At 44.8% G+C, this 263400-nt stretch overlaps 5 protein-coding genes, 1 long non-coding RNA gene and 1 other non-coding gene across 11 annotated transcripts; 1 reads left to right on the top strand and 6 right to left on the bottom strand.

Annotated features, from left to right (window-relative positions):
- Positions 1-16429: 16429 nt before the first annotated feature.
- On the bottom strand, positions 16430-60385 carry elmod3 (ELMO/CED-12 domain containing 3). Of its 4 annotated transcripts, XM_055662020.1 has the most exons (15): positions 60315-60385; positions 59767-59919; positions 45381-46104; positions 43000-43068; positions 40993-41070; positions 40790-40859; positions 40424-40489; positions 37323-37346; positions 37097-37185; positions 33049-33172; positions 31202-31324; positions 28573-28703; positions 22374-22450; positions 21657-21784; positions 16430-20466 (listed from the first exon to the last, which is right to left on the bottom strand). In XM_055662020.1, the coding sequence occupies exons 3-15, from the start codon at positions 45414-45416 to the stop codon at positions 20225-20227; spliced, it is 1257 nt and encodes a 418-aa protein (XP_055517995.1). In that variant the 5' UTR covers positions 45417-46104; positions 59767-59919; positions 60315-60385; the 3' UTR covers positions 16430-20224. The 4 variants fall into 4 exon arrangements, with proteins under 4 accessions (XP_055517995.1, XP_055517997.1, XP_055517998.1 ...); XM_055662022.1 differs by lacking the exon at positions 60315-60385 and having other exon boundaries at positions 40424-40486; positions 59767-60255; XM_055662023.1 differs by lacking the exons at positions 37323-37346; positions 60315-60385 and having other exon boundaries at positions 59767-60257.
- A 25094-nt stretch (positions 60386-85479) lies between these two features.
- On the bottom strand, positions 85480-104271 carry LOC129713179 (uncharacterized). The gene is made up of 2 exons (XR_008726190.1): positions 104019-104271; positions 85480-85804 (listed from the first exon to the last, which is right to left on the bottom strand). It is a non-coding gene; the product is annotated as an uncharacterized LOC129713179 (long non-coding RNA).
- A 119-nt stretch (positions 104272-104390) lies between these two features.
- On the top strand, positions 104391-205122 carry LOC129713174 (inactive carboxypeptidase-like protein X2). The gene is made up of 22 exons (XM_055662015.1): positions 104391-104848; positions 109090-109467; positions 118404-118463; positions 122047-122154; positions 123441-123524; positions 126025-126138; positions 131244-131324; positions 132440-132520; positions 136321-136395; positions 142889-142951; positions 155710-155819; positions 170474-170622; positions 174373-174457; positions 176513-176657; positions 178516-178598; positions 181324-181447; positions 184036-184232; positions 185494-185667; positions 190538-190889; positions 196180-196319; positions 200032-200131; positions 202913-205122. The coding sequence occupies exons 1-22, from the start codon at positions 104638-104640 to the stop codon at positions 203212-203214; spliced, it is 3216 nt and encodes a 1071-aa protein (XP_055517990.1). The 5' UTR covers positions 104391-104637; the 3' UTR covers positions 203215-205122.
- On the bottom strand, positions 158081-158154 carry trnai-aau (transfer RNA isoleucine (anticodon AAU)). Its single transcript has one exon. It is a non-coding gene; the product is annotated as a tRNA-Ile (tRNA).
- Positions 205123-205988: 866 nt separating the features above from the next.
- Positions 205989-231527, bottom strand: LOC129713175 (DNA polymerase delta subunit 2-like). 2 transcript variants are annotated; one of them, XM_055662017.1, is made up of 10 exons: positions 231148-231527; positions 228041-228156; positions 217435-217558; positions 212137-212251; positions 211090-211288; positions 210329-210409; positions 210006-210163; positions 209662-209789; positions 209054-209155; positions 205989-206809 (listed from the first exon to the last, which is right to left on the bottom strand). In XM_055662017.1, the coding sequence occupies exons 1-10, from the start codon at positions 231371-231373 to the stop codon at positions 206652-206654; spliced, it is 1407 nt and encodes a 468-aa protein (XP_055517992.1). In that variant the 5' UTR covers positions 231374-231527; the 3' UTR covers positions 205989-206651. The 2 variants fall into 2 exon arrangements, with proteins under 2 accessions (XP_055517992.1, XP_055517991.1); XM_055662016.1 differs by having other exon boundaries at positions 228041-228162; positions 231148-231525.
- A 7802-nt stretch (positions 231528-239329) lies between these two features.
- On the bottom strand, positions 239330-240482 carry LOC129713178 (DNA polymerase delta subunit 2-like). Its single transcript, XM_055662019.1, has 2 exons — positions 239857-240482; positions 239330-239467 (listed from the first exon to the last, which is right to left on the bottom strand). Exons 1-2 carry the CDS (start codon positions 240080-240082, stop codon positions 239427-239429), a joined length of 267 nt encoding a protein of 88 aa, XP_055517994.1. The 5' UTR covers positions 240083-240482; the 3' UTR covers positions 239330-239426.
- An 8179-nt stretch (positions 240483-248661) lies between these two features.
- On the bottom strand, positions 248662-262492 carry myl7 (myosin, light chain 7, regulatory). Its single transcript, XM_055662018.1, has 7 exons — positions 262394-262492; positions 258485-258589; positions 256717-256792; positions 256039-256143; positions 253313-253391; positions 250955-251003; positions 248662-248879 (listed from the first exon to the last, which is right to left on the bottom strand). Exons 1-7 carry the CDS (start codon positions 262394-262396, stop codon positions 248775-248777), a joined length of 522 nt encoding a protein of 173 aa, XP_055517993.1. The 5' UTR covers positions 262397-262492; the 3' UTR covers positions 248662-248774.
- Positions 262493-263400: the final 908 nt, after the last annotated feature.

Here is a 263400-nt window from a genome sequence, read left to right as displayed (position 1 = left end):
GAAGGCTCTGCAGCGAGTCATCAACACAGCCCAGAAGATCACCAACACACACATCTGCTGCCCTGGAAGAGATCTATAGGTCTCGTTGCCTGCGCATGGCATTACGCATCGGGCGCGGCCTAACAATGGCCGTGGGACTCATCATCGCCCGGCCGGGGGGACCACCATCGCCCTGGGGGTTTCTTGGACTTTCAGACATCGGGAGAGACACGGCCTTGAAACAGGGAGAGAGAACAGGGGAAAAGACTCCCGCACACATGGATGTTTGTGTGAATTTAATTGTCTAGCCTTCTACCCTCAGGGGCTCAAAGCGTTACAGGTCCATCAAATCACACACCACAAGATTAACAAACAGTTTCTATCCTAAGGTCATCACCACTCTGAACTGAACACACAGCCCCCCACAGCCAATATTTTGTACTGCTACAACAGTATACTGTGAAATATTGCACATTATGACTTGACCTGACAATTTCTTGATGTTTTAGTTATTCCTTATTATTTATCTGATACGTTGGAGCTCCGCTCGGGCAGTGCGCCTGAAATTCTGTTGTATGTATTTACAATGACAATAAAGTGCATTATTTATTTATTGCTGTCAAGGTAACCTGGTTAAAGGAGGGGGAAGGGGAAGACCCATCAGTACTGAGGTTCCCTGTAGGAGAGGAGGGGCAAGCACTAGGACCCAGCAGAGCCACACCACGTACTGTCTGCAGCAAAGATCCTATAGCGAGCAAGATAGTCCACTCGACGAAAAAGACCTAGTAAGGTCATGGGCAGATTCACGTGTAATTTTCGGCCCAATTTCCGTAACCGGCTTCCGTCTCCGCAACAAAGATCCCATAGGATACTAGTGCGGAGACGGAAGCCGGTTACGGAAACATCCTCGTAAAAATAAAAGTTATTTGGTAAAAATCTTCTCCTCATTTTCAGAATTATAATTTATTAACATAAACTGTTCCCCTGCAACGTTGATTACACTACGAGTCGGGTCGGTTCGGTTTACGGAAATGGATGAAAAAAAGGCCTACATTGCGTACTACACATCAGCCCATTGCATTTAGCAGGAGTGATCTATCTTGCTCCGCTATAGGATCTTTGAGTCAGACCACGTGCTGTCTGCATGGTGGAGGTTGTGGGCCGGGTGCTGAGCCTGGAACTCTGAGGTGACGGCTCTGGGCCGCTGGTGGCCAGTGGAGAGGCAAGGGTCGGCGGAGTCACTGGTGGAAGCCCCATGGGGCGCTGGAGTAGAGATATGGGTCTGCGGCGGCAGCAGCAGCAGCATCGGTGCCCCAGGGAAGACAGTGAAGGTCAACGAGTAAGTGAGCCAAGTGCTGCCACAGAGTCAGGGCGAGTTGGTTGCCGGCCCATCAACTCCGTTAAAATACATGATTTCAATTTCTTCCATTTGTTTTACTTAAGTTCTTTTTTGAGTTCATTAAATTTATCAAACTGACATTTCTTTATTTTTTCCTACGGCCTGCAAAAATGTGACAAATATATAATGTGACCCTCATGCTGAAAAGTTTGAAGGCCCCTGGTCTATACCCTGGATGTTGGCTCCTGAATTCCCAGGAATTGGTACCATCCTCCCTGCATCTATTCTACATTGTTAGAATTGCATAGGTCTTTATGAGACTCCTCTTCATTGTCCTAAATTCCAATACAGGCATGGATGGCCCAGTCCCTCCTCTTTAGTCTACACCACCATCAGCCAAGTGATACTTCATTGCATTTACTCAATAACTTGAACAATCTTCTTCAGATAAACAACACTCAAAACTCCAAATAAGGTCACACTAGACCCAATACAACTGCAGGGAGACATCCTTGTTCTTACTTTAATCATATTGAATACATTCTTCACTGCTTGCCACATCCGAATGCTTAGGACGGCACAATGCATGTCTGTGTGGAGTTTGCACGTTCTCCCTGTAACCTCCTGGGTTTCTTCGGGGTGCTCTGCTTTCCTCCCACATCCAAAGACGTCTAGGTTTGTAGGTTAATTGGCCTCTGTACATTGCCCCTAGTGCGTGGGGAGCGGGTTAACATGGATCTAATGTGAACAGGTGATCGATGGGCAGCATGGACTCGGTGGGCTGAAGGGCCCGTTTCCATGCTGCACGTCTAAACTATAAACTAAAAAGCTTGCATTCAATGATGGATTTACAAGGACATGTAGATCTCAGTGCATTCCCCTTTTCCCAATCTCTCACCATTCAGGTAACATAATACCATACAGGACAGAACAGCTTTTGTAAGGAGGGGTCTTGCCCCTGAACTCAATATCTACTCTTACTTTCATTTCAGCATGCACAATATGTAAGAAGCACTCACCTGAAGGTGATCAATAAGGGAACGGGTGCAGATGATGTCTACATGGACTTTAGTTAAGCATTTAATAATGCCCCAATGGTAGGCTGATCCATAAGGTTATGATGCAAGGGACGCATGGATTCAAAACTGGCTTACTCATGGAAATGAGAGGGCTGTGGTGGAAGGGAGTTATTCTGGCTGGAGGTCTATGACCAGTGGCGTTTGTCAGGGATCAGTGACTTAAACATAAATGTAGATGAAGATAGACACAAAATGGTGGAGTAACTCAGCGGGTCAGGCAGCATCTCGGGAGAGGAATAGTTGACATTTAGGGTCGAGACCCTTCAATACACTCTGACTCCGATGTTGGGTCAGACTCTGATGAAGGGTCTCGACCCAAAACATCACCTATTCCTTGTCTCCAGAGATGCGGCCTGACCCGCTGAGTTACTCCAGCATTTTATGTCCATCTTCGGTGTAAACCTGCATCTGCAGTTCCATCTTACATATAAAGGTAGGTGAGTTAGTTAGTTAGCAACTTTGCAGAAGGCCAAGATCGGTGGATTTGTGAGGAAAGCTCTCGAAGTATACAGTGGGATGAAGGACAACCAGGCAAATGTCTGGAGAAAAGGCAGATGGAGTTTAATCTGAATAAGTGTGCGCTGGTGCACTTTACGAGATCGAATTTGATATATGGTTGATGGCAAGATGTTTAACTGTACTGACGGACAGAAGATTTTTGCACACTCGCGCTCTCTCTCCTTGAATACCCTGTCGTAGGGAATGGAGGGATATGGATCAGGTGCAGGCAGATGAGATTAGTTATCTTGGTATCATGTCCAGCATAGCCATTGTGAGCCAATGAGCCCATTCCCATGCTGTACTTCTCAGTGGATTGTCACCTTGTCGTGGTGGAGAAGCTTGTGTGGTCCTGAGATCCTGAGAGCGATGCCGTCTGGAGCGATGCTCCTGGTAGGGTCACCCATGGGGATAAGGTCGAGGGGGAGGCCTCTGACAAAGAGCAATCCAACCAAGACCTGGGGGGGGGGGGGGGGAGGATGATGGCTGAGAAGAACTACTCAGTGTTAAGTTTCACATACGTTGAAAGTGGCATCACATGTAGATAGTGGTGAAGAAGGCCTTTGGAATGCTGGCCTTCTTCAGTCTTGGAATTGAGTCTGGAAGTTAGGACATTATGTTAAAGTTGTAACAAATGCTGGTGATGCCACACTTGGGAGTATTGTGTTCAGTTTTAATCCTCCTGCGGGAAGAAAGATGCCATTACGTTGGAATGAGTGCAGAGAAAATTTACGAGGATGATGTCAGGACTGTAGGGAGAGGTTGATCAGGTTAGGACTTTATTCCAATGGAGCACAGAGAACTCAGAGGCGATCTTCTAGAAGTGTATAAAATTATGAGGGGAATAGGGAGAATATACATTATTTTTTCCAAAGGGAAGGGAAAGCAAGATGTATAGGGCATAGGTTTAAGGTTGGAGGGAGAAAATCAACAGGAGCACTATTTTCGCACAGAGGATGGTGGGTATATGGAATGAGCTATCAGAAGTAGTAGTTGAGGCAGATATTATAACAACATTAAACATTGGACTGTACATGGATAGGAAAGGTTGAGACAGATATGGTCAAATGGGTCTAGCTGAGATGATGCAGTTTGGTCATAAAGCCTGTTTCCATACTTTGACTCTAAAGGTACGTCTTAAAGGAAATTCTGCAGTGATATCCATCACCAAAAATGATGGTCTTACAATGCCGGTCTTGGAGGGATTTTCCTTTGAATTCTGTGATCTCAGTACCATCACCTCAGCCAGGGATTTTTAATGTAAATGTCAGTTGTACCTAACCTTGAGAGAGGACACAGGAGGTCTGGTGCAACAAATAATCAGCAGGTCAAGCAGCATCTGTGGGTGGAGAGGAATGGTTGACATTTCAGGTCAAAATCCTGCACCAGGACTGAGAGTGAATATCTAATCTTCACAAGCTGCAGCTGCTGGTTTACAAAAAAGACACAAAGTGCTGGAGTAACTCAGCGAGTCAACCCGCATCTCCAGAGAAAATGGAAAAGTGACGCTTTGGGTCGGAACTCTTCTTCAGACTGATGTAATCTTGACATCTTGATGTATTCTTTGATCAGGGTCCTAGATATGTACAGTATGGAAACAGGCCCTACAACCCAATGTATTCATACCAACCAAGTTGCCTAACCGAGCTAGTATAATATACCGTGCATGGCTCATATCCATCAAACCTTTCCCTTCCACATACTTGTCCAAGTGTTATTTAAATGCTGGAATTGTACATACCTCTGTACTGTACAATTATACTGTTTCCACTGGCAGCTCATTTCATATAAGTACCACCTTCTGTGTGAGAAAAGCTGCCCCACAGACTATCCAGCCTCTCCCTATTACTCAAACCTTTCAGACCCCGTTTAAATATTTCCCCTCTCATCTTAAAACTATGCTCTCTAGTTTTAGATCGTCCCACTCCTGAGAAAAGTCAGTTACTATTCATTGTATCTATCTGTGCCCTTCATGATTTTGTAAACCTCTATAAGATTCCCCTCAGCCTCCAACAGGGTAGGAAAAATGATCCCATCCTATCCAGCCTCTCCCTATTACTCAAACCTTTCAGACCCAGAAAGACACTCATATATCTATTTTTGCACTCTTTCCAGGGACAGTTTTCCCCAGGTGCAATAAGGCAACTGAACCATCCTCTCACCTACCAGCGAGCAGTCCTGAGCTACCATCTACCTGATTGAAGACCCTCAGACTATCTTCACTGGATTTTATCTTGCACTAAACATTATTACCTTTATCCTGTATCTGTACCAGGCACGTGCCGTGAGTAATTAGTCAAGGTAGGCAGTGGCTTTTAAAAAGCCTGAAAACCGCGCATGCGCAGATTATTCTCTCCCCAGCGAGCTGTCATTCTGCTTTAAAAAAACCTGGAAACCGCACATGCGCAGATTGTTCTCTCGACTTTTATCATGTAATTTGTCTTCAATAGGTCCTATCTGTTAATAAAGTATTTGAAAACATATGGCTCAAAGAAATTTACTTACCATATTATTTGTACACAAAATCCATTCTTCCCTCTTTGTTTCCTGTTGTACCAATCTAAATGTTCTAATTATTTTTATTCCTTTGCCCTGTTGAAGTTCTTGAAGTTCCGGCGTTGGTCTGCCATTTTCAATTATTTTGGTCTTTTCCTCGTAAGTTTGCTTCGAGAAACTCTCCTGGTAATCACTATCCATCTTTGAAAAACCCGCCAAGAAACTTGCAGTAGGCTGGTGCGCATGCGCAGTGTGCAGCGCAGCACATGCACGCAGTCCACAGTGTAAAGGCAGAATTTCAGCTGCCTTTACGGACCGTTGCCACTGATGGCTTAAATCATCGTCGACGGCACGTGAGTAGCACATACTTCCGTGTTTACGATTTATGATCATTTTATATATACATCTATTTTATATATATATAAAATAATGATAATTTTATAATTTTAGTCAGGGTAGGCACTGCCTATCTTGCCTACCCTGATGGCACGCAGGGGCGGAAAACCCGGGGGGACCAAGTTTTTGTGATCCCAATTTTAATATCTCCGCATTCCGCGAGGCAGTGGGGGTGGGACTGATGATCGAGGGCGCGATGATTGGAGGAGGGAGACGTGGCACAGACCTGTGCCTCATCCGCAGGCAGGATCGATCCCAGCCGGGTCTCCGGCACTGACCCGAGTGCCCCACCCCCCCACGGGTGGCCAGAGCAGACAGACGTGAGCTGTGCCTCCCGGCCTACAGCTAGCGCAGTGAAACAGCACTACACCCAGCTCAACTCTGCCTGTCCCGCCAGGTTAACCTGCCTGGGCTTGCGGGAAATATGGCCAGCGTGGGGAAGCAGCGGCGGTATCCCGTCAGTCCAGACAAGGCTGTAGTTAACCTGGTAAGATAGGCAGAGTTGAGCTGCATTTGTCGCTCAATTGAGCCTCCGAAGCCTCGCGCGTGGCCGCCAAAAAATTGTGTCCCCCGTCCCCTCCATGTTTTGATAGCGAGTTCCGCTCTTGATGGCACGTGCCTGATCTGTACACTGTAGACGGCTTGATAGTAATCATATATTGTCCACCCCGCTGACTGGTAAGCACGCTACAAAAGCTTTTCACTGTACCTCAGTACAGGGGACAATAAACAAAACTAATTTAAACTAATGGACATTCTTTCCATAGTAAATGATCACATTACAGGTGCACAACCTTTTATCCGAAAGCCTTGGGACCAGACACTTGTCGGATTTCGGACATTTTCGGATTTCCGAATGGAAGATTTTTAGCGTAGATTAGGTAGGTAGCGCGGGCGGCTAGAAAAGTCTGGAGCAGCTGCCTCCTCACCGGAGACCGGGAGAATCATTGCATAAATGTTAGTCAGTTAGTTTGGAGGGATTTTATGTGGTGGTGGTGGAGTAGGGGTGAAGGGGGAAACTTTAATTCTTAGTCCCCTACCTGGTCGGCGACTCCCAACCTCGCGGAGCTGGGGGCTCCGTCCGGCCGCGGGCGGCGCCGGTTGGAGCTCCGACCCCGGCAACTCTACCCCTGGCTGCGCGGCTCCAAATCCAGCGACGCTCCGCGAACGTTGGGAGTCGGCGGCCACACCGCTCCGGAGCTTGCCGCACGGCGACCCGGTAAGGCATTGCCCGCTCCCCGCTGGTATCCCTTGCTGCGACGCCGCCCTGGCCCGACATTCGTGGAGCTGGGGCGTCCGGCCGCGGGCCGCGATGGATTTGGAGCGCCTCACAGCCAGGGGTAGAGTTGCCGGGGTCGGAGCTACAACCGGCGCCGCCCGCAGCCCCACCGGCCACAGCGCTGCGGAGCTTACTGCACGGCGACCCGGTAAGGCATTGACCGCTCCCCGCCTCTCCGACCAGGTAGGGGACTAAGAATTAAAGTTTACCCCTTCACCCCCCCCTTCACATAAAAGCCCTCCAAACTAACTGACTAACATTTAAGCAATGATTTACAGATGTTTAAGCGTCTCCCGGTCTCCGGGGAGGAGGCAGCCGCTGCAGTAGTACAGACCTGGGCTGACCGTGGGTCATTTCGGGTCAAGTTTGGCGCCAATCGCGAGCTTTGGTGCGCAGACGACATCTGGAAAAAATGGCCGGTTTTCGGAGTTTTTCGGAACACCGGATAAAAGGTTGTGCACCTGTACTACAAATGTGGTCTTAGCAATGCCTTGTGGAGCTGTAACATGGAGTCCCAACTCCTGTACCCAATACCCTGACTGATGAAGTTGAGATCAAAGCTGATGATGTCTTCAGGTGGTGACCACCCAAACGAAGCATCAATAAGCAGAATGATATTGCGCCATCCATAGCTTGATGGACTATTGGGAAGATGATAGTGATGTTCCCGATCCTCCAACTAAACAACAAGAAAACCTAAAGCCACCTTATTCAATCTCAATCACAACTCTATCACTATAGCAGCGATTAGTTTATTACTTCACTTCATCACCAGTGCAGGCCTGGCTAATACCAGAATCTGAATGCACCATGTAATCCCCTGTTTGTGCTTGCTTCAGGCCAGGCCTGGCTTGACTTAAGGGGCTGTCCCACTTGGGCGACCTAATTGGCGAGTTTAGACGAGTTTCGGAGAGTTTGAAAAAATGTCATGTTGAAGACATCCTTCGACTATGTTGAAGACTAGCTGCGACTAACTTCGGGAAAATTGGACACCGAATAGTGGAGAGTGAAGACCACCTCATTTGACCACCCTTCGACTATGATGAAGACTATTTACGACTACCCTCGATAACCTACGACTAACATGCCGACCTACTACGACCTACGACCTACTACGAGTAAAACAAATTATCGTTTTTTTCCATGGCGACCTTTTTTTACTTGCGGGCATTTTTCAATGTTGAAAAATACACTGCGACCTAGCTGAGGCCTCGAGTTCACGGGGACTACTTTCGAGCATGAAGAAGAGTTACAAAGAACTCCCAGGACCTCGTGTCGACCATGTTGCGAGTACGAGTCAAGGGCAAACTCGCCAGAACTCGCAGATTCGGTCGCCCAAGTGGGACAGCCCCTTAATGCTAGAGACAGACACAAAAAGCTGGAGTAACTCAGTGGGACAGGCAGCATCTCTGGAGAGAAGGAATGGGTGACGTTTTGGGTGGAGGCCCTCCTTCACACTGGCCAGTCCTGACCTCAGTACCAATATTCCTTCACTGCTAGCCTCAACCTTTAGCCCTCTCACCTCCCCCTCTACACTCATCCCATGCCAGTACAACCTTTCAAACTCACTTCCTGCTAGTCTAGGATCAACTTCTGACTGCACCACAACCCAGACCAGGCCCTAAACTTCAGCCCCACCTCACTCACAGCAAGGCAATGTCAGCCCCCAACCCACTCGCAACCCACAGACAGGCCAGCTCACACTGCACCCTACTCCAATCCCAGTCCTTTATTCTTATACCAATGTAAAGCACTTTGGCCAACGAGAGTTGTTTTTTTAAATGTGCTATATAAATAAAAGTGACTTGGCTTGACTTCCCTGAACCCCACTCCAGGGCTGCACCCCTATCTCACTCTAACAAGGTGGCGCTTCATGTTCATAAGACATATGAGCAGAGTAAAGAGTCAGGCCCATTCGGCCCATCGAGCCTGCTGCACCATTCGATTATGGCTGATCTGTTGTTCCCCCTAAACTTCATTCTCCGGCGCTGCTCGCCGTCAGGCCCGGTCCCTCACGATCCACCCACCCAGAGCAAGGCCAGTGGCCGCCCGCGGCTCAGCCCACCCGGGCGGGCCTAGCGACGCCGGCTCCTCGCTCCAGCTCAGGCTAGGCCAGACTAGCCCCGGTCGGGCCAGGTCCGTGTCTCCACCCCAGGTCAGGCCAGACTAGGCCTCGCCAGTGTCCCCACCCCCGGTCAGGCCAGACTAGGCCTCGCCAGTGTCCCCACCCCCGGTCCGGCCAGACTAGGCCTCGCCAGTGTCCCGCCTTCCCCTCACTCACCAGCTCCACTAAACCAGTTCACAACCGAAGCCAAAGCAGCGCGGTTCCTCACCTCCGGCTGCAGGAGCAGCACGACGCCTCCACCGCTGGTCCTGGTCCAGGGCTACGCCTACGCCTACGCCCACGGCCCCTCCCGCCCCTGAACTTGCTGCAGACACGAGGGGCGTTGAGTAAAGCACCAAGTGCCGGTGGAACTCAGCTGGTCGGACAGCAACTGTGGAGGGGATGGACCTGCAGACGGCGTCTGGGGGTCGGGACCCTCCTTCAGACGGCTGGAAGACTCGTGGTTTTTACTTTAACCTTGTACCCTGCCAGTGTATCGCATCATTGTACTACACACCCCACCCCGACTTTGATGGGAGGTTGTTTGCCATAAACGATGAAAACTCACAAAGAACCTGGCGTTCCTGCAATCACAGCAGGAAATCGTTTTTCCTCCCCAATACAACGGTACAGCACAAGAACAGGAACTTCGGTCCACCATTTCATGCTGAACATGTTGCCAAATTAAAATAATACCCCCGTGATCCATATCCCTCCATATCCATGTGCCTATCTAAAAGCCTGTTAAACGCCACTATTGTATCTGCCTCCATCACCCACCACTGACAATGCATTCTAGGCACCCACCACTCTGTTTAAAAAAAACTTGCCCTGCACATCTCCTTAAACCTTTGCTCCTCTCATCTTACAGGTATGCCCTCTTGTCTTTGGCATTTTCCACATGGACAAAATGTTCTGAATGTCTACCATTTCTATGCCTCCCATAATTATATATACTTCTATCACGTCTTCCCTCAGCCTCCATCGCTCCAGAGAAAACAATCCCAGTTTGTCCAGCCTCTTCTTATAGCTGGGCAGCATACCAGTAAACCCCACCTGCACCTCTCCAAAGCATCCACATCCTGCCCATAATGAGGCAACTAGAATTACACACAAACACAATAGTCCAAATGCCTCCTAACCAAAGCCTTTAAAGCTGCAACATGACTTCCTGACATTTATTCAAAGCCTATGAAAGCAAGCATACCTTATACTCTCTTTACCACTCTTATCTACCTGTATTGCAATTTTCAGGAAGCTGTGGACTTGAAACCTAAGATCCATGTATACATGATTGCTGGCATACATTCTCGCTACCCCCTTGCCATCAATCTCCCAAAATGCAACACCTCGCATTTACTCAGATTAAACTCCATCTGCCATTTCTCCACCCCTTTCTGTAACTGATTTATATCCCGTTGCATGCTTTGACAATCTTCCTCACAGATTGCACCTCCACCAATTTTGGTGTTCTCTGCAAACTTAACAACCTACCTGTCCACATTTACATTCAAGTTGTTTCCAGTGCTGAATCCAAATGTTCAAGGGCGGCATGGTGGCGCAGCAGGAGAGTTGCTGCCTTACAACGCTTATGGCGCTGGAGACCCGGGTTCGATCCCGACTACGGGTTCTGTCTCCGTACAGTTTGTATGTTCTCCCCGTGAATGCATGGGTTTTCTCTGAGATCTTCGGTTTCCTCCCACACTCCAAAGACATACAAATTTGTAGGTTAATTGGCTTGGTTTATGTGCAAATTGTCCCTAGTGTTTATGTAGGATAGTGTTAATGTGCAGGGATCGCTGGTCGGTGCGGACTCGGTGGGCCGACAGGCCTGTTTCTGCGCTGCATCTCTAAAAGGAAGTCATCGTGGATCCCATGCATCTTAATCTTCTTGAAAAATCTACCATGAAGGACTTTTATCAAAATGCTTCACGAAAATCCATATTGGCAACATTCACTATCCTATCCTCATAAATCACCTCAAAAAAACATCCTCCGTTCACCATATCATGCCACTTGCAATGCCCTGCTGACTATCCCTTTTTAGCCAATTCCTTTCAAATGACAACAAATACTACCCTTCTCTGTGAAGATTCCCAACCGCTGATGTGAGGCTCTCCTGGATTGCCTCTTAAAAAGAGGAACCACATTCGCGACTCTCCAGTCATCCAGGAACTTGCTGGTGATCAGAGAGGATACAAAGATTCCAGCTTTTTTGTCTATCCATAGATGCTGCCTCACCCGCTGAGTTTCTACAGCTTTTTTGTTTACCGCATAGATGCTGCCTCAACCGGAGTTTCTCCAGCTTTTTTTTTGTCTACCTTTGATTTTTCCAGCATCTGCAGTTCTTTCTTAAAGATTTTCATCAAGGCCCCTGCAATCTCCTCTCTTGCCTCTCTTCGATTGCCCTCGTTTTTGAGGTACATGTAAAATTCCTTGGGATTATTTTTAGATTGCCAGTGACATTTCATAGTCCCTGTTAGCCCTTCTAATTGGCCAAATGATTTATTTCCTGCATGCTTTATATTCTTCAGAGGCCCCATCTGATTTCATCTTTCTAAACCTCATACAATCCCAACAATACAGTATGTTACTCCAATCATTCTATTGGCCTAATTTGTTGCAAATCCTGCCATTCATGGCTGACTGCCCCTATACTTGAGAGTTATTTGGACAAGTATACTCAATTATGCCACAGAGCTGAGCTGTGAACAAAGAGATGTTAAAGATAAAATGTTCATGTTGGTCTGCAGAGGTGACAGTGGAAAGTTACCATGAGTGAACAATTCCAATAAAAAACTGCAGTGGAATTAGACATGGATGTCAGGAGCTATTTTTGTTTGGACCTAGGCTGCAATAGAGTCTGGAGCTGTGGCTTAGATTAAATTCATATTGAACCTTGGTGCAATGATGTATGTGTAGGGAGGAACTGCAGATGCTGGCTTAAACCAAAGATAGACACAAAAAGCTGGAGTAACTCAGTGAGACAGGCAGCATCTCTGGAGAGGAATGGGCGATGTTTCGGGTCGAGACCCATCTTCATACTTTAGTCTATCTTGGTGAAATGATTGTTGGTGAGGACGTGTCAGTTGATAGCTCAGTAAACCACACCCTCCATCACTGTTTTTGTAATAGAAGAGTGGATGGACAATATTACACCAGGCGATTTGGCCTTTAGGCACTCATGGAAACGCTATAGTAAATGCTGGGTATGTCCATTGCTTGCTCAGGTGGACGTCTTCAGCAGCATTGGCCCATTGTTGTCTGCTGTTATTGCCACAGTATGACCAACTTCCGATGGCTAATTCCTTGATGTAATGCTGGATGCTTCAAACTTGAAGACTGGCTATTTTTGGCAGAAGATTATTATAAATGCTTCAGCCTTCTCTTTGGAACTTACTGCGTGCGGTCTGCTCGTTGAGGATGATAATGATGGACCCTATTACTCATGCTAGCTAACCACAGGTTACAATTGGATGTGGCAGCACTGTAGGAATTGTGTCATATGGTGGAGTATAAATTATCGTTGTGCAGTACCTTGACTTTGGTTATTCATTTTATTTTTATAAACAAATAAAATGCCTTGAGATTTTCTTTAATCCGACTCACCAATGACATTTAATGGCCCATTTTGGTCCGACTAACTTTGGTTAGACTCAGGAATAGCTGCTTCCCGAGAATTATATCTACCATAAATTCAAATCCACACATGCACTGACTACACCGCCCAACACGGACTTCCATCTGTATATATGTATATATGTATGTAGCGCCGTAGAACTTGTGCACCTATCCCCCCCCCCCCCCCATCTCCCTTCTGTTTTGTTTTTCTGTTTCTTGTTTTTTGTGTAAAATTGTATGTATGCACTGAGTACGAGCAGCTTTCAGTTTCACTGTACATGTATAGTGACAATAAATGGCATATCATATCAGACTAACTGCTGGCTTTATCTCCTTGGGAGCTTCCACAGAAAGCCCTTCCACCTTCCAGAGTTGGTCCTCTGGTTTGATTGTAATAGTGCACAGTGAGATATTTAGCATGTGAGACTTTACTAATTGTGGGAGAATGCCATTCTGTTACTTCTGATTATCCACGGCGCTTCATAGTTTTACCACTTTTAAACAACTGCTTCTGATTTGAATCTAACAATATGAATGCCATATCACACAAGTTCTCCTTAGCATGAAGATGGACCTTTGTCCCCAAGCTGTCTTTAGAACTTGTCACTCCACCCATTCACACAATGGAGAAATAATTATGTTACATGTAGATTGTTGTGATTCAGGTCTGGCTTTATTTCTCAGTGATTCATTCACCACCTGCCATAATCTCAGTATGGAAGTTATGATTTCAGGAATCAGCCAGCTCACTCAAATTTTAAATTTTGGTTTTGATTAAAACTAAATAACATTGCTAAGCTATTGCAGCGGGCTAGTGAGAGGCATCGTTACATAACGATACAAGGAATTTAGGTGAATGGCATCAAGAAAGAGTTTTAAATCTTCCACTGTCAACATTTTCACCCCATGTTCTCGAGTACCTAACAAACCAAAAGAGAGACATGACTACAGATGCTGGAATCTTGCCTAGTGCACAAAGTCCTTGAGTAACTCAGCCAGTCAGGCAGCATTTCAGGAAGACATGAATACCTGACGTTTCAGTCTCGCAATTAGAGTGCTGTGAACCTGTCTCACCTGGAAGGGCTGAGGTCCCTGGATGGAGCCGGGGGAAGAGGTACAGGGGCATGTCTGAAGAAGGGTACTGGCCCAAATCGTCATCTATCCATGTCCTCCAGACCTACTGTGTTACTCCAGCACTTTGTGTTCTAAGCCAAAAGGGAGGTTGGCTACATTGGAAAAGATGTCCAGCGCAGCAGCAGATTGGAAATGATTCTGAGACGAATGAAGCAGCATCAAAGCTGAGAAGATGAGAATGTTGAAGTTTGTTGTATGTTGACAGTGTTGACGAAGAAGAGTGAAGAGCAGGAAGGAATATAGTTGCCAAAGAATTAATTGTGTTATTTTGGGACTGGGACCATGCATCTGTCAGACTTCTAAAAAGTTCAAGACTCTTTTCATAGGTTGGAAATTACTTGTGTTTGTGTAACAATCCATAATTTTTATGGTCATTTACTCCTGCTGCCAGCTTATGGGCTACAAGATCAATTAAATTATTTTTCATAGTGTATCATGTCGAATTTGAACATGCATGGTAGGATATTAATATATAATTGTAAAGCAGGGGGAATTATCTTTGAGGGGAAAGGGTGAATCATCAGGTGGAAGCTTTCTAATGTCGTCCACCAGACTTGGCTGTCTTACAAACCTCTGAAGTGGTGGAGTCGGGCTAATTGGAACAAAATTCAAATTCATTCCTAAACCATTTCATCTTCAGCCAAAGGTATGGCCACACTGACCAGAAAGCATCTTAATCCATGGTCTCTGAGAGAAATTATGATAGATTAACATAAAAGCTGAAAAAGTCCCAAAGAGAATCAAGGGAGCAATTCATGTGTAGCCATAGGTGGGAACAAAAAGGACAAGTCTCAGAGGACATAATTTGATTAACCACACAGTTCAAAGTAATTACTAAAAATCAGTTTGCAAAATCTATTCATGAAGTATACTCATGGTACTGAGAGTTGTGCTGCCTCCTCCTAATTTTACGTAAGTACTTGGAACAAGACGCTATTCCTTGGTGCTCAGTATGCTGAGGGCTGATTTTATATAGGCGTATGAAATTAGGAGGGGGATAAGCTGAATGCAGTCTTTTCCCAGGACATGGGAAATCAAGACCCACAAGATACATATGAAAGGGGAAATATTTAACAGGAATCTGAGGGGCTACTTTTCCCCACACAGAGGGTGGTGAGTATATCATACGAGCTGCCAGATGAAGTAGAGGCAGCTACAATGACAACATTTAAAAGATATTTGGACAGGTACATGGATATGAAAGGTTTAGAGGAAAATAACTAAGTGCAGGGACTAACTTAATCGAGGCATTTTAGTCGGCATGGACGAGTTAGGCTGAAGGGCTGTATAACTCCAAGATGATAGGTGGGAAAAGGGTAAGTCTAGTAAAATAAGGAGGGAATTTGTGCATTGAGTCACAGGAAGTGGATAAGGTCCTTAATAAGCTCTTTGCATCAGTATTCACCAAGAAGGACATGGATAATGATGAGATTATGTAGGGTAATGTTGATATTCAAATTAGGGTGGTACTATTAGGTGCCTTGAAAAGCATAAAGGTTGCTAAGTCTCTAATGCCTGATGGAATCTACCCCAGAAATCTGAGGAAAGCAAGGAAGGAAATTGTTGGGGGTACACAAAAAAGCTGGAGAAACTCAGCGGGTGCAGCAGCATCTATGGAGCGAAGGAAATAGGCAACGTTTCGGGCCGAAACCATTCTTCAGACTGATCGGGGGCGGGGGTGGGCGGGGACAAGAAAGGAAAAAGGAGGAGGAGCCCGAAGGCTGGGGGATGGGAGGAGACAGCAGGGGGACTGAGGAAGGGGAGGAGACAGCAAGGACTAACAAAATTGGGAGAATTCGATGTTCATGCCCCCAGGATGCAGACTCCCCAAACGGAATATGAGGTGCTGTTCCTCCAATTTCCGGTGCTGCTCGCTGTGGCCATGGAGGAGACCCAGGACAGAGAGGTCGGAGACGGAGTGGGAGGGGGAGTTGAAGTGCTGAGCCACCGGGAGGTCAGCTTGGTTATTGCGGACCGAGCGGAGGTGTTTGGCGAAACGATCGCCCAACCTCCGTTTGGTCTCACCGATATAGATCTGCTGACATCTAGAGCAGCGGATGCAATAGATGAGGTTGGAAGAGATGCAGGTAAACCTCTGTCGCACCTGGAACGATTGCTTGGGTCCTTGAACGGAGTCGAGGGGGGAGGTAAAGGGACAAGTGTTGCATCTCTTGCGGTTGCAAGGGAAAGTGCCCGGGGAGGGGGTGGTACGAGAGGGAAGGGAAGGAAATTGTTGGGGCTTTGACAAAGATCTTTGTATCTTCTTTAGACATGGGTGAGGTGCCAGAAGGCTGGTGATTAGTCCATGTTGTTGCTTTGTTTCAAAGTAACAGGAGCAAACCAGGAAATTATAAATTGGTGAGATGCATCAATCTACACTTCCTAGAACAAAGCCAAGGACAAACTATCTATTCCAGGATAACCACTGGAGCATTCACAACATTAATCTTTATTGTGATGCAGTAATGCTACCGGTTGGGAAACAGTTAATAGTAACAGATTCATTTTTTTATTTTAAAAACATAAAATTTAATGGATGCAAAAATAAAGATGTTTAGTGCTTATGTTACCATGACATCCCAAGTACGACCACAGTGCTAATCTTACATCCTGAATACAACCAATCACAGTGCTTATTAGTGAAATCCTGCTTAAAAGTAATAACAATAATTAATCTGTGTTTGAGCAAAGAAAACAATAAGAAATCACAGAATAAATGAGAACTGTCAATAAAACATCAAACTTTTGAAACAGTCACATTACCTGCAGTGACTTCAATAGCCCAAAAAATGTTTGAAAGAATTTCAGGCAGAATTTCGCAGGTCCCCAGTATTCATCTCATCTCTGCACAATTGCTACAGGACATTTAATGTAGTTTATTGGATCCATCAGCAAACTTGTTCAAATCCCAGACCTGTTTCTAACTCTAAAATGGGTAAGGACTCAATTCCCAAATTCTGAATTGGCCCAACCTCATCACAAACAGTGGCCAGTGTGGAGAAGTGTGGAGTATGTTGGCAGATTGCATCGACAATCAAACAGCACACTTCCAGGAAACCAGAGCCATTGGTATTCTAGCATCTCTCAACCTCCCATGCAGCTGTTTCCAGTGTTGTCACCAAATTTGATTAATATTGGTTGGTAAGTGGCTTTCGAAAAAAGGCATGCCTTTTTAATATATTATAATTTTATCTGTTAAGCATCTGTGTGCTGTTAGTTCATTGCCCCCCTACCAACACCACCAGTAAAAGTTTAGTTCTCACCTGTCCTTCCAACCTAGACAAGATATGCCCTAAATTTGTTTAAATAAACTGCAAATGTAATGCCTCTTTCCTCCCACTTTACTGAAATGTTCATTGTTAATGTTCCTATTCTGACAGATGCCTAACAATGCACAATGTTCAAGAGTCTCCCATTCATTTTAAAATCCAAGTCGTTTTTGCCCAATTTGAATGAAATTTGGTCATTAATCGAAAGGTAGAATCCAATTACAAGATAACTGTCGGTGAGGAAAGCCGCTTAATCCATCATGGGCCGAATCATCCTCAAATGTCCACAACAGCATGCACCAGTTTCTCAAATGCCTGGACAATTTTCACATCTACTACTATTTCTATAGGTCTCTTCTACATAATCAGTTTCTCTGTCATCCAATATTTTGCAGCTCGTTCCGTATTGCCATTTACCAGCTTTATGCTGCTTCCTTGTTCAAATCCTAAATTTTTAATTTTGACCATTTTCCATAATATCATTTTTTTAATCCTCTAAGACTTTGTTTGTCCAGCCTTTCCGTACAGCAGTGTTGATGAAAGATTATCACCTTGCCTTAACTCTCTCCAAATATGTTGCCTGACATGTTCTGTTTTTAACCCCAGAAATAGGCTCACACTCATTACTATTCCCTGCACCATCTCCAGATCAGAAACAAGAGTGGTCGGATCCTCTAGCTTAATTCAATGTTACATTGGCTGCATTGTTTGCTAATCTACATTGATTGGACATATTTAATAGCAACTGATTCCTTACACATTTATTATAATATCTCTCTCCTGAATGGAAATGCAGAAAGTGTGTTCTGGATTCAAGCAGAGTTAAAAGATACCCAAGCTTACCACTGGCTATATGTTTCACTGCAGCTTGTGCATCTGGTGACACAACATAAACTGCTAGAATAATGTCAGACAAGGGCTTGTACAATCACTACATGCCAAGTTTCCAAATATTGACCTCAGTACAAGGATGCAAGAAAATCTAAAACTATTGGGAGTTAGCATCTATAAAATGCCATTCACTATGTAAATGGAGTCGGGGGAAAAACAAATGTACCCGTTCCAATAAACAGATAATATCCAGCACAGAAGCATCTCATAGTTCCATTCCGTTTCACCAATCTGTGATGCCTACTTCTACTTTAGCTTATTCCAGATATATTACCAAGATTTTCTAAGGAATCTCAGCAAAGTGCAATATGTGACTAATAATTGCTAAAGTGCACAATTTGCCCGTCTTTACACATGTTTTATCAACACAGATCTCTGCATTGGCAAATTCCATGCAGCAATCTTCTCCTTTATAACTTCTCGTGAATGAATTCATGGTGGAAACAACAAACTCTGATATGTTTAAACCCTTGTGGTGTTCAAGGACACATATTCCATATACTTTGAATCTAAATTCAAAAGAATCAGACAAAAATTATTTTCTCCTCAAACCAAATATCCCACAAAAGCATCCGCAAAACACTGCATACCATCATACTGAAGGGTTTCATTTACTGCTCGTCACGAAGAGGATTCACTGCAACCTGTCGGACGCTGGAGAAATGCAATGAAAGCTACAGCTGGAATTTAACCTCAATCACTTCAGAGGTACAGATCAACGAAGGTTCCCCATCGTGGACAAGTTTTAATGTCACAACTAAAGATCTCTGATAACCTAACAGTCCAATTTAGGAGTACATTTAAAACATATTACAGTACATACATAGAACAAACCAAGGCTAGCAAGCGTTTTCTTGGAAGTTCTAATGTTACTGGTACCATAAACTGATCAGCAATTACACAGGACAGTAGCCGTACCACGTGTCTGATCTAGCACTCACGAGTGTTGAAGGAGGGGAACAGCACACCATAAAAAAATAGATAAAAGCCACACAAGGCTCAACACTCTGCACAGCTGAATAGTTTGCTTGTAAATAAATGTGAAGGTACAGAATATAAAGATGCAAGAATACTCAACGATTGGACCATATGCAGGACTACATGTAACTAGCCTGTCACTTGCAACTATTGATTGGACTTTGTATGAAATTCTAAAACTTTCATGGGTTTGAAGAAGTTTTCAGCTCATTCAGAATCAGTTTTCTATTTGGTGCCTGGCCCACAACTTGCTGTCTGAACAAGTACTACAGAATGAGAAAACTGTAGAACCATGTAGGGCTGTCAGGTGTTACATGTGTTTTGATCACATCAAATACTTAGGTCAACAAGTTTGTGTGGTTAAGATAGAAATCAGGGTAGGAGAGAACCACCTTGTAATAAGTAGGAAAGAACTGCAAATGCTGGTTTAATTCAAAGGTAGACACACAAAATGCTGGAGTAACACAGGCTGCATCTCTGGAGAGAGGGAATGGGTGACGCTTTGGGTCGAGACCGTTCTACAGACTGAAGAAGGGTCTCGACCCAAAACGTCACCCATTCCTTCTCTCCAGAGATGCTGCTTGTCCCACTGAGTTACTCCAGCATTTGTGTCCACCTTGAAATAAGATTCTTTCCATTCAGTTGAATAATATGAACCAAAATCATTTTGCCAACCAGAATAGAGATAGTGGTATTGCATCTTTAAGCTTTCTGTATTGATACTGACAGCACTAATTCAGATTTAAAGCTAATTAGTGTCACTTAAAAAGTAGAGTTCAAACTATGCCCAGCACAGACCGCATCATTGTTAAAAGGAACTAATATGTTCTTCTCTCCTGAGTAAGGTAATGTTCCAACCGAGGAACAGTTTTAGAAAGGTAGCAGAAAGCTTCTGTGTTCTAGCATTATCTGGAAACAGCACTTGAGTGTTCAAGCTGGAGCAGAACTGATTATATGAGCTAATACAGTACGCCTACAACAATTACACATTTGCAAGCCACTGTTATTAGGAGAAGCCAAGGTTCTACTGCACTTACGTTGTTGTGTATGTTTAATGCCAGCATTGTATAATGTCCAGTACATGAGTAGTGCATGCCATAGTCGTCACATCCCTGCCATGTGGTGATGCCGATTATCTTTCCCAATCACTCACACCTAGTTTCAGATTAGCCGCACCTCACCCTCAGACTCTGGCTCTGGCTCTGGCTCCAGCTCACACACGCCCATAAAATTAATCTCTTTGGTGTTTGCAGCCGACGTGGATTTTGGCCTCATCCCAGCGTGGTTAACACTGAGGGACACTTTGTCCGTGAGTAGGACCATCCCATTCTGACGCTCCATCAAGTACGTTTCCAACTTTTTCAGCAGTTGCTTTGGATTCTTTTTGGCAAACGTTTCAACCTCTGCAAGGAAATATGACAGATATCTTGTATTCACAAAATAGTGAAAGGTGACATGGAATTTCCAATGGCAATGTTGAACAACATGGTTTCATATCAGTTTCACTGCATTTTAATTGGATGCACCAGGGGCAAATTGGATGACTGGGCAAAATATATTGCTCATATTTGTTTGAAACCAACTTTTCATCTTTAATTTGGCTTTTCCCTTATCTCCCATGGGAAACTCAATGTTTTACAGTCAAATGCTTCCAAACCATTTTATGCACAAATATTAGTCAGAGAATCAGTCATGCAGTATGGTAACAGACTTGTCAATTTGGCTGCCTTGATTCCATTTGCTTATGTTTGGTGCACATCCCTCTAAACCTTTCCTATCCATATGCCTGACTAATTGTCTTTTCAACATTGTTATGTACCTGCTTCTGCAACTTCCCCTGGCAGCTCCTTCCAAATACATACCACCCTCAGTTCCTTGTAAATCTTTCCCTTCTCACCTTAAACCTATGCCCATTAGTTGCAAACTCCCATACCCTGGGAGAAAATAAACTGTGATCATTCACCATATCTACACCCCTCATAATTTTACATTCAGCCTCCGATGCTCCAGGAAAAAAAAGATCCTAGCCTGTCCAGCCGTTCCCAATAACGCAAGTTCCTCAGTCCCAGTAACAGTGTTGTGAATCTTTTCTACACCTTCATGATATCCTTTCTAAAGCCAGGCAACCAGAACTGCAGATAATTCTGTGCCTGGTCTCACCTACGACTTGTAAAGTTGTAACATGGCATCCCAGCTCCTGTACGCATCGACCTGACTGATAAAGGCAAGTGTCTTCTTCAGGTAAATTCCTTCTTCAGCACCTTGTCTGTGTCTCCACTTTCAGGGAACTATTCATATGTACATTTAGATCTCTCCATTCTACACTTTCCAGGTCCTACCACTGATTGCATAACTCGAGCCCAGGTTTAACTTGCCAAAATGCAACACCTTGCACTGGTCAGACTTAAATTCCATCTGCCATCCTTGGCCGACTTCCCCAGATGATCTAGATTTTGTGGAATCTTAGTGTGTGATTCCGTTGTAATCTTACCCTGTTCACTGTCCACTATACCACCAACATTGGTGCTATCTGCAAACTTACTAACCATGTTAACAACACGGATTTCACAAAAAAATGCATGAAATTTCTCACCTTTAAGAACAAATCCTGAATCACTGATGGTTTTGTGCTCTGTTTTCCAAATCTGATAAAGATGCAGGAATGCTGCCGCGTAGAAATCATTCAGGACTGCAATCACTTGCTGTCTTCGATTACATTCTCTGCCACAAAACACACACACACTATGTAGAACACACCCAACACTTTACATGGTTAGAATAATCCTCTTTCAGAGCACAGTAGAGCCAAATCTTTCACTATTTCCCCTCCAACTTTATTTTTGTCTCCTATCCCACTTATTCTACCATTCAGGCAGACAGACAGACATCCACGCCTCTTGCTATTGAGGCAGGGACTGTTGACTGTGTCTCTGGAATTTGTCTGTCCCATTATCTAGCTTTTGGAAAGGGAAGCCCTTTGCACCCAAGATGCCTGCAAAGTGAGCCATGTATATTTTCACTGCGTCTTCCTCGTAGGTTGACAAAACTTTATAACCTACGCACAAATGAAGAGTCCATGGTTAACATCTTGAAATACAATGACTATACAATTAAAAGTCGACACACAGTCATTCTCAAATTATAAATCTTAATGTTTCGGGCCCCAAAGGTTGATTTATTTGGGGTGATATGGAAGACGAGGAAAAATTTAATCTGCTCCCCAAATAAATCATTTTCTTTATGCTTATGGTTGTCTTCACTACTCAGTCAATACTCAGGTTAAATTAGCATCATGTTCCGAGTCACCTACTTGGATAGACATTCTTCCCTCAGAGCCTGGATAGCGATTCTGGTGATATTAATGGACATCAGACAGAAAGGGAAATTCTGAAATAAAAAGCAAAATGTTATGTTGTCAGAACATAACTCTGTTGAGGAAATATTGTAGAACATTGACTGAGGAACCAATATGATCAACAGTTCTCTCACAAATATGAAGATCAAAATAGGTCTGAAGTTTGTTCAGAGGGTAATTTTATTCAATAACAAGAGTATGTACTAAAGGTCAGTGTCATAAAGTCAGAGTGATACAGTGTGGAAACAGGCCCTTCTGCCCAACTCGCCCACACCGGCCAACAATGTCCCAACTACATTAGACCCACTTGCCTGCGCTTGGTCCATAACCCTCCAAACCCGTCCTATCCTTTTACCTGTCCAACTGTTTCTTAAACGATGGGATAGTCCCAGCGTCAACGACCTCCTCTGGCAGCTTGTTCTCTGGCACCCACCAACCTTTGTGTAAAAAAGTTACCCCACAGATTCCTATTAAATCTTTCCCCTTCACCTTAAACCTACATCCTCTGGTCCACACTTTACCTACTCTGGGCAAGAGACTCTGCATCTACCCAATCTATTCCTCTCATGATTTTAAACAAATGAGCTACAGATTTTATATTAAAAAATACTAACGCAAAAAAAAAATCAAGACATTCACCATCCAAAAGAAATTCCAAACTTTTTATGTGCAGATTCTTTGTTAAAACTTAAGTAGAATGTTTTTGTTCACTCCAGTTTTCCATGTGCATGTGTGTACACGTTTGTAATTGCAGAAAATAAAAGTTCATTATGCAGAAGGCATGGGTAGAATATCAGATGGCGAATAGGAAAGAGTTGTCACAAATGGGTATTTATCTGATTGGCAAGATGCAATGAGTGGTGTGCCATGGAATTAGATGCTGGGCTCTCAACTTTTTATCACCACCAAAAGGCATGATTGTTGAGATTGCCAACGACAACTAGAAAAGCACAGAACTAAGTTGCAGAAAGGATAAAAGAAAACCACAAAGAAAAATTGACATTAGAAGACGACAAAGAAAATAATTTTGAAATAGTTGTGCTACAACGAGATTGTTGGTTTGTTTTTCCCCCCACAGCATTTTCAAGAACAGGTCTTTTTAATAACTAAAAGGACACAAAGTGTCGGGCACTGTATCGTATTGTGTAAACCAACATCTGCAGTTCCTTGTTTGTACATTTTGATCTCTTTTTAACAGCTACAAGTTTATTGTTTTTCCACCAGCTAAAAATATATATCACTGCACCAGCCAATAGAAGTGATTGTTTGTCAATTACAATGACTACCCGCAGTGAAACTAGCCACTGTGTTCTTAAACAATAGTGTCTAATTACTGTGGGATGGTTACATGGAATCTATTTCTTCACACCCCCCCCCCCCCCCCCCCCTTTCCCCCCCCCCCCCCGAGATGATTTTTAATGCAAGACTGCCTTTTTTTCTGTTCATAAATTTCCAAAGTAACTTCTAAGTGGTTGTCAAGTTTTTGATGGAAAATAGTGTTACACCGATTTGGTCCATACAAACAGTGCTTTCTAACGCATCAATAACATTATACCGAATTAGATACGTGTTATAGCAGAACTACCTACACAGTAGAGGAGGTTGTGAAATTGCCTATTTTGGCCCAAAAAATAATAAAACCCATCTAATCTAAACAGTGAGAGTATAGAACTCAGAAGCAGATGGATGTGGGTATCGATTGCATGCTCCAGTAGGCTGATATATTCAAATAATTATGGAAGTTAATAGAATGTCATTGTTTAATACTAGATAAATTGAATAAAGATGGAGGAATATGCTAGTTATATAAAGCATTGGTGAGACTACAACTGCAATACTATGTGCAGTTTTGATCTCCTTATTCAAGGAAGGAGATTATAGCAGTGTATTAGCAGTGCAAATGAGGTTTGCCTGATTAGTACCCAGAATTCAGGTTATTTTATGAGAAAAGGGCTGAACTGGCTAGGCTTGTAACTACTAAAGTTTACAACGAAGGGAGTGCAAGAATCTGAGAGATCTTGATAGGATGAACACGAGAGGGTGTTTCTTATTGAGGGAGAATCTAGAACTAGGGACAATTGGTTACAAACAAATGCCCACTTAAGACATGAATGAGACAAGATATTTTCCCTTGGAGGGTATAGTCTTTGAAATACTCTTCCGCCTAGGGTGGTGGAAGCGGAATAGATGTTAAGGCAGAAATAAAGAGATTATTGGTGAGCAAGGGGAATAAATGATCATTGTTGAGGTAATCGTCAGGTGGCAAGAGTCAAGTCAAGAGTCAAGAATGTTTTATTGTCATATGTCCCGGATGGGACAATGAAATTCTTACTTGCTGCAGCACAACACAATATGTGAATATGTAAACATAGTACATAACGAAGAGAAAAAAAAAGTTCAATAAATAATAAATATGATACAATAATAATATAGTATTTTGCAGTTCAGAGCTCAGAGCTTATTCGTTGTTGTGTTTAATAGCCTGATGGCTGTAGGGAAGAAGCTGTTCTTGAACCTGGACGTTACAGTTTTCAGGCTCCTATACCTTCTTCCTGATGGCAATGGTGAAATAAGTGTAGATGAGATGAGACATGGAGTTGAGGTTACAATAAGATCAGTCCAGATATTTTTGAATTACAGCACAGGCTTGAGGAAGTGTACATTTGGAATATTGTGAGCAATTTTGGGTACCATATCTGAGGAAGGATGTGCTGGCTCTGGAGAGGATGATCCCAGGAATGAGTAGGTTAACCTATGATGAGCGTTTGTCAGCACTGGGCCTGTACTCGTTGGAGTTTTGAAGATTAATAGTGGACCTCATTGAAACATATAGAATAGTGAAGGGCTTGGATAGAGAGGATGTGGAGAGGATGTTTCCACCAGTGGGGGAGGCTAGGACTAGAGGTCATAGCCTCAGAATTAAAGGACGTTCTTTTAAGAAGATAAGGAGAGATTTCTTTCGTCAGAGGGTGGTGAATCTGCGGAATTCTTTGCCACAGAAGGCTGTAGAGGCCAAGTTATTTTTAAGGCAGAGATAGATTTTTGATTAGTACAGATGTCAAGGGTTATGCAGAATGCAGGAGAAAGGGGTTAGGGGAGAGATAGATCAGCCATGATTGAATAGCGGGGTAGACTTGATGGGCCAAATGGCATAATTCTACTCCTACCATTATGACTTCAACAAAATATGAATTTGAAGTTTTCCTGCTCTCTCCTTTACTAAAGTTGCTCTTTTTGTCTGTAGGTTCAGGTCCAGCAGGCACCCTTGAGCACCTCACCAGAATAATTGGGTCTTTCTTCATGGATTCTGAGGTGCTAATGCTGTGAAAGCCGCTCAAACTAACGGAGGAAACCGCAAGGGGCATCGACACATTGATGCAAATGTATTGAATCGAAGGAATAATATTTGTAAAGATATTTCAGGTCAAGTCTATTGTTATCTGCCCATGTACAGTGAGGTACAGGTACAATGAAAATCTAGCTTGCATCTGCATCACAAGCACAGATTCAAACGCAAAAAAAAAATCATAAATTACACGATCTAAAAGAAAAACAACCATGCCAAAACCAAGACACGAGGGCAAAAAATTAATTAGAAAAAAATTAAGTCCTTAATTTAAAAAAATTAGTTGGACCCTAGTCTTCCGTTGTCAAGGTAGGATTAAGGTTCAGCAGGTTGGTTCACAAACCACATTTATGTAGAGTCATACAGCACTGAAAAAGGCCTTTGGCCCTAATTTCCAATGTCAACCAAAATTCCCCATCCACACCAGTCCCAACTGCCCACATTAGGTCCATATCCCTCTAAACCTTTCCTATCCATGAACCTGTCCAAATGTTACAGTACCTACCTCAACTATCTCTTCCAGCAGCTTGTTCCATATACCCACCATTCTGTGTGTAAAAAGGTTGCCCTACAGATTCCTATTAAATCTTTTCTCTCTCACCTGAAACCTCTGTCCCTTGATTCCCCTATTCTGGGTAAAATACAAAATATTTTATATACTTCTGGTAAGATCACCCTCACCGTCCTGTACTCCAAGGAATAAAATCCTAGCATGCCCAATAGCCCAGGTCCTCGTCTTGGCAAAATTCTCGTAAATCTTCTCTGCATTCCTACAGCAGGTTCAACTGTGTATATATATCATGAATACAGTACATTTTTGAACCTGCTGTTGGAACAGCAGGTTCAACAAAACTGAACACATTACTTCAAATGCAGCCTCATCAATGTCCTCGATCCCTCTGCTCTCCAACACTCCCCAGGGCCCTGCCATTCACTGTGAAGGTCCTGCTCTGCTTTGAAGCCAAAATGCAACACCTCACACTTATCTGTATTAAACTCCATTAACCATTCTTCAGCCCACTTACTCAACTGATCAAGATCCTGCTGTAACTTTTGATAACTATCTTCACTATCTACAATACCACCCACTTTAGTGTCATCTGTAAACTTACTAATCAAGCCTTGTACATTCACATCCAAATCATGGATTTAAACCACAAACAGCAATGAGCCCAGCACCGATCCCTGAAGCACAGGGATTCAGGCTCCAGTCCGAAAAACACCATCACCCTCTGGTTCCTTTCATGAAGCCAATTCTCTATCCAGTCCGCTACCTCTCCCTCAACCCCAGGTGATATGACCTTCCACGCAGAACTTTATCTAATGCCTAATCCATATAGACAATGTCTACCTTTTTGGTTGTAGGCCCCCCTCAGTCATGACTGACCATGGGTGATGCATCCTAGTTGTTGGCTGCTTGCTCCAAACCTCGGCTAGAGCAGCAGGTGATGTGTGGTCGGATGCAAGCCTGGGCGACGTCATATGGAGGACTGGCTTTTGCCCATGCAGCACGTCCCCCCTCTCCAGGTCCAGCAGTGCGCTTACAGTTTGGCACCAGCTCCGTCGCAGGAGCTGCCAGAGCGAGGGTGTAGAGAATGACGAACAGTCTTAGGGGTCCGACTCGGGATTTTCTTGAGGTTTACTCCTGGAGCCTTTTCCAGGACTGGATATGGCCACAAGGCAGTGGAGGTTTTAAATCAGTTTTCCCTCTCCGAGATGGACTACCTTCCCAGGCTGACGAGCCCCATCTTCCCGAGACTCGTGGGCGCGGGAGTGTCTACCTGCAGGTCTATAGCACCTGCCCATTTCTTCAGAAAACTTTGCTGTGTATACAATATATTGAATACAGTATATTTTTGAAATTAAGCAAAATCTTAGCCTGGCCTCTGAATGCTGAGAAAGCAGCAAACAAAGCATAGCACCATGGCAAGCCTCAGCCTTCTTAAATGATGGCCACACATTCCTTCCAGCAGAGCATTAGTCTGCGTTAAAACTTCCTTCCCTGGTCTTGAGCACTAACCCAGCACAGCAGCTTTTACAATTATTCTCCTGATGTTAGCTAACTCACCACAGGTGTGGTGTGGAAACATCAGCCCACAGACGTCTGTAAAACAGCTTGTCAAAACTTCCTATTCTTAAAGCCACTTTAATAACTGGCACTGGCCACTCAAATCAGCGGCCCCGGACATTTTTTATGATTGGTTTACTGTATTTTAACATTGTGTTTTTTACCTGCTTTTAACTATTTATTCTGTTCCATCAGGGACTGGATTGTTTTTTTAGTGTTATTATGTGAGAAGTGTTTTTTAATTTCATGTGCGATGCTCCGCTATTCACTGGGAAACGTCTTTTCATTTTGCACTGTACTTGTTGCTTGCAAGATGACAATAAAGGTTGATTGATTGATTGATTGATTGATTGACGGCTCAATCAAAATTCTATTGTGCATGCAAAGTCTTCAAAGCACATGCCTCAAACACAGTTGAAGGTTTGGAATAGGGAGAGGGGGAAATTTGCCGAGGCCCATAATGATATTAAAGTGAACATTAATACGCGAGCTACAAGCCCCTTCTCCCATCTACAGCAAGATCCATTCCCTATGCACTCCCCTTGCCTTTTACCTCCCCCCCCCCCGTATTTAATCATGCAATGGCCTGATCTGATCTACTGGGCTGCATGAATATCGTACCATGGAGAAACTTGACACTGCCCCTTGCGCAACTTTAACATGATTTTTTTTTAATGAACACTGGGATGCCTCAACCTTACTGGACTTTACGCTGTTAAAATGTGCGAGCATTAACTAACTTGTGTCGGATGGTGTGACAGTTTGTAGATGTCACGAGCCAAAGGTAGAGTCTGCAGGTCCATCACCATATATAAAGTGTGCATCAGGCCAAGGAACCCGGTCCCACGCAGGTCAGTCCCTGGATCTTCACCTAGTCAAATAAAATGTGGAGATGTGAACTTCTTCACCATTCTACTTTGGTTCACAACTAAATGTCCACACATTTTTCTCAACTTTTCTTTCGACACACTTTGAATACAGAAAAAGCAAACGTACTCGCACAACACAGCCAATTTTACATGGTTTATCTATTTCCAACTATACTGCACCTACACACTTAACAGTGTTACATATAATACTATTATTGATGCACTGCACAACCCCAGTGTTGCAATCCCTTATACCACACACTTTATGACACTTAATATCACCAACCAAAAGCTTAGTTGCACATTGTCACTATTTATCTTATTGGAAATTTAAACTCCTATAGACATGTAGACAATCACTTACATAGGGAATAGATAGGGTAAATGCAGATTATTTTACCCAAAAGTCAAGAGTGTTTGATTGTCATATGTCCCAGATAGATATTAGACTGGATAGACTTGGTTTATACTCTCTAGAATTTAGGAGATTGAGAGGGGATCTTATAGAAACTTACAAAATTCTTAAGGGGTTGGACAGGCTAGATGCAGGAAGATTGTTCCCGATGTTAGGGAAGTCCAGGACAAGGGGTCACAGCTTAAGGATAAGGGGGAAATCCTTTAAAACCGAGATGAGAAGAACTTTTTTCACACAGACAGTGGTGAATCTCTGGAACTCTCTGCCACAGAGGGTAGTTGAGGCCAGTTCATTGGCTATATTTAAGAGGGAGTTAGATGTGGCCCTTGTGGCTAAGGGGATCAGGGGGTATGGAGAGAAGGCAAGTACGGGATACTGAGTTGGATGATCAGCCATGATCATATTGAATGGCGGTGCAGGCTCGAAGGGCCGAATGGCCTACTCCTGCACCAAATTTCTATGTTTCTATAGAACAATGAAATTCTTATTTGCTGCAGCACAACAGAATATGTAATCATAATAAATAGACAATAGACAATAGGTGCAGGAGTAGGCCATTCAGCCCTTCGAGCCAGCACCGCCATTCAATGTGATCGTGGCTGATCATCACCAATCAGTACCCCATTCCTGCCTTCTCCCCATATCCCCTGACTCCGTTATTTTTAAGAGCCCTATCTAGCTCTCTCTTGAAAGCATCCAGAGAACCTGCCTCCTGAGGCAGAGAATTCCACACTCACCGCTCTGTGAGTAAAAGTGTCTCCTCGTCTCCGTTCTAAATGGCTCACTCCTTATTCTTAAACTGTGACCCCTGGATCTGGACTCCCCCAACATTGGGAACACGTTTCCTGCCTCTAGCGTGTCCAAGCCCTTAACAATCTTATATGTTTCAATGAGATCTCCTCTCATCCTTCTAAACTCCAGAGTGTACAAGCCCAGCTGCTCCATTCTATAATAACAAAATAACAAATAAAAATAACAACAAAAACTCAGAAAAAAAACAATAACAGTGCAATAATCATAATAATCTATTGTGGTTCATTGCTTATGAGGTTGTTGTGATTAATAGCCTGATGGCTGTAGGGAGGAAGTTGTTCCTGAACCTGTACGTTACAGTTCTCAGGCTCCTGTACCTTCTTCCCAAGGGCAGTGGTGAGATGAGTGTGTGGCCAGGATGGTGTGGGTCTTTGATGATGTTCGCTGCCTTTTTGAGGCAGCGACTACAATAGATCCCTTCGATGGTGGGGAGGTCAGAGCCGGTGATTGCCTGGGCAGTGTTTACAACATTTTGCAGTCTTTTCCGCTCCTGGACGCGCAAGTTGCCGAACCAGGCCATGATGTAATCAGTCAGTATTCCCAGGGTAGGGAAGAAACAGAGAGGGAAGTAGAGAGAAACAGAAACAGAAACAAAGGACATTGGCTTCAGGTGCGAGGGGAAAGATTTGATAAGAACCCGATGGACAGGTTTTTCACTCAAGGTGGGTATATGGGAAAAAATTGCCAGAGAAGGTCGTTGAGGCAGGTACTACAACAGTATTTAATAGACACTTGGATGGATACAAGTATAGGAAAGGTTTATAGGAATATGCACCAAACCCAGGCAAATGGGACTAGCTTGGACGAGTGAAGCCAAAGGGCCTATTTCTACGCTGTGTGAAGCTCCCCACCATTTGGGTCATACTTTGGGAATACATCCCTTAATAAACACCAGCCAGTCGCACTGGTAATGCTGTAACTTATAGTCATACAGCATGGACGCAGGCCCTTCGGCCCATTTGCCTATGCCGACCAAGATGCTCTGTCTATACTGGTCCCATATGCCCGCGTTGGTCCATATTCTTCTGAACCTTTCCGATCCGTGCACCTGTCCAAATGTCTTTTAAATGATTTTATAGTTCCTTGCCTCAACTAACTTCTCTGGCAGCTCGTTCCATACACCTACCACCATCTGTGTGCAGCAGTTGCCCCTCAGGTTCCTATTAAATATTTCCCCTCTCACCTTAAACCAATGTCCTTTGGTTCTTGATTCCCCTATTCTACCTTGCATTTTCCTTATGGAAACTATTAAAGCGGTTTGTTTCTTGTTACCTTGAAATCCTAGTTGTTCCCAGTGTGTGCCATATCTTGCAGAGTCAAATTTTGCCCCCGTCAGTTTTTTGTAAATTGTCTGCAAAACTCGAATGTGAACTTTCTGACTGTTGTCCAGGGAACCTGCATCGTAAAATATATACAGTTTAACAATATTAATAATGATAAAAAATACATCATGTGGAATGTTTAGTCCTCCATTTGAAACTACACCTAGCGAATCCACATGTTTTACACCTATGGACAAGTTTGAGCTACTCAATCATCCAATAGAAACATAGAAATTAGGTGCAGGAGTAGGCCATTCGGCCCTTCGAGCCTGCACCGCCATTCAATATGATCATGGCTGATCATCCAACTCAGTATCCCGTACCTGCCTTTTCTCCATACCCCCTGATCCCCTTAGCCACAAGGGCCACATCTAACTCCCTCTTAAATATAGCCAATGAACTGGCCTCAACTACCCTCTGTGGCAGAGAGTTCCAGAGATTCACCACTCTCTGTGTGAAAAAAAGTTCTTCTCATCTCGGTTTTAAAGGATTTCCCCTTTATCCTTAAGCTGTGACCCCTTGTCCTGGACTTCCCTAACATCGGGAACAATCTTCCTGCATCTAGCCTGTCCAACCCTTAAGAATTTAAGAATTTTGTAAGTTTTCTATAAGATCCCCTCTCAATCTTCTAAATTCTAGAGAGTATAAACCAAGTCTATCCAGTCTTTCTTCATAAGACAGTCCTGACATCCCAGGAATCAGTCTGGTGAACCGTCTCTGCACCCCCTCTATGGCAATAATGTCCTTCCTCAGATTTGGAGACCAAAACTGTACGCAATACTCCAGGTGTGGTCTCACCAAGACCCTGTACAACTGCAGTAGAACCTCTCTGCTCCTATACTCAAATCCTTTTGCAATGAAAGCTAACATACCATTCGCTTTCTTTACTGCCTGCTGCACCTGCATGCCTACCTTCAATGAAAAACCATGACACCCAGGTCTCGCTGCATCTCCCCCTTTCCCAATCGGCCACCATTTAGATAATAGTCTGCTTTCCTGTTTTTTTGCCACCAAAATGGATAACCTCACATTTATCCACATTATACTGCATCTGCCAAACATTTGCCCACTCACCCAGCCTATCCAAGTCACCCTGCAGTCTCCTAGCATCCTCCTCACAGCTAACACTGCCCCCCAGCTTAGTGTCATCCGCAAACTTGGAGATATTGCCTTCAATTCCCTCATCCAGATCATTAATATATATTGTAAATAGCTGGGGTCCCAGTACTGAGCCTTGGGGTACCCCACTAGTCACTGCCTGCCATTGTGAAAAGGACCCGTTTACTCCTACTCTTTGCTTCCTGTTTGCCAGCCAGTTCTCTATCCACATCAATACTGAACCCCCAATGCCTTGTGCTTTAAGTTTGTATACTAATCTCTTATGTGGGACCTTGTCGAAAGCCTTCTGGAAGTCCAGATACACCACATCCACTGGTTCTCCCCTATCCACGCTACTAGTTACATCCTCGAAAAATTCTATAAGATTCGTCAGACATGATTTACCTTTCGGCCACCATTTACCTTTCGGCCACCATTATACCCTGAATAATGATAGACAACTTTGTTAACCCACGACTCAATATACATTAATTTCTGCTAATCCAGTACTGGGTACTCACAAGCTAATTCGTTAAGGAGCCTTAAGATTTTTAGGTATTTGGGAATGTTAAGCTAGGGTTCTGCTTAAAAGTGTAAAACACTCAGTATCATGTATATATCTAGTTGCTAAAATATTCAATGTATGAGAGGAAAGGTTCATCTTCTTTCTTATTCAATTATACCGCTTGCTATACTCACACTGGGCAATGGCAAATACCAGATCCCGTTCTTCCTGTAACTCCTTGTGCAACCGTGGAGGACCAAAAAGAAAATGGGTGATGGCAGAAAACCCGGTCCTACGTACAATTGGCTGGATGTTCTTCTGCAAGTACAAAGAAAAAATGGCCAGGGTTGTCCACGAGAACTTAAAAGATCCCACCACATGTCAAATACTCCACTTTTTACACCAAGCCCTCTAAATCTCTGTAACACGCGACCAACTTACCCTGAATTTGATGATAAGTCAAGACTTGAGTAACTGCCTTTAGACTAAATGCATGTGTGTCATTACCCTAATCAATTTGTCTTTCATGCATTTGAGCATTCTTCCCTAACGGAGAAGGAACACCTTCAGGACAATCAGGAGGCAGCTCAAACGACGGCGAAGCATCATTGCGTGACGAGCTCAATGCGTTCTACGATAGGGAGAACACTGATGTGCCTCCCTGAGCCCGCATTCGCCCTGACGGTATTATAGTCAGTCTCAGAGGCCGACGTGAGAAGGTCTCTGCTCATCCCTCTGCAATTAGATCCTCGACTTCCTCATCCACAGACCAGTCTGTTCGAATTGGTGGAAACACTTAATCCTCAGTACCAGTTAGCACGGGAGCACCTCAAGGCTGCGTGCTCAGCCCCCTGCTTTACTCACTCTACACCCATGACTGCGCAGCCGGACATAGTGCGAACTCCATCATCAAGTTCGCCGATGACACCACTGTTGTTGGATGAATCACAGGTGGGGATGAGTCAGAGCATAGAAGTGAGATTGACCAACTGACCAAATGGTGCCAGCATAACAACCTGGCTCTCAGGTCTGAAGAAGGGTTTCGGCCCGAAACGTTGCCTATTTCCTTCGCTCCATAGATGCTGCTGCACCCGCTGAGTTTCTCCAGTACGTTTGTCAACCTGGCTCTCAACATCTGTTCAGACCAAGGAACTGATTACAGACTTTGATAGGGGAAGGATGAGGACCCACAATCCTGTTTATATCAACAGTGGTCACAACTTTGTGTAGTATTTTCCGCTCCTGGACGTTCAAGTTGCCGAACGGGGTGGGAGATTGCACCCTTCACATGGTGGAAAGGGCCAACAACTTCAAATTCCTGGGCGTGCATATTTCAGAAGATTTTTCCTGGACCCAGTTCGACGATTGCATTCGTCGAAACAGGGTGTACCATATGAAGGGTGCAATCTCCCACCCCGTTCGGCAACTTGAACGTCCAGGAACGGAAAAGACTACAGAAAGTTGTGCCCACTGCCCAGTCCATCACCGGCTTTGACCTCCCCACTATCGAATGGATCTATCGTAGTCGCTGCCTCAAAAAGGCAGCCAAAATCATCAAAGACCCACACCATCCTGGCCACACACTCATTTCACCATTGCCATCAGGAAGAAGGTACAGGAGCCTGAAAACTGTAACATCCAGGTTCAGGAACAGCTTCTTCCATACAGCCATCAGGCTATTAAACACAACAATGAATAATCTCTGAACTGCAAAATACTATATTATTGCACTATATTTGTTATTTATTGAACTTTCTTTCCCTTTTCCCCCATTATGTACTATGTTTACATATTCATATATTCTGATGCTGCAGCAAGTAAGAATTTCATTGTCCCATCCAGGACATGTGACAATAAAACACTCTTGACTCTTGTCTTGTAATTCTGACGTCAGTCCATGCCGTATTTAATCATCATTGCCTGAATTTACCCTGATCAGCTGCAGTTAGTTCCGAATCAAATTTCATTCAATTCTTTGACAAACAGTTAAAAAAAATCAGAAACATTTCCACTAATGAAAATCAGTATTAAACACAGTGGCTGTTATTTCCCAAGCATTAATTAAATATCAGAGGATGTCTCAATATGTTTTTTTACATGGAACAGCACAAGATTGTGTCCTTTGGGGAAATCTGCCTCAACACCTACCTCTGACAGTGTGTTCCAGACACTCACCACCCTCTGTGTATAAAAAAACTTGTTTCCTACATCTCCTTTAAACTTTATCTTTCTCACCTTAAAGCTATGCCCTCTAGAATGCAATATATTGATCCTGGGAAAAATCAGACGTCACTTTGTGTGAATTCAGTGCAAAGTCTGCTCGAAACAACATCTTAGTCATATTTATAAAAATAACAAGAGGCAGTAAATTTGCCTGATAATGTCTGTGCTAATGCTGCTTGCTTTTATAATCCCTATTTCTCAGCATTCCACATTTTTCCTCAAATGAACTGCATCTGTAGTTTCCTCTGCAGATCCTGATAGAGCCCCTGCTACATTCTCTGCATCTCTCCCACAGCACTAATACACTAATTTCTTTATGAAATTGCAATTCCTCAATTTGGAATGGGCAGCAAACTTCAATATCATATGTCAGTGGCCATCATCCATAAACCCAAAGGGCTACTTCCATCCTGTGATCAATGCTCACATTTTAGGACAAAAACAAAGTGTTGGAGGAACTTGGTCAGACAGCATCTGTGGAGGGAATTAACCTACATTATTTCAGGTCAGAACCCTTCTCAAAACATCATCTGTCTATTTATCTTCACAGATACTGCCCGACCTGCTAGGTTCCTCAAGCAATTTGTTTTTTGCTGAAAATTCCAGCATCTGGAGTTTCTTTTGTCTCAACCTTTCAATCGAGCATCACATTTGCTATCTATAATCTTTTGGCACAATTAAACACTGCCCATAGATTTTGAGCAAATCATGATGCAAGTCTGTACATTTTACTCCCGGGTCTCCTCCAGTATCTGGTTTCACTATGAACATCTGATGATTTTTCTACTTTTATTCTCGTTAAAAAATAACTCCTTAACTTATCATACACTTTCAATATATCGTTTAGTTTAACAGCCAGCCAGTTCATATTGTTAATAAATCCTTACAGCAGACTTCTTATGATGCCTCTTCAAGATGTCTGCAGTTTATTTGAATTCTATCCAAATTTACTAACATCAAAATTCATCTCGCGTTCCTTGGCAACTTGCTCATTGTCTTGTGAACATTACCAAAGAGTCCCAACGCAAAACGTTGGCTATCCATGTGCTCCAGAGATGATGCCTGACCCACTAAGTTACTCCAGTACTTTGTGTTTTTTTTTATTAACAAATAACAGGATCATCTGAACTCAACAATTCAGAGCAGTAGTGACAGAATGCTGCACTGTCAGAGTATTGCTTTGTTAATGAGATATTAAACTGAAGCCCTCTTTTCCCTTTAAACAATGGGACACAAAGTGCTGGAGTAACTAAGCAGGTCCCACAACATCTCTGGAGGACATGGATAGGTGACTTTTTGGGTAATCGCCAATCCATGGTCTCCAGCGATGCTGCCTGACCCACTGAGTTATACCAGCACTCGGTTTCTTTTTTGCAGAAAACTTTCCAGTAACTATCTTTAAATGATTGGTCATGAAGCAGAATTATGTCTTAAAAGGTGTATATAAATACAACTTTTTTTACACGTCACTTAGTTCCAACTGTTGTAACACCAGAGAACTGCAAGCAGCAATAATCTCACAACAGAATCTTGCATAATTTCATGGATTTCGTTGTTTAGTTTTGGAGATACAGCATGGAAACAGGCCCTTCGGCCCACCGAGTCAATGCCGAACATCGATGACATGTTCATACTAGTTCTATGTTATTCCACTTGCGCTTCCATTGCCTACACACGAGGGGCAACTTTACACAGGCCAATTTACCGAGTGACTTGCATGTTTTTGGGATGTGGGAGGAAACCCACAACAAAAACGCACAAACTCCACAAAGACAACACCTTAAATTGAGATTAAACCCGGGTCTCTGGCGCTATGAGGCAGCAGCCCTATCAGTGCACAACAGATAAGACATATAATAGCCACATCATTTACATTATAGAATCCACCACAGGCATATTATAACGAAAGAAACACAGCATAAAAGGCGGCATACAGAAGTAATTTTTTCAAATAAACAAAACATTAAATGAAAGAATGATGACAGTGCACGCAGTTTCCTTCTGTCTCTTTGTGCATACCCTGTACTCGTAGAGATCCGCTGTTTGAAAATGCTGAAGAGCCTCGTTAAAGGAGATGAGCAGAGTGCATCCTGTGGCGTCAGTCGGATCTACAACGGACACAGAAGAACTAATGTACTGATGTCTCATATAAAACAAAACTAAAACTCTACTTTTAGTTACTCTTAATATTGAATCTCACTAATCTATTGAAATACAGCATGCATCTTCGCAAGTAAAATCTTACCTTCCCGTTCCTCCAATGGTAATTCTGAAATCAAAATAAAAGTCACTCAGCCAGTAGAGGTATACTGCAATGGCCCAAACATTCCTGAGCTGACTGCACTATTTCGTTTAGTTTAGAGATACAGCATGGAAACAGGCCCTACGGCTCGCATGGTCCATGCCAATCATCATTCACATTAGTTCTTTGCTATTCCACTTTCCCATCCACTCGCTACAGATTCGAGGCAATTTTTCAGAACCCAATTAACCTAAAAAACCTGCATGTCTTTGGGATGTGGGAGGAAACCGGAGCACGTGGAGAAAACCACTACGGTCAATTTGAGAACGTGCAAACTCCACACAGACAGCTCCTGAGGTCAGGATCAAACTCTGGTCTCTGGTGCAATGAGGCAGCAGCTCTACCGGCTGTGACGTTGTAAATTTGGCCTAATTGTACTTCTTAATGTCTCTAGAGGCAAAATGGTAAATTGGTCCAATATTTCAGATAAGTACACAGATTCTGTTTCTTTGTAATCATATGAAATTATCTAATCTGTGAATTAAGTAGCTGAACACAAATATAGTCCAAAGTCAATGTTTTTGTTGAATTAAAAATAAATTAAAACATATGAAACCGCAGATGCTGGAATCTTAAGCAAAACAGAGCTGGAGTCAGTCTGAAGAAGGGTCTCAACCCAAAACATCACCCATTCCTTCTATCCAGAGATGCTGCCTGTCCCGCTGAGTTACTCCAGCATTTTGTATCTATCTTCGGTTTAAACCAGCATCTGCAGTTCCTTCCTACACAGTATTTGAAGCGTAGGTCAAGGTTGTTTTGAGATTCACATTGCCATGTTTCCTGTCCCCTGCTCCGTCCTGTCGAAGTCTCCGAGCACTGTTGCGGGGGGGCGGGATTCCATGGAGATGTGACTGCCACGCCGCACGGCCTCCTGGGAAATGTAGTCCACCCCTCAACCGGCTTCCTGCTGGGACGTGGGCAGAAAGAACTACAACCCTTCGGCTCAACTTGACCAAGCTGACCAAATGCCCCATCTACACTAGTCCTAGTTGTCCGTGTTTGGCCCATATCCCTCTTAACCTTTCCTGTTCATGTACCTTTCAAATGTAGTTTTACTGCCTGCCTCAATTGCCTGCTCTAGCAGTTTGTTCCATATAACCAACTGTGTGAAAAAAGTTGCCCCTCAAGTTCTTATTAAATCTTCCCTTCTCACCTTAAACCTATGGCTTGGGGTTCGTGATTCCCTTACTCTGGGTAAAAGTCTTTGCATTCACCTTATCTATTCCCCTCATGATTTTACACACCTCTATGAGATCACCCCTCATCCTCCTGCATTACAAATTTTTTTTTTTTTTTTTTTTTTTAAAAAGGTTCTCGCCTACCGAACCTCCTCCTTTTGCTCAGGCCCTCGAGTCCTGACAACACTCTTGTAAATCTCCGAGCAGATTTCACAAATGGAGACACGAGATACTACAAATGCTGGAACTTTGAGCATAACACAAAAACACTCTCTGAACATTATATTTCTATTTCAAGAACAAATGAAATATTCACTCTATAGACACTTATTTGACTCGGCAGGAATGAAATGCATATCCAAATACAAAATATGATGTTGTGTTTCATTGAAAGAAATTTTGGGTAATTCTTAGAAGTGGAATCAGCCCTCTGTGAAGAAGAAACAACTTCAATGCCCAACAACCACCACCATACGAGTGTGGTAGCTGGGCACAGCTAAACAGTAAATCAAACAAAAGGTTCTGTTAATTAGTAAAGTTCCAGTGAATAAAAGAGGTGGTCGCTGCCAAGAACTTCCTGTGCACTGAAGAATAATTCATAGACTGACCCTACCCGTCTGCTTGACTTTTCCCACAGCAAACCCCACAATACAAAACGCTTCTCATTTACAATAAGAGTGGAAATGACCAGGAGGTATGACTGAATCACTTGTTTCTGCTTAAGTGTGACAAGGATCTTGACTGAATCTGAACAGTTGAATCCACCCAGTTCATGCAAGTTTACGAGGTCAACGTTCCTTTTCTTTTCTTTCTTTTTGTGTCAGAATTTATGGAGAGACTTGTTAATTCTCTGTCACATCTGATTTTTTGTGACTTCGGAGCTCACAACTATGAACTGCTTTTGTAATTATTTAAAGCTATTTAATTTAAATATTGCAAGCTCTGGGATCAAAACAGGAGAGGGTTATTTTTCCATTTAAACATTGAATGTAAGAGTCACTAAGTTATGTTGCAGCTTTACAAAAATGTGGTTAGGCTGTGTTTGGAGTAATGTGTGCAGTTCTGGTCACCCCTTTACAGGAACGATGTGGAGGCTTTGGAGACGGTATCGAAGAGGTTTACTAGAATGTTGTCTGATTTAGAGGGTACTACCTTACAAGGAGAGGTTGAACAAATTTAGATTGTATTCTTTGGAACACAGTAGGTTGAGGGGAGACCTAACAGAAGTATATAAAATTAAGAGAGGCAGTCACAACATTTTTCCTAGGTTGGAAATGTCAGACTAAAGGGTATAGCTTTAAGGTCTAATGTTTTAAGTCAAAGACTAAAGGGCATAGCTTTAAGGTCTGAGGGAGAATGTTTAAAGGAGACATGTGGAGCAAGTTTTTTTTTTTTTTTAAACACAGAGAGTCAAGAGTGGTGGTTGCCTGGAGCACGCTGCCACTGGTTGTGGTGGAAACAGACACAATAGTACTATTTAAGAGGCTTTTAAAAGGTGCATGATATGCAGGGCATGAAGGGATATAGATCACCTGCGGGCAGAGTAGATTGGTTTAACTTGCACAGCCACAAAGCCTATTCCTGTGTTGCACTGCTGGTACACACATTTAAAGTTAAGAGACACATTCTATCAATTGAAGACTGCAGTGATGTGGACTGACATGTAATGTGGCCAGCTACCATTCTGACTGAAAACAGGAGCAGTCTGAAGAAATGTTTGAGAAGGAACTGCAGATGCTGGAAAAATCGAAATTAGACAGAAAATGCTGGAGAAACTCAGCGGGTGAGGCAGCATCTATGGAGAGAAGGAATAGGCAATGTTTCGGGTCGAGACCATTCTTCAGTCTGAAGAAGGTGGTGTCTCACCTCTTTGTGCTGTTTCCAAAGCTTCCCATTCTGCCTCTGCCTGCAACATCTTCAGAGTCACCTCTGCTGGACATAAAACAACAAGAGTCACAGTTAGAAGGTTTCCACAGCTCAAGGTTTGCAAGCTCTTTCTTTCATTGTCCCCTAATTTGTCAAATTCAGCAACATAACCTTCTCACTCAATTCACTACCTGCACTGCCACTAGCTTGCTTCCATTCCAGCATGGACAAAACATCTTTCCCTGGCTCATGCTGGAAGAATGGAACTTACTTTGGCAGTTATGGGGCGTGCAGTTTGGGTGATAAAGTTAAATCTTCAGGAAACCTGCTCATCTCCTGCATCAGACTTCAGGAAAAAGTACTCACCATCATGTGTCCGCTCACCCCCTCCAGCTGTAAGAGATTGTAGAAGCCCATTGTGTTTCAAAGTAGAAATCTGGAAAGAAATCAACAATAATTATAAACCGAAACATTTCAAACACCTCCAATGGCTGTAACAGAAATGTGACAGGTATCCTATGACTCAGTTTCAGTCTAGAAGTTAATTCTGCAAAATTCTTACTACTCACTGGTATAGATTTCAGCATTGTTTTCCCATTGCATGCATCGTCAGTCACCTGCGGGCGCAGACACAAACCCAACAAACCCTGAAAGACAGCACAAGACATATGTAGACACATGGAACTGCGGACACTGGTTTACAAAAAAACATAACAAAATGATGAGGTAACTCAGCGGGTCAGGCAGCATCTCTGGACCTATCCATATTAGCCTATCCATGTTCTCCAGGGATGCTGCCTGACCCACTGAGTTATTCCAGCACTTTATGTCTTTTTTTTTAAAACAAGGATATCATGCACTTGCAGATGCTCTCAACCTATCCCATATTTAACTGTGAATGAAAGAAATACTGCTGTAATCTCATACTATGAGAGTTAAATATTAACTGCTTTCCTTTTGCAGAAAGCAACGAGAAAGGAGTCCACTTCATTAGGATCAGACTTTATGTCGCCCAATTAGTTGGAGCTGCAGGCTAACAATTCCCTGGGTCCTGATGAATTGAAATGTTTAGATCTTAAGGGTAGTGGAGACAGATATGCATCAAGTTCAAGGTGCACAACTCCCACCCTCCATCTGCAGGCTTCTCAAAGCTAACAGGCGTCTTGTTGAGCCGATAGACAGCCCAGGTACAGATTACCTAACTTTTTTTTAAATTTAGAAATGTATTTATTGAAATGAGAACTCTTTAAATTTGAGACCATATAGTGGCATGCTTAGCAGTGTGATAAATCTGTCAGTAACTTTAGAAACATTGAAAACATTGTGGCATCTTAAATAAAAATGACAGCGCAGAAGTAGGCCATTCAGCCCAAACTCTTCTGTTATCGTGTTCACACTCCATGTCAATACACTCTCCTTTACTTAGCCCAATCGGTTGAAACATTCCCTTCAAAGGTATTGTCCGACCTGCTGAGTTCTTCCAGCACTTTGTGGTTTGCTCAAGATTCCAGCATCTGAAGCTCCTCGAGTCTCCATCAAATAATCAAGCGTGGAAACAGGCCCTTCGGCCTACCTAGTCAATGCTAGCCATCGATCACCCATTCACATTAGTTCCATTTTATCCCACTTTTACATCCGTTCCCAATAAATATGGGGTAATTTCTACTGAGCCATTAACCTACAAACCCAAACAGGTTTGGGATGTGGGAGGAATCCATAACACCCGGAGGAAACCCACGTAGTCGTAGGGAGAACGTGCAAACTCCACAAAGACTGCACTCAAGGTCAGGATTGAGCCTGGGTCTCTGGTGCTGTGAGGCAGCAGCTCTGCCAGCTGAACACTGTACTTATTTAGATTCTCTATATGCATATCAACCTATGTCTGCATCAGGTTTCACATTTCCGCAACTGATCTGTTTGTAGTCAATGCCTACTATGTTCTGTTGTGCTGAAGCAAAGCAAGAATGTCATTGTCCTATCAGGGACACATGACAATAAACTTTCTTGAATCTCGGTGAAGGAAACTTTTCCATATTTTTTGTTAGATTGATGTCAAATTTAGACTCCTCCTCATGGAGCTAACCTGGATAAATCAATCAAACACGCTCATGATTTTATGAAAATTCTTTCAGGTCACACTCTTCCCTTTTCTTGAGAAAAGAATCCCAAGTCCGTTAAGCTTTTCCCGCTATTATGCATGTAGATCTGTTCTGCACATTTCCCAGTTACTAAATATCATCCAAGTTTGTAAACTTAGACCTTCGTAACTGCAATAGGTACATATAACCACAGGGTCAATAGAGGTCAATAACCATAATATTCTATTGTAGGAACAAAGAACTGCAGATGCTGGTTTAAAACACAAAGTGCTGGAGTAACTAAGCCAGTCAGGTAGCACCTCCTAGAATGTGGATATGTGATTTTTCAATCGAGACCCTTCCTCCGATATTAGCAATATTCTATTGCACTTGTGTTTCTTACTTTCTACTGATGCCCACTTCTAGTCTCAGGTGAATTAGGGACAATGCTCCCCATAACTCACAGCAATATCACAAAGGACAACAGCATAAACGTACATTTTTGTAACTGTGCTGTTCTTGAAGAGAGCCCGGAGCACAATTCCCCATACCAGGAAAGTTCAACACCTGCAGAATACAAAAAGAGTTATTTGCACTTATATAAATAGGCACGACTAATATCTACTCTTGCTAACTTTATTTAATTAAATCTCATTTATATTGCACAACGCAGTAGGGTGCATGGTCTCATGCTGAATTCATATGCTCATGCTCTGTATAAACAGCCCCAACATGTACAGAAACCTGTGTGACTCAATACTAAGACGGAAATAGCTCTCATTTCAAATCCTGATCTCACAGTGCAGCAGTGCTAGATAAATTATGGATGACGTGGGAGAAGAGAAAAGTGGTAGCCACTTCAAGATATGTAACAAGATATGTAACAATTAAATGCTGCTGGAAGATCATCAAGAAAGACGTTCTTTGGTCAGCCTGAAATGTGTTGGTGTTCGAGCATAGTGAGATGTTAGTCAGGGCCATTCCAGACTGCAGGAATAGGTGCTGAAGCTTGGTGAAAGCAAAGGCTCTGTGGGGTAGGATCACAGTCTAGGGTCCTTCTGCTGGACATTTCACCGGTAGGGACAGCCCTCCAACAAGGGAGGGATATCACCTAAAAAGGGCGTTTTGTATAAATACAGGTGAGAACACTACAGAATATGAGACTATTGAATGTACAGACTCTGAGAATGTATGAAGAGTTTTTGTACAGTTTTTGGTTTGTAACTTTTAAATTCTGAATAAAGTTTATTTTTCAATTAAAAAAGGTATTTAACAGTATGTGAAATGTTTACAGTGTGAAACACTGTTAAGAGAAAGATGTATTGAAGCAGAATGAGACTTGGCAGGAGAATATGAGATTACATAAATGAGGGTAACAACCCAGGAAATCTGTGGTGCAATGAAAGAATGATAAACTTTAACTGTGCAGGATACAATGAGAATACAGCAGCAGTACAGGATATTGCACCAAAAACAGAAAATGCTGTTAAAACTCAGGTCAGACAGCATTGAAAGAAACAGTTCAAGTCTGACCCCCTTCATCAGATCTGAGAATGAAAAAACAAGTTAGTGCAGGGTAGCGGTGAAGCTGGGGAGGGCAAGAGATGGAGCAAAAGATATTACCACCAGGTAAGATACTGTAGCATCACATAGACAATGACAGCATGGGATATATAAATCATGTGGAAAGTAGTGACACAAAATGATTTTGTATATGGAGATTACAAAAAGTGATGAACATTGCCTGGTTCATCACGGCTACTGACCTCCCCACCATCAAAGGGATCTACAGGAGGTGCTGCCTCAAAATGGCAGCCAGCATCATCAAGGACCAACACCACCCTGGCCATGCTCTCATTTCACTCCTATCTTTGGAAAGAAGGTATAGGAGTCTGAAAACCAAAGGTCTTGGACACTATACCAGACTAACCTATGAAATATGGACTGCCTTTGGTTGCACTAAGGATTTTGGACTTTTTGCATGAGTATCAAGTTATTATTTTTTTGTTTATTATATATTATCTATGAGTATTATATTTACAAGCCTTTTAGGCTCCGCAAGAAATAATTTTATAGTTCCGCTGTCAGTATACATCTCAATTAAATCTCCATTCTTGAACTTGCTGAAAGATTAGTGGTAATCAGGAGATCACAAAGTTCCATGTTAGTCATTGAAATTGGGATATTTTGCCTAGAATTGAAGAGGCAGTCAAAGCTTTTATTTTGAATCCATCTAAACTTTGGCACCTCTGACAATGCAGGGACTTAATACCCCAACCTTCTGACGAAATGATATGTTTGCTAATTACTATGGCAGTTTGCCACATTACAGCATCTGATACCATAACAGTGTACAATACACAAATAATGCGGACGCATTAATATACCATTTTCAAAAGACATTTGGACAAATATATGGATAGGAGAGGTTTGATATGGGCAAAATGCAGGCAAATGGGACCAGCCCAGAATGCCAACTTGATCAGCATGGAACAAGTTGGGCCGAAGGGCCTGGTTCCATGCTGTATAGTTCTATGATTCTAAGACTAGTATACAGGTCAAATCATTAAATATGCCGATGCTTTCCTTTAATATGTCCACACTTTGAGATACGTTAAGTGCCGGGATACACGCAGAACGCAGATTTTGCTGTCATTCAGAATACGTGAATTACGACTGTGAGATACACTGACAGTGGCAGACTACACCAGTACTTTGCAGGAACATAGTAGGAAACAGTAACTTTGTCCCCGTTTGCTTCCAGATCACCATTAAATATTAAAATGTAATTTTTCTCATTAATAGTCTACAACTGTTCACAGAGCTGGATGCAAGCCAGGTACTGTGTCTGTCCAATTCCCTCCCATTGATTCACATACCTTCTCCTTCGTCCTACAAAGCTGGTCCCCGTCCATTGTTTCCTGCAGGTTCCTATGGCAATGCCTTTTGCTTCTGCTCAGAGATGCCGAGTAGGCTGAAAGCAGGGATCTCTTAACTCTCTCAACAGAGAGCCTTGGTTCCAGGGTGGAAGTGTACCAGCACAGAACAAAACCAGAACTCTTCAACAACCGATGTTTGGATTGGTGCAGAAATTAACCTACACATCTTTATAGCCAAATGGTCTCGAGTCTCTCACACAAAAGCAGTCTGATTCTTTCTATATAATGTCGTGCCCTGTATTAATTCCTGTCCCCCTGTTCCCTCAGTGGTTGTACAGTTAAGGAAGGTGCAGCTGGAGTTCCTGTTGTATGTGCAGCAACGATAAGCACTGGCCAACTCGTATACAGCACAGGAAGCTGACAATGAATTTATTACAAAACCCAGTCATTTAATTTGATGTGTGCTGCACAAAGGGAAATATGTGTTGCTTTTTTGGTGAGAAAATATTATTCTTTGTAGGCCGTTCTCAAACCGCGAAATCTGTTTCAAACATTTGTTCAATGATGTTCAAAGCTTTGCTGCCTGTTGTCGTAGAGTTGTTACGATAGTGATCCCTTGGGTTCTTGCACTGAAGGATTGAGGAACTTCTCAGTATGCAAAGATTTTCTAGCAATTATTCATCCCTTCAAAGATCTTGTTTAAATTTGATTGAAGCAGAATCATCTGTGGAAGATAACAAATATAAACTAAAAGACAAGCTTAAGCATTCCTCTTTGATTAGAAACAAGGAACTGCAGATGCTGGCTTACAAAAAAAAGGACACAAAGTGCTGGATAAACTTAGCGGGTCAAGCAGCATCTCTGGAGAACATGGATAGGTGACATTTTGGGTCAGGTTCCTTCTTCGGACGCTGCTATGATTCAAGTCTGAAGGTCGCAACCAAAACGTCATGTATCCATGTACTCCAGAGATGCTGCCTGACCCTTTGAGCTACACCAGCACTATGTCTTATCCCTCTTTGTCCCTCTCCTTCTCCCTGGTTAAGGAAGGATTTATCCAAAAAGTTATTTTTATTCCCTATCTATTTGCTCCTTTCCATTCTTGTTTATCAAGGACCACCTTGGTGTACACAAGCACTATATACCAGTATCTCGCTTTACAAGTGACTACACATAGTGAGTGCCTGCAGGATATAGACCTCAGATCCTGTCCTCACAAAATCTATGCATCTGCAATCTCCCCAACCAGGGTTACTGGACAAGGCAGAAAACACACCTTGGGTCTTCTGGATACCTTTTAGAACATAGAGCACTACAGCCTACAAAGTCTGTGCCAAATATAATGCCAAGATAAACTAACATTATCTGCCTGCACATGATCCATATCCCTCTATTCTCTGCATATCCAAGTGTCAATCTAAAAGCCTCTTAAATGCCACTATCATATCAGCTTCCACCAGTCATCCAATATTATGAGCTGTGGAAAAAAAGGTGCCTTTGCATCTCGTTTAAATTTTGCCCCTCACCTTAAAAGCTAAAAGGAAAAGGTTCTGACTATCTACCCTATCTATTGCCTCATAGCAAAAGCCTCGGGAACTATCTATATTTTTCTAAAGCCAGCAGTAATGATGAAACGAGATTATTATTATTATTTTTTTTAAGCAGAAGTTCTCAATAGTGGGCGTGTGGGAATTCTTCACAGCTTTGGGGGAATAGTCAAGAGAAGGAAGATGAAGAGATGCAGTGGAAACTCTATTAGCACTATCTGAAATTTTCTTTCACACTCTTTGCTAATACATGCTCCAAAACAGAAAAAAAATTGAAAACACACACAAAATTGAAAGGGAAAATAAAGAGAAACAGGTGTGTACTTCCAAAAACAAAAATCCTTTTTCAATGTTGTCAGATCAGTATTTTGTTCTGATTGATCAAATTGCATTCAAACCCTGTTTATTCGCTGATAATCAGCATCTGTGGATATCATGAAACATATCAGAGTGGATATCATGAAACATGCATTAATGCCTTCACACAATAAACACCACAAAAGTCTCATTAAAATTTCACCATAGCGTGAATAATAGTCAGGAAGGTGGAAATAAATCCTTTGGTTTGCTTCAAACTAAAATTCTCATTACTAAACCAAGAACTGCTTTCACACGCACTGTTTGCCTCACTTACAGAGTGCAGAATGTACCCCGTATTGGATTCCATCTTCTTAAAGTCTAGACCAAATTTGTGGAGCCCATCAATTAGCCTATCAAAGACTCATATCCACACCCAGCCTCACGAGTGCACTAAAAAGTCTAACTTCTCAACTGCCATACAGTGCCCTCCAGAATGTTTGGGACAAAGACCCATCATTTACTTTTTGCCTCTGTACTCCACAATTTGAGATTTGTAATAGAAAAAAATCGCGTGTGGTTAAAGTGCACATTGTCAGATTTTATTAAAAGCTATTTTTATGCATTTTGGTTTCACCGTGTAGAAATTACAGTTGTGTTTATACACAGTCCCCCCCCATTTCTGGACAACATAATGTTTGGGACACATGGTATCACAGGTGTTTGTAATTGCTCAGGTGTGTTTAATTGCCTCCTTAATGCAGGAATAAGAGAGCTCTCAGCACCTAGTCTTTCCTCCAGTCTTTCCATCACCTTTGGAAACTTTTATTGCTGTTTATCAGCATGAGGACCAAAGTTGTGCAAATAAAAGTCAATTAAGTCATTATGAGACTGAGAAACAAGAATAAAACAGATAAAGACACCAGCCAAACCTTAGGCATTCCAAATTCAACTGTTTGGAACATTGTTAAGAAGAAAGAGAGCACTGGTGAGCTTACTAATCACAATGGGACTGGCAGGCCAAGGAAGACCTTCACAACTGATGACAGAAGAATTCTCTCTATAAAAAGAAAAATCCCCAAACAACTGTCCGACTGATCAGAAACATTCTTCAGGAGTCAGGTGTGGATTTGACAATGACCACTGTCCGCAGACTATATGGGTAGATAGTCAGAACCTTTTCCTTTTAGCTTTTAAGGTGAGGGGCAAAATGGATACTGCTGAAATGAAGACAAGCTTCTCCTATTAAATTGCTTAGCCAGCGAAACGCACTAATCTTTGCTTTCAGTAATAAAGCCAACAAACTGTTGATGTTCTCTTTCCAATAACATAAGCGAGATAACAAGCACAGCTTCATGGATGTCTCCTTTATAATATAAACATTGAGAGAGAATTCAAACTTTAAGATAATATGTGTCATAAGTAGAAAAAACGAAAATGATTTTTTATGCAGAAATATAACCTTCTGATATAACCTTATATGGCCAACCCTTCCTACCCACTTCATCTGGGGGTGTTGTGGCCTGGGCATGTATGGCTGCTGAAGGTACTGGCTCACTTATCTTCATTGATGATATTACTGCTGATGGTAGTAGCATAATGAATTCTGAAGTGTATAGACACATCCTATCAAATCAAGTTCAAACAAATGTCTCAAAACTCATTGGCCAGCAGTGAAGACCCCGCCAGTACGCATGTGTGTCAATCTTCAAAGCAGCGGTGTGAAATCACAGACAACAGTTATTGAACTGAACATAGTAAGATAAGAGAACCATACCAGTTGACCTTTATGATAGAGGGCTGGGAGCGGAGTGCATGTAATCCCTCAACGTTACTCCTCATAAAATAAAGATCAAACTTCAAACTGGTAAGTTCTCGTTTAATCTTACTATTTTACTTCAGTCACGTGAGTGACTACGTGAAGATTTTAAAGCTCTGTGATTTCATGCCGTGGAAAACGAGTCCGGGCGTCATACACTGCATCAGTTGGCCAATGATGAGTGAACATTAATATTGCATTCAGACATGACATTGATATAGACATGTTGATGCTATTAATGAACAATAGTGCAATAGTAACCTCCCTCAACCGGGAGGAAACATACCTAACATAGAGTTGGCAAATACCCCCAATCTGGCAGTGAGTATGATCTGAATATTTGGACAGATCAATAGTTTGACCATCCTGCAGCCGCTAGGATGTGGTCCATAACCCTGCTGCTGAGGTATAGAGGTCCTGGCGGAGTGAGACTCAAAATGTCAATGTTCACTCCAGTATATGCCAGACCCATTTAATCCTCTGGAGAAGGTTTGTAGTGATTCCTTCTAACGAGGTTTATGTAACTAACAATATAGCTAGTCAGTCTATAAGACTCTTAAGGACCTTGACATACTGGTGTAGATGTGTGATTACACACAACCCAAGGTCCATGGGATATGCAACATCTAGTTTGGTCTTATGTCCCTCTCTACTCTGCTTGACTAATCATGAACAAAACATGTTTATTATAGCCCACAGATATGATCATCCTATCTAGGGCAGCAATGACTGGACCCGTAGCGCTGTACTCAGCACCATAGCATAACCACTAGTAAGTGAGTTTGACCAAGGACAGGGATGTTGCTGGTGCCCATCGGCGAAGTGACGTAGCACAATGTTAACAACCCATATCTCTGCATCCCTAGACCTGGGAGGTTTGAAGTTGATGATACCCTTCGTAATCTAGATGTCAGAGGGTGAGACCCGATAGAGTGGTTTATGTTCACCGCAGCCAAATGATGAGGAGGTACTTCAGGCGGAGTAAATGGAATATTAACTTAATGTTATAATCCCATAAGACTGAATTTCAAGATGTCAGTCATCCGTGCCGAGTTAAATGTAAAGAAGCATAAACAATACTTCCCATCTCCTATGAGGAATGCTGCTATTTGATGCTATTCCTGCAATCTGCAGTGAGCACTCCCAATGCTTTAGGTTTGGCAACCCGAGCCGCAGGAACGGTCTCTCAGAGTCTGTAAGTCAAAGGGTAAATATTCAAGCCAGTGTAAATATTACCAACTTGTATCCCTGACAGGAGACATCATGATGTGGCTCCCTACCTTCACACCGCCGGATGGGGAACTTCCAGGAGTTGCCTCAATCAGCTTCATCCTTCCACAACTGGATGGGACATGTGCAACCCGACCGAGGAGCTGCCTCAACCATGTGTGCATGATTTTGCACTTCTGCTCCTGGGAGGTAGAGGAGCTCGAGTACGGGGTTGGCGCATCTTCCAGGAAGGCCGTTCTGGGCTGTGGCCTAAAAAGACCTTTGTCCTGGTTGTACGGCCTTCAAGCTTTCATCAGCTTCAGTGTATCGTGGTTTGCTGGTGGGTGCGTAGGGGTGCTGCTGCTGGAGATGTGAGGTCTTGCGTGATGATGTGGCCTTCATGAGACCAACGGCCCTTGTCGAGCTTCGTGACTTGGTTCATCAGGTTGCCCAAATGGCAGTATCCCCCTGATAGCTGTTCACCACAGGGACACTGAGCGAAATACAGTTCCATGGTGCTGGGTATTTGGTAGTTGTTATTCACAGCCTTCTTCCTACTGCTGGTTGTGTTGTTCCTGCACCCCGAGCACACTTGTGGTATCTTCACCCTGTCTTCAGAGTCAGCCCAGAAGTGACTCCTAATGCTCCCCTCTGTCGAGGGAGATGCATTATGCAGCCCTCGATAAGGTGCTGCCTTGGACGTCCTAGGACCCCATGGTGACTAGATACTCCATATACCGCATGTCACATTGGAGCATCAGCTCCATCAACCGCTCCATGCGGGATATGCGATCATAGTCACTCCCGCCGGCGGTGAGTCTTCGCAGCCCGACTCGTCCGAGTCTTCGGGCCTGTCCGACTTCTGCTTGGCCTTCCCGCCAGTCTGTGCCGTTGATTCCGACTGTGCAGGTACCAGGTCGGAGACTGCTGATCAATAGCGATCCAGGTGCAGCCTACCGCTGCTGACTGCCCGCAATTCCGCGGTCCTCCTCAGTCAGTCTGGATGCGGTCCATTCCTGTAACATTCTCATAAAATAGCACAAAACAACCTTTGAGTTAGGATTTTACCTGCATGTCCTGTTTTAAACCTTCTGCTGCAGGGGCAACGCTCCTCCCGAGCCTGGTCTCCTGGTCTTAGTTGTTGCAGCTGGGGTTCCCTCTGTGGTCCTTGTAGAAAGGTTTCCATGTCGGGTATTTCTCCCCCGAGCTTACCTCCGCGGTCCCTTTAGCAGGGCTTCTCCACGATGTTCTCCACGGGGTGCCCCCCCCCCCAGAGCTGGGTATCCCCACAGCAACTGCAGCCGGGATATCCCCGCAGTCCCTATAAAAGGGATAGCCGCGATTTTGCAATGTCGGGGGGGTGGGATCTGCTCTGGGTGCCACCAGCACCAATATGAAGCCGCTGATTTCCTGCCAGCAGCTCGGAAGGCGCATCCACCGCCGCCGAGCGGGTTCTCCACCTATATGAAGCCGCTGGCTCCACCACCAGCGGCTCGAAGGCGAATCCACCTCCGCTCGCTATCCGCATTCGGCGGTCTCCGACTTGGTCCGTGGGCAGGCATCCCCGTGACCGGGGTTCCTTGGAAGTTCGTGACTGGGGTTCCCCCTAGTCCCGGCTTTGCCCAAGGACTTTTAGCTGGACCTCTAGTGGAGGTTCCTGCAAGAAGATGAAAAACCTGAAAAAGTTTTTTAAAAACTTACCTCAGGTCTGTTGCTGGCAGGAGAATCACGTCCATCCTGCCAGTCGTCAGGCAATGCGATAGACGATATGACACGCATGCGTACTGGCGGGGTCCTCACATAGTCAGCACGTGACTCCGAAGTAAAATAGTTTTTCAAAGCTAAAAAAGGGTCAATTCTTGAGTGGCCAAGTCAATCACCCGATCTGAACCCAATTGTGCATGCCTTTTATATGCACAAGAGAAAACTGAAGGGGACTAGCCCCCCAAACAAGCAGTAGCTAAAGATGGCTGCAATACAGGCCTGGCAGAGCATCACCAGAGAAGACACACAGCAACTGGTGATGTCCATGAATCGCAGACTTCAAGCAGCCATTGCATACAAAGGATACGCAACAAAATACTAAACATGACTACTTTCATTTACATTTCATTGTTGCGTCCCAAACATTATGGTGCCCTGAAATGGGGGGAGTATGTATAAACACTACTGTAATTTCTACATGGTGAAACTAAAATGTATAAAAATGACCTTTATTAAAATCTGACAATGTGCACTTTAACCACGTGTATTTTTTTCTATTACAAATCTCAAATTGTGGAGTACAGAGGCAAATAAATAAATGATGGATCTTTGTCCCAACCATTATGAAGGGCTCTGTACATACTACACTCAATGACGAAGATAAAATGCAGAAAAAATATTAAAGTAATATTATAAAAATGCACAGCACAGATATGGGCCCTATAGGCCCAACTAGCCCATGCCGAATGTGATGCCTATCTAGATGATCCATCTGGCTGCAGTAAATCTCTATCCCTCTATTTCTTTTCTATCCAAGTGCCGAGGTGAGAGGGGGCCCTCCCAGACAGATCCTTATAACAATGCACGCTGCCATCGGGACGACTGTTATGGAGAGGAGACAGTTGCCCACCTCTTCGTAGATTACAAGTGGATTGCAAAGAGGGTCTGGAGAAGGATGCAAAGATCCTTGGCATGATTCATTCCGAATATCTCCAAAACAAAAGACGCTCTGATTTATAGGCTATCCCGAGGGACACACTCAGACACAGAATCAAGTCCTGCTGAAAGACAATAACCTCAGTCAAAGATGCATTTTGATCTGCCCAAAACATTTTGGCCTCCCAGCACAGTGAGATGCCATCAGGGAATGTTGCCAACTGGCCCTTTCAAGACTGCAGGGGTACCTGCTGAGGGACACACTGAAGCTTTGTGAAATGCACTCCAAATCTCTGTGGGGGAGGACCACAGTTTAGGGTCCTTCCCGATCCATTTCCCAGTCCAATGCTGGACATTGATGGGCAGAGTCTTGGGGGACACCCCTCAAACAAGAAAAGGAATATCAGCACAGGGGACCACATGAGTGGCAAAAGATTTGTTTATGATGGGCAAACACCACTGAGTATGACACTATTGAATGTATAGAGAATGAATGGAGTTTTTTTTGCAGTGTTAGTTTTGTACATATTCTTTATTCTGAATAAAGTTTATTTTTGAAAATTAAAACAAAGTCTTTTAAGCATTGGAAATGTACCAATCTCCACCTTGCACACCAATCTGTGCACAAAAGGCTTACCTCTCAGATCTCTAAATTTCTCCGCTCTCACCTTAAACTCGAGTCCTCCAGTTCAAGTCCCCAGAAACATAATAAAGCAGAGTGACTATTGTACAGTGCATTGTACAGCACAGCTCAGTGATGTGGTACAGCAAGTACAGCCAGTATCTCACAGTTCCAACAACCTAGGATCATTCATAACCTCGGGTGTTTTCTGTGTGGAGTCTGCATGGGGTTCCTCTGGGTGTCTCGGAGTCTTTCCACATCTTACAGGCTTCACAGAAGGTCAATTAGCTACTGTAAATTGCAACTTGTTCGTGGGGGAATTGGTGGCGGAGAGGATAGTTAATAAGTAATGAGAGAGCAGGAGACAGCAAGAAATGGGGGGGTAATTGATCGGTTTGCTCGAAGAGGCAGACAGCACTGGCTAACTGGGCAGAATGACTTGTCAAAAAAAAGTGGCTTCAGACTGGAATGTTAATGCACAATGTTCGACTGCTCATAACATACAGAAACAGCCCCTTGGGAATGTAGACATTTCTGAAAAATAAGATTACTTCCTTCTTGCTGATAATCATAATCCCAAATTCATAACGTCTTTATTACTAAGTCTGATCTTGACCACTTCCTGTTGTTCCGTATATTAATTTTAGAAAGAAACGCTGCCACTTACGGCTTTGAATTTTGTGCATCTTACTCAGAGTCCCCCTCCGCTGAGTAGGACAAGAGGATTTTTCCCATCGATGAAAAATAAAAGTTATTAGTGTTTTAAAAATGTTGAGATTCTCTCTCCTGAAGGTCACGCCCCATCCGGAGGGACTATAAAACCCGGAAGCATTAAGTGCCTCAGTCAGTCTCTGCAAGATGGGGGAAGCGAGAGGGTCACGTCTCTCAGTCTGAGCTGTGAATAACACTGAACACATGTCTACTAAAAAGTGAGTGGTTTTACTGACCTGTCAGTGACCTTAATGTGGTTTGAAAATATAGTTTGGAAATGCTAAAGCTGTGTTGCCTTCGGTTTAGAAATGCTAAAGCTGTGTTGCTTTTGGTTTGGAAATGCTAAAGCTGTGTTGCCTTCGGTTTAGAAATGCTAAAGCTGTGTTGCTTTTGGTTTGGAAATGCTAAAGCTGTGTTGCCTTTGGTTTGTAAATGCTAAAGCTGTGTTGCCTAATTAAAGTTGTCTTGCCTAGTTAAAGTTGCCTTGCCTTCTATATAATTAAAAGTCTAATCTTGACAACTTCCCGTTTGTGCTTTATATTGATTTTAGAAAAAACGCTATCACGTACAGCTATGATTTTTAGCCATCTTACTCAGAGTCCCCCTCGGCTCATCAGGTGCCGAGGATTTTTCCCATCGATGAAAAATAAAAGTTATTAGTGTTTAAAAAATGTTATCTCTCCTGACAATCATGCCATGAAGGCCACGCCCTTTCTGGTGGGAGGGACTATAAAACCCAGAAGTGTGGGCGTGGCTCAGTCTCTGCAAGATGGAGGAGGGAGACTCACTTTTTTTAGTGGCCTTGCACCCTGCTTGAAATGGTATGAAACTGCACTTGAATTTGGTGGCCTTGCACTTTGCTTGAAGTGGTAAGAAACTGCACTTGAATTTGGTGGCCTTGCACCCTGCTTGAAATGGAATTTCAAGGAACAGCGATGAATCAACTGCCAGCCAGCCGTGATTGAGTGAGCTGCCAGCACAACAGGCATGAGTGACTGAGCCGCCAGCCCAAGAATCCATTCGGCCCACAATGTCCATACTAGCCCTCTGGAAACCAGTCCCTTCAGCCCAGAACACCCATACTAGCGCTCCAGAAAGCACCCCCCCCCCCCCTCACACTGTCCACAAATATTGGAATTGGTGTAAAAATTGAATATTGCGTTGGGGGACCAGCCCACCCGTGTGACGCTGGGACCCAACAGGTCCCACTTAATCTAGTTTAGAATACAATTATAAATTGCTAAATCTTTAGTCTTTACTTTTAGTAGTGAAATATGATGGATTTATCTTGTGGGTTTAAGATTACTCCTGATCTCAAACAGATTTCCACCCCAACGCACAGATGTTTGGAATTATATTTCCTCAAATTGGAGAATTTCAGATCTGAGCCCAGCTGGCAGGTGGCAAAGCGAGAAAGAGGAGGGTGTCAATAAACACTAGATAATAGACAATAGGTGCAGGAGTAGACCTTCGAGCCAGCCATTCAATGAGATCATGGCTCATCATCCCCAGTCAGTACCCCATTCCTGCCTACTCCCCATATCCCCTATCTTTGAGCCCTATCTAGCTCTCTCTTGAAAGTATCCAGAGAACTGGCCTCCACCACCCTTTGAGGCAGAGAATTCCACAGACTCAAAACTCTCTGTGAAAAAGTGTTTCCTCATCTCCGTTCTAAATGGCTTACCCTTTATTCTTAAACCATAGCCTCTGGTTCTGGACTGCCCCAACATCGGGAACATGCTTCCTGCCTCCAACGTGTCCAAACCCTTAATAATCTTATATGTTTCAATAAGATTTCCTCTCATCCTTCTAAACTCCCCCTATGACAGTCCAGCCATCCCGGGAATTAACCTTGTAAACCTAAGCTGCACTCCCTCAATAGCAAGTATGTCCTTCCTCAAAGAAGGGGACCAAAGCCGCTCACAATACTCCAGGTGTGGTATCACTAGGGCCCTGTACAACTGCAGAGGACTTCTTTGCTCCTATACTTAACTGCTCTTGTTGTGAAGGCCAACATACCATTCACTTTCTTCACTGCTTGCTGTACCTGCATGTTTACTTTCATTGACTGATGAACAAGGACCCCCAGATCCCATTGTACTTCCCCTTTTCCCAAATTGACACCATTTAGATAATAATCTGCCTTACTATTTTTGCTACCAAAGTGGATAACTTCACATTTGGTGGAACGTGTTTCCAGCTTCAGGTTCCTGGGGGTCAACATCTCCAATGACCTCTCTTGGACCCACAATACCTCAACTCTGGTCAAGAAGGCTCACCAGCGTCTCTTCTTCCTGATGAGACTGAAGAAGGTCCATCTGTCTCCTCAGATTCTGGTGAACTTCTACCGCTGCACGATCGAGAGCATCCTTACCAACTGTATCACAGTATGGTATGCAACTGCTCTGTCTCCGACCGGAAGGCACTGCAGAGGGTGGTGAAAATTGCCCAACGCATCACCGTTTCCTCGCTCCCCTCCATTGAGTCTGTCCAAAGCAAGCTTTGTCTGCGAAGGGCGCTCAGCATCGCCAAGGACTGCTCTCACCCCAACCATGGACTGTTTACCCTCCTACCATCAGGGAGGCGCTACAGGTCTTTCCGTTGCCGGACCAGCAGCTCCAGGAACAGCTTCTTCCCTGCGTCTGTCACACTACTCAACAATGTACCTCGGTGACTGCCAATCACCCCCACCCCCCCCCCCGGACACTCCTCCCACAGGAAAAACACTATGACTGTATGCATGTAAATAGATTTATTTATTGAAATCATATTCTATGTCGCTCTTCCAGGGAGATGCTAACTGCATTTCGTTGTCTCTGTACTGTACACTGACAATGACAATTAAAGTTGAATCTGAATCTGAATCTGATTTATCCACATTAAACTGCATCTGCCATGTATCTGCCCACTCACCCAACCTGTCCAAGTCGCCCTGCATTCTCATAGCATTTTCCTCACAGTTCACACTGCCACCCAGCTTTGTGTCAGGTGCAAATTTGCTAATGTTACTTTAAATCCCTTCACCTAAATCATTTATGTATATTGTAAATAGCTGCGGTCCCAGCACCGAGCCTTGCAGTACCGCACTAGTCACTGGTTGTGGAATCATGTTTGTATGTAGAGGCTAAGGAAATGTCTTTAAATCTCATTCAGGAAACATTGTGAGGCAGAATTTTTGGAAGTACAGTATAAGAACATAATCCATCTTTCCAAAGCAAACAATAAACTGCTGGAAGAACTCAGGGAGTCAGGAGGCATCTGTGGAGGCAAAGGGACATCAATGTTTCTGTTCCAAGACCCCGCTGCTTGACCTGACAAGTTCATCCTGCAGTTAAATTTTTGCTCCAGATTCCAGTGTCTGCAATCTCCTGTGCATCTCTTTTCTCATAATTCCAAAACCTTAGCACAATATCAATATAATTTCAAAATAATTAATGTTATGATTTCTCTTGCTAACCTCGTGAATTATATTGATTTGATGCTTTTCTTCAATTGCATCATTATTTGTCTTCTCCCTGTTCTTCATTTACAGTCAATATTGCTCTTCATGACCACTGTTGACTTGGCAATGCCGTACTGATGGCATTATCACTGTCACCCACTTCCTATTGGATACACAGTCTACGCTCCCCGTCGGCTTGCAACCTTGTCGTGGGCGGGGAGCTTGTGTGTCTCAGTGACCCCTAGAGCTATGCCAGCGGGAGATTCGTCTCCTGTTAGGGTCTCCCATGCTGGACAGGTCAAAGGGTAGAGGCGAGACGAAGAGCGATCCACTGGTCCTCCAGGTTGGAGGGTTGAGCACAGGGCTAACAACCCTGTCTCGTAAAACAAATATGTTACGGAAACAGCAACTGAAGGAATCAACACTACTGGGCGTGATGGACTTCCAGGGCTATCGACAGATGCTAGGATGAATGTCAATGGTGAAAGCCGAAAGGAAGATACTGAGAAGAGAACCAGACAGCATCCCAACAATAGCCCTGCACTGGACACCGGAAGGGAAAAGGGAAAGAGGGAGACCCAAAACCACCTGGCGTCGAACTGTAGAGGAGGATATGAAAAGAATGGACCTGACCTGGGGTAGTGTCTAGAAGCTAGCCCACAACAGATAGGAGTGGAGAAACGTTGTTGCTGCCCTACTTGCCAGGAGGCATAATAGGCAGTTATTAAATAAGTAAGTACACAGTCCACGGTGTAATTCGTTCTCTTACCCAGTTCATGTGTCCAAACGATACACTGAAAATTACAAAACACCAGACAAATCACAGAGAAAAGACAAGTGGGGACATTTTGTAGCATTGAGTACAAGAGTCAGGAGGGCATGTTGCAGCATTATAAGACTTTGGTTTGGTTGCCACATTTGGGATATTGCATGCAGTTCTGGTCGCCCCATTACAAAGAGAATGTGAAGATGCCCAGAATGCTACCTGGATTAGACAGTATTAACTAAACAAAGGGGTTGGACAAATTTGGGATTGTTTTCTCTGGAGGATTGGAGGTTGAGAGGAGATCTGATACAAGAATACCAGATTATGAGAGGCATTGGCAGGGTTGACAGAAATATTCTCCCAGGGTAGAAATATCAAAGACTAGAGGTCAGAGCTTTAAGGTGAGAGGGACAAAGTTTAAAGGAGATGTGCATGGCAGGTATTTTTACATAGCGGGTGGTGGATGCCTGAAACGCACTGCCAGGATTGGTGGTGAAGAAAGAAGATTGGTGGTGATCGTGGCATTTAAGAGTCTTTTAGATAGGCACATGGGTGTGTAGTGAATGGAGGGAATAAAGATCACATGCAAACAGTGGAGATTAACTTAATCTGACACCATGTTCTGTACGGACATTGTACAGAGACGAAGAGACTATGCTGTATTCTATCTTCTATGATGCAAATTCTAATGGGCAATACTTACCAAAATTGGTTATTGCCCAATGAGACCGAACACTTTGCTTAGTTTCTCCATGGTGCTCTTGAAAATGTTCAACAATTTATATCAGTAATAAAGTGTCGGACAAAAACCGATCTGAGAAAATAGAACAATTCTGCCTATATCGGGGGTTGCCAACCTTTCTCATTCTGTGTATCCCTGGCAACTTTAATAGCACATAACAATGTTATTTCTGAACTGATGATGAACAGATACCGATATACCAGAACCAAACACAGTCAGTCAATGAAAAAAAATATGTACAAATCCAGAATCAATAAATTTACCCCCTGGGTTGGCAAAAATTAACACCTTGGGAGTACATTTACCCCAGGTTGGGAACCCTTGGTCTATATGGTAACAGAGTTCAAGTGACTAACTCAGCACCATCCAAGTACTGTTAAAGGGTTTGGGCACATGGAAAGTTAACAATAATACATTAAAATGGAAGTTGACAAAGCATTAACAGATATTAATGTAGGAACACCTCTCCCATCATTAATATTTCCATTTGAGACCCTGGTATCATGTCAAAGGAGACTCAAGGCACTTGCTCTCGTTACTGCCAATAACCAAATGAACACAATTTCTTATTTTTTGTGATAGGTTTCTCACCTGGTTCATCCCATCGCTAACGTTACTGGTCTAGCAGGTGCCTCCTTTCACCGGGGCTTTTTTAATGGGCAAGCTTTAACGCCTTGTTGCAGCATGGATTCCACCAGCGATGGCCACTCTCCACTCTTGGCCGCTCCTCAGGGTGAAAAGTGGCTGCAGGGAGGGTTTCAAAAATGAAGGAAGAAAAAGAAGGAAAAATGAGAGAATGAAAGAAAGAGAGAGAGGTGAAGAGCTGGTGAAGCTGCAAGTCTAAAACATTGACCCAGATTCATCATGGAGCCGTGGGAAACGGCAACACACAACACGGTGACATTCAGCACAAGCAACTCAACATCAATTGCCCCCTCTGTATATTATTTGGTGATTTATTTATATTTTTACTGAATACCCTGTCAGGTTAACCCTGACATGCCCAGATTGGATAAAGGTCGGTGTAATCGTTGCCTTTCAGCCACATTTACTTCATAAACCCTTATAAAAGGTGGTGGTGGGGGGTTGACATGTACTGTGTTTAATTGTGGGGGTATTTTTGTCGACGTTTGCTTTACCTCCGCTCACTCTCCCGCTCCAATCTCAGCCGCTATTTAACTGCCAACCGCCGGGTGCGCGTGCGCCCCCCCCCCCCCCCCCCTCCGCGCCCGCGGGCGGCCGGATGTTGTAGTTCTAACCGCCCACGTCCCGCAAGAGGCGGGTTGGCAGGAGGACTACATTTCCCAGGAGGCGGCGCGGCGCATCAGCCGCGTCTCCACGGAGTCTGCCCCCAGCAACAGCGCTCGGAGACTTCAACAGGACGGCGCAGGGGACAATAAGTCAATAAGTACGGCAACGCAACGCGAAACTCAAAACAAATCCAACCTACTGTGTAGGAAGGAACTGCAGATGCTGGTTTAAACCGAAGATAGACACACAATGCTGGAATAACTCTCTGGAGAGAAGGAGTGGGTGACGTTTCGGGTAGAGACCTTTCTTCAGACTTCAAATACTGTACCACCATTGTCAAGAGTCATGAGTGTTTTAACGTCATATGTCCAAGATAGAACAATGACATTCTTACTTGTAGCAGCGCAACATATATGTAATCATAGTACTATGTAAACAATATAATAAACGAGAATTTAAAAGTTCAGCTTATACAAAATGCAAAATTGTGTCTATCTTCAGTGTAAACCAGCATCTGCAGTTCCTTCAGGGCCCTAGTGAGACCACACCTGGAGTATCGTGTGCAGTTCCCCCAAATTTGAGGAAGGGCATTCTTGCTACTGAGGGAGTGCTGCTTAGGTTCACAAGGTTAATTCCCGGGATGGCGGGACTGTCATATGCTGAGAGAATGGAGCGGCTGGGCTTGTATACTCTGGAATTTAGAAGGATGAGAGGGTATCTTATTGAAACATGTAAGATTATTCAGGGTTTGGATACGCTAGAGGCAGGAAACATGTTCCTGATGTTGGGGGAGTCCTGAACCAGGGGCCACAGTTTAAGAATAAAGGGTAAGCCATTTAGAACGGAGATGAGGAGACACCTTTTCACACAGAGAGTTGTGAGTCTGTGGAATTCTCTGCCTCAGAGGGCAGTGGAGGCCGGTTCCCTGGATACTTTCAAGAGAGAGCTAGATAGGGCTCTTAAAGATAGCGGAGTCAGGGGATATGGGGAGAAGGCAGGAACGGGGTACTGATTGGGGATGATAAGCCATGATAACATTGAATGGTGGTGCTGGCTCGAATGGCCTACTCCTGCACCTATTGTCTTTTGTCCATTGGAGAAGGGAGAAGAGCATACAGAGGAGAAAAGAGCAGAGTGACAGGGGTGGTGGGAGATGGTGTGAGAAATGTGTGCATATTTGATGAGAAATGGGTGTAGTGAACTAAAACTTCCATCCCTGGTACTGCTTTAAAGTTTGGATCCGTTGGAAACTGGTCATCTTTAGCAGATGGACGCACCTTGAAGTGTGGTGGAAGGGCCAAGTTTCAAGCTGCAGTCTGTGAGTCACCTAGCATTCCACCAGTGGCTTGTGCTGTCCAGGCCTGGCAACACGGGCAAGGTTGGTGGTGGGCCCGGAATGTAGGATGTAGTCAGAGAGAGTGAAGACAAGGACTCGCGAGGGGCAGAGAGGGTTAGGAGAAGCATCAAAAATAGGTGCAGGAGGAGGCCATTCGGCCCTTCGAGCCAGCACTGCCAATAGCTGATCATCCAAAAGCAGTATCCGTTTCCTGCTTTTTCCCAAAGAGCGAAATCTAACTCTCTCTTGAAAGAAGAGCAGCACAGTGGCGCAGCGGTAGAGCTCTGCCTTACAGCGCCAGAGATCCGGGTTCGATCCCGAATATGTGTGCTGTCAACAGGTACGTTCACCCTGTGGGTTTTCTCCGAGATCTTCGGTTTCCTCACACACTACAAAGGCATGCAGGATTGTAGGTTAACTGGCTTGGTGTAAATGTAAATTGTCCCTAGTGTGTGTAGGATAGTGTTCGTGTGCGGGGGTTGCTGGTCGGCACGGACCCGGTGGGCCAAAGGACTTGTCTCCGCGCGGTATCGATAAAATAAACTAAATAAGCAGACCTGTTTCCTTCCAGTTACCCTGGGTTGCAAAGCTCAGTCCCTGATTTAATAGCCTCCCAATGCCATGCACATTTTCAATGTGGATAGAAAGAAAGGCCAGTGGAAACCATTGACTGTGGGGTCTGTGGTACGATTTCTCACACTTTTAGGGCGACACAGCAGCGCAGCTGGTAGAGTCATTGCCTCACAGCGCCGGAGACCCCGGTCAATCCCGACCTCGGTTGCTGTCTGTGCGGAGTTTGCACCTTCTCCCTGTGATCACCTGGGTTTCCTCCGGGTGCTTCGTCCCAAAGACGTACTGGCTTGTAGGATAATTGCCTCTGTAAAATTACCCCCAGTGTGTAGGCAGTGGATGAGAAAGTGGGATATCATGAAACTAGTGCGAACGGCTGATCAATGGGCGGCGTGGACTTAGTGGGCCGAAGGGCCTGTTTCCATGCTGCATCTCGAAACTAAAAATGGCACTACCACTTCATTACTTTGAAAATCCCACGTGGGGTCTCCATCCTGTGATTTGTGGAAGTTGTACTTGGTGTTCCACAGTCGACAAAACTTGCATAACCTTAAATAATCATTCATATCACTCTTACAACAATGATAATAATCCAATAGAATTTATATTACTGTACTTGGGAAAACCTCCTGCACAAAACTCCCAAGTGTGACTTAAAGCCATGTGCATTGGCTGAGAGTGAGGTGAATTACAGATGGTTCTCACAATCCGTCTGCCTTATGTTACGTTCAATGTGACAGCCCTTTCTTGGCTGGATTTCATAATCATTAAAAAACAAGTTTTCACAACTGACTTTTAGTCACTTCAGTGCTTGGAAGTTGAAAAAGTAATTTCCAAGTTACTTTTTCAAAATTAACTGCATGTTTAGGTTGTTTAGCAATTAAATGGAATATAAATATATATTTTAATTTAATTAATTTTCCATCTATGCTAATAACTGGATTATGGATAATTGAAGAAAGGTTTTCCTTTACGTTCCACTTCACATTTGGACTTTTTCCACGTTACGTCCCATAGCCAGTGGCGATCAAGGGAAAGATTAATGTGACCTGAATTCAGATTCCACTGTTATTGATGGAAAGGAATCTCTCATCGTTAAAATGTGTCATCCATCGCAGGCTCTTGCAAACTGTTGGAAGAGGTCGGAACTCAAAGTCAAGCAACGCTGATGAGATTAATGTCAAGAAAAAGCGCAGATGCTGGAAATCTGAGAGAAAAACAGAAAGTGAGGGAAACACTCAGCATAAATTCATAACTGATAGGAAGAATTAGGCCATTCGGCCCATCAAGTCTATTCTGCCATTTAATCATGGCTGATCTATCTTTCCCACTCAACCCCATTCTCCTGCCTTCACCCCATAACCCATGATACTTGTACTAATCAAGAATCTGTCAATCTCCGCCTTAAAAATATTAATTTACTTGGCCTCCACAGCCATCTGTGGCAATTAATTCCACCGATTAGCACCCTCTGACTAAAGAAACATCCTCCCCATCCACTCTATCCATCCTCTGCACACACAGCAGTCTAATAGACAAAGTGCTGTGTAACAGCGGGTCAGGCAGCATCTCTGGGAATGTCTCATTATCCGGTAGGCGGCGCGGCTCTGGCCAGCAGCGGCCTCTGCACCGCCTGTCCGCGTTTTTATTCACTGTTTGTTATCATGGCTGGGGGTGGGGTGGGATCATCCACAATCACTGAGACCCGACCCCTCGTTCTCAGTCGTCGTTCTAAGGAGACCGGGGACTCAGGTCCTTTTGCCGTCGCGGATTCCGGAGCGGTGAGCCCTGCTGACCTGTTGCTGCTGTCCTAGCTGTCTCTGTTGCTGCTGTTGCTAGCTGGAAACTCCAACGACAGGTCTCTCCCTGGATCGGGGCTTCTGCGGCGGCGACTTTTTTTCCTGGACTATTCTGCCGCGGACACGCACAGCAGTGTGGCTTTAGACAATCGCCATCGAATGACTTTGACAGAGAGTGCAGTGAGAAATTTTTTATCACAGTTATGATGGATGACTCAAAGTGTCTGGGGTCTAGTGTGTATTGTACAGCGGGTTTGGACCTCCAGGGGTCAAATGCAAATAAATTGACTCTGGACTCTGTCTCTTGACTCTTCCATAAATCTGCTTTTTAATATTTTTATTTGCTTATCATCGTAGAATATACACGTGTTTGTAGGAACTTTTAGCATCCGATCAATAAAAAAGACCCAAAAAACTGCCGATGCTGGAATTTGAGCAAAACACAAAGTGCTTGAACAACTCAGCAGGTCATGCAGCATCTGTAGAGGCAAGTCAAGAGTCAAGAATGTTTAGTTGTCATATGTACCAAAAACAGAACAATAACATTCTTATTTGCAGCACGACAACAGTTCTGTAACACAGTATTCGTAGATTCCATAATAAACTAAAAACAAGTTCAATTAATTAAAAATTCCCAACATTAGTGCAAAAAAGCCCAAAGACCTTAGTCAACCAAGGCAGTTCCTAGTTCACAGTTGAATTGTTTAGTTTAGAGATATATGCCCTTTGACCCACCGAGTCTGCACCGACCAGCGATCCACGCACATTAACACTACCCTACACACACTAGGGACAATTTACATTTATACCAAGACAATTAACCTACAAGCCTTTATGTCTTTGGAGCGTGGGAGGAAACCGAAGATCTCAGAGAAAACCCATGTGGTCATGGGGAGAATGTACAAACCCTGTACAGACAGCACCCGTAGTCGGGATCGAACCCGGGTCACCGGCGCTGCAAGCGCTGTAAGGCAGCAACTCTACTGCTGCATCATCGTGTCGCCCAGCCCAATTGCTGTTGGTAGTATTCAATTGCCTGATGGTTTTCTAATAGTCTGAAGCTCTTCCTGAGCCAGGACATTACAGCTTCAAGCTCCTGTATTGTATTCCCGATGGCAGGTGTGAAATGAGAGCATGGCCAGGGTGGTGTGGGTCCTTGATGATGCTGGCTGCCTTTTTGAGGCAGCCCCTCGTATAGAACCTTCGATAGAACATACAAAATACATTTTAACATAAACATCAAAAAAGTTCAAATCGCTTCCCTTCTATGCTCTCCCGCGGTCGGGGGCCTTGAGCCTTCTGATCTTGACTCCCGCAGCTGGCAGTTGGGCCCTCCGCATTGGGGCGATCACCTCCTGCATCGGGGGGATGTCAGCTCCCTGCGTCGAGCGATTGGACCCTGCGTTGGGGCTGGTTGAGCCTCTGCGTCGTTGGAGCTCCTGACTGGTCACTCCCGAGACTGCGAGTCCTTGATGGTAAGTCCGCAGGCCGCAGTTGGAGCAATCTCAGGCAAGGGATCGACTCCGATGCTAAGCCCACCCCCCGCGGTGGGGTCCAAAGTCAGTCTGAGGAGGCCTCCAGCTCCATCGATGGTAGGCCTCAGATCGGCTGGTGATGTGACCCAGAAAATATCTGCACAAGTGATAGGAGTAGAATTAGGCCATTCGGCCCATCAAATCTACTCTGCCTTTCAATCATGGCTGATTCATCTCTCCCTCCTAACCCCATTCTCCCGCCTTCTCCCCGTAACCTCTGACCCCGTGCTAATCAAGAATCTATCTAACTCTGCCTTAAAAATATCCACTGACTGCCTCCACAGCCTTGTGTGGCAAAGAATTCCACAGATTCACCACCCCCTGACTAAAGAAATTCCTAATCATCTCCCTCCGAAAAGAATCTTTTAATTCTGAGGCGATGACCTCTAGTCCTAGACTCTCCCACTGGTGGAAACAACCTCTCCACATCCTCCCTATCCAAGTCTTTCTCTATTCTGTATGTTTCAATGAGGTCCCCCCTCATTCTTCTAAACTCGAGTCTGGGTAAAACGATGGGTCCAACGGCAGGTTATGGTGCACATATTACACTGCAAGAAGCAGAGGAACACTGACTATTACTGGATGCTCTATAGGAGATGGAATTCCATCAGCACCCATCCCCCAGAAGAATACTGGCCATTCCACCATGTGATTCAGCTCCAGGCAGATCGCAATATAATTCAATGCATGTGTGGGTGGTAGATTTCAAAGTTGACGTCGGATTCTGTGCAAGAAGATATTGGATATTGACCAAGATGGTTTTGTATCTCAAACTAATATTAGTTACCGAATGGGTGTATTTTGTATGACTGTGTATTGGAAAGTCCAGTTTAGTTTAGTTTTAGAGATACAGATAGAAACAGTCCCATTGAGTGTGCGCTGACCATAGATCACCCGCTCACACCAGTTCTATGTTATCTCACTTTCTCATCCACTCCCTACATACTTGAGCCAATTAACCCACAAACCTTCTCGTCTTTGGGAAGAAACCGGTGCACCCTCAGGAAACCCACGCTGTCACTGAGAGAACATGCAAACTCCACACAAACATCACCAAGGTCAGGATTGAAGGCAAGTCTCTGGCGCTGTGAGGCAGAGGCATTACCTGCTGTGCCGCCTTGCTGGCATCTAAATTAAAACAGACTTTTAATTATTTTAGGTACACAAAAATGTTGGAGAAACTCAGCGGGTGCAGCAGCATCTATGGAGCGAAGGAAATAGGTAACGTTTCGGGCCAAAACCCTTCTTCAGACTGATAGGGGGTGGGGGAGGGAGAAGGAAGGAAAAAGTGAGGAGCCCGAGGGCTGGGGGCTGGGAGGAGACAGCTCGGGGGTTAAGGAATGGGAGGAGACAGCAAGGGCTAGCAAAATTGGGAGAATTTAATATTCATGCCCACCGGACGCAGGCTACCCAGGCGGAATGTGAGGTGCTGTTCCTCCAATTTCCGATGTTGCTCACTCTGGCAATGGAGGAGACCCAGGACAGAGAGGTCGGATTGGGAATGGGAGGGGGAGTTGAAGTGCTGAGCCACCGGGAGGTCAGGTAGGTTATTGCGGACTGAGCGGAGGTGTTCGGCGAAACGATCGCCCAACCTACGCTTAGCCTCACTGATGTAAATCAGCTGGCATCTAGAGCAGCGGATGCAGTAGATGAGGTTGGAGGAGATGCAGGTGAACATTTGTCGCACCTGGAACGACTGCTTGGATCCTTGAATGGAGTCGAGGGGGGAGGTAAAGGGACAGGTGTTGCATTTCTTGCGGTTGCAACGGAAAGTGCCCGGGGAGGGGGTGGTACGGGAGGGAAGGGAAGAATTGACAAGGGAGTTGCGGAGGGAGCGGTCTTTGCGGAAGGCAGACATGGGGGGGGATGGGAAGATGTGGCGAGTGGTGGGGTCACTTTGGAGGTGGCGAAAATGGCGGAGGATGATTTGTTGTATTTGCCGGCTGGTGGGGTGAAAGGTGAGGACTAGGGGGACTCTGCCCTTGTTGCGAGTACGGGGATGGGGAGAGAAAGCAGTGTTGTGGGGTATGGAAGAGACCCTGGTGCGAGCCTCATCTATGGTGGAGGAGGGGAACCCCCGTTCCCTGAAGAGTGAGGACATTTCCGATGCCCTGGTGTGGAAATTATTTTAATTATTTTCATTCACTTTGCTTCAATGCTGGAATCACGGAAATGATGATGTGATTAAACTGTTTATTTGTACTATTTGTTTTGGGCATCACTGATCAAATCCCACATCCTTGCCTTGTCTCATAAAACACAGCGCCAGAGACCCAGGTTCGATCCTGAATGCGGGGGCTGTCTACGTGAATTTTGTACTTTCTTACTGTGACCACGTGGGTTTTCTCCGGTTGCTCCGGTTTCCTCCGACACTCTGAAGACTTGTAGGTTTGTTGGTTAATTGGCTTCTGTAAATTGCAAATTGTCCCCAGTGTGTAGGATAGTGCTAGTGTGCGGGGTGATCATTGGTCGGTGCGGACTCGGTGGGCTGAAGGGCCGATTTCCGCATTGTATCTCTAAAGTAACTAAAGCACCAGGCCCATCGGCCCACAATGTCTGTGCTGAAAGTGATGCCAAGACCAACTCTTAATAATAAATAATAATAATAATAATTTTATTTATAGAGCACTTTAAAAACAAACATAGCTGCAACAAAGTGCTGTACATCACTAATCATTGACAAAAAAGTTAATACACACCAAAAATAACAATCAAAAGAAATGGTAGGAAAAGACATGTAAAATAAAGAAACATCAAAAACACCACAAACAGAAGCAAAGCCTCAGGCATGGTCAAAAGCCAGGGAGTACAAATGTGTTTTAACACTTGAAGATGGACAGTGAGGGGGCCTGTCTGATGTGCAACGGCAGGGTGTTCCAGAGTGCCGGAGCAGCAACAGAGAAGGCTCTATCCCCTCTGAGCCTCCGACTAGACCTCGGTACCTCCAGGAGCAGCTGACCTGAGGGACCGGGCAGGAGCGTAAGGGTGGAGCAGCTCAGAGAGGTAAGGCGGGGCGAGCCTTAAGTACCGACACATAATGCATATCCCTCCATTCCCAGCACAGCCATGTAAGTGTGTGCTCAGGTGCTACTTAGTGAAGATATATTCATTCCCAGAGATTCTCCCCATTGGGGACTACATTTACTGGCTGTGCAATGGGAGTGGGATGTCTATCTAGGTTAAGTACAGATTCTGTGAAGGTGTTTATATTATTTGGGTTTAGTACTTCAGAGGTACAGCATAGAAACAAGTCTTTTAGCCCACCGAGTCCGCGCCGACCAGCGATCACCCCGTGCACTAGCGCGATTAGCACTAACACGAGGGACAATTTACAGAGCCCAATTAACCTGCAAACCTACAAGTCTTTGGAGTGTGGGAGAAAACCAGAGCACCCGAAGAAAACCCACGCAGTCACACCTAGATCGTACAAACTCCTCTCAGACAGCACCTCTAGTCAGGATCAAAACCGGGTCTCTGTTACTGTAAGGCAGCAACTCTACCGCTGTGCCACTGTGCCATCCTAAATTACTGGCAAAGTGTTGGAGGAAATATAATTATAAAGTACACTATTACACTCCCAGAGAAATGCTTTATACTGAATAGAGTTTTAAGGGCCCTAAAGGCACAAGTGGTGAATTCTCGGCCTGGCGAGTTCTCAGTAAGAAGCCAAAAGCCCTTTCCTTCTGTTGGCCTGTGGAAATATTTGGCAAAATACCTTCATGTGTTTTTCAGTTCATCTGCATTTGAATAAATTCCTTTGGATCATTAGATGTGATGGGATAACGATAACCATCTGGGTGTGCTTGCGAAAATCCCACCGGGTTCAAGACGCACTCCAGACTAACTGGTTGGAGGGTGTTTGTCAACCACGGCAATACGGGGACACCTCGCGATGCAAACTAATGGGCGAAGCTTCTCCCACACCTCGAAACAAGGAGCTGCAGACGCTGGGTAATGCAGAAAAGGACACAATGTGCTGGAGTAACTCAGCGGGTCAGGCCGCACTGCAAAGTGTTTTTCATACTTTGCCTCGCTTAAGTTAAAACATTCTGCATCCCTTTTTTCACAGAGCAATGTGTGAATGAACAAAATTACACAAAATGCTGGAATAGTTCAGAGGGCCAGGCAGCATCCCTGGAGTACATGGATAGGTGACGTTTCAGGTCAGGATTCTTCCTCAGACTGATTGTATTAAGGGTGGTGGGGGGGGACTGGAAGAGAGGTGGGATGCAGAACAGAGAGGAGGAGATGTTTTGTTTTCTTCTCATCTCTGGCCTTTGGCAACACAAATCTCCAAAGACGTCCAGGTTTGTAGGCTAATTGGCTTCGGTAAAATTGTAAATTGCCCCTAGTGTGTGTAGGATAGTGTTAATGTGCGGGGATCGCTGGTCGGCACGGACTTGGTGGGCTGAAGGGCCTGTTTCCGCCCTTTGTCTTTAAACTAAAATAAAACAAGACCCGCTGCCAATTACACCCCCATCACCTGTATCCACCTAACACTTGCCTGGCTTTGTCCCAACCACCTCTCTTCCATCTTTCACCCCCTCCCCCCTATTACAATCAGTCTGTAGAAGGGTCCCGACCCAAAACGTCACCAATCATGTTCTCCACAGATGCTGCCTGGCCCGCTGGGTTGCTCCAGCACTTTGTGCCATTTTGTCCATTCACACATTATTCTGTGTTAAACTATGTAAAACTCTCACCATCCTCGAAAATAAATTCCATGAAAAGTGAAGAGGAACTCAGTAGGTCAGGCAGCAGCTGCGGAAGGAAATGGCCAGGCGTAGAATCGGGTCAGGACTGGTGGAGCAGGGGAGAGAAAGTGGTGGGGGTGGAACAAGACTGGAAAGTGATAGGTGGATACGGGTGAGGGGGGGGGGGGGGGAGGTGATCGGCAAATGGATGGAGTGAGAAAAAGCTAGAGGTGAAAAGGAGGGAATAAGCGTGGATGAGGAGAGGGAGGAGGAGTGAACTGCAGAGGCGGAGGGAGGGATATGGATTGAAGGGGGGGGGGGGGGGGGGGGGGGGGGGGTGGAGGGGAACGGGGAAATGAGAGGGAAATGGGGGATGAACAGAATCAGCTGCAGAACTCCAGCCAGAACCAAGGGCAGTGAACACAGGGGTATCCCACTCACGGATAGTCTTTCAAAAACTAACACTGGCAAACCAGGTGACCTTGACCACATTCACAATGAGATTTGAACTAACTGATTGAAAGGGAGACACAGTATTTAATCCCTCAACCTGTCTTCTTCTTCTTCTTTCGTGTGGCGTGTACAGCCTAAAGTTGTTGGACAACTTGTTCTATTTGATCTTCCGTTTGTGCACGTCGAGTTGATTGCATTAGTCGAAACAGGGCGGACCAAGTGAAGGTTGCAATCTTCCACCCCCCTCAACCTGTCCAACTGATTTTTTCCACCAACTCCCATCCCCATCCACTCCTTTCCCCTCATTTGTACCCTCATCCCATCCATGGTTGTCTCAATTCCCTTTAGCCCCCTCTCCCCCCCAACTCCTTCTACCTATATCCCTCCCTCTCCTTTACAATTCACTCCTCCTCTTGGTTCTGGTTCTTGGGTCCTCCAAAATATTCCAACTGGAATTTAAACTGGAGGTGGTGAAGGGAGGGATTAAGCCAGAAAGGGTATAAAGAACACGCACTATAGGATTTGACATAAAACATCCCCACACACACAGCAGAATCAAAGGTTCCCACTGTGTGGGAAGGCACCAAAGTCAGTCTCTTCCTCCACTGTTCCCCGTGGTCAGGGCAGTTGCAGCTACGGGCGGCCCGATGTCCAGGGCCGCTCGCCGGGGTGATACAAGTCCGACGTCGGGGCTGCGGGACGTCCTCAGCGGCGTGGACACCAGAGTCGGCCCCCTCCTACCGGTGTCGGCGGCTTCCAAAGTCCGCAGGCCGCGCCGGGTGGAGACCGCTCCTGGCGGCCCTCTGCAAGGCGCCCCAGGACTCCACGATGTTGTTCAGCGCCGCCCGCGTTGGAAGCTCTCCGCACCAGAGCTCCACGATGTTGGAGCAACGGCCCAACGCTCCGGAGCTCCAAACGGCGACCCAGGTAGGCATTGCCCGCTCCGCAGTGATTCCAGCGCTGCTCCACTGCTGTAGCAGCCCTGGTCCGGTTCCCGGTCCCCAGCAGGAAAGGCCGTCCGATCCAGCTGGTAGGCCGCGAGGTGGGGGCGAGGACGCGACTCGGAGAAATAGTCGCGTCCCCGCCAGGAAGAGACTGGGAAACGGTTCGTGTTGAGACCCTTCATCATCACTTTTCCCTCACCTGTATCCGTCACCCATTCCTTCTCTCCAGAGATGCTGCCTGTCCCGCTGAGTTACTCCTGCATTTTGTGTCTATCTTCGGTTGAAACCGCCATCTGCAGTTCCTTCCTACACTATTTTTTGCCTCACTATCACAGTTTTGACCTGTCTGAGTCCTTGCTTGTCCTTCGGAGTTATATAGCAGTGATGGTATCTCAGCTCAGTGTGGAGTTATCCATTTCTATGACCATGCCCTACACTCCTTTGCCCAACCATATCATAAGCTCTTCAAGAATAGGAGTAGAATTAGGCCATTCGGCCCATCAAGTTTACTCCGCCATTCAATCATGGCTGATTTATCTCTCCTTCCTAACCCCAATCGCCTGCCTTAGAACCATATAACCATATAACAATTACAGCACGGAAACAGGCCATCTCGACCCTTCTAGTCCGTGCCGAACACGTATTCTCCCCTAGTCCCATATACCTGCACTCAGACCATAACCCTCCATTCCTTTCTCGTCCATATAACTATCCAATTTATTTTTAAATGAATGTGCGGATAAGTTCTCCCCATAACCTCTGACATCTGTACTAATCAAGAATCGATCTATATCTGCCTTAAAAATATCCACTGACTTGGCCTCCACAGCCTTCTGTGGCAAAGAATTCCACACATTCACCACCCTCTGACTAAACAAATTTCTCCTCATCTCCTTCCAAATAGAATGTCCTTTAATTCTAAAGGGCCTGTCCCACTTTCACGACCTAATTCACGATCTTTTTTACTCGTGGACATTTTTCATCATGTTGAAAAAAGGCCCCGACCTACTTCAATCAATCAATCAATCAATCAATCAATCAATCAATCAATCAATCAATCAATCAATCAATCAATCAATCAATCAATCAACCGATCAATCGATCAATCGATCGATCAACCTTTATTGTCATCTTGCAAAGCAACAATTGTACAGTGCAAAATGAGAAGACGTTTCCCAGGGAATACCGGAGCATCGTACATGAAACTTAAAACATTTCACGCATAAAATAAAAACAATAAAAAATAATCCAGTCCCTGATAAAACAGCACGAATAGTTAAAAAGGTGCAGGTAAAAACAGCAACATTAAAATACAAGTAAAAACAGCCATAAAATGTCCAGGTCAGCTGATTTGAGTGGCCAGTGCCAGTTATTAAATTGTCAGAGCAAAGCAGCAGAATCAGGTGGAGTGACTGTTTAGCAGCCTCACAGCCTGGGGCAGGAAGCTGTTTAGCAGTCTGGTTGTCCGGGCTTTGATGCTATGGTATCTCTTGCCTGATGGGAGGAGATCTAGATGTGTGTGGAGTGGGTGCAGTCTGTCCTTTGCTATGCTCAGAGCTTTTTTCAGGCAACGGTTCTGGAACAGTTCATGTACAGAGGGCAGGGAGACGCCAATGATCCTCTCTGCTCCCCTCACTACCCTCTGCAGAGACTTCCTGTCTGAGCAGTTACAGTTGGAATACCACGTGTTTATGCAGTACGTGAGTACAGACTCCACCGTGCCCCTGTAAAAAGTCCTGAGGATGTTGGTGGGGAGTGAGGCCTGTTTGAGTTTCCTCAGGCAGTGCAGTCGCTGATGGGCCCGTTTGACAATCCCAGTGTTGTTCCTGGACCAGGTGAGACTGTCTGTGATTTGCACTCCGAGGAACTTTATGCTCTCCACTCTCTCCACCTTGATGCCACGAGTACCTACGACTAGCATCACGACCTGCTACGACCTACCTACAACCTCCTACGACCTCGTGATGAGCATGCTGCGAATACGATTCAAGGGCAAACTCGGCAAAGGTCGTGAATTAGGTCGAGAGAGTGGGACAGACCCTCAAGGCTATGACCTCTAGCCCTAGACTCTCCCACCGGTGGAAACATCCTCTCCACATCCACTCTATCCAAGCCTACTCACCAGTGTGATTTAATAATTAAACTCACATGTTATAATAACTAAAAATAAATAGTTTGTTGTCATGCGCTGACTGATTTGCCGAAAATTCTCCGCGATTTGCGAGTGTTCAGGGAATGGTTTAAACAAACTGTAAAATAACATATTTTGCAAGTTGGAGCAGGAGTTATTTACATATCTGGATTTATCATCAGCAGTGACTCTGTGACTCCAAACCCAACACTCAGAGATTACAAGGTGAATTGCAACATTTCAAACGTTAAATGAATTAGTTATATAAATGAATGTTGATAGAGGTTGAGCAGAATGTTGGTTTTATTAGTAATAATTTGGAAGTGGAGAATGCTGTAAAGAAACAAGAATTATACCAGTCAGATGTTATAATAGATTTAAAGGGAGCTATTGAGGGAGTGCAGCGTAGGTTCACCAGATTAATTCCTGGGATGTTGGGACTGACATTTGATGAAAGAAGAGGCTGTACGGACAAAAACTCAATAGCCACTTCGCAAATGACAAAGACACACGTCGCTTGTGGCAGGGATTTCAGACCATATTACAAGCCCCCCCCCGCTGCGGATATTTGGAAGGATGAGATGGGATCTTATAGAAACATGTTAAATTCTTAAGGGATTGGACAGACTAGATGCAAGAAAAACGTTCCCGATGTTGGGGGAGTCCAGAACCAGGGGTCACAATTGAAGAATAAGGGGTCGGCCATTTAGGGACTGAGTGGGTTGATGCTGTTGGGGGAGGGGTGTGGGCGATGAGTGGAATGGTGCACTCGTTTCTCAGTCCTTGTGATTCCCCACTCCGCTACAGTCAGCCAGGTTCAACACTGCCCCCACTGGTGCCATCCGCATACCCGTGTGTCCCGGCAAGCAGCGGTCTGGGAGTGCCCCGCCCGGCACGCGGTGCTGGCTCACCGCGCGGACCAAGGATGGAGGGGCTGAAGGGGCTTATCCTCGCCTTCTGGCTGCACGTCACGCCCACCATCCGCATCTTTGGACACCCTGTGTGTCGGGGAGAGTGTAGAGCTGAAGATGTCCTGGTCGGGCTGCTCCTGGGCCTGGCTGGTCGACCAGCTCACCCAACGCAGACTCCGAACCGACCCCGAGACACTGGCATCGACGGGAACCAAGACAGAGGAGGGACGGAGGGAGAGGAGAGGAGAGACCGACAGCGCGTGCAACGAGGGGACCTGGTGCGGGGCCACCGAGAACAAACGGGTGCCCAGTGGGGGAGGCAGCAGGCAGTAGTTAACAATGTTGGGTCCATTTTTACTTTGTGTCGGTGTCAAACACGTGGCAACACTTGTGCGCTGCCTGGGTTGTAAGCAAAACAAAGCAGTTGACTGAAGCTCGAAGTATCATTCATTCATTTGTTCATTCATACATTCATTCATTCATTCAATCATTCATACATTCAATCATTCATTCATTCATTCATACATCATCCCACCCTTATCTGGAACCACTTACCACCAACCAGGGCGGCACAGTGGCACAGCTGGTAGAGGAACTGCCTCACGGCACCTGAGACCCAGATTAGATCCTGACCTTAGGAGCTGCCTGTGCGGAGTTTGCATGTCCTCCCTGCGACCATGTGGGCTTCCTCCTCCGGGTGCTCCGGTTTCCTCACAAATCCCCAAGATGCGCGGGTTTGTAGGGTCATTGGCTTCTGTAAAGTGCGTAGGGAGTGGATGAGAACGTGGGATAACTAACATAGGAGCAGGGCTGCCAACTCTCACGCTTTTGGCGTGAGACTCACGCCCTGGAGCAATTTCTCACGCCCTCACGCTCACGACCGAGTTCTCACGCTGAGTTCAGTCCCTGCACAATTTGTCCCTTAGCGCCGGGTGCCAGGGATCTGTGCGGGTCCGGGGAAGCTCGTCAGTTGGCGGCTGTGAGTGACGGCGCGCCTCTTCTCTTGGTTGGATGTTCAGCCGCCGACTGCACATTCAACCAAGCAGCCAGAGATGGAACTAACCAGGTGAATCAGTTGTAAAACCCGGGGGGTTCGGAATGGCCATAAATTAAGTATAAATATGAGGAGTCCTCAGTAGTGTGTTTAGATCTTTTGCAAACTGTTCCCAATATGCAATATACGTGTTTTTGGCACGTAACCCGAAAAACAGCGGGGTTTTTTTTCAATTCGTTTTTGCGGGGTCGGGGCAGGCGAGCTGACCTGAGAACTGCGGACAGTGCGAGTGTCCCGGGCCGTCGGAGGCGTCAGAAGCACCGCTGTCGCGAGAGTCTCTGTGCCGAAGGGACAGACTCTCAAAGGGAGGTGGAGAGAGAGAGAGAGGGGGGGGAGGGAGACAGTGGGGACAGTGGGGAGAGAGAGGGGGGGGGGGGGAGAGACAGAGGGGAGAGACAGAGGGGTGAGTGAATGGAGAGAGAGAGAAGAGGGAGAGGGGGAAAGAGGTAGGGGAGAAAGGGGGGGAGAGTGAGGTGGGAGGGGGGAGAGATAGGGGTGAGAGGGACGAAAGAGGGAAGAGAGAGAGGGGGATTGGAGGGGGTAGGAATGGGAGAGAGGGGTGGTAAAAGAGAGAGTGGAAGAGGGAGAGAGGGGAAGGAGAGACCTGGACGGGGGAAAGAGAGAGAGATGGGGGGGGCAAAGAGAAAGAGTAGATAGAGACAGGAGAATAGAGAGGGCAGAGAGAGCCAGGGTCCTGAGGAGGTGGGAGAGGAGATATGGGTAGAGAGAGGGAGGGAGAGGAGGATAAGAGATGAGAGAGAGAGAGAGAGGAGAGAGAGGGGAGGGAGGGAGAGAGGAGAGAGAGAGGGGGGAGTGTGTGGCGAGGGAGAGAGGAGAGATAGGGAGAGCGAGAGAGAGAGGGGGGGAGAGAGAGGGGGACGCGAAGGGGGGAGAATGGGAGAAATAGGAGAGAGAGAGAGGGGGAGGAGAAGAGGGGGAGAGTAGGGGGAGAGAGAGGGGGAGAGGAGAGAGGGGGGGGAGAGTTAGGGGGGAAAGTGGGAGAGAGCGAGGGGGACGAGAGAGGGGAAGGTCCGAGAGAGAGAGGGGGGAGAGAGAGAGTGAGAGGGGGGAGAGAGGAGAGAGGAGAGGAGAGGGAGAGAGAGAGGGGGGGGGGAGGAGAAAGGGGGAAGAGGGGGGGAGAGAGGGGGAGAGGAGAAAGAGAGGGGAGGAGAGAAAGAGGTAGGGAGAGGGAGATAGAGGCAGAGAGAGAGAAGAGGAGAGGAAAGAGAGAGAGGGGGAGAGAGGCAGAGGGAGAGAAGAGGAGAGAGAGAGAGAGGGTATCCTGGAGGACAAACCATTGGCTGCTAGAAGTAAGTGCCAAGCACTGGGTAGAAACGGTAGAAGATAGTGGACTTCAAATGGGGGTTGGAGAAAGCATCCTGTTTGTCTGCTAGATTTTCACTTACTGTAACTGCAGGAAAAATGTTCCCGGTGTTGGTGGCGTTCAGAACCATGGGTCACAGTTTAAGAATAAGGGGGGGGGGGGGCAGTTAGGACTGAGATGAGAACAAACTTTCTTCACGCAGAGAGTTGTGAAGCTGTGGAATTCTCTGCCACAGAAGGCAGTGCAGGCCAATTCACTGGATGTTTTCAAGAGAGAGTTACATTTAGTTCTTGGGGCTAACAACATCAAGGGAAATGGGGAAAAACCAGGAAAGAGATACTGATTTTAGATGAATAGCCATGATCATATTGAGAGAGTGAATGGCAGTGCTGGCTCGAAGGGGGGCCGAATGGCCTATTCCTGCACCTATTTTCTATGTTTTCTATGCTTGAGTATATGGCAATAAAAGAAAGAATCCTGCTTGCCACTTGATTTTGCTGAATCATTCATGCATGTTGGAGGATAATGTAGTCATAGAGTGATACAGTGTCTTCACAGAGCCCTTCTGTGGAATTCTCTGCCACCAATGCAGGCCACACTGGATGTTTTTAAGAGAGAGAGTTACATGTCTAACGAGCAAGGGATATATGGGTATGCTAGAAAACAGGAAAGAGATACTTTTTAGGTAGCATACCAGTGCCAAAATGGCCTATTCCTGCACTATTTTCTATGTTTCTATGCTTGCGTATATGGCAATAAAACTCGATCACTTGATTTTGAATCATTCATCATGGTGGAGGGAGGTATAATTTAGTCATAGAGTGATACAGTGTTGGGCCCTTCGATCCCTGCCCTACCTCTCTGGACACAGCTTGTTCCATACGCTACCTGATTTGGTCCATACCTCCAAACAGTCATAAAGTTACCCCTTAAATGTTGGGATGGTCCCTGCCTCAACTACCTCCTCTGGCAGCTTGTTCCATACACCCATCACCCTTTGTGTGGATAAAGTTACCCCATAAAAAGTTACCTCTTAAAAATACTTCATACAAAAAACATTGAAATCATACTTCTACGTTGCACTAAAACATGATTTTAATACATCAAATTTCAAAAAGTTCCTACCCTTGGAGGGGGGACATCCTTCTTCCACACCCTCTCCCCACTCATTTGCTCCACTCCCTCACCGGGTACCCCCAAGGCCAGTGATCAGTGATCACACAGCCTCCCCCCTTTCAAAAACGCTCCAATCCAATTTAAAGCATATATATTGTATTCAAGTGTAAGTTAAAAGACTCGCTGCAGTATGCACCATATTGCACAATTCTCTTGTGTTCCCTTATCACCTTCCAGTATTTTCAAAGTTCAAATTGATTTAAAGTTCAAAGTTCAAAGATCAAATTTATTTGTTACATGCACTGGTCGATTGCTTCTCCGGCAACCCCCGGATGTTACAATCCCTGCTGTGTCGCTGTTGAAGCTCTGGGCCCGACTCCGGGGAAGGCTGCACTAGGCCGCGAGGAGGGGGGGGGGGGGGGGGAAGAAATGACAAGGAAGAAAGTCGCCTCTTCGTCGAGGTAGGTGCCTGAAAACGGTTTCCCCCCCCCCCCCCCCCCCCCCCCCCCCCCCCCCCCCCCACAGACATACAGAGAAACACTAAAACATACTTTTGGACTTTGTCAGTTCTGTTTATTGTCACGTGTACAGTGACAAGCTGTTGTTGCGTGCTAACCAGCCGGCGGAAACACAATACATGATTACAATCGAGCCACTTCTCGGTGTACAGATACATGATAAGGGAATAACGTTTGGTGCAAGGTAAAGCCAGTAAAGCCCGATCAAAACTAGTGCGAGGGCCCCTGATGAGGTAGATAGTTCAGCACTTCGCTTGGGTTGCAGGAGGATGGTTCAGGTGCCCGATAAAAGCTGGGACCAATATGTCCCTGAATCTCTATTCTCATTGGGCAGCACGGTGAAGATGGGGCAGCACAGTGGTGCAGCGGTAGAGTTGCTGCCTTACAGCGCTCGCCCAACCGGGGACCCGGGTTCGATTTCAACTACGGGCGCTGTCTGTATGGAGTTTGCACGTTCTCCCCGTGACCGCGTGGGTTTTCACCGAGATCTTCAGTTTCCTCCCACATGCCAAAGACGTACAGATACGTAGCGTAAATTGGCTTGGTGTGTGTGTGTAAATTGTCCCTAGGGTGAGCACGATAGTGTTACTGTGTGCGGGGGTCACTAGTCGTTGGAGACAGTTTCCACGCTGTATCTCTAACTAACTAAACTAAAATTCTCTCTTTTTCCCATCCATTCCCTTTTTGTCTCTTCATCCTTCTCTCTCTCTCTCTAGCTATCACCCCTCGCTCTCTCCCCTCCTGCCCCTTGTCTCTCTCTTCACCCCCCCCATCCCCGTCCTCACCTCTGCCCCGCACCACTCCGCACTGCTTGCCTCCCCTCTCCACTCCCAGCCCTGACACGGGGCCTCGACCCGAGATGCCGACTGTCCACTTCCCTCCACGGATGCTGCTCGGCCCACTGTGACTGTGGGCTGCTTCATGTATGTCCTTGCTTTTTGTCGGAATTTGCTGTTTTCAAACCAGCTGCCTAACGGTCTGGTGCCGTAGTCCTCACGCCAAGAAGCTGGATGCTGCCCTCAACAGCGCCCTGCGGACTGTCTCCGGATGCCTACGAGCCACCCCAGTAAACCAACAGCCCGTCCTCGCTGGCATCGCCCCAGCCAACATCAGACGAGAAGCAGCCACGCTGGCCCTCTCTCGAAAGGCACAGACCAGTGATTCCCACCTCCTCCATCAGATCGTCACAGAGACACCACGACGTGTGTGCCTCAAGTCACGGCACCCCTTGGCCACGCAAGCCCAAGAGCTGCTCTGCACAACACCGGCTGATGCTTCTAAGGCCGCCTGGGTCAAGACGAGATGGAGAGACCAGTGGAAGTCAGCGGAACCATCTAGGCTACACCAGTACATCAATGACCCCATGGATGTCCCTGGCCAGGACCTGCCCCGAAAGCAGTGGACAACCCTCAACCACTTGAGGACAGGCATCGGACGCTATGGAGTAGCGATGAAGAAGTGGGGCCTCGTGGACAGCGCCTCCTGCAAGTGTGGTGACCCAACACAGACAGTGGAGCACATAGTCACCAGTTGCCCCAAACACCGGCCACCGAATGGTGAACGAGGTCTGATTGACCTGGACGATGACACGTTGGCCTGGCTCGCCTCAACGGAACTGCAGGTCTAAAAGACATACGACAGAAGAAGAAGCAGAAACTAGCAGCTGCCCCACAGCCCCAACACCTACACTTGGAAAAAAATAACTAGTTGTAAGTACCACCCGCGACCACAAAATGTGTTCAACAATGGTAGGTGTGGTTGTAAAAACCAACACTGATTAAACAGTGTTTAAGAGGGAACTGCAGATGCTGGAGAATCGAAGGTTACACAGAAAAGCTGGAGAAACTCAGCGGGTGCAGCAACATCTGTGGAGCGAAGGAAATAGGCAACGTTTCGGGCCGAAACCCTTCTTCAGACGGTCTGCCTATTTCCTTCGCTCCATAGATGCTGCTGCACCCGCTGAGTTTCTCCAGCTTTTCTGTGTAACCACTGATTAAACAGTGATATCCGTGCCATGAAATGCAGAATCATATTTTTATTAACAGCGGGCCTCAGCAAATTGTAATCTCCGGTGAGTCTTTTAATTTTCAAAAGTAAACTTTACTTGTAATTAAAATGTATACATAAATCAAAAACTGTGCAATAACTGTTATTACATGCTCAGTGTCTACACATACAACATTGCAGTCATATTCTGGAGTGCTCACACCTCTCTTGAACCTATCACCTGCATTCTCCTGCCTCACCTCTCTTCCAATTATCCCTCCTCCCCATCCAGTTCCTCCTCTCCTCCAGCTTTCTTCCCCCCCCCCCCCCTCCTCCAATAATCAGTCTGAAGAAAGGGCCAAACCCAAATCGTCACCTATCCATGCTCTCCAAAAATGCTGCCTGACCCGCTGAGTTACTCCAGCACTTTGTGTCTTTTTTTTTTCAAGCAAAAACGCCCTTGCCCTTCATTTAGTTCATTTTCTTTAGTTTAGAGATACAGCGCAGAAACAGGCCCTTTGGCCCACCGAGTCTACGCCGACCAGCGATTAACATTGTCCGACACACACACTAGAGAACATTTACACATACACCAAGCCAATTAACCTGCAAACCTGTACGTCTTTGGAGTGTGGGAGGAAACCGAAGATCTCGTGGTCATGGGGAGAACGTACAAACTCCGTACTGACAGCACCCGTAGTCGGGATCGGACCCAGGTCTCCGGCGCTGCAAGCGCTGTAGGGCAGCGACTCGACCACTGCACCACCGTGGATGTTCACACCTGACCCTGCCCCTCAATTTCCAGCTGTGGAAGGACCCTAGACCGTGGACCTCCCCCACAGAGCCTTGGCGTTGGCTGCACCGAGCTTCAGTAAACACTCCTGCGGTCTAGTAATCACACTCTTCCGTGAAATAGATTTCATTGCCATTCTCGGCAGCTGGGTTTGGAGACAAAGATGGCAGCCCTGACGTCCTGTATTGAAACAGAACGCTGTGAAAGTTGGGGATGCTCCCAGAACATTAAACATCACCATCATGAAGAAAAGAAAGCCACGTGTTCACTAATTAAAAATAGAATCAAAAAAAAAACCTGCGTCCATAAATTGTCTCTGTCTGATCTTGGAGGGGGATTTTTACACTACCATTAGGGAGATTCCTAACAGAGGTCTCATCATAAAGTGACGCTCCTATCAACAAGTTTATTCTGAAGAGTCCTATAATTCCCACTGGCAAAATGAGGAGTCATAATAATGAGACTGACCTTTCAAAACGGCTCCAAAAATTCTCAGAAAATGCTTGGCTGTGCAAATATGTGCGAAGACCGAGAAACAAACAAGATAGAGATACCAAGAACATATTATTGCTGGTTTATTATTGCTACCTGTACTAAGATACAGTGAAAAATGTCTGTTTGTTTAGTGTTGTATCCAGGCAGATGTATAAACAAATCAGGTGTATGAACAAAACAGCAACAGAGAAAATAAATGGAATGAACATAGAAACATAGTAAAATAGGTGCAGGAGTAGGCCATTCGGCCCTTCGAGCCTGCACCGCCATTCAATATGATCATGGCTGATCATCCAACTCAGTATTCTGTACCTGCCTTCTCTCCATACCCCCTGATCCCCTTAGCCACAAGGGCCGCATCTAACTCCCTCTAAAATATAGCCAATGAACTGGCCTCAACTACCTTTTGTGGCAGGGAATTCCAGAGATTCACCACTCGCTGTGTGAAAAATGTTTTCCTCATTTCCCCCTTACCCTTAAACTGTGACCCCTTGTTCATAACTTCCCCAACATCGGGAACAATCTTCCTGCATCTAGCCTGTGCAACCCCTTAAGAATTTTGTAAGTTTCTATAAGTTCCCCCCTCAATCTCCTAAATTCTAGTGAGTATAAGCCGAGTCTATCCAGTCTTTCTTCATATGTAAGTCCTGACATTGTCCTGAGATACATATAATGAAGAACTATATGTATCTCAGTGGGATAGGCAGCATCTCTAGGGTCGAGACCCTTCTTCAGACTCCAGCATTTTGTGTCTATCTTCGGTGTAAGCTAGCATCTGCAGTTCCTTCTGATACAATTATATTTATCTGGCAAGTTTAATGCAATGATATAACCCAACTTGCTCTGAATACTTGACACCAAGTCATATAAGGAGGTGTAAGCGCAGATGACCAGAGGTTTAGGTTTATTTTTGTCACGTGTTTTGGGTGCTATGCAATCAAATCACATCAACTACACATAAATACAATCAAGCCAAACTTAAGTACGCCAGGTCTCTAAGGGGAAGATGCAGAATATTGTTTTGTATAGTTTAGAGACACAGTGTGGAAACAGGCCCTTCGGCCCATCGAGTCCGTGCCGACCAGCGATCCCCGCACATTAACACAATCCTACACACACTAGGAACAGTGTGCATTATACCAAGCTAATGTACCTACATACCTGCACGTCTTTGGAGTGTGGGAGGAAACCGAAGAGCTCGGAGAAAACCCACCCGGGTCACAGGGAGAACGTACAAACTCCGTACAGACAGCACCCATAGTCAGGATCGAACACGGGTCTCCGATCTTACAAGCGCTGTAAGGCAGCAACTCTACCGCTGCGCCACCTTGCAGCACACCAGTTCCAGAGACAATGTCCAATGTCCGCAATGGGGTAGAGGTGGATCGGACAGTACCCCAGCTTATGGAAGGACCGTTCAGAAGCCCGATAACAGAGGGGAAGAAGCTGTTCCTGAGTCTGGTGGTGCGCGCTTTCAAGTTTCACAATGCTTGGTGCTGAGAATTTAAGGAGAGGCCCAGGGCTGTGAGGATGCATCTGACACGTGCAGTGTTAGAGACTGCCCTGTAGTTTCTGGTTTTCATTCACTCAATGGGAATGATTAGGAAGGAATTTATTAGTGTGGGAGTAGCTGACTCAGAGTAGATGCGGTTATATATTGGGCTGAGCCAATCTCCTTCTGTGAAGACGTGGAACTACAGTAAACCCTCACAATAATGGAACCTCTAGATAACAGAAGAAGGGTCTTATCCCGAAACGTCACCCATTCCTTCTCTCCCTCTGAGTTACTCCAGCGTTTTGTGTCTGTCTAGATAACGGATTTCGGTGATAGCGGGCAGAGGATCCTGGTGCACCGCGTGCCCACTTCTGCCATTAACCCGACGAGCCGGCAACGCACGGTGGGAGCTTCTGATCAAGGGAGCGAGCAGCGTGAATTGCCCTGAGTACCGGGCCCGTCCCCTGGTACACTGTGTGTGGGACAGGGGGCTCCCCGGCTGGTGAAACCCCACTGGTTTAACCTCCCCCACACCGCCCCCCCTCAACTCCACGTTACTTCCCTCCTGGCCTTGGGTTTAACTTTACCCCCATCACTCGGTTATAGCAGATAATCGGTAAGAAGTCAAGTTTAGTTTAGAGAACAAGCTTTTACAAAATGTTCTTACAAAATGTTAAATGGTCAGCTCGACAGAATACAAAACCTACACCAAACCCAAACCAATTAGGAGCAGACGAGGGCATTCGATCCAATTTGAGATCCCAGCGACCAAGACAGATGTGTACAGCAATTCGTTCTTCCCCCGCACAATTAAAGCATGGAATAATCTCCAACCTCCCATAGTTACCCAACCAGATGCAACTAAATACTCTCTAGAATTTAGAAGATTGAGAGGGGATCTTATAGAAACTTACAAAATTCTTAAGGGGTTGGACAGGCTAGATGCAGGAAGATTGTTCCCGATGTTAGGGAAGTCCAGGACAAGGGGTCACAGCTTAAGGATAAAGGGGAAATCCTTTAAAACCGAGATGAGAAGAACTTTTTTCACGCAGAGAGTGGTGAATCTCTGGAACTCTCTGCCACAGAGGGTAGTTGAGGCCACTTCATTGGCTATATTTAAGAGGGAGTTAGATGTGGCCCTTGTGGCTAAGGGGGATCAGGGGGTATGGAGAGAAGGCAGGTACGGGATACTGAGTTGGATGATCAGCCATGATCATATTGAATGGCGGTGCAGGCTCGAAGGGCCGAATGGCCTACTCCTGCACCTAATTTCTATGTTTCTATGTTTCTAAATTTAAGGTAGCTCTTTCTTCCCAATAACCCTTTCTGGCTTAAGTCCTCCCTCCACCACCTTCAGTTTAAATTACATTTGGAATATTTTGCGAACAAGCGCGGGAACACCAGCGATCCCCGCACCCTAACACTACCCTACACACACAAGGGGCAGTTTACAATTTTAACGTAGCCAATTAAACTACAATCCCGCATGCCTTTGGAATGTGGGCGGCAACTGGAGCAACCGGAGAAAACCTATGCGGTCACAGGATGCATGTACAAACTCCGTCGAGACAAGCACCCATAGTCAGGATCAGATCCGCTGTAAGGCAGTAACTCTACCGCTGCACCACCCTGCTATCTATCCACAAATGATTTCCCACCCAATTGCTCATCCACATCTTCCTCTCCCTTTTTTCACACAAAGGGTGGTGGGTGTACGGAACAAGCTGCCAGAGGATGGGACTATCCCAACGTTTAACAACCAGTTAGGCAGGTACATGGAGAGGACAGGTTTGGAGGGATATGGACCAAACGCGGGCAGGTGGGACTAGTGTAGCTAGGACATGTTGGCCGGTGTGGGCAAGTTGGGCTGAAGGGCCTGTTTCCACACTGTTTCACTCTAGATTCAAGATTCAATTTTATTGGCACATGTACCAATTAAGGTGCAGGGATGTTTGAGTCACCATCCAGCCATACTAAGTAAAAAGCAAAAATACACACAGCACATAATATAATGTGTAACATAAACATCCACCACAGTGGAATCCCCATTCCTCACTGTGATGGAAGGCAATGAAGTTCAGTCATCTTCCTCCTTTCTTCACCCGTGGTGGTCGGGGCCTTTGATCGGGACTGTTGCTGACGGTCCCTGTTCAAGCCCCGTCGTTGGGATGATGGAAACTCCGGCATGGAGCTCCCGAGTCGGCTGCTTCTTGACTCCATGACTCTATGCACATAAATGAGATCTTCATAAGAAAATAGGAGCCATTCAGCCCATCAGCTTTGCTCCGCCATTTGATCATTTTCCCCTCTGAACCCCATTCTCCTGCCTGTGGCCCTGTGACCCTTGATACTCTCCCTAATCATGAACCTAACAATCCCAATGACTTGACCTTGACCGCCAACTGCAGAAATCCTGTTCCATTGGGTATATGGATGGGAAACGTTTGGAGGGATATGAGCCAAACACAGGCAGGTGGGATTAGTGTAGCTGGGTCAGCATGGACAAGATGGGCTGAAGGGCTCATTTCGATGCTGTCTAACTCTATGACTATACCTTGGGCCTTATCTGTGACAGATTACAGCTGCTGGAAGTCTCACACCAAGTCTCAGGGACAGGGACATAGAAACATAGAAAATAGGTGCAGGAGGAGGCCATTAGGCCCTTCGAACCAGCACCGCCATTCATTGTGATCATGGCTGATCGTCCCCTATCAATAACCCGTGCCTGCCTTCTCCCCATATCCCTTGACTCCACTAGACCCTAGAGCTCTATCTAACTCTCTCTTAAATCCATCCAGTGACTTGGCCTCCACTGCCCTCTGCGGCAGGGAATTCCATAAATTCACAACTCTCTGGGTGAAAAAGGTTTTTCTCACCTCAGTCTTAAATGACCTCCCCTTTATTCTAAGACTGTGGCCCCCGGTTCTGGACTCACCCAACATTGGGAACAGTTGTCCTGCATCTGGATTGTCCATTCCTTTTATAATTTTATATGTTTCTATTAGATCCCCCCTCATCCTTCTAAACTCCAGTAAATACAAGCCTAGTCTTTTCAATCTTTCCTCATATGACAGTCCCGCCATCCCAGGGATCAATCTCGTGAACCTACGCTGTACTGCCTCAATCACAAGGATGTCCTTCGTCAAATTAGGAGACCAAAACTGTACACAATACTCCAGATGTGGTCTCACCAGAGCCCTGTACAACTGCAGAAGAAAGCCCTGTGATGTGCAGCGTCCTCACACCTGCAAACAATTTCTGACTGGTGATCTATTCCAAATTGTGAGGCAAGGAACCAAGGGAACTTTTCCAATTGACTCCAAAGCTGTAGATTGTAGTAAACAGGAAGTATTCCTCTGAGTTTGGCAGGCAGAATTAGCATGAATAATCTTCACAATCTGTGGACCGAGGAAATCGCTAGATTTTTGCATAAGATTATGTTGGTTTTCAGCCCACACATTGAAGCAACAATAATGTAACAGCTAGAATCGAGCTTTTGAAAACAAGAACAATAGTTTAACTGGTCACTTGCATAGAACACAACGTGCTAGGGTAACTCAGCGGGTCAGGCAGCATCTCTGGAGGACATGGATAGGTGCCGTTTCATGCTGGGACCCTTCTTCAGACTGATTGTAGTCGGAGGAAGAAATCTAGCAAGAGGCAGGAACAAGACAGAACCAGGCAAGTCTGGGTCAGAACCAAAGATACTACAGCTCCGCTCAGTAGCACGAGTTGTAGATTAGGAGAGTAACAGGAATCACAGAGGGGGAGCAGTGAGAGAGGGTCTCACAGAACTCCTGACAGAGAGGGAACTTCTTCAAAGTAGGCATGCATACCTTGAGGAGATTTTGCAGTGGAACAGTAAAAGAAACAAACAAGGGGCACAGCACAGCACAGTAGCGCAGCGGTAGAGTTGCTGCCTTACATCGCTTGCAGCGCTGGAGACCCGGGTTTGATCCTGATTACGGGTGCTGTCTGAACGGAGTTTGTACGATTTCTCCGTGACCGTGTGGGTTTGCCCCGAGATCTTTGTTTTCCACCCACACGCCAAAGACGTACAGGTTTAAAGGTTTATCGGCTTGGTATAAGTTTAAATTGTCCCTAGTGTGTGTAGGATAGTGTTAATGTGCGGGGATCGCTGGTCGGCGCGGACTCGGTGGGCCGAAGGGCCTGTTTCCGCGCTGTGTCTCTAAACTAAACGAAACTGAACTAAACTAAAGGGGTGGGAGATTGCAACCTTCACTCTGTCCGCCCTGTATCGACAAATGCAATCAACCTGGCGTGCACAATCAAGCAAGATCATATAGAACAAGTTGTCCTAGAAGTTTAGGCTGTGCACGCCATACGCAAGAAGAAGAACTAAACTAAACTGCGGATGATGAAATCTTGTGTAAAGCACAAAGACTTGGAATAACTAAATGGTTCAGGCAGCAATGTGGGCAATGGTTCAGGCAGCAATGTGGGCAATGGTTCAGGCAGACAACATCAGGAGAACATGTGTCGCTGATGTTTCGGGTCGGGACCCTTGTTCAGCGTAGTGGCAGGGATAAAGTTGGGAAGAGGTCGGGGTGGGCTAAACTTACTCCTGCAATCCAGTGATGCTGCCTGACCCGCTGAGTTGCTCCAGCAGTTTTCTCTTATGCAAGATTCCAGCGTCTGCAGTTGCCTGTGTCTCCATTTAACCAACTACTTTCCCGGTGATGGGTTTGTGATCTGCCTTCGATCGGTCAACCACTGTGGCGGGCTCTGCTTCATTCCACCCTCCTCTGGGTGACGTGGACGGCACTGAGCAGCCAGGAATCTCTGAGCGCTCCATAAATCCAAAGCTATCCAAACAGCCAGAGGCTGTTAATAATGATAATAATAATCAGACTGCAAGATCAAGTTTTGAACAGAGCAAACAGTTTTTTAGCAAAGGGAAATAGACGATGCTGGACTAACTCAGCAGGTTAGTCCATATCTCCAGTGGACACGGATAGGCCAGGTTTTGAGTCGAGACCCTTCTTGAGTCGGACTGGAGTAGGAAGCTAGAGAGAGGTGGAGATGGGACTAAGCCAGGCAAGTGATAGATGGATGCCAGCATCTGCAGTTCCTTGTGTCTACGGTCATACTGCATGGAGCGATGCCCTTCATCCCACTTGCCCATGTGGACCAAGATACTCCATCAACACCAGTCGCACCCGAATTTGGCCCACATCCCTCTAAACCTCGACATTTAGCAAAGGGAAGATATATTCTCTGCGCCATTTAGAATGTGTTCCAACTGCTCTTTTGAACTGAATGTTACAGCGTAATCTCATTAAATAGATTTAAAAATAATGACAAAACATTTCCGTTTTGAGTCTCTCGGGGAATGACTACTGAATCTATCTTCATCGTCTCCACATTCTTTGATAATACGATCATGTTTCTGTCTCCATTTTGAAAGACCAGCTTTGTCTTGTCCCACCAAGTTGAACCTTGCCCTTCTTTAATGAGTATTGCTCACCTCCCAGTCTCATGAACCGAACTCCCTCTTCCCTCCATCAAGAAGAATAGCCAATATGTTTTCTGTTGGCAAATTCCTCTGCTCGCTGAAGGTCAACACCTGCTGCAGGGTTTGGAGAGACCTCAACATCCGACAGATGATAAGACAGTGGATGGAATTTGATGCAGGGAGATGGGATTAACATGGATGGGTGCCTGCTGGTCAGCATGAATATGGTGGGCTGAATGGCCTATTTCCATGCAGTATGACCCTACACTAGTTTACATAGAAACATAGAAACATAGAAAATAGGTGCAGGAGTAGGCCATTCGGCCCTTCGAGCCTGCACCGCCATTTGATATGATCATGGCTGATCATCCAACTCAGTATCCCATCCCTACCTTCTCTCCATACCCCCTGATCCCTTTAGCCACAAGGGCCACATCTAACTCCCTCTTAAATATAGCCAATGAACTGGCCTCAACTACCTTCTGTGGCAGAGAATTCCACAGATTCACCACTCTCTGTGTAAAAATTTTTTTTCTCATCTCGGTCCTAAAAGTCTTCCCTTTTATCCTTAAACTGTGTGTGTGGCCCCTTGTCCTGGACTTCCCCAACATCGGGAACAATCTTCCTGCATCTAGCCTGTGGCAACCCCTTAAGAATTTTGTAAGTTTCTATAAGATCCCCCCTCAGTCTTCTGAATTCCAACGTGTACAAGCCGAGTCTATCCAGTCTTTCCTCATATGAAAGTCCTGCCATCCCAGGAATCAGTCTGGTGAACCTTCTCTGTGGTAAGAATCTCTTTCCTCAGATTTGGAGACCAAAACTGTACGCAATACTCCAGGTGTTGCCTCACCAAGACCCTGTACAACTGCAGTAGAACCTCCCTGCTCCTATACTCAAATCCTTTTGCTATGAAAGCTAACATACCATTCGCCTTCTTCACTGCCTGCTGTACCTGCATGCCTACTTTCAATGACTGGTGTACCATGGCACCCAGGTCTCGTTTCATCTCCCCTTTTCCTAATCGGCCACCATTCAGATAAAAGTCTACTTTCCTGTTTTTGCCACCAAAGTGGATAACCTCACATTTATCCACATTATACTGCATCTGCCATGCCTTTGCCCACTCACCCAACCTATCCAAGTCACCTTGCAGCCTCCTAGCATCCTCCTCACAGCTAACACTGCCCCCCAGCTTTGTGTTATCCGCAAACTTGGAGATGTTGCATTCAATTCCCTCATCCAGATCATTAATATATATTGTAAATAGCTGGGGTCCCAGCACTGAGCCTTGAGGTACCCCACTAGTCACTGCCTGCCATTCTGAAAAGGACCCGTTTACTCCTACTCTTTGTTTCCTGTCTGTCAGCCAGTTCTCTATCCACATCAATACTGAACCCCCAATGCCGTGTGCTTTAAGTTTGTATGCTAATCTCTTATGTGGGACCTTGTCGAAAGCCTTCTGGAAGTCCAGATACACCACATCCACTGGTTCGCCCTTATCCACTCTACTAGTTACATCCTCGAAAAATTCTATAAGATTCGTCAGACATGATTTACCTTTCATAAATCCATGCTGACTTTGTCCAATGATTTCACCACTTTCCAAATGTGCTGCATCCCATCTTTAATAACTGACTCCAGAATTTTCCCCACCACCGATGTTAGACTAACTGGTCTGTAATTCCCCGTTTTCTCTCTCCCTCCCTTTTTAAAAAGTGGGGTTACATTAGCTACCCTCCAGTCCTCAGGAACTACTCCAGAATCTAAAGAGTTTTGAAAAATTATCACTAATGCATCCACTATTTCTGCGGCTACTGCCTTAAGTACTCTGGGATGCAGCCTATCTGGCCCTGGGGATTTATCAGCCTTTAATCCATTCAATTTACCTATCACCACTTCCCGGCTAACCTGGATTTCACTCAGTTCCTCCATCTCATTTAACCCCCGGTCCCTTGCTATTTCTGGCAGATTATTTATGTCTTCCTTAGTGAAGACAGATCCAAAGTAATTATTCAATTGGTCTGCCCTGTCCTTGTTCCCCATGATCAATTCGCCTGTTTCTGACTGCAAGGGAAATACATTTGTTTTAACTAATCTTTTCCTCTTGACATATCTATAAAAACTTTTGCAGTCAGTTTTTATGTTCCCTGCCAGTTTTCTTTCATAATCTATTTTCCCTTTCCTAATTAAGCCTTTTGTCCTCCTCTGCTGGACTCCGAATTTCTCCCAGTCCTCTGGTAGGCTGCTTGTTCTGGCTAATTTGTAGGCTTCCTCTTTTGTTTTGATACTATCCCTGATTTCCCTTGTTATCCACGGATGCACTACCTTCCCCGATTTATTCTTTTGCCAAACTGATATGAACAATTGTTGTAGTTCATCCATGCAGGCTTTAAATGCCTTCCATTGCATATCCACCGTCAACCCTTTAAGAATCAATTGCCAGTCTATCTTGGCCAATTCACGTCTCATACCCTCAAAGTCACCTTTCTTTAAGTTCAGGACCCTTGTTTCTGAATTAACAATGTCACTCTCCATCCTAATGAAGAACTCAACCATATTATGGTCACTCTTGCCCAAGGGGCCAACACAACAAGACTGCTAACTAACCCTTCCTCATTACGCAATACCCAGTCTAGAATAGCCAGCTCTCTCGTTGGTTCTTCTACATGTTGGTTTAATTTGATTCACCCGATCTATATGTAGATTGAAGTCACCCATTATAACTATTTTACCTTTGTTGCACGCGTTTCTAATTTCCTGTTTGATGCCATCCCCAACTCCGCTACTACTGTTAGGTGGCTGGTACACCACTCCCACTAGCGTTTTCTGCCCCTTAGTGTATCGCAGCTCTACCCATATCGATTCCACATCCTCCAAACTAATGTCCTTCCTTTCTATTGCGTTAATGTGCTCCCTAACCAACAACGCTACCCCACCTCCTTTTCCTTTCTGTCTATACCTCCTGAATATTGAATATCCCTGGATGTTCAACTCCCAGCCTTGGTCACCCTGGAGCCATGTCTCCGTGATCCCAACTACATCATATTCATTAATAACTATCTGCACATTCAACTCATCCACCTTATTACAAATGCTCCTTGCATTAAGATACAAAGCCTTCAGGCTTGTTTTTACAACACTCTTACCCCTTATACAACTATGTTGAAAAGTGGCCCTTTTTGATTTTTGCCCTGGTTTTGTCTGCCTGCCACTTTTACTTTTCACCTTGCTACCTATTGCTTCTACCCTCATTTTACACCCCCCTGCCTCTCTGCTCTTGTTTAGTTTAGAGATACAGCGCGGAAATTGGCCCCCCGGCCCACTGAGTCTGCACCGTCCAGCGATCCCCGCACATTAACACGATCCTAGGGGTAATTTACAATTATACCAATCTAATTAACTTACAAACGCGCACGCCTTTGGAGTGTGGGCGGAAACCGAAGATCTCGGATGAAACCCACGCAGGTCACGATGAGAACGTCCAAACTCCATACAGACAGCACCCGTAGACGGGATCGAATCCAGGCGCCTGGCGCTGCAAGCGCTGTAAGGCAGCAACTCTACCGCTGCGCCACCGGGCCGCTCTTGTGGTCTCGCCCTTTGCATCACAAGATTTTGCTTGCTTCTCTTTTGTCGGATTATTACCCGAAACACTCTTGTTCCGGCCACTTTGCAAAATGGACCTCCCACATTTCCCGCCCCTCGCAAGATCATGTTCACAGAAACATCCCGGTGCTTTGGAGGAAAGTAACTTTCTCCCAAGTCAACAAACCTCGTCATCTCTCTCAACTCTGGCTTTTGCCCAACAGATCGACACCATTCTCGGGCCCACGGGCCTTCAATTCTACGGCTCTGTTTGTTTCAAGCATTCTGTTGCAAGTGGAAATGTACTTTCCTCAGAATGGCCACAATATCCAGAACACTTTGCACCATGCCAGGAATCTGATGATTCACTTTCATAGGTCAATGGGGACCCTGGGCTCACCATGGAGTACGAGAGGTGGAGAGAGTGAGTGGGGAAAGAGGAAGAGGGGGAAAGCAGAAAGAAGGGAGAGGAAGGGAACTGTGTTGCCTGAATGAGCCAGGCATTGGGGGCTGTGGACCAAGTGCAGGGAGATGGGATTAACATGGATGGGTGCCTGCTGGTCAGCATGAATATGATGGGCTGAATGGCCTATTTCCATGCAGTATGACCCTATACGCTGGTTGTATTCTTCCATTCCGACGTCGGAGTTTCGATCCGCCCGGCAACTGAGGCCTCAATAGGCCCCGACCACGGGTGAACAACGAGGAAGATGGCTGAACTTTGGTGCCTTCCCACACAGTGGGAAACGTTGATTCCGCTGTATGGGGGCGTTCATGTTAAATTCTATCGTGTGTTGTGTTCGTTTTGTTCGTATAGGCTGTACGGTAACTCAAATCTCACTGCACCAATTGGTGCATGTGACAATAAATGTACCTTGAACTTGAACTTGAGCTGAACTCTAGGTCACTCCTTGTTCTGGGGTTACCTGGCAATCAGTTCCAAGGCGTTGCGGTCAGCATTACTGCCAAGCTAGGGATCTCCAGGATAAATTAAAGCATGTAGGGTTCCAGTGGTTGATAGCCCTAGCAACAACAAACCCCACTCACAAAATATCACACACCTTGGACTACAGAGCTGGCAATCCCACTTGGAGACCAGGCATGTCATTCCAATCTCAATCAACTTGAAGTTGGGTCCCGACTTGAACCGTCACCTCGCCTTGTTCTCCAGAGATGCTGCCTGATCTGACAGGGATGTAATGCTGAGGCTCTAAAAGGCGCAGGTCGGGCCGCATGTGGAATATTGCGAGCAATTTTGCGCACTATATCTGAGGAAGGATGTGCTGGCTGTGGAGAAGGTCCACAGAAGTGATCCCAGCAACGAGAAGGTTAGCCTATGGTGAGCATTTGTCGGCACTGGGCCTGTACTCACTGGAGTTTAGAAGAATGAGGGGGGGACCACATTGAAACATACAGAATAGATAAAGGCCTGGATAGAGTGGATGTGGAGAGGATGTTTCCACTGATGGGAGAGTCTAGGACTAGAGGTCACAGCCTCAGAATTAAAGGACGTTCTTTTAGGAAGGAGATGAGGAGAAATGTCTTTAGTCAGAGGGTGGTGAATCTGTGGAATTCTTTGCCACAGAAGGCTGTGGAGGCTGGATCAGTGGATATTGTTAAGGCGGAGATAGATAGATTTGTGATTTGTACGGGCATCAGGGGTTATGGGGAGAAAGCAGGAGAATGGGGTTAGGGCAGTGGTTCCCAACGTGGGGCGTACAGGGGGGTAATTTGATTTTTAAGGGGGGCAACTGAGGAGGTCTGGGTCCAAATTTTCGATTTTTATTTTTTAGGATTTTCCATCAGGTAAACACATGTAGTTTATGTTTCAGATGTTATTTTGAGTAAATAATTTTTTTTGGGTAAAAAAAGGTCTTTATTGTGTAGTTATTACAACCAAGGTATTGGCGTTTTAAGCTTCTTCAGCTGAAACGGAGTTCACTTTTTAAATGATAAGAATTATATATCACCACATGGGGGGGGCATCAGGATTTTAGAGGTGATTAGGTGGGGCATGGCCAAAAAAACCACTGGGTTAGGGGGAGAGATAGATCAGCCATGATTGAATGGCGGAGTAGACTTGATGAGCCGAATGGCGTAATTCTACACCTATCCCTTATGATCTTATGACCCGCAGTGTTACTCCAACACTTTGTGTCTTTTTCTTTTGTAAAGCAGCATCTGCAGTTCCTTGTTTCGACCATTCCAATGAATTTGCACTGTGTTCCCTTGATGACTAATGCAGGTTTCTAAACGCATGTGGTGGCCCAGGTGTGTTTCATGTGGCCAGAGTGTAACTTCAATTCATTGCCCTCCCCATCTAAAGGCTTCACATCATTATAATGGATCGCATGGGACAAAACACCAGTAGAATTCCCGTTCCCTTGGTAGTGACTGCAGTACATTCACCATCGCTCATAAAAGCCATAAAGTGAAATGAAAGAAAACAACATTCATTAAGAATCATTCAGCTGCAAGGCAACAGCTGATCACGGAGGCAAGGTAAAGTTAATAGTTCAAGTCGGATGGCTGGTTCATCAGAACCGCAAAGTGTTAATGCAAACGTCCTCTCTCCACTAATGTTGTTGGAACGACTGAGTGTTTCCAGACGTTCTGAAGTCTGCCAATGTTTTGACTTTAACCATAAAATTTCATGTTGGCTTTTCAACTTCTTTAGAAAGAAGCCTTTACACAATAGACAATAGACAATAGACAATAGGTGCAGGAGTAGGCCATTCGGCCCTTTGAGCCAGCATCGCCGTTCAATGTGATCATGACTGATCATCCAAAATCAGTACCCCGTTCCTGCCTTCTCCCCATATCCATTGACTGTGCTATATTTAAGAGCCTCATCTCTTGAAAGCATCCAGAGAACCGGCCTCCACTGCCTTCTGAGGCAGAGAATTCCACAGATTCACAACTCTCTGTGTGAAAAAGTTTCTCATAATCTCCTTTGTAAATGGCTTACCTCTTATTTTTAAACTGTGGCCCCTGGCTCTGGACTCCCCCAACATCGGGAACATGTTTTGTGCCCCTAGCGTGTCCAAACCCTGAATAATCTTATATGTTTGAAAAAGATCCACTCTCATCCTTCTAAATTCCAGTATACAAGGCTAGCCACTCCGTTCTATCAGCATATGACAGTCCCGCCATCCCGGGAATTAACCTGGTGAAACTGCTGCACTCCCTCAGTAGTAAAAATGTCATTCCTCAAATTTGGAGACCAAAACTGCACAAAATACTCCAGGTGTGGTCTCACTAGGGCCCTGTACAACTGCAGGAGGACCTCTTTGCTTCAATACTCAACTCCTCTTGTTATGAAGGCCAACATGCCTTTCGCTTTCTTCACTGCCTGCTGTACCTGCATGCTTACTTTCAGCGACTGATGGACAAGGACCCCCAGATCACATTGTACTTCCGCTTTTCCATTCGTATAATGATCTGCCTTGACACCATTCAGATAATAATCTGCCTTCCTGTTTTTGCCACCTAAGTGGATAACCTCACATTTATCCACATTAAACTACATCTGCCATGCATCTGCCCACTCACCCAACCTGTCCAAGTCAACCTGCATTCTCATAGCATCCTATTCACAGTTAAACTAGATCATTAATGTATATTGTAAATAGCTGCGGTCCCAGCACCGAGCCTTGCGGTACCCCACTAGTCACTGCCTGCCATTCTCAAAGGGACCCGTTAATCCCTACTCTTTGTTACCTGTCTGCCAACCAATGTTGGAATGTTGGCCTTCATAACATTTCAGTATAGGAGTAAAGAGGTTCTTCTGCAGTAGTGTAGGGCTCTGGTGAGTATTGTGTACAGGTTTGGTCTCCTAACCTCTTTCTATTCCCCTCCATCCCCTCTTCCCCCTTCCCATGACTGACCTAGCACCAGTTTCCCCTTCCCCCTCACCCACACCACCCCCGTTCTCCTGACCCCCTGCCCCCCCTGAGTCACTGCAGCACATCTCCACTTGTGACCACAATATGCTTGAACAGCAGCACCAGAAAGCATACTAGGCATTTATAGTCTACAAAACAGATAAATGTTCAATCAGACCTCATATGTACTCAGTACAGTTCCTGGTTTGGTGTAGAATGTGGAATGGTTCATTTGACATCAGCACACATTGAATTTTGCAAATCAGGCAGCATCTCTGGCCTTTGTCCAAAAATCTGCCTATCAAATAACCCCCTCGCCCGTGTTCACCTATCACCTGTGCTGATGTCAAATGAACCATCCCATTCCCCCAAACCAGTTTTCATACCCAGCCCATACACTCTGATCTGAAAGACACTTCGACCCCGACCAACATCTGCTGTTCCTTTTTATTAGATGCTGCCCGACCCACTGAGTTCCTCCAGGCACTTTGTAAAGTCTTCTCTTTTGCAAATGGTGGCACAATGATAGAGTTGCATCCTTACAGCAGTCAGAGCCAGGTTGGATAAAACATAGGAAACATAGAATTTAGGTGCAAAGTGTCCACCCTAGTTTTGCACCGCCATTCGATATGATCAGGATCAAAATCACAAAAGTCTGTGTCTTTTTTTCTTTTTCTTTTTTATTTTGTATGGATTTATTGACATTTAATCTATTCAATTATTTTAATCAATCTCTGTAAAGCACTTTGGCTCAAAGTGATTTTGTTTAAAAGTGCTATATAAATAAACATTATTATTATTATTATTATAATATGAGCCCCCCGATTCCCTTCAGGTTTAGAAGTCTACGATTTTGTCCTTTCTCAATCAGAAGGGGTCTAGAGAGTTTGACAAGTCTAACCAGTCTTTGCAAAATTCCTGATATCCCAGTGAATCAGATGGTGAAATGAACCATTCCCTCTACATTGTACTTCCTCAAACCAGGAGACTGTAACTGTACGTACATATGAGGTGTGATTGACCAAGACCCTGTACAACTGCAACCAACATCTGCAGTATACTCAAATCCTTTTGCATGTTGTCCTAACTCCACTGCTTAAATCTCCTGCTGCACCTGCATGCCTACTTTCAAAGTTCTTGTCCTGGGACACCACAGTGGTCTCGTGCAAGTCTCCTCTTTTCAGCGTCGGAGACATGGGTTGGATCTTGCTTACAGATGCTTGTCTGCACGGAGTGTATATGTCCTCCATGTGACCTGTGTGGGTTTTCTCTGGGATCTCCAGTTCCTTCCACACTCTAAAGGCAGGTTTGTACATTCATTGGCTCAGTATAATGGTAAATTGTCCCTAGCGTGTGTAGTATAGCTCTAGTGTACGGGGATCGCTGGTCAGCATGGACTCGGCGGGCTGAAGGGCCTGTTTCTGCTCTGTATCTCGAAACTAAACTAAACCAATCTTTAAGCTATCTCCAAATTAAACTAAACCCTCTCCAACGGGTTCTGAAGTTAGGTCCTAACCTGAAACATCAGCAGTCCATTTTCTCTAGAGGCGCTGCCTGACCAGCTGAGTTACTCCAACACTTTTTTTGTCTATCTTTAGAATAAACCAGCATCTGCAGTTCCTTGTTACTGCATGTGGTCTGATTGACTCAGTTCCCCATTGAGTCAATTTCCAAATATTCAGGAAATGCTTAACTAAACACTAAAACTAGCTTGGCATGGAGACATGCATCAGTACATGGCCAATTGTGTGTCTCATTTTAGAAAAGCAGGTATAAAGGTATTGTTGGCAGTTAGCGATGTGAACACATTTATTAACAGTCTATCAGAAAGCCATTTCCCACATCCCCATAGGCTAATTTACAAGCAAACATGTTAAGTTAAAGGAAAATAAAACAGTCGGGGTTGCTGTAGAGTGAGCAGAGGGCAGTACGTTCAGGGGAGGAGAGATTAGAGTGAGCAAGGGGAGTGGAAAAGTTGAGGTTATTGATGTCCAGCCGGCAATTAGAAATGAAAAGGTCTAAAGAATCTGATCTGGTATTTTGTTGGTTCACATGCTTGATCAATGGTGTTTTATCCTGAATGTTTTATTACTATTAATGTTTCGTAACTGTCACTGTATGGATGTCATGATGTTACTTGTGGGCGGAGCATCAAGGCAAATTCCTTGTATGTGAATACTTGGCCAATAAACGTACTTACTTGCTAAAGGTAGAGGGGCATCCGGGGGAGGGGGTCCGTTGGAGACTGGAGAAGGGGTCATCACTGGGGGGTGAGGACTCCTTCCCATAGAAAAAGGCGTAGAGTCGGAGGCAACGGAAGAAGAGCTCCACATTGTGGCGGACTCGGAACTCGTTGAGGTGGGGACGGAGGGGAACAAAGGTGAGGCCTCTGCTGAGGACAGACCGTCCCGTATCAGAAAGGGGGGGGGATGGTCAGGGGGGCAAGGGTGGGGGTTGGGGTCGGAGGAAGGCAGGTGAGTAGATGGAGGCCGAGCCGATGTCTGGTGGGTGTTCAGTGAGAAGAGGGGCTGAAGAAGGGTCTCGACCCAAAACGTCGCCCATTCCTTCTCTCCAGAGATGCCGCCTCACCCGCTGAGTTACTCCAGCATTTTGTGTCTATCTTCAATTTAAACAAGCATCTGCAGTTCCTTCTTACACATGTTGAAATTGTACAAGGCATTGGTGAGACCAAATCTGGAGTATGGTGTACAATTTTGGTCGCCCAATTATAGGAAGGATGTCAACAAAATAGAGAGAGTACAGAGGAGATTTACTAGAATGTTGCCTGGGTTTCAACAACTAAGTTACAGAGATAGGTTGAATAAGTTAGGTCTTTATTCTCTGGAGCGCAGAAGGTTAAGAGGGGACTTGATAGAGGTCTTTAAAATGATGAGAGGGATAGACAGAGTTGATGTGGACAAGCTTTTCCCTTTGAGAATAGGGAAGATTCAAACAAGAGGACATGACTTCAGAATTAAGGGACAGAAGTTTAGGGGGTAACATGAGGGGGAACTTCTTTACTCAGAGAGTGGTAGCGGTGTGGAATGAGCTTCCAGTGGAAGTGGTGGAGGCAGGTTCGTTGGTATCATTTAAAAATAAATTGGATAGGCATATGGATGAGAAGGGAATGGAGGGTTATGGTATGAGTGCAGGCAGGTGGGACTAAGGGAAAAAAAGTTGTTCGGCACGGATTTGTAGGGTGGAGGGACCGGTAGTGTAGTGGAAGCAGGGACTTGTTTCCGTGCTGTAATTGTTATATAGTTATATGGTTATATGTTAAGTTAAAGTCTTATTTTAAAGTTGAACACTTTCTGTTTTGAATTAACATCACTGTGAACTTGAATGAGAACCAGATGAACCCTTTTAGAATAGCTTTGTCTCCCTGTATATTAGCTCAGGCCATGTGTGGCAACATATGGTTGTGGATCATCCACGTATATTGGCTGCAATGGGTATGAAGGGTGATCACAGATTCACATCAAACGTTTCCAATCTGTTAGTTGTGTTTCCTTCCAAATGAATGAAAACAAGTGTGTTTGATTCTAATTAGAACCAGGGGCCGCGGGTGAAAGAAGGTTTGCAAGGGCAATTACCCGATGTTGACACAACTCCTATCCTCAGTGGGACACGTCAAGCACTGAGAGAAATTTAGGAGCTGTATTTTCCACCTGTTGCTGCCACTGTCGGGTTCTGAGTGATTGTTGATTTGGTTTGGACAACTCGGCGGCAATTCGAGCAGATTCAGTGTTCCATTGTAGCAACTTCCCGTAACACAACCCAGAGCCTTAAATAAACCATCTCCTCTATATTTGATTCCTCCTGTGCAAACTAGCGTGGGTTTAGTCCGAAGTGTCCAGACCTGAAACGTCGCCTGTCCATTCTCTCCACAGATGCTGCCTGACCCGTCGAGTTCCTCCAGCTAAGGATTCCAGCATCCGCAGGTTATTTCATTTGATTTCATTTGATTTTTAGTTTAGTTGAGTTTAGTTTAGAGATACAGTGCGGAAACAGGCCCTTCGGCCCACCAAGTCTGCGCAGACCAGCGATCCCCGCACACTAACACTACCCTACCCACACTGGGGACAATTTACATTTACACCAAGCCAATTAACCTACAAATCTGTACGTGTTTGGAGTGTGGGAGGAAACGGAAGATCTCGGAGGAAACCTACACAGGTTAGACAATAGACAATAGACAATGGGTGCAGGTGTAGGCCATTCGGCCCTTCGAGCCAGCACCGCCATTCAATGTGATCATAGCTAATCATTCCCAATCAGTACCCCGTTCCTGCCCTCACCTCCCCATATCCCCTGACTCCGCATTTTTTAAGAGCCCTATCTAGCTCTCTCTTGAAAGCATCCAGAGAACCTGCCTCCACTGAGGCAGCAAATTCCACAGCCTCACCACTCTCTGTGAGAAAAAGTGTTTCCTCGTCTCCGTTCTAAATGGCTTACTCCTTATTCTTAAACTGTGGTCCCTGGTTCTGGACTCCCCCAACATCGGCAACATGTTTCCTGCCTCCAGCGTGTCCAAGCCCTTAACAATCTTATATGTTTGAAGTATGAGATCCCCTCTGTGTAGGTTTGTAGGTGACGCAGCTGGTAGAGTTACTGCCTCACGGCGCCAGAGACCCAGGTTCGACCCTGAGTACAGGCGGTGTCAGTAGGAAGTTTGTACATTCTCCCAGTGACCACGTGGGTTTTCTCCGGGTGATCCGGTTTCCTCCCACATTCTTCAGACATGCAGCTTGCCAGGCTAATTGGCTTTGGTAAATTGCCCCTGGTGTGTTTGACACGAAACACAGAACCAGTGTGTTAATCCAACTGGAATCATAAATTGGAGGAACAGCACCTCACTTGGGCAGCTTACAACCCAGTGGCATGAGTTTGATTTCTCTAACTTCAAGTAACCCCTGCATTCCCTCTCTCTCCATCCCTCCCCCACCCAAGTTACACCAGATTCCCATTCTCACCCAGCACACAGCTAACAATGGCCTGCTTCCTTTACCACCGTTACCTTTTTGCATTCATTTGTTCCACATCTCTCTACATTACTGTCTATACCTCTCGTCTCCCTTTCCCTTGACTAGTCTGAAGAAGGGTCTCGACCCGGAAACGTTACCCATTTCTTCCCACCACAGACGCTGCCTGTCCCGCTGAGTTACTCCAGCATTTTGTGTTTACACCAGCATCTTCAGTTAACTTCCTGCACACTAGTCTGATTGATGGTTAGCATTGATTCGGTGGGCTGAAGGGCCTGTTTCCATGCTGTGTCACAAAACTAAAGAGTCATCCCGCTCCTTTCCCCTCATCTCCCATCCACAAGGCCCATATTTCCCTTGTATTCCTCCTCTGTCCTCCCCTCCCCTGGACCCCTACACCCCATATCCTTCCCTCTGGCTTTACATTTGACTCCTCCCCTTCTCTCCTCATTGGCACTAGTCTGAAGAAGGGTCTCAACCCGAAGACCAGTGTGAAGAAGGGTCTTGACCTGAAACGTAACCCATTCCTTCTCTCCAGAGATGCTCCCTGTCCCGCTGAGTTACTCCAGCATTCTGTGTCTATCTCCTTATCTGACATCCACTTGTCTCCTTATCAGCTATCGCCTTTGTCACTCACTGTCCGATCACCTCCTCCTCCACCTGTATCCACCTATCACTTGTCTCGACCCGAAACTTCACCTATCCATGCGCTCCAAAGATGCTGCCTCACCCTCTGAATTACTCCAGCACTTTCTGTCTCTTTTTGTACACCATCACCTGCAGTTCCTATCACTTGTCCCACCTGCACCCCCCTACCCCCCTCACTCCATTAGTCTGAAGACGGTCTTGATCTGAAACATCTTTAACACTACTGGGTATAATCATAGAGTGATACACTGTGGAAACAGGCCCTTCGGCCCAACTTGCCCACACCGACCAACATGTCCCATCTACACTAGTCCCACCTACCTGCGTTTGGCCCATATCCCTCTAAACCTGTCCCATCCATGTACCTATCTCAATATTTCTTAAACTTTGCGATAGTACCTGCCTCAACTATCTCCTCTGGTAGCTCGTTCCGTACTCCCACCACCCTTTGTGTAAAAATGTTACCCCTCAGGTTCCTATTAAATCTTCCCCCCTTCACTTTAAACCTATGTCCTCTGCAGAAGATATTGAATGCCAGTAATACTGAATGCATAAACACTAACAGTGTATAAAGGGTTTTGGATGATTTTTGATTTGTATATATTTGTTATTACCTATAAAGTATATTTTCAAAGTAAATTATTCACTCCACAGGTGCTGCCTGACCCCGTGAGTTCCTCCAGCACTTTGTATTTTCAAACACTCATCACTTTCTGCCCAACACTGGCCAATGTGGTCAGTCTGGACTTGCATATGAAGGCTCACAGTGTAAGGTTTCTCTTGCAGGAGTAGTCATTAGCAGCGGGAGGCAATAGAAATGTAGCAAATGGGTTATTTCCACAATGTCTTTATGTGGATCTGCAGTAGCTGCAGAGGAGAGGTGAGGTGGGGAGAAGGAGTGGAGGGGGGGGGGGGGGGGGGGGGGAGGAGGGGGGGAAGAGAGGAGAGAGAAGGGGGGGGGGAGGAGGAGAGGAGGAGAGAAGAGAAGGGGGGGAGAGGAGAGAGGGAAGAGGGAGGAAGGAGGTGGAGGTGGGGGAGGAGAGGGGGGAGAGGGAGGAGAGGGAAGAGAGGAGGGGGGAAAGGGAGGAGAGGGGAGGAGGAGAGGGAGGAGAGGGGGAGAGAGAGAGGAGGAGAGAGGGGGAGGAGAGAGGGGGTAGGAGAGGAGAGGAGGAGGGAGGGAGGGAAGAGGAGAGGGGGGGAGGAGAGGAGAGAGAAGGGAGAGAAGGGGGAGAGGAGAGGATAGTGAAGGAGAGGAGAGGATAGGCGAGTAAAGGGGAGGAGGGAATGGAGAGGTGAGGGGAAGGAGGAGGGAGGATAGGAGAGGAGAAGGGGGGATGGAGCAGGGGAGAGGTGGAGGGAAGGGAGGAGAAGTAGGAGGAGAGGAGAGGAGGGGAGGGGAGAGGAGAAAGGAGGGAGGGGGGGGGGGGGAGGGAAGAGGGAAGGGGAGAGGAGAGGGAGGGGAAGGAGGGGGGAGTGTATGGGGAGGAGGGAAAGGGAGAGGGAGTAGGAGGAGAAGAGAAGTGGAGGGGAGGAGAGGAGGAATGAGAGGGGAGGGAAGGAGAGGAGAGGAGATGGGAGGGGAGGAATGAGAGGGGAGGGGAGGGGAGGAGAGGGAGGGGAGGAGAGGAGAGGGGAGGGGAAAAGCGAAGAGAGGTGTTTTTATTATCAAGAAAAGAAAAATCTGAGAAATCAGCCGGTGCCCGGGAAGAGACACAACACAAGCCCGGACAAAGCAGAGTCTTGATGTCTTCAAGTAAACTTCTTACACAGAGGGGGCTTTTAATTCCACCAAGTGAAGCGCTGGTGCTCACTGCCACTCTTGTGAAAGATCACAACGACTTTATCACCTCTCCACAGACTCACCCCTCGCCAATCTGCCTCCACAAATGACTCGCTCGCCGCCCGTATCATGTCATCTCTCTCCTGATTTATGTTGGCTGTTGAGTGGAAGGGACTCGGTGCCAAGTTTTGTGAGATTTTATCTTCTCTTTCTGTCTCTCTCTCTCTCTCCCTCCCTCTTTCTCAATTCAGTCGCGGAGGGGAGGGAAGGAGGGGGGGCTTTTATTTCCTCCCCTTTCCTTTTTAAGTCACAGCTGCCAAATCCAGCCAGCCAGCCAGCCAGCGAGAGAGGGAGGGATAGATAGATAGATAGATAGACCTTCGCAAAGGGACCGGAGCGCTGCAGAGGCGAGTCCATTCAAACCCCCAGCATCGTGGAAGTTTCATCCCAGCGGGTGTATTTCAATCGGTTAACCGAGCTGGGCTTTAACTCTTCAACCAACCGAGTGGTTCTTTTTCAAGGGGGATTCAACGTGGCAAGAATTGTATCAACTTTTTTTTTTTTTTTTAGCCCATGCAGTTCTCTCTAAGTTAGCCCTCGGTGGTTGAGGGGTATTGGCTGGCATCTGCTGTGAATCTTTTGTTTGTCCGGCTGGATATTTTCTGTGTGTGTGGGTGGGTGATCTAGCGGGGTCTGTCCGAGATGACCACCCTCGCCGCTCTCCCCGCGACCTGCACCTTCCTCCTGCTCCTGTCGCAGTGTCTGCACGCCCACCCCCCTCCTCCAGACCCCCGAGCCGAGGTCCGAGCCGGCCCGGCGAGCGGGGACAAGGCAGCGGTCTCACTGCCCACCCCATCCCGAGCAGCGTCAGATGGAGCAACATCTCTCCGGACTGGCCAAGGACCCGCTCCTGGTAAGTCATAGAATCATAGAGTGATACGCCGTGGAAACAGGCCCTTCGGCCCAACTTGCCAACACTAGTCCCATCTGCCTGCGTTTGGTCCATATCCCTCCAAACCTGTCCTATCCATGTTCCTGTCCAACTGTTTCTTAAACGTTGGGATAGTCCCAGCCTCAACTACCTCCTCTGGCAGCTTGTTCCATACACGTACCATACACCCATTTGTGTGAAAAAAGTTACCCCTCGGATTCCTATTAAATCTTTTCCCTTCACCTTGAACCTTTGTCCTATGGTCCTCGAGATTCTGTGCATCTACCCGATCTATTCCTCTCATGGTTTTGTACAGTGTAAGTAAGTGTTTATACAGCTCTTTCATCTAGTGGCCATCCACGGTTTGGTGGGCCATGGGCCAAATTCAGGCAAATGGGACTAGTCCAGTATGGTATCTTTGGTCAGCATGGACAATGTGGGCAGAAGGGCCTGTTCCCATGCTGTATTGTTCAGTTTATTATCACATGTACCGAGGTACAGTGAAAAGCTATTTGTTTCTGCAGTGTAATTGTTATATTTGTGGAATGTTATAACCAAAATGCAGATGTAGCCTGGACCATCACACACACACACCAACCTCCCTTCCATTGACTCTAGTTACACTTCACGCTGCCTCGGCAACGCCAGCAGCATCATCAAGGACCAATCTCATTCCCTCGTCTCCCCTCTCGCATAACGCAAGAGGAACAGAAGTATGAAAACGCACACCTCCGGATTCAGGGACAGTTTCTTGCCGGCTGTTATCAGGCAACTGAACCATCCTGTCAACAAGTAGAGAGTGGTCCTGACCTCCCATCTACCTCATTGGAGACCCATGGACTATCTTTAATCGGACTTTACTGGATTTTATCTTGCACTAAACTTTATTCACTTTAGCTCGATTGTAGTCATGTAAAGTCTTTCTGCTGACTGGTTAGCACACAACAAAAGCTTTTCACTGCACCTTGGTACAGGAGACAATAGACTAAAGGGCCTGTCCCACTTGGCTGTCATTTACGTGACATCATTTACGCTTCAAGCCGCACGACACGAGCATCGTGACACACACATGATGCGTGCGTGGCGGGTGGTGAGGCGTGGTGGTGTAGGCAGTGATGCGCGGATTTTGGGATTCACAAAATCTTCGCGCACCACCAGTGTGACACGCAAATTACACCCAAGTGGGACAGGCCCTTAAACTAACTAAAATGACAGGTCTTTATAATCTGCTTTAGGGGGGATTTGGAGAGAGGGTGGGGAGAGGAGGAGGGAGAGAGTGGGTGGGGGGGTAGAGGAGGGGGAGGGAGAAGATGGGGGAGGGTGGTGGGGTGGGGAGAGTAGAGGGGGGGGGTGAGGGGGGCTGGTGAGATAACAAACATGACCTGCCGCTTACAAATACTGTGTGGCAGGCAGTTCGCTCTCCGGCCAAATGTTAACTTGCAGCTGAATAATTGGGAGAAGGGTCTAAAATAAGACCCAGCTCAGAAAGAACTTGCATTAGTTTAAGAAATATTTGTGCGGGGAGAGAAAGTTATTAATACTCTAGGACGCTGAAGAAAATAGGCAGGGGAGCCACTTTCATCTATTCTAGTTATGATCTTGTATGAGTTTTTTTAGTTTAGTTTAGAGATACAGCGCAGAAACAGGCCCTTTGGCCCATCGAGTCCGTGCCGACCAGCGATCCCCGCATATTAACGCTATCCTACACACACCACGGACAATTTTACACATACACCAAGCCAATTAACTTGAGCGTTGATTCCACAATGCTTAGCGGTGTCGGAGGGGAACTAATGGTTGTGTGTTTATATGGAGAATTTACACTTGTACGTCTTTGGAGTGTGGGAGGAAAGCGAAGATCTCGGAGAAAAACCACACGGTCACGGGGAGATCGTACAAACTCCACACAGACAGCACCTGTAGTCGGGATCGAACCCGGGTCTCCAGCGCTGTAATATACCCCTGTCCCACTTAGGAAACCTGAAGAGAGTCAAGAGAGAGAGTCAAGAGTCAATTTAATTGTCATTTGGACCCCTGGAGGTCCAAACGAAATGCCGTTTCTGCAGCCATACAATACACACAAATAGACCCCAGACACAACATAATTACATTTAACATAAACATCCATCACATAACTGTGATGGAGGCCAAAAAAAACTTATCTCTCCACGGAACGGAAACCTCTGGAGACTTTGCGCCCCACCCAAGGTTTCCGTGCTTCCCGGAGGTTGCAGGTGGTTGCCGGAGGTTGCAGGTAGTGGAAGCAGATAGGGAGACTGACAAAAACCTCCGGGAACCGCACGGAAACCTTGGGTGGGGCGCATAGTCTCCAGAGGTTTCCGTTCAGGTTTCCTAAGTGGGACAGGGGCATTAAGGCAGCAACTCTACTGCTGCGCTGCCGTGCCTGCCCAAGTTCTGAACACTTGGTATGAAAATCTGTTTGGGAAGGAGGAAATAAAGTAGCAATAGTTAGTAACATGATACTTAAACGTGGATAAAAAATGTAAAATCAATCCATTTTTGTTAAGTGGGAGTCAAACAGGTGGGGAACAGTTTGACTTCTACAGACATTTCCAAATGCAGAAAATGTATGTTAAAGTATGGGGGAATTCTCCATATAAACACTAAACCACTAATTCCCCTAAGCATTATGGAAGCAACCGACTCAAAACGCAATAATGTTTCAACTTTGAAATAAATCCATCTCTTTTTCATTAGTGGTCCCTGATGAATAAGTTATTCAAATCTTTCCCTCTTATCCTTGCATTCATATACCCATTACCACAGCCTTCCTAAAGAAGCATAGAAACATAGAAAATAGCCACAGCAGGAGGCCATCCGGCTCTTTGAGCCAGCACCGCCATTCATTGCGATCATGGCTGATCGTCCCCTATCAATAACCCGTGCCTGCCTTCTCCCCATATCCCTTGACTCCACTTGCCCCTAGAGCTCTATCTAACTCTCTCTTAAATCCGTCCAGTGATTTGGCCTCCACTGCCCTCTGTGGCAGGGAATTCCACAAATCGATCACCTGGAATCATTTTAGTTTCGCCTTCAACGTCTCTAACAAGACAAGGTTGTTCAACTGGCCTGCTCCCCTTGGTTCGGTTACAATGCTTCTGTTTGGGGAAATGCTTTATTTACATTTAGGATATTCACCGTTGTTCTTCATCCAGTGTAGAAGGATCCCGACCTGAAACATGGTCTTTCCATCCCCTCCTTAGATGCTGCCTGACCTGCTGAGCTCCCTCAGCACTTTGTTCAAGATTCCGGCACTTGCGGTTCCTTTCTTCACACGTGACAAGGGACTAGAATGGAAACGGAAACGTTACCTCTTTCTTTGCTCCGCGCGGGGGCAGAGTGGTGCGGTGAGGAGAGCTGCTGCCTCGAGGTCCATCCCGACCTCGGGTGCTGTCTGTGTGGAGTTTGCTTGTTCTCCCAGCTTCCACCGGGTGCTCCGGCTTCCTCCCACATTCCAAGGGGTCTCTGGGCTTGTGGGTGAATTGGCCTCTGCGTACGGAGCGGTCTTAGAATAAAGGGAAGGTCATTTAAGACTGAGGTGAGAAAAAAAAACTTTTTCACCCAGAGAGTTGTGAATTTATGGAATTCCCTGCCTCAGAGGGCAGTGGAGGCCAAATCACTGGATGGATTTAAGAGATAGTTAGATAGAGCTCTAGGGGCTAGTGGAATCAACATAGAAACATAGAAAATAGGTGCAGGAGTAGGCCATTCGGCCCTTCGAGCCTGCACCGCCATTCAATATGATCATGGCTGATCATCCAACTCAGTATCCTGTACCTGCCTTCTCTCCATCCCCCCTGATCCCTTTAGCCACAAGGGCCACATCTAACTCCCTCTTAAATAGAGTCAAGATTCAGATTCAGATTCAGATTCAATTTTAATTGTCATTGTCAGTGTACAGTACAGAGACAACGAAATGCATTGACAATGAAATGCATTTCATTGTCAATGCAAGGGATATGGGGAGAAGGCAGGCACGGGTTATTGATAGGGGACGATCAGATGACCTGATCACAATGAATGGCGGTGCTGGCTCGAAGGGCCGAATGGCCTCCTCCTGCACCTATTTTCGATGTTCCTATGTGTCCATGGTTGAGAAAATGGGATAACATTGAACTAATGTGAACGGGTGATGGATGCTGTGTCTCTAAAACAGCACATTATCTCTGCTGACCTTGATGGGCGTCATTCTCTTTCAACAGGGCGATCCAAGAAAGTGTTACATGGAGCGGAGGGCACTCTCCCAGACGCGCGGAGGAGACGCGGGGAACCGGACAGCCTGCCGACGGTGACGCCGGCGGTGGCGGTGGCGCTGAAACCGACCGGGACGCCCAGAAAGGTCAAGAAGGAAAAGAAGCCAAAGGTGAAGACGCCCAAGCGAAAGAAGGAGAAGAAACCGAAGGAGAAAGCTCCGAAGGCAAAGAAAGAGAAGAAACCCAAAGAGAAAACTGCCAAACCCAAAAAGGACAAAAAACCCAAATCTGGGAAAGAAAAAGCCCCAAAGAAACCAGTGGGCGATCGTGAGGGGATTGTGGAGCCCGTGCGGGGAGAGATGGTTCAGCCAGAGGAAGGATACAAGGGTATGTTGTATACAGTGAGAGTGTGTTCAAACAGGAACTGCAGATGCTGGAAAATCAAAGGTAGACAAAAGTGCTGGAGAAACTCAGCCGGGTACGGCAGCATCTATGGAGCGAAGGAAATAGGCAACGTTTCGGGACGAAACGTTGCCTATTTCCTTCGCTCCATAGATGCTGCCGTACCCGCTGAGTTTAACCATATATAACCATATAACAATTACAGCACAGAAACAGGCCATCTCGGCCCTACAAGTCCGTGCCGAACAAATTTTTTTTCCCCTTAGTCCCACCTGCCTGCACTCATACCATAACCCTCCATTCCCTTCTCATCCATATGCCTATCCAATTTATTTTTGAATGATACCAATGAACCTGCCTCCACCACTTCCACTGGAAGCTCATTCCACACCGCTACCACTCTCTGAGTAAAGAAGTTCCCCCTCATATTACCCCTAAACTTCTGTCCCTTAATTCTGAAGTCATGTCCTCTTGTTTGAATCCTCCCTATTCTCAAAGGGAAAAGCTTGTCCACATCAACTCTGTCTATCCCTCTCATCGTTTTAAAGACCTCTATCAGGTCCCCCCTCAACCTTCTGCGCTCCAGAGAATAAAGACCTAACTTATTCAACCTACCTCTGTAACTTAGTTGTTGAAACCCAGGCAACATTCTAGTAAATCTCCTCTGTACTCTCTCTATTTTGTTGACATCCTTCCTATAATTGGGCAAAGTTTCTCCAGCAATTTTGTCTACAATGAAAGTGTACCAGCTGGAGGATACTGTTCAACATGGTTACATGCAGGAAGGCTGAGCTTTGCTGTTCCAACCCAGCCATCTATGAATTCACCTGTTCTTTAGTTTAGTTTTTGTTTAGTTTAGAGATACAGCGTCCTTCGGACCACCGGGTCCGCTCCGACCAGCGGTCCCCGCGTGTTAACACGATCCGAAACACACCAGGGACAATTTTACACATAAGCCAAGAAGCCAGATTAACCTACGTACCCGCACGTCTGTGGGGTGTGGGAGGAAACCGAAGATCTCGGAGAAAACCCACGCAAGTCACGGGGAGAACGTGCAAACTCCGCACAGACAGCACCCGTAGTCGGGAACGGACCCGGGCCTCTGCTGCTGTGGCGCACAAATCTACCGCTGCACCACCATCTTTTATTTCAGATTCCAGCATCGTGTTTTGCGTGTTACGGCTCTAGGTTGACAGGAGCTCTGGCAGAGTCTCTCTCACTGCTCCCCCCCTCTGCGATTTCCACCACTCACCAGATCTTCCACTCCCCCCCTCACATTTTTATACTCGCTATCTTTCAATAGACAATAGACAATAGGTGCAGGAGTAGGCCATTTGGCCCTTCGAGCCAGCACCGCCATTCAATGTGATCATGGCTGATCATCCCCAATCAGTATCCCGTTCCTGCCTTCTCCCCATATCCACTGACTCCGCTATTTTTAAGAGCCCTATCTAGCTCTCTCTTGAAAGCATCCCGAGAACCTGCCTCCACCGCCCTCTGAGGCAGAGAATTCCACAGACTCACCACTCTCTGTGAGAAAAAGTGTTTCCTTGTCTCCGTTCTAAATGGCTTGCTCCTTATTCTTAAACTGTGGCCCCTGGTTCTGGACTCCCCCGACATCGGGAACATGTTTCATAGAAACATAGAAATTAGGTGCAGGAGTAGGCCCTTCGAGCCTGCACCGCCATTCAATATGATCATGGCTGATCATCCAACTCAGTATCCCGTACCTGCCTTCTCTCCATACCCTCTGATCCCCTTAGCCACAAGGGCCACATCTAACTCCCTCTTAAATATAGCCAATGAACTGGCCCCTTGACTACCCTCTGCAGCAGAGAGTTCCAGAGATTCACCACTCTCTGTGTGAAAAAAGTTCTTTTCATCCCGGTTTTAAAGGATTTCCCCCTTATCCTTAAGCTGTGACCCCTTGTCCTGGACTTCCCCAACATCGGGAGCAATATTCCTGCATCTAGCCTGTCCAACCCCTTAAGAATTTTGTAAGTTTCTATAAGATCCCCTCTCAATCTCCTAAATTCTAGAGAGTATAAACCAAGTCTATCCAATCTTTCTTCATAAGACAGTCCTGACATCCCAGGAATCAGTCTGGTGAACCTTCTCTGCACTCCCTCTATGGCAATAATGTCCTTTCCTGCCTCTAACGTGTCCATTCCTTTAACAATCTTATATGATTCAATGAGATTCCCTCTCTTCATTCTAAACTCCAGAGTGTACAAGCCCAGCTGCTCCATTCTCTCAGCATATGACAGTCCCACCATCCCGGGAATTAACCTTGTAAACCTACGCTGCACTCCCTCAATAGCAAGAATGTCCTTCTTCAAATGAGGGGACCAAAACTGCACACAATACTCCAGGTGTGGTCTCACTAGGGCTGTGTACAACTGCAGAAGGACCTCTTTGCTCCTATACTCGACTCCTCTTCCTTTCAGTCGGGTCTGGGGTCTCATCCCATGTCTTTCTACCTCCCTCCACAGATGCTGCCTGACCCACTGAGTTCTTCCAGGAGTACTACTGAGCCTGGGTGACAGTTCCTGGGGCTGATCGATGGAATATAACTTCTTTGCTTTCTTTGTTATTTTCTTGTCATCAAAGTTCTCATAAAATTGAATTCCAGCAAAAAAATAATGATCTGAGTTGAAAATAAAGCAACTCTTTTTGAACTAAGCTGACATCCCAGCTCTCCGATACTTCCCCGCTTCCCCCCCCCCCCCCCCCCCCCCCCCCCCCCCCCCCCCCCCCCCCCACTTTTCCCCCCCATCTTGATCCATGTTCTACTGGGATGCTGCCTGTCCCGCTGAGTTACTCCGGCACTTTGACTTTTTTTTTGTATGCCTGCACCTGTCGTTCCTGGTGTCTATTGGTAGAATTTCCTCCTCTTTCTTTGCAAACATTAACATCAATGGGTGAAATTCAGCGGGGCAGGCAGCATTCTCCAGAGATGCTGCCTGTCCCGCTGAGTTGCTTCAGCATTTGGTGTCTATCTCCGAATTGATGTAAACCAGGATCTGCAGTTCCTTCCCACACATCAAAGGGTGAAAACTGTTCCCTGAAATCACTTTCCATGACCAAGAGCCTAAACAATCTGTAAATAGAAAAACAGGCATTTTGGAGGAGAAAATTAATGACAGATTGCGGGAACATCATATTGCTTTAAAACATAGAAAATAGGTACAGGAGGAAGCTTCGGCCCTTCACCACCATTCAATATGATCATGGCTGAACATCTAGAATCAGTGCCCCGTTCCTGCTTTTTCCCCATAACCCTTGATTCCTTTAGCCCTAAGAGCTAAATCTAACTCTCTCTTGAAAACATCCAGTGAATTGGCCTCCACTGCCTTCTGTGGCAGAGAATTCCACAGATTCACAACTCTCTGGGTGAATACGTTTTTCCTCATCTCAGTTCTAAATGGCCGACCCCTTGTTCTTAAACTGTGTGACCCCCTGGTTCTGGACTCCCCCCAATATCGGGAACATTCTTCCTGCATCTAGCCTGTCCAATCCTCCTTTCGGCCAAGAGGCTACAGTTATGAAAAACGTACACACAAATTGAATAAAAGAAAGACTAAACACAATCTGAGACCAGTCCAGATCTCCCTGCAGCTGATGAAGCACCTGAGAGGTGTGGAAGGTGTGATAATGTGCTCGACAATTTGCACGCCACACAGTCTCATAAACAGTAATGTGATAATGACCAAATAATCAGATTCATGTGTAGGAAGGAACTGCAGATGCTGGTTTAGACCGTAGATAGACACAAAATGCTGGAGTGTCCCGTGGCCCCGTCGGTCGGCAACCCGGTCAGCTGTCCGACCTTCGCTTAGCGCCGACACCACCGCCCCTCCTTCTCATGGCCGATCATCGGTTCACTCGTCAGCTGGCCCCGCCGGCTGGACTTTGTGTGCAGTCCAGCACCCGGGACAACTCATCATTGACCCAGCCACGGGCGAGTCGGTCAACAAATTGCCGTCGGGAATTTGTCCCGTATATTATTCGGGAGTGAGAACGTTGTCAAACCTTTCTTCAGATGGGATTAATGTACTCGGTTGACAATCGAATATTACCCAGGGTGCTGAATGACACGATCATTCTGGTGCAACATATGACAAAGGGCTAACATCACTCATTAGTGGAGATAGACACAAAACGCTGGAGTAACTCAGCGGGGCAGGCAGCATCTCTGGAGAGAAGGAATGGGTGACGTTTCGGGTCGAGACCCTTCTTCAGATTATTAGTGACTACAGTTCGATTACATTTCAAAAAACATTTGAAGAGGTTTTTCAGGTTGTTTGAAGTTGTAAAGCTATGGCATGCAGGGTGCTTGTAACATGACACCTCATTTGGCACGGTGCCAGCTTTCTGGAACTTTCCTGCTACACTTACCTCATGAGGCAGGATTAGGCCCAGCTTCAAGAAGGAATAAGCAGGCTGCTTCTGTTTGGGGAGCAGGCAGGCACGGGTTATTGATAGGGGACGATCAGCCATGATCACAATGAATGGCGGTGCTGGCTTGAAGGGCCGAATGGCCTCCTCCTGCACCTATGGTCTATGTTTCTATGTTTCATTCCGCATGTCAAAATATGCCTTGCTGAAAATATTGTCCTTTTAAACTTTCTCTCTCGTTTGGGATTCATCTTTGGTCCACTGTCACTATTTGATATCAAAAATATCTGGATGATATTGTGCAGTGTCAACTAAAGCTAGGTGATCTCACTGTACAATATCAACAACACACAGATGTTATCACCTAATGACAGCAACAACATCTGGATAATATCAGATCTAATACCAACAGCACTTGGGTCATCTCTGGTCAAACAGCCCACGAAGTCCACGCTCATCATAAGGTCATACGTGATAGGAGCAGAATTAGGCCATTTGGCCCGTCAAGTCTGCTCCGCCATTCAATCATGGAAACATAGAAAATAGGTGCAGGAGGAGGCCATTTTGCCCTTTGAACCAGCACGGCCATTCATTGTGATCATGGCTGATCATCCACAATCAGTAACCTGTGCCTGCCTTCTCCCCATATCCCTTGATTCTGCTAACCTCTGAAGATCATGGCTGATCTCTCTCTCGCTCCTAACCCCATTCTCCTGCCTTCCCATAATCCCTGACACCCGTACTAATCAAAAATCTATCTACCTCTGCCTCAAAATATATCCACTGACTTGGCCTCCACTGCCTTCTGTGGCAAAGAATTCCACAGATTCACCACCGTTTGACTAAAGAAATTCCTCCCCATCTTCCTAAAGATTTACAGCATCTGCAGTTCCTTGTCTCCCCTCTCACTTGTGATGTTTTCTCCTGAAGCCTGGCAGGAACCAGTAAACTTCACCCTCTCCTCATCCCCGCCAGTGCCATTAGACTCACTGCGAGGTTGAAGATACAGAGGCAGAGCCCCCACAGGGTCATTTCTCCGTTTGTTTAGTGTAAATGCACTCCAGCATGGTTTGACGTCCGAGATAACTCCCTGGAAAGTGATTGCACGCACTGAAATGAACTATCTCTACCATGTGTAGGAAGGAACTGCAGATGCTGGTTTACGCCAAAGCTAGACCAAATGCACTGGAGTAACTTAGCGGGGCAGGCAGCATCTTATCTCCGGTCAGGACCAAGTTAAGTCCTCAGTCCTCAGTCTTCAGTTCACATTTGAAGTTAGTGTGTGTAGTTTTCCAGAGTGTAATTATTGTTAGGAAGAAGCTGTTCCCGACACTGGCGGTTGTGGTTTTCAGAATCCTAAACCTTCTTCCCGAAGATACGAGTGAATTGAGAGGTTGGTGTTGAATCTTTGATGATGTTGCTGCCTTTTGGAGGCAGTGCCTCCTATACATCCGTCTGATAGTGGGGATGTCAGTACAGTAGACAATAGACAATAGGTGAAGGAGGAGGCCATTCGACCCTTCGAGCCAGCACCGCCATTCACTGTGATCATGGCTGATCATCCACACTCAGTACCCCGTTCCTGCCTTCTCCCCATATCTCCTGACTCTGCTATCTTTAAGAGCTCTATCCAACTCTCTCTTCAAGAGAGTATTCTTTGCTTGTACAAAGCCCCAGCTGTGGCTTAATACAAATGGAGCAAGACATCTTTGATATAACATTCCAGGGCCTCTGTAATAAAGGTGAGTAGAACAGCCCCAAAGCTTTCAGGCCTGCCACTTGCTACAGCTGTGTGTATTCTGTACTCCACCTTAGCTGGGTGCAGAAGGCACAGGGCATCATCCTGGCATGCAGGATCAATGGGCAAACAGATGTGGAACAGGGATCGGCGCAAAATGCTGGCGTAACTCAGCGGGACAGGCAGCATCTCTGGAAGAGAAGCAATGGGTGACGCTTGTGCTCGAGACCCTTCTTCAAACAGGGAGGTCCTCGACAAACACTGGGGGGAAATGGTCAGCCGAAGAAGGTGGGAAACGATGAACGAACGTCGCCGCAAAACCATCCTCGGGGGAAAGAATTCATAGCAGCGAGAGGGAAACTCCTGGTGAACATCCACCAGGGACCACGCTGGAGTGGAGAAACCTTTAACGAGGTTGCACTCCAAAAGAAAAGAACGAGTAGATCAAACCATATCCTCCAGCGACTGGTCGAAGGGGGGAGATTATTAACCAAGTCTAAATCCACCAAGTGAAATGCTTCTGTGGCGAGTCATGATTATCTACCCAGATGTGCCTCCTCCACTTGGCAAGGAATTGCAAAGACAGATAGGGAGCTTATCTGTTCCCTGTCTCAGTGATTCATTTCTCCACCACCGGACTTTATAAACAGCGATGGAATGTATCAGGCGCTGAGGCTACAGCATCTGCATTTAACCACACACGCCAAGTCACAAGCACTCTGGCATCCCGCAGCAATATCCACACCACTGTTTTCTTCCTTAACTATTTGCTGTACACTGTTCTTTATGAATGTTTGTGAACATTCGGCACCTGATTCCCACGAGTACCAAATCAAAAGCAGTGCCTACAAAAGGTCAATAGTTTTGGAGGTATAGCGAATGGGGCGCAGCGGTAGAGTTGCTGCCATACAGCGCCGGAGACCCGTGTTCCATCCTGACTACGGGTGTTGCCTGTACGGAGTTCAAGATTCAAGATTCAAGAGAGTTTATTGTCATGTGTCCCTGATAGGACAATGAAATTCTTGCTTTGCTTCAGCACAACAGAACACAGTAGGCATGACTACAGAACAGATCAGTGTGTCCATATACCATTGTATAAATATATACACACATGAATAAATAAACTGATAAAGTGCAAATAAACAGAGAATGGGCTATAAATGTTCAGAGTTTTGTCTGAGCCAGGTTTAATAGCCTGATGGCTGTGGGGAAGTAGCTATTCCTGAACCTGGTTGTTGCAGTCTTCAGGCTCCTGTACCTTCTACCTGAAGGTAGCAGGGAAATGAGTGTGTGGCCAGGATGGTGTGGGTCCTTTGATGATGCTGCCAACCTTTTTGAGGCAGCGACTGCGATAGATCCCCTCGATGGAAGGGAGGTCAGAGCCGATGATGGACTGGGCAGTGTTTACTGCTTTTTGTAGTCTTTTCCGCTCCAGAGCACTCACGTTGTCGAACCAAGCCACAAAACCAGTTTGTACGTTCTCCCTGTGACCACGTGGGTTTTCTCTGGGTGCTCCGGTTTTCCTCCCACACTAAAAAGACATGCAAGTTTGTAGGTTAATTGGCTTCAGTAAAATTGTAAATTTGCCCTCGTGTGTGTGTGTGTGTGTGTGTGGGATAGTGCTAGTGTACAGGAATCGCTGGTCGGCACGGACTCAGTGGGCCGAAGGGACTGTTTCCACGCTGTATCTCTAAAGTCTAAAGTAAAGTCTAATAATTTCAGGCCTATGGGCAAAGAGCAGTAATGAGATTTGTTTTATTACCAAATCATTCAGATTGACCTTGTTCCTAACCAAGTTCTTGACTTCTCATTTCTCCTCATTATATTTCTTGCACTGGGCTCCTGTCCTCTGAGTTCACCAAAATATATCTCCGTGCAAGAGAGGAGAGGAGCAGCGATTTTCATTTAATTCTCCAATTTTGGATAAATTACTAACTCCCCCTCCCCCTTCTCTACCCACTCTCACCCCTGTGCCCAACCTGGTCTCGCACCCATTTCCCACACCCAACTTTTTCACCCAGAGAGTTGTGAATCTGTGGAATTCTCTGCCACAGAAGGCAGTGGACGTCAATTCACTGGATATTATCAAGAGAGAGTTAGATGTAGCTCTTGGGGATAACGGAATCAAGGGATATGGGGAGTAAGCAGGCATGGGGTACTGATTCTGGGTGATCAGCCATGATCATATTGAATGGCGGTGCTGGCTTGAAGGGCCGAATGACATACAATGTTTCTATGTTTCTAGAAGAAAGATAAAGGAAGTTTTCAGGCAAAGGATCCCACTCTATCTATCTCTTCCTCATGTCTAGGGATCACCTGCATTTATTTGTTTAAGAAGGAACTGCAGATGCTGGAAAATCGAAGGTAGACAAAAGTGCTGGAGAAACTCAGCGGGTGCGGCAGCATCTATGGAGTGAAGGAAATAGGCAACGTTTCGTCCTGAAACGTTGCCTATTTCCTTCGCTCCATAGATGCTGCCACACCCGCTGAGTTTCTCCAGCACTTTTGTCTACCTGCATTTATTTTAATGCTTCTAATCTCAGATTTGTAAATGCTATTTACATTCAAAGCACACTACTGCTTGGGAGAATAGACACTTGGATCAGGTGTAGGATGAGGCAGTGAGGATTAGTATTAAAACATCCCTTCACCAGCCAAACCCTGTTAAGCTTTCCACGTAGGTAAATGCCAGGTCTTTCAAATGTATGTGTCAATTTAAATCTTAAGATGTGTGCAAGTTACGCTTAAAAATTAATCTTTAATTTTTCATTACTTTGCTGAGCAGAAAAACCAACTGACCCCTCCACGGGAATTCATGAGGAAATTCTCAGAGGCTTGGACAAATGTGAGTATATTCAGCGTTGCAGTAATCAAATGAGACATGATACCTATTAGTGGAGGTGGCTACTCGGTAACCGACGTTACAGATCCTCTATGTACTGTTTTCCAGCACAAAGCAAAAGGCTAACAAAGTGCATCAGAGTTTTTAGAATTATACCATAACTAATATCTATCAAGAAATATGAAACAGGTTGTGCCAATTTCAATTCAAAAAGTGATATGTGATAATAGACAATAGACAATAGTGCAGGAGTAGGCCATTTGGCCCTTCGAGCCAACACCGCCATTCAATGTGATTATGGCCGATCATCCCCAATCAGTACCCCGTTCCTGCCTTCTCCCCATATCCCCTGACTCCGCATTTTTTAAGAGCCCTATCTAGCTCTCTCTTGAAAGCATCCAGAGAACCTGCCTCCGCCACCCTCTGAGGCAGAGAATTCCACAGACTCACCACTCTGTGAGAAAAAGTGTTTCCTCGTCTCAGTTCTAAATGGCTTACTCCTTATTCTTAAACTGTGGCCCCTGGTTCTGGACTCCCCCAACATCGGGAACACGTTTCCTGCCTTTAGCGTGTCCAAGCCCTTAACAATCTTATATGTTTCAATGAGATCCCCTCTCATCCTTCTAAACTCCAGGTGGATTGAAGACTTGATGGTTACAGCGTGGTTTCACATGACAGGCATGAAAAGGGGACCACATATTGTTAGACCAGAATTAGACTCTATTGTTACAAAGTCGTCACTAATAAGTCCAAAGGAATATTCAGGAGAAGTTTCTTTACCTGGTTATTAAGCTCACTATAATGGGGTTCAAGAAGGAACTGCAGATGCTGGTAAATCGAAGGTAGACAAAATTGCTGGAGAAACTCAGCGGGTGCGGCAGCATCTATGGAGCGAAGGAAATAGGCAACGTTTCGGCCCGAAACGTTGCCTATTTCCTTCGCTCCATAGATGTTGCCGCACCCGCTGAGTTTCTCCAGCAATCTTGTCTACCTTCACTATTATGGGGAATGCTTGGGGTATAAGCAAAGATTCATTCAAGGAGATGATGCATGAAGAAAACAGGTGCAGGAGGAGGCCATTTGGCCCTTCGAGCCTGCACCGCCCAGTATGTGATGGTACTGGGCACCAAGGGGTATGGGGTTAGTGCAGGAATGACTCTGATGTAAAGGATCAGCTGTGATCAGGCTGGGAGAGAATGAAAGGTATAGGGAGCCACGTGCTGTGAATCAAAGTCATCTTTGTTAAGACAACACAGAGAACAGCACATATGCGACTGGGGAGGGTTTTTTTCCCCCAGGGTTCTCAATATATACCAGGGAACACCCCTTAACCACATGACGACTCCTTCCCGCCAAACACAGTCATGTGATCCTGGCAGCCCAAGTGCCGAGGGTTCGCTCAGTAAGTGGCCTAACCACCAGGTGGCGCCACCTTTGACCATCCCGCTCCTACTTCTCCCTTTACGTTCTTATGAAGGAAGGTATTTGTTCATAGGGGTAGATAAAGAAGGGATGGAAGGACCTGTTGGGCCGAATGGCCTGATTTTATGATGTGGATAGAAAGTGAGTAAGATAGTTTCAGTATATATCCAGTAACAGTCCTCAGACTGCCAGTACAGGCGAACTGTTCAGCCCTAGGCTTCTGTCAAGACCAGCTGCTGCCCTCCCTGACTAAAACACAACCGAGGTCTCTTCTATGAATCACTTGTTATTGCTTGGTTTGTAAACAAAAATGCTGGAGTAACTCAGCGGGACAGGCAGCATCTCTGGAGGGAAGGAATGGGTGACGTTTCGGGTCGAGACCCTTCTTCAGACTGGATGAAGAAAGATATCAACGCAAAGCAACACACATTCCTTCTCTCCAGAGATGTTGCAAATGTAGCAATAAAATCCACAGTAATAATGTCTCAGTCTTTAGGGATTTTTGCGTCTTTTTTTGATTATTTATGTCCACCAGCTTTTGAAATACAATGCCTTGGAAGTCCGGTTACTATGTAGAGTGATGTTTCTGTATTTTCTGAGTTATGGACAAAAGGACTGTATGAGGGCTGTTAAAGTCTGTAAAACCAGAACGTCTACATTTCCCAGCGATGGGCTTTAGTTGGAACAAGCTTCAACTCTGTCTGTGTAATCCTTCGGTTATTCATATATACATAATCTATAAAAAAAAATACAATTCAATGCAGATGTTGTAACCAGACACATAGACTTGAAGCTGAGTTTCCATCGGGCAAGGAGGAAACATGGGAGACTCATGGTGTGAAGGAAACAAATGAGCCAGTCATACACCATTGAAAGCCGGGAGCTATTAGCTTAGTTTATTGTCACGTGTACTGAGGTACAGTGTCTGTAGTGTATGTGTACTGGGTACAGTGTCTGTACTGTATGTGTTTTTAGAGGTACAGTGTCTATCCTGTATGTGTACTGGGTACAGTATCTGTACTGTATGTGTACTGGGTACAGTGAAAAGCTTTCGTTGCATGCTAGCCATCAGCGGAAAGACAACACATGACTATAATCGAGCCGTCCACAGTGTACAGATACATGATAAAGGGAATAGCGTGAATAATGTTTAGCAGGCACGGAAATCGTTTTCAAAATATGAGGGGGACGGGGGACACACAATTTCTTGGCAGGCGCGCGCCAAGAAAGCTCAATCCAGCGCTAAATGCAGCTCAACTCTGCCTGTCTCGCCAGGTTAACCTACAGCCCTGCCTGGACTGCCGGGACTCCAGCCTGGAGTCGTGGAGCTAGCGCTGCTTCTCCGGGCTGGCTGTACACCTGGGCCCATATTTCCCGTACGTCCACCGCGCTCTATCCTCAGTCCCACCCCCCTCCGGTCGACAACTCCCTCCTCCAATGATCGCGCCGAATCATCATGTCCCGCCCCCATTGCCTGCTGACCGATGCCTCTCTCGTCCCAATCGGCGCCCTCGATCAGCAGTCCCACCTCCACTATCCCGCGGAAAAGCGGAGATGTCAACGAGTTTTTAAAAATCCGTATTACAAAAAATGGGTGGGGGGGGGGGGGGGGGGGGGGGGTCGTTCCGCACCTCTCAAAACTGGGGGGGGGGGGAAGGTGTCACCCCTGACCCCCCCGGGATTTCCGCCCCTGATATTTAGTATATTTAGTGCACGATAAGGTCCGATCAAAGATAGTCCGAGGGTTCTCGAAGGAGGCAGATAGTAGCTCATGACTCCTGTCTAGTTTTTAAGAAGGAACTGCAGATGCTGGAAAATCGAAGGTACACAAAAAAGCTGGAGAAACTCAGCGGGTGCAGCAGCATCTATGGAGCGAAGGAAATAGGCAACGTTTCGGGACGAAACGTTGCCTATTTCCTTCGCTCCATAGATGCTGCTGCATCCGCTGAGTTTCTCCAGCTTTTTTGTGCACTCCTCTCTAGTTGTTGGGAGGTTGGTCCAGTTGCCTGATAACAAATAAAAATGCAGATTCTGTACCGGGATGCTGGTGTTTATCGGGAGGGCAGGTTTCTGTAACTAAATTGTTTTGATATTTCAAGGGCGAAGTTTCTTTCAAGGCAGAATGCGTTGATAAAAAACTGAAGGCTGTTTGTTTTGTTTCCAGCTAACCAGGACCTGATTCCCACCGAATCCCCCAGCAATGCATTCACATCATCCATTGTTAAAGCATACTACAATGTGACAAAGGAAATGAGCGGGGAGGAGAAGACGGGTAGGTTCATGGCAACATGCCTCTTGCTAGTAGCAGAACTGTTCTGAGAGCAACGGTAAGACATGGGACATGGTGCCTCTCTGATTGAAACAGCCACCACAGTCTATCAGGGTTGCATGTAACTTGTGTGGCTCCATTGCCACATAGCCCAGAGCACAGTCTCCTCCGCTTCCCTTCACTTCATGGCTAACACCTCGAGTTGTCCATAGGAAGGGAAAGTAATAAGATAGACACAAAATGCTGGAGTAACTCAGCAGCAGCTCTGGAGAGAAGGAATGGGTGACATTTCCAGTCGAGACTTCAACTTCGGATCTTGTTCCTTCTCTCCAGAGATGCTGCCTCACCCGCTGAGTTTCTCCAGCATTTTTGTCCAAATCCTATATCAGCTATGTTTTCATAAGATCATAAGTGATAGGAGTATAATTAGGCCATTCGGCCCATCAAGTCTCCTCTGCCGTTCAAGCATGGCTGATCTATCTCTTCCTCCTAACCCCATTCTCCTTCCTTCTCCAAGACATAGAAACATAGAAATTAGGTGCAGGAGTAGGCCATTCGGCCCTTCGAGCCTGCACCATTCGCCATTCAATATGATCATGGCTGATCATCCAACTCAGTATCCCGTACCTGCCTTCTCTCCATACCCCCTGATCCCCTTAGCCACAAGGGCCACATCTAACTCCCTCTTAAATATAGCCAATGAACTGGCCTCAACTACCCTCTGTGGCAGAGAGTTCCGGAGATTCACCACTCTCTGCGTGAAAAAAGTTCTTCTCATCTCGGTTTTAAAGGATTTCCCCTTTATCCTTAAGCTGTGACCCCTTGTCCTGGACTTCCCTAACATCGGGAACAATCTTCCTGCATCTAGCCTGTCCAACCCCTTAAGAATTTTGTAAGTTTCTATAAGATCCCCTCTCAATCTTCTAAATTCTAGAGTGTATAAACCAAGTCTATCCAGTCTTTCTTCATAAGACAGTCCTGACATCCCAGGAATCAGTCTGGTGAACTGTCTCTGCACTCCCTCTATGGCAATAATGTCCTTCCTCAGATTTGGAGACCAAAACTGTACGCAATACTCCAGGTGTGGTCTCACCAAGACCCTGTACAACTGCAGTAGAACCTCTCTGCTCCTATACTCAAATCCTTTTGCAATGAAAGCTAACATACCAAAGGCTCTCTTCTTTATTTTACTTCAATTATCTGATTGATGTGGGGGCCAATATCTTACAGTGCTGTCTGTTCATGGGATCATTCTATTGATGGACATAACAGACTTATTCCCTTTACAGGAAAACCTACGGAATCGTCAGATATTCCAACGCTGTCGTATGGAGAGAATTATGATTATGGAATAGATGAAGATGCGGATGAATGTACGTTTCCAACTTTATATCCCCTCTGCTGAGCTTCTCACTAGATAGCCATTCCCCCATGATGCTGCTGTTGCATGCCAATGAATAAATTATCTCTAGCTATTTGGAAGGGGCTAAGAAAATGAAAATGACAGGAAGATCGTTTGCAAAACTGGTGAACATTATAGATTGACCATCAGCCAACACTGTTGTGCAAGTTCAAGAGAATCTCTGGGATGAGTCATTCATTCTTTAAGAGTTTAGAAGGATGAGAGGGGATCTCATTGAAACATATAAGATTGTTAAGGGCTTGGACACGCTAGAGGCAGGAAACATGTTCCTGATGTTGGGGGGAGTCCAGAACCAGGGGCCACAGTTTAAGAATAAGGGGTAAGCCATTTAGAACAGAGACGAGGAAAGACTTTTTCTCACAGAGAGTGGTGAGTCTGTGGAATTCTCTGCCTCAGAGGGCGGTGGAGGTAGGTTCTCTGGATGCTTTCAAGAGAGAGCTAGATAGGGCTCTTAAAAATAGCGGAATTAGGGGATGTGGGGAGAAGGCAGGAACGGGGTACTGATTGGGGATGATCAGCCATGATCACATTGAATCGCAGTGCCTGCTCGAAGGGCCAAATGGCCTACTCCTGCACCTATTGTCTATGTCTATAAGCCCCAATATCTTATATACATCCTTGTTATTCCTCAACTGTTTGATTGCTTAATCAACCATAAACAGTTTTACAAAATGTTATTGAATTGAAAACTTGGTTGTGACGTGCAACAAGTCACAGTGAAATTCCTTGCCTGCTTCCCTTGCCAAGGAATGCGAACACTCACTCACAGTTACATATCCGATCGTGTATGAACCTATGCAGAACCAAGCAGTTTATTCAACCCCCTAGATTGCAGGCAATCTGTTAAAGGATAGATGTTTTCTCATTAAGCTGTTTATTGGATGAATCACAGACAATGTATATGGAAAGGCCAATGTTCACCCAGGCAATGTCTTAATTCCCTGGGAAATATGGTTCATCCACATGTGAAATACATTTGGACAGGAACATGGTTTAGAATGATACAGGGCAAATGGGACTAGCTTAGACAGGGCGGCATGGACTAGTTGGGCTGAAGGGCCTATTCACATGCTGTATGTATGACTATCTGCAGCCATTCTGCTGAAATTTATTTTTTTTACTTTTAAAATATAACAATTTTATTTCTATTTCATTTTGAAATATAAATAATGCTTCCTGCCTTGCCGTAATGTGATCTCAAAGGTCTTTTATTGTCACGTGTACCTATTAAGGTACAGTGATATTCAAATTCCATACAGCTATACTGAAAAAAGCAACAAGACACATGGCGGTCACGGTGGCGCAGCGGTAGAGTTGCTGCCTCACAGCGAATGTAGCGCCGGAGACCCAGGTTCGATCCCGACTACGGGTGCTGTCTGTACGGAGTTTGTACGTTCTCCCCGTGACCTGCGTGGGTTTTATCTGAGATCTTCGGTTTCCTCCCACACTCCAAAGACGTACAGATTTGTAGGTTAATTGGCTTGGTAAATGTAAACATTGTCCCTAGTGTGTGTAGGATAGTGTTAATGTGCGGGGATCGCAGGTCAGTGTGGACCCGGTGGGCTGCAAGGGGCTGTTTCCGTGCGCTGTATCTCTAAACTAACCTACATAAAAGTTAACACAAACATCCCCACATTCCTCACTGAGATGGAAGCAATAAAGTCCAATCTTCTTCCCCCTTATTCACCCGTGGTCGGGGCAGTCAAACCATCTGCAGTCGGGGCGATCGAAGCTCCCACAGACGGCGGTCGAAGCTCCCGCGATCGGGGTGATCGAAGCTCATGCGGCCTGGAGATCCCAGTCGGCTTCTAACCAGGGACCGCGAGCTCCGCGATGGTAAGTCCGCAAGCTCCCGAGGGTGGAGCTCCTGAAGTCAGTGTCCGGCAGAAGCCGCCAACTCCTCGATGTTAGGCCGCAGTGCGGACGGAGATACGATATGGAAAAAAATCGCATCTCCGTCAAGGTTTAAAAAAAGTCCCCCCCCCCACATTAAACAAGCTAAAGAACACTAAAACATACATTTAACACATACTATAAGACAACAAAGATGGTAGTTACAGACAGACTGTTGGCGAGGCAGCCATTTTCTTTTACGTAGGTGAGCAAAAAATAAGATGATAGTGGAATAGTGGTGTTTCTAACATCGTTAGATAGGCCCGTGGATGTGGATGTGGATGGGATATGGATCACATGCAGGCAGAGGAGATTAGGTTAATGACATCATGTTTGGCACAGACATTGTGGGCTGAAGGGCCTGTTCCTGTGCTGTTCTGTGCAGCGTTCCACAGTAGGCAATAGACAATAGGTGCAGGAGTAGGCCATTCGGCCCTTCGTGCCAGCACCGCCATTCAATGTGATCACGGCTAATCCACCTTCTAAGGTCTGGAATTCACCGTGTGAGGAAATGATGTGCAGGAGCCATTCTTCCCAAGTGTTCCTCTTTGTTGTAGATGGGTGGAGCAACCCGGAGAGCATACCAAAGAAACCCTCCGGCACAACATTGGAGAAGGAACTCGAGTTTGAGTTGGAGATTGAGGAAGTTGAGACAGATGAACACGGGGAATGTGAGTATTTGTCCTTTTTCCTCCACGGATGCTGCCTGACCCACTGAGTTTGTTTTTCGCTTGAGTACAGCAGTGCTCTGTTCGTCTGTCCGTTCTAATACTGCTTCACAAATGGCAAACGGCAAATGCACCTCGTAACAACACCTTTACACAGGGGATTCAAAGCTGCCATGGATACACATGACCTGACACTGTAATCCGGAAAACACGAAATTATTCTGCCTAATTCTGATTTCCTTCCTGCCAGTCGCAGCTCAGAATTATAATGCACTATCAAGAAGCAGAGGGCATAGGTTTGAGGTGAGATGGGGCAAGATTTAATAGGAATCTGAGGGTGGGATGAGATGCCAGTGGAGGTAGCTGAGGCAAACACAGTGGGATATGGGCCAATTGCAGGCAAATGGGAGATGCGACATCTTGTTTGGCCGTCATCCAACATGTTGACAGAGTGCACCATTTTGCCGTTTCTGGGGATCGCCACAAGGGGGCTTCTATCATGACCCCCTCCATGCTGTATGACTCTATACTATGCAACTGAGATTTCATTCTGGTGCCCCTGGATCCAGCAGCTTCTAATCTGCAGTCAAGGAAGCAATGACTATTGGGTTTGTATGCCCTGCTAACTCAACCTGGACCAAGGGCTAACAAGCTACAAATCAGATGACTGGAATGATCCCACATGAACTCAGTTTGTATTCATGGCTAACAAACCCCAACGGTTGAACGATATTACCACAGTGTTGATGCTAACGGAATTCATACTGCCCAGCTACTATTAGAAACATAAGAGAGTGTAAAGAAGGTGACATGGAATTAGACGTCTATTCAGAGTTACCCATTCTGTATTTATAATGTGACAACCTATATATTACTAAAAATCTGTTCTTGACCGGTTTTGGCTTTCTGTGCTGCGGTTTCCGAGAGTACGCCGCCACCTACGGCCGTCATTTTTGGCCACCTCGCTCAGAGCCCCCCTCCGCCGCATGTGTGCTGAGGATTTTTTCGGTCGATGAAATTTGACAGAGATATTAATGTTTTTACAACATTCCCCATTCTCTCTGCTGCCCCTGCTGGAGGGAGGGGGAGGGACTATAAAACCAGAAAGTGGTGTGCCTCAAACAGTCTCTGCAAGTGGTGTGCCTCAATATTGAGCTTTGAATGACACTGAACAAATGTCTACAGCACTGTGAGTACCCTTAATTTGGTTTGAAAATGAAAATATGGTTAGAGGTAAAAAAAGCACTGCCTGCAAATGGTTGTTTGGGTTTGGGTTGAACAAAAAAGGCACCCCCTCTCTCTCTCCTCTCCCCCCCCCCCCCCCCCCCCCCCTCCTCTCCTCTCCCCCCCCCCCTCCTCTCCTCCTCTCCCCCCCCCCCCTCACTCTCCTCTCCCCCCCCTCTCCTCTCCCCCCCCCCTCCTCTCCCCTCCCCCCCCTTCTCCTCTCCCCCCCCCCCCCCCCTCCCTCCCTTCCCCCCCCTCCCCCCCCCCCCCCTCCCCCCTCCTCCCCCCCCCTCCTCCCCCCCCCCCTCCCCTCCCTCCCCCTCTCCTCCCCCTTTCCCTCCCCCCCTCTCTCCTCCCCCCTTCCCCTCTCTCCTCTCCTCTCCCCCCTTTCCTCTCCCCCCCCCCCTCCCCCCCCATCCCTCCCCCCTCTCCTCTCCCCCCCCTCTCCTCCCCCTCTCCTCTCCCCCCCCTCTCCTCTCCCCCCCCCCCTCTCCCCTCCTCTCCTCTCCCCTCCCACCTCTCCCCTCCCTTCCATCCTCCATCTCCCCCCTCTCATCACTCCCTCTCCTCCCCCCCCCCCCTCTCCCTCTCCTCTTCCCCCCCCCCCCTCTCCTCTCCCCCCCCTCTTCCCCCCTATCTCTCTCTCTCTCTCTCTCTCCCCCCTCCTCCCCTCTATTAGCGTGTGTGGGGGGGTAGTTAGTGTGTGATGCTGCATGCCGCCTCCCCCGCACGTTGGGGGAACAGACCCAACGGGTCTGCGCTTGGTCTAGTATACCATAACTTCCTTTAACTCAGTAATCTTTACTGGAACAAGGGCTTGAATGAGATTCAAGGAGATTCAAGGAGATACAAGAAACTGCAGATGCTGATTTACAAAAAAAGACACAAAGTGATGGACTAACTCAACAGGCCAGGCAGCATCTCTGGAGAACATGGATAGTTCTCTGTTTGAGTTACTCCGGCACTTTGTGGCTTTGCTTGCAAGAGATTGTTTACAGTCAGTGATTAAAAAAACAATGAACCACAAAGGACTCATGGTGGCGAATTAAATAAAAAAAATAACATTGCTGGAAATACAAGGTCTGTTCAGCATTAAAAGAATACAACATTATTGTGACAGCACGGCTGAAGTTGATGACCAGTGTTCAGTCGGGGCTTCATCCTATACTGCCTATGTGGAGTTTGCACGTTCTACCATTCCCATCCATATCCATGTGCCTATCTAAAAGTATTTTGAAAACCACTATTGTATCGGCTTCTATGGGTTTTCATGAACCTCTTGGTTTCTTACTGCAACCTGAAGGCACACCAGTTGGTGGGTTAATTGGCCATTTTAGACTAACCCCAGTGTGTTGATGAGTGGAAGAATGTAGGGCCTTTGTTGCCAAGGGGCCAGGACGTATGTCTATGACGGGCCACATCTATCACATGTACACATGGATCCTGCCCTGGATGGCAGGCATCAAATCACGTGCTCACATAGATCGGAGGTAGAAAAAAATGCTGGAGAAACTTATGGCAGCTTTTTTTTTCTACTTTTGATTTTTGCAGCATCTGCAGTTCTTTCTTAAACATTCCAGGTACTGGAGATGACGGAAGTCTGCGGGCCGGATGATTTTGGGTTACGGGCCGGATTCGGCCCAGGGGCCGTAGGTTGCCGACCACTGCTCTAGGGGGTATGTGTTGCAGGGTACATTAGTGAGGGAAAGAGATTTGCTCAAGAAAGAACTGTAGATGCTTGAAAAATCGAAGGTAGACAAAAATGCTGGAGGAACTCAGCGGGTGAGGGAATAGGTGACATTTCGGGTCGAGACCCTTCTTCAGACTGAAGAAGAGATTGCTCCGTCAGACAGCATTGCTTTGATAAATCACAATGACCTCCTGAGCTAAAAAACAAAGTGCTGGAGGCGCTCAACGAGTTAGACAGCATCTGTGGAAGGAATGGAAAGGTGATATTTCAGTCTGAAGAAGGGTCTCAATCCAAAACGTTGTGGCCATTCCCTCCACAGATGCTTCCTGACGCCTTGAGTTCTTCCAGCACTTTGTGTTTTGGTCAAGATTCCCGCATCGGCAGTTTTCTGTGTCTGAAATAATCTTCTATTTTGTAAGGAGATATAGTCGTTTTTGCAGAACCCTTCAACAGCACCAAGAACCAATATCTAGAAAGAATTATTTCCTTTTAGATGCTGAATATCCTGCTGTACCTTTCCACATTTCCAATGGTTTGGATTTCAGTTTTATACTTCAATGCTTCAGTTTTCTTCTGGTTAATTCACCCAATTTTAATTAACATAGGGACGATAAAAGCTGAATGGAAGGTAATATGCAATAACGGAATGGCAGCAATATGTGGCAGCACTGAATGAAACTACAGTCTATCACCTTGGCCACTAATACAAAGGGTCCTTCTCTTCTGAGGCTGCCCACTCGGGATCAAAGATGACTTCAGCTCCACTCCAGCTTTGCGGTTTCATGAGGTGGCCCATGAATCATAGGTCTACACAACATGGAAACAGGCCCATTGGACCAACACATCCATCCCGCCCAAGTTGCTTAGTCAAGCTAGTCTAACTTCCCTGCACCTGTCCCATATCCCTCCAAACCTTTCCTTTCCACGTACCTGTCCGAGTGTCTTTTAAACCTCAATTTCTTCATCTGGCAGCTCTTTGCATGTATACACCAACCTCTGTTTAAAACAGGTGACCCTCAACTACTCTTTACATCTTTCCCCTCTCACCGTGAACCCATCGCCACCTTTAAACTCACCTACACTGGGGAAAAGACAGTGGGTGTTAATTCAAGACCGTGGCTAATTTGTAAGTTCCAGAATCGCCTACTAGAGCCATTGAGTGATGCAGTGTGGAAACAGGCCCTTCGGCCCATCCTGCCCACACCAACCAACATGTCCCAGCTACATTAGTCCCACCTGCCTGCGCTTGGTCCATATCCCTCCAAACCTGCCCTATCCATGTACCTGTCTAACTGTTTCTTAAAGGTTGAGATAGTCCCAGCCTCAACTACCTCATCTGGCAGCTTGTTCCATACACCCACCACCCTTTGTGTGAAAAAGTTACCCCTCGGATTCCTATTAAATCTTTTCCCCTTCACCTTGAACCTATGTCCTTGGGAACTCAATTTCCCTGCTCTGGGCAGGAGATTCTGTACATCTACCCGATCTATTCCTCTCATGATTTTGTACATGTCGAAGGGTGGTGAATCTGTGGAATTCATTGCCACAGACGGCTGTGGAGGCCAAGTCAATGGATATTGTCATGGTGGGGGTTGATAGATTCTTGATCAGTATGGGTGTCAGGGGTTATGGGAATAAGGCAGGAGAATGTGGTTGAGAGGGGTATATAGATCAGCCATGATTGAATGGCAGAGTAGACGTGATGGGCCAAATGGCCTAATTCTGCTTCTAGAACTTATGCATCGAGTCTGCTCCGACATTCGATCACGGCTGATCTACTTTTCCATCTTGACCCTTGTCCTGCCATCATGTTTGATGGCCTTACTAATTAAAAACCTATTAGTCACTGCTTTAAAAATACCCAATGACTTGGCCTCCACAGCCATCTGTGGCAATGAATTCCACAGACTCACTATGCTCGAAAGAATTTCCTCCTCATCTCCATTCTAAAGGTACATCCTTTTATTCCGAGGCTGTGCCCTCTGGTCCGAGACTCTCCCAACTACTGGAAACATCCTCTCCATGTCCACTCTATCTAGGCCTGTCTAATAGTGCATTTTGCCTCCATCTATTAGAGTGTCTATTGTGGGACCTCTGGTGTTCAGGCTGCTCGCCAGAGCTAATTGAGTGTAATCGGGGTGGATGTCTAGAGATATTGAACTGCAGGGTTTATGATGAAATGTATGTTTTTCAGTACAACCCAAAGAGCCCAAAACTGACGAGACGTATGACTACGGAGATATATGGGACGAGAACCCTTGGGATGGAGACACAAGTAGGTATTCTTGTACAGTTTGTATTGTTATGTTTTGTAATAATAGATGTACAGAGTCTCTTGCCCAGAGTGGGAGAGTCAAGGACAAGAGGACATAGGTTTAAGGTGAAGGGGAAAAGATTTAATAGGAATCTGAGGGGTAACTTTTTCATGGTGTGTGTACGGAACAAGCTGCCAGAGGAGGTAGTTGAGGCTGGGACTATCCCAATATTTAAGACACAGTTAGACAGGGACATGGATAGGACAGGTTTGTCTGTAAGAATGCAACACTCCCGTTCCCTGTAATATCTACGGTGTACAGCATGGCTGTGCCAGTGAGGAAGTCCGGTGATGTTCGGGGGAGCGCTCCGTCCGTGGGCCCGCGGCAGCCTGAAACGGTCTCCGGTGGGGAAGCACCGGTTCAGGACTTACCTGGACTTTACCTTGTCTACACACCTGGATGCCACAGCGGCGGCTGCGGAGGGTTGAGGTCCCGACCACGGGGGAAAATGGAGGAGGACTGGCCAAATTTTGTGCCTTCCACCAGTGATGAATGCTGTGGTGGATGTTTGTGTTAAATTTTTACTGTGTATTGTGTGTTCTTTTTTTTATTGTACCGCTGCTGACAAATTCATTTCACTTGCACTTTATGTGCAAATGACGAATAGAACTGATTGATTGATGTTGCTGATACAATAGGCTCTCCATGGACCCCATGTTGGGGGATGCATGGCTTCCAGTCCAGTTCTGCAATGTAGAAGCCCCAGTCTCTCCTACTGGTGGGACAAGCTTCCTGAAGGGAACAGGATGGTGGGTAGTTGATGGGCGCCATCCGCCATTGATGTTTGGGCTTCTCCTTGTCCCCCATGGAACCATTCTGAACACCCGCCCTACACTTGTACTATGCCTGGGGATTCCCAGCAGTGAATCCGAATGCTCAGGAGCTGGGCTTTATCCAACAAGGCTTTGAGAAGGTGATGGAATCTTTTTCTATCTGCTGCAGCAGGTTCAGGAATAGAGTGGGACTATATTTTGGGACTCTGGTGTAGGCTCAAAGCTGAGTGTAATGAGGACATGAATCCGTGTGGGGAACGTTAGATCATGAGGTGCTTTAAGATGCAACATATGTTTTTCAGCACAATCCAACGAGACCAAAACTGACGAGACCTATGACTATGGAGACACATGGGAGGAAAATCCTTGGGATGGTGAAACATGTAGGTATTCTCTTCCTTGTGTTGTAACATTTTGTGATAATAGTTTCTTTATGTGATTCTGGAGTCGGCCGCATTAAACAGGTTGTTAAATAAGATCATAGCGGTTTTTACATTATAATGCTTTGTTCTGGGTGTATTCTAATTAACCTCCACTACCAAGAAGGTTAAAGGCAACATGTACATGGAAACACCTCCATATGTAGGTGTCCAAGTCGCACTTTTCTTAAAAGTCTGAAGAAGGGTTTCGGCCCGAAACGTTGCCTATTTCCTTCGCTCCATAGATGCTGCTGCACCCGCTGAGTTTCTCCAGCTTTTTTGTGTACCTTCGATTCTCCAGCATCTGCAGTTCCTTCTTAAACACACTTTTCTTACCTGGAAATACATCATCAGTGTAAAATCACTGTGAGTAATTCCTGCAACTCCCTCTCCAAAGGCAAGGTGAGACCAGAAGGAGATTTGCAGCAGGTCTAGACTGCCCAACACCTCCTGGAAGGTAGAGACAAAGAACGGTAGATGTCGACATACCAAAAGAGGCACAAAGCACTGTACCAACTCAAAGGGCTGTCCCTCTTGGGTGACCTAGCCCGCGAGTTCTGGCGAGTTTGCCCTCGACTCGTACTCGCAGCATGGTCGACACAAGGTCGTTGGAGGTCTTCATAACTTTCCTTCGTGCTCGAGAGTAGTCGCCGTGTACTCGAGGCCTCAGCTAGGTCACGGCGTTTTTTTTGAATATGCTTTCCAATAAAAAATGCCCGCGAATAAAAAAGGGTCGCACGGAAAAAATCTATATTCATAGGTTTAATCCTAGTAGGTCGGCATGTTAGTCGTAGGTTATCGAGGGTAGTCGAAGGTAGTATTCAACATAGTCGACGGGAGGTCGAAGGAGATCAAAGGAGGCCGTCTTCACTGCACAATTCGATGTCCAATTTTCCCGAAGTTAGTCGTAGTGAGTCATTGCTAGTTGAAGCTGGTCTTCAACATAGTCGAAGGAGGTCTTCAACGTCACTTTTTTCAAACTCTTCTAAACTCACCAATTAGGTCGCCCAAGTGGGACAGCCCCTTCAGCATCTCTGGAGAACATGGATAGGTGACGTTTCAGGCCGGGATTGTTCTTCAGCCTTCTTCAGTCTGAAGAATGGTCGCAAGCCAAAATGGTCACCTATCCATATTCCCCTGAGGTGCTGCTTGACCGACTGAGTCACTCCAGCACTTTGTGTCACAAAGGCATTGAAGGATAGGCAGTAAATGCCGGCATTTGCAGCATTTATCCAGCCCCTAAAAAAAAATGAATAAATAAATATAGAAGCTGGGATGTAATGTTAAAATTGTACAAGGCATTGGTGAGACCAAATCTGGAGTATGGTGTACAATTTTGGTCGCCCAATTATAGGAAGGATGTCAACAAAATAGAGAGAGTACAGAGGAGATTTACTAGAATGTTGCCTGGGTTTCAACAACTAAGTTACAGAGATAGGTTGAATAAGTTAGGTCTTTATTCTCTGGAGCGCAGAAGGTTAAGGGGAGACCTGATAGATTGCTTTAAAATGATGAGAGGGATAGACAGAGTTGATGTGGACAAGCTTTTCCCTTTGAGAATAGGGAAGATTCAAACAAGAGTACATGACTTCAGAATTAAGGGACAGAAGTTTAGGGGTAATATGAGGGGGAACTTCTTTACGCAGAGAGTGGTAGCGGTGTGGAATGAGCTTCCAGTGGAAGTGGTGGAGGCAGGTTCATTGGTATCATTTAAAAATAAATTGGATAGGCATATGGATGAGAAGGGAATGGAGGGTTATGGTATGAGTGCAGGCAGGTGGGACTAAGGGAAAAAAAAATTGTTCGGCATGGACTTGTAGGGCCGAGATGGCCTGTTTCCGTGCTGTAATTGTTATATGGTTATATGATTATATGGTTAAATAAATAAACATAGAGCAGTTCCACTCCTTTAATGGTCTCTGACAGAAACACTCAGCTGTTTCATTCATCTAGGATACTAACACACACAACTGCATTCCACTCAATCAGATGAACTGCCACTCACTGGGTCTCAGTGAGATTGACTATTTTTCCACCTGAATACAGGTGGCATTACAGAGGTCAAAGGCAGCTTGCACGCAGTCTGTCTATCGGGATGTGGTGTCATCTGCTTCCAGCTGCAGCTGATGCTTATTGTCCAGAGGGGTTTCCATATCTGGAGGTGTATCAATGAGGCTTGTGTGTGGTCTGGACCAGATGCTTTGCATGTGCTGCACTAATCATTCTGAATGCAGATGAAGCTGGCACGAGGCATCATAGCGTTCAGTTTGATTCACTAGTGGGAAGAGTCAATGAGGCAAAGTGTTTTATTGTTATCTCTCCTGAAACAGAACAAAGACATTCTTACTTGCAGCAGCTCGACAGGTATAATACTTAGTAGATGCCACGATAAACAAATAAAGAATGCCAATAAATTAAATCAAAACAATATGGTGCAAAAACAGAAATAAAGCTTCAAGTCCCTCGTGCACCCCAGGCATTCCATAGTTCGGAGTTTAACTGGAGTTTGTCGTGATCAACAGCCGAATGTTTGTTGGGATGAAGCTGCTCCTGAACCAGGACGTTACAGTTTTCAGGCTCCTGTATCTTCTTCCCGATGGCAGAAGTGAAATGAGAGTGGGACGAGGGTGGTGTGGGTCGTTGATGATGCTGGCTGCCTTTTTGAGGCAGCGCCTCCTATAGATCGCATCGATGGTGGGAGTATTATACTTGAAACAGTCAAATATACTTCATGATGCGAGGCATTGCTGCAGTCAATGGAAATCTTGATTCACCAGGGAACATGTTGGCCGGTGTGGGCACGTTGGGCCGAAGGGCCTGTTTCCACACTTTCTTCTCTCCATATAACCATATAACAATTACGGCACGGAAACAGGCCATCTCGGCCCTACAAGTCCGTGCCGAACAACTTTTTTTTTTCCCTTAGTCCCACCTGCCTGCACTCATACCATAACCCTCCATTCCCTTCTCATCCATGTGCCTATCCAATTTATTTTTAAATGGTACCAACGAACCTGCCTCCACCACTTCCACTGGACGCTCATTCCACACCGCTACCACACTCTGAGTAAAGAAGTTCCCCCTCATGTTACCCCTAAACTTCTGTCCCTTAATTCTGAAGTCATGTCCCCTTGTTTGAATCTTCCCTATTCTCAAAGGGAAAAGCTTGTCCACATCAACTCTGTCTATCCCTCTCATCATTTTAAAGTCCTCTATCAAGTCCCCCCTTAACCTTCTGCGCTCTAGAGAATAAAGACCTAACTTATTCAACCTATCTCTGTAACTTAGTTGTTGAAACCCAGGCAACATTCTAGTAAATCTCCTCTGTACTCTCTCTCGTGTCCATCTTCCATGATTCCAATGTTGACATCGCTGTCATCGTCCGAACTGTATAGGACACAAGCATCCAGCGACAAGCCGTCACTTGCTACAATAGATGATGGTGGGAGCAGAATTAGATCAAGATTCTTCCAGTTTCCAGCCCCGTGACGTGGACACTTCTGCTATGGGGACTCCACGCTGTATCACTCTGTGATATTAAAAAATAAGAACATCACAGCTGGTTATATTGGAAACAGGGCGGAATGAAATGGTGGCTATTGTCATTAAGATGAGAATAGAACAGTTCCATTCTCAACATCAACCTGCCAGTCGGTGAACATCAGACAAAGTTGTATTGCCTGGGCTACAACAATACTCACCAAGTTTTGTGCCTCTAAGTCTACAGATAAAATCAGCAATGTCGAATGTTGTGTGTTTTTCAGCCCTGCCGATAGAACCCAACCCTGATGAAACGTATGACTACGGAGATACTTGGGACGAAAAGCCTTGGAAAGAATGTAGGTATTTGCTAAACATAGAAACATAGAAATTAGGAGTAGGACATTCGGCCCTTCGAGCCTGCACCGCCATTCAATATGATCATGGCTGATCATCCAACTCAGTATCCCGTACCTGCCTTCTCTCCATACCCTCTGATCCCCTTAGCCACAAGGGCCACATCTAACTCCCTCTTAAATATAGCCAATGAACTGGCCTCAACTACCCTCTGTGGCGGAGAGTTCCAGAGATTCACCACTCTCTGTGTGAAAAAAGTTCTTCTCATCTCGGTTTTAAAGGATTTCCCCCTGTGACCCCTTGTTCTGGACTTCCCCAACATCGGGAACAATCTTCCTGTATCTAGCTTGTCCAATCCCTTAAGAATTTTGTAAGTTTCTATAAGATCCCCTCTCAATCTCCTAAATTCTAGAGAGTATAAAGCAGGAGACGTGGGCAATCATTGACTCTGGCAGCATTTAATCCCCAGAATTTGCTTGTCTTGTCTTGGCCAGGACTGAGAGTCTGTGTTTGTGTCTACATCAGACTGAGTATGAGCAATAGTGTCCCTTGCCTGAAGGACATCAGTGAAACAGATGGGTTTTGGTGACGTCATGTCAAGTCGAGTTTATTTCACATGCTCGGGTCCGATGATGTAATGCTTGCAGCATCATTACAGGCACGTACACTCAGACAAGCACACAACATGCATAAATTATCCATAAATTAAACATAAATTGGCAGATACATTTCTGCAAGGCAGCAACTTGAAAAAAAAAGACTATAAATAGTCTTTACAGAGATAGGTTGAATAAGTTAGGTCTTTATTCTCTGGAGCGCAGAAGGTTAAGGGGGGACTTGATAGAGGTCTTTAAAATGATGAGAGGGATAGACAGAGTTGATGTGGACAAGCTTTTCCCTTTGAGAATAGGGAGGATTCAAACAAGAGGACATGACTTCAGAATTAAGGGACAGAAGTTTAGGGGTAACATGAGGGGGAACTTCTTTACTCAGAGAGTGGTAGCGGTGTGGAATGAGCTTCCAGTGGAAGTGGTGGAGGCAGGTTCGTTGGTATCATTTAAAAATTAATTGGATAGGCATATGGATGAGAAGGGAATGGAGGGTTATGGTATGAGTGCAGGCAGGTGGGACTAAGGGGAAAAAAGTTGTTCGGCACGGACTTGTAGGGCCGAGGTGGCCTGTTTCCGTGCTGTAATTGTTATGGTTATATGGTTAAATAAAGACCAGGGGCATTAGTGCAAAATAAACATGGTGCGGCACGGTGGCGCAGCGGTAGAGTTACTGCCTTACAGTGCTTGCAGCGGCAGCGACGCAGGTTCAATCCCGACTACTGGTGCTGTCTGTACGGAGTTTGTACGATATTCTCCCCGTGACCTTGAGTGGGTTTTCTCCGAGATCTTCGGTTTCTTCCCACACTCCAAACGCGTCCAGGTTTGTAGGTTGTGTGGGAAGAAACTGCAGATGCCGGTTTAAACCAGAGATAGACACCAAAAGCTGGAGTAACTGTGCAGTTTAGCTCCGTCTCAGTTTCTAAGATGATCAGCTTCAATTGTTTTGTTTCGAGATACAGAGCCCTTTGGCCCACAGACCAGCGATCCCCTCACAATAGGGAGATTTACATTCACACCAAGCCAATTTTACCTACAAACCTGCACGTCTTTGGAGTGTTGGAAGAAAGCAAAGATCTCGGAGAAAACTCACGTGGTCACGGGGAGAACGTACAAACTTCGTACAGACAGCACCCATAGTCAGGATCGAACCCGGGTCTCTGGCGCTGCAAGCACTGTAAGGCAGCAACTCTACCGCTGCACCACCGTGCCGCCCAATTAGGTCAGTTGGCTTGGTGTGTGTGTAAATTGTCCATAGTGTGTGTAGGATAGTGTAAATGTATGCGGTAGACAAAAATGCTGGAGAAACTCAGCGGGTGAGGCAGCATCTATAGATGCTGCCTCACCCGCTGAGTTTCTCCAGCATTTTTGTCTACCTTTGATTTTTCCAGCATCTGCAGTTCTTTCTTAAATGTAAATGTATGGGTCGGCACAGACTCGGTGGGCCGAAAGGCCTGTTTCCACGCTGTATTTCTAAATACTTTTTTTTTAAACAAAATTCGGGTGTGCCGCAGACATCAACATCATGTAATCCTCCCTTCAGTGTTCAGGCTGTCTGTTTCTGAAAGCAATCAGCTCCTTTTAGTTCCACAGGGAAACAGGATTTGAGTTAGCAACCAGCTTGTGTACCAACTGTTCTGAAAATTGACCAAATTAGCAGCAGGATGCCAAAATGACATTCGGTTCAATTCATATGTTGTTCAAATCCCAGTGGGAATAAAACACACACAACAAATAAGATATGATATTTGTTCCTGTTAGTGCATCTTTTCCTTGTCCTCTTTTGCACAAAGGAAGAATGTATCAAGTGGAGACACAATGCGCTGGAGTAATTCGGCGGGTCAGGCAGTGTCTCTGGGGAACATAGATGGGTGACGTATTGGGTCAGGACCCTTGTAAATCATCATCTCTAGCTCATTGTTTTAACAAAGCATCAAGTAGTCTTGGTAATTGTCTATCAATGTAAATAATTTTTCTGTGGGGCCCTTTTACTCCATTTCCATTTTATGATTTTTATAAGACGTCATCAATCTCGAGGGATAATAAAAGAAGGTTCAAGAGCCTGGTGTCGTTTCCAGAAACGCTTCAGCTCAGAAGACCTTTGTTTGCATGAACTTTTAACACAAAGACAGTAGAGACATTATTCAAAGATAGACACAAAGTGCTGGAGTGCAGGCAGCATCTCTGGAGAGAAGGAATGGGTGACGTTTCACGTCAAGTCAAGTCAAGTTTATTCGTCACATACACAGTGAAATTAAAAGTGGCAATGCTCGCGGACTTTGTGCAAAAAACAAACAACCAAACAAACTACAAACAGAATGGAACAGAGTCACATATTATTTTACATATTAAATATTGTGGGCAGAAGGAAAACATGAAAAAAACAGAAATTTAAAAAAGGAGTTTGCAGTCCTAATGGCCTCCGGGAAGAAACTCCTTCTCAACCTCTCCGTTCTCACAGCATGGCAACGGAGGCGTTTGCCTGACCGTAGCAGCTGGAACAGTCCGTCGCAGGGGTGGAAGGGGTCTCCCATGATCTTATTGATTCTAGAGTTGCACCTACTGATGTATAGTTCCTGCAGAGGGGCGAGTGAAGTTCCCATAGTGCGTTCGGATGACGTTTCGGGTCGAGACCCTTCTCCAGACTCTGTGTCGACTCGAAACGTCGCCCATTCCTTCTCTCCAGGGATGCTGCCTGTCCCGCTGAATTACTCCAGCATATTGTGTCTATCTTCAGTTTAAACCAGCATCTGCAGTTCCTCCCTACACGTCAGATCATTATCTGCCCACTGTATCCAGTGAAAAGAAATCAATGTGGATGAACATGGGTTAAAATGAAGGAAGGGAGGCTAGTTGGCTCTGTTGTGTAATCTGGTTATTGGACTGGTGTAGCTGTGATGGAGGTCTGTCTCAGTGGCTGCAGATGATGTGTACGACTTTCCGTCATCATTGGGGAATTGAAAGAAAAATAACTCCTGATCCAAAATAAAGTGAGTGTATGAATAGTAGCAGCCAAATATCTTGGAACAATCACATAACCACGAACTATAATGTCACTGTGGCATGGATACGGAGATCTACAACTGGCGCTCCATTCTAAGTTTAATGCCATAAAGAGTTACGGACCATAGATTAACACAGCACAGGCTCTTGGTCCCACAATGTCTGTGCGGCACGGTGGCGCAGCGGTAGAGTTGCTGCTTTGCAGCGCTTACAGCGCCAGAGACCCAGGTTCAATCCCGACCACGGGTACTGTCTGTATGGGGTTTGCCATTTAGAACGGAGTCGAGGAAACACTTTTTCTCACAGAGAGTGGTGAGTCTGTGGAATTCTCTGCCTCAGAGGGCGGTGGAGGCAGGTTCTCTGGATGCTTTCAAGAGAGAGAGAGAGATAGGGCTCTTAAAAATAGCGGAGTCAGGGGATATGGGGAGAAGGCAGGAACGGGGTACTGATTGGGGATGATCAGGCATGATCACATTGAATGGCGGTGCTGGCTCGAAGGGCCGAATGGCCTAATCCTCCACCTACTGTCTATTGTCTATTGTATGTTCCCTGTGTTACCGCGTGGGTTTTCGGCGAGATCCTGGGTTTCCCCAACACTCCAAAGACGTACAGGTTTGTAAGTTAATTGGCTTGGTATAAATGTAAATTGTCCCTTGTGTGTGCAGGGTAGTGGACTCGATGGGCCGAAGGGCCTGTTTTCACACTGTATCTCTAAACTGAATATGACATTCGGTGATCCATTCCCTACACTTCCATGTACCTATCCAAAAGTCTCTTATACGCCACTATCATATCTGACTGTACCATCACCCTGGAAACACATTCCGGGTACTCACCCCTCTTTGTGTGAAATAAACTTGTCCACATATCTCCTTTCAATTTTGTCCGTCTCATCTTAAAGCTGTGTCCTTTAGTATTTTACTAGACCAAGTGGGATCCGTTGGGTCCCGTTTCCCCAAGGCAATATTCCACCACTGACCCATAGCCCCCACCTGTGCAGGCCTGAAGATAGACACAAAGTGTTGGAGTAACTCATCGTGACAGGCAGCATCTCTGGAGAGAAGGAATGGGTGACGTTTCGGGTACAGACCCTTCTTCAGCACTTTGGTATAAACCAGCATCTGCAGTTCTTTCCCACACGAAGGATCAGAGACAGCATGTTCAGGAGAGAATTTATGAAATATTTCTTTGTGGAAAGGGTGGCACAAATATGGAGCCCTGGGTCGGAGATGATTGTTGTTTCCATTTCTTTTTTTTTTTTTTTAATATTTTTATTAGAAGTAGAGTTATATATATTATATATTAATATTTAATATTATTATATATTAATATATTTAATATTATATATATTAAAGTATAGTTACATATTATAGTAAAAAGACTTTTCATACACATCAGTCATACATTATTAAAATTTTCAAATATCAATTACTTTTGCTTCTAGTGTTTTTATTTTTTATAGAAAGAGAGAGAAAGAGAGGGTAGAAAGTTACAAATAAAAAAAAACAGAAAAACGGAAGAGGTGGAATGGGTTACCTGTGATACGTCAATGGAGATAGGTTGGTAGAAAGTATAGCTTTTCATCTGATCCTGAGTTCAAGTTTCGGTTGGGTCCTCATGCTGTGCCAATCTATCCCTTCAGATAGTTAATGAATGGAGCCCAGATTTTATCGAAAAGATCTTCTTTGTCCATTAAGACGAGTCTAATTCTTTCTAAGTATAGGGTCTCCGACATTTCCGTAATCCACATTTTAATTGTGGGGGTTGTAGGGCCTTTCCAAAATTTTAATATTAATTTTTTCCCGATTATTATACTGTAGTCGAGGAAATGTCTTTGGTTTGTTGTGAGTGTTAAACTTTGTTCTGATATTCCAAGTGTTATTAATTTTGTGTCTGGGTCCAGTTTTGTATTAATAACTTCTGAAGTTATTTCAAAAATATCAGTCCAGAAATGTTTAAGTTTTATACAGTTTGCAAACATATCTGAGCTCTGGGTCGGAGATGATTGATGTTTCCATTTCTAATTGTTTTTCATTCATTTATTTTTGAACACCCATCAGGTTAGGATTGAACCAGGCCGGTTTTGTTTTGCATTAATTTAGCTGCCCTTGTTCACCTCGAGACTTGAGATGAAATCCTGCTACCCTCTTGCCCAGAGTAGGTGAATCGAGGACCAGAGGACATAGGTTTAAGGTGAAGGGGAGAAGATTTAATAGGAATCTGAGGGGTAACTTGTTCACGCAAAGGGTGGTGGGTGTATGGAGGTAGTTGAGGCAGGGACTGTCCCAACATTTAAGAAACAGTTAGATCGGTACATGGACCAAACAAAGGCAGGTGGGACTAGTGTTGCTGGGGCATGTTGGCCAGTGTGGGCAAGTTGGGCCAAAGGGCCTGTTTCCACATTTATGTCACTTTATGACTTTATAACACAAACTGCAAATAATCCGTGCTTCAGAAGTGGATAAAAATAGAAAGGTGTAGTGAGACCAAGTGGGTAGAGCAAATGGTTTTATGACAAAACGTTACTTGAACTACACGAGCACTTAGTCGCGGTTTTTAAAGCTCTTGTCGTTGCGAATAGCACTAGCTACTGAACAAACTAAAACTCCGCGAAAAACCATGTCACGTGACAGTCCCGACTCCTGACGAGGGTTCTGCATACACAGCTCAACCACTAGGTGCCGCTACAGAGGGAAGGTGTACAGGTATTTTGGGCCAAGTACCGGATACGTGGAATACAGGGGTGGGCGGGTGTGGACTGAAGACTTTGAACCGAGAGTTTGGACAATTCATCTAGCCACACAAACCACTGCACTGAAAGTTCAGAAGATCAGGGGTGTCTGAAAAGAGCGGCTGAACTGACACCTTGTTTTATGCTTTGCAGCAAAACCTAAGAAGACACCAGAAGAACCAGAGCCAGAAGAATATTTTCCACCTCTAGGAAAAGGTGAGTTGAATTCTTGAGACCATAATTGGAAGTACTTTGCTGATTATTTAAGCTGGCTGATGTACCATCTAACATTGTCCGCTTTAGTTTACCAATACAAGTTGAATATCAGCAACAGTTCTCTCAATGGTCTGAGCACTTCTTGCTCCTGTTAAAAATGGGACTGGTCGACTGATTGATTGAAAGATATGGCATGGAAATAGGCCTTTCGGCCCATCGAGGCCATGCCGACCATTGATCATTCATTCACACTAGTTCTATGTTATCCATCTTTCTCATCCACTCCCTACATATTGGGGGCAAATTTTACAGAGGTGAATCAACATACAATTACACATGTCTTTGGGATGTGGGCAGTGCTGGATTTAGATGAAGAGAGGCCCTAAGCTGTTCCACTTGAGAGGCCCTAAGCTGTTCCACTTGTGAGGCCCCTCCCAATCCCCCACCCCCACTACTAGAGGAAGCTGGTCTACCAGATTGACACTGATTTGCAGCCGAACGTGGCCAATGAGATAGGGGGCTGGAAAGACGTGATTTTTATTTATTTATTTATTTATTTATTGCCAATGCTAGTGTCGAGTTATCGGCTTAAAATATTATTATTCTGAAATGGAGGGCAAGGAAAATTACTGAAGGGAGACTACAGCGCGTTGTGACAACATATGTAAGAAAGGACTATGACAGTGTCAAAAATATTATGCACGCTTGGCCTGAGGCCCCTAGATTTTGAGGCCCTAGGCTTCCGCCTGCGTAGCCTAATGGTAAATCCGGCTCTGGATGTGGGAGGAAGCTGGAGAACCTGGAAAGAACCACATGGACACAAGGAGAACGTGCAAACTCCACATATGCATTACCCGAGGTCTGGATCAAACCCGGGTCACTTGCATTGTGAGGCCACAGCTCTAACATCTCTTCGTATCCAAGAGGAACATAGTCCCTAGCAACTTTAGACGTGTGTGCATCAGCCTTGAACCATCGGACAATGCCATTCTTCCAGTGTACTCCAGTACCATACTTGTTACTAAATTTCCCTCCTCCCCAACCATTGCCTCAGTTGGCTAAATACGCATTACACACATTATCATCGGTTTAGGAGGAACTGGAAATGGTTTACTCCTGGGACTACAATGATCTACTCTATTTATATCACGTTGCATGACTGATATTTGTGGCTTTGGCTGGAATTATCAGACAATGCAAATGTTTCCAGAGTTACAAAATGTCCCTTGTGGCTTAAGGACTCTGATGACGGGCTGTGTGGTGTGATGATGCGTTTAGTTTATGGTCAGCATCCCATGAGGGAGATTTCTCAGCATTTATTGGTGTGCATCTGCATCAACGTTGGTAGAATTCTTCATCATTGTTGTGCTGTGCAGTAAATGAGTCATTCTACTAACGTTGGTGCATTCTTTTAGTTTATGAACTGTCCCATTACATTCATGTGGCCAGGCGGCATTGTATTGTAGGGAGTGGCAAAACATTACGCCACAGACTTTTCCCCAACTCTTTCCATGAAGTATTTCCATCCCATTAGGAGGGGGGGGAGAGAGGGAGAGAGAGAGAGAGAGAGAGGAGGAGAAAGAAGAGAGGGGAGGGGGAGAGGGAGAAAATTGTAAATTATCTGCCTCGTGCATTTTGCTCCGAAAAACTGACCGTGTTCAAAAATTCCGCGCGGCAACGGCCTGCCGGCCCGCAGCCGCATTGCGGCCGTAAGCACCGCTTCGACGGGTATGCGCAGCATCTTGAAGCCGTACGCAGTGTCTCGACACTACGCAGTGTCTTGACGCCGGATGCAGTGTCTCGACACTGTATGCAGCGTCTTGGCGCCATACGCATTCGCTCGAATTTCATGTCAACTCGTACGGAATCATACGATGGGTGGGCGGCGCGACTCTGGTCAGCAGCGGCCTCTGCAGTCTGTCCGCGTTTTATTATTTTCTGTCTGTGTTTAAATGTAGTTTTTGTTATTTTTTGTTGGGGTGTGTGTGTGGGGGGGTGGTGGGGGTGGGGTGGGGGGGAAACTTTTTTAAATCTCTCCCTGCACTGGAGACCCGACCTTTTCTCGTCGGGTTTCCGTTGTCGTTGGGGCCGCAACGAGGAGCGGCCTCCAACAGGAAGAAGCCGGGGACTCTGGTGCTACGACTCACCGTCGCCGTCGCGGGGCTGGCCGAGTCCGGAGCGGGTGGAGCGGTGGAGGAGCGCTGCTGCTGCTGCTGCTGCTACCGGAGAGTCGGAGGCTCCAAAGGCAGGTCTGTGGACGGCGGCATCGGGAGCCCGCGGGTCCCTGGAGGGAGACCGCTTTTCAGGGCTCTCGCAACGGCGACTTCCCCCGCCCGAGTTGCGGGGTTGAAGAGCTCCTGGAGCGGGGCCTACATCACTGCCCCGCGCGGCTTGGAATGGCCGCGGGACTCTGCGAGTGCACGCCGGGGGCTCTAACAGCAAGACCCGGTGTGCGACCTCGCACCACCCGGCGTGGCTTTAATGGCCGTGGGACAATCGCCATCGCCAGCCGGGGGCTTTGACTTTGACTCTGACATCGTGGGGGGGGAGAGTGCAGTGGAGAGATAAGTTTATTAGGCCTTCCATCACAGCGATGTGATGGATGTTTATGTAAATTATGTTGTGTCTATGTGTTTGTAATGTATGGCTGCAGAAACGGCATTTCGTTTGGACCTCAAGGGGTCCAAATGACAATTAAATGTATCTTGTATCTTGTATCATTCGACCTCCGCGCGGCCCCCGCTTCCAATTTGGTCGCGCTTGCCGCATGCAGTCGCATGCTCGTGCGACAGGCCATTTACTCCAGCATTTTGTGTCTACCATTGTAAAGTACTGGTTGGTGTCATGGGGGGCGAGGCTGGAAGCCAGACCTATCAGGATGGCTTCTACCTTTAACATGTTGACATTTTTTGGCGACCGGCAACCACCTATGTATGACGGGTGCTGGCAGTCGCCGAAAAAGTCATGTAAGTGGGACAAGCCCTTTACAGGCATTTCAATGGAGAAGCCATGTGTCTGCAGATGGGTGAAGCTTCCAACCCAGTCAATGGAAGAGCAGCAATGAGGAACAAAAGCGAGTAGCTAAAGAGTTGTTCAGTGGCCAGTTGTCAGATTCCTCTGAAGTCAAAACTTAATGGGGAAGGGTTGGAATGTATCATTGGATCAGTACCAATTACAACTGTGAACATGGTAGTGGTTGAGGGAATCCTCCTAATTAGATCAACCATGCCAATCTATTTCTGTTGCCAGTAATTACTCTCTGCATCTCAGTACCAAACTACTCATTGCAAAAAGCGGATGTTATTGTTCAGCCAACTATTTTCAATGGGTTGAGTTTTGGGCGGGATATCTCAGTCTCGGTGCTCAGGAGACAAGTGTCAGACGTGCTCTTAGCGTAGAGTATTTATCATCATTATCAGGTAGTGACAAATAGCACAAACGTTGGGCCAAGTTTTCCGCTCAAAAGCCAACACTTGTAACCCGTGACTTTGTGAGGCTTGGGATTCGCTGAGTACTCGCAAGCAGAGACGTCAAAGTCCTGAATCTCCACACGTTTTGCTGCTGTTCTGGTCCACTGTTGTGAATGTTGTAGCCACAATTATTTCGCTGTTTACAATAGTTACACAGAGCAATACAGGAAGGGAAAGAGGTAAGATTCAGCTCATTTACATTTGCCTTTATTAACTGGGTCATGGAATGAGAACGTCTCTGCCAATGTCAGGCATTACAGGCCATGCCTAACTGCTGCTGAATTGGAACGACCGTCAGAGTTGGTGGGTCTGCAGTTACTGGGTCCATCATAGAACAATCACAGCATAGGGCAGCACGGGCGGCACATCGGTAGAGTGCTTACTTACAGCGCCAGCGGTTCCGTTTCGATCCTCATTACACGTGCTGTCTGTACAGAGTTTGTACGTTCTCCCTGTGACCTGCGTGGGTTTTCTCCGATATCTTCGGTTTCCTCCCACACTCCAAAGACGTACAGGTTTGTGGGTTAATTGGCTTGGTATAAATGTAAATTATTCCTAGTGTGATGGTCGGTGTGGACACGGTGGGCTGAAGGGCCTGTTTCCACGCTGTACCTTTAAACTAAACTATCCAGGAACAGGCCCTTCGGCCCATAATGTCTGTGCTCAATATGATGCCAACTAGCTAAGAACAAGAGAATTCCTTACCTGAAGAACCAGATGGGATTTTTGGGAGATTTCTTGTGCGTTAAGACTACCTATTCAAATTCTGATTTTATTGACTTACTTAAATTTAAATTCTCCAGCAACCTTGGTTGGATTTTAAATCGTGTCTCGGGATCTATGGCCTAGATCTGTGGTTCCTGCATCAGTTTCTATAGCATTCACTGAGTTACATTAACATTTTTGTTGGTTTCTAAGATTGTGGCTTCCTTTGCCAGGTCTTGTCTGCTTTTGTCCAGAAACACTGCTGTGATATTGCTCTCTCCCTAAGTCAATATTTATCGAGGTTTTGGAAGCTGCTATGTTGTTGCTGGCTTTAAATCATCCTTGCAATTGATCTGCCTCCTCCACCAACTCTAATCCCAAGTCGGAGCTAAATTAATACAGTACAGATGTGCCAACACAAAGTGCTTGCATGTGTTACTGTGCATGTTAACCCTTCTGCTGCTATGGGCCTTTAATCCCACTTTGCGATTTTTTTTGGCGACTGTGAACGTTAGTGACTGACGCACTAAAAACCGTCAAGTTGTACCACATTCACCGTCACCGCCACTTCAAGCTACGACACTCCGTGTCACTCACCTTCACAACACAAGAAGGTTACACCGAAGTATAATAATCACATTGGAAATGAACTTATCTACAATAAATCTAAGGACCAATACATTTTTAATGGATAAGTCGGCGCTTTATATACCCGCGCCACCGGGTGTCACCCGCAGGACAGCGTATGTCAGCGTGTGACAGGGTGCACGGCATGAAAAGACACCCAGATGTCACATGAAGATTTATGAATGTTATACGTACGCAACTGTATTGCGTACAGTTTTTGTCTCCAAATCTGAGGAAGGACATTATTGCCATAAAGGGAGTGCAGAGACGGTTCACCAGACTGATTCCTGGGATGTCAGGACTGTCCTATGAAGAAAGACTGGATAGACTTGGTTTATACGCTCTAGAATTTAGGAGATTGAGAGGGGATCTTATAGAAACTTACAAAATTCTTAAGGGGTTGGACAGGCTAGATGCAGGAAGATTGTTCCCGATGTTGGGGAAGTCCAGGACAAGGGGTCACAGCTTAAGGATAAGGGGGAAATCCTTTAAAACTGAGATGAGAAGAACTTTTTTCACACAGAGTGGTGAATCTCTGGAACTCTCTGCCACAGAGGGTAGTTCAGGCCAGTTCATTGGCTATATTTAAGAGGTAGTTAGATGTGGCCCTTGTGGCTAAGGGGATCAGGGGGTATGGAGAGAAGGCAGGTACGGGATACTGAGTTGGATGATCAGCCATGATCATATTGAATGGCGGTGCAGGCTCGAAGGGCCGAATGGCCTACTCCTGCACCTAATTTCTATGTTTCTATGTTTCTATACAAGATCCAGGGGCGACAGGGAGACACCGTGCGTCACTATACGCATCACCCCGCATCATGCCCCGACCATGCCGCGACAACCTCTTTTCAGGCCGTCGCTGAAAATGTTGCCCAAGTGGGGCAGGCCCTTTACTGCTGCAGAAAAACATTCTAATTACAGCACAAAGGAAGGCCATTTGGCCTGATCGGCCCATGGTGCCTGCCACCAAGTGCTCTCTGCGGTTCCCAACACTAACTTCCTGTACCCTTCTGACTTACACTCTCTGACAAACAAAGTGCCGGAGTAACTCAGCGGGTCAGGCAGCATCTCTGGAGGAATTGAATGGATGATATTTCCTTCAGACACACACCCTTTCAATTTCCCTTTGATTATTTTGTCATTTGCCGACACAGAGAATTATATTGTAGTGGCAACTTGCTCATCTAGGGGCGGTGCAGCAGTGGAGTTGCTGCCTTACAACATCAGAGACCCAGGTTCGATCCTGACTAACAGGGCTGTTTGCACAGAGTTTGTACATTCACCTTATGACCGCTTGGGCTTTCTCCGGGTGTTTCAGTTTCCGCCCACACTCAAAAGACGTACAGATTTGAAGATGAATTGGCCGCTGTAAGATGTAAATTGTCCCCAGCGTGTTGGATAGTGCTAGTGCACGGGGTATTTGTTGGTTGGCACAGGCTCGGTGGGCAGAAGGGCCTGTTTCTGCTCTGTATCTCTAAAGTCTAAAGGAAATCTTTGGGGTCCGTGAGGGCACCAGAGCACCCAGTGGAAATCCATGTGGTCATGAGGGGGGAAGATGCAAACTCCACATAGACAGCACTCGGGTCAGGGCCAAACTAGGGTCTCTGAAGCTGTAAATTCTTTGCACCCCCACATCGGGTCCTTTAGTCCTTGGCGGCAAGTTCTCAACCGAACGAATGCCGGCACTCATGTGGGTGATGATTCTCCACCAGCCCGTCACTCTTGTCGACATCCCTCCTCCCTCACCGACGGCCCTCCACGCTCTCGGTCCCTCCTCGCTCCGACGACAGCCCTCGCTCATCGACGGTCTTCCCTCACCGACAGATTCACTCACCGACGGCAGTCACTGTCTCCGGCCTTGACCGACTCCGCGCCGGCTCTGACCGATAGCGGTACAAACTACTGAACCGTTGTGCCACCCACATTGAAGTTAACGTCTCTTCAGTGGGCCTTGTGGGTTCTGGACGTTGACTCAAGAAACATGGAGGTAGCAATTGTAAGAGTAAATTGTAACCAGATAGTTCATGTACATTCTGGCTAGACTAATACACTTAAATGCAGCCGTACCATTCAACCATGAAACTGAAAACTGCGCAAATTAGATCCATGTATTCACATTGAGTTTTCATGGTTTTTACATTTTGTGCAGCTGTACATCATCCCTTCCCTGCATTTCATAACATCATCATTTTACAGAGGTCCGGCTGACCTACAAACCCCCACATCATTCGGGATGTGGCAGGAAACTGGTGCACCCACAGGAAACTCCCAGTCACAGGGAGAACGTGCCACCTCCACACAGACAGCACCCGAGGTCAGGATGGAACCCGGTTCTGTGGTGCTGTGAGGCAACAACTCTCGGAACTCATTCCAGGAATGGGTCTGAAGAAGGGTCTCGACCCAAAGCGTCGCCTATTTCCTTCGCTCCATAGATGCTGCCTCAGCCGCTGAGTTTCTCCAGCATTTTTGTCTACCTTCGATTTTCCAGCATCTGCAGTTCCTTCTTAAACATTCCAGGAATGAGTGGCTTTGCATATGATGTGCGCTTGGCCGCACTGGGCCAGTACTCGCTGGAGTTTAGAAGGTTGAGGCGGGGACCTCATTGAAACTTACAGAGTAATGAAAGACCTGGATAGAGTGGATATGGAGAGGTTGTTTCCACTGCTGAGAAGAAGAAAGGTCTCGACCCGACATGCTGTCTGTCCCGCTGAGTTACTCCAGCATTTTATGTCTGTCTTTGGTTTAAACCAGCATCTGCAGTTCCTTCCTACAACATATATCCAGCTTCCAACCTGCCCTAACTAGGAAGATGCATTCAGGTATCAGGCTGCCCCAAGAGAGCGTGCACATGTGAGTACAGGTGCACAACCTTTTATCCGAAGATCCAAATAACGAAAACCTCCGAATAGCGACATTTTTTCAGTCCTTGAAAAAAGGTCCTTGAAAACGTTCACGGAGGGTGGCCCGCAGAGGTGACAGCGGAACCTCCGGTCGGTCCTGGAAGAAAGGGGAACTAAATCCCCATCCATAAAAGAGAAGGTGAGGGTATATTGCGCGGGAGGGTTAATAATTGACAATATGCTGCTGTCTGCCCGCTGAGTTAAAAAAGTTCCCACGGTAGATTCACGATACACAGTGTATCGTGAGTCTTGCGCGGGAACTTTTTTTAACTCAGCGGGCAGGGAGCTGCAGATTGTCGCTCCCTTCAGTTTCACCCCACCTACACCCCTCTGCTTCCCGGCCATGTGTGTGACCCCTTCCCTCCCCTCTCCAGCTCCCCGCTCATTGCACCGGCGCGGGGGCTTTGCACTGTCTTCACGTCGGCAATGCCAGTCACCGGAGACGTCAGGACCAACGGGACACCAACCCCCAGGCCCACTGCAAGCACGGAGATCCCAGAGACCCACAGCCAGCAGCAGCCCAGCCCCGCTCCAACTCCAGAGGAAAACTGCAAACTAGCGGGAGATATCAGGACCACCAGGAGCCGTTCCCCGATGGGCTGCTATGGCGACAAGTGGCAGTTCGCCCACAGCCCGAGCTGTGCCCCCTCATCGGAACACCGACCCCCAGGCCCACTGCAAGCACGGAGATCCCAGATCAGCAACTCCAGTCCAGCCCTGCTCCAACTCCAGAGGGGCAGCTGCTGCTGGTGCGCAAGGTGCGTCTTGTTCTCGGGCTGTGGGCGAACTGCCACTTGTCGCCGTAGCGGCCCATCGGGGAGCGGATTCCTCTGGAGTTGGGGGTGGGGGGGAGGGAGGGGGGGTATTGTGCTGTTTGATCGCCCCCTGCTATCCCAGGGACAGGGAGACAGGACGTTCACCGAGGGCGGCCCGCAGATGTGACAGCGGAACCTCCGGTCAGTCCTCGACGAAAGGGGAACTAAATCCCCATTCATAAAAGAGATGGTGAGGGTACATTGACCGGGAGAGTAGGAATCCCAAGACAAAGTTGAGTGAGCGTTCACCGAGGGTGGCCCGCAGAGGTGACAGCGGAACCTCGGATCGGTCCTGGAAGAAAGGGGAACTAAAAAGAGAAGTGGAGGGTATATTGCGCGGGAGGGTATATCGCCTACCTGGAAGAAACCAGACATTTTTTCCAGGATGTCGTCTGCACACCAAAGCTCACGTTTGGCGTCTCTGCTGCACACGGATATAAGAGTGTGAAAATGCCGCCTTAGGCCGCCTAAGGGCATGTAGCCCCGCTAGGGTGACATGAGTGCGGGAGGTGATTCAATGCTGCGGTCACATTTACAAATTCAGGAATTCATTCAACACACTGCATTTCATACGGACATTTATTCTGCAAGAAAAAAACTACACTGAAGACTCAAACTCGCGACCGAGGAACTGCCGGGATCAAGGCGCAAACTTGCGACCTTGCGGATATGAGCCGGGCACTCTACCACTGAGCCAGCCATTAAAATCTACGCTAAAAAATTTCCATTCCGAAGACCGACAAATTCCAAATTACGAAAAGTGTCTGGTCCCAAGGCTGTCGGATAAAAGGTTGTGCACCTGTACTAGCCTGGCCTGACAGAGCAGAGGAAAGTGAATATGTATCTGCTCTGGCAAAGCATATAATGACAAGCAGTAACAGTGCCCCGACAGTGAAGATCTGTGTCAGTATTCACTTGTCCTGATAAAGCAGGAAGACGCAGGAGTCTGTCCCAACATAGAACATATACTATATAGCACAGCATCAGGCCCTTCGGCCCACAATGTCTGTGCCATGCATGATGCCAAGTGAAGCTAATCGCCACATGATCGACATCCCTCCATTCCCTGCGTATCCATGTGCCTATCTATAACCCTTGATCGTATATGTCTCCACCACCACCCCTTCCAGCGGAAATCTTGCCGCGCACATCTCGTTTAAACTTTGCCTCGCTCACTTTAATGCTACGCCCTCTAGTTTTTGACATTTCCACGCTGGAAGATATATCTACCTTTACATTATGTAGGAAGGAACTGCAGATGCTGGTTCAGACTTGAAGGGTCTCGTCCCGAAACGTCACCCATTCCTTCTCTGTTCTGAGCTACTCCAGCACTTTGTGTCTAACTTCTCAATGCACCCCATAATTTCAAAATCTAACATTCTGAAGATAACAAGGCAAGTCTGTCCAATCTCACCTTATTGTAAAGCAGCATCCAAGTAGCATTCTAGGTACACAAAAATGCTGGAGAAACTCAGCGGGTGCAGCAGCATCTATGGAGCGAAGGAATTAGGCAACATTTCGGGCCGAAACCCTTCTTCAGACCTCATAGCATTCTAGTAAACCTGTTCTGCACCCTTTCCAAAGCCTCCACATCCTTCCTGTAATAGGACCACAAGGAGTGAACACAAAACTCCACACTTGACCTAGCCTGTAAAGGTGCAATAGGACTTCCTGACTCTTATATTCGATGTCTCAACCGATGAAGGCAAGCACACCATACACCTTCTTTGCCACTTGGACTTGGAACCCAAGATCCCTCTGTGTGGCAATGCTGTTAAGGGTCTTGCCATGAACTGTATATTTTCCCTTTACATTTGACCTCCCAAAGTGCAGCATCTCACACTTGCCCAGATGGAACGTATGCAGGAGTGGGCCCATCATGGTCAAGTGATCATATCCAGTTTGACAGAGAGGGCAAATGTAGCTGAAGAACAATTTAATGCAAAAAATAAAAAGAATGACTTGTATGTAAGTCAGCTCCCCCACAGCCTACTGTCTCCGCATCTTCCTTTCTTTTTTCCACACCCCCACATCAGTCTGATGAAGGATCTTGACCCGAAACGTTGCCTATTTCCTTCGCTCCATAGATGCTGCCTCACCCGCTGAGTTTCTCCAGCATTTTTGTCTACCTTTGATTTTTCCAGCATCTGCAGTTCCTTCTTAAACACTTGTATGTAAGTCGTGCCTATCTCAATATCTCAAAACACTTTACTGCTAATCATACCTCTTTGAAATGTAATTCTACTGTAGGGTAGGCTAAGTGGCAGCTAGTCTGTCCACAACAACAAGGGCGGCACGGTGGCGCAGTGGTAGAGTTGCTGCCTTACAGCTCTCTCAGTGCCAGAGACCCGGGTTCGATCCTGACTACGGGTGCTGTCTGTACGGAATTTGTATGTTCTCCCCGTGACTGCGTGGGTTTTCTCCGAGAACTTTGGTTTCTTCCGACATTCCAAAGACGTACAGGTTTTGTAGGTTAATTGGCTTTTTATAAATGTAAATTGTCCCTAGTGTGTATAGGGTAGTGTTAGTGTGCGGGGATTGTGGGCGGCACGCACTCGGTGGGCCGAAGGGCCTGTTTCTGTGCTATATCTCTAAATTAAACTAGGCAATCCAAGATCCTACGAGCAGTAATGTGATGTGATAGTGGCAACAATAATTTACTTGGTGAGGGCAAATTATTGATCAAAGCATTGGAGAACTTTATGATCTTTGTAATATTTCCATAGATTTGTTTGCATCCACCTGATAGGATAGGTGGGGCCTCATTTTAATGTTTCATCCATAAAATATACTTCTGACAGTTTTAGTTCAAGTTCAAGTTCAAGTGAGTTTATTGTCATGTGTCCCTGGTAGGACAATGAAATTCTTGCTTTGCTTAGCACACAGAACATAGTAGGCCTTTACTACAAAACAGATCAGTGTGTCCATATACCACAATATAAATATATACACACATATATAAATATTTACACGGTCTTGGTGCTCTGTTAGAGTCAGACCTGAGTCTCTGGTGACGGATTTTCATTCATGATCATGTGCTGGAATAACTTAGCGGGTCAGGCATATCTGTGGAGAAAAGGAATAGGTGACGTTTCGGGCCGAGACCCTTCTCCAGACTGCTGCCTGACCCACTGAGTTACTCCAGCATTTTGTGTGTATCTTCGATGACCAAAGTAAGTTTTGGAATATTGGTGAACGAACCAAAGATCTCTATTCTACAATACAATTTATTTGTTGTCATTTGAACCCAGAGGTTCAAACGAAATTTGGTTTCTGCAGTCATACAAACAAGAAGAAGAACCAAGACACAACACAATTTACACAAACATCCATCACAGTGAATCTCCTCCTCACTGTGATGGAAGGCAAAGTCTTATCTCTCCCCTGCACTCCTCGTTCTCCTCCCGATGTCAGAGTCAAAGCCCCCGGCGGGCGATGGTAAATAAGTCCCGCGGCAATTATAAAACCGCTCCGGGTGATGCAAGGCCGCGCTCCGAGTCTTGGTGTTGGAGCCCCCGGCATGCGCTAACAAGTCCCGCGGCCATTTATAGTCACGCCGGGCGATGCAAGGCCCCACTCCAGGTCATCCTCAACCCCGCAACTCGGGCGGGAGAAGTCGCCGTTGCGGAAGCCCCGAAAAGCGGTCTCCCAGCAGAGACCCGCGGACTCCCGGTGTTACTGTCCACCAGACCTGCGGTAAGCCTCCAAATCTCCTGGGTCGGGCCACAGCAGCGCACCACCACCGCTCCTCCCGCTCCGAACTCGGCCAGCTCCACGATGGTGGGTAAGTCCGCAGCTCCGCGACTGGAGCCCCCAACCGTTCCAGTTGGAGGCCGCTCCACGGTGCTAGGCCCCAACGACAACGGAGACCCGACAGGGAAAAGGTCGGGTTCTCCGTGCAGGGGAAAGAGTTTAAAAAGTTACCCCCCACCCCCCCCCCCCCCCCACCCCCCCCCCACACACCACACAAAAAAAAAAAAAAAAAACTACATACAAACGAGACAAAAACATTTAGAAAACGACAGATGGACTGCAGAGGCCGCTGCGACGTGAGTCTGACTATAAAAGACAATTTTTGAGAATATTTTTCCATGTTTCTAAAGTGTAGGTGGATCAGCAAGAGCTTCATTGAGAGAAATGATTTAATTCTATAGCAGTGGCTTGCTCCATTCATGAATCATATTCTGTATAATCAAAAACCCATCTATCATTCATCACATGCCTCTCTTTCTCTTTTATAGAATGTCCTCCTCTGGGTCTTGAGTCCCACAAGATCGGTGATGATCAGATATTGTCATCTTCTTTCCTTCGACATGGTCTTGGCCCTCACCGTGTCCGACTTAATATGCAGGTAAGCAAAGTCTGGAGTGTAGCACGCATCTGCTTCATACTTTTATTTTAGTTTTGATAAGTTTAATTCAGAGATACTGTGCAGAAACGGGCCTTGCGGGCCACCGAGTCCGCGCCGACCAGCGATCCCCGCACATTAACACTACCCTACACACACTAAGAACAATTTACACTTATGCCAAGCCAATTTACCTACAAACCTGTATGTCTTTGGAGTGTGGGAGGAAACCAAAGATCTTGGTCACGGGGAGAACGTACAAACTCCGTACAGACAGCACCCGTAGTCGGGATCGAACCCGGGTCTCAATTCAACAACTCTACCGCTGCGCCACCCATCTGGATCTTCTGGGAAGATCAGAGAATTCAGGCTCTGGGGAACTGGTGCAGAGAGCGTGTTGTGGCCTGATGTAGGTTAGCCGTGATTATATTGACCAGTGGGGTGGAACTGTGAGGCGAATGGCCCATTGTATCACAGAACTCGAATTCTGGGTTTTATTGCTGTTAAAAGTGTTATTTTTATTCATAATGATGTAGCGAAATATAGACTATACTCCAGAACTATCTTCAGATAGCAGCTGCAGTAAAGTCACATGTTTTCTTACACACAAAAACATATTCAGCCACAAGTCATAGAAACATAGAAATAGAAATTAGGTGCAGGAGTAGGCCATTCGGCCCTTCGAGCCTGCACCGCCATTCAATATGATCATGGCTGATCATCCAACTCAGTATCCCGTACCTGCCTTCTCTCCATACCCTCTGATCCCCTTAGCCACAAGGGCCACATCTAACTCCCTCTTAAATATAGCCAATGAACTGGCCTCGACTACCCTCTGCAGCAGAGTTCCAGAGATTCACCACTCTCTGTGTGAAAAAGGTTCTTCTCATCTCGGTTTTAAAGGATTTCCCCCTTATCCTTAAGCTGTGACCCCCTTGTCCTGGACTTCCCCAACATCGGGAGCAACCTTCCTGCATCTAGCCTGTCCAACCCCTTTTGTAAGTTTCTATAAGATCCCCTCTCAATCTCCTAAATTCTAGAGAGTATAAACCAAGTCTATCCAGTCTTTCTTCATAAGACAGTCCTGACATCCCAGGAATCAGTCTGGTGAACCTTCTCTGCACTCCCTCTATGGCATTAATGTCCTTCCTCAGACTTGGAGACCAAAACTGTACGCAATACTCCAGGTGTGGTCTCACCATGACCCTGTACCACTGCAGTAGAACCTCCCTGATCCTATACTCAAATCCTTTCGCTATGAAAGCTAACATACCATTCGCTTTCTTCACTGCCTGCTGCACCTGCATGCCTACTTTCAATGACTGGTATACCATGACACCCAGGTCTCGCTGCATCTCCCCTTTTCCTAGTCGGCCACCATTTAGATAATAGTCTGTTTTCCTGTTTTTGCCACCAAATGGATAACCTCACATTTATCCACATTATACTGCATCTCTCATCCATTTGCCCACTCACCCAGCCTATCCAAGTCACCTTGCAGTCTCCTAGCATCCTCCTCACAGCTAGCACAGCCCCCCAGCTTCGTGTCATCCGCAAACTTGGAGATGTTGCCTTCAATTCCCTCATCCAGATCATTAATATATATTGTAAATAGCTGGGGTCGCAGCACTGAGCCTTGTGGTACCCCACTAGTCACTGCCTGCCATTGTGAAAAGGACCCGTTTACTCCTACTCTTTGCTTCCTGTTTGCCAGCCAGTTCTCTATCCACATCAATACTGAACCACCAATGCCGTGTACTTTAAGTTTGTACACTAATCTCTTATGTGGGACCTTGTCGAAAGCCTTCTGGAAGTCCAGATACACCACATCCACTGGTTCTCCCCTATCCACGCTACTAGTTACATCCTCGAAAAATTCTATAAGATTCATCAGACATGATTTACCTTTCGTAAATCCATGCTGACTTTGTCCAATGATTTCACCACTTTCCAAATGTGCTGCTATCCCATCTTTAATAACTGACTCTAGCAGTTTCCCCACTACCGATGTTAGACTAACTGGTCTGTAATTCCCCATTTTCTCTCTCCCTCCCTTCTTAAAAAGTGGGGTTACGTTTGCTACCCACCAATCTTCAGGAACTACTCCAGAATCTAAAGAGTTTTGAAAGATTATTACTAATGAATCCACTATTTCTGGAGCTACTTCCTTAAGTACTCTGGGATGCAGCCTATCTGGCCCTCGGGATTTATCGGCCTTTAAAAGGGAATTGAATCTATAAGTGTTTTTAATCAGGAAAAGCAAGTGGCCCGTACGGGGATCGAACCCGCGACCTTGGCGTTATTAGCACCACGCTCTAACCAACTGAGCTAACCGGCCATAAAGTCATCAAGAATATTAACCTGTTCAAGAAGGAACTGCAGATGCTGGAAAATCGAAGGTACACGAAAAAGAATATTAACCTTTCTGACAAAACACACAAGGACTAAATAACCCGAGGGTTAACGGCTATTTCCCAGCCAGGTTCAACAAAGATGCATCAGATCACTCTTTACTGCATGACAATTGAGAAGGCGCTCACACTGCATTGTCCCAAATGTATTCATTGGGTTTCACATGCATATAGACTTCCAGCTGAGAAATCACCAGAAGCGCGTGTTCAGAGCATTGTATCGGGTCTGTCCCACTTGGCGACTTTTTGGCGAGTACAGGTGACTAGCTGTTTTTACATTGTCGCGGGATGAAGCCTGTATGGCCGTGAGTAGTCTCCTCAAGTCGCCTAAAGAATCTTAACGGTTTTCTGGTCGCTGCTGGATTTTGAAATGTTCAAAACCTTTCTGCGACTGCGGGCTTGGCGTAGCTTGTCATCTCCTGCCGTAGGCGCTGTCGTAGGTTGTCGCCAGGATGACGCAGGTTGGCGCTGGGTGCTGACTTCGGTGAATTCCATTAGCGACTACGTACGTCAACCGGCAACAGGTACCGGCAACAGGGTCGTTGCTTGTCGTGGCTTGTAGTGGGTGGACAAAGGTTGGCTTCGGTTATCGCCTGTGTGGTCGTAGGTGGACGTCCTGAGTCGCGATGATTGGGTCGGCGGTTGTCGGTGGCTTGCCATAGCCTGACGTCGACTTGGTGGTAGATGGCGTAGACATTGTCGTAGGTGGGGGATCCAGTTGCTGCTTTTTCGGCAACCTGCTACCACCGCTACGATCAAATCTACTGCCCCGAGGATATAAAGTGTTGGATAGCCCAGAACTTCCTCCAACTAAACGAGAGTAAGTCTGAAGGCATCCTACTCGGCCCCTCGGACTCAATCAAAACGATAACAGGCAGCCTTGGAAGCCTTATCCCATTACTCAAACCTCACGTCAAAAACCTTGGCACGATATTTGACTCGGCATTGAAATTTGACAAACAAGTCATTGCTGTGGTAAAAGCTAGCTTCATCCAGCTTCGGACGATAGCTAAAATAAAAGAATTCCTCCAGTTTGATGATCTCGAAAAGATCATCCACACATTTATCTCCTCTCACCTCGATGACTGCAACTCCCTTTACACTGGCATCAGCCAATCTTCCCTGTCCCGCCTGCAACTGGTCCAAAACGCCGCAGCGAGACTCCTGACGGGCACCCGAAAAAGGGACCACATCACCCCGATCCTGGCCTCTCTCCACTGGCTCCCTGTGCAGTTCCGAATAAATTTCAAGATCCTCCTGTATGTCTACAAAGCCCTTAATGGGCTTGCCCCCTCCTACATCAAAAGTCTGCTTACCCACCACACCACCTCCAGGTCCCTCAGATCGGCCCGACTTGGGGTTACTGAACATCCCGCGGTCTAGGCATACGCTCAGGGGCGACTGCTCCTTTGCGGTTGCAGCTCCTAGACTGTGGAACAGCATCCCTCCTCCCATCAGAACTGCCCCCTCCATCAACTCTTTTAAGTCGAGAATTAAAACTCATCTTTACTCTCAAGCCTTTCTTGACGTCCTCTGAGTGAGTATAGAAGTCCTTGAGTATAGAAGTTGGGATGTAATGTTAAAATTGTACAAGGCATTGGTGAGGCCAATTCTGGAGTATGGTGTACAATTTTGGTCGCCTAATTATAGGAAGGATGTCAACAAAATAGAGAGAGTACAGAGGAGATTTACTAGAATGTTGCCTGGGTTTCAGCAACTAAGTTACAGAGAAAGGTTGAACAAGTTAGGGCTTTATTCTTTGGAGCGCAGAAGGTTAAGGGGGGACTTGATAGAGGTTTTTAAAATGATGAGAGGGATAGACAGAGTTGACGTGGAAAAGCTTTTCCCACTGACAGTAGGAAAGATTCAAACAAGGGGACATGACATGAGAATTAAGGGACTGAAGTTTAGGGGTAACATGAGGGGGAACTTCTTTACTCAGAGAGTGGTAGCTGTGTGGAATGAGCTTCCAGTGAAGGTGGTGGAGGCAGGTTCGTTTTTATCATTTAAAAATAAATTGGATAGTTATATGGACGGGAAAGGAATGGAGGGTTATGGCCTGAGCGCAGGTATATGGGACTAGGGGAGATTATGTGTTCGACACGGACTAGAAGGGTCGAGATGGCCTGTTTCCGTGCTGTAATTGTTATATGGTTATATGAGGGCTATGTGTATGTATTTATGTGTGTACTTAATCTATGAACCACTGTTGTATAACATTAGTACCTCCACCAATGTAAAGCACTTTGGTCAACGAGAGTTGTTTTTTAAATGTGCTATAGAAATAAAAGTGACTTGACTTGACAGCGAAAAGATTGCCTAAGTGGAACAGGTTCAAGTGGACAAAGTTCAAAGGTGATGTCGATTCCTATTTGAGGTATTCATCGTGGCAAGAGTTGTTAAGGGCGTGTCCCACTTAGGCGACTCTTCAGGCGACTTCCAGTGGAATGAATGGAATTCACCTGCGACACCTGGCGACAACTTACGCCAACACCTACGTCAACCTACGATAGCAGAAATTGTTGCCACTGTCGCCCCAAAATTTTCAACAGTTGCCCCAAAAATCATCAAAGTGGTACAGGTCCATTAATGATGGACTGGAGGACTGGGAAGTTTCTAAGACCAACAACAGAAGACTCAGGAGTTCCAAAGAAGGGACATCAAGAGTTTTGAGAGCAAACTTGCATGCAGTATAAATTGCAACGATAAAAGTATTTATGGGTATAAATAAGAAAGATCGTCATGCAGCCTCGAGAGAACAAGGTGAATTAATAACAGCAAACAAAGAGATGGCAGAAATGCATGGAACATAGAAGTATACAATACAGGAGCAGGCCCTCAGGCCCATGCCAGACATGATGCCAAGTTAAACTAACCTCCTCTGCTTCCACATGGTCTATCTCCTGCATGTCCATGTGCCAATCTAACTTCATTATCGTATCTACCTCCACCACTGCTTCTGGCAGTGCGCTCCAGGCACCCAAAAAAACCCCAAACCCCGCACATCTCCATTGAACGCCATAGAGTGTTTAAGAAGGAACTGCAGATGCTGGAAAATCGAAGGTACACAAAAATGCTGGAGAAAGTCAGTGGGTTGCAGCAGCATCTATTGAGCGAAGGAAATAGGCGACGTTTCGGGCCAAAATCCTTCTTCAGACTGATGGGGGGTGGGGGGAGGCGGGGAGAAGAAAGGAAAAAGGAGGAGGAGGAGCCCGAGGGCTGAGGGAAGAGACGGCAAGGGCTAACAGAATTCAATGTTCATGCCACCTGGATGCAGACTGGATCGAACCGACCTGATCTCCCGGTTGCCAAACACTTTAACACCCCTTCCCATTCCCACACTGACCTTTCTGTCAGGCCCCTCCATTGTCAGAGTGAGGCCAAATGCAAATTAGAGGAACAACATTTCATATTTCGCTTGGGCAGCTTACAGCCCAGTGGTTTGATATTGATTTCTCTAACTTCAAGAACCCCTGCATTGCCTCTCTCTCCATCCCGCCCCCACCCAAGTTGCACCAGCTTCTCGTTCTCAACTAGCAAACAGCCAACAATGACCTGTTTCCTTTATCATTGTTACTTTTTTGCATATCTTATATTCATTTGTTCTATATCTCTCTACACCGCCATCTATATCTCTCGCTTGCCTTTCCCCTGACCTGTACATTCCAGGCTTTTCCCTGGAGCACTTCTTAAACAGAGGCACGACATTTGCCACACTCCCGTCTTGGAGTTTAAAAATAGGGACATTTTGTTGCAATTGTCCAGGGTGCTGGGAGATGTTCCATGAAATACTGTGTACTGTTTTGGTCCCCTTACCTAACTAAATATATAGTACATTTGGAGACAGTGTAGTATAGTATCTTCTTCTTAGGCTGACCATGGGTGTCTCCAGGGTTGGAGGACGCCTGTGTGTGACTTTGCTAACGTGGGGAGACTGGTGCACAGACAGCCACCCCACAGTCCTTGACAGATCTGGGTCAGGATCCAGTGGCATGGAGTCCAAGACCACCGGAGACCCTTTTCTACGGCAGCCTTCATCCGCCTTCCCAGCCGTTGTGACGCTCCACTAAGGTCAGCCATCGTCCTCCGCCTGTTCCACCGTTGAGGTATTGGTTGGATTGCTCTTTGTCAGAGACCTCCCCCTCGACCTTACCGCCATGGGTGGCCCTACCAGTAGCATTGCTCCAGACGGCATCGCTCTCAGGATCTCAGGACCACACAAGCTTCTCCACCACGACAAGGTGACAATCCACGGAGAAGTATAATATAGAGATTCAACATGAAAACAGGCCCTTCAGTCCAGTGAGATCCATGCCGATCATCGATCACCAGCTCACACTGGTTCTACACTAATGCAACTTTCCCTACACCTGAGGGGAAAATACATTTAACCTACAACCCCACACGTCTTTGGGCTGTGGGAGGAAACCAAAACACCTGGAGGAAACCCACGTGGTCACGGGGAGAACGTGCAAACACCACACAAACAGCACTGCAGGTCGGTATCAAACCTGGGTCTCTGGTGCTGTGAGGCAGCAGCTCTACCAGCTTACGTCGCTGTGCTGCCCTGATGCCCCTGTCCCACTTGGGAAACCTGAACGGATGCCTCTGGAGACTTTGCGCCCCACCCAATGTTTCCGTGCGGTTCTCGGAGGTTCCCGGAGGTTTTTGTCAGTCTCCCTACCTGCTTCCACTACCTGCAACCTCCGGCAACCACCTGCAACCTCCGGGAATGGCATGGAAACCTTGGGTGGGGCGCAAAGTGTCCAGAGGTTTCCGTTCAGGTTTCCTAAGTGGGACAGGGGCATTTGTGTAGAGTCTGTGCCACTGTGCTGTCCAAAGAAGAATCACCAGGATCATTTCTATGATGAGAGTGTTGTCCTGTCCACAGGAAGAGAAGAGTATGGAAAGGGAGAAGAATTGAGGCTAGCCTAGATCTGCCATGAACATATAAAATGGCAGGGCAGCTCGACGGGCCTTATGGGCAACCCTTGCTCCTATTTCCTTGCGTTCCTGTGTTTTAATGCTGTTGGCTTTTCTCTTTCCTTGGTCTGAAATGGTATCTGCTGTGGAGACTGGACATGATCAATTCCTGATGGATGTTTACAAAAAGAAAGGCTGAGACAGTTTGGCTTCTGAGCACAGACAGCATCATTGTCACACTGCCCATCTCCCACTGACTTATTCTAGAAAGCAGTATCGTTGGCTCTCTGGCTCAATTTTAATCCAAAACAGACCTTGACTTTTCCACGAATTGGCTGATTCCAGCAAAGTACAGTAAATGACTTCAGCTTGCTATTTCAAGGACTTTGCACTAAAGTGACCCTCAGCTGAGTGAATGTTTAGAACGCTAGCAAGTGAACAATCTGCTCCAGAAGCTGTTGTTGTTGTTTGTATCGTGTGTTGCATCTTCTGATCCAATATGTATATCTAAAGTTTGACTGTTACCTGCCCAATATCATCGTTTTTTTTATTTTTTTATTTTTTATTTTTTTTTATTTTTTATTTATAGAGCACTTTAAAAACAACCACTGTTGCGACAAAGTGCTGTACATGACTAATCATGGACAAAAAATTATTACACGACAATAAATACATTAAAAGAGAGAGTAAAAACAATAAAAACAATTTAAAAAACATTAAAAACACTAAAACAGGAGCAAAGTCTCAAGCAGGGTCAAAAGCCAAGTAATATAAATGTGTTTTAATACTGGTTTTGAAGATGGACAGTGAGGGGGCCTGTCTGATGTGCAACGGCAGGGTGTTCCATAGTGCCGGAGCAGCAACAGAGAAGGCTCTATCCCCTCTGAGCTTCCGTTTAGACCTCGGTACCTCCAGGAGCAGCTGACCAGCTGACCTGAGGCACCGGGCAGGAGCGTATGGATGGAGCAGCTCAGAGAGGTAAGGCGGGGCGAGGCCATTTAAAGATTTAAAAACAAATAAAAGAGTCTTAAAATGAACTCGAAAGTGCACCGGGAGCCAGTGTAGGGCGATATGTGCTCCCTCTTTCGAGTTCCAGTTAAAAGGCGAGCAGCAGCATTTTGAACCAACTGGGGACGAGCCAGGGAAGATCGAGCAACTCCAAAATAGAGTGCGTTACAGTAATCCAGCCTAGACGTGATAAAGGCATGGATTACTGTTTCAAAATGCTGCCGCTCGAGAATGGGCTTCACCTTTGCCAGCTGCATTAGGTGAAAGAAGCTGGACTTTACCACCGCGCCTATTTGATGATCTAATTTAAAATCACTGTCCATCTTAAAACCCAGGTTCAAAACTGTTGGCTTCACATACCCTGCCAGGGGACCCAAGTCAACAGGGGGAGGTTCACGGCAGCCATTGGGACCAAACAATATCACCTCTGTCTTCTTTTCATTAAATCCTAGAAAGTTTAGGGCCATCCAGGATTTAATGTCATCAAGACATAACAGAAGTGATTTGACAGAGAATGCATCTTCCTTCCTCAGCGGCATATATAGTTGGGTTTCATCAGCATAACAATGAAAAGAGATGCCATGCTTTCTAAGAATGGAACCCAGAGGAAGTAAATACAGTGAGAAAAGCAGGGCCCCTAAAATTGAGCCCTGTGGAACCCCATATGACAGAGGAGCGGAGGAGGATTCAAAACCAGCAAGGCTTACACACATAGTTCTGTCTGCCACGTAAGACCTGAACCATCCCAGGGCACTGCCACAAATGGCCACTAGGTGCTGTAACCGAGATAGTAAGATACCATGGTCCACTGTATCAAAGGCGGCAGATAGGTCCAGCAGGACAAGAACCACCTAATCACCGTAGAAAATGCAAAATCCAAATCCTGACAACATTTCATGCAGATTTAAATTTAATTTTATTATTGTAACCAGAACCAAGGTTCTATTAATTCATAAGAAGGAAAATTGGGCCATTCGGCCCATCAAGTCTACTCCGCCATTCAATCATGGCTGATCGATCCTTCCCTCTCAACCCCATTCTCCTGCCTTCTCCCCATAACCCCTGACACCCATATAAATCAAGAATCTAGCAATCTCCACTTTAAAAATATCCATTGACTTGGCCTCCACAGCCTTCTGCGGCAATGAATTCCACAGATTCACCACCCACTGACTAAAGAAATCCCTCCTCATCTCCTTTCGAAAGGTACGTCCTTTTATTCTGAGGCTGTGACCTTTGGTGCTGGACTCTCCCACTAGTGGAAACATCCTCTCCACATCCACTCTATCCGGGCCTTTCACTATTCGGTAGGTTTCAGCCTGTTATCCAAACAAATCAAATAATACTATAAATAAATGGAATCAAGCCAAACTCATGTACAATAGGCAGAGTGAAGGAAAATATATAGAGTGCAGGATATAGATATTCCTGATGGTAGACAAAAGTGCTGGAGAAACTCAGCGGGTGCGGCAGCATCTATGGAGCGAAGGAAATGGGCAACGTTTCGGGCCGAAACCCTTCTTCAGACTTCAGCCCTTTCTCCTTTCTTCTCCCCCCCCCCCCCACCGCAACAGTCTGAAGAAGGGTTTCGGCCCGAAACGTTGCCTATTTCCTTCGCTCCATTGATGCTGCCGCACCCGCTGAGTTTCTCCAGCACTTCTGTCTACCATGAGAAGGGAATAACGTTTAGTGCAAGGTAAAGCCAGCAAAGTCCGATCAAGGACAGTCTGAGGGTCACCAAAGGTGTAGATAGTAGTGATGGACTGGGCTACACCGACAACTGCCTGCAATGTAATTCACTGAGCTACAAAGCCAACTTAGTGAGCATTAATGAGTCAAAATGGTAGGATTTTTGGAGGGAAAATATTCTTCCATTTCCGCACTTATGAGGGAAACAGACTAAAATGTGATACTTATTTTTGGTAATCGCATTGGGCAAAACAGACAATAATTATGCATATATTTAATGAATTATTACAAGCTCAGGGACAGAAAATCCAATGGCATCATTTAAAGCTACAGTGGCGAAAGCCACATTATTTTAAAGTGAGTGACACAACAGATCAGTATTCTAGGTTTTTCTGATTATACTTCAACTCTCTCAACTAAACTAAATCTCAAAACTAAACTGCTTTGCTCTTTTACTTTCTAATGTAGCTCATTGGAATGTTCTGTAAGGTTTCCTCTTATACAGTACATCGAACAAACTCCTCAGCCTAAAACCCCTGTCCCACGGTACGAGTTCATTCCAAGAGTTCTCCCGAGTTTGCCCTGATTCGAACTCGGAGATTTACGGTAATGGCCATTCGTCGGTACTCGGGGCTCTCGTGGACATTTTTCATCGTGTTGAAAAATCTTCTCTAGTCTTCCCGTGCTTACCTGCTGTTAGCGAGTCTTCCCGAGTACCTGCCGTTAGCGCTAAGAGACGTCCCCGAGCTCCGACGTACCCGCTACGTTCATTCTCCGTGCTTACCACGAGTTTGATTTTTTTTTTAACTCGGGAGAGCTCTTGGAATGAACTCGTACCGTGGGACAGGGCTTTTACACCCTCTATCAAATCCTACAAAATTGGCCCACATCTGATGGCTACATCGTCCCCATATATATTCTCTGAGGTAGTCAATATGATTCAATGCAACATAGTGCTCAATATTCTAGAACCATGACTACATGAGTCTCTATTAGATAAAATAAAATGTGAATCTTGTGTTTCTCTGTGAGCTATTGAGAATATCAGAGCGAATCTTGGAATGACTGACTGTGGGTTAGTTGGTTATATGTACTGGGATTTCTAGGGGACGTTCTGACATTTGAAAGATAAAGATATTACGTGAGGAATCGGCCTACTCTTGGACAAAACAATCCGTTTCCCAAAGAGCAAGTCTCACAGAAATCCAATAAAGTACTTTTATAGCTAACTTACTTACTCTATGATGACTAACAACTTAATTCTATCAACTGTTTGCACCCCAAGGCTCACATCAATCAAGAATTAATTTGTCGATATGTAAAAGTCATTTATGAATATTTTGTTCAACAATTTTCACATTCTACACTTGGAAAGAACCAAGTACAGGTTTGTAATTTGGCCGGTTTCAGTAAGTTGTAAACATTGTCCCTAGTGTGCTGTTTAGTGGACGGGGTGATCGCTGGTCGACACGGACTCGATGGGCCGAAGCACATTTTTCCGCGCTGTATCTCTAAAGTCTAACCTCAACATCCGTGACCTTGCCCCATGGCAAGTATTTAATAAATGCTCCTTTGACAATTGCTTGAGCAAGTGCCAATTGCTAAAGAGAATGTCTCTCTATTTGGCTCGACAGCTCTCTCACTTGGCCTAGGATTAAAAAGGAAAATAATCTTAAAGGAGCATTTCTCTTTCATGTGGCAATAGAAATTCTAAAATTGCACAACTAAAAAGTTCTCTGGGGAGTCGTCATCAGAGCAGATGGTCGGCATGCTGCTTACACTCACTAGGATGAGCTTTTGGGGCTGTAATGTTCTGCAGAAGTGACATCTAAGCATAATAGGGAGACCCGTCTCTTCCTCATGGTCACCAGTTAGAAATTAGATGAAAGAAACCCATTTTATATCCCAGCTCCAATCCATTCAAGGTCAACAAAGATCAAAAGTAACCAGAGCCAAATCTGGGGGTTGGGGAAAGTCAACAGCTTCAGGTTCCTGGGCGTGTACATCTCTGTAGATCTGTCCTGGGCCCAGCATGTTGATGCAATCACAAAGAAAGCTCAGCAATAGCGCCATTTCCTTCATCATTTATTTCGAGAGCAAGAGCAAGCTTTTATTTCAAGAGGGCTGGAATACAAAAACAGGGATGTAATGCTGAGGCTCTGTAGGCCGCTAGTTGGAGTACTGCGAGCAGTTGTGGGCACCATACCTGAGGAAGGATGTGCCAGAGAAGGTTTACAAGAATGATCCCAGGAATGAGTGGGTTAACATATGATGAGCGTTTGATGGCACTGGGCCTGTACTCGCTGGAGTTTAGAAGGATCAGGGGGGGACATCATTGAAACTTACCGAATAGTGAAAGGCTTGGATAGAGTGGAGTGGATGTGGAGAGGATGTTTCCACAAGTGGGAGAGTCTAGGGCCGGACATCCATTTAGGAAGCTGACGAGGAGGAATTTCTTTAGTCAGAGGGTGGTGAATCCGTGGAATTATTTGCTACATAAGGCTGTGGAGGCCAAGTCAATGGATATTTTTAAAGCAGAGATACATAGATTCTTGGGTAGACAAAAGTGCTGGAGAAACTCAGCGGGTGCAGCAGCATCTATGGAGCGAAGGAAATAGGCAACGTTTCGGGCCCAAACCCTTCTTCAGAGTCGATTAGATTCGTGATTAGTACGGGTGTCAGGGGACATGGGGAGAGGTAGGAGAATGGGGTTAGGAGGGAGAGATAGATCAGCCATGATTGAATTGCGGAGTAGACTTGATGGACAGAATGGCCTAAATCTACTCCTATCTCATGACCTTATGATGAGTTTGAGGAGATTTAGCATACCGCTGGCTAGTCTATCAAACTTTGCAGGTTCCTGTTGCAATATTGCCTGGTTCAGTAACTCGAGCCTCCAAATCCTAGGATGAAGGAGACCACAGAAAGTGGTGTGTGTTGCCCATTTAATAATGCCTGTTGACCTCCCCACCATCAAAGGGATTACAGAAAAGGATGCCTCAAGAAGGCATTTAATATCAGCAAAGATAGACAGGAAAAAGCAGGAGTAAGTCAGTGGGACAGGCAGCATGTCTGGAGAGAAGGAGTGGGTGACGTTTCGGGTTGAGACCCTTCTTCAGTCTGATTATTTATGGTATTATTGTTTATCGAAGCATTATTTGTTGTGTTGTTATATTTAATGTGTCTCTAAAACTGCAGTAATTAGTAATTTTAGACACAGGGGGCTGGAATAACTCAGCAGGTCAAGCAGGATCCCTGGAGAACGTGGATAGGTGATGATTCGGGTTGGGGCCCTTCTTCAGACCATCACCTATCTATCCCTATACTCCAGCGATGCTGCCTGACCCATTACCCCAGCATGTTTTGTCTTGCTTTGGTAAACTAGTTCCTTGTTTCTGCAAGTAACCATTTGTAATCGTTATGTTGCCAGCGCATAAAATAATTAAACACTCTGGTCCTTCTTTATTTTAGTTTAGAGATACAGCGTGGAAACAGGCCCTTCGGCCCACCGAGTCCGCGCCGACCAGCGATCCCCGCACATTAACACTATCCTATACACACTAGGGACAATTTACTTTTATACCAAGCCAATTAGCTTACAAACCTGAAAGTCTTTGTAGTGTGGGAGGAAATGAGGGATCATGGAGGAAACCCACACAGTCACGGGGAGAATGTGCAAATTCTTACAGACAGCACCCGCAGTCCGGATTGAACCTGGATCTCCGGAGCTGTAAGCATTATAAAGCAGCTACAAGACAATAGACAATAGGTGTAGGAGTAGGCCATTCGGTCCTTCGAGCCAGCACTGCCATTCAATGTGATCATGGCTGATCATCCCCAATCTGTACCCCGTTCCTGCCTTCTCCCCATATTCCCTGACTCCTTTATTTTTAAGAGCCCTATCTAGCTCTCTCTTAACCATATAACAATTACAGCACGGAAACAGGCCATCTCGACCCTACAAGTCCGTGCCGAACAACTTTTTTTCCCTTAGTCCCACCTGCCTGCACTCATACCATAACCCTCCATTCCCTTCTCATCCATATGCCTATCCAATTTATTTTTAAATGATACCAACAAACCTGCCTCCACCACTTCCACTGGAAGCTCATTCCACAACGCTACCACTCTTTGAGTAAAGAAGTTCCCCCTCATGTTACCCCTAAACTTCTGTCCCTTAAATCTGAAGTCATGTCCTCTTGTTTGAAAGTCTGTTCTGAAGTCTTGTCCTCTTGAAAGTATCCAGGGAACCGGCCTCCACTGTCCTCTGAGGCAGAGAATTCTACAGACTCACAACTCCCTGTGAGAAAAATTGTTTCCTCATCTCCGTTCTAAATGGCCGACCCCTTATTCTTAAACTGTGGCCCCTGGTTCTGGACTCCCCCAACATCGGGAACATGTTTCCTGCCTCTAGTGTGTCCAAATCCCTAACAATCTTAGATGTTTCAATAAGATCTCCTCTCATCCTTCTAAGCACCAGGGTACAGAAGCCCAGCCGCTCCTTTCTCTTAGCACATGACAATAGACAACTCTACTGCTGTGCCACCGTGCTGCTCCATCTCTCATCTGGGAATTGGGTTTTAGATGAATCGTTCTGTCATTGAAATGTCTTCTACCGTTTCCCAGGCTGGTAATGAAAATGAGGAGGAAGAGGACTATCATGATGGGGCCTGGTGCGCTCAAGCAGATGAACAAACACAGTGGATTGAAATAGATGCTCGAAAACTGGTTGAATTCAGTGGAGTGATCACGCAAGGCCGGGATTCACTGCTCCAGTATGTTGACTAACAGCCCTATCGCTTAGTGGATGATTTGTTGTCTCTTTGTCTTACACCTCCAATGAACTTTGAAATATTTGACCAGGGAAACAAAACGTATCTGGGTCTTCATATGGGAATTAAACAGAGAATTATTGTACAAACTGCAATGGGTATAGTGTTGGGATGGCGTTAAAATTCAAGGCAGGTGAGCCGGAGTATGGGGTACATCCGCCTAATTATAGGAAGGATGTCAACAAAATAGAGAGAGTACAGGAATGTGCCTGGGTTTCAGCAACTAAGTTACAGAGAAAGGTTGAACAAGTTAGGGCTTTATTCTTTGGAGCGCAGAAGGTTAAGGGGGAACTTGATAGAGGTCTTTAAAATGATGAGAGGGATAGACAGAGTTGACGTGGATAAGCTTTTCCCACTGAGAGTAGGGAAGATGCAAACAAGGGGACATGACTTGAGAATTAAGGGACAAAAGTTTAGGGGTAACATGAGGGGGAACTTCTTTACTCAGAGAGTGGCAGCTGTGTGGAATGAGCTTCCAGTGGAAGTGGTGGAGGCAGGTTCGTTTTTATCATTTAAAAATAAATTGGATAGTTATATGGACGGGAAAGGAATGGAGGGTTATGGTCTGATTATTAGGGGAGAATTGTGTTCACATGTACTAGAATTCGAGATTTTTACAGAGAATTATTGTACATACTACTACACAAGTGTAGACAAGATGACTGCCATTGAAGAAATCGTGAATTCTGTTGTTAAGTGGAGAATTTAAGATAAGGTTCCATGAGTTTACTCAGTATTTGGGACAACGGGTTGTAGTTTTAGCGGGCTATGCGGTGAGTTTTATTTTGAAACCGTAGACACGGGAATGTTTTCGAGGAGGAGGAATAATCAGGAAGAATATATTTGTTGGAATTATGCATTCGTAAGGATATATTATTGTCAAGAAATGTGTAGGAAGGAACTGCAGATGCTGGTTTAAACCGAAGATAGACACAAAATGCTGGACAGGCAGCATCTCTGGAGAGAAGGAATGGGTGACGTTTTGGGTCGAGACCCTTCTTCAGACTAGTCAGGGGAAAGGGAAACGAGAGATAGGGACAGTGATGTAGAGAGATATAGAATAACTGAATGAAAGATATGTTAAAAAAGTAACGATGATAAAAGCAACAGGCCATTGTCGATCTCAGTCTCAGGAAAGTCTATTTTGAGAATAATATGTGAGACCATGAGGAGGAAAAGAAATTGCTTCCCCCACGACCTGGAACGTTCTGGCCTCATCAATAACAGTCAGCGTACTCATAGGTGTTAGACATTTTCTTGACTATGATATTTATGTCTGCTTCAGCAGTTTGGAAATATGTTACTCATGTTTGGATATCTTCCAGTTCCCAACAAATTGCCATCATATGTCTTTCACTCCGTTCTGTTCCTGGCCATCCAGGTTTCTGACAAATTCTACAATGATTAACCATTTGCCATTTTATGGGGAGCTGCAGGAGAATGGGGATTAGGAGGGAGGTATAGATCAGCCATGATTGAATGGTGGAGTACACTTGATGGGCCGAATGGAGCCTTCATTCACAGCCTTCCGTGGCAAAGAATTCCACAGATTCACAACCCTTTGAATAAATAAATTCCTCCTCAACTCCTTCCTAAAAGAACGTCCTTTAATTCTGAGGCTATGACCTGGACTCTCCCACTAGTGGAAACATCCTCTCCACATCCACTCTATCCAAGCCTTTCACTATTCTGTACATTTCAATGAGGTCCCCCTACGTTCTTCCAAACTCCAGCTAGTATAGGCCCAGTGCCGTCAATAGACAATAGACAATAGGTGCGGGAGTAGGCCATTCGGCCCTTCGAGCCAGCACCGCCATTCAATGTGATCATGGCTGATCATCCCCAATCAGTACCCCGTTCCTGCCTTCTCCCCATATCCCCTGACTCCGCTATTTTTAAGAGCCCTATCTAGCTCTCTCTTGAAAGCATCCAGAGAACCGGCCTCCACTGCCCTCTGAGGCAGAGAATTCCACAGACTCACCACAGAAAAAGTGTTTATTCGTCTCCTTTCTAAATGGCTTACTCCTTATTCTTAAACTGTGGCCCCTGGTTCTGGACTCCCCCAACATCGGGAACATGTTTCCTGCCTCTAGCGTGTCCAAGCCCTAAACAATCTTATATGTTTCAATGAGATACCCTCTCATCCTTCTAAACTCCAGAGTGTACAAGCCCAGCTGCTCCATTCTCTCAGTATATGACAGTCCTGCCATCCCGGGAATTAATCTTGTAAGCCTACGCTGCACTCCCTCAATAGTAAGAATGTCCTTCCTCAAATTAGGGGGACCAAAACTGCACGCAATGCCCCAGGTGTGGTCTCACTAGGGCTGTGTACAACTGCAGAAGGACCACTTTTGCTCCTATATTCGATTTCTCTTGTTATGAAAAACAACATGCCATTCGCTTTCTTCACTGCTTGCTGTAGCTGCATGCTTACTTTCATAGATGCTACTCATCAATGATACTGTCAAATGCTACTCATAACCTACTCACTCCTGGGATCATTCTTGTAAACCTCCTGTGGACCCTCTCCAGAGCCAGCGCATCCTTCCTCAGATATGGTCCGAAACATTGCTCTCAATATTCCAAATGCAGCCTTACCAGCACCTTATAGAGCCTCCGTATTACATCCCTGTTGTATACAAGCCCTCTCGAAATAAGTGCAAGCATTGCGTTTGCTCTCTTCACTTCCGATTTGACGTGCAGATTAACTTTGAAGTGCTCTCACGATGCTATGAAGGGGGGAGTTACATCGTTTTGACCCAGCAATGGTGAAGGAACAGCGATATATTTCTAAGTCAGGATACCTCCGGTTTGGAGGGCAGCTTCCAAGTGGTGGTGGTCCCTTGCTCTTGCTGCTCTTGTCCTTCCAGCTGGTAGAGGAGGTGGGTTTGGAAGGTACACAAAAATGCTGGAGAAACTCAGCGGGTGCAGCAGCATCTATGGAGCGAAGGAAATAGGCAACGTTTTGAGGAAGGACATTCTTGCTATTGAGTTTCGTGCCAGCATCTGCAGTTCCATCTTAAACACATGGGTTTGGAATGTGCTGAGCAAGGGGTGCTGGTGAGTTAACCATATAACCATATAACAATTACAGCACGGAAACAGGCCATCTCGGCCCTACAAGTCCGTGCCGAACAACTTTTTTTCCCCTTAGTCCCACCTGCCTGCACTCATACCATAACCCTCCATTCCCTTCTCATCCATATGCCTATCCAATTTATTTTTAAATTATACCAATGAACCTGCCTCCACCACTTCCACTGGAAGCTCATTCCACACCGCTACCACTCTCTGAGTAAAGAAGTTCCCCCTCATATTACCCCTAAACTTCTGTCCCTTAATTCTGAAGTCATGTCCTCTTGTTTGAATCTTCCCTATTCTCAAAGGGAAAAGCTTGTCCACATCAACTCTGTCTATCCCTCTCATCATTTTAAAGACCTCTATCAGGTCCCCCCTTAACCTTCTGCGCTCCAGAGAATAAAGACCTAACTTATTCAACCTTTCTCTGTAACTTAGTTGTTGAAACCCAGGTTGCTGCAGTGCAGATGGTACAAACTGTATGATATCGATACGGTGCGTCGGTGGTGAAGCTGCTCTGCCCCGGGTGGTGTCGAGTTGGTTGGTTGAACTCTCCAGACTAGTGGAGAGCATACATACAGGGCTTTTGAAACTAACAATTCTCTTCATTGGCAGCAATGACTGGGTGAACACGTACTATGTGCAGTTCAGCAACGACAGCCGTACATGGATGACGTACACAGATGGATATTACGATTGGGTATGTATCTCACATAAAGGTAAATGTATTTGTATTAAGTATCATACATTCATTGGATACATCATCACACACTAATGGATGTACCGGGCATGTAGCAGGTACATAATTAGCCAAGTATCAAGCATACCCAATGCACTATGAACTGCACTAAGGAGTCTCGGCGTTTAATACCATCATCCCCTCCAAGCTGGTTTCCAAGCTCTCAGATCTCTGTCTCTGCGCATCGCTCTGCAATTGGATCCTCGACTTCCTCATCCACAGACCAGTCTGTCCGTATTGGTGGAAATGTGACAGTCTCGATAACGATCAGCACGGGAGCACCTCAAGGCTGCGTGCTCAGCCCCCTGCTATACTCACTCTATACTCATGACTGTGTAGCCGGACATAGTGCAAACTCCACCATCAAGTTCGCCGACGACACCACTTTTATGGGACAAATCACTGATGGGATGAGTGAGAGTATAGAAGTGAGCTCGACCGATTGACCAAATGGTGCCAGCACAACAACCTGGCTTTCAACACCAGCAAAACCAAGGGATTGATTGTGGACTTTGGAAGGGGTAGGATAGGGACCCACAATCCCATTTACATCAACGGGTCGATGATGGAAAGGGTCAAGAACTTCAAATTCCTGGGCATGCACATTTCTGAAGATCGTTCCTGGACCCAGCACACTGATGAAATTATAAAGAAAGCACATCAGTGCCTCTACTTCCTGAGAAGATTGCAGAGAGTCGGGATGTCAAGGAGGACTCACTCGAACTTCTACAGGTGCACAGTAGAGAGCATGGCGGACTGGTTGCATCGTGGCTTGGTTCGGCAACCTGAGCATCCAGGAGCGGAAAAGGAAGCAGAAAGTTGTGACCACTGCCCAGTCCATCATCGGCTCTGACCTCCCCACCATCGAGGGGATCTATCGCAGTCGCTGCCTCAAAAAGACTGCCAACATCATCAAGGACCCACACCATCCTGGCCACACACTCATCTCTCCGCTGCCATCAGGTAGAAAGTACAGGAGCCTGAAATCTGGTACATCTAGGTTTAGGAACAGCTGCTTCCCCACAGCCATCAGGCTATTATACTGGCCAAGAAACAAACTCTGCACAATAACAGCCTATTGCACTTTATCTGTTTATTTATGTGTATATATATGGTCGAAGCTATATAGACACACTGAACTGTTCTGTATTTATGCTTACTATACTTTGTTGTGCTGCAGCAAAGCAAGAATTTCATTGTCCTATCTGGGACACATGACAATAAACTCTCTTGACTTGACTTGACTTGAGTCTATCTGGATCAGAGTTGAGCATAGTGCATGGCCATCGCTCACTGAGATATTCTACTGGCCAAATATCCAACAGGTTAACATGTATCTAGACGTTGTAAGATATTACAGGCAGTGTTTCACACAGACAACAGGTAGAATGCCCCATTAAGCAACTGTTACATATTACAAAAGATGACAGATCCGGGACAAATGTAGTTGGTTCATGGCTGTTTATTACATCCAGGTTGTTATCCTATCCATGCAACATAACTTCCTTTCAGACCACAATCTGTGGGCTTAAAAAGTAATCCATTGACAGGAGTCTGTAAAGGGTCTGCCTGATGCAGAACAAAGGCCATAACTGGATCAAACCTAAATTGGGTTACGTGGACTAATGGAGGACCAAAAGGATGAAGCAAACTCCCACAAAATGACCAGCTGAAGAAGGGTCTCGACCCGAAATGTCACCTATTCCTTCGCTCCATAGATGCTGCCTCACCCGCTGAGTTTCTCCAGCACTTTGTCAGTCCCACTATGGAAATATCTTGTACTGAATCCTAGATCAAGTGGAGTTTCTCAATGGAAGCACATCTCTAAGACGTTATGCACTTGCGACCGAGGGTACGTGTTCAACCTTCAGCTGGCCATTGTGAAAACCAAGACTAGGCAGTTGGCATAAATGAGCAATTACTCAATTCATCTAAATACAACAAATAGATTCATATTGATGATAGCTCTGACTGGACAGAGACATAATATAACACATATTCTTACCCTTCTTTCAGCTATTTTTCGGAAACGTGGACACAGACACACCAGTTCTGAGTGAATTCCCAGAAACAGTTGTTGCTCGTTATATCCGAATAAATCCCCAGAGCTGGAATGGAAGTTTGTGCATGAGAATGGAGGTGCTTGCCTGCCCAGTGTCCGGTAGGATTTTTTTTTCTCAAGCAGATACAGTAGACTGGTACAGAAGGTGCATGGTGCGTTTGCCTTCACCAGTTGGGGCTTTGAATATAAGAATCGGGAAGTCAAGGAGCAGCATATGTTGGTTCAGCAACATTTGGAAGATTGTATGAAACAATTACTGGGGGAATATGGAAGCTTTGTAGAGGTTTATCAGGGTGCTGCCTGGATTAGAGAGTATTTGCTGTAAGGAAAATTTGTAAGAACTTGGATTGTTTTGCACTGGAACAGTTAGACCTCTCTAAACTTTATTCACAAACTCTTTCCATTTTGATCTTCTTCTTCTGTCGTATGTCTTTTAGACCTGCAGCTCCGTTGAGGCGAGCCAGGCCAACGTGTCATCGTCCAGGTCCATCAGACCTCGTTCACCATTCGGTGGCCGGTGTTTGGGGCAACTGGTGACTATGTGCTCCACTGTCTGTGTTGGGGTCACCACACTTGCAGGAGGCGCTGTCCACGAGGCCCCACCTCTTCATCGCTACTCCATAGCGTCCAAAGCCTGTCCTCAAGTGGTTGAGGGTTGTCCACTGCATTTGGGGCAGGGATGTCCATGGGGTACCATTTTGATAATAATCTGAGATAGTAGCTACCCTTCTACTTGCGTTTGAAGCAGCGGAAGTTATGTAACGGCCTACAGGCGCTGTAGCAAGTGAGGCCTGCCGCATTCAGCTGCAGCAGGGTGATGCCATCCGGTTCGACATCCGTATGTAACTGCCCTAAAAAGGGCGCATGCTCCGGGTTGGCGCATAGCCCAGCGACTGAGGTTGCATTAGGGCTGCAAGCCGCGGCGACTGAGGTTGCATTAGGGCTGCAAGCCGCGGCGACTGAGGTTGCATTAGGTTGCAACTGTGGCTGCATTATTCCTGCTGCTCTCTCCGCTTGTTGTTGTCCACCTGACTGAGGTCAGTTGACAGAGTTCACCACGGGGAGGTCGACAACATGAGCCCCACAGTAGCAGTACAGAGAGTTTGAACAAACTAGGATTGTTTTCGAAAGTAGACACAAAAAGCTGGAGTAACTCAGCGGGGCAGGCAGCATCTCTGGAGAGAAGGAATGGGTGACATTTCGGGTCGAGACCCTTCTCAGACTTGTTTTCTCAGGATTGTTTTCTCAGGAGTGTCGGAGATTGAGGGGACACCTGATTGAAGCATATAATATTATGAAGGATTTTTCAAGTCGGAATTCTTCAGACTATGACAAATGACAATTCAGGTTGGATCTGAAGAAGGGACCCAAGCAGAAATATCATCTGTTCATTTCCCTCCATAGATGCTGCCTGATCCACTAAGTTCCTGGAATAACTTGTTTTTTGCTTAAGTTTCCAGCATCTGGAGTCCCTTGTTACCCAAGAGAGATCTGTATGTTCATACCTTCACAAGTTATAGGAGTAGAATTAGGCCATTCGGCCCACTGAGTCTACTCTGCCATTCAATCATGTCTGATCTCTGCCTCCTAATCCCATTTTCCTGCCTTCTCCCCATAACCCTTGACACCCGTTCTAATCAAGAATTTGTCTATCTCTGCCTTAAAAATATCCACTGAATCCACTGTAGACTCACAGGAAGATTTCAGGTTCACACGTGGATGGCTGGAGCTGTGAAACAGTCCTGCTAATTTATGCATCACTGTGCCACCCACTAACTTAATAAATGTGTAGGAAGGAACTGCAGATGCTGGTTTAAATCGGAAATAGACACAAAATGCTGGAGTAACTTAGCGGTACAGGCAGCATCACTGAAGAGATGGAATAGGTGACGTTTCGGGTCGAGACCCTTCTGCAGACTGACTTAAAAACTTAAAAAATGTGCTCTCTATCACACAGCACCCAACCAATACGAGTCAAATCAAGTGACTTCAGCAGCAGGACTTGACTTCAGGCACCACAACTACAAAGATCTGCGTCAGGTATGGCTAACAGGCTGCTGGATGTTGCATATGACAAATTACAAGAGAGGGTTAGATACGGAATCAAGAGATATGGGGAGGAAACCGGAATGGGGTACTGATGTTGGATGATCAGCAGCATTCATATTGAATGACTGTGCTGGCTTGAAGGGCCAAATGGCCTACTCCTGCATCTATTTTCTATGTTGGGCATTCACACATACTCCTGTCATTGGGAGCAAGAGAGCATCTGTAACAGTGATTCTTAACCCACAATAAGAATCGCTGAAGCATTGTTTACTGCACCACCATTAGCCCCTTCCACTGGTTTGTTGCATTCCTCCTCACATTACAGCCTAACCTTTAACTTTGGTCCGGTCAGCCAACATGAATGTTACCCCCTTCAACCAGTGTGCCTAATCATGTAATCTCTCCCAGTAAAGTTGCTTTGGACAAAAGTTGGGCTCCGCTGTAGAACATGATCATTCCGTCCACAGCTCAAGCTGAAAAGGCTAGGAAAACTTTCAAGTACAGAAATAAGGTCATATCTAAATGAATGGATTGAAATGGCAAGTTGCACATGCTATAAAATGGGCAACAATATCATGAATGAATGAATTCATTGATATGTTTCTTGGCCAAGTATATTCACATACAAGGAATTTGCCTTGGTGCTCCGCTCGCAAGTAACAACACGACATACAGTAACAATTAAGAATGGTGAAAAAATTACTTTTATAACTACTAAACAAGTTTGCTTCATAATAAACAGACACCACACAAACTGTTTGGTAGACCAGTTCAAAACTTTACTTATTATCGGCCGATGGAAGGGAGGAAGAACTCTAAGTCAAGTGAGCAATTACAGACACTTCACCGTCCTCATCCACTTCTCTGAACAACAGAATTACATCGCATTATATAGTGTTTTTTTGTCACCTTAGCACATTCCACAGACATTAGTCATGGTCAGAGGTACAGGAAAAGGCATCACATCAAAGGCATTTTGTCACAATCTCTAGCTTCTCCTCTCTTGTCACCTCCTCCCTCATAAACATAGGACACTTGGTTTACGATATCTTACTTCAAAGAGATGACACTAGCTCCTTCTCTGCTTGTCACTTGGGAGACAATGTTATAGTATTTATTATCTCACACACCGCAACCTGAGGCAAGCCTAATTTGAGACTAAATATAAGCTGTAAGCTAGCCCAGAAACCAATTTTAATATCTTCTTATTTTTTGTAACTTTATTCGGCTTCATCAATGGCACATAAAACATTAAACATGATCATCCACCTAACGTAGCATTCTGTATGTTGATATTATTTGCTTCTTCAGAAGTGGGAAAGGAAACTTTTATTAATGCAATTTTAGAACATTCATATTCATCAGTACCTTCATCTTTGTAATAATTTTCTAGAAATATGCACATACCTAACGGATAATGCTATTCCCCGTCTCAATGCTTTAGGCACATTGCCCTTCGTCAGTCAGGGTATTGATTATAGAAGTTGGGATGTTTTGTTAAATTTGTACAAGATAGGAGACTGCATTTGAAGTATTGCGTCCAGTTTTGGTCACCCTCCTAAAGTCAAAGGCAATGTCAATTTTATTTCACTGCACCCGAAGGTGCAGTGAAATGAATTTGCCAGCAGCAATACACTTAAAAAGAACACACAATACACGATTAGATTTAACACAAACATCCACCACGGCATTCTTCACTTTGGTGGAAGGCAACAAAGTTCAGCCAGTCCTCCTCCTTTGTTCACCCGTGGTCGGGGCCATGAACCCTCCGTAGTCGCCGCTAGGGACGGCCCGATGTACAGGCCCTCTTGTCGGGATGATCAAAACTCCAATGTCGGGACCGTCAAACACACTCCACGGCTTGGAGCGCCCGAATCGGCACTTCCCTACCAGAGACCACGGCTTCAGGATGTTATAGGCCGTAGGCCAGTGGGTTGGAGCCCTTCTATTGGAAGGATGTCACTAAGCAAAGAGTGCAGAGAAGATTCACAAGGTTGTTGCCAAGACTCAAGGGCCTGAGCTATAGGGAGAAATTGAGAAGATGAGGACTTTATTCCTTGGAGCTAGAAGGCTGAGGGGTGAGCTGATAGAGATCACAAGGGTAATAGATAGGGTGAATGTACCGTCTTTTACCCAGAGTAGGGGAATCAAGGACATGAGACTGGCAAGATTCAAAAGGAACCCGAGGGGCAACTTTCTCACTCAGAGGGCAGTAGGTACATGGAACAAGGGAGATAGTTAAAGCAGGTACCTGAACAGCATTTAAAAGGGACTTGAACAGCTACATAGATAGGAAAGATTTAGAGGGATATGGGCCATAGATGGGCAAATTGGGACTGAGGTGGAATATCTTGGTTGGAGATAGATACAAAAGCTGGAGTAACTCAGTGGGACAGGCACCATCTCTGGAGAGAAGGAATGGGTCGAGACCCTTTTTCAGACCTTGGATTGTATTTCACTTGACAGCTAGATCCCTCTAAGTCTTCTCATCTGAAGACGGGTCTCGACCCTTCCTTCTCTCCAGAGATGCTGCCTGTCCCGCTGAGTTACTCCAGCATTTTGTGTCCATCTTTGGTTTAAACCAGCATCTGCAGTTCCTTCCTACATATCTTGTTCAGTTGTGATGAAGAGCCTGTTTCCGTACTGTATTGATTCTAACATGTATTTGCAATAAATAATAAAAACATTGAGGTTTTTTTTTTAAATTACCTGCTAGCTGATGAAGGTTGTGAACGAACATTGCCCGAATATTACTCGGATTTATAACATTGGAAAAAGTTCCCAAGGATTGAAGATATACGCTATGGAATTGTCAGATAATCCTGGAGAACATGAACCTGGTAATTATCACAAATATCAAAATCAAAGTAATAATTATTGCTCATTCATGTTGCAGTAATAATTAATGGTCATCGGTGTCATTATTACTGGCATCTGCATCAACACATGGTTAATACTATGGTTAGTATAGTACATGGTTACGACAAGCCTCCAGTGATATCCGGATTGCAAATCATCCCTCTTCTGAGAAAGTAAAATCTGGGAATGGTTTGTGACAATGACGCAGCTGGTAGAGAAGCTCCACAGCACCAGGGACCCAGGTTCAGCCCTGACGTCCGATGCTGTCTGTGTGGAGTTTGCATGTTCTCCCTGTCAACATGTAGATTTCCTCCTACATCTCAGAGAGGCACACGTTTGTTGGTTAATTGGCCTCTGTAAATTGTCCCTGGTAGCCAAAATGTCACAAAAGTCAAAGTATCCTTTATTGATCTTTCGGTCTGAATGAAATTTCGTCCTGCAGTCATACATATAATAAAAATAACAAACACACAATAAACACAAATGGTGGAAGTGAAAGTTGAATAACATAAAACTAGTGTGAACGGGTAACCAATGGTCAGCATGGATTCGCTGGGCTGAAGGGCCTGTTTCCATGCTGTATCTTTCTATCACAAACTACATTAGACGTCATTAACTATCATAAGGAGCCTTGAAAATTGAGTGCATTTGATTCAAATAAGAATATCTATATTAGATTTATTGTTCTTGGAACCATTGTTCAGGATATATCAACATCATAAGGTGACAAGGAGTAGAATGAGGCCATTCGGCCCATCTAGTCTACTCCGCCATTCAATCATGGTTGATCTATCTCTCCCTCCCAACCCCATTCTCCTTTCCTTCTACATAGAAACATAGAAAGTAGGTGCGAGAGTAGACCACCAGGTCCGTCGAGCCCGCACCGCCATTCGCTCATGGCTGAACACTAAACAGACACACTTACCACAAACAGTAGACACAAGACACAGAACACAAGACACCACCCTCCCCTTTATACCTCTATCACCCCTCTCCACCCCAAGAACCTCGTGATCTCCTGGGGGAGGCAAAAAACCGGATAAAAACCCAGGTCCAATTCGGGAAAAAAAAACCGGGAAATTCCTCTCCGACCCCAATCCAGGCGATCGACACTTGTCCAGGAGATCACTCAGGTCTTACTATACTAACCATACCTAGGTCCATATCCCTGCCCTCTCCCCGTAGCCCCTTATCCCCTTGGCAGCTAAAAAACCATCTATTTTAGTCTTAAATATATTTAAAGTTTCTGCTTCCACTGCTCCCTGGGGCAGTGAATTCCATAAATTAACCACCCTCTGGGTGAAGAAGTTCTTCCTCATCTCAGTTTTAAAAGAGCCCCCCCTTATTCTGCAACTATGTCCCCTAGTTCTAGTTTCCCCAATCATTGGGAACATCCTCAGTGCATCCACCCGATCAAGGCCCCTCACGATCTTATATGTTTCAATGAGATCGCCTCTCATTCTTCTAAACTCCAAAGAGTAGAGTTCCAGCCTACTTAACCTTTCCTCATATGTCAATCCCCTCATTGCAGGAATTAATCTTGTAAACCTTCGCTGCACTGCCTCCAGGGCTAGTACATCCTTTCTTAAGTATGGACCCCAGAACTGTACACAGTATTCCAAATGTGGTCTCACTAATACTGTGTACAGCTGCAGCAAGACCTCCATGTTTTTATACTCAATCCCCCTAGCAATAAAGGCCAAAACTCCATTGGCCTTCCTAATTGCTTGCTGCACCTGCATACTAACTTTCAGTGATTCATGTACTAATACCCCTAGATCACTTTGCGTTGCATTACAACGCAGCTCCTCCTCATTTAGAAAATAACTTGGCCTATCATTTTTTTTCCCAAAGTGAATGACTTCACATTTATTAGTATTAAATTTCATCTGCCAAGTTGTTGCCCACTCACCTAGCTTATCTATATCCTTTTGCAGACTCTTCCTATCCTTCTCATCCCCTACTTTTCCTCCCATTTTTCTACCCATAAGCATTTCCCACTGAGAGTAGGGAAGATTCAAACAAGGGGACATGACTTGAGAATTAAGGGACAGAAGTTTAGGGGTAACATGAGGGGGAACTTCTTTACTCAGAGAGTGGTAGCTGTGTGGAATGAGATTCCAGTGGAGGTGGTGGAGGCAGGTTCGTTTTATCATTTAAAAATAAATTGGATAGTTATATGGACGGGAAGGGAATGGAAGGTTATGGTCTGAGCGCAGGTATATGGGACTAGGGGAGAATACGTGTTCGGCACGGACTAGAAGGGCCGAGATGGCCTGTTTCCGTGCTGTAATTGTTATATGGTTATATGGTTATAATCTCTGACGCCTCATGCACCGAGGGGTGATAAGAAATGCTTAGTCATGGCTTGAAGGGCCGAATGGCCTACTCCTGCACCTATTGTCTATTGTCAAACTGTATGAAGGAATCAAATGAGTCTTGCGAAGACTGTGAAACAACAATTCTTTTGGCCACATTGTTGTCAAGCTTCTGAAAATAGTCACCGTTTTAACACTGTATCCCTCTCCTGGTAACTTGCATCTAACGGTGAACATTTGTTGTTTTACAGGGGAACCGGAATTTCATTACACAGCTGGAATGCATGGGAATGAGGTCTTAGGGAGGGAGTTACTACTGCTTCTAATGCAATTCCTGTGTAAGGAATACATCTACGGAAACCCCCGGATCTCACGATTAATCGATAACACAAGGATACACCTTGTACCCTCACTCAATCCAGACGGTTACGAACTGGCTTATGAAATAGTGAGCACCCAATTGGAAATATAGTCCAAGAGTTGTTAATTTGGCCAAGAGGCTGCAATATAGAGCAGGAAAATATACTATTAATTGATTAAATATGCACTGTTCAACCTTAGATGTGTTTCTATAACAGTTAGTGTTAACCTTGTGACACCCCTGTAAATTAATGAGTTGTAAGGTTTGGTTATATATGAGGCTGTCAGCATTGTGCTTAAGGGCCTGTCCCACTGCGGCAAACTAATTGGAGAGTTTAGAAGAGTTTAGGAGAGTTTGAAAAAGTGTCATGTTGAAGACCTCCTTCGATCTCCTTCGACTATGTTGAAGACTAGCTTCAACTAGCTTTGGGAAAATTGGACAGCGGATAGTGGAGAGTGAAGTCGACCTCCTTCGATCTCCTTCAACCTCCCTTCGACTATGATGAAGACTATCTACGACTGCCTTCTTGCGGGCATTTTTCAGCATGTTGAAAAACACGCCGCAACCTAGCTGAGGCCGAGCGTACGCGGGGACCACTCTCGAGCATGAAGGAGAGTTACAAAGACCTCCTAGGACCTCGTGTCTACCATGCTGCGAGTATGAGTCGAGGGCAAACACTTCAGAACTCACGGATTAGGTTGCCGCAGTGGGACAGCCCCGTTAGTCTTTCAGATGTTATTACCAGTGAATAGGGAGTGAAAATTATGTTGAAAAGATGGAACATGTTTTCTCTTTGTATCTAATAACATTATCTCTTTGATTCTGGCATGACAGTGAATAGAATCGCTGTAGAGTTTCCCATCTTCATACTCTGGCTTCAGAAGGAGATTGTAAATCCCATTAGAACAATGAGTAAAGACAAGTGCCGGTGCACACAATGTCCGTGTGAAATATAATGCCACGACATAGACAAATCTGCACATGATCCATATCTCCCCATTCACTGCATATCCATGTGCCCATGTAAAATTCTCTTCAATGCCACTATCTTTTCTGCTCCACCACCACCCTTGGCAGCACGCTACAGGCACCCACCACTGTGTAAAAAACTTGCCCCCGCACATCTGCTTTGAAATTTCCCCCTCTCACCTTAAAGCTATGACCTCTAGTCTTTGACATTCCTTTTTAAGTGGGGTTATCAATTTAATGCCAGACTGTTGCACCTTTGAAAATTGTGCAGGATCAGCAGTGTCCGAAACCGTGGGTTAAAAAATGATTCTGGTACAAAAACAACTGTCATACCAGGGAAAATGTTAAAGAGAGCCAAGTTGCTTCTGTTCTCACACAGGGGTCAGAGTTAAGCAGCTGGGCGTTGGGGTACTGGACAGAAGAAGGATTTGACCTCGGGGACAACTTTCCAGATCTGACTTCAATATGGGCTACAAAGGACCCAAGAGGTGTTCAAAAAGTTGCCAATCATCATCTTCCTATCCCAGAGGAATATCAGTCAGAAGATGGAGCGGTAAGCAAGCAATTATTACATCTTCTTATCGAGTCCACACACACGATTAGAAGTTGTTGAGCCAGAGCTACACACACTTCGCGGTATCTGTATACAATGGTGTCTGTCTGTCATCTCGCTTCCAGTGCCTGGTGGAGGAATAATAGGTGAAAACAGGGCCGTGACGTGAAAGCCCTTTCCTTGACCCCCGACTATTACATGCAGAACATGCATTACCATGGGGCTGTTCACAATCCTTAATTCAACAGACAATTTGGATAAAGATTAAAATAAGATTGCAAAATTGCGGAAATAAAAATATAATAGACAATAGGTGCAGGAGTAGGCCATTCGGCCCTTTGAACCAGCACCGCCATTCAATGTGATCATGGCTGATCATTCCCCATCAGTACCCCGTTCCTGCCTTTTCCCCATATTCCCTTGACTCCGCTATCTTTAAGAGCCCTATCTAGCCCTATCCAGTATCCAGAGAACCGGCCTCCACCGCCCTCTGAGGCAGAGAATTCCACAGACTCACAACTCTCTGTGAGAAAAAGTGTTTCCTCATCTCCATTCTAAATGGCTTACCCCTTATTCTTAAACTGTGGCCACTGGTTCTGGACTCCCCCAACATCGGGAACATGTTTCCTGCCTCTAGCATGTCCAAACCCTTAATAATCTTTTATGTTTCAATAAGATCCCTTCTCATCCTTCTAAACTCCAGAGTGTACAAGCCCAGCCGCTTGTAGAAAATGCTGCCATTTAACAGTCCCATTAAAGTATTTTAAATGATGTTCTGTGGCTTCAATAGAACATCAGTTCCATCTCAAACAAGTAGATTGCAGCATTATCTCAATGAAATGCAGAGTGAAGGGTTGGGGCAAGAGATGGTCCCTTTCTAAGTATCTATTCCCATGTATAGTGCAGCTACTAATTGAAGAGTGTATGTAAATCTAACCAATTGAAGGATCACAGATTTCATACCCAGTCTGTGTTCACAAGAATTGAAAATTAAATTAAGGGTGTCTAGACAACAACTCTCTCAGGGGTATTAAGACCTGGTGTGTTGATTTGTCAGATGCACCAGAACAATGACATAACCACTTGCAGCAGCCTCCCGGACACGTTAGAATACACAACAGTGAATAAATGTACATTGAATTTTAATTTTTTGTAAGTTAACTGGGCCATTGTGGTGCAAAAATATAAGTACACAGATCTGAGGGGGTGGGTGCTGAGGTGCAGTTGTGGTTAGGGTTTGTGCACGGTGGTTAGAGAAGCAAAGATCAAGCTCTTATTCAATACCCCATTCCTTCTCTCCAGAGACGCTGCCTGTCCCACTGAGTTACTCCAGCTTTCTGTGTCTCTCTTCGGTTTAAACCAGCATCTGCAGTTGCTTCATACGCAATCCGTCAGTGTTGGTCTGCAAGCAGTCTCGTTGGACAATTCCACGTTTGTTAATACAGTGCACAAATGGAGTTGACGTCCTCCACAGAGGAACAAACAATGCTGGAGACCACATCATTTATAAAAGAGGAGCAAGGAGTTTATTCCGTGCTGAACCAATATTCTTTATTCAACCAACATAACCCCGCAGCTCCGCCCTTGCTCCTCCTCCCCCTGGTCGCAACAGAGACCCCCTAGTCCTTATCTTCCACCCCATCAGCCGTCACATACAACACATAATCCTCCGAAATATCCGCCAGCTCCAACGGGATCCCACCACCAGCCACATTTTCCCATCTCCACCCCTTTCCGCCATCTGCAGAGACCATTCCCTCTGCAACTCCCTGGTTAACTCATCCCTTCCCACCCAATTCACCCCCTCCCCAGGTACCTTCCCCTGCAACACTTGTCCCTATACCTCCTCCCTCGACTCTGGCCAGAGACCCCGACAGTCCTTACAGGTTAGGCAGAGGTTCACTTGCACCTCCTCCAACCTCATCTACTGTATCCGCTGTTCAAGATGTGGACTCTTATACATGGGCGAGACCAAACGCAGACTGGGCGATCGTTTTGCCGAACATCTTCACTCAGCCTGCCTAAACCAACCTGATCTCCCGGTTGCTGGACACTTTAATTCTCCTTCCCATTCCCACACAAGCCTTTCTGTCCTAGGCCTCCTCCATTGTCAGAGTGAGGCTAAACGCAAATTGGAGGAACAGCATCTCATATTTCTCCTGGGCAACTTACAGCCCAGTGGTATGAATATTGATTTCTCTCACTTCAGGTAACCCTGGCATTCCCTCTCTCTCTATCCCTCCCCCACCCAAGTTGCACTAGATTCTCATTTCCACCCAACACACAGCTGGACAATTCCAATGTTTGTTAATACAATGCAATGCACATTGTAACATGAATTACTCCAGCTTTTTGTGTCTATCTTCAGTTTAAACCAGCATCTGCAGTTCCTTCTTACACATAACAAGTCATTCCTTTCTTTCGATAAGACATCAAATATTGGAGTAACTCAGCGGGACAGGCAGTATCTCTGGAGAGAAGGAATGGGTGACGTTTCGGGTCGACACCCTTCTTCAGACTAAGGTGAAAGGGAAATGAGAGATATAGTCAGTAATGTGGAGAGATATGGAACAAATGAATGAAAGAAATGCAAAAAGTAACCCCCACCCAAGTCACACCAGCTTCTCGTTCTCACCTAGCAAATAACGAACAATGGCCTGTTTCCTTTATCATCATTACTTTCATTTATTTGGACTATATCTCTCTAAATTAGTCTATACCTCTCGTTTCCCTTTCCTCTGACTAGTCTGAAGAAGGCTCTCGACCCGAAAACATCACTCATTCCTTCTCTCCAGAGATGTTGCCTGTCCAGCTGAGTTACCCCAGCATTTTGAGTCTATCTTTGGTTTAAACCAACATCTGCAGTTCCTTTCTTTTGGTGCTTTTAGGATGTTGCTTCATTGCCCAGCGATCCAATGTATATGGCAATCCTTACGTAAATGCTTTGTCCTTTCCCCTCACTTTAGGTTGCTTGGCCAGAGAAAGTTCTCCTCTTGATTCTAAATTCAGTGGCTTGATGTTCACTGGACTCTTGTATGGTCATTTCTAGCTGTTAGAGATTTACTTCAGCAAGATACCTTTGCTCGTGTTCAGGGACCCACATGGACAGCACAGCTCTCTGCCCAGACAAGAATCCTCACCTGACATAGGCATCCAAACAAGAAAGTACAAACTGAAACAAAGGATCTCTTCAGTGATTCCTGGGATGGAAAATGTGATGGGAGTGGTTCGATATTGGTATTGGTTTAGTATTAGAAACATAGAAAACATAGAAAATAGGTGCAGGAGTAGGTCATTCAGCCCTTCGAGCCTGCACCGCCATTCAATATGATCATGGCTGATCATCCAACTCAGTATCCTGTACCTGCTTTCTCTCCATATCCCCTGATCCCTTTAGCCACAAGGGCCACATCTAACTCCCTCTTAAATATAGCCAATGAACTGGCCTCGACTACATTCTGTGGCAGAGAATTCCAGAGATTCACCACTCTCTGTGTAAAAAATGTTTTTCTCATCTCAGTCCTAAAGGATTTCCCCCTTATCCTTAAACTGTGGCCCCTTGTTCTGGACTTCCCCAACATCGGGACCAATCTTCCTGCATCTAACCTATCCAACCCTTTAAGAACTTTATACGTTTCTATAAGATCCCCCCTCAATCTTCTAAATTCTAGCAAGTACAAGCCGAGTCTATCCAGTCTTTCTTCATATGAAAGTCCTGACATCCCAGGAATCAGTCTGGTGAACCTTCTCTGTACTCCCTCTATGGCAAGAATGTCCTTCCTCATATTAGGAGACCAAAACTGTACTCAATACTCCAGGTGCGGTCTCACCAAGACCCTGTACAACTGCAGTAGAACCTCCCTGCTCCTATACTCATTCAAGAAACAGTTAGACAGGTATATGGACAGTTCAAGTTTGGAGGGATATGGACCAAACGTGGGCAGGTGGGACTAGTGTAGCTGGGACATATAGCCAATGGGTCTGTTTCCACACTGAATCAATCTCTGATCGTATGTTCAGAGAGTGATACAGCAAGACAGTACAAACTCCACACTGAAAAGTCACTGATCTGATTCAATATTTTACCTTGCTGAATGTTTTTAAGCATTTTCTTTATATTTGTTGGCATTGGTTTATTATTGTCACAGGCACTGAGATACAGTGAAAAGGTTGTTTGCCGGCTATCCAGTCAAATCAAATTGCACCCACACACAGACTATAGATTCAGATTCAGTGCTCCTACACAACGAAATGCATTAGTGGTGCTCCTACACAGAGAAAAATTCAAGGATTGCAGTGAGGTAGATTGGAAGATTGGGACTACACCCTAGTTTGTGGGAGGCCATGGTAGTGCAGCGGTAGAGTTGCTGCCTTTACAGTGCTTGCAGCGCTGGAAATCCAGGTTCGATCCCGACTACGGGTGCTGTCTGTACGGAGTTTGTACGTTCCTCCCGTGACGGGGATCTTCGGTTACCTCCCACACTCCAAAAACAAACAGGTATGTAGAAAAGATCCCCTTTGTGCTTGGAGCCAACATGGAGGCTAGTTGGCTTGATGTTTGTGTACATTGTCGCTGATGTGTGCAGGATATTGTTAGTGTGCGGGGATCGCTGGTCGGCGCGGACTCGGTGGGTCGAAGAGCCCGTTTCCGCGCTGTATCTCTAAACTAAACTAAACTAAAGACCGCAAAATAATCTGATAACAGTGGAGAGGAAGCTATTAGAGAATCAGAAGCTCAAACTGTAAATGCCCTCCAGAAGAAGAGAGTGCTAACTGTATTAGAGTTAACAGATAATTGTGAACGAGATTCATATCTTGGAGCATGTACATTTGACCACCCTTTTCACCAATGTTTTTACATTTTACTCAGGTTGCTATGGAAACACGTGCCATCGTAGCATGGTTAGAAAAGATCCCCTTTGTGCTTGGAGCCAACATCCTTGGAGGGGAGCAAGTGGTGACGTTTCCGTTCAACATGGCAAGAGCCAAAGAGGAGAGTGAAGAGATGATGCGCAGAGCACAAATGGTAGAGGATTACGAGGAAGGGGAAAATCTCAGTTACCTGGATACTCCAGATGACGGGGTCTTCCATTGGCTTGCCACCTCCTTTGCTTCTGCACATCTCGGGATGACTGAGACATATCAAGGCAAATGCCACACTGAAGATTTCACCAAAGGTTTTGGAATCATCAATGGTGGTGCATGGCATCCATCAGTTGGCAGTAAGTATGATCTTACAGTAAAATTAATGGCACTGGAAGAGCGTTTCAATTCTAAAATTAAGCACTGCTGTGATAATAGTCACAACCCCAAGTTTAGAGATTTTATCGCTGGGAGGAATTCTGTATCTAAGCAATGTAGTTTAAGCTTTCACTATGGATCATCTTAAAGCCCTGTCCCACGGTACGAGTTCATTCCAAGTGCTCTCCCGAGTTTAAAAAAATCAGACTCGTGGTAAGCACGGAGAATGAACATAGCGGGTACGTCGGAGCTTGGGGACGTCTCTTAGCGGCCCGTAACGCTAACGGCAGGTACTCTGGAAGACTCGCTAATGGCAGGTAAGCACGGGAAGATTCGTGAAGGTTTTTTTAACACGATGAAAAATGTCCACGAGAGCCCCGAGTACCGTACGAGTGGCCATTACCTTAATCTCCGAGTTCTAATCAGGGGAAACTCGGGAGAGCTCTTGGAATGAACTCGTACCGTGGGACAGGGCTATGATCGAGTCCACACACAAGATTAGCCAGAGCTGAACACATATCTTGACATCTGCATACAATGGTGTGTGTCTTGTCGCTTCTTGTACATGGTGGTGGCAAGATTGGTGGAAACAGGGCCACGACGTGAACGCTCTTTCCTTGACCTCATCATTATGGATAAAGAGCAGGAAGACTAGTATAATCTATTTTCTCATATCTAACGATGAGCAAAACACTAATTTAGCAAGCTTTTCAAGCAATCTGTCGTTGAAGAACAAATGCTACAGCAAGTCAATTTTTTTTAATGCATTTTGGTGCATATTGCCATACTCTCAGTTTAGTTTATTGTCACGTGCACCGAGGTGCAGTGAAAAGCTTTTTGTTGCGTGCTAACCAGTCAGCAGAAAGACAATACATGATTACAATCAATCCATTTATATGATAAAGGAATAACGTTTCGTGCAAGGTAATGCCAGCAAACTCCAGTCAAGGATAGTCCAAGGGACATCAGAGAGGTTGATGGTAGATAGAAATGCTGGAGAAACTCAGCGGGTGAGACCCTCGACCCAAAACATCACCTATCCCTTCACTCCATAGACGCTGCCTCACCCGCTGAGTTTCTTCAGCATTTATATCTACCTTCGATTTTTCCAGCATCTGCAGTTCCCTCTTAAACAACTCAAAGAGGTTGATGGTAGTTCAGCTGCTCTTTGGTTGTAGTAGGGTGATTCAGTTGCCTGATAACAGCTGGGAAGAAACGGAGAATGAACGTAGCGGGTACGTTGGTGCTCGGGGACGTCTCTTAGCGCTAACGGCAGGTACTCGGGCAGACTCGCTAACGGCAGGTTAGATGTTGAAACATGTTGAAAAATGTCCACGAGAGCCCCAAGTACCGTAAATCTCCGAGTTCGAATCAGGGCAAACTCGGGAGAGCTCTTGGAATGAACTCGTACCGTGGGACAGGGGTTTTACAGTAGTTCTGCGTTAGCACACTTTCTCAATCCACTCCCTACACACAAGGGGCAATTTACAAGGGCCAGTTAACCGACAAATCTGCACGTCTTTGGGATGTGGGAGAGAACCTGGGGGCAACCCATGCAGTCACAGGGAGAACGTGCAAACTCCACACAGACATACCTGAGATCAGGATTGAACCCGGGTCTCTGGCGCAGTGAGGCAGCTGCCTGACCAGCTGTAGACTGTTATAGATTAACAAATATATTTATGCTGACACATTACAGCATGTAAACGAGGAAAGAAATTTGTCATAGTTTCCAGTAAAGATTATAGAGCAGAGCAAGATGCGCCACGCTGCGAAAAAAGCGTAGTATGACATGGGTGATTGTTGACGCCATTTTATTAAGCTGCAATTTACAACAATATGAACTAAATATGTGAAGTGATAGATGCTGTATAAAACACTGTTCCCTACAACACTGATTACACCAAAGATGATAGAGTGGATCAATCTTTGGAACGGATTACACCGAAGATACTAGAGGAGCATTGCCCGCCCACTGCCTCGAGAGCGCCGACCGCGGGCAGACGCTTGAGGCTCTCCCGCCGGCCGCCTTCATCTGGTATCGGGGGGGACCGAGAATCAGTCCTGGATCAACTCAGGAGTGTAGGAAATGTCCTCTTCCCCCAAAGATACTAGAGGAGCCTCTAGTATCTTTGCTTTTCCCTGTGACCTGATGTAAGAGCAGATTGTATAACTGTGGAGTCCGTCCCCGCTACTAAAGTTGTGGCGTTTGGCATCAACAAATGGCGGCCGTGGGGTTCCGTTACGTACTACACGTCAGTTCATTGGATTTCGGAGGAGTGGTCTATCTTGCTCCTCTAGGATCTTTGGTTTCCAGCTGAGGATGCACATTATCACCATCTCATCCTGCGTTTGGACTGTTCGACCTGCTGCCCTCTGGAAAGCGCTATAGGTGCATCAAATCTAGGACAAATAGACTCAGAAATAGTTGTTTTCCGAAAGTCATAACTCCTCTTAATTCACACATGCACTGACTTCACAGCCCAACACCCGGACTTCCATCTGTTCTATCCACGTACTGAAATTTGGAACTGTAATGTGTATTGTAACTGGAATTTTTAATATTTTTTAATTTAAAAAAAAATATTTAATATAATCTTTAAACATTTGCCTAAGAATACTACCTATTCATCCTTCACAATTTTGCCTTTATAGATATGTATATAGCGCCGCAGAATTGTGCACCTATCTCCCCCCCCCTCCCCCTTTTGTTTTGTTTTCTGTTTCTTGTTTTTTGTTCTAAATTATATGTATGCACTGAGTACGAGCAGCTTTTAATCTCATTGTACATGTATAGTGACAATAAATGGCATATCTATATCTATAAGATCATGCGATAGGAGCAGAATTAGACCATTCATAGAAACATAGAAAATAGGTGCAGGAGGCGGCCATTTGGCCCTTCGAGCCAGCACCGCCATTCATTGTGATCATGGCTGAACATCCGCAATCAGTAATCCGTGCCTGCCTTCTCCCCAAATCCCTTGATTCCGCTAGCCCCCAGAGCTCTATATAACTCTCTTTTAAATTCATCTAGTGAATTGGCCTCCACTGCCCTCTGTGGCAGAGAATTCCACAAATTAACAACTCTCTGAGTGAAAAACTTTTTTTATCATCTCAGTTAAGGTGTAACCCGTCCCTTTGGTACAAAACCCCCTTACCCCAAAACAGATCCCAGTGGTCTAAGAATCTAAATCCCTCAAATCCATTGAATCCTATGATTCAGCCCATCAAGTGTACTCTGCGATTTAACCATGACTGATCTATCTCTCCCTCCTAACCCCATTCTCCTGCCTCCCCCATAAACTCTGACGCCCTTACTAATCAAGAATCTATCTCTGCCTTGGTCTAATATTATAGCCATGAAGCTCTATTAGTGCTAGAACATGTTACTTGATGAAAAGATCAGAACAGGTTGACAGACCGAGCAAGATAATTATAATTTAAATTTTAAAGACACCTGCATTAAATTTCTTAAGGAGACAACTTAAGCCATTGGAATTATAGGCATTTAATTTCCTATATTGGTTTAAGTAATCTGAAAAAACATTTACCAAGCCAGCTTTTGAAAACATTTGCAATATTAAATGTAGATTTTATCATTTATGATATTCATTTGTATCACATCACATTGTGTTTTAAACAAACACACTCAACTATATCTGCCGATTGTCCAGCTTATTTCAGAAACATTCTGTTTGGACACTTGCACAGTCAGAGTTTATTATGGCCTCACTTTGTAACTGTTTGAGAGTCTGTCAGTATTACAGAGATAGACACAAAAAGCTGGAGTAACTCAGCGGGACAGGCAGCATCTCGGGAGAGAGTGGGACCTTATAGAAAATTACAAAATTCTTAAGGGGTTGGACAGGCTAGATGCAGGAAGATTATTCCCGATGTTGGGGAAGTCCAGAACTAGGGGGTCACAGTTTAAGGATAAGAGGAAAGTCTTTTAGGACCGATGAGAAAATCTTTTTTTACACAGAGAGTGGTGAATCTGGTGAATTCTCTGCCACAGAAGGTAGTTGAGGCCAGTTCATTGGCCATATTTAAGAGGGAGTTAGATGTGGCCCTTGTGGCTAAAGGGATCAGGGGGTATGGAGAGAAGGCAGGTACAGGATACTGAGTTGGATGATCAGCCATGATCATATTGAATGGCGGTGCAGGCTCGAAGGGCCGAATGGCCTACTCCTGCACCTATTTTCTATGTTTCTATGTTTTGGGTTGCGATCTGACGAATCTCCTTCTCTCCAGAGATGCTGCCTTTCCCGCTGAGTTACTCCAGCTTTATGTGTATATTTTGGTTTAAACCATCATGTGCAGTTCTTACCAAGGTATTACAGAACTATTACCAATTGACATGCGGAAGCCGTAAGCTTGTAACTACCTCCCACAAAGGTCAGGTGTAAGATTTGCTCAATGCTAGTTTGCTGCAATGGAAAGGCTTGAATGTTAATGTTACAGGAGTACTAACCTTGTAAAGGCCCTGTCCCACTTTCACGACCTAATTCACAACCTTTTTTACTCGTGGACATTTTTCATCATGCTAGAAAAACGCCCGACCTACTTGATGCCACAAGTACCTACGACTAGCATCACGACCTCCTACGACGTCGTGACGATCATGCTGTGAGTACGAGTCAAGGGCAAACTTGGCAGAGGTCGTGAAAGTGGGACTGCGCTTCGGTTTCTTCAGGGGTGGAGGGTCGAGATGTGATCGCCCTCTGGTGGTTATCATAAATACATTTTGATGAACCATCCTGAATGGAAATAGGTTCATACTACAACACTGACCACAATTTAATAAAATAGAAATTTCCACGGATATTCTCCTTTTTAAAAAAAAACCCCACAAGAATATGATTTAAAAGTTATAATAGGTTTTATAAAAGTTATAATAGGAATTGTAGATGCTGGTTTAAAGCGAAGATAGGCACAAAACTGGAGTAATAGCGGGTCAGACAGCATCTCTGGAGAAAAGGAAGAGGTGACATTTTGGGTCGAGACCCTTCTTCAGACCAAGTCACGAGATATCAATTGTTCCCAGGGCTAATTTAATAAGTCATAACGCATTCTAATGTGCAATTGATAAATTCCAATTCAGGTTGTGTATCCTCTTGCACTTGCTCTATTCAAAATGTTGCCATCATTCAGTGTTGTAATGCCTTTGCTGCTTTAGCTCTGCTGTTGGTTGGCTAAGGAGTGAAAGTTCTTTGAAGGAGCGCTCTGTTGTACTGGAGCTGGTTCTAATGATTGTCTACTTTTCCACAGCTATGAATGATTTTTGTTACCTGCACACTAACTGCTTCCAGCTCTCCATTTACGTCGGCTGTGACAAATTCCCTCACAAGAGTGAGCTGCCTAAGGAATGGGAGGACAACCTGGAGGCTCTGCTCCACTTTATGGAACAGGTAATGGTAAACTGCAGGGTGCAAACTGCTGCACTCAGTATCCCAAGTCAGCTGCACCCGGTAAGATACAATCTCCACGTCCAAAATGTACGGAAAGTCTAATATTAGCCACACTCAGTTCCATGGGTGGATTCCACTTGCTCACCAAAGACTAGCTGCTCTTCAGTACTCCACAATGTCATTTATTTTAATCATTTGTATGATGGAGCCATGTTTATCTTTTCAAAATACCTCCTCACACTCATCAGGATTAGGTACCATCTGTAGGAAGGAACTGCAGGTGCTGGTTTAAACCGAAAAGAGACACAAAAAACTGGAGTAATTCAGCGTGACAGAATGAAGCAGGGTCTCGACCCCATTCCTTCTCTCCAGAGATGCTGCCCGTCCTGCTGAGTTGCTCCAGCTTTTTGTGTCTATCTTAGGTTCCATCAGTCTGTACTCTACATCTTATCACACCATCAATGCCATCCTATTGCTGGACGAACCTCCATGAAAATGACAACACATGGATAAGGGGGGGTAAGTTTCTCCTATCAACACCACCAATGTTAAGCATCATCTGCAAAATTATATGTCCTACATTCCCATCCAACTCATTTACATAACAATCAGTTCCACCACTGATTAAGGGCCAGTCCCACTTGGCCGTCATTTGCTCGCCATTTACGCGACCTCCAAAAATGTGGTTGTCGCGTTGTGACGCACGGATAGCGTGTGGATAGCGTGGGACAGGCGCATGGTGAGGCGTGGAGGAGTGTGGAGTTGAGCGTGGTGTCGCGCGGCGCTCCAGGATTTCGTGCTGCACAAAATCCTCACGCACCATCTGTGTGATGTATCGTGTATGCACGCTGAGGCATTGGGTACGCACGCTGATTCATTGGCATCGCACGCTGGCGTCCCGACGCCTCACGTGTATCGCGTGGTGATGCATGGTTACGTCACCGTGCGTAACCATGCGTCGCCACGTGCCGCATGGTATTCTAATGACGTCACCCCGCTCCAGACGGCATGATGACGCGTGATTTGCGCGCGAAATGACACGTCGACCTATTTTACATATGACGGGTAAAGAAGGAGCAAATGACGGCCAAGTGGGACATGCCTTTAAGGTTCCATCTGTAGGAAGGAACTGCAGGTGCAGATTCCTCCTTCCTGCAAGGGTTTCACCACTGATTTCTGTGGTACACCACCAGTCACTGGCCTCTAGTCCTCAAAGCAATTTTCCACCATCAATCCCCCTACCTTCTCCTACTAAGCAAACTTGGAATGCAGGGCAAGTTGGATCATCTAGGTTCTAACCTTTTGGACTAATTTCCCACTAAAGCCATAAGACACAGGAGTAGAATTGAGGCCATTCGGCCCATTGAGTATGCTCTGCTATTTAATCACAGTTGATTTATTTTTCCCCCGCAACCCCATTCTCCTGCCTTCTCCCCATAACCTTTGATCCCCTTACCAATGAAGAACTAATCAAAGCCTCTGCTCTAAATATACCCAATGATTCATCTCCACTGCCGCCTGTGGCATAGAACCTTGTCAGATACCTTACTGAACTTCATGCAGAAGCATAATCTGCCCTCATCAATTTACTTTGGAACCTCTTCAAAAAATTCCATCAAATTGGTGAGAGCTGAGCCCTCCATAACGAAGGCATGTTGACCATCTTCAGTTAACCCCTCCCTTTTGAGTTTAGATTAAGCATGTCCAAATTTTCTCCAAAAGTATTGCCATTGATGAAGTTAAACCCTCAATGGTAATACATAACTTGGTTTAATCTCTGCTGCCTTTAGTCAAATGCAAAATCTACACTAGCTGGGATACAGCCTTGGAAAGATAAAAACTGTCACCTCTTATCTCCTTTTTAGTGAAAATGTCAAAATCATCTCGCAGCAGTCTTGTCAGATAGAAACGTAGAAACATTCATAGAAATTCACAGCTTGTAAATTGCAGGAGTAGGTTCCATTCGGCCCTTCGATATTTTGTACCGCCATTTTTTTTTTTTTTTATTAGAAGTACGGTAAATCAATCCTCCAACTCAGTATCCCGTTTTTGTACCGCTTCTCTCCATACCCTCTGATCCCCTTAGCCCAAGGGCCACAAGAGTCTAACCCCTTAGGAAAGAAGTTAGAGAAGGAAGTATAGAAAATAGACCAATGAACTGGCCAATCGCTCATTATAACATTAAACCCTCTGCGGGGACAGAACCAGTTCCAGAGACATCCTGATCGGGCCTTGGAAAGGTACCAGCCTTTAAACCCAATAAAACATCTTATAACTCCTTTTTAACAGCAACATGTAATGGTAGCGTGTTTCTTAAGTATAAGCTTTTTTCCCTCCCGTGAGTCACGTTTATGTCAGGGTTATAGAATATTCCGTGGGAATCCATTCATTTTTGGTACCAGTTTTATGTCAATTTTGAAAAAATATCAAATATTTATACCAGAATTTTTGTACAAAAAGATGGGGGTAATGTTCACATTTCCATTTTTTATAGTTTTTTTGAATTATAATCTATGTAATGTTTTAAATTGGATGAGCGTATGTCGTACGTTGATCGAACATTTATGCACCTGTAGTAAATGATTATCCCAGGTCTCTTTTGAGATTTTTATAGCTAATTCTTGTTCCCAATCTTTTCTAATTCCGTCTGTTGTGGGTATTTCTATGTTTAAAATGATATTATATAGGTACGATATTAAATTAGCTGATTCCGCCTTGGTCTTTTAATATTTTTGTTTGAAGATTTTACACACCACAGGTATGGTGCTGAGGCCTACATGTAGCTTCCCTATGCTTACTAGATGCCTGTAATATCCAGTAAATCACGTCCTTTGACACACTCCATCTGGATCAGTAAAGTGCAAGTAGAGTTGGTGGAAAATACAAAGGAGAGGATGAACAATATTGAGGGGCAGAGACAGTTAAATTTAAAAAATAGGATAATAAATTGGGTGTAGCATGAGGTCTAATTTGGAACAAACAATTTAAAGGTGTAATGCAGACCAAGTCATGATTTTAAATGAAAAGTGATTTCACGATTAAAAGTGAATTCATGATCAGCCTGAAGAAGGGTCTCGACCCGAAACGTCGCCTATTTCTTTCGCTCCATAATGCTGCCTCACCCGCTGAGTTTCTCCAGCATTTTTTGTCTATCATGATTAAAACTACTAACTATGCCAAGATAAGGGGCGGCACGGTGGCGCAGCGATAGAGTTGCTGCCTAACAGCACGTGCGACCCGGGTTTGATCCCGACTACGGCTGCCTGTCTGTACGGAGTTTGTACGTTCTCCCCATGAATTTTCTCCGAGATCTTCGGTTTCATCCCACACTACAAAGCCGTACAGGTTTGTAGGTTCACTGGCTTGGGTTTGCATACTTGGCAGAAGTGTAAATTGTCCCTTGAGTGTGAAGGGTTGTATTAATGTTAATTAATTAATTCTTAATTAGTTAATAAGCAGGGATCGTTGGTCGGTGCAGAAATCAATTCCTGATTTTGGGGTACAGTGGCACGTGACTGAGGGAATTGTACATTTATTAATAAGTAGAGTGTCGGTGTCAATTCTAATCTCGGTGACACTGCAACAGGAAGCAACTTGTATTGTCTCTTGTTTTAAGTTCTTGGAAACAGGATATAAAATACATCAAAAGTAAGAATGTTATTGCAATATATATTGGAAACAAAATTCTTGTGCTCACTCCACTTCATTTCAGATACATCGTGGAATAAAAGGCCTGGTACGGGATTTGGATGGAAATGCAATTGCCAATGCCACAGTGTCAGTTGATGGAATAAACCATGACGTGAAAACAGGTAAAATAACCCAATTAAATGAATCCAGTAAAATACAATTAACCAAACTAGTATCCATAGCCTACAATGTAGGATATGAAGGCCAAAAGAAGTTTAAGGGGGAGCACCCTTTATCCTCTCTGATCACCTCCAGCCTTGGTTTACTTTAGTTGCCCCGTTCTCCTGGTCTCTCCCACATGACTCATCAGTCTATCAACCTCTCCATCTTGATCTACCTACTATTCAACAACACAAAGTGCCGGAGTAACTCAACGGGACAGGCAGCATCCCTGGAGAACATTGATAGGAGACGTTTTGGGTGGGACGCTCCTTCAATCTTAAGGATCCAACCCGAAACGTCATCTATTCGTGTTCTCCAGAGATACTGCCTGACCCTCTGAGTAACTCCAGCATTCTGTCCTTTTGTGTGAATAAGCACCTGCAGTTCCTGTCGTTCCATGGATGATCAGCCATGATCACATTGAATGGTGGCGCTGGCTCGAAGGGCCAAATGGCCTACTCCTGCACCTATTGTCTATTGACATCCACCTATCACTCGCCAGCTTTTAGCTCTCACCTTTTTATACCAGCTCTTGCCCTCTATTCCATCAGCCTGAAGGAGGTTCCCTAACTGAAATGTCAACTGACCTGCCAAGTTTCTCCAAGTTTGTTTTATGCTCATAAAATCAAAGGGATATTACAGCCCATCTGAGCAATGCCACTTGAAAATAAGTTTACATGCAAAAAATAATACCAAGACAAGCAAGGTCTCAGAAAATGGGCAGCACAGTGGTAGAGTTACTGCCTTACAGCGCCAGAGTCCCGGGTTCGATCGTGATTATGGGTGCTGTCTGTACGGAGTTTGCATGTTCTCCTTGTTACTGTGTGGAATTTTCTCCGGGTGCTCCGATTCCCTCCACATGCCAAAGGCGTACAGCTTTGTAGGTTAATTAGCTTTGACAAGTTGTAAACACTGTCCATGGACAGTGTTAGTGTTAGTGTACAGGGTGATTGCTGGTCGGGGGCAGACTCGGTGGGCTGAAGGGCATGTTTCCGTGCTGTATCTCTAAAGTCTAATCTAAGAAAATCTAAAACTGTTGCCATTTCAGTGCATTGAACCAGAATGCAGCCAAAGAATGGAGTACAATTAATTTGGTGCTTCATAGTAATCAAACTCTAAGAAAGAGTAATGATAGGAAAGGAGGAAGGGAACCAAGAACATTCTTAATATTCCAGCTCGGCCAATTAAAGGGCCTGTCCCACTTTGCGATTTTTTTTTTGGCGATCATCAGTGACTGACGCCCATAGTCGCCCTAAAAACCGTCAAGTTGTATGACATACGCTGCCCTCGGGGAACGCCCGGTTAGGGTTAGCTTGTGATTTTAACGTTACTTCTACCTCATGTGTGCATACAATTCCCTGTGCAATTCTCCTTTTGCATGGGGCTAATGTATCTATATGCATCCATTTCGAGCATTATGGTGGAACGTGGGCCATATTGTACTGAAGATGAGCATTGTAGTTCCTGGAACTACATAACCTTAATCCGGCCAATATACCTGTATGTGTGAAAAAATCCTCAATCCAATCACCATGCACAAACCCCTGCACTGAATTCCCACCTCCTTGAGATATGTATCCCATACTTGCCCACCCTGTTGGTTGCACCTCTCTACCCCATCGCTATTCCTACTACAAACCTTCTCTGGCTTCATATTATACCCTATCACAGCCTTTTGTCTTTCCATATCTGTTTTTTGCCCAACCATCTATCAATTATCCCCCTTAACCTATATGCTTCTATCACGTACCTGGTTTTGTCCTGGCCCCATCTCTTGTCCAGCTTTCTCCTCCCCACCTACCACAATCATTGACCTGAAACGTCACCTATCCATGTTTTCCAATAATGCTGCCTAACCTGCTGAGTTACTCTAGCACTGTCTTTCTTTGTGAAGCAGCATCTGTGGTTCCATGTGTCAACCTTCATTCATATTTGGTCCCCATAGGCTACAAATTCAGTTGCATTGCACCTTTACGATTGTCGATTTGTTTCAGGTTGGTCAGGGTTAGGGCTAGGGTTAGGGTTAGGGCTAGGGTTAGCCCTAACCCTAACTGGGCGTCACCCGCAGAACAGCAGACGTCAGCGTGTGACAGGGTGAAAGACATAAGACACCCAGATGTCACCTGAAGATTTTGAACATTCCAAAATCGCAGGGGCGGCAGGGAGACACTGCGAGCCACAACACGTGTCACGCCCTAACAACCTCTTTTCAGGCTGCCGCCGAAAATGTCGCCCAAGTGGGACAGGCCCTTAAGATTGACTCGTTCCATAAAGTGTAGGCGAAAACTGAAACCAAACACCCACCTCAAAAAACATGGATGGTTGGGTAATTGCATCAACTTTGATAGGTTAAAAAAATATCAAAATATAAGATATAATGAGAAAGGGCAGTTGATCAGCCATCATTTTATTGTTTCTCCAGCCACGTGTAGTGGGTTTAAATCACACACTAATTGGTATCCAAAAGTGAAGGTGAAAGATGGATCCATGACAGTCATATCTTGTAGAGCAGTATTCAAATCCTGAACTGAAAAGTTATATCATTTAATCTCTTGGCTTCATTTTGAGGAAACAAACTCCAGTTGGTCAGGAGAATACTAGATTTTTTTTAGATAGAAACTAAATAATTGTTCAACGTTTTAGGGTGCTTAGTTTTGTTATTGTGACTGTTCCTGCCTGCAGGTGTTATCTGACAAGTGTTTTGATCCACTGAGATAGTTTCCCTTGTGCTCTTTTTCCAGCGGCCGATGGTGACTATTGGCGAATACTGAACCCTGGCGATTATCAAGTGACTGTGAAAGCAGTGGGTTACGCAACCAGCAACAGGGTGTGCCACGTGGGATACGAGAACGAAGCAAGACAGTGCGACTTTCATTTGCGCAAATCCAACTGGCACAGAATACAGGAGATCATGGAACAATATGGACGCACGCCCATTAACGTGATCATGAAGCGAGGAAGGAGAGTAAAGAAGATCCGCAGAATTCGAGTGCGTGCAGGACACCGGATACGACACCAAAACCAGACCCGGACTTTAGAGTAGAGAACTCATTCACTTGTACATTCGTGGATTTAATTAGGGGGTGCAGAGTCCTCTATTTAGAACCAATGATGTCACGGAAGGGCTTATTAATAATATGTCTGTTGAAAAAGTTTGACCAATGTTGTGAATTGCCATCATCAGGCCCAGATCAATATGAGTGTGGATCAAGTTTCAGGCAGATTTAATTTTGTGAAAAGACAGATCAGCACTTGTTTAAAACTGACCTGTCAAACAAAGCGACATTGGTACTAACATAGTACAGGGTAGTTTATATACAGCACTATGTATTGTTGCCCAGTTTTATCAGATGAGAATCAAACCTATCTTATGCGCCAAGCTTAACATGGGTGCTTCAGGATGAAAATGAGTCTCCAAACCTCACCTTTTGTGCAATTTAATTAGAAACATATCCAACCATCCTAGTACAGCAAAACTGCAACCTACATCGACTTCCCTCACCGAATCAAATTCAACTCCATGACATACATTTCAAGTTAGTTTTCAGAAACTTTATTTCATCTGAATATGCAAAACTCTAGCCAAAAACAAATTTAGTAGATTTCTAGATATGTTAAGGGAAGAAAAAACAAACTTCTAGAGGTACTCATCAAGTAGCAAAATTAAACATTTAATTGCTGCAACACTATAGCTGATTACTGCCAATTACAGTATATGCGGAAACAACTGTTCAGATTATTTTCTATTCACTACGTTAAATAAAGATTTGTAAAGGTTTGAAATTTTATTAAAGAACAATTCTAAAAATGGTCACCAGGTCTGTTCTGTAAACAGAAAAACAAAGCAAACATTTCAGGCCTCAGATTTGAAAAAGTTGGTTCCTACTTCTATTTGTAAAATGAATACCAGGGCTCGAGAGATAACCACTACTTGCTCCAGTGCAGTGTATTTTCTAACATCGAACCAGTTATCATGTGGACCTAACGTGAAAACAATCTTTAAAAACATCAGACAGAAATGACCACAAAGGCACACACGGCAATAGCAAGTGACTTTTCAGTGATCTGGTAAAAACCATTTAACACTTGCTTGTGCCTTCCACCCTTATTATTGTTGAGCGTTGGAAGTCAAATGTCTCACAAATAAATCATGGAAAGATTACTGGTGCAGTTCTGTTTAGTAACTTGTCAGTTTCTTTGTTGAACTAAATTAAGGCGAATGTTGCAATCAAAAGCAACGTTTTCGTCGATTCCACCAAATAGACTTCTTAGAATGGAAAATTACTGTTATTGATAGCTACAATTTCATAACAAGTAGCATGATAAATTTCTATGACTGTGATAGACATTTTAGTTCCAGGGAGAATGTAAATCTCGATTTTTTTTCCTTTCATCGCACAGCCAATTTTAGATTGGCATTAATAACAATAGTTTTCAATACTGGGAAATGCGTTCATTGATTAGATGCTGAGAGTGATGTGCATTCATCTCAGTGAATAGACTAGATGGAGGAGTAAAGATTATGGTTAATGGCAAATTTCTTAAAGAGAGATCGGTAATTAATATTGCAGTCATAATTATTTTCTTGTGCAAATGTTACATAATAGAAAAGGTTTATTTCAAATAGATAGAAAATCTAAATAGATAAGGTTCTCATATGATTTCATTGCACAGAAGTTCCTTTATGTCTCAAAATGTATCTATCATTTTTAAAACAGAATAAAAGATAGCACGGAATGAAGTACTACTTTTAATTGGAGTTTAATTTTCAAAACTGTAGCAATATTTCATACATCCAAATCAAGTCTCCTAATACGTTAGCAGGACCAGCTTATGCGCCATTCTTCTGCATCCAAAATTCTGGATTAAGTGATCGAAGTCATAGTAAATCTTGCTCACCCGTGACCCTTGCTTATCATTCTACAATGGCTCCTGGTCTGGAGTTGCTCCATTTTAAAATACTTATCCTTGTAATTACCCATCCAGGGATTCACTCTACCATGTGTATCTTCCTCCAAACGCAGTAACTTCCAAATTCCTAGCACGTTTTTTGTTCTGGCATCTTCTGAGGTCGCCCTTGTCAAACTGCTTCACCTCAAGCAGTTTTGCCTCTAGTTGTGGTGGCACTGTGCTCCACAATTCCCTCAATAATTGTCAGCACTTTGATTCAAACCTCAAAACCCAACTCAAACTAGTTTTTTTTAGTCATCCAGCACATTTATAATCACAAGTTGATCATTTGTTTTCTGCTTTTGTACATTTTTCACTAAAACATAAGAAATGCAAATCATAGAAAAACAAGGGGTCAAATCCACTACTAATAAGCAGAACTGAAAAATCTTTGCTGGGCGAGCTGAAAGGACCGTAGGTGAAAATAATGCAGTCTTATTCAAGTAAATGCAAAATTGCCTAGAATTCAGTATGTAAATTGTAAACATTTGGTCAAAATCAAATTCACTCAGTGAAGGCAGTTATGCAATAAAAATACAGACAGCTTGCAAATGTCCCACCAAAACTACAGTGTATTCATTACTTGCAGTAACTTGAAAAGCTCAGCCAAGTTCCACAACTTATTACCTTAAAACGTAACTCCAGCAATGGCTGGCATCTTATATGGGCTGCTCAGGAATAGAATTAATGATACAATGATTGGAGTAGCAAAAGGAAACAGTTTGAGTAGAATAGCAATGTTAACTTTATGCTTTAACTCTCTTCGCTAGGATAAAGTTAGGCCTTATATCAGTAAGCACAACATTTGTTATTGCGCATTTAGCTACAATGATCCCCAATTGTATATTACATAAGAATTCTCAAATATTTTACAACAAAATGTTTATTTAAAAAAATACTTCAAGAACTTAGCATCCACCAGACAGACACTGTATTGAAATTAACAGCACCTTCTACTTAAGTTTATTTTCAGAAATGCTTCATATCCAAATATACCAGGTATAGAAAAAAGGATTGTGTTATAAATCACAGAAAAAGTGACGGTATAAAAATACAACCACCCCAAAATTTTAAAAAAAAACAAGAACTCTGGTACCTATTACCAAAGTTTAACATTCTTTCACTAATAGCTTAAATTGACTCTTGTAAACTATTCCCCAGGGATAGTTTGAATATCAGCACATTAATGTTAACTAGACAAATAGTAAGGTCTCTCATTACATGTTAAAATCATATCTTGTATTTTGAAAACAAACCAATGAGACAAGATTAAGAGGCTCGTTGATCAATTTTAGAGTTTAACAAAATATCAGCTCTCTCCACATTACGGCACGGTACTTCAGGAGAAGCAACAGGCTCAAAACAAAAATGGTGACAAATCATTTCTTCCAAATGTCACCACCAACCGTGAAAGATGCACAGGACATTAGTTGCTCACTGAAGTGCATCATAGCATTCTGCAGAGCGTGCTTCGACAGACAGGAACAGAACCAGTTTCCAAGTCCAAAGAAATTTAAACCATTTGTGCATTCAGTGACTGATGTCCATTTCACCAATGTCGTCCTCAGCAGAGAAAGCAGAGAAGCTGACAGGTTGACATTCAAGAGTCCGCAAGTTCACCAGACAGGCCTTTTGTGTGGTCGCAAATTCTGGGACGGTAACCAAAAGCAACCGTTGTCCTTCTACACCTAAGAACAGACAACATTTTCCTTCATTACAGCAAAGTATAAAAACTGGCAATGCACAAGAGGCTTCAGTGGCCCGGGAGTCTAATGAAAAGGCAAGGCCTCCTCACAAATATGTTACAAGTATTTCCAGCTCAAGTGTCGTCTCCTTGCATGCCTAGATTCATCAGCTCAACCATTGCACAAATCTGGAGAACCTCGGCTCAAAGGTTCGATGATAAAACAATGGGTGGACAATAACATTCAATCAGATAAAGTGTACGTTTAAAAACATCTTTAGATAAATATATATCTACATAACCCATCATATTATTTACTTCATTTGTAGGAATAAAGTGAAATGTCTCATTACAAAGTAAATAGTAAAGTAGAGCAGCATCACACCTATTGCCCCTTCTAGAACTACTATATACAGATCCACAACAGATTTGGTTCCAGAGCCTTTCCAGTATTATGCGTTTTTGCCAGACCAACAGAGGTAACAGCCTTGGGGGGGGGGGGGGGGGTAGGCTGAGTAAGCGGCCTGCAAAGTCAACCGCGGAAGTCAGGTGTGGGAGCGGATCTGCTTGTTCCGGCTACAGACAGCAAATTCGACCTACGGATTGGCCATGGTAGTCCTGATGAGGTAAAGATCGGCTGCTTGATCCCGCACTAGGCGCCACATTTTCGTGGGGGAATTCCACCAGTTGACAGAAAACCGGTGGTGGACTTTTATTTGAAACTGCAAATTCTGCATACGAGGCTGCCAGATTCTCTTTTGAAGAACTTAAACTGGATGTTTTGCACTCAACTGTGCTCTACATCTCTATGAAAAAAAGTAATCAATTTTGATTAAATCAATGTAATAGTTTTAAACCCAAGAGCCGTGTTTGGCTTATCCTATTTCAATCACAACCCCATGGGTATACTGACTGGTGAACTTCATTGCAGATTATTCAAGTAGATTGACTTGTGAACCCGATTGTGTATTGCGAGCTACAGCAAAACGTTACTTTCAGATCAATTCATCACATTCATACCACTCCCAGCTTTAGAAACACAAATGCAAAAAAACGGTTTCAATGTTTAGCAGCCTATCTGCACATGTGCTCAAAGTAATCCAAATGGTTTATGTTTTAATACAATAGTTGCATTAATTCTACAGATGATCAAGAACATTAGAAAAAAAAACCCAAATAACTTTAGAGTTATGATGAAGATAGACCAAAAAGAGGGAGTAACACAGCGGGTCAGACAGCATCTGTGGAGAAAAGGAAAAGGTGACATTTTGCGTTGAGACCCTCAGAGTTATGATTTGTGTTAATACATCTCTGGTATGTGGTAGGGTCCTGAGGAGTGTTGTGGAACAGAGACCCCAGGGCGCAGGTACAAAGTTCCTTGAAAGTCGCAACACAGGTAGGTGGTGCATGGCATGCTTACCTTCATCAATCTGCATATTGAGTACCTGAGTTTGGACACCATGGTGCACCTGCACATGGTTCTGGCAAGGATGCATTTGAAGTACAGGGTACAGTTCTGGTCACCCTGCTACATGAAAGACGTAATTAAACAGGAAAGAGCACAAAAAGGATTTACAAGGTTGTTGCCAGGACTGGAAGATTTGAGTTCAAAGGAAATGCCGAATAGACCAGGACTTTTTGTTAACCCCAGGAGCATTGAGGTATATAACATCTTGACAGGCAGATAAGGCAAATAAGCCACTCATTTCTCAAGGGAATGAAATTCAAAAACTAGAGGGCATAGGTTTGAGAGCAGGGAAAGATTTTTATCAGACCCAAGGAATGAATTTTTAACAGAGGGCAATAGGTACATGGAACAGGCTACCAGAGGAAGCTGTGGAGGCTGATACAATTAAGGCATTTAAAAGACACTTGGACAGATATATGGATAGGAAATATTTGGAAGGATATGGGCCAGGCACTGGCATGTGGGACTGGATCACTTAGGCAACTTTGCTGGCATAGGTAAGACCCAATTTCGTGCTGAATAGCTCTTTAACTCTAATGCTGCGGCTAAGCACGATTCCCCAGTGCATTCCTCCATATTGTTATTACTCACAATAAAAATGCAAGATATTAGCACACATTCTAAACTCATGCTCAGTAGACTTGCTTCAAATTATTCCCATTTTTGTTATCGTGAAAATATTTTAACTTTATTCTTCATTTCAGCCCAATAAGAGATTAGGCTTCCAGTGCAATACAATATTTCCAATGCCATATAATAATTAATAACAGCAATCCTCACCTTTGACGATTTTTGATTTGAATGACGGAGCATTGCCACAAAAGTAAACATGAGGACAATCCTTGATAATGAACGGGTCAGTTTCGTAGAATGGGTAACATCCTAAGAACATGAACACAAGAGATACTTCTATATTTAATATTACTCCATCACGGCAGGACATTAAATAGCAAAAAACAACCACAGCCCCTTATGTCCTAGGACAGAATATAACTACATAAAGTCACAAAAATGGTAGATTACACCTTACTTCCAATGCTATATTTTAATAAAACACAGAATATAGAAATTAGATAACCTTCATATATTGGAAACAGTCGAATGTATAATTTGTTATATGCACCAGAAATTGAATAATTAAATTCTTACTGGCTAAGCTTTGTTGGCTCATGAACACAATAGCACAAATATAATCGATAATACAATAAATTATCAGCGATACTGGGTAACCAGACTATAATAGTGCAAACCTAAGTATGAAGTGCAACCAAAACAAAGTTCATAGTAGATCGTTGCTAAGGTAGGGTCCTGGTTAGGGACGTTGAAATATCTACAGAGAGGCCAAAAGTGCAGGAGAATTAGGTTCTATCGTTGCTCTAAAGGCTTACCAAGTGTGTCAGGCGCAGTAGGGCTTAAGTGGCCAATCTTTAAAGTCCATTCCAGGATTTCCAAGTGATCATTCATACTGCTATAACAGAATATGTCGTTCACATTCTGTCCTGCTGTACCCAGAAACCTAAACACAAGGATTCAAATTTAGGCTTCACAATGCAATTCAAAAGACATTGCAATTCAAAATCTATTCATTTTGATAATCCTTAAATTAAGAGTCCACTTTGCGTGTTGCTAATCAAAATCCTTCACATTTAAAACAGTCATGCTTGCCAGGACGCCTACAAAACACAATCTTAATTTGATTGCTGTTTGCACACATTTACCCCTTGGTCAATACCTGACTCCGTCAATATCTGCTTGGTAAGGGTTGGTGACCAGCTGCATCGTGGGGTAGGTAACAGCTTGTGGAAACATACAATGGTGCAGAGGCTGCTGTGGCAACGTATAATTTGTTGGATCAAATTCACCAGGCATGCAATCAACAGGAACTGAGGCCTGCAGTGAACACAGTAAAAATAATATATCCATCCTTCAACAATCATGACAACTTGAATACACACATTTACTGAAATCACAAACTCGCTCAGTTTAAAAATAAATAGGAAATTCCATCATTTCTTCTACAGTATATACTGACAATAGCAAAGTAAAAATACATACACTCAGTTGCACCAGGATTTCATCCAGCATTTTAATGGCTTCTACACTAGCAGCCCGTGTCTTCTTTGTTAGGTATTTTGCCTAAAACACAAGTAACAGGTTAGAAAGTTATACATTTGCAAAAGACATAAAAATAAACTGTCAGGTAAAATAAATAATCATGTACCAGGACTGGTTCTCCTCAGCTCATGAATTAACATCGGATCATCCAATAATTTGATCATCCAAATAATTAATGTAACCCCAATTATATTCACATTGCAGCCTGATAAATAAACTTATCCCATCCAACCTGAAATTATCAGTCCCTGCTTCCACCAATCCCAGTTATAGCAATTAAGGTACCAGATATTTTTGACCTCAACACTTCTCACTGACCATTTTAACAATCAACAAATTCAGAATTGCAGAACGTAAAATTCCAACACTCCAAACGTAATTCCTTTGCGTAGCTCTTGAACCTGGGGAAAGATTCACTGTGAAGCATAGCACAGTGGCACAGCTGGTAGTAGAGCTGTATCTTTCACTCAAATGTATACAAACAAAATATGAATGGGCCATTTTTGTTTAAATGCCCAACGAGGAAATTCTCCTCACAGCTAAGCTAAACTAAAACTCTAAACTAAACTACAAAGCTAAGCATTTTGTAAATTTTTACGTACATCGTTGAATTTCAAGTCACAGATTGTCAGATTTATTTAATAACGCCTTCTGTTCATTTCCCACCGTAAACTTGAAGCACATGACTTTTTTGAGATTACCTTGGTGAAAGAATCTTTATTCTGGGTGTTGCGACTGAGAAGGTTTCCTGCCAAAATCACACGGGAAATTTTTGCAGCACTACTCTGCTCGCCCTCGTCTCCCAATTGTCCCGTTACCATGTCAATGAGAAGTTGCAAACCGAGAAGACTGTCCGCATTCTTTCCACCCAAGCCAAGGCCCGAAACCAATAAAACATACCTTCAAAATAGCAAATAAGGTACAATTAATTCACAGGAATTACTATAATCACATTTTGAAGATTAAGGAATGACCTGAATTATGAAGTAATTGAAATCTAGCCTAAATGAAATCTTCAAACTTGGAGTAAAAGAGGGTTAGGTAACATCTTTTCACTCCAGATTATGATAACATTAATAAGGGCATCTTAGAGACCTTATATAGTGCTCTACTTTTGAGGTGTTTCTGAGGCAATGAAAACACTGAACAAAGAATATGAAGAACCAGGTACTTAAAATTCATCTAAAAGTGTTGGGCCAAATAGCCACATAGGAATATAAAAGAAAGTAACACCACTCAGCCATTCAGCCCCTTGAGCTTGGCTTATCATTCGATTATGGCCTTGGCTCCATTTTCCTACCTGACCCCATAACTCTTAGCACCCTATAGCTCAAATATATCTCAGGGTGCTTTATAAAAAAAAAATATATAATAAAATAAAACAAAATATAATAATTGCCAATAAAGAGAACTGAAGAACAAAAAGACAGTGGTGTAAAACAACATCAAATTAGGCATGTACATGTCCTCCCTAGGTTACGACATAGTTGCACTCCCAAAACTGTTTGTGTGCTCCCAGGAACTGTTTGCAAGTCAGTAAAAGCCGCCGAGGATCAAGTTCCCACCTGGTAAAAATGCCTACAGTTCTGCAGCAGCCAGCAAATCCAAACCACTCATCATCCAGATACTAGTTCATATATGCAGGCTATACGCAAGTCAGGCATTAGACAGAAGGACCTGTATCTGCTGTCAATCATAGAAATCTAGAAATTCTCTTAAAATGAATTAAATAAAATTGTTTTCATTACCTATCAGTGTCCGATACTGGGAGTTGCTGCTGTGGTGGGATATCCGAGGTACAAAGATCCTCCACAAGGAACTTTCCATTATCCTGCTCTGCTCCAAATAATGCAATAACTGCCCCTGGTAAACAAGGCACATGATGACGTTAGATGCAGGTATGAACTCTGCAATACCAAGAGGTTATGTTAGACAAATATATATATATATATATATATATATATATATATATATATATATATAAAAAGGAGGCCACAGCACGGGGTAATTATAGGGATAGTTGTAATCATGGCAGAAACATTTAAAATAAATAACCACAGATTGAGAAAAACATTTTTCACAGAGAGTGGCGAATTTCTGGAATTCTCTGCCACAGAAGGTAGTTGAGGCCAGTTCATTTGCTATATTTAAGAGGGAGTTAGATGTGGCCCTTGTGGCTAAAGGGATCAGGGGGTATGGAGAGAAGGCAGGTACAGGATACCGAGTGGATAATCAGCCATGATCATATTGAATGGCGGTGTAGGCTCGAAGGGCTGAATGGCCTAATCCTGCACCTATTTTCTATGTTTCTATGAACTTTGTGCATTAAATTTTACAACTGAGCAACAGGATAAACATGGCAAACGATACAAAGTTTACTTAAATCAAACGAGAAACTGGGGAAGAATTTGATCAATTGCAAGGAGAGATAACAAAACATCCAAAGCACAATATGCATATTTTTAAGCATCTGGTTATAGGATACTTTTAAAATCTGATGCATGCTATTTTCTAGCAGCAAGCTAAAAGGATTTACATCAACTATAACATTCATTCCCAATGTTCATCCTAATTAATACAATTTGTTAATATTATTGAATGATCACAGGAAATTTCTGGCAAAGGTAGGATTTTCAAGAATTATTTCTGAATGCACAAAAAGAAAAAGAAAAAAATTACTTAAATCTGAATTTACTAAGTTAGTCGCTTATTTAAAAAAAAGATCAAATCCTAGAAAGCAGGCATTGCAGCCAAGGCTAGGATTTAATATTTATGCTAAATGTTCTTGAAAAATTATGGCGATCTGCTTTCTCAACCCATTGCAGTCCTTATTGTTGTTGACCAAGTGACAATGTACAAACAGTAATATACCCAAGTCGACATTACGTACACGTCTAAGTGACGTACCAATGCACCCACTTCCTTGACTTTTCAGTCAGTCGTAGTTGATGTTTGACTGGGGTAATGTTGTCATGTTTAGAAGAATTAAGGGTGAACTCAGAAGGGAAGTAGAGCTTATCTAGGAAATTATAGGTCGGTGAGCCACACAGTGGTTGGGAAGCTATTGGAGAGGAGTTATTCTCATTTGGAAGACAATGGGCTAATTAGAGACAGTCAGCATGGCCTTATTATTAGTTTAGTTTATTGTTACGTGTACCGAGGTAGAGAAAAGCTTTTTGTTACCTGCTAACCAGTCAGTGGAAAGACAATGCGTGACTGATCACAATCGAGCCGTCCACTGTGTACAGATACATGACAAAGGGTTTTATATTTAGTGTAGGATAAAGTCCAGTAAAGTCCGATTAAGGATAGTCCGAGGGCCTTCAATGAGGTAGATAGTAGCTCAGGACTGCTCTCTAGTTGTTGATAGGATGGTTCAGCAGTTGCCTGAAAACATCTGGGAAGACACGGTCTGTGAATCCATAGGTGTGCGTTTTCACACTTCTGTACCTCTTGCCTGATGGGACAGGGGAGAAGAGGGAGTGACCTGTGTGAGACTCGTCCTTGATAATGCTGCTGGCCTTGCATAAGCAGCATGAATTGTAGATGGAGACAATGGAAGGGAGGTTGGTTTGTGTCATAATCTGGGCTGCGTCCACTATTCTCTGCAATTTCTTGCGGTCTGGGAAGGAGCTGTTCCCAAACGAACCTATCTTGATAAAATGCTTTCTACAGCACATGTAGAGAAGTTTGGGAAAGTTATTGGGGGCATGCCGAACTGCCTAGGCCTGCTAAGGAAGTCGAGGCAAGGGTGTGCTTTCTTGGCTATTGCTTCGATATGGCTAGTCCAAGACAAGCTGCTGGTGATATTTACTCCTAGGAACTTGAAGCTATTAACCACCTCTACTTCAGCACCATCAATGTATATGTGTTCTGCTGTGCATTCTGAAGTAGGCTTTGTCTGTGCAGATCACACCTTACAAATTGTATTGATTATTTTGAGGAGGTGACAAGAGTAATCAATGAAGGTAGGGCAATGGATGTTGTCTACATGGACTTTAGTAAGGCACATAATGAAGTCCTTCTTGGAAAGCTGATCCAGAATATTAAGATGCACGGGATCAACAGTGACTGGTTGTGTGAATTCATAGATGGTTCCGTTATAGTTGACATAACTTTGTGACGGAAAGCTGTTATGCTGGCTGCAGATCTGCGAACAGTGGAGTTCTGCAGGGACTGGTACTCTGTATGCAGTACTGGGACCTCTGGTGGTTTGCAAGTTTGCAGATTATACCAAAATTGGGTGAGTTGCAGATAGTGTGAAAGGTTGTCAAAAGCATACAGCGAGATTTAGATCAGCTACAGAAATGGCAGATGGAGTTTAATCTGAGCAAGTGTGAGGTGTTGAACTTTGAGAGGTTGAATGAAAAGGGAAAGTGTACAGTAATGGGAAAACCATTAACAACATTAATGCACAGAGTAGGTATGTTACAAAACCTACCTGAATCGTCATTGGGAATCTGCCCTCAGCCATGTCCGCGATTTTGGCGCTGTTTGGAGGGGGCGGGTTTAAAACGCGATTTTTACTAGGCTGTACTAATCGCAGATGTTCAGCCTAGTAAATCATTAACGAAAAATCGCTGCAAGACCCGGTCGCAAAAGGTATTATTAGTTTTATAGGCCTCGATAATATAGTTCTAATAGTTTTAAAATTACTGTCTTATTCCGCAACCTCTCGCAGCCCCAGGGTTTTATAAAGCAAACAATTAAAGGTATGTACCTTATTTTTACATTAAATGGGGCATATATATAACCCTGTATATCAAGTTATCTATAGCGAGTAGTTCATTTTGGGCTTTTTATATCCCGCAGTATTTTTCTCGGCATTTGAGGCACTAATCCAGCGCGATGTGAACGTTCTAAACCAGCGCGTTCCACATGAACCCACTAGAAAGCCGATTTAAATGGGCAGTTATTTACAGCAATTGAACACTAAATTCCTTCCATTTGGCCTATAAATTAATGTAAATTAGATATAAAAATCATGTTATATTGTGAATTATTTGTGAATAATCTTTGGACACTTAGGCTATTTAAAAATGTTAATCTTTCCTTAAGAAATGGGGCTTTTGACTATCCAAGATCACAGCTTTTTTGTAATGTCCATTGAAAATCAATAGGGAACAAGATGCTAATTTCCGAGTATGAAAATGGCCATAACTTTTAATACTTGAGATATGAAAGTGAATTTGGTGTCAAATTAAACTTATTGTTATGCTTTATCTGATGGGATAAATTGCAGACTTGATTTTTAAAATCTCAAAATTTTGTAACATTGCTACACAGAGGGGTCTTGTCCAAATCCATAGCTGCGTGAAGTGGCAACACAAACAGACAGAGTGGTAATGTAGACTTATGGTATGCTGGCCTTCATAGGTCAAGGTATGAGCACAAGAGACAGGAAGCCCATTCTTGGGCCATGTTTGGAGTATTGTATGCTTCCCATTATAGGAAGTATGTGGAAGCTTTGGAGAGGGTGCAGAATACGTTTGCCAGAATGATTTGGGAAGAACTGCAGATGCTGGTTTAGATCAAAGGTAGACACAAAATGCTGGAGTAACTCAGCAGGACAGACAGCATCTCTGGAGAGAATGGGTTATGTTCCGGGTCGAGACCCTTTTTCAGACTGATCAGACTTACCAGAATGCTGCCTGGATTAGAGGATATTAGTATTAAGGAGAAATTGGATAAACTTGAATTGGTTTCACAGGAAGACCAGAGGCCGAGGGAGACACCTGATATAAATATATAAAATTACCAGAGACAAGTCAGGGGTCAAGACCTTCCTCCCCTAGGTGAAAGTGTCAAAGACAAGGAGGCATAACCTTAATGTGACACATGCAACATCTAAAGGAGATTTTTTTAAACACGGAAAGTGATGGGTGGCTAGAGATTCCAGGGATTGTGAGGAAAGTTGTACAATAGTGGGTTTTTTTTTTAAAAGGGGCTTTTGGATTGGCACATAGATATGCAGGGAATGGAGGGACGGGGATCATATGCAAGCAGGGATTAGTTTAACTTGGCATCAATACTTGGTTCAGCAGAAGCGATGTGGGCTGAAGAACCTGTTCTAGTGCTGTACTGTTCTGTTATATGGTCCATTGCATAAACAACATTCTTAGAACTTGAGAACAGATACAGTGATGAAAACTGGAATGCCTATAAAACAAATCTAAATAGTTGGCCCTCGAGGGCTAAAATTAGAAGAAAATTCAATGCCTCAAGGATACCAAATCTTCAGTATTCTCTATCACAAAAGACAGCGCACTCAGTATATTCAAGGGAGAGATGGACTTATTTTATAGATATTAAGAGAATCAATGTATGTGGGGATAGCATTGGAAGCTGGAGCAGAGGCAATTATCCTTGATCTATCTTGAATGAGGAAGTGGACATATTGCGTCAAATATGGAACTCCTGCTTTTACGATGCTCCAAGTATCTTCAAAGAAGTATAATAGGCTGCCAAATAGTTCATTTTCCAGCTGGTACAAATTGCAGTCCATGTGCATCATGGATGGGCAAAGTGGTTATACCAATCCTGATATAACATTATTGGCACTCCACTTGCTGGCAAGTAAAAAGCACCATTACATTCAAGACTTCGGCTTTGTAGATGGCAGAGATCAGAAAGCAAGATACTTAGGCAGAAATCTCAGCCACCGACCTGACGATTTACATTGTATGAATATAATTAATATACGGCTGATAATATACAAGCAGGAATATATTCAAGGCGGTTAACCTGGATTTATTGTCACCACATTTTGTTGCAACAGTTTGAGGCCTCAGATGGAATTGAAAGATATTTGAGAGTTAAGAATCAACATGTACATTCAATAAAATCGTAAATCAGAGACTTCCATTTGATTCGATTTGAACATATATCACGTACGTTAATACTTAATACAAGTTGAAAGTATATCCAGAAACAAGTCTACGTAACAGGAAGTCTACACGTTACCACAATGTAATTTACTAAGTCATAATTAACAGAACAATTCTCTTAATTGACTTGTATCCTGTTAATGTTGCTTGCGGCCATACCTGTAACAAGTTTCTGAATATCGATCTTGCCCTCCAGTTTGATGCGTTGTAACTCATCCTCCAGAATCAGCTCATCTAATTGGTCCGTGTACTTTGCACGCGCTGGCTGCGGTAACAGGTTATGCTAAAATTAAAAAGTCTCCATTTAGAATTTTGAGTAACTATGAATCCTCCTAATTCTATCGTTGAGCATTAATGTGCTCCGTTAGGTGTGTACGAGGTGTACCTGGGGTCTCTGCACGACTCCAGAATGGTCTGTTGTCAAGATCAGGGATGTGTCAGAGCAGGTGCAGAACATTCTGAAGTGGGACGGAGAACAGAGTTGAAGCACACGCTGGTACCAACCACATGGGCAGAAAGAGGAATGAGGCTCTCCAGAGTGAATATCAGTATAGATAGAAAGTTAGAAAACAGGACCCTGGAGGTTATCAATCATGATTACTCCACAAGCAGGAAAGGACAGATGAATGTGTGGCCAATGAGCTGTTTTGGGAGGGTGTAGGTCCAGGGCAGGAGGGACCTGTACAAAGATAACAGATTACACCTAAACTAGAAGGGGACCAATATCCCTGAAGAAAGCTCTGCTCATGCTTCTTCAGAGGATTAAAAGTAATTTGGTGATTTGGCTGGGAAGAGTGATGGGGGTGTGGTAGGAAACTCAGTAGCAATGTGACAGTGAGAGATTGACTTGATTGTAAAGAATAAACCAAGTCTAGTGGGCTGAGGAGCCAGAGACACTTTACGGAGCTTGGGGGAAGGCGGAGGCTGGAAGGCTCAACTGTACTCTAATGCAAGAGCCTTGTAAGCGGTTCTAGCATGAAAGAGCACATGTACAGTGGTCTCCATAATGTTTGGGAAAAAGACCCATTTATTTATTTGCCTCTGTACTCCACAATTTGAGATTTGTAATAGAAAAAAAATCACATGTGTTTAAAGTGGACATTGTCAGATTTTAATAAAGGCCATTTTTATAGATTTTGGTTTCACCATGTAGAAATTGCAGCAGTGTTTATACATAGTTCCCCCATTTCAGGGCACCATAATGTTTGGGACACATGACTTTATAGGTGTTTGTAAATGCTCAGGTGTGTTTAAATGCCTCCTTAATTCAGGTATAGGAGAGTTCTCAGCACCTTGTCTTTCCATCACCTTTGGAAACTTTTATTGCTGTTTATCAATATGAGGAGCAATGTTGTGCCAATGAAAGTCAAAGAAGCCATTATGAGACTGAGAAATAAGCATAACACTGTTAGAGACATCAGCCAAACCTTAGGCTTACCAAAATCAACTGTTTGGAACATCATTAAGAAGAAAGAGAGCACTGGTGAGCTTACTTGCAAAGGTACTGGCAGGTCCGGGAAGACCTCCACAGCTGATGACAGAAGAATTCTAACTATAATAAAGAAAAATCCCCAAACATCTGTCCGACAGATCAGAAACACTCTTCAGGTGTGGATTTGTTAATGACCACTGTCTGCAAAAGACTTCATGAAATGAAATACAGATGCTACACTGCAAGATTAGTTACACTGCACCATTGGTTAGCTGCAAAAATAGGATGGCCAGGTTAGTTTGCCAAGAAGTACTTAAAAGAAGAACCACAGTTCTGGAAAAAGGTCTTGAGGACAGATGAGACAAAGATTAACATATCAGAGTGACGGCAAGAGTAAAGTATGGAGGAGAGAAGGAACTGCCCAAGATCCAAATCAAGAAGGGTTTCGGCCCGAAACGTTGACTATTTCCTTCGCTCCATAGATGCTGCTGCACCCGCTGAGTTTCTCCAGGATTTTTGCGTACCTTTGATTTTCCAGCATCTGCAGTTCCTTCTTAAACACATACAACCTCATCTGTGAAACACGGTGGAGCGGGTGTTATGGCCTGGGCATGTATGGCTGCTGAAGGTACTGGATCACTTATCATCATTGATGATACAACTGCTGATATTAGTAGCATAATGAATTCTGAAATGTATAGACACATCCTATCTCCTCAAGTTCAAACAAATGTCTCATTGGCTGGCAGTTCATTCTACAGCAAGACAATGATCCCAAACATACTGCTAAACAAAGGAGTTTTTAAAAGCTAAAAAATGGTCAATTCTTAAGTGGCTAAGTCAATCGCCCGATCTGAACCCAATTGAGCATGCCTTTTATATGCTGAAGAGAAAACTGAAGGGGACTGGCTGCCAAACCAAGCATAAGCTAAAGATGGCTGCAATGCAGGCCTGGCAGAGCATCACCAGAGAAGACACCCAGCAACTGGTGATGTCCATGAATCACAGACTTTGTAAAGGATATGCATCAAAATACTAAACATGACTACTTTCATTTATATGACATTGTTGTGTCCCAAACATTATAGTGCCCTGAAATGGGGGGACTATGTATAAACACAGCTGTAATTTACACATGGTGAAACCAAAATTTATGAACATGGCCTTTATTAAAATCTGACAATGTGCACTTTAACAACAGATGATTTTTTAATATTACAAATCTCAAATTGTGTGCAGAAGCAAATAAATAAATGATGGGTCTTTGTCTCAAACATAATGAAGGGCACTGTAATTACTGTTATTGCACTCACAGAAATGTGATTAAGTGTAGGGCAGGGCTGACTACTTAATATCTTGTCAAATCAAGTTTATTGTTATAGGCACAATGAAGTATAGGTGCAATGAAAATCTTGCTTGAAGCAGCATTATAGGCAGATAAATTCTACATTAATTAGAAAACTCCACACAATTAGAAAAATAAGTCCACTTTAATGCAAAAGATTTATAATGTTCCACTGCCAAAGTAGAATTAGGGATGTAGAGGTCGGTTCAAGAACTTGATAGTTGCAAGAAAGTCGTTGTTCCTGAATCTTGTGGCGTGGGACCATCCCCATAGGCATTAAAATCGACTTGCCTTGGCTGCCTTCATCAATCTTCTTAGTTGCCGCCTCAAAAGATTTAAGGCAAGTCGATTTTAATGAGGTAGAGATTCAATGAAAATCTTGCTTGCAGCAACATCACAAAATTAGTGAACAAGGATTTTCCTTCAAAGCCATGCAACTATTTCCAATCAGTACAGAATGTACTTAAATCTTATGTATCACAAGAGTTTTCTCCAATAACTTCCCTGCCACTGACACAAGGCTCGCCCGACTTACCCTTGCTCAAGTCACAATGCTAGCCATCCTCCGGTCTTCTGCACCTCACCTGCATTTAAAGATGCAAAAGTATCTCCAGCCATCTCCTCCCTTGGAAATCTGGAATAGATCTCCTCCAGTTCTATGGATTCATTATTCCATATACATCTACAAAATTCAACACCTCCTCCATCTTAATAATGAACTGCTCCATATTATGCTCATAACCTGACCTCAACTAACTATCTACCATGTCCTCCATGGCAGTAAATATAAATGAGATGTATTCATTTAGTACTCTGCCCACACACAGGTTAACCCTTTAGTTCTTCAGGGGACACTATTTCGTTAGCTATGCTTTTGCTCTCATTGTATTTGGAGAATGTCTTCAGATGCCCTTTAATATTACTTGCCTATCTTTGGTTGTGCAGAGCTTCACACGTTGACATTATCTCAAAAAAACTTATTGGATGCACTTAAAGGTCATCTCATCCAAGCTCTGTGTTAAGACAATTCCAGTGAATACTAAAAGTTAAAACCCTCTCGGTTATAACCTTTGCTCTTAAACTTTTGTGATTTGCTGATGTATCAATTCCTCCATATTGCATAAAACGATAGCAAAGTCAACAAAGCACTCATTCCTATCGATATGAACTCATTAGATGATTCATACAGAATATCCTTTCTATGTAGACATTATGTACTCCCTAATGAACACAGTGACTCCCCTCCTCGTCTGCATTTTCCTTTGTAATGCCCAAAATTTCTATACCCTAACATTAAGCTGCTGGTCCTATAATTTCCCTCAACCATACTTTCTTGACTCCATTGCCAAGTGCAGACCCATGCTCTAACTGCACCCAATTTACGCATGAGGCTCTTTGCATTATAATAGGTGCTGTTGTGTATTTGGATGCTTTGAACCGACTTGAATAAGGCTCGGACACGGGAGTAATCTTACAAGCTTCTTTACTGCAGGACGCCACCTTGAGTCTCCCCGTGCAAATGCGTACTTGCACAAGATATCACAAGACACTAATTACATATGCTAATTATCACATACCTAACACTCCTCCCCCTTTAACTTGGAGGCAGGTAACACTATTTCTATTATATACATAACACTCCTCCCCATTTAAGTCCATTTCACCTGTACGGTATATGCTCTTTTCCTACCCATCATTGAATAATACACTGTTGCACAATGGTATTATACTTAAACCAAATACATTAACCCTTGCTTTGTGAGTTATCATTTTCTGGTTCATGTATTTGTTTTGTTTTCCTCTTTGTAAGTGGGATCTGACCCATGGCTGCAAGTTTCCATTTTCTAGCAGCTTCCTCTGCTGTTCAGTTTCCCTTCTCTGATTATTTATCTGCTCTTGTTGTTTCACGAGATTCTGCAATGCATAACCCTTTGTCCATTGCTCAGTGAAGGAGGCTCCATGCTGGACTATACTGAAATGTCCTACGGTCCTGCATACTTTTGTCTTGACCGACCAGCCTCTCTTCTTTAGACTTTTCTATTAGCAGCTTTCTATTCATTGTCACACATTTATTCAACCTTTCCTTGCATCGTTCAAGCCTTTTCTGTTGTTCATCTACTCGTCTTCTTAAGTCACCTTTCTGGTTCTTTATCAAGAAGTAGGATCTATATTGTCTTTGCAATACAACACTGGCTTTCCTATATCGTTTAAGCCTTTTGTATAGTTTAAGCTTTTTCTGTAGTTCATCTACTTGTCCACTTAAGTCACATCTCTGGTTCTTCATCAAGTAAGATCTACAATGTATTTTCACTACAACACTGGCTTTGATTTGTGCTTAGTTTTCTTGCTTTATAAGCACGGTAGTGAGACTGTGCTACAATTGTTGTATCTTTCCATTTGAGGAAGTCTTTACTATACCGTTTAAGCCTTTTGTATCGTTTCAGCCTTTTCTGTTGTGCCTTTATTTGTCTTTTTAACTCTTTCTGATACCAACTGCTACAGAGTACTGACTGCACATTTACAGTAGCTCTCTTTTGCTTAACCCACTGCCTAATCACCATACTCTTGTAGGCAGTCTGAATGGTAATAGTTGCATCACTCATTGACTGATATTGCACAATCTGGGAGTGCCATATTTTGCATGCTTTGTAACATCTCTGGATCGAAATGACTGCTTGACGCTCAGCTCAACTACTCATTCTACCCTACTCCATTAGTATCATCATGTACTACAACCCCCAGTTTAAATTCCATTTGGAATATTTTGGAGGACCAAGAAACCAAGAACCAAGCACCTCTGGGTGCTCTCCCTACCCCTTCAGGACATTTTCTACCTTACTGGAGAAATCACCAAGCCTGACGCTGGGGAGGCAACATATTATTCTGGAGTCTCGCTCTCAGCTAGTTCCCCTCGCCAACAAATAATAATAATAATACTTTATTAATCCCCTTATTCAGGGGAAATTCAGATGTCCTTGCAGCACACTAATAAAAAAACAACATAGCATTAAAGAAGTTTAACATTAAAACATAAAAACATCCCCCCACAATCGTTCCCACTGTGGGGGAAGGCACAAAATCCAGTCCCCCATCCTCATGTCCACCCATATTCGGGCTTATTGAGGCCTCCACAGTCGCCGCTACGGAGGCCCGATGTTCCCGGCTGTTCTCGCCGGGTGATGGTGCTCCGGCGTCGGGAGAACCCCCCTCAACGGCTTGGGGTGCCAGGAACGGCCGCCTCCTTACCGGAGACCACGGCTTCCAAGCCAACAGACCGTGCTGGACGGAGCTCCACACATTGGCGATCTCGGCGAGAGATCCCAGGCTCCCGAAGTTTTTTATCAGCGGTCCCAGCATAATGGAATTCCAGCACGGCGACTCAGGCAAGGCATCGCCCACTCCGCGATAGCGTTCCAGCGCTGTGCCGCCGCCGAAGCCGAGGTTCTGGGCCGCGAGGATGGGTCGAAGATGCTGCTCAGAGGAAAGCAGCCTCTCCGACCAGGTAAGGACTTGAAAAAGCAGTTTCCCACCACCCATAAAAAGATTAGACCACCCCGACTACACACTTTAACGTACTAAAAATAATAAAAAATAAGTGGAAAAAAACGGACAGCTGCAGGATTGGCAGCTGTACTGGACAGCACCCCCTCTATGAATCCTCCATTATTACTCACCTAGACTTTTCGTTCTCCTGCTGCACAAATCAACCATGATGCCACAAATTCAGTTGTTGGTGCTACTATACAGAGAAGCAATTCCCATTCCCAAAATAATGCACCTGTTTAGAAACATAGAAACTAGGTACAGGAGTAGGCCATTCGGCCCTTCGAGCCAGCACCGCCATTCAATATGATCATGGCTGATCATCCAAAATCAGTATCCTGTTCCTGCTTTCCCCTCCCCATATCCCTTGATTCTGTGCTTTTGCCCCATATCACTATGTACAGATCACAGGGTACTCCTGCACGACCTGCTTGTACTTAATGCCCGTCCTGGTAGTCACCTTTCTTTATGTAACTGCAGGATGACCAAAATATTAAACGTAGTATGTATGACATTTTCTTTATCTAGGATACTTCAGCTGCAGCTCCAACCATTCTATGTGGTCTGATAGAAGCTCCAGCGACAACTATATTTACTATAGGTATTGGAAATGTCCCTCATCTCCCATGTCCTGCAAGAGGTTCATCCACCAAGGATGGAGAAACATACTTAACTGTTGCTCACTTTCCTCACCAAAACATGATGCTCACCATCAGCACTTTGACCTCACACTCCCTCATGAAATGGCCACTGCATGCCTCTTTTCTTTTAGATACTTCTCAATGACGATCTTGCATACAATGCCTGCTGCTGCTTCTAAGCCTTTACTCACTAATTCAGTTTCTTGGAGCCAAGGGTCAGTCTCAAAATACAGGATCAGCCAGTCAGGACAGATAAGATTTTGTTTTCATCCACAGGACAGTGAATCTATGGAATTGTTTACTCAAGGGTTCTTGATACTTGGTTGTGGAGTATATTTAACACAGAGTAGGATTGATTGTTGTATATTAAGGGACACTGGAATAGTGCAACAAAGTGAGATAAAAGTAACACTAAAACATTTGCAGGTGACACAAAGCTGGGTGGCAGTGTGAACTGCGAAAATGATGCTAGGGGGTTACAGGGTGACTTGGGCAGCTTGAGTGAGTGGGCAGATGCAGTATAATGTAGATAAATGTGAGGTTATCCACTTTGGCGGCAAGAACAAGCAGGCTGATTATTAACTCAATGGTGTCAGATTCGGAAAAAGGGAAGTGTAACGAGACCTGGGTGTCCATGTTCACCAGTCACTGAAAGTAAACATGCAGGTACAGCAGGCAGTGAAGAAATCTAATGGCATGTAGGCCTTCATAACAAGAAGTTTTAAAAATAGGAATAAAGAGGTCCTTCTTCAGTTGTACAGGGCCCTGGTGAGACAACATCTAGAGTATTGTGTGCAGTTTTGGTCCACTAATTTGAGGAATGGCATCCTTGCTATTGAGGCAGTGCAGCATAGTTTCACAAGGTTAATCCCCACGATGGCGGGACTGTCATATCAGGAAAGATTGGAAAGACTGGGCTTGTATTCACTGGAAATTAAAAGGATGAGAGGGAATCTTATAGAAATGTATTAAATTATAAAAGGACTGGACATGCTAGATGCAGGAAAAATGTTCCCAATGTTGGGGGAGTCCAGAAACAGGGGGCACCACAGTCTAAGAATAAAGGGGAGGCCATTTAAAACTGAGATGAGAATAATCTTTTTCACCCAGAGAGTTGTGAATATGTGGAATTCTCTGCCACAGAAGGCGGTAGAGGCCAATTCACTGGATTAATTTAAAAGAGAGTTAGATAGAGCTCTTGGCGCTAGCGGAATCAAGGGATATGGGGAGAAGGCATGCACCGGTTACTGATTGTGAATGATCAGCCATGATCACAATGAATGGCGGTGCTGGCTCGAAGGGGCAAACGGCTTCCTCCTGCACCTATTTTCTATGTTTCTAAAAGATCAGCATGTGGAATTGAATGGTGGAACACGTATGAGACAACAATGGCTTACTCCTGCTTTATTTCTCATGTTCTAAACCAAATTGTTATGTGACAAAGTTGACTTACAGATCAAGTGACAAGTAGGTTAGACAGACATTGCACAAACATTAGAGGAAGTAAAGTGAACTCTGTGTTGATAATCAAAGTCACTGGGCCTTTCATCCAGAAAGGTTGCAAACACCTTTCCCTCAGCTAACAATGAACCATTCTACAGTTCTTTAGCGTTGTCTGCTTTGATCTGTCATTTTCACGCCCTACCCTTCCATATCTCCAGTCTCCCTCTCCCCCGACTCTCAGCCTGAAGGGTCTCGATCCAAATCCCCTGCAGGAACTATACATCAGAAGGTGCAACTCCAGAGCCAATAAAATCATGGGAGACCCCTTCCACCCATGCAACGGACTGTTCCAGCTGCTACGGTCAGGCAAACGCCTCCGTTGCCATGCTGTGAGACGGAGAGGTTGAGAAGGACTTTCTTCCCAGAGGCCATTCGGACTGTAAACTCCTATCTCACCAGGGACTAACTTTACTGAACGTTTTTCCTTCCAATATTTAATATGTAAAAGAATATGTGTATGTTTATGATTGTGTTTATAGTTTGTTTGGTTGTTTGTTTGTTTGTCTTTTTGCACAAAGTCCACGAGCATTGCCACTTTCATTTCACTGCACATCTCGTATGTGTATGTGACGAATAAACTTGACTTGACTTGATCACCCATTTCTTCTATCCAGAGATGTTGCCTGTCCCACTGATTTACTCCAGCTTTAGTTTATGTTCCTTTGTGTTCTCACTCTCTACCTGCTCCCATTCACTCATTGACCAGATCAACTTATTTACCGCTTATCCCTATAGACACCCTGGTTTTATCCCAGATATTCCCATACCAATTCTCCCTGCACCTCAAGGACCTTATTTTGTTCCCTTCCCAGTTCTTAAGGTATTCAAGCAGAAACAATAACTATTTCTTTCCCACAGATGCAGCCTATGCCTTTGTATTGTTTTGATTTTCACCCAATAACTTTCTTCTTCTTCTGTCGTATGTCTTTTAGACCTGCAGTTCCGTTGAGGCGAGCCAGGCCAACGTGTCATCGTCCAGGTCAATCAGACCTCGTTCACCATTCGGTGGCCGGTGTTTGGGGCAACTGGTGACTATGTGCTCCACTGTCTGTGTTGGGTCACCACACTTGCAGGAGGCGCTGTCCACGAGACCCCACTTCTTCATCGCTACTCCATAGCGTCCGATGCCTGTCCTCAAGTGGTTGAGGGTTGTCCATTGCTTTCGGGGCAGGTCCTGGCCAGGGACATCCATGGGGTCATTGATGTACTGGTATAGCCTAGATGGTTCCGCTGACTTCCACTGGTCTCTCCATCTCGTCTTGACCCAGGCGGCCTTAGAAGCGTCAGCCAGTGTTGTGCAGAGCAGCTCTTGGGCTTGCGTGGCCAAGGGGCGCCGTGACTTGAGGCGCACTCGTCGTGGTGTCTCTGTGACGATCTGATGGAGGAGGTGGGAATCACTGGACTGTGCCTTTCGAGAGAGGGCCAGCGTGGCTGCTTCTCGTCTGATGTTGGCTGGGGCGATGCCAGCGAGGACGGGCTGTTGGTTTACTGGGGTGGCTCGTAGGCATCCGGAGACAGTCCACAGGGCGCTGTTGAGCATCCAGCTTCTTGGCGTGAGGACTACGGCACCAGACTGGGGCGCAGTACTCGACGGCTGAGAACACCAAGGCCATTGTGGACATGCGCTGTGTCTTTGTCGTGGCTCCCCATGTGGTATCAGCTAGGCGGCGTATCAGTGCGGCACGGGCGCTTGTCTTTGCCTTGGCACCTTCCAGGTGTTGTTTGAATGACAACATTCTATCGAGCTTTACACCGAGGTACGTGGGGACAGGCTGGGACCGTAACTGGGCGTTACCCAATAACATTAATCCAATATCTCTCCGCAAATTCCCCTCAATTAACCCATATTCTACCACTTAGGAATAATTGATTGCGGACAAGTAACCTGCCAAACTGCATGTCTTGGGACATGGGAAGAAATTACAACACCCAGAGGAAACGCATGCAGTCACAGAAGAACTTGTGAATTCCATAGTGGATGACAAGCACTAAGGAGGCAGAGGCTCTACAAGCTGCACCACCTTGCTACCCATGTTAAACCAAACCTAAACCTGCTAATCAGCAATAATTAAATATCAATTAATTCAGGTCACAGACAAATTTTCAAGCAATTCATAACTGATCATTACTGAACACTGAAAACAGTCGCATAAGGAAAATAAGTCAAAGGATTAATACAATCTGTCAAACAGTACAATAGGTCAAACTTGGCAAAAAGGACTAGTTTAAATTGGTCAGCAGAGATGAGTTGGGCCGAAGGGCCTGTTTTTATACTGTATCACTATCCTGATACCCACCTACCTCTTCACTAATTTCACGCAAGATGGATGGTTTCAACTCCATGTTTTTGAAGAGAGTTCCAATCACAGAACATTTTTCCTTGACCTGCAGTTCACACAACCTCTTCACTGCCACATCTGCTCCTGGAAAACAAGCACAGCATCAATCACCACCTGTTACACCAACTCCTGGCACAATTTTCAAATTCAGGTTGTACTAATTTAAGGTCATACTTTACAACTCAATTTAAAACATTTTCATTCATTTTGAAAATATCAACATTGAAAATATAAGGAATAAACTCACTTAAATATCTCCTTTCAAGAAAATTGATATCTGTAATTTTAAAACAGAACACTGTGATCTGTCCAGGGACATACTCCCCATATCAGATACAAGGAACTGCAAACGCAGGTTTACAAAATAGCGAATAACTCGCCGGGTCAAGCAGCATCTCTCCTTGCACCTTCTTTCCTTATCTCATTATTATTTGTCTTTTGATCCCAGGCCTTTGTCCCACCATCTGCCAATCCCCAACACATCTGTATCCATCTATCACTTGCCAAGCTTTGAACTGCCCCCAGCTTCACCCTGCCTTTCCTCATCCCCCACGACAATGTCTTGAGCTGAGATGCTGCCGGACCCACTGAGCTATTTCCACACTTAGTAGTGGTTTTTTGCCCAGATCAATTTCACATTTGACAATGGAACTGGCATGGTGACACAGCTGGTAGAGCTGCTGCCTCACAGAATTGAACCAGAGTTCAATTTTGCCCTCGGTGTTATTTGAGTGGAGTTTGCACCTGTGACCACACACATCCCAAAAGACATGCAGTTAATTAACCTCTGTAAAATTGCCTCAAGCATGTGGATGAGAAAGAAGGATAAATAGAACTAGTGTGAACAGGTAATCGATGATTGGTGTGGACACTTAGCCGAAAAGCCTGCATCTCTAAACAAAGAACTGGGAACTCCATACATAATTGAATAATTATTGACTAGATAGTTTTAAATAAACTGAAAGATACCGATGGTAACAAGACCCTTTGGACCTATCAAGTCCACACCGACCAACCAACACACACACTCTATGTCATCCCACTTCACAATCACTCCCTTTGCAGTTTACTGAGACCATTTAACCTCCAAACCGTATCAACTTCTCTAGTTATAATATAATTAGTTTCAAGTTAAAACAAAAAATGCAAGAAACACTCAGCAAGTCAAGCAGCATCAATGAGGAGAAATAAAGCTAATGTTTGAGGTCGTAGATCACCCATCAGAACTATTACAGAGATGTTAGTTTGAAATTATTCAAGGGTGGTGAGGAGAGATGAATAGGGAATACCTCTGACAGGATGAGGCATGGGTTGCAAAGGTGATTCAAGTTTGCAGAGCCATCTGGTAGAGAGATTACAAAGGGCAGTTAGAGATAGAAAACAAAATAAGTGTTCAAACTGTGAATTACAGGTCAGTGCTGCTGCTGAGAATGTTGGAAATCAGGCGGTGTCTGCTGCAAGTGAAAATCCAAGTTCATATTTTAAGTAGATAACACTGCAAGTTCATTGAAAATGTCAAATTCAGTATTCAGTCTCAGAGGCTGCATAATGCTGAGTTTGATGAGGAAGGATGGTTGTTCCTTTCAAAGGAATAGCGCAGGAATCTGCAAGCTGATAGATCAGAGTGAAAGTAGCATTGACAATTAAATTGGCTATGTCACGATCATCCCCATGATCTTATCCCTAACCAGTCTGAAGAAGGATCTTGACCCGAAACGTCATCCATTCCTTCTCATCAGAGATGCTGCCAGTCCCGCTGAGCTACTCCAGCTTTTTGTGTCTACTTGGTTAATCAACATCTCAAAGCTCCCCTACCTCCACCCACATTTCTCGATCCGTCCTAGTCACCGTTCTTATTTCTCCTTTTACATAGGCTCATCTCTACACCCGTCTCATTTTACTTTAATCCCTTCCTCCTGTTCCATTCCACCTACATCCCTCCCTGCAACTTTACATTTCACCCTCCTATTCTCTCCTTATCCAATGCTCTGTTTGTCTCCTTTTCACCTCCAACATTTGTCACTTACTCCACCTATCTGTTAATCACCCCCTCCCCCATCGGTTTCCATTCATCACTTGCCAGGCATTGTCCTGCCTCCACCCTCTTTTTCCAGCTTTCTACTTCTCCCCCCTACTACAATCAGTTTGAAGGGACGCAATTCAAAACTTAGTCTGTCCAGTCCCTCCACTTCTTATCGAGTCTACATCACAAGATTAGAAATTGTTCAGCCAGAGCTGAACACACTTCTCGGCATCTGCATACAATGGCGACTTGCACTTCTTGTGTGCGTAGTGGTGGAAAGATTGGTGGAACAAGGGCCGCGAGGTGATCGCTCTTTCCTTGACCCCGACCCTCCACTTATGCTGTCTGACTTGCTGAGTTCCTCCACCACTTTGCTTTTGACTAAATCTCAAAAGGGCAGCGCTGGAATTGCTGCCTTACAGCGCCAGAGCCCCAGATCCTAGGTTCGATCCTGATTACAGGTGCTTGTCTGTACGAGTTTATACATTCTCCCCATGGCCTGTGTGGGTTTTCTCCGAGGACTTTGGTCTCCTCCCACACTCCAAATACTTACGTATAAATTTGTCCCTAGTGTGTGCTGATGGCATTAATGTGCGGGGATCGCTGGTCGGTGCTGACTTTGTGGACCAAAGGGCCTGTTTCCGCGCTGTATCTCTAAACTAAATTAAAATCTCATCCACTTGTGTATCTGATGAAATCTGCCATGCCAGTGCCCAACAGTACTCATACCACACACGTCTCCTCTCCACAAACCGTACCCATCCCTATGATGAAATGTCATATCCTTGCATGCTTAATCATTTATTGTCCCAGCTGAGACCCCAGCATCCCTTCTCCAACCCCCTCACAACCATGAAAATCACCCTACCTGTATCAGTGTATCCTCATGCACCACCCCTCCCCATCCCACACTTCCACACCCCTCCCCATCTTATCACCCCATCCCCGCGCCTCCTCACTCCACCCATCTCACACCACCCCCACACCATTCCCACCCCAGCTCATCCCTCCCCATCCCATCCTACACCCTCTCATCCCATCCTCACCCCATTTCAGTTTGGCCCTCTCGATGAGTGCGGGTCTCATCTGCTTCAGCCGGGAGGCGTAGATGCTGGCGTACTGGCGGTTGAAGTGGCGCTCGCCCAGGGTGAAGCAGGCCGAGCAGTTAGTGTAGGAGGCCGGGGGCAGCCGCTCAAACGTGGGTCCGTGCTGCTCGGGCAGCGACGCCGACAGCAGCGTCCGCTCTCCGCGGGCGGCGTGCTCAGAAAACATGGCGCGGGCGGGCAGGGCAGGGCAAGAGGGTTCTGTCGGGCACCAAGTAAATCCTCCCTCACGGTTTACTTCACTCGCCCGCGTTGAGAGGAGCCGCCGCCTTGTTGACGAACCGGTGACTTCCGCTCGAGCCCGCCGGCCGGTTCCCGCCAACTGGCGCGCGTGCGTATTCGACGGCCTCTTGGCGGGCATGGGATGGGTTGCGGGGCCCTAGTAACCAAAGATCCTTGCTGGTAACTAGGGATCCGCCATGTTGGTGAGGGGCAGCCCTTGCTGACGTCATTGACTGCGGGTGCAGGCGATCAGGGATCCGCCATGTTGGTGAGGGGCAGATTTAGATGGAGCGTCAAGGAGAAATAAAGAGTCAAGTGTGTTTATATCAGGGCTGCCAACATTGGGTGAGAGTTGGGAGTGAGAAATTTGCGAGAAACCAAGCCCGAGAGAGCATGGGGGGGGGAGGAGGAGGGTGTCCCCCTCCCATTGGTAGGGAACATTTGCATTATCTCTAAACTAAATTAAAATCTCATCCACTTGTGTATACTACTCCTGCACCTATTTATTGTCTATTGTGTTCTGGCTCAGCTGAAAAATATCACAAATCAGCTTCAAATCATATGCTATGTCGCTCTTCCAGGGAGATGCTAAATGCATTTCGTTGTCTCTGTACTGTACACAGACAATGACAATTAAAGTTGAATCTGAATCTGAATCTGAAATTGTGCAATATGGTGCATACTATAGCGAGTCTTATAACTTACACTTGAATGCAATATATATGCTTTAAATTGGATTGAAGCGTGTTTGAAAGGGGGGAGGCTGTGTGATCACTGGCCTTGGGGGTACCCGGTGAGGGAGTGGAGCAACCGAGTGGGGAGAGGGTGTGGAAGTAGGGTAGGAACTTTTTGAAATTTGATGTATTAAATCATGTTTTAGTGCACTGCAGAAATATGATTTCAATGTTTTTTGTATGAAGTATTTTTAAGAGGTAACTTTTTAAGGGGTAACTTTATCCACACAAAGGGTGATGGGTGTATGGAACAAGCTGCCAGAGGAGGTAGTTGAGGCAGGGACCATCCCAACATTTAAGAAAAGGTTAGACTGATACATGGATAGGACAGGTTTGGAGGTATGGACCAAAAGCAGGTAGTGTAGCTGGGACATGTTGGCGGGTGTGGGCAAGTTGCGCCGAAGGGCCTGTTTTCACACTGTATCACTCTATGACTACATTATACCTCCAACATGCATGAATGCTTCAAAATCTACTCCTGCACCTATTTATTGTCTATTGTGTTCTGGCTCAGCTGAAAAATATCACAAACCCCCTCTGCAGTTTGCATACCGGGCCAATAGATCAATGGATGGCACAGTCAACCTGGGCCTGCACTTCATCCTCCAGCACTGAGACCGCCAGGGGTCCTATGCAAGGATTTTGTTTGTTGATTTTAGCTCTGCATTCAACACCATTGTGCCAGAGCTACTACACTCCAAACTATCCAAGTTGACTGTACCTAAACCCCTCTGTCAGTGGATCACCAACTTCCTGACAGACAGGAAGCAACAGATAAGGCTGGGAAGGCACATCTCGGACCTGCACACCCTCAGCATAGGAGCACCGCAAGGCTGTGTACTCTCTCCTCTCCTTTAGTTTCTACACCAACGACTGCACCTCCACGGACTCATCTGTCAAGCTTCTTTTTTTTTTTTTTTGAAAATATTTTTTATTGGAGATAGGTACATAACCTATTACATCGTTACTGTCTTACATTTTTAAATTTATAATATTGTCAGTTATTATTACATTGTCTCCAATACTTTTTGCCTTTTTCTTCATTTTTTTTAAACTAGATAGAACTAAAGAGATAGATGAAGTAAAGGAAGAAAAGAAAGGAAAGAAAAACAAAAACAAAAAAAAAAAAAAAAAAGGGGGAAAGAGATAGTTAAAGAAGAATGGAAAAATTTATTAAAATAAAAAACATCGTTCGAGATATGTTCGTACATTTCAGAGTGTAGCATTTCATCCAATCTTTAGCCCGAGTGCTAGTCAGGTTCCTGTGCTGAACTATTCTGACCCTTTAAGTAATCAATAAAAGGAGACCATGTTCCAACGAATAATTCCTGTTTGTCCAACAGGGAAAATCTGATTCTTTCCACGTTTAAGGTCTCCGTCATTTCTATAATCCACATTTTGATTGTGGGGGCCGTAGGGCCTTTCCAAAATTTTAGAATTAATTTTTTTCCTGTTATTAAACTATAATCAATAAAGTTTCTTTGTGTTATTCTAAATGTTTGATTTAATTCTAATATTCCGAGTATTATTAATTTTGGATCTGGTTCCAATTGTGTGTTGGTTACTTTGGATATTATACTAAAAATATTTACCCAGAATTTTTTAATTTTTGTACAGTTTGCAAACATATGCGATAATGTAGCTTCTAAATGTTGACATTTATCACATATAGGTGAGATATGTTGAAAAAATTTATGTAGTTTTGTTTTTGAATAATGTAACCTATGTATTACTTTAAATTGTATTAGAGAATGTCTGGCGTTTAGTGAACACTGATGTATGTGTTGTAAACTTTCTTCCCAAGTGTCTTTCGTTATTACTTGATTTAATTCTTTTTCCCATGTTTGTCTGTGTAAGTCCGTCGAAGGAATGTCACTGTCTAATAAGATATTATATATATAAGATATTAATTTTTCTGTATTAGGATGTTTGTTCCAACATTCATCAAGTATTTCTGAGTTTCTAATTCGAAAATTTTGAGAATTCGATTTTACATAATCTCTAAGTTGAAGATATCTGAAATAATCATTTCCTCGAAGTCCATAAGTCTGTTGCAACTCCTGAAATGTCAGAAAGGTGCCTTCCTTGTAAAGTTGTCCCATATTTTTAATTCCATAATTCTTCCATTGTGTAAAACCCCCGTCTAACCATGAAGGCTTAAACAAAGGATTATTCACAATTGGAAGAAAAAGTGATAAGTTATCTAATTTTAATGTCTTTTTTAATTGTTTCCAAATTCGTATAGCACTAAATATTATAGGGTTTTCCCTATAAATTTTTTTGTTTAATTTAGACGTAGCAAATAATATCGAACCAATATCAAAAGGTAGACAATCTTCCTTTTCCATTTTTAACCAGTCTGGTTGCTGGTCTATTTCTTCCAACCAGAAATTCATATTTTTAATATTAACTGCCCAGAAATAAAACAAAAAGTTAGGTAAAACCAAGCCTCCATTACTTTTTGATTTACACAGGTGTCTTTTGTTTATCCTGTGATTCTTATAATCCCAGATAAAATCGTTAACAATAGAGTCCAATTTTTTAAAAAAGTTTTTTGCCAGGTATATCGGAATCGTCTGAAAAAGGTATAATATTTGCGGTAAAAAAATCATTTTTATGGCATTAATTTTGCCAACCATTGAAATAGGTAGTGTTTTCCAGTATTGGATATTCTTATGTAGTTTATTCAGTAATGGGGGGAAATTTGCTTTAAATAATGATGTATATATCTTAGTTACATAAATACCTAGATATTTAAATTTTTCATTTACTATTTTAAATGGAAATTGTTGTATTATCTGTTTGTTATGTTCCCTTATTGGCATAATTTCACTTTTATTCCAATTTATTCTGTATCCTGAAAGTGCACCAAATTGGTTTATTAGCTTTAATAAGTTTGGGATACTAATTTCTGGTTTTGTAATGTAAATTAATACGTCATCTGCGTATAGAGAAATTTTATTCACTGTGTCCTTAGTGTTATACCCGTGTATTTCCGGATGCCCCCTAACTCTTTCTGCCAGTGGCTCAATAGCAAGTGCAAATAATAATGGAGATAACGGGCATCCTTGTCTACAACCTCTAGATAGACTAAATTTAGATGACAACCTTTGGTTAGTAAATATTCTAGCCGTGGGATTTGTATATAACAGTTTTATCCATGTACAAAATTTCTCCCCTAGCTGCATCTTTTCCATCACCGAAAATAAATAAGGCCATTCGACCTGATCAAATGCTTTTTCAGCGTCAAGTGAGATTATTGCTAGATCTTCATTAATAATTCTCTTGGAATATATAATATTAAATAATCTTCTTAGATTATAATATGAGTACCGTTTCTGAATAAAGCCTGTTTGGTCAGGGTGTATTAATTTATTCATCACTGTACTTAATCTATGCGCTAGTATTTTAGTTAATATTTTCTGGTCTGTATTCAGAAGTGCAATTGCTCTGTATGATCCCGGGTCTTCCGGATCTTTATCAGCTTTAGGAATAAGTGTTATTATAGATTCATTTAAAGTGTCTGGAAGTTTCTGTTGAGTATAGATATACTCATACAGTCTTTGTAAACGTGGGCAAAGCAAATCATAAAATTTTTTGTAAAATTCGGAACCTAAACCATCTGGTCCTACTGCTTTACCATTTTTTAGAGAGCCAATAGACTCCTCAATATCCTTTATCGTAATCTCCCTTTCTAATAGTTCTCTATCGTTTGAATCTAAGCCTTTTAGATTACATTTTATTAAAAAATCTGCTATTCCTTCTGATTGTGCTACGGTTTTAGTTGAATAAAGGTTATGATAGTATTGGAGAAATCTATCATTTATATCCTTGGGCATTTTTAATAATTCTCCTGTCTCTGTTCTAATTTTATGAATTATTTTTTCCCCTTCCATTTTTCGTAACTGGCGTGCTAATAATTTTTGTGGTTTGTCTCCAAATTCAAAATGTAATTGTTTGGTTTTTTGATAAAGTTTTATTACTTGTTCTGAATACATTTTATTTAATTTATATTTCAATACAGCAATTTTATTATGTTTTAACGTAGATGGTATTCTCGCATTTTCTATATCTAGTTGCTTGATTTCACTTTCCAGTGCTTGTTGTTTAATCCTGTTTTCTTTATTATAAAATGCTTGGGCAGAAATTAATGTACCTCGAACATACGCTTTGAACGTTTCCCACATAAGAGAAATAGGTGTGTCAGGGTTGTCATTTACCTCAAAAAATATTTGGATCTGTTTAATAATATATTCCTGGCATGATCTTTCGTTCAAAATTTGTGGGTTAAATCTCCAATATGCTTGTTTCTCGGACATTCCATTTAATTTAATCATGAATGTTACCGGTGCGTGATCTGAGATTATAATGTTATGGTATTTTGAATTATAAGTAAATGGGATAAACGTAGAGTCAACTAAAAAATAATCTATTCTTGAGTATGTTTTGTGTACTGGTGAGTAAAATGAATATTCCCGTCCGGTTGGGTTTTCTATTCTCCAGACATCCTTAATATTAGTGGTATTAATAAATGAATTTAAAAATACACTTGATTGAGATGTTGCTTTTTTTTGCCTTGATGATCTATCTAAGTATGAGTCTAATGTACAATTGAAGTCTCCTCCAATTATTAATTTATATTGTGTAAATTCAGGAATTTTATTAAATGTTTTGTTAAAAAAAAGTGGGGTTATCGAAATTAGGCCCATAAACATTAAGAAGGATCACTTTTTCTCCATTTAACTCTCCAACTAATATAATATATCTACCATCAATATCCACTATTGTTGAAGAGATCGTAAAAGGTATTCCTTTACGAATTACTATTGCAACTCCTCTGGACTTGTGGGAAAAAGAGGAATGATATGATTCAGCGATCCACTTAGCTTTAAGTCTATGTTGAGATTCCTTTTTAAGGTGTGTTTCTTGAAGAAATATTATATCTGTTTTGATTAAATTTAGGTGTGCCAAAACTTTACTTCTCTTAATTGGTTCATTGATTCCCTTGACATTCCAACTACAAAATGTTATTCCCTGACCCCTTCTTGTCATGTTAGCATCTTGCATATTGCTTCTAAGGTGGTCTATAACCGAGCAGAAGGTACAACACATAGAACCTGACCCTGCTCCCGAACCTCAAATAGATGAATTTAAAATCGAATACATCGTTCTTCCGATCACATCTCCTTGTATTAGTCTTATTTTTCCATTCAAACATTAAGTTATAAAAATATTTAAAGTGAGAAAAGTGATAGAGTTGGTTAGTGTAGGGTGAAGGAAAAAGAACTACATCTACAATTAGTGTAGTTAGTGATAGCCACACTAACGTGGCTAGAATTCTAAAGACTTCCGTAGCCTTTGTAAAAAAAAAAAATTCCCAGCTCCGTGCCCGAAGAAGAGAAAAAAAAAAAGATTATTTCTAACATTCAATCAACTTCTTTGGGAGTAACAAACTTATTTACCTAGCCATACATACACACACACACATATATACATATATATATATATACACATATATATATATATATATATGTGTATATATATATATATATATATATATATATATATATATATATATATATATATGTATATATATGTATATATATATATATATATATATATATATATATATATATATATATATACACACATATATATATATACACACACATATATATATATATATATATATATATATATATATATATATATATATATATATATATATATATATATATATATATACATATATATACATATATATACACATATATATATATATATATATATATATATATATATATATATATACACACGTCAAACTTTATTATGATATAGGTTAATTTACCTCTTACATATCTTCCTATATAATATAAGTATGTAATTCATTTCTACGTTAATCGAAGACTATTAATTATTGATCATTGTTATCAATCATATACAGTATTAACTTTTTATAAGAAATGTTAATGTTAATAATTTTAGTGGAAATATGTATATTTAATAAGTATTAGTTGTTACATATATAGTTAGATATGAATATACATATGATACTAATGATTAGTAAACAAAAAAGCCAAAACAAAAAAGAGAAAAAACCCCCAAAAGATCACAGTTTTATCCAATGTCCTCCATCGATTTCGGTTTCCAAGTGTCTTTAAAGCTCTTGAAAGAATTTTAAAGGTCCTTTTAGATCTGGCGGTCATGTTAGTCCTTGACTCCTAAGGAGTAATGTAGATTCTTCAGTCTGTGGTCATGTTACCGACTTCTTTGGCATATTCCAGTGCTTTTTCGTGGTCTGTAAAAAAGAGCTCCTTGGACTTGTAGGTGACTCTTAGCCTTGCGGGATAAAGCAAGCTGTATCTCAAATCAGGTACATTCTTCAATATTCTTTTTGTCTCAGTGAACAGCACTCTTTTCTTGAAGACCTCTGCCGGGTAATCTCGGTAAATGCTAAATCTCACACCTTCAAAGAGAAGTTGACCGCTCCGAACAATTTTCTTCATTATATCATCAAATTCATGATCCTGTTGGACTTTTACGATAATTTGTCTTGGATGGGCATCATCTTGTGTACGACGTCGTTGCGCTCTATGGGCTCGACCGAGTAAGGGTTTGTGATCCAATTTTAAGGCTTTTTGTAGTAGGTCTGCCACAAAATCCCGAGTGCCCATTTCCCTCTCACTTCCTTCTTTCACCCCTACAATTCTTAGATTCTTACGTCTTTGACGCCCCTCCAAATCAGTCCAATTATCATTTTGTTGAACTGTAGCAAGCATTTCTGCTTTAAAATCTACCTTAAAGGTGTCAAGTACCTTTTGAAAAATCTCTCCAAAAGTCTTCATTTCGGCAGCAAGAAAGGTTTTAAGATCCTCCATTTCAGACTTTTTCTGTTTCGTTTTCTTTGGAGGATCTTCCTGGGCCATCGTTGTAACTGAGGCCGAGGCCTCTGTAGGGCCTTCCTCTTCCATCTGGAGTTTACCTTTAACCGTTTTTTTTTGTGTTCCACGGGGGGGGGGGCGTTGTAGCGACATACCTTAAAGTCGCGCGCCTGATGACGTCACGCAGGCTGCCGTTTCAGATTTCGATCGCTGCAGGTAAGTCCCGATTTTCTCCCGTTTTTTACTTCCTCGGTACGGAGCTGGTTGGCGCTGGACTCAAGTCTCCATAGCGCCACCGGAAGTCCGCGCTGTATCTCTAAACTACATTAAAATCTCATCCACTTGTGTATCTGATGAAATCTGCCATGCCAGTGCCCAACAGTACTCATACCTCACACGTCTCCTCTCCACAAACCGTACCCATCCCTATGATGAAATGTCATATCCTTGCATGCTTAATCATTTATTGTCCCAGCTGAGACCCCAGCATCCCTTCTCCAACCCCCTCACAACCATGAAAATCACCCTACCTGTATCAGTGTATCCTCATGCACCACCACTCCCAAGCCCCCACCACCCCTCCCCATCCCACACTTCCTCACCCCTCCCCATCTTATCACCCCATCCCCGCCCCTCCTCACTCCACCCATCTCACACCATCCCCATACCATTCCCACCAGTTCATCCCTCCCCATCTCATCTCACTCACCTCACCACTCCTCCTTACCCCTCACCCTTCCTCACCCTCCCCACACCATTCCCACCCCAGCTCATCCCTCCCCATCCCATCCTACACCCTCTCATCCCATCCTCACCCCATTTCAGTTTGGCCCTCTCGATGAGTGCGGGTCTCATCTGCTTCAGCCGGGAGGCGTAGATGCTGGCGTACTGGCGGTTGAAGTGGCGCTCGCCCAGGGTGAAGCAGGCCGAGCAGTTAGTGTAGGAGGCCGGGGGCAGCCGCTCAAACGTGGGTCCGTGCTGCTCGGGCAGCGACGCCGACAGCAGCGTCCGCTCTCCGCGGGCGGCGTGCTCAGAAAACATGGCGCGGGCGGGCAGGGCAGGGCAAGAGGGTTCTGTCGGGCACCAAGTAAATCCTCCCTCACGGTTTACTTCACTCGCCCGCGTTGAGAGGAGCCGCCGCCTTGTTGACGAACCGGTGACTTCCGCTCGAGCCCGCCGGCCGGTTCCCGCCAACTGGCGCGCGTGCGTATTCGACGGCCTCTTGGCGGGCTTGGGATGGGTTGCGGGGCCCTAGTAACCAAAGATCCTTGCTGGTAACTAGGGATCCGCCATGTTGGTGAGGGGCAGCCCTTGCTGACGTCATTGACTGCGGGTGCAGGCGATCAGGGATCCGCCATGTTGGTGAGGGGCAGATTTAGATGGAGCGTCAAGGAGAAATAAAGAGTCAAGTGTGTTTATATCAGGGCTGCCAACATTGGGTGAGAGTTGGGAGTGAGAAATTTGCGAGAAACCAAGCCCGAGAAAGCATGGGGGGGTGAGGAGGAGGGTGTCCCCCTCCCATTGGTAGGGAACATTTGCATTATCTCTAAACTAAATTAAAATCTCATCCACTTGTGTATACTACTCCTGCACCTATTTATTGTCTATTGTGTTCTGGCTCAGCTGAAAAATATCACAAATCAGCTTCAAATCATATGCTATGTCGCTCTTCCAGGGAGGTGCTAAATGCATTTTGTTGTCTCTGTACTGTACACAGACAATGACAATTAAAGTTGAATCTGAATCTGAATCTGAAATTGTGCAATATGGTGCATACTATAGCGAGTCTTATAACTTACACTTGAATGCAATATATATGCTTTAAATTGGATTGGAGCGTGTTTGAAAGGGGGGAGGCTGTGTGATCACTGGCCTTGGGGATACCCGGTGAGGGAGTGGAGCAACCGAGTGGGGAGAGGGTGTGGAAGTAGGGTAGGAACTTTTTGAAATTTGATGTATTAAATCATGTTTTAGTGCACTGCAGAAGTATGATTTCAATGTTTTTTGTATGAAGTATTTTTAAGAGGTAACTTTTTAAGGGGTAACTTTATCCACACAAAGGGTGATGGGTGTATGGAACAAGCTGCCAGAGGAGGTAGTTGAGGCAGGGACCATCCCAACATTTAAGAAAAGGTTAGACTGATACATGGATAGGACAGGTTTGGAGGTATGGACCAAAAGCAGGTAGTGTAGCTGGGACATGTTGGCGGGTGTGGGCAAGTTGCGCCGTAGGGCCTGTTTTAACACTGTATCACTCTATGACTACATTATACCTCCAACATGCATGAATGCTTCAAAATCTACTCCTGCACCTATTTATTGTCTATTGTGTTCTGGCTCAGCTGAAAAATATCACAAACCCCCTCTGCAGTTTGCATACCGGGCCAATAGATCAATGGATGGCACAGTCAATCTGGGCCTGTACTTGATCCTCCAGCACTGAGACCGCCAGGGGTCCTATGCAAGGATTTTGTTTGTTGATTTTAGCTCTGCATTCAACACCATTGTGCCAGAGCTACTACACTCCAAACTATCCAAGTTGACTGTACCTAAACCCCTCTGTCAGTGGATCACCAACTTCCTGACAGACAGGAAGCAACAAATAAGGCTGGGAAGGCACATCTCGGACCTGCACACCCTCAGCATAGGAGCACCGCAAGGCTGTGTACTCTCTCCTCTCCTTTAGTCTCTACACCAACGACTGCACCTCCACGGACTCATCTGTCAAGCTTCTCAAGTTTGCGGACGACACAACCTTGATTGGACTGATCCAGGATGGGGAGGAATCTGCTTACAGACAGGAAGTGACACAGCTAGCGTCCTGGTGCCTTCGTAACCTGGAGCTCAATGCGCTTAAGACAGTGGAATTGATTGTAGACTTTAGGAGAGCTCTCCCTTCCCTCCCCCCACTCACCATCAACAACACCACAGTCACATCTGTGGAGTCTTTTAAGTTCTTTGGAACCATCATCTCCTAAGACCTGAAATGGGAGGCCACTTTCCACTCCATAGTCAAAAAGGCCCAACAGAGGATGTACTTCCTGCAGCAGCCAAGGAAACACAATCTGCCACAGACTGAAGAAGGGTTTCGGCCCGAAACGTTGCCTATTTCCTTCGCTCCATAGATGCTGCTGCACCCGCTGAGTTTCTCCAGCATTTTTGTGTACCTGCCACAGACAATGAAGGTTCAATTCTACACGGCCATTGTAAAGTCCGCCCTCACCTTCTCCATCATGGTCTGGTTTGGCTCAGCCACCGAGCATGACATCCGGAGGCTGCAGCGAATCGTTCGATCAGCTGAGAAGTTTATTGGCTGCAACCTTCCCTCCATTGACGAACTGTACACTGCAAGGGCCAGGAAGCGAGCGGGTGAGATCATCTCTGACCCCTCGCACCCTGGCCACAAACTCTTTGAATCACTTCCCTCTAGAAGGCGACTCCAGACAAAGCCGCTACAGCCAGACATAAAAACAGCTTTTATTTCATGAGCAGTAGCTCTACGCAATAACCAAAAGTCTGTCGCCACCTTTTGCTCTGGGATTTTATCTCATTCACATGTTTAAACCATAACGTTTTATTATTAGTGTTTACTGTTTTACGTGTCAATCTTAATTGTTACTGTATGTCATGTTGTTACTTGCGAGCGGAGCACCAAGGCAAATTCCTTGTATGTGTACACACTTGGCCAATAAACTTATTCATTCATTCACTCATACTAACACTTTCATACTAAAGGGGCTGTCCCACTTGGGCGACCTAATCTGCGAGTCTAGAAGAGTTTGCCCTGGACTCAAACTCGCAGCATGGTCGACCGAGGTCCTAGGAGGCCGTATGAGGTGGCTGGAAGGCCATTTTGCTGACAGGCCATTTTGATTGGCTCACTGGAGTTTCACGACCTAGGAAGACGTATGTAAAATGCCCGCTAACTTTATTAAACTTCTTAAAAGTGTCTCCACTGCTTCTCCCCCCCCCCCCCCCTTCTCTCCCCTTCTCTCTCCCCTTCTCTCCCCCTCTCCTTCTCTCCCCCCTTCTCCTCCCCTTCTCTCTCCCCTTCTGTCACTTCTCTTGAAGGTCGAAGGCACTCTTCTGGACTCGCGGATTAGGTCGCCCAAGTGGGTAAGGCCCTTAACTCCACCTACTGTACCTCACCCGCAACAACTTCATCGGTTCCTCCCGCTTCCACCAAGTCCAGGGCATAGCTATGGGCACCCGCATCTCCCCAAGCTACGCTTGCCTCTTTGTAGAGTACGTTGAACAATCCCAGTTCCAGGTGTACACTGGCCCTATCCCCGAACTCTATCTCCGTTACATTGAAGACTGCATCAGTGCTACCTCCTGCACCCACGCAGAACTCATGGACCTCTTAGACTTCACCACCAATTTTCATCCTGCACTCAAATTTACTTGGACCATCTCCGACACCTCCCACCCCTTTCTTGATCTCACCGTCTCCATCACAGGAAATAGAGTATTGACTGACGTCTACTACAAACCCACTGACTCCCACAACTATCTAGACCACACTTTTTCCCACCCTGCTTCCTGCAAACAATATCTCTTACTCCTAATTCCTCCATCTACGCGGCATCTGCGCCTAAGACGATATGTTCCACAACAAGATATCCGAGATGTTATCATTCTTTAGGGAACGGGGGTTCCCCTCTCCCATCATAAATGTGGCCCTCACTTGTGCCTCCTCGGTACCCCGCAGCTCCACGCCTGCTTCCCTCTCCCCCTAGTCACAACAGAGACAGAGTCCCCCTAGTTGCATCACATCAGCCATCGCGTACAACACATAATGGTCCCAAATTTGCACCACCTCCAACGGGATCCCACCACCAGCCACATGTTCCCATCTCCACCCCTTTCCGCCTTCCACAGAGACCTTTCCCTCTGCAACTCCCTGGTTAACTCATCCCTTCCCACCCCTTCCCCAGGTACCTTCCCCTGCAACCACAGAAGATGCAAGTCCCAATACCCCCTCCCTCGACTCTGGCCAGGGACCCCGACAGTCCTTTCAGGTTAGGCAGAGTTTCACATGCACCTCCTCCAACCTCATCTATTGTATCCGTTGTTCAAGATGTGGACTCTTATATATCGGTGAGACCAAACGCAGACTGGGCGATCGTTCTGCGGAACACCTTCACTCAGCCCACATGAACCAACCTGATCTCCCGGTTGCTGGACACTTTAATTCTCCTTCCCATTCCCACACAGGCCTTTCTGTCCAAGGCCACCACCATTGTCAGAGTGAGGCTAAAAGCAACTTGGAGGAACAGAATCTCATATTTCGGTTGGGCAGTGGTGTGAATATTGATTTCTCTCACTTCAGGTAGCCCTGGCATTCCCTCTCTCTCTATCCCTCCCCCACCCAAGTCAAGCTTCTCATTTTCACCCAACAAACAGCTACCAACGGCCTGTTTCCTTTATCGTTGTTACTTTTTTGCATATCTTTCATTTATTGGTCACCTCTCTACATCACCGTTTATATATCTCTCGTTTCATTTATTCCTAACCAGTCCGAAGAAGGGTCTCGGCCTGAAACGTCGTCCATTCCTTTTCTCCAGAAATGCTGCCTGTCCCGCTGTTACTCCTTTTTGTGCAAATCTTCGGTTTATGGGGGGCAGGGTGTGGTGGTGACGCCCCTTAAAATAAGGGAAGAGGTTCCATGCCAGTGGGCCACATGAGTTGCAATTGTGTAATTTGTGTAAACAGTATTGAATGTATGTATAACCTCCGAGAATGTCAGATGGAGTTTTGTAAGGATCATGTATTGTATATATTTATTTCTCAAATAAAGTCTATTTTGATTTTTTTTTATCACCTTGGCTTGCACACAGCGGCAAGTCTGTAAGGTGCATCTTGCCCCATCTGTGGTAGAGTTTGCAGATGCCATACTAACCTAATTAGTGATCTCAGACCCAACAAATCTGGAGTAGGAGCAAGTCATAGTTGATCCCGAGAGACAGGCCTCCTCCACTGTCAGAGTGAGGCCCAACACTAATTGGAGGTGCAGCGCATCAGTTTTCGCTTGAGCAGCTGACAACCCAAAGGTATGATTTTGATTTCTCTAACTTCAAGTAACCCTTGCTTTCCCTCTCTCTCCGTCTCTCCCCAAACCCTAGTTCTCGTTGTCACTTTCCCCTCAGCTAATAATGAACCGTTCAACATTTTCCTTGTGCATTGTCCCCGTTGCTCCCAAGTTTTTACACCTTATCCCTCCATATGAATTGAATTGAATTGAATTGAATATCTCTATGTCTCCCTCTCCCCTGACTCTCAGTCTGAAGAAAGATCTCGAGCCGAAACGTCACCCATTCCTTGTCTCCAGGGATGCTGCCCGGCCCTCTGAGTTACTCCAGCATGTTGTGTCTATCAGACAGCCTAAGATGGTGGTTACTTGAATGTAGTATAGACACTACGTCTAGACTTATTGTGCTAAACAGAATTCTTCAATGCTATAACTGTGGACAAGGAGTATATCGTTGAGTACCACACTGATACTGATACAGTAGAAGGACACAGGCAATCGACACGGGCCAAAGCATTGCAACTACAAGACGATGAGGTGGGTGATGTTGACAGTAGATGGTTTATTCCCAAATTTCTCAGTGGAATTAAAGTGAGATCATTGTTTTTTATTAAATCACCTTAAAGTGCTTTCCATTTTGCCCATTAGTAATGCAAATGAGAACTGAGTGCACATTATCACCATGTGGCCAGTGATGTCGTGTTTATATTCACAAACCCATTGAGCCATGTGGAATCAAAGAGCACCAAAAGGCCATTCAGCCCAACTCATCCATGCCCACCAAGATGCGAATCTGAGCTAGTCCTATTTGCCTGTGTTTGGCCTATATCCCTCAAAACCTTTCCTATCCATGTACCTACTTTAATCGGCAGCCCATTCATACACACCCCTCCCTCTGCGTGAAGAAATTGCTCAATATCCTCAGCGATAAAGGCCAGCGTTGATGTACAGCTGAGAATTGTAGGGGAATGGAGTTAGGGGTTGGAAAATAAGACAGGTTGCTGCTCTTTGTAACCATCTGGTGCAAGTGTGAATGGCCAGGTATATCCCTCAACCACTGAAGATCCTGTCCAGCCCCACAGTCTAGGCTGACTCAGGAATGATTGATATTTAGGCTTTAGGGATACTGTGAGGAAACAGGCCCTTCAGCCCACCAAGTCCGTGCCAACCAGATATCCCCGTTCACTGACACTATCCAACACACTAGGGATATTATACAATTTTATCAAACCTCTACGTCTTTGGAGTGTGGGAGGAAACCAGAGCACCTGGAGAAAACCCACGTGGTTGCAGGGAGAAGATAACAAACTCCGCGGAAACAAGCGCTTTGGGCCCCCGAGTCGACCCCAACCATCGATCACCCACACACTAGTGCTATCCTACACACAAGGGACAATTTACAGAAGTCAATTAATGTATAAAACTGCACGTTTTTGGGACGTGGGAGGAAACCGGAGCACCCGGAGAAAACCACCTGGTCACTTGGGGAACGTGCAAACTCCGTACAGGCGGCACCCATAGTCAGGATCGAACCCAAGTCTCTGGCGCAGTAAGGCAGCAACTCTACCGCTGCGCCACCGTGCTGCCCTGAGGTACAGGTTACTGAGGCTGGCTCTGTAAAGATGTAAATAAATAGGAATCTTCACCTTGTAGGGAAATAGAAACTAGGCAAAGGACCAAAGGCCAAATATAATTGGTTTCCGGGGTCTGGGGATAACTTGATTGTATGGAGACAGTGCTGAATTGCAATCGTGATGTGTAGGAAAGAACTGCAGATGCTGGTTTACACATGGTTTTTGTCTCTGGATAGATGCAACCTGTCCTGCTGAGTTACTCCGGCATTTTGTGTCTACCTTCTGAATTGTTATCTTTCGATTCTTATGTTAGATTGGCAGCCTATGTGTATGTCACTGCGAAGATTAACCATTTACAATCACAATGAACGATTTAGAATTTTTTTAAACTGATGATGTTGAAAATCTGAAATAAAATGGACAATGTTGGCTGTACTTAGCAGGCAAATTAGTGTCTGTGGAAGGAGGAATAGAGTTCATGTTTCTGGTCAAAGACTCATCGTCTGACTACGGTTCTCCCACCTGGAACGTTAGCTGCAACATACATAAAACTTTGCCTGGTTGGCCAAGTCCGGGGAAGTTGCAAAGAGGTCGTAAAATGTTCAATGGCTGATGAGTAAACTGGTGAAACAATGGCTCACTGGCACAATGTTAGAGTTGCTGCCTCACGACGCCGGAGACCCGGGGTCGATCCTGACCTCGGGTCCTGTCTGTGTGGAGTTTGCTTGCACATTCTTCCTGTGACCACATGAGTTCCCTACAGGTGTTCTGGTTTCCTCCCACATCCCAATGACTTGCAGGTTTGTAGGTTAATTATCCTACGTAAAATTGCCGCTGGTGTTGGGGGAGTGAATGAGAAGATGGGACAACATAACTAGGGTGAACAGGAGATTGATGGTCAGAAGACAGAAAGACACAAAATGCTGGAGTAACTCTGGAGAGAAGGAATGGCTGATGTTTTGGGACGAGACTCTTCTAGTGAAAGGGTCTCCCATTCCTTCTCTCCTGAGATGCTGCCTGTCCCACTGAGTTACTCCAGCATTTTGTGTCTATCTTCGGTTTAAACCAGCATCTGCAGTTCCTTCCTGCACATGATTGATGATCAGCATGGTGGGCCGAAGGGCTTGTTTCCATGTTGTATCTTTAAAATAAACTAAAAGACTAAATCTATTCGAAAAATTAAAAATTCGAAAAATTAAAAAAAGCAGAATTGTTTTTTTTTAAGGTTTTAGATTGGAAAACATTTTTTTATATAAGGTATTTGGAACCTTGAACATGAAATGCAGAAAGACCATTATAAATTATGCAGTAAGAACACATCCAGAGAACTGACTAGAGTTGTGGAGGAAGGAACTGCAGATGCTGGTTTAAACCAAAGATAGACACAGAAAGCTGGAGTAACTGAAGAAGGGTTTCGGCCCGAAACGTTGCCTATTTCCTTCGCTCCATAGATGCTGCCTCACCCGCTGAGTTTTCCAGCACTTTTGTCTACGCCAAAGTAACTCAGCGGGTCAGACAGCATCTGAAGAAAGGTCTCGACCCAAAACGTCACCCATTCCTTTCTCCAGAGATGCTGCCTGACCTGCTGAGTCACTCCAGCTTTTTTGTGTCTATCTTCGAACTGAATAGAGGTTTGGTCACCTTATCTAAAGGACCACAGAATTGCTTTAGAAAGATCGCAGCAAGAGAGATTTTTAGATGAAAGAATTTTACGCAAGGAGAAGTTGAGTTGATATTCTGCGGCAAAAAGAATGAGCTGTAATAAGATTACCAGATTTTGTGATGTTTTTTTCTCCTGATTGAAGACTCTTCTAGATCTAGGGGATCATAGTCTCAGAATCATGGTTGCCCAATTATGAAAATTAGAAATTCTTCCAATGGATGGAAATCTGAGGAATTCTCTGGTGTTGCGATTGCTTAAATGTTGAGTATGGGCCATGTTTGATTTTTAGTTAATAACAGATATCGAGGTAATACAGTATGGTGCGGAAAACCCCAAATCTTATCGAATGTTTAACCAACTCAGATGAATGGTCAACTGCTGCTTTTATTTCTTGCGTTTTTATATTATTTTATTTCTTTTCATTGATGACTGCAGCTCCCCTGCACAATGCAAACAACTTGCATCCTATGCTTCTTCCTTTTCATCTCCGTGTGTGATGATGTAACAGAGGGACTTATAGTCAATGTTTCCCGAGACGTCGATGGGAGTCACAGCAAACATCTGCTGAACCTGTGGGAGGAAGGCACAAGATTATCCCGTTGACCAACAAGGGTCAGAGGGTCAGCCATAGGAGTGGGAGGGGGGTAGAACAAGGGGCAGTGGGAACCTGGTGTGGGGGCACCACCGTGATGGAGGGGGGGAGACATGGGGGAGGATCTGTAACTTTGTAAGTTCCCTTTATGAGCGGCTATTTAAATACCGTGGAAAGGTAAGCAAGCAAATAATTTCACTGTGACAATAGATAATAGACAATAGGTGCAGGAGTAGGCCACTCGGCCCTTCAATGTGATCATAAAACCATATATAACCATATAACAATTACAGCACGGAAACAGGCCATCTCGGCCCTACAAGTCCGTGCCGAACAACGTTTTTTGCCCTTAGTCCCACCTGCCTGCACTCATACCACAACCCTCCATTCCCTTCTCATCCATATGCCTATCCAATTTATTTTTAAATGATACCAATGAACCTGCCTCCACCACTTCCACTGGAAGCTCATTCCACACCGCTGGGAGGAAGCTCATTCCCCAATCAGTACCCCGTTCCTGCCTTCTCCCCAGATCCCCTGACCCTGCTATCTTTAAGATCATCTAGCTCTCTCTTGAAAGTATCCAGAGAACCAGCCTCCACCGCCCTCTGAGGCAGAGCACTCCACAGACTCACAACTCTCTGTGTGACAATAGAATGAGTAAATCAAAATAAAAGGATTCAGAAACCCCCACACACCTTTTTTTAGTTTTGTTTAGAGATATACTGCGGAGACAGGCCAATTTGGCCCACCGAGTTCACACTGAGCAGTGATCCCCACAAATTAACACTATTCTACACACACTTATACTGAGTCAATTAACCCACAAACCCGCACGTCTTAGGAGTGTGGGAGGAAACCGAAGATTTCGGAGAAAACACACGCGGTCACGGGGAGAACGTACAAACTCCCTACAGACCGCACCCTTAGTCAAGAGCGAACCCAGGTCTCCATCTCCGTGTGTGATGATGTAACAGAGGGACTTATGGTCAATGTTTCCGGAGACGTCGATGGGAGTCACAGCAAGGCAGCAACTCTGCCGCTGCACCCGTGTTTATTTTTGTGCTACTAATCTCACAATTTCCAACATTTCAAAGTCTCCAACATTTAAATGACAATACGGCTTGTTGAATCATCCACTAAAGAATCAAATTCCGCTTATTAGAAAATCATCCAGAGTCCTCACTGGTAAGTGAGTCACAGAAACAAGGTCTGGCAGTATTGCTCAACACATCATAGATTCAAGGGTCTGTCTGCACTGATCAGAGAACTTTGTTTTCAGCACATGGAAAAGCTTTCATTGAAAGTTCGAGAATATACATCATCTCTGAACATAGTCCACTGGGTCTGCCATCACACAGACTCACACAGTGAAGGGCCAGTCACCTAAATAAAGAATCCGTAAATCTCCATCCCGGGATCCTAGGAATGCGGACACAAGGAACTGCAGGTGTGGGTTTACAAAAAAAGTGGTGGATGTAACTCAGCGGGTCACGCAGCATCTCTGCGGAACTTGGATCGGGACCCTTCTTCAGACGGATTGAGCTGGAGAGCAAGCTGGAAGGGACAAGCAGCAGGACAAACCTTGGTGAGTGATAGGTGGATACAGGTGAGGGGGGGGGGGGGGGGGGGGGGGGGGTGATTGGCAGATGGTTGGACTAAGGTGAAAAGACAAAACTTGTGGGATATGGATAGAAGAAGTGCAAACTGTGAAGCCAGAGGAAGGAATCTAGGTTGAAGGGGAGAATTGGATGCAAGTGCAGGGGGGGCATAGAGAAGAGGGAGGTGAAGGAAGGGGGGGGGGGGAGGGGGGAGGGCAAGGGGGGCACAAATGAGTTTTACTGTATAAAATGTTTTCCACTATGTACACAACCACAGGTATCCACATCATGTGGCCTCATTATTCACAGAAAACATCCCCAATCTCTGCAGCGCTGCTTTCTCCAATGGGTTCCTTGTGATTCGAACAAAGTATCACTGACAAAGCTCTTCGAGTGCTGGGAATTTCAGACAGTTTTAACTTTAAACGCACAATTTAATGGTAAAACCTTACCTCATCTGCACTGAACTTATCAGCTTGTGACATCAGCAAACTCTTAAACCTATGAAAACAAACAAATTGTATAAGTGCAATGTTAATGTCCTGACCAGAATAGATCATGAGTGACGTTGATTAGACAGTATGAACTTATTTCTGCTCAACTGAGATAGATCCCCGATAGCTTTAATCTTGTTCTCTTATCAGTGAGTAAACTAATGTTATTTCAAGAGTGCATCTCATGTCCTCAGACGTGAAGCCAATGAAGCAGATAGTTGCTGTTGGGTTGTAGGATGTATCCCTGTGTAAGATGTGTTGTGCACACCCCACAAATAGCAGTCAGCGTTTGTTTTAAATGATTATTGATCAGAGCACTAGCATTCCCCACTCCTTTATTAAATCCTTCTGAGGTACTTGATGAAAAAGGAAATGGACATTGTAGAACATAGAACAGTACTGCACAGGATCAGGCCCTTCGGCCCACAATGTCTGTGCCGTACATTAAGTCATTCCATGCCCTGCATATCCGTGTGCCTATATAAAAGCCTCTTAATTGCCACTATCCTAGCTGCCTCTACTATCACCCCTGGTAGAGTGCGATCCAGGCGCCCAGCACTTAATGGGTAAAAAATATTTGCTCTGCACATCTCCTTTAAACGTTGACCCTCTCACCTTAAAGCTGTGCCCTCTAGTGTCTGACATTTCCACCCTGGGATGATTATGATTGTCCACCCTGTCTCCAGAGAAAGCAATCCAAGTTTGTCCAATCTCTCCTAATAATATTTCATCTAATAATCTGAACTATTTATTTTGATACCATTCGTACTCCACTGCCAACGTCTGCTGGATGGACAGGTCAGAAGAATGGGATTAGTTGAGTTTAGAGATACAGCATGTAAACAGGCCCTTCAGCCCACTGAATCCACGCCCACCAGCAATCCCCGTACAGTAGCTCTGTCCTACACACTAGGGACAATTTACAATTAGTACCAAAGCCAATTAACCTACAAACCTGTACAGCTTTGGAGTGTGGGAGGAAACTGGAGCACCCGGAGACAACTCACGTGGAGAACGTACAAACTCTGTAAAGACAGCACCCATAGAAAGATCAAACCCGGGCCTCTAGCGTTGTAAGGCAGCAACTCTACTGCTGCACCACCATGCCGCCATTATCATGCCACGGGTTGGAGATTCTGCTTCTGTCGTTGGGGTGGCTCTTGCTAAATGCAGATGACATCTGATGCAAGATGCTGATAATGTGATGTTGCCTGACCACATGATCAAACAGTTTGCTCATTGTCTTTCATCATCACATCATCTACAACATCAAAAATCTCTGATCCAATATTTGCCATTAATGAAATAAGGTGCTCTGTACACATTGGTGATATCACTACACGCAGAAAATGCAACAGGAAAATGACATTGGTGTAGGAGTGAATTACACTAGGATACAATTTCCCAACGAGCGAGATTTTACTGGGAATGATGCACGAAAACAGCAATGTGCCTCAAATTAAAGCCATGCTATTACGGCCTAAATATGGATGCAATTGGACTTCCTGTAATCAAACGCTAGTTGCTAGTCACTTCAATAATGTGGCCTGAATATCTGCTGCTGCCTTATACAAATTTTGGTCCAGTGAGACACACAGATAAAGAATGTAAGGTGCTAAAACGAGACAAAGTTCATAAAAAGGTAGAATAGATTATTGTCAGACAACTAGAATGGGGGGGGGGGGGGGGGGGGGGGGGAGGATGGAGAGAGAGGGTTACTTGAAGTTAGAGAAGTCAATGTTCATACCACTGCCCAAGCAAAATATGAGGTGCTGTTCCTCCAATTTGAGTTGGGCCTCACTCTGGCAATGGAGGAGGCCCAGGACAGAAAGGTCAGTGTGGGAATGGGAAGGGGAGTAAAAGTGTTTAGCATCCAGGAGATCAGGTAGGTTTAGGCCGACTGAGCAGAGGTGTTCAGTGCCTTGTATTTTGTTTGGGCAACTTACAACCCAGCGGTATTAATATCGACTTTTCTAACTTCAAGTAACCCTTGCATTCCCTCTCTCTCCATCCCTCTCCATTCCTAGTTTTCCGACCTGTCTGTCTGTCTCCTTGATTACATTTTTATCTTTCTCACCTTCCTCCAGCTATTCTACATCTTCCTTGAACGTTGTCCCCTTTGAAGTCCCGTTTTCACACCTTACATTCTTTATCTCTGTGTCTCCCTCTCCCCTGACTTTCAGTCTGAAGAAGGGTCTCGACCCATTCCTTCTGTCCAGTGATGCTGCCTGTCCCGCTGAGTTACGCCAGCATTTCTTTACTGTCTCCTGCAAATCTTTTCGGCAACCTTGATATTGAGCTCATGGTCGTACTCACTCGTCTTTGTTGACGTTCCCTGTACCTTGAGGATCGAATAGTTTGAATGCATTCAGAATGGTTTCCTCTGGATCAGTGCCTGTAGGAATGAAGTGAGCTCTTAATTATAACCATATAACCATACAACAATTACAGCACGGAAACAGGCCATCTCGGCCCTTCTAGTCCGTGCCGAACACGTATTCTCCCCTAGTCCCATATACCTGCACTCAGACCATAACCCTCCATTCCTTTCCCGTCCATATAACTATCCAATTTATTTTTAAATGATAAAATTGAACCTGCCTCCACCACCTCCACTGGAAGCTCAATCCACACAGCTACCACTCTCTGAGTAAAGAAGTTCCCCCTATGTTACCCCTAAACTTCTGTCCCTTAATTCTCAAGTCATGTCCTCTTGTTTGAATCTTCCCTACTCTCAGTGGGAAAAGCTTATCCACGTCAACTCTGTCTATCCCTCTCATCATTTTAAAGATCTCTATCAAGTCCCCCCTTAACCTTCTGCGCTCCAAATAATAAAGACCTAACTTGTTCAACCTTTCTCTGTAACTTAGTTGCTGAAACCCAGGCAACATTCTAGTAAATCTCCTCTGTACTCTCTCTATTTTGTTGACATCCTTCCTATAATTAGACGACCAAAATTGTACACCATACTCCAGAATTGGCCTCACCAATGCCTTGTACAATTTTAACATTACATCCCAACTTCTATACTCATTGTAATTGATTGCATTTGCAAGAAACAGTGCAGTAGGACAGATGGAGTCACTGTCGGATACAGCTTGCAAAACAAAAAAGACCTATTTATAGCTATCTGGACAGTCCAAAGCACTTAAAACCAATTTAAATACTTTTGACATGCAGTAACCGTTGTAATGTAGCAAATATAGCAGCCAATTTGCCCACAATAGGCCCCTGTGAATAGTTGCATGATAATACCCACTGTCTATTTTAGTGAGACACAAGTAACTGTAGATGCTGAGCAGAAAAAACAAAGTGCTGGAGGAACTCAGTGGCTCAGGCAGCATCCGCGGAAGGACATGTGCAGGCGGGCAATGTTTCAGGTTGGGACCCTTCTTCAGACTGAAGAATTGCAATCTTGTAAAAAAGTAGACTAACAATGCTGGAGAAACTCAGCGGCTGAGGCAGCATCTATGGAGCGAAGGAACTAGGCAACGTTTTGGGTCGAGACCCTTCTTCAGACTGATGTGAGGGTGGGGGGAAGAAGAATGGAAGAGGCGGACCCAGTGGGCTGAGGGAGAGCTGAGGAGGGGAGGAGAAAGCAGGGACTACCTGTAATTAGAGAAGTCAATGTTCATACCGCTGGGGTGTAAACTGCCTGAGCGAAATATGAGGTGCTGCTCCTCCAATTTACCATGGTCCTCACTCTGGCCATGGAGAAGGGCCAGGCCATAAAGGTTCCTTCTTAAACATCTTGTAAAAAGGGATCTTTTTTGACTGAAGGATGTTTGGAGAAAGGACTCAGACCAAAACATCGTCTGCCCATTGCCCTCCATGGATGCCGTATGGCCCGCTGAGTTCCTTCGGCAGTTTGTCTCTTTTAGCGATGTTGATTAAGTGACAAATATCAATAATGGCGCTGCTTAGACGTTGAATGCTATTCCTTAAAACAGTAAAATGGGATCTTTTGCATTGACTGGAGATGTGAAAACCTCCAGCAGAGCGAGTTTGATTCAGCGCTGCATTTTGGAGTGCCAGCCAGCCCAGGGTTTTTGTGCTCAGCCCACTTGTGTGGGACTTCATCACCAGCCTGGTGACTCAGAAAGCAAGAATGCTATCAGCTATGGGGACAGCGAGCTTCCAGCACTAACGAGCTTGTGCAAGGAGTAACAAATCATGCAGGAACAATACAAGGAGTAAGACATATGCCAAGATGGCTCATGGAATTCTGCTTTGTCAACGGTGGATATGTTGCCAATCCTTTTGCTCAAACAGAGGAGGTTTACCAGAACGCTGCCTGAATGGGTTTCAGCTACAGGGAGAGTTTGGGTAGACTTGGATTGTTTTCTCTGGAACATCAGAGGTTGAGGGGAGACATGATAGAAACATAGAAACAGAAAATAGATGCAGGAGTAGGTCATTCGGCCCTTCGAGCCTCCACCACCATTCAATATGATCATGGCTGATCATCCAACTTAGTATCCTGTACCTGCCTTCTCTCCATACCCCCTGATCCCTTTTCCCACAAGGGCCACGTCTAACTCCCTCTTGCATATAGCCAATGAACTGGCCTCAACTACCTTCTGTGGCAGAGAATTCCATAGATTCACCACTCTCTGTGTGAAAAATGTTTTTCTCATCTCGGTCCTAAAAGACTTTCCCCTTATCCTTAAACTGCGACCCCATGTTCTGGACTTGTTCAGGAAGTATATAAAATGATAGGGTAGACAGTCAGAACCATTTCCCCAGGGGGATAAAGTACAACATTGAAGGGCATAGCTGTAAAGAAAGGGGGAATGCTTAATGGGAATGTGTGGGTCAAGTTATTTTTACATACGGAGAGTGGTGGGGGCTTAGAACGCACTGCGAGAGGTGTTGGTGGAGGCAGATAAGATAGTGGCGTTGAAGAGGCTTTTAGATAGGCGCATGAACGTGCAGGGAATAGAGGGATTAGGATGGTGTACAGGCAGATCCGTTTAACTGTGTTCAGCATAAACATCTGTTCTATGTTCTACATGTTAAATATTGCAGGGTTGTTGTCTTACCGTTCAGTTTTTCCCCAAAGAGACTGAGAAACACAGTGAAGTTCATCGGCCCTTTCCCCTCTTTCAGCATCTCCTCCAGTTCTTCATCCTTTATATTCAGCTTTCCTACAAATATATTCATTCACATTCAAATTCGATCATCTGCATATATTTAAATGTGTCTATAATTTTGCATATGTAAATATTTAATTTCTCCAGCATGAAGCTGTTGGCTTTGTAGTGGTCACCTAATGGTGTTGGTTGCTTGGTACAATTCCAGTGCTCCAAAGCCAGTCATTCTATTCTCAGGAGACATGCAAGTTCTTTAATACTGGGATTCTGAAGCTATCGGATAGCCCAGTCGCTGGAGGGTGGCACAGCTGCTATAGGGTAGAGTTGCTGCCTTACAGCGCCAGAGACCAGGGTTCGATCCTGGTACAGGTGCTGTCCGTAGGGAGTTTGTACCTTCTCCTCATGACCATGAGGGTTTCCCCCGGTTGCTCCAGTTTCCTCCCACACTCCACAGATGTGCAGGTTTGTAGGTTAATCGACTTTGGTAAAGATTGTAAACCATCCCTCGTAGGATAGCTCTAGTGTACCGGGATCGCTGGTCGGCGCGGACTCGGTGGGCCGAAGGGCCTGTTTCCGCGCTGTAACTGACAACTAAAACTAAACTGAATAACAGACATCGACACCTACCCAGTTGCATGAAAGTCTCTTTCAGGTCCTGTTTGCTGATGATCCCATCACGGTTCTGATCGATGCAGCCAAATGCCTGTTCGTTTATGAAAAAGATTTCATCAATATCTCGAGTGGGATTGCTAATGAAATATGATGCTACTCATCACTCATGGTGGACACTTCTTAGTGCAGCCTCTGAAACCAATTGTCCTTTGGGAAACTTTTCAATATTACCCAATCATTACTGAAATGATGGTCCTGAAATGGGCAGCATAGCAGCACAGCAGTAGAGCTGGTGTCAGAGACTCAGGTTCGATCCTGACTTTGGGTGTTGTCTGTGTGGTGTTTGCACGTTCTCCGTTATTTTCTCCGGGTGCTCCACATCCCAAAGACGTACGTGTTTGCAGGATAATTGGCCTCTGTAAATTGTAGGGAGTGGATGAAAAAGTGTGAGACCATAGAACTAGTGTGATCGGATGATCGATGGTCTCGGTGGGCAGAAGGGCCTGCTTCCGTGATGTACCTCAAAGTAAACAGAAGCAAAAATGGCGAAGGAACTGCAAGGCAGATTGCCAGAACCTGATTTTCATTTCCTGAATGCAATTCATGGGTTGTTGGCAGTCAGGGAGTCTGACCTGAGACACCAAGTAATAGCTGAGTGAGGAGAGGAGAGATTCGGAGGCAGAGGATAGACATGAAATGCTGGAGTAACTCAGCGGGATAGGCAGCATCTCTGGATGGAAGGAATCGGTGACGTTTTGGCTCAAGACCCTTCGTCAGACCTGAAGAAGGGTCTCAACCCGAAACATCGCCCATTCCTTCTTTCCAGTGATGCTGCCTATCCCGCAGAGTTACTCCAGCGTTTTGTGTCTATCTTCTGTGTAAACCAGCATCTGCAGTTCCTTACTACACATTTCGGAGGCAGGCGTTTGGGTAAGATTATTGATAGGAGAGTGTTGATAAATTGTCGAGGAGAAACAATAATATGGATGAGATGTAGAGGTCTGAAGAAAGACCAGGAAGTGGTGTATCTACAGAATTTATGGGGAGACAATGAAGCACTCGTTGTCCTGCAGAGACCATGTTAGGAAAATTTAGGATCACAATTATTTCAAGGTTGAGTGGTTAATGTCATTGTAGATCAGAGGAAATCCCGCCTGCCCTTCCTACCCCCATAAGCAGTGTACAGTCTCTTGTTCCATTTAACGCCTCTGGAAGCCCAGGCATTCTGGCCTCTCTCCACTGGCTCCCTGTGCGGTTCCGAATAAATTTCAAGATCCTCCTTTATGTCTACAAAGCCCTCAATGGGCTTTCCCCCACCTACATCAAAAGTCTGCTCACCCACCACACCACCTCCAGGTCCCTCAGATCGGCTGACTTGGGGTTACTGAACATCCCGCGGTCCAGGCATAAGCTCAGGGGCGACCACGCCTTTGCGGTTGCAGCTCCTAGACTGTGGAACAGCATCCCTCTTCCCATTAGAACTGCCCACTCCATCGATTCCTTTAAGTCGAGACTTAAAACTCATCTCTACTTCCAAGCCCTTCTTGACGTCCTCTGAGCGAGGGCTATATGTATGTAGTGATGTTTGTACTTAATCTATGAACAACTGTTGTATAATGTTAGTACCTCCACCAATGTAACGCACGTTGGCCAACGAGAGTTGTTTTTTAAATGTGCTATAGAAATAAAAGTGACTTGACTTGACTTGATCTACTGTAGGAAGATGGACGGGGAAGAGGGAATGTGAGACTGTATTGTTTGGTTCAGCATGTGGACCTCTCACCTCTTTGAACTCCTGAATTTGAGACTGTTCAAACATGGAGAAGACATTGGATGAGCTGCGCAGGGCATGTTTGGTTGAACCTTTCCGAGCCGCTTTCCTGCTTGCCTGCCAACAAAGAGAAGCAGAGCAATGGGACAGGATATCAAACCGCGATTACCGTGGCAAACGTTGTATTGCAGCACTCATTTCATCAGTCAATAAAGTACAACTTATCGTGAAACTCAATGATTTATGGAAAATAAAACATGGAGTATGTTGTTAAAAATCATTATTGATAAAGGTGATTAATATCAGTTGCATCTTGTCAGTCTATCATTTTAAAGAATACATGGATCTAAAAATGCCACCTGCCACATCCACGTTTTTTAGCCAAATATTCTCCATAGGATCGCAGAATCCACCACACGTTAAAATCTGTGAGGAAGCCGTGACTGGATGCTTATCACCTTCTCCACGGTTCCATGAACTGCAGTCTGCTGTTGTCTGTAGACCAAATCACCAACAGGGCAGCACGGTGGCACAGCAGTAGAGTTGCTGCCTTACAGCGCCAGAGATCCGAGTTTGATCCCCACTACGGGTGCTGTCTGTACGGAGTTTGTATGTTCTCCCCGTGCCTTGCGTAGCTTTTCTCCGACATCTTTGATTTCCTCCCACATACCAAAGACGTGTAGGCAATTGGCTTGGTATAAATGTAAAATTGTCCCTAGTGTGCGTAGGATAGTGTTAGTGTGTGGGGATCGCTGGTCAGTGCGGACTCGGTGGGCCGAAGGGCCTGTTTCTGGACAGATTCTGGAGTAGTTCCTGAAGATTGGCAGGTAGCAAACGTAACCCTACTTTTTAAGAAGGGAGGGAGAGAGAGAACGGGGAATTACAGACCAGTTAGTCTAACATCGGTAGTGGGGAAACTGCTAGAGTCAGCTATTAAAGATGGGATTGCAGCACATTGGGAAAGTGGTGAAATCATTGGACAAAGTCAGCATGGATTTACAAAAGGTAAATCATGTCTGACGAATCTTATAGAATTTTTCGAGGATGTAACTAGTAGCGTGGATAGGGGAGAACCAGTGGATGTGGTGTATCTAGACTTCCAGAAGGCTTTCGACAAGGTCCCACATAAGAGATTAGTATACAAACTTAAAGCACACAGTATTGGAGGTTCAGTATTGATGTGGATAGAGAACTGGTTGGCAGACAGGAAGCAAAGAGTAGGAGTGAACGGGTCCTTTTCACAATGGCAGGCAGTGACTAGTGGGGTACCGCAAGGCTCAGTTCTGGGACCCCAGCTATTAACGATATATATTAATGATTTGGACGAGGGAATTGAATGCAACATCTCCAAGTTTGCGGATGACACGAAGCTGCGGGGCAGTGTTAGCTGTGAGGAGGATGCTAGCAGGCTGCAAGGTGACTTGGATAGGCTGGGTGAGTGGGCAAATGCATGGCAGATGCAGTACAATGTGGATAAATGTGAGGTTATCCACTTTGGTGGCAAAAACAGGAAAGTAGATTATTATCTGAATGGTGGCCGATTAGGAAAGGGGTAGATGCAACGAGACCTGGGTGTCATGGTACACCAGTCATTGAAAGTAGGCATGCAGGTGCAGCAGGCAGTGAAGAAGCATTCATAGCAAAAGGATTTGAGTGTAGGAGCAGGGAGGTTCTACTGAAGTTGTACAGGGTCTTGGTGAGACCACACCTGGAGTATTGCGTACAGTTTTGGTCTCCTAATCTGAGGAAAGACATTCTTGCCATAGAGGGTGTACGGAGATGTACTGGGATGTCAGGAATCATATGAAGAAAGACTGGATAGACTCGGTTTGTACTCGCTAGAATTTAGACGATTGAGGGGGGATCTTATAGAAACTTACAAAATTCTTAAGGGGTTGGACAGGCTAGATGCAGGAAGATTGTTCCCGATGTTGGGGAAGTCCAGAACAAGGGGTCATAGTTTAAGGATAAGGGGGAAATCTTTTAGGACCGAGATGAGGAAAACCTTTTTCACACAGAGAGTGGTGAATCTCTGGAATTCTCTGCCGCAGAAGGTAGTTGAGGCCAGTTCATGGCTATATTTAAGAGGGAGTTAGATGTGGCCCTTGTGGCTAAAGGGATCAGGGGGTATGGAGAGAAGGCAGGTACAGGATACTGAGTTGGATGATCAGCCATGATCATATTGAATGGCGGTGCAGGCTCGAAGGGCCGAATGGCCTACTCCTGCACCTATTTTTCTATGTTTCTATCTCTGCCGTAAATATATCCACTGACTCGGCCTCCACAGTCTTCTATGGCAAAGAATTCCACAGATTCACCACCCTCTGACCAAAGAAATATCTCCTCATCTCCTTCCTAAAAGAACATCCTTTAATTCTGTGGCTATGACCTCTAGTCCTAGACTCTCCTACTAGTGGAAACATCCTCACCACATCCACTCTATCCAAGCCTTTCACTATTTACATTAACTTTTCTGGTTATTTTCTCTAAGATATTTATTCATGGATCTGTAGCACTGAGACTTCAAATCCTTTAATGTAAAAAAAAGATAGTAACCATATAACCATATAACAATTACAGCACGGAAACAGGCCATCTCGGCCCTACAAGTCCGTGCCGAACAACTTTTTTCCCTTAGTCCCACCTGTCTGCACTCATACCATAACCCTCCATTCCCTTCTCATCCATATGCCTATCCAATTTATTTTTAAATGATACCAACGAACCTGCCGCCACCACTTCCACTGGAGGATCATTCCACACCGCTACCACTCTCTGAGTAAAGAAGTTCCCCCTCATGTTACCCCTAAACTTCTGTCCCTTAATTCTGAAGTCATGTCCTCTTGTTTGAATCTTCCCTATTCCCAAAGGGAAAAGCTTGTCCACATCAACTCTGTCTATCCCTCTCATCATTTTAAAAACCTCTATCAAGTCCCCCCTTAACCTTCTGCACTCCAGAGAATAAAGACCTAACTTATTCAACCTTTCTCTGTAACTTAGTTGTTGAAACCCAGGCAACATTCTAGTAAATCTCCTCTGTACTCTCTCTATTTTGTTGACATCCTTCCTATAATTGGGCGACCAAAATTGTACACCATTCTCCAGATTTGGGCTCACCAATGCCTTGTACAATTTTAACATTACATCCCAGCTTCTATACTCAATGCTCTGATTAATAAAGGCTAGCATACCAAAAGCTTTCTTTACCACCCTATCTACATGAGATTCCACCTTCAAGGAACTATGCACGGTTATACCCAGATCCCTCTGTTCAACTGTAAAAAATAATCAAATAGTAAAAAAATAATCAAATATATTAGTCATCCAGATCCTGTGAATGATTGGGTGAAGAGATCAAACTCATCGCACCAGGCTGCCTATTCACCACCACTCCCTTCCCACAGAGGTAGGTAGCCCAGAGGGGCAAAATAGACCAGATACAGACAAAGAAAAAGAAAATAACTTATGTTCTAAATAATTATGTTTATTGTTATAAAAAGATCTTGTACGAGTTGATACTATTGTTACAATCAAATGTGAAAATTGCCCGTGCAATTTTACACATCACCTCGACTAATAAATCACTATCTTATAACCAGTCCTTCATTCCTTGGATGTTCTTTATAAAAGTATCGCACAATCCAATATTCCAGAATGCAAATACAAATCGAATTCAAGGCTTCTAAATTTTGATCAATATTTTACGCTGCCTCAGTTAAAGTGTCAGAGTTGCCAATTGTCTAAGAATTTAATACAAACAAAAATGGAAGAAGAATTGTCAAGGGAAGTGAAAAACATTTGTTTTTAAGGCATCTCCTGCCAAAGTTTGACCCATATTTGATCTTGACTTTTTTTTGCAACAAGGAGGGAAAGCCATGAATCAAAAGAGCTTCAGAGCAAAGAAAACATTTTATGACTTACCATTTTGTGTGGCTGGTGTTGAATCCAAATGGTGGTGCACGTCAGGTCATGTTTGTCTATATAGTCCTCTTTATCTTTGTTCCTAAAAATGGATACACAGCAATGGCCAGGCCTTACATGGAGATATGCAACCCTGTATCTGACGGTCACAGGACTATGATAACACAGATTCCTTCTCTACAGCCCAGATAGTGGAGAGAGGGCTGAACATTCCACAGTCATGTTAAACCTTTGAAACAACATTATCAGTTTAGTGCACTGTTTACATGGATGACTTGATTTACTGGGATCCCATTAAACTGTTAAACAGTTGTCTGTACCATTGATGTGTCTGATCTGTATTCGTCATCTTTCAGATGGCCTCCAATATTGATTCAGCTCCAACTCATTCTTAAGTTTTGTAGCTTCAAGCTCTGCTTCAGAACTTTATTTAGACTGAAACAAATATGTTCCTCTTCAGATGAAATGCTAAATTAAAACCCTGTCCTTTCCAACAACAGTTTCTTCAATCTAATTTTCCTTTCCCAAATCCTTAAACAAATATTGCATCTCATATCCTTAATTCTTCTAATCTGGATTCCAGGCCTGCCACGTACCAAAATAATCCATATCAAAATCACAAATGCCATTCTTCCTTGACGAATGTGACAAAAATACTCCATCTTTCTGAAACTGATTGCAGCATTTGACAGAACTATCTTTCTGCCACATAACTTTATTGTCGCCCAGCTGAGTGGGAACACTCTCACAACGTTACATTCATAAGTCATAAAGTCATAAGGAATAGGAGCAGAATTAGGCCACTCGGCCCATCAAGCCCATTCACTACTAGTTTGGTAGTATTTACTCAAATATAAAGACTGAAACCGCTCCATATGTCCTTAAAACAAACTTATTTCTCTAACTCCACTTCCAGGAAGCTGTGGAGAGTGAAAAAACTGCTGAACCCTGGCTAAGACGATTTGTAGACCATGTTTTTTGAAGAATTACCATGATTACCTATTCCA

This window comes from Leucoraja erinacea, chromosome 35 (assembly GCF_028641065.1).
Source record: "Leucoraja erinacea ecotype New England chromosome 35, Leri_hhj_1, whole genome shotgun sequence".
Taxonomy (NCBI): Eukaryota; Metazoa; Chordata; class Chondrichthyes; order Rajiformes; family Rajidae; genus Leucoraja; species Leucoraja erinaceus.
The sequence above is the reverse complement of the archived record's forward strand: the minus strand, read 5'-3'. Positions and strand labels throughout refer to the sequence as shown.

Excerpts from the sequence above, each read along its gene's own strand:
- elmod3 (XM_055662020.1), bottom strand. The coding sequence starts at position 45,416 with ATGGACGGGGACCAGCTTTGTAGGACGAAGGAGAAG. Across the intron at positions 37,347-40,423 it reads TTTGGAAACAGCACAAAGAG|AATTACCATTGGAGGAACGG; the intron begins GTGAGACACCAC and ends TTTTGATTTCAG. Across the intron at positions 33,173-37,096 it reads CGGATCTCTACGAGTACAGG|AAGAACATCCAGCCAATTGT; the intron begins GTATGCACAAAG and ends TTGTACTTGCAG.
- LOC129713174 (XM_055662015.1), top strand. The coding sequence starts at position 104,638 with ATGACCACCCTCGCCGCTCTCCCCGCGACCTGCACCTTCCTCCTGCTC. Across the intron at positions 136,396-142,888 it reads CGAAAAGCCTTGGAAAGAAT|CAAAACCTAAGAAGACACCA; the intron begins GTAGGTATTTGC and ends TATGCTTTGCAG. Across the intron at positions 142,952-155,709 it reads TTTTCCACCTCTAGGAAAAG|AATGTCCTCCTCTGGGTCTT; the intron begins GTGAGTTGAATT and ends TCTCTTTTATAG.
- LOC129713175 (XM_055662016.1), bottom strand. The coding sequence starts at position 231,373 with ATGTTTTCTGAGCACGCCGCCCGCGGAGAGCGGACGCTGCTGTCGGCG. Across the intron at positions 209,156-209,661 it reads TACTGCGCCTGACACACTTG|GATGTTACCCATTCTACGAA; the intron begins GTAAGCCTTTAG and ends TCATGTTCTTAG. Across the intron at positions 206,810-209,053 it reads CAAATCAAAAATCGTCAAAG|GTGTAGAAGGACAACGGTTG; the intron begins GTGAGGATTGCT and ends GTCTGTTCTTAG.
- LOC129713178 (XM_055662019.1), bottom strand. The coding sequence starts at position 240,082 with ATGTTTTCTGAGCACGCCGCCCGCGGAGAGCGGACGCTGCTGTCGGCG. Across the intron at positions 239,468-239,856 it reads GAGGGCCAAACTGAAATGGG|GGATGGGTACGGTTTGTGGA; the intron begins GTGAGGATGGGA and ends ATTTCATCATAG.
- myl7 (XM_055662018.1), bottom strand. Across the intron at positions 256,144-256,716 it reads AGAGACTTTCATGCAACTGG|GAAAGCTGAATATAAAGGAT; the intron begins GTAGGTGTCGAT and ends ATATATTTGTAG. Across the intron at positions 253,392-256,038 it reads CTTTGGGGAAAAACTGAACG|GCACTGATCCAGAGGAAACC; the intron begins GTAAGACAACAA and ends TCATTCCTACAG.